We start from the raw sequence: 288,358 nt of genomic DNA, 5'->3' as shown, positions 1-288,358 counted from the left end.
ACAGTCAACTGCAGGTTCACCTTCATACTCCTCAGCCACACTCAGTAGGCACTCCACAGGCCCAGGCCAATAAACTAATATGGACGCCTACCATCCAACACCCCGTTGCCCACAGTCTGTCCTGCCACTCTTGGCCTGGGCACCATTCATCACATCCACAGTACAACTGCATGCAGCTGATAGTTCTCATACCTCAGAAAACAGATCCTGGTACTCCCTCTGTGGACACCTACATATTACCATTGATCTGTACACCTCCACGTGACTCTTCTGTACCTGTCTGTAATTGCAGTATTGCAAGCCAACCCCCCTTCAGCATTTTGTAACCATCACAGGTGTGTATTGCCATCCATGTATGTAGTTGTTGGAATATTGTGACCTATGTGTGTCCTCAACCGGACTCAGATCCCAGTGTGTGGATGGCTGCAGTTTGTTCAACACTAACATTTTATACATACGGCATGTTTACAAATCATACGGTTTGAGTTCCGACGCCATTTCGTACGGGTCTTCGATTATGGTTCGTACGGTTCGCTGATATTCGGACGTATTTAAGGGATACGGATTGTACTACGCAGTTCGGACAGTCTTTTTTCATTCGTAAGGAGACGGCTACGAATACAAATCGGAATCGGCCCCTAAATGTTATCTAAAGGTACCAGGCCATAAATTCAGCAGTGCCAGATCTACCATTCATCCTTCCCAGTAACGGAATGGTTTAAAACTGGGTGGAAATAACACCTGTGTGGCTTTCTGTGGGGACAAGATGGAGTCCGTAGCGGACATGTGAGCTGACCGCTCCTGCCTGGACCTTGCGGGAATGCTATGGACGGAATGAAGAAACGCCAATTTGGGATGCCTTCTCCTTGGTAAACGCTGACTAACCAAGCATTACAGGATGGGCCCCGCAAATATAAAGGGCGGAAACCACGGGTTTTAAAAGCTCTTCACTATTTAGTATGTGGTAATGGGCTGGTTGATGTGTGGGGAAAGCTAAAGGCTATGGACGCGGGCTACTTGTTTTATTCTTTTCCTCATAAAAAGTTAGTTTGATTGAATTACTTTTTTTGCGCCCCATTCTATTTTAACCATTGCTTCCGTTCAATTGTATCCGAGGATTTCTTCAGATCATGCCCCCATTGTTTTAGAACTGAGCGTACCAGGCCGGAAGGCTCCACTTAACTCTTAATCGTTTGATTGGAAGCATGTTTTAAATGATGATTTTAAAGAATATATGAGTCGCTGGATGAAGGACTTTTATGTTATCTTTGCTTTCTACTTAAGGGCTTTTGCGAGCCTCCAAAGCCGACGGGCTTTTTGGGAAACGCACCTGCGTGCCGAGCAGGCAACGAAGCCCTTGACGGATCTACGGCGGCTTTCTTCACCTCCCCTGAACTTTATCTCTACTGATGAGGGATATAAATCCCGAAACCCGGGCCATGTCTCGGGTCTAGAGATTACCGAACTTTCATGAACTGATTTGCACCATCCAAGGTGATACACTTTGAACTTTCCGGTTTCTTATGCTACTCGCACTACCAATTCCAGAATGCTGAGGGGCGATCCGGTGGAGAGGCCAGCAGTGTGCGCCCATCTTTGCTTTCTACTTAAGGGCTTTTGTGAGCCTCCAAAGCCGACGGGCTTTTTGGGAAACGCACCTGCGTGCCGAGCAGGCAACGAAGCCCTTGACGGATCTACGACGGCTTTTTTCACCACCCCTGAACTTTATCTCTACTGATGAGGGATATAAATCCCGAAATACGGTCCATGTCTCGGGTCTAGAGATTACCAAACTTTCAAGAACTGATTTGCACCATCCAAGGTGATACACTTTGAACTTTCCGGTTTCTTATGCTACTCGCACTACCAATTCCAGAATGCTGAGGGGCGATCCGGTGGAGAGGCCAGCAGTGTGCGCCCATCTTTGCTTTCTACTTAAGGGCTTTTGCGAGCCTCCAAAGCCGACAGGCTTTTTGGGAAATGCACCTGCGTGCCGAGCAGGCAACGAAGCCCTTGACGGATCTACGGCGGCTTTCTTCACCACCCCTGAACTTTATCTTTACTGATGAGGGATATAAATCCCGAAACCCGGGCCATGTCTCGGGTCTAGAGATTACCGAACTTTCAAGAACTGATTTGCACCATCCAAGGTGATACACTTTGAACTTTCCGGTTTCTTATGCTACTCGCACTACCAATTCCAGAATGCTGAGGGGCGATCCGGTGGAGAGGCCAGCAGTGTGCGCCCATCTTTGCTTTCAACTTAAGGGCTTTTGCGAGCCTCCAAAGCCGACGGGCTTTTTGGGAAACGCACCTGCGTGCCGAGCAGGCAACGAAGACCTTGACGGATCTACGGCGGCTTTCTTCACCACCCCTGAACTTTATCTCTACTGATGAGGGATATAAATCCCGAAACCCGGGCCATGTCTCGGGTCTAGAGATTACCGAACTTTCAAGAACTGATTTGCACCATCCAAGGTGATACACTTTGAACTTTCCGGTTTCTTATGCTACTCCCACTACCAATTCCAGAATGCTGAGGGGCGATCCGGTGGAGAGGCCAGCAGTGTGTGCCCATCTTTGCTTTCTACTTTTTTGTTAATAATAGACAGTCGGCCCATATCACTACTATTTGGGACACGTTTAAGGCCTGTCTCCGGGGGAAGTATTTAGTTTTGGACTGTATCAACAAAGAAAAATCAAATCTGAATTATTGCGGTACTATGATGCTCTGAAAGATGCGGAGGGTGCATTAACCCAGGGGATCGCATCGCAAGTTAATAATGGTATGCAGACAAAATATCGAATTTTAAATATCGACATACAATAATGTTGATGGTTAAATATCGAAGGGACATAATATAGAAGGAAAGTTATATCGATAGATTTAATATCGATATTAGTAATATCGGTTTTAAATATCAATGTTAGTAATATCGATGTTAATAATTTCGATGTTACTAATATCGATTTTTATACTATTTTTGTGTATATTATTATGTATTTATTATGTTTCTAATTTATATTTATGTAATTAAATTAAATGTATTTTAGTACTGTAGCGGGTTGTGGGTTTATAGGGGAATAGGGTGGGAAGTAATTTAATTATACTAAATTAATTATTTATGATTAGGAATTATAAATTAATTTTAATTAATTGGTAATTATTTTTAATTATTTGGCAATTAATTCTTATTAATTGATTAATTGATAATTATGTTCTGTAGCGGGTTGTGTGTTTATAGGGGAATAGGGTGGGAAGTAATTTAATTATACTAAATTAATTATTAATAATTAGGAATTATAAATTGATTTTAATTAATTGGTAATTATTTTTAATTAATTGGTAATTAATTTTTATTAATTGATTAATTGAATATTATGTTCTGTAGCGGGTTGTGGGTTTATAGAGGAATAGGATGGGAAGTAATTTAATTATACTAAATTAATTATTAACTATTAGGAATTATAAATTAATTTAAATTAATTGGTAATTATTTTTAATTAATTGGTAATTCATTTTATTAATTGATTAATTGATAATTATGTTCTGTAACGCATGGTGGGTTTATAGGGGAATAGGGTGGGAAGTAATTAAATGATACTAAATTAATTATTAATTATTAGGAATTACAAATTAATTCTAATTAATTGGTAATTATTTTTAAGTAATTGGTAATTAATTTTTATTAATTTATTAATTGATAATTATGTTCTGTAGCAGGTTGTGGGTTTATAGGAGAATAGGGTGGGAAGTAATTTAAATGTAATTAAGTAATAATGTTTTTTAATTAATTGTTTTGTTAATTATATTGTTAATTAATTTAATAATTGGTAATTAATTATTGTTAATTGCTATGTTTTTTTATTTTTTTTAGTTAATTATTTATTGCCAATCATGTTTTTAATAATTATGTATTGGTTTTTGTAAATGGTTTATATTTACTTACTAGTTAAGTTTTTTATTATTTTAAAATAATAATTTATTTACAAGTATGTTATTTTTACCCCTACGCTATCCAACACTTTCCTTACTGTTGCACTCTCTGGAGTTGGAATAGTAATTTTAACCCTACGCTATCCAACACTTTCCCTACTCTTGCACTCTCTGGAGTTGAAATAGTGATTTTATCCGTACGCTATCCACCACTTTCCCTACTGTTGCACTCTCTGGAGTGGGAATAGTAATTTTAACTCAACGCTATCCAACACTTTTCCTACTGTTGCACTCTCTGGGGTTGGAATAGTAATTTTAACCCCTACGCTATCCAACACTTTCTCTACTGTTGCACTCTCTGGAGTGGGAATTGTTATTTTTACCCCTACGCTATCCAACACTTTCCCTACTGTTGCACTCTCTGGAGTTGGAATAGTAATTTTACCCCTACGCTATCCAACACTTTCCCTACTGTTGCACTCTCTGGAGTGGGATTAGTAATTACTACCCCTACGCTATCCAACACTTTCCCTACTGTTGCACTCTCTGGAGTGGGATTAGTAATTATTAACCCTACGCTATCCAACACTTTCCCTACTGTTGCACTCTCTGGAGTTGGAATAGTAATTTTTACCCCTACGCTATCCATTACTTTTCCTACTGTTGCACTCTCTGGAGTGGGAATAGTAATTTTTACCCCTACGCTATCCAACAGTTACTTATTTTTTTAAATTTGTTTTACAATTTAATTAATTGTTATTCATATTATTATTTTATGTGTATACATTTATTTGTAATTTATTATAATTTTATTTATGTATAAGTTATTAAAATAATTGTTTAGAGTTATTATTAGTGAAGTTTATACTATGTATTATATCTATATTATTATTTGTTTTTATTACATTATTTATTAATTTTAAATATTATGTTATATTTTTAACTATGTTTATTACATTTATAAGTATTATTTTGTTTATGTTACATTTTTTTAAATAAAAATAACGACATTTGGATATTCGATAAGTAAAACACCTCCCTCCCCCAAGCGCCTTGAGACCCTCTTGGTAAGTAGTGCGCTATATAAATTTTGGAACTTGAACTTGAACATTTTTAAAAAAACGATATTTTGGACATTCTATATTTTTTTCTCGATATTTTTGTACTTACCTTGTTAGAGATAGGATGTTGATATTTTTGTAATCGATATTTTTGTTGCGATATTTTCGTAGGTAGATATTTTTGTAATCGATATTTTGTCATAGATCCGTTAACAATATCTTAGATCTAGAAAATGCTGTCGCCAAATCCCGGGCAAACATCCAAGGTTTATGGAATTCGGAGAACGCGAAAAAGTACCTAATCTATTAGAAGCAAAATCATGAATATGGGGAGGCTTTAGGCAGACGTTTCGCATTACGGCTGTGTATGAAAGAGTCCGCCCACGCTATCGTCTCTTTGAAGGATCAGAGGGGTCAGGTGTGTCAAGATCCACAACAGATAATCTCCATCTTTCATCAGTTTTATACTGGTTTATATACGCAGCAGAGATGTGCAAAGGGTGAAAACGGAGTATCTCTGCAGGAGGGAATAGCACATTTAGACCCTCTGGAAGCAGAACTACTTGATGTCCCAATTACTATGACTGAATTAGAGAGCGCGGTTAACAGCCTGGCCTTAGGAAAAGTGGCAGGGCCTGAAAAAATCCCAGCGGAGGTCTATAAACTTTTTCTTCATCAAATAAAAGATGAGATGTTGACTGTGTTTCGGGCAGCACAGGAGGGCTACCCGACCAAATCTTGGGCTGAAGCCACTATTATGTTTTTTTGTAAAAAGGGCAAAGAACCGGATTTGGTGGGATCATATCGCCAGATTTCGCTATTAAATTGCGATAGTAAGATCTACTCTAAGATTTTGGCAAATCGGTTATCTAAAGTTATGAGCACATGTTAATGTTAATGTTAATAGATATTTGTGAGCGCTCGTACGCCCGGGGGCTTCATGGCGCTATAGAAAGGAACGAACGCAGCAGTCACAGAAGAGGAGGAGCAGCTCAGCAATAAGCCTGAGTGAAAAGCCAGGTTTTCAGGGAATGTCTGAAACTGAGGATGTTATCATTCAGTTTCAGATGAAAGGGGAGGGAATTCCAAAAACCAGCTGCAAGATGGTCAAAGCAGCTGCCTCCCAGACGTTTCCTCTTATAAGGTGGGACGGTCAAAAGAGATTTATGGATAGACCGGAGGTAGCGGGAAGGAGTGTATTTCTTAAACATGTCTCTGATGAACAGGGGGCCAGAGTCGTGCAGAGATCTGAATAGAATACACCCTGTTTTAAAGGCCACGCGCTGCTCCACGGGCAGCCAGTGTAGCTGTTTCAAGCCAGATCTGACAGACTGTCTCTTAGAGAGGTTCAGGAGGAGTCTAGCAGCCTGGTTCTGAACCAGCTGAAGGCGTTTTAGCTCTCCAGCTTGAATGCCAAAGTAGAGACTGTTGGAAAAATCTAGTCTGGACAGAACCAGGGAGATGACAATCTGAGTGAGGGCAGCTGGGGAGAAGAAGCTTGCGATTTTCTTGATTTTCTTCAGCTGGAAAAAACTAGCTGAGACAACTGCTCCTACTTGTTTTTTAAGAGAAAGGTCCTCGCTGATATATATCCCCAAACTCTTGACTGAGGAGGACTTGGATGGGGGGGCTCCCATGCTGGAAGGCCAAAAGCTAGGGTTCCAACTAAGAGCACTCTGCCCCGGCAAGACCAGTTCGGTCTTGCCAGGGTTAAGTTTCAAGTGACTGCAGTTCATCCAGTTTAAAATGTGGGACATAGTATTTTGAAATTCAACCACAGCGTCCTTGGTGTTTAAAGGAAAGATGAGCTGCAAATCATCAGCATAGTTGAAAATTGTCACCTTGGCTCTCCTAAGGGAGTGCAGAAGGGGACGTAAATATAAATTGAAAAGCAGGGGGGATAGCGAAGAGCCCTGCGGGACTCCGCAGGTAGAAGGTATGGTGGGGGCAGTGTAAGGTCCCAGTCTGACAGCCTGAGTGCGCCCAGTAATAAATGAGCGAATCCAGCTCAGTGCCAGGCCCCTGAGACCTGCCTGCTCGACACGGTCGACCAAGATGTTATAGTCGACCGTGTCGAAAGCAGCCGAGAGGTCCAACAGCACCAGAGCCTGATGTATACCCTCATCCGCATTCCGTCTCAGAGTGTTCTGCACCGAAAGAATGACCGCCTCGGTGGAATGGCATGGGCGGAAGCCAGCCTGGTTCGGTGCAAGATACTCTGATTCTTCCAGAAATTTGGAGATGCTGTTACAGACATGAGCCTCCAAAAGTTTGGCACAGTAGGGCAACAGGGATATAGGCCTGTAATTTTGCAGGTCCTGCGGGTTAGCTCCTGCTTTTTTGAGTAAGGGAATCAGAAGGGCTTTTTTAAAGTTTTCAGGGACTTTACCCTGGGTGAGCGTGCCATTCAATAAAGATAGTATACCCTCAGGAATACTGGTTCCTATTTCTTTCAAAATAAAAGGGGGGCAGATGTCATCAGGGGAACCTGATTTAACTTTGGCAAGGAGTTTGGATAGCATAGTGCTGTCAACAGGGGGGAGCGAACTTAGGGTCGCAGTATTGTAGAAAGTATCAGTCAGTAGGAGCGATGATTGAGTGATGGGGATGCTTTGTTTAATTATGCTAATTTTGTCAGAAAAAAATGAGTTCAGGGAATTGCAGAGCTCCTGAGTAGGAGCTACCGGGAGAGACGTTCTATCGCTAGCGCTTAGGTTCTCGACAATGTTAAACAACTCTTTGGATTTGTTGTGGGCATTAAGGATCTTTTTTGAGAAATAATCAGTTTTATGTTCCTGGATGAGTTTTTGGTAGTCCTTACGTGTTTTACAGTAATTAACTCTATCTGCTTCTAGGTAGGCTGTTCGCCACTTGCGCTCCATTTGACGGACTTCTAATTTAAGATTTTTCAAAAGAGGTGTAAACCACCTATGAGCGTCATTGGGGCGAGAGCGGGGGAAGTTGGTACAAGGAGCATAAGCATCAGCTGCCTGAAGTAACCATCTAGAAAATGCTGCTTCCATTTCTTCAGTATCCTGATCTAAAAGAGGACAGGAAGTTGCTAGTGTGCCAATGAAAGCAGAAATATCAACGTTCTTCCAGATTCTAGTTTTGCCTCCTGTCTGAATCGGGTGTTTCCTACTGTTTTCAAGGGTTAAGGTAAATTTGATCATGAAATGGTCAGACCAAATACAAGGCATGATGGAATTAATAGTAAGAGGAATGTTCTGAGACCAAATTTGGTCGAGACTATGCCCTTTTGTATGAGTAGGAAGGTGAATCTGTTGAATAAGATTCATGTCTAGAAGGGCATCTTTCAGTGCAGCTGCCTGAGTGTCTAACTCGGCCGAATCCAGCCAAAAATTAAGATCGCCTAGCAGCACAATTTTTTTGTAGGAGATTATTAAGGGAGCAAGCTGTTCTGCTAAGGCTGCCGCAAAACTAGGCATGTTTTGAGGAGGGCGATATATGAGAATCATAAGTAGAGTGCCGCTACTGTTGTCCATTTTGATAATCAAATTATCCGAACATGTGAGGTCCAAGGACGGTAAAAGGGAGAATTTGTGGGACTTGCGAATAATCGCAGCGACCCCCCCACCCCTTTTGTCCGCGGGTCTATCCGCATGTAAGATGTAGTAGTCGGAAGGAACCGCTGCCAGTATATCGGGTAGGGAGTCTGCATTCAGCCAGGTCTCCGTGAGAAATAAAATGTCAGGCAGCTCGGTTTGTAGATAAAGAAAAATGTCCAACTGGTGCTTAACCATGGACCTGGTATTAAGATATGAACATTTAAAATCAGTGTTTAGGTTGGGAAAGGGTGGAGAACAATTTAGAGGGCTTGGCTTTAAAGTTTTAGTGATGGCGAACTCTGGTCGTAAAATACCATGTGTAGCGGCGCGTTTTAGAACATAAGCAGGAGGGGCGAGTCCCGCACTAATGGAGGGTCTAAGTAACAGTAACTCAGAAGAGGAGTATTTCCGTTTTTGACCAGGGGTTGTGGCCCCGAGCCCCGGTCTGCCGCGGACGGGCGCAGACGGGCTTGACTTGTGCGCGACTTCGGCGCGCATTCGTCGCGCCCGCTGCGCTCGTCCGCTGCGCTCCTGTATACACATTGGTTATAAAGCCTGCCTCCCGGGAGGACTAGACCGCTAGATCCGGTCCAGCCCCACCTAAGATGGCGGCTCGCCTCACCCTCCACACAAACGGCACAAGCCGCGATGGACCAGGGCGGGTATCAAGTGTGCAATCACTACAGTCGGTAAGCAGAGTGAAATAAAATATCACTACAGTTATAAAATGAGCATTAAAAGTTTTTCGAGCGCTGGCGCCTAAAACGCGCCAGAGCTGCTGCTATGTCTTCAAGTGACAGCGTTGTTACCACGAGTGATTCAGGGTTCCCAGAGTGCTAGGTAGCTGCCACCAACCAAGCGTTCTCGGTAAGTTCTGAAACAGGAAGTGTTTTAAAGCCTGCCTCCCGGGAGGACTAGACCGCTAGATCCGGTCCAGCCCCACCTAAGATGGCGGCTCGCCTCACCCTCCACATTAGTCTCTGTAAACCAACACGGTTTTATTCCATCAAGAGGAACCGTGACTCATGTGAATAAATGGGTGACACTCTTTGATGCCACGCACACTGAAAAGCGGGATTTGGGATTAATTTTATTGGACGCGAAGAAAGCATTTGATCGGGTGGAATGGGATTATTTATGGCAATTGATGTCTCGAATGGGATTTGGCAGCAGATTTATGACAGCGTTGCAGGTATTATATATGGCACCAACCACAAAAATTTCGGCTATGGGTTTACTATCAGACGCCGTTTGTATCACTCGTGGTACTGGGCAAGGCTGCCCCTGTTCTCCACTTTTATTTGCAATATATATTAATCCTTTTGTTGAACAATTAGGTAACAATCCCCGTATTAAGCTTTTTTTGTACGTGACTATTTTCAGTTTTTGCAAATGCTGATGATATAGTCGTAGCAACTATTGATCCTCCTACTGCTTTGCTAGAGATTGAACGACTAGCGACAGTGTTTGGTCAAACATCCAGCTATAAACTTAATGTGGCCAAGACACAAATTCTCTGCTCAGAAAGTATTATTTTTCAGGATCCCAGAGTATTAAAAGAGGTGATTTAGCTGGGTATTAAAATAAGGGCATCTATGGCTGAGCTAGTCGAAGCTAATTGGAATACGCTTTTACAAAGTGTCAGGGAATCGTTAGACAAATGAGGGCATCTACACTTTACTTTAATAGGTCGAAGCAACATTATAAAAATGAATATTCTTCCTAGAGTCTTATATCTATTTCGTTCAATTCCTCTGGAAGTGGCAGGTGCTCAGTTACAATATCTTCAATCGATTTGTGCGAAGTTTATCTGGGCCCCTGGTAAGTCTAGGCGTGCAATGAGATTTATGACGTTACCAGCTGAGAGAGGGGGCTAGCTATACCCGATTTTACTTTGTATTTTTACACGTTTTCTGCTAAAAATGCAGGTATTATTAACCGGGGAGGGAATGTCGAGCGCCGCTGAGGTCCCTTCGATCTTCGATATTTTATTGGGCTCAGTGGCAAAACAATGCCTGTTTAAAGAAGTTGATGGGAGTTAATTCAAGCTCACATGGTTTAAAGTATTGGATAGCGCCTTCAAAGTATGGAAGAGAATAAGAAAAAAAGATGCATTGGGGAAATTATCGCATTATACCCCCTTGAACTCAGCTAAGATTTTTCCTTCTATCTTTGGGGATAATATAGTACATGGGTGGAGGAATAAACGAAATTATTAAACTAGGTGATTTTTTTCCCCTGGAGGGTTCGCTTATGTCTTTTGAAGAATTAGTTAAACAATATCATTTGCCCAAATCTCAGTTTTTTTAATTTCTTCAGATTCTGGATTTTTTTTACGGTCAAAGGTCACTTTTGTGCCCAAGTCACCTTTCGAGATTGTGAGATGTCAGGAGAAAATTGGGGTGTTGTAACAGTCTCTATTGTCTTACAGACCGGATGATCTTAATAAACACAACTCCAAATGGTCCACAATCCTGGGGGAGCAAAATATAGCCATTCAGAAGGCTATAGTCAGATCTAGGGAAGTATTTCTCTCGGGTAACTTGAAGGTGCAATTCTTTAAAACCATATTCGATTTGTATTTTACCCCGGCCCGAATGTCCAAGTGGGGGAGTGGGTTTGATGATAAATGTTTTCGCTGTGGGAGAGATAATGCTGACAGCTATCATGTTTTTTTGGGCTGTAGTAAATTATCTAGATTTAAAGCTGATATAGAGAAATTGTTGTCCATCATTATTAATGGCAAGATGACAATAAATCCTGCTATTATGTTATTAGTTATGGGGCTTGATACAAGTCAGTGGAATGTACTTCATAAACATCAATATTTGATTTTTATTGCTATGACTGTTGCCCGTCTCTGTATCACTTCTAAATGGCTGCAAAGTGAACCCCAGTATTTGTATAATGTATAATTTATATAATTTAGAATGGAGTTTATTTTCGGTTAAGGGGGTAAAGAAACGTCAGATTGGTTGAAGTATCTGGGGGGATTTTCGTGACTACTTCAACTCTTGAAAATGTTATTTTAAGAAGATGTTTTGATTCTGTATGTTTTATCTTGCAACTGTGGAACTATAAATAAAAAAAAATAAAAAAAGGAAATAACACCTGTGTATCGCAGTACATGCGTACTTGAAAGAAAAACAGTTGGTGGCTACGGTCAAGTGTTTCGAAACCGCACCAACCGGACAGATGACGAACGGGACTATCACTATTCACGTCTGACAGTCGGCAATGGGTTGACTTTACAGTCTGCTGCTAGTGTCGCTATTCGCTAGTAGGTGTGCTTAGGAAACTGAGCTAGGCACATAGTCTTCGTGCATTTAGAAATTGTTTTGGGCGATCTCTCTTCTCTTACCAGGGAGCTGAGAGTTCATCAAGCCATGTCTTTAATTATTATCAGGCCCGCTTTAAGCTTCCGACCTACCCAAGTTAAGAGGCAACTTAATATAAAATTTAAACGAGTAGTTTTGAATTAATTAGAAAATTTTATTTCAGTAGGTCTGTGTATTTTATTGATGCGTTACTCGTACAGTTTTGTTTGTTCTACAAGTTGTAAATCGCTCTGAGCTCAACAGATGATCTCGACGCTAAGCAAAACTTAAAATAAGATACATACATTTCCTGTTAACGAAACCCAAGTGACAACCATGACCGGATAATGGACTGCTCGCAGGGTTCTCAGGCTTCGGAGCATTCCTCTTTAAATGCAGTGGAACGAACAAAGTGGAAGTTCTCTAGAAGGGGAGTGGTCTATGTAATAAAGGGCGTGGCTTAAATTACATTTCTGTGATTCACATAGTTAAACAAGCAGCATGCGCTGCCCGCCCCTTGCGCACACCGGCTCCTGCCGCAGACTTGCGCATGCGCCGTTCAAATGTTTACGTCAGGCAGAGATGCGCGACAAAAAATAAAGTGCGATCTGACGGACAGAAACTGTAGTTAGTGACCGCTGCTCCAGGACTACACGGAAGTCAGTTTGACATCAACAGCCAGTAAAAAGCCAGCTAACAGGAGCTGTGCAAACATTCACCAAATGGCAAGCGGCAGGAGAAACTACCGGCCGCTTGCCAACACATACAGATTACTTGATGCCTCATAGAGGCAGCGCATGCGCTGCCTATGCAAGACCTAAAAACTACCCTTCCAAGCCTAACATCTATCAGAAATAATGCAACTACACCACGGCGAACACACTGGAAACAATAGCAACGTTGCCATAGTGAAAGACCACAGTATTTTTAAACCTTCGTAGTATTACTCATTCATCATTTTCTATAATACTTTTTTTGTAGGGTCTCCATCACGCTAACCAAAATCAGCCCAGAACTAGCAATACTGGAATGGGATAACCGTTTATTTGCAATACAATTAAAATAACACATATATAAGTATTCATATTTTCAAACTCATTTGTATTACCATGGTTAACTTATTTTGACATTAGTGCTGCTAACATAGTCTGTTAACCGTGGCCACTCCCCAACCAGTACAATATGACTGCTCCTAACGTGCCCGCGTCACCCGGGGCACCGAAAGGAGAGCGAGCACAAGTTGTGCGCTGCATCCAAGCAAGGTACTACATGAGGAGAATGCGTACGGCTTTAGGTATCAACTGGGAGACACGTATTGTATTACTTTCATTCTATAATAATGTCTAAAATGTTTTTTCCAGCAGGCCAAAACGCCCGCCGGCACCCCGAGGGAGTCCGTAGTTAGGGACTGAAAGGTATGCCATTAGCACTTATTCACTGACCAGTCCTTCCTCACACACCATGGAGGCACGTCTAGTCTAAACACCGTAAATAACTTAAAAGCACAGTTTTACATTTTTTAAACGCGCTGAATCACTTTTGCACTAAACTAACACTAATAATTATTCCTCATCGTCTAATACATTTTGGGGGCACGGAGAGTTAAATCGTACGTTCCCACAGATATGAGAAAGGCTTAGGTATACAGAGCTGTTTCTTACAATTGAGCTGAAGACGGCTGATAGCCAGAAACCGGTCCTAGGATGCTTGATTCCGGTCCAGGAAAGACATGTCTTGGCAGTTCGGGCTGGACTGTTCCCATGAAGCACAAGGTCAAGGCTGATTTGCATATGGCCATGTCTGAACTGGGGTGGTGTGGAGTGCAAGAAAACGATGGATTTAGGCCCAGATCTCTGTACTGGGGTGAATGTATGACATTGTTCTGCATTCTGTTCATCAACTGTTGTTTTTGCATTCGTACTATTGAGCGACAGCATTTAAACCACAACAGTGTGCGCTCTCCATTCTCAGCCTGCAGCTGCTCCGCCTTCTCCAGGGAATATCATTACGCGCACCACTCCCTGCTTTCATACTCCACTTTGGAGATAACATTTGCTCTGAAAAGTTTGTAACAAAGTTTAGACCTATATGCGGGCATTAAATTATGTGCAGCCCTCGCATCAAGATGAATCAGTGCTACTCTAAGGAATCATGTTTGTACTTAAACGCTCCAACAAGACTACGCATCAAACTTTTTGAGTCATTTTGAACACATGACTTCTAATACAAGGATGTTAACTCCGTGGCAGCTTTGACATTACTAGTACCAACGGGGGTGAGAATTGCCATTTTTTCAGTTGCTTGTCATTTTAAATTGCACAATTCTACTAGGATTACTCTTCTCTGTAGAGATATTTCTTTCTGTAGACAACATGAGCATTGTGATGGCACACATTACTTTGAGAGTATCTTTTAAAGCAAAACAAAACTTTCTTTATGTTTGTTGTTTCTTTTCTTCACATTTACAGGTACTTATTGACCTTGACCATTTAGGTGAACTGATATTGCACTCACCTTGGCTGAAAAAACCCACAACCACCACTTTCTTAAGGTCCTGAAGAAGGCCCCCGCCCCTTCTGGGCAATTAATGGGGCTGAAACATGTCAACCCTTCACATAGACACTCCAGTGCGTTAGCCCGGTAACTCGTATTCCTACGCAGAAAACAGTTTTTAGCTGCCTCCATTCCAAACTGAATAAAGTTAAAGTTCAGGTAATTTGTGGCCTTTAAAAAAAAAAACTCACCTCACTTGAGCACTTTCATTTTTCATCACTGATCACTACTGCAATAACCAGTGGTTACTCCTCCAGGTGGAGGATAGCATACGATAAAAAGAAACCCAATGATGATGCTGTTACGTTTGTAACAAGGCAGAGAACCAAGACATACCGCCTCACGGCCTGTATACGTGAGTAAGGGTTTCATTGAAAGACGGCAAGAACATTGAACCCTGGTTACTCAAGTACAAGTGATTCATTCGCCTTTGATATGTTGCATTCCTAGGTTTACCAATTTTGGTAAATCTGGGAATGCATAAAAAAATCATGGGAGTTGCGTGGGAACACCCACGCAATGCCCATGGAACGCCTTCCCAGGACAGGCTATCCCAACGATTTGCACTGTATTGCGTTGCTCCAGATTTATGAAGCCACTTAGGGCAATGCAAGGTGGCCTTGTGTGCCTTCATAAATTGCATTTTGGTCCTGTGTCAGGCTTGCACCATGTCACGTGGTGCAAGAATGACACAAGTCCTCTCATAAATGTGCTTCTAGATTTCTTAGAAACTTATTTTCAGGTCTGATCAAGTCTGCTAGGTTTTGAAAGCCCCAGAGTTCAGTACCATAAGGGGCAGTACCAAAAGCCTTCGAGTCATAGAGCTGGAGTGCTCGGGTGAATGTCTTGCTATGTGACGCAATGTTCTTTCAGTGTGGTGCCTACAACCTGTTTGTGTTTTAGGATGTTTACTTGATTCCTTGGTAGTCAAAGGCATCTCCTTTTGGAGCTCTACATCTCCCAGTCATCCTCCCTTTATACTACCTGTGCTGGTTGATAGTCATATGGTTAGTTTTAGCTGTGTTTACTACTAAGCCTCTCAGGGAGCAGAATTCTTAAAAGCGGTTCAGCAAGCACTGCCATCTGCTTGAAGTTAGGGGCACTAGTAGTGTATAGTGAGCAAAAAGCAGGGTAGGTATTTTTACTTTAGACAAAGAAGGGGCATCAGAGAAATGCAGTGAAAGGAACTGAACATCATTCAAATACAGAGAAAACAGAGTGTGAGCCGGAACGTAGCCCTGGCAGACGCCCTTACTAACAGGAATTGAGTTTTTTTAGTTGTCCCAATTCCCCCCCCCCCCCCCCTTCCTGGCAAAATTGTCCTTGTGAATACTAATAATAATAGAATATTTAAGGGCATCCCCATGTCCCGTAGCACCTACCACAGCTTCTGGTGAGGGTCCAGATGGAAGGTGGACTTCACATCATCAAAGGCCACATATCAGTGTCTTTAGCACATTCTTCCAGTATAGAAGCATAAAACAAAAGACCTGATCTATAAAGCTAGTTTTTTACCCTAAATCCGGCTTGCAATGAGATAAGTATTTTTTTGGTCATCAGTCCACTCATGGATTTTCCCCAGTACTACCCGGCAGAAGACCCTTTGTATGGTGTTGATTAGACTTACTGGCCTATAGTTGGTAGGCGTTGGTCGATCACCCTTTTTAGGTTGCAGCTGTCTTGTTTGCTAAAGATAACTTGCGGACATTCAGAAAGTTAACCTAGGAATGCATTCTGCCCGTTGCTTGCCATATGGGCCGGGATGCCCGCCACCCCCTCCCAACACCAATTTCCCATGGGAGGAGACAGACACAGGTTTGAACTTTTGGAAGGCGGGGGGGAGTTACCCCCCCGCCGTATTTATTAAAATATGAAACAAAATTTAAAACTTTAAATTAAAACGTTTCATGAATCATGTACAATTTTATCTTCCATTACAATTTGATGAAGACAAGTTCTTTTGGCTAACCGTAACAAATCTCTAATACAAAGGTTTCCTAGCCGAGTCTAGCATCCTGAAAATGCATACCATTCTAAAATAAAATTGTACATCCTAGCATTAAGGGCCAACGGCAAGGTCTTAACCGGTGTCAGATCCCTACTACCAAATTCCCGCCCTCACGGTGTGAGTGGCGCATGCGCAGAGGACTTTACCCTCGCTGCCAACTGTAACTTCCCTTGTCGTGGGGGCCCCCTTTCACTCGACGCCATCTTAAAGGTCGTCCGAGTTCTCGTGCGAGGTATCCGTAAGAAGGACAGCGTGGACTCCCCCCCCCTTCCCCACACTCTCTTCCGCCGGAGCGGATATCCGCCCCCCGGGAAATTCGTAGGAGGGGCATATAGCCGTCTCCCCCTGCGAGGGGCCTATGGCCGTCTCCCCCTAGGCGACCCATCCGTAGTGGGTGCCGCCCACCCGTGGGAGGGGCCAATGGCTGCCTCCCCCCGGGCGCTCCCATCCATACTGGGTGGCGCCCCCCCTAGGGACCTTGAAATCACTGCTCACCGATCATGACCTTACCGCCACAGGCCGGATAGTTGACCGACTATCCGGCCCCCCCACACCTCCTAAAGGTCATGTCTCCTCAATGCCCTCAGCCACGCTATGAAGTCTCCTATGAGTAATTCATTCCCAGCCCTGGACAGGTGCACCCCATCATTCAAATAATAGTGATCACCCCGGATACACCCATGAGGAATGCTTTGTAAGTGAGTAGAGCGAAACAGTTTCTCGATCTTGTTGTTGACCCTCTTTACCAAGTGGTTCAACGCCGACACAGACAGACCCCCCCGCCAGACTCTTCTGGGAATCATGTGGGACCAAGCAATCGTACACCCCGGAAGCCTCCTGGACAACCAACTGACTGCTGACAATATGTGCTCCAGCAATACCCGTCTTCCCAGCTTTACCAAGTAATTGCCTCCCAGATGCACTATGATTACAGATGGCGGTGACCTTTGCCGCCCTAACAGTTCCTCCAGATAGCTCTGAAACTGGTCAAAACAGAGGCCTCCCTTACCATGGAAGGACACTCTGAACCCATACTCATCAGATGCGTGGATCGCGTCACCTGCCTTGAATATGTCCCCGGCACGCCTCACGTATGAGTGGCCCACGACCCATACCACTTGATCTCCAGTCGGCGATCCTTTCCCGCTGGTCTTTTGGTGTTGGGCCGATCCCAATTTTCGCCCCGCGTTACAGGCTTGCGAAACTGTAATCCAAACAAAAGACAACAAGCGTGAGTACATTTCATCAGTCTTTTACAACAAGTGCAGTCGCACATACCTCTTGAAACAGTTCGAGGACCAACGGCCTAACTGTTTCACTTCCTCCGTACCCAGACCCCGAGCCGTAGCCTCAGTAGCGGCCCCTATTCTGAATGAGTGGGTCCCGAAATCGCACGGGTTCAAGCCCGCCGCAGCAACCGTAATTGCCAGCACCCTCCGAAACTGAAATCTCGTCAACGGGGTGCCGTCCTTGTGTCTAAGCAGGGTCCCCCCCCATGTTGTCGACCTTTGTGCCAGGTAGTCCTCTAAATACCTTATGGGACAACTGGGGCTCCCTCTGGCGCGCTGCAGAACCACACTATTCCCCAAAGCTTCCTGGTCTGTTTTGGGCCTGGCTATCGAGATCAACAGAGAATCACCCCGTAATTGAACATGATCCCTGCATAGACCCCCTTCCACATCCTTCTTGTTCCTTGCTACGAGTTCACTTACCCGCATGGCCCCATGGAATGCCAATGCGAACGCCGCTCGGAACAGAATTACCTCGCTGGGCGATGAGCATGTCTCATCCAGTTTAGCTAGTAGTAAGGACAATTTGTCTAACCCAATCGGGTGCCTTTTATCTTGTCTGCGACCTTCCAGGCGCTGCCAACTGCGGAGCGCCTTCCCTACTAAGAAGGAACCCGTCGGGTCCCGTTTCCCGTGGAGCTGTGCCATGAATGATATGGCTGCCCTATATCTGTTGGCGGTTGCCGCCGATCGGCCTTCCTTATGAAGCGCCACCAAAAACCTGAGGAAGGATTCCTCCCGCCCCCAGCTATGTCCCCCTACCAGCCCTAAAAAGGCGCAGTATGAACGAAACGCTCCTTCATAAGCTTTTATCGTCCTGGGCGCTAAACTGGCTGCCACGTGGTCTTGTAATCCGGGGCACCGATCTGCCATAGTGCTTCGGGGAACGGTGCCGCCACTAGTTCCGCTGTGGGTAGATAACCCCTGAAAGCCTGCATGTGTGAACGAGAGAGTGCATCAGCTGCATTATTCAGTACACCCGGCACATGCCTTGCCCTGAATTGTACATTCAATCTCATGCATCGCAATACAATTTCTTTTAACAGTCTCAAGATCCACTTGCAGCGTGCCGCCTGGTGATTAATACACTCGACCACCATCATGTTATCTGACCAAAACACCACTGACCGGTCCCTAAAGTCTTCCGGCCATGCCAACAGAGCCACCCAAATGGGGAATAGCTCCAGGAACCCAATGTTACCTGTTAGGCCACTTGAATACCACCACGCCGGCCAAGTTTGCGCCGACCATCGGTTACCAAAGATCGCGCCAAATCCCACACTCCCAGCCGAGTCAGTCCACAAGCCCAGTTCGTCAGACGATGCTGGGGGTCTGTTCCATGCCACTCGACCGTTGAAATCCGCCAGGAATACTAACCAGATGAGCATGTCCTGGCGAACCTCTGCCGACAGTCTAGTGCGGTGGTGTCCTTCTTTAAGGCCCACCATAGCTTGAGCTATGGAACGTGAGAAGGGGCGAGCCATCGGTATCACTTTTAAGGCAAAATTAAGCTGACCCACTGTCTGTTGTAACTGATGTAGGGTTACCTTGTCCCTACGGAGACATTGTATCAAGGAAGCCCTGAACTTGGCCACCTTCTCCATTGGCAGACGGAAACACCCCTCCACTGAGTCCAGCTCAATCCCCAGAAACTCCAGTGAGGTAGATGGCCCCACCGTCTTACCTGGCGCCAATGGGACCCCAAACTCCCGCATGAGTGTGCAGAAGTCCTGCAGCGTTTGCGCACATTCCAGAGTGCCCGCCGGACCTAGAAAAAGGAAATCATCCAAATAGTGCATCACCTGTATATGCCCTGTGGCCTCGGTGAACGCCCTTTCCAAAAAGGAGCTGAACATTTCAAAATAGGCACATGAAATTGAACAACCCATGGGCATACATTTATCCATGTAATATTTCCCCTGGAACGTGAATCCCAGCAAGCGTTGGTCCCGAGGGTGTACCGGGAGCAACCTGAATGCCGATTCGATGTCTGATTTTGCCAACAGTGCACCGGGGCCCAGGCGATTCAACAGAACGACTGCATCATCGAACAATGCATATCTAACTGAGCATACCTCAGGGTGAATAGCCTCATTTACCGAGGCCCCTTTAGGGGCCGATAAATTGTGGATGAGTCTATACTCCCCCGGGTCTTTCTTTGGAACCACTCCTAAAGGTGAACACACAAATTCTGCAACGGGCGGGCAGGCAAATGGCCCCGCTACCCGCCCCAAGCTGACTTCTTTCGCTATTTTTCTGGCGGCCACCGCCGGGTTGTGCTGAATAGACAGTTGGTTCCTACAGAAGGGGCTCCCCCGAAAATTTCCCGCCGGGATTTTGAAGCCATAAAGAAAACCATTCCTCAAAATCCCTGCAGATACATGATCTGGGTATCGGTTCAGCCAGGGGGTCAAAGCCAAGATATCAATGGGCGAAGATGTTTGCTTCCAAGGCACCACCTCAATCCTGCTTGGATCCCCCTTTCCTCCCGCACCATTGGACTTGGATCGACAGCTAGTTTCTGGGTGTGAGGAATTCCCACAGCCCGAACAAGCATGCCGGAACTTACACGTTCCTTGAGGCCTGTTACAGGTTCCTTTGTTGAATCCCCAACAAACCCCCCGCTTGCCTCCATTCCCGCCGGACCTGGGATGCGGCTCCCCTCTGGCGTTCGCACGAAAGGGCTGTGCCGGCTTCTGTTGGAATGTCCCAGAAACGCTCGTGCCTGGTACCGACGTACCCGCCGGTCCCGGCAAAAGCTGGTTATGCCATGACACTGTGTCCAGACAATCCCATGTCAAAGCCTCATTAAACTCCTTTGCTTTTCTAAAGGTAACGTCATAACCCTTCCATTCATTTCCCCCGTACATTGCATAGAAATTCATGATCCTGTTCTGATAACATGATAAGTCGGGCAACACTTCAGGTTTACGCTCACCGATAACTGCCGTAAAAATAGAAAAGGCCCTGACCCAGTTCACCATGGTCTCATCGACCCTGAATTCCGCCATCTTGGCTCGCCATACGCTGGGGTGCCACAAATCTTTCTGGGTCTTTGCATATTCTACCTCACGATGGTCAGTCAAAAGTGAAAACATGTTGATATATTTATCTCCCCATATCATTTCTTTCGTAGCCATAGGAATGTGCTGCGATAAACTTTCCCGCCTTGAAGGTACTGAACTCTCCCCCACCAATGGCAATGGTCTCTTACCGTGTTCAGCCGTCTTCCCAGCCGTGTCCGTTGTAGTAGCCCGACCGTCCGTCGTGACCCCCCTCGCCACCTGCGGGGGAACAAAAGGTACATTCGCTGTCCCGGCATCCCTTGACTGCCGCAACTGCTCGATTATTAATCTGGCTTCTTCAGCCGGATCGCCCGCAGCCACTGATCCCCCTGCTCATTTCTTTAGCCAAGGTAACACTGCTGCTAACTGAAGGGCCAGTTCAGGGGGCATTTGGTCATCCCCTATCGGCGTTATCACTACGGTGATTGGTAAACCACCATCCGGACCTGGTACCGGGCTATCTACAGGCGCGACTGGGCTGTCTGCGCCCGGGCTCGATGGAGGCACTTCTGGGACTGGGAACTCCCTGAAACCTGCCCTCCCCTTATTCCTTTTACCCTTACCCCCTGGGGCGACATTCGGCAAGGCCGGTCCTATGACTTTTTTAGGCCGCCCCGAGGGAGTGTTCTGGGCTGCCATCTGCTTCTTGATGGCCGCTAAGCCCAGACCGAGCTCGTCCACTTTACCCATCTTCCGGTCCATCACCGCTACTCGGTTCACCAAGGTGCGTAGCTTCCTCTCCATCTCACAGCTCTTTCCCGCTTTTTTGCCAGACATGGTTTCGGTTACTCCGTCCGACTTGATCCTCAAGGGTACTCGATCTCTACACGCCTGACACTGAAAGAGAAATAACAAAGATTACAAGTTCTCAAAATTGCTGCTTGTTCCTTCGAGGGCTCACGAGCGACGAGTGGTGCAGCCTTCAGAGCACTGGAACAAGAGGAAGCTTCGTTGGATTCCCTCTCTATTTATCCATCTGCGGGAGGGCGGGGGCCCACCTCAGGTACGCCCATCCGCGCGCGGACTTCCGGGCGGGTGTCTAGGACAACACCTTCTGGGCGGGAAGAGCGTGCTCCGGCTACGCCGCTTTGGGCATACCAGCCGAGACACGCCCCCCGCCCACAACGGTTTCCCGGGGGGATCGGGGCACCCATCCATACGTTCGGGGGGACCGAGTGGTCTTCCCTTTCCATTCGCTTTGTGGTTAGTAACTCACGTTTTCTTGCTTTCCATTTGAGCCATCCAGCTTGAATTTGTACCTTCCTTTGCCCAAAGTTTATTTACAGTATGCTTCCGAGTGCTCCCTTTCAGTAAATGGGCCTGTAAATCTAGGTTTTATCACGAAACACTTGCTGTGCATTCAAAGACTGGGTTAAAATGTCAGGCGCTGTCTTCGGAGGGCGCTTTTTTACTTTTCTGTCATTTCAAACTGAGAAGATTCCTGTAAAATCTTGCAGGATATTGGGGAAGGAAATAGTTTTTTCTATCAAGCGACAACATTTAAATGAACTGAGTAAGTATTTCAGAATTAGGAACACACAGGAAGCAATTTTTTTGTTATTTCTGAAGTGTGCTGAAAACATTCTTTAATATGAACAAAAATCATTACAATCTACGATGCAATTTTCACACGTTTTCATCAATGCACTGTATAGTTTCATTAGTAAAACTTAAAGTCTGTGCAAATGTAATGGCCATTACACGTGAAAATGTAGCTGCCAAACAGTTATACTTTACCAATCTAACTACTTCCCTTCGCTCTCCTAGAGATCTTTTTAATATTGTGGATTCCTTGTCTGTTATTCCATCTCCTGACCCCGTCGTTGCATCACAAAAACTTTGTGATGAGATCTCCTTGTTTTTCCATACTAAAATTGGAGATATTTACTCTGATTTAGAAGCCCTTAATTCTACTCAGGACTCCCCCTTGTCATCCGACCTTTCTTCAGGACCCAGTCTCTCCCTGACCCCGCGAGGACATTTATCCAATTTTCCCCTACTGTCCCATGAAGTGCTAAATGGCCTGCTTGATAACCTTAAATCGGGATCTCCCCTAGACCCCTGTCCTCTTAAAGTCCTGAAAAATAGTAGAGAGGTCCTTCTTTACCCCTATCTTCAGGTGATGAACTTGGCAATCTCGAATGGCGTCTTCCCCGCAGCCTGGAAGTTGGCCATTGTTAAACCTTTACTAAAGAAACCCACCTTGGATCCTGGGACTCTAAAAAATTTCCGTCCCATATCCCTCCTCCCTGCCCCTGCAAAAATGCTTGAGGCCCATCTGAATCACCACCTCAATGCCTTCCTGGATACAGCTGGCCTGCTAGATCCCTCTCAGCATGGCTTCAGGAAGGCTCACAGCACCGAGTCGGCCTTGACAGTGGTAGTCAACAACATCCGCGCTAAGGTCGACAGAGGTCAATCTACCATTCTGATCCTGCTCGACCTTACAGCTGCGTTTGACACCCTGTCCCCCTCCATCTTGGCCATGCGACTTGGTGAGATGGGAGTGGAAGGATCAGCTTTGGGTCTCCTGACATCTTTCCTTAACCACCGTGCCCAAAAGGGCAAACTGGGTGACTTCCTTTCTCCGGCCAAGTCTTTGCATTGTGGGGTCCCGCAGGGCTCTTCCTTGAGCCCCACACTTTTCAACATATATGTGGCCCCACTTGCAAGACTGGTTAGATCTTATCGCCTGGAAGTCCTGTCGTACGCCGACGACACTCAGATAATGGTCTCCTTATCCCATTCTTTGGAGTCCTCGGCCTTGAATTTTAAGAACTGCATGGAAGCCGTGACAGGCTGGATGACCTCGAATTTCCTCAAACTCAACTGGGAAAAAACTGAGGTCCTTGTCTTTGGGGGGAAAACCGGATCTCTGGTCAGAGCAGTGGTGGCCTCCTGCTCTTGGCACCTGCCCCAAACGTTCCCTCTTTGCTCGAAATTTGGGGGTAACCATTGATACTACTCTTGCTTTTGACAAGCAAGCACGCAGGACCGTCTCCACATGCTGTGGGGTGTTAAGGATCCTCAGGAAACTCGCCCATTACCTCTCCCCAGATGCTCGGAAACAGATCTCAGTGGCCCTCATTTCCCCTCGCCGAGACTACTGTAATGCCCTCTACCTTGGTATAAGCAAAAAATTGATTCATCGTCTCCAAATCGTCCAAAATGCTGCAGCCAGGTTTGTCGTGGATGCCCCCAGACGGGTTTCCGTCTCGGGGATTAGAAAAGATCTCCACTGGCTGCTAGTGCAGGCAAGGATCAATTTCAAGGTTCTTGTACTCACTTACCGTGCCCTTCAGGGTCTGGGTGCTGAGGACATTGGATCCCTTGTATCCCTCTACACTCCCGGCAGGGACCTGCGGTCAGCTCATAAAAATCTTCTGATTACACCTCGAACTGCCAAGGCAAGGTCGGGAGGGAGAGCTTTTTTCTCCCTTGCCCCCAAACTGTGGAACACGCTTCCCACTAATCTTAAGGCCCAGCCGTCTCTTGTTCTTTTTCAGAAAAATTTTAAGACTTGGCTCTTCTCAGAATCCTACCTGTAAGCTGCTCTCTTTTGGGTTGCTTTTTTGATCTTTCAGCTTGTTTCCACCATCTGCGCCTTGATGACCCGGGTTAAGTAGCGCCATACAAATTTACCTACATTCATTCATTCATTCATTCATTCATTCATTCATTCATTCATTCAGTAATGGAAATGTGCTACCACACTATGCCACCCCACTCTACTCTGTATCATTCCACTCTACCCAACTGCACGCTATGCCTCTCCACTCTACCCTGTACCACTCTACTCTATGCCACTTTACGCCATTTTACTCTATGCTACTCTACACAACGGCACTCTGCCAAGCACTACTCCACTTCACTCTACTTTGAAACAATCAGCTCTAAGCCAATGCACTTTACTCTGCATCACTGTACTCTACTCCACTCTGACACTCTACTCTGCAACACTGCACTCTCTGCCACTCAACTGTGCGCCACTCTACTCTGTACTACTCCACTCTATGCTACTTCACACTACACCACTGCCCTCTGTATCACTGCCCTCTGCATCAGTCATCTCTACGGCACGCCACTTCACTCTGTACCACTGCACTCTACTATGTACCACTGTAATCTATGCCACTGCGTTTTACGATGCTGCACTGTACGCCAGTGCGTTCTATGCCACTATACTCTGCAACATTCCATGCAAATGCACTCTACACCAGCCCACTCTACGTCACTATTAGCTATGCTGAACAGCAGCCACGCTAATGTACAACAAGGTTAAACACATTGGCAAAGCCAATAGCTCTTACATAGGTGAGACCTCTTGGCTTTGGCAATACTTGTTATAGATGGAGACTTGGGACGACCTGTGCTCCTTTCCTGGAGCTTGAGATAGGCGCTTTACTTGCTATTGCATTGGACAGCGCTAGAATGTACTTAGCCCGATTTTCTTTATCATGGATGAAGATGTGGCCCAGTACACACCATCAGGGCCTGGTACTTTCCTGTCTACAATGGCATTAAGGCCTGATTTTATATCCTTTAACCCCATGGCTGCTAGGCGTTTTCCCGTCCTGCGCTGGGTTTTATTATTTTATATTGTTTTATGACGAGCTGGCCTTGTCATCCGCGCACGGCAGGTAAGCGCCATGACGAGCCCAGCTCGTCATTAGCCTCGAAGGGGTTAAATCGACACCAGAGCATCTTGCTTCAAATCTACCCAGGTCAGCTGAGCATCACAGTAGGGGGTTTGAAGGTCATTTGTATATAAGGCCTTAAAATGATTGAGCCAGTTAAGTGTCAAGATGTGGTTTAGGGGCTGTGATGCTGCCACTTGGGACCCCCATACCACCAAAGACCACATTTTTGGTAATCATTCTCAAAACATGATTGGAGTAAGTCGCACCATCTCTTCTCATCCCAATCTCTTTTAGCTTTGTGTTGTATTTGTTTATATACCTTCCTTTAGGACTTTATCTTTCCTAGATCCTTGGATCTGTCATCCAATGCGAAATGTCTTCTGGCCTGTCAACTCTCCTTGTTGCACCAGGTGTTATTGTACCGAAAATTATTTTTCAGTTAAGTATTAGGGGCGAAGAAATAGAAGACTAGGTAATTGTGTAGCATGTTTTCTGCATAGCCCATTGTAATTTTCCCTGCATTTGCCTAGCTGTGTACGTATTTTCCCTTGCACGCGTTACTAGCAAAACACACTTGCTTTTGTGCCACATTGTACTTTCAGACGGAAACTGCATATGTTTTGGCATTCTGTTCTTTTCCTGGGATTTAGTCTGAGCACCACAGACAAGGTCAAACAACAATGTCCTTTGTTATTCTTTCTGGCCAGGCACTAGCACCTAGACATAACCCAAGAATGCAGCTGTTGTTTATGTGCATACATGTCCGAGCATATAGTTGAGTGCATGAGCCAAAAACAGACACATGGAATGAGACTTCTGAGACTAGAACACTGCTTCCCATGAGATGTAGAGCGTTCACCTGTGTATGCTAAGGTACGGGGTTTGCCGATAATCCCAGATATCTTTCATATAATCATTTTACTTTACTCGCAGGGGAGGGGGGGTTAGGCTACTATGTCTTATAAAATGACAGTACGTTTCATGGTATGTGGATTATTGACCATGCTAACAGTATTTTTATTATGCATTTGATTTCCAATTGTGGCACGTATACTGCATTTCAGCGCACCATAGTTTAATAAATATTCTAAACTTCCTTCATGTTTCTTGTTTATCTTATTGTGGATAAGTACAGGTGCCAGGACAGTCTTGACTAACAGTGCGCGCCAAAAATCCAGTTATAACATATAACATAACAAGTACAAGAGAGAGTGCGAAAGGCTTTGTCCCATTGCCGCGATCCTGGAGAGGGTCGAGAGTGGTTGTGTTCAGGGGTGCCAATTCACTTGTTTCTCTGGTATGGTTAGGAGGGCATGTGAGGCACTATAGCTAGCCAAACTCGGGCTGATGGATACTGAGGTAGTATGATGACTCAGTTCCTACATGCTGATGTTAAATGGTCCCAAACATAATTCTGTTCTTGAGCAGAATCCCTGCAACAATTGAAAAAGTTTGAATGAACAAATGCATGTTGCTTTCTTTATATTGCTACTTTTGAACAGTAGAAAATCTAAGGGCAATGTAGATCTTCATAAATTTAAAGTGACAGAAGACAGCTCATCATGCATTTCCAACTAGCTGGTGCCATTTAAGTGTGGTGTGCTTGTTGTTCGCTATCTGAAGGTCCATGGTTGATCTTCACAGAGGACCATGAGAGGGCAGTTTTTTCCCAGGGTGACGACACGTAATGGCATAAAGGATTGTGGTCACTCTCAGTCCTCTCCTTAACTATCATATCCCACACTTTATACCAAAGTCTAAGATCAATCAGAATGTAGTTAATGTGACTCGAACAATTAGGCTTGTTGTATGTGGAGGCCCCCTGCAGTCCGACTTTGTTCCACTATTCGTTGTCCTAAGCCACTATTCCAGTAAAAGGGCCTTTAATTGGAGTGCTGCTTGGCTTCATTTTCTTTGCCGGGAAGTAGGTCAAGTGAGAGAATACCCCATTTCTCATAGTCTTCCCTAGCCAAATTAATGTCACTCCTGTCCAGGGGTTCAAACATGGTATTGAAATCTCCGGCCAGGATGGCCTGTGATGGATATTTCCTTTTCTGCCAGTGGCTTTCAATTTTTTTTAAAAGTGTATCTGATGGCTAACCTCTTTTGATCCCTCTCACACAGATGCTGTAAAATGTCAACATTAAGGTTTATTTTTGTCCTTTATTGTAATCCCAAAATATCAGCACAGTCAATCTCAAGTGTCCATATTGTGCAGTTGAGCTAGATTGTAGCCAATTTCAACAGCCCGACCCCACTCCCCATATGTCTGGCCACGAGTTGGCTTTGACCGTAATCCAGAAACTAGTGTAAACACATGCTCTATGCTCCAGGTTTCCTGGAATACACATATATTGAATTGCTCGATAAACTCATTCCACTCCGGTAGTTCAATTTTGGACTTAAGACCTGCCACATTCCAGGAGACCACTGGTAGCTTATCAAGTGCATTACGTTTGAAGTGTCTTGGAGTGTTAATGGCTGAAAGTTTGAATCATTAGTATTAAGAGCAACATTATCCTGAGCAGTTTGTAACATGTAATTGGTGGGCTCTGAGGTCCTCTTCCTAGGTGCTGGGCTAAGGGATAAATTAGTCGTCTCCAAGGGGAGGATGTTCCTCCTCTCAGAATATGCCTTAAGTGTCTGCAAATATTCTCAATTAGTGTAGGAAACTGGCTCTATATATACTATACCAAAATGAGGTGTAGTGTGCACAGAGTCTAGTGGAACCCCAAAGGTAGGCAGAGGTAAAAGTAAATAGCACCTTACTCTCTATTTGTTATAGTGTGGGCGAGCAGTAAGGGTTTATCAGAGGGTAGTGTTAGGCATTTGTTGTACACACTCAGGCAAGAAATGATGTCACACACTCAAAAACTGAACTTAGACCAAAGTGTCTGTACAAAAAAATATTATTTAGTTATTTTATTTCTAGAACCAAGCCTGGTGCAGGTAAGTGAAATAATACTTTGTAAAACGTATGCAGTGATTTACAGTTGAATGCAGGTTCAAATGAATACTTTGCAAAATCTCATGCAGTGATTTACAGTTGAATGCAGGTTCAAATGCAGTTGGTTGAATTACAGGTAAGTCAGTAATCAGAATTACTTATCAGTTACTTTGTAGATTACAATATTCATTCCTTCTTGGATTACTTTGTAAGTTACTTTTGCTAATCAGTGTGATATGCCTAGATAGCACACTGAAACATTTCCTAGACAGGTAAGTCATTCACATTTGGTGCAACTCCACACAAAGCAGTCAATGCAATCCTATGGGAAGAAATGAAGTTATTGGTTTACAGGTAAGCACTTGTTTGTGGGAGTTGGTATTCTGGGGTTAGAACTAACTATGGGCCGAAAATTCGTACCGCTCGCGGAATTTGCGGGTTTTCCGCAATTTTGCGATCCGCAAATCTCGCAAAATTGCAGAAAAATCTGCGAATCTGCGAGCGGGACACATTTTTTCCAGCAAGCACTTACAGGGTTACAGCAGGTGCCCAAGTTGAAGCTAATTTCTTTGTAACCATTTACAAAGTGGTTACAAAGAAATTAACTTCAACTTGGGCACCTGCTGTAACGCTGTAAGTGCTTCCTGAGCGGCGCCTCGTTTCCTACTTGCAACTATTCTCTGACCCTGCTCTGACCCTCGAAGCAGGGTCAGAAAATAGTTACAAGTATGACATCAGGCTCCTGTCACAAAAATTAAACCTCAACAGGAAGCACTTAAAGATAAATAAAGCAGGTGCCCGAGTTGAAGCTCAAATTCAGTAACATTTTAATCAGCCCAAAACATTAGTGAGCAAGGTCAAGGCTGGGCAAGTGTGCTTTAACCCCATATCTGCTGTCGAAAATTAGCTGTAATACTCGAGAGAGGTCTTTGCATCCATGAGTTTCTTGAGCGCGATCCCCTTGTAGTTCCTGTGGCCAGGAGGCTTTCTCCTCACCTGCTGCCCTGCTCGCTCTCTGACCCTTTACACAAGAGGCATGTGCACTCGCATAGAAAGCCCCGCACCACACACTAGCAGTATCAAACGTTTTTCCCGCCCTTTCCCAACTATGATGGACAGCTTACTCAAGGGACCTCGGAGCCTTTTGGCGCAATGGCAAAGTTACAGGCACACATGGTCAGTGGAGACAAATCTTCTGGCCCTTTACGCAGCTGCAGTGTAGGAAAAGCACTATACATTTACACGAGGTAGCATCTACTGATTAGCCAGTACTCCAGTTGAGTAGAGGTATTGCACAAAACGGTGGCATCTTCGTGGATAACTATGCAGGGCAGGATTCATTCTGGCACGAGGCTCCTGTCACAAAAATTAAACCTCAACAGGAAGCACTTACAGATATAGCTGGTGCCCAAGTTGAAGTTCAAATTCAGTAACGTTTTTAATCAGCCCAAAACATTAGTGAGCACTGTCGAGGCTGGGCAAGTGTGCTTTAACCCCATATCTGCCGTAGAAAATTAGCTGTAATACTCGAGGGAGGTCTTTGCATCCATGAGTTTCTCGAGCGCGATCCCCTTGTAGTTCCTGTGGCCAGGAGGCTGCTTTCTCCTCACCTGCTGCCCTGCTCGTTCTCTGGCCCTTTACACTAGAGGCAAGTGCACCCACATAGAAGCAAAAATAACAGTTGATGGACAGAATGCAGAACAATGTCATACATTCACCCCAGTACAAAGATCTGGGCCTAAATGAACAATTGTTACTTACCTGTAAACAGGTGGTTCTCCAGTATTGGCGTCTTTCATAGATTCACATGCTTGAATATTCCCCGTCGTCGGAGTGGGAGTCCCACGGTAAATAAAATAGCAATAAATACTAAATATATATATATATAAAATATATATACCTATATATATAATCAGGAGAAAAAACCTGAAATACATATTAGAGAAGGCATAAACTGCCCAACCAAAATTCTACATAGGAATGCATGGGGAAGGAAAAGACCACATGCAGCCTATCCTTGTCATTATGTTGGTCCAAACTGCAGCCAATCAGGCGACAGCAGCCCTCTAGAACCTTCTCCTCAGAGCTCAGCACCTCAGATTTCGTAGCACAAGAGTGACCAAAAGAGTCTATGAGGAGAAGAGAGCCTCTGAGGGGAGGAGGGAGGGTCGCATGTGAATCTATGAAAGACACCAATACTGGAGAACCACCTGTTTACAGGTAAGTAACAATTGTTCTTCTCCAGTATTGGGGTGTCGTTCATAGATTCACATGCTTGAATATAGAATAGATAGCAGTCAGTACCAATGAAAAATGTTTCCATAAACACAATGCATAATAAAGACTGAAAATGTATGTGTATGGAGTACATAAATATATATATATATATATATATATATATATATATATATACATATATATATATATATATATCAAACAGTCAATAAGCATATGGAAACTAAAAGGAGGAGGGTAGAACAGAGGTTCACCTTATTGAAAAAGATTACGAAGCACAGCTTGTCCTACTGCGGTATCCCCTTCATTCATGGCTCCCAGACCGTAGTGTTTCGTGAACGTGTGCCTGCTGGACCATGTGGCTGCTCTGCAAATCTGATACAGCGGGAAACCGGCAAAGAGTGCAGTAGAGGACGCCTTGGATCTGGTGGAATGGGCCCTTACTGCAGACTGCAAAGGTTTGCCTGCTTTTTGATGGCAGAAGGCAATAGCTGAAGACACCCAGCGGGCTATTGTAGGTTTGGTGACTGGTCGCCCCTTGTGAAAACGGCCATAAGCAACGAAGAGTTGGTCAGATTTGCGGAACTGGGCCGTTCTTCTGATGTAGAACTTCAAGCACCTCTTAATGTCTAAGGAATGCAAGCGTTGTTCGGCGGGAGACTGCGGATTAGCAAAGAAAGACTTCAGAATAACGGGCTCATTGAAGTGGAAATCTGAAGGTACTTTAGGAAGAAAGGTTGGGTTTGTGCGTAGCAGTACACAATCCGGCTGAAACTGAAGAAATGGTGGTTTGATCGTGAATGCATGAATGTCACTCACTCGACGCGAAGACGTCAATGCAAGAAGAAGTGCAACCTTCCAGGTGATGTACTTGTGGTCAGCTCTATGTATTGGCTCAAATGGTGCATTCATTAACTGTGTTAAAACAATGTTGCGGCGCCACGCAGGAGGAGGGCGCCGAACTGGTGGAAATTTACAAAAGAGTCCTTTGAAAAATTGGCGTATTATCCTAGAGGAACATAGGGAGTGTGAGAAGGTGGCCCGATATGCAGCGTTCGCTATTCTAGCGACCACTATGTATCGTTCCAACGACCCTTATGGTGATTGGTTGTAAGTCAACCTCAGACCAGCTATCCTAGTAGCGTGGATACGAGCAGTCTTCGGGCTAAACTCTAGAGGGCGTGTTAAGCCAGCTGTAATACCATCACATACCCCTTGAACACCAAGTGAAAGGACACCACACAAGTGTTATGAAAATAAACAGTATATTTATTAAGAATCACAACAGCCCTGGACTCTTTATGAGGACAGGGTACTAAGCACAGAACCAAAAGCTCTTAGAAAATACTTCAAGTGCACAATTAGAAACAAGTGCCCGAGGGCACGGAAAGTTTAGTGGTCTCGGGCGGACCCGATAAGGCAAATCGGAAGCAAGGGACTCGGGACCCTAGAGTAAGGAGGCTATGCAGGCACCGGAATGCCGAAGTTACCTAGCCACGAGGGCTGCGGCTGCACAAGTCTTACAGGCGTCGGGGGTCTTCGCTGACGAGCCAGGAGCCGGAAGAAAAAGGAGTTGCTGGCCGGCGACCAGTGATGAATAGTTCGTAGAGATCCAAGCCTGGATCAGTGTTCGTTGATACCTGAAAGCAGAGGGGACCAAGTTCGTACTTCTAGCCAGTAGTCAGAGGGTACCAGGAAGGCACCGGATGGCCGTCACCTCGACTAGGTGAGTGGGCGACGCTAGGCTCTGCAGTCTCACGGACCAGGAGGCGTTGTCGGTGACCAGGATGGAGGTGCGAGCTGTCCCACGAAGGTTGATGCTGTCAGCGTCGCTGGGCCCAGGATTGGGGCAACAAGCCTTGGCAGATCTCAGGGCCACGTGGTGGGCCTAAGATGGCGTCTTGAGTGGACCAGGAGGGTCCGGAGTGCTCCTCTCGAAAAAGGGAGCAAGGGCCGGTCTGGAGCAACCAGACCAGCAGCGTTGGTTGTCGGATGTCGTCAAGGAAGGACACAAGCCAGCGGCTAGTGACCAGACAATGTGCTGAGCAGCGAGCAGAAGGGCCCCACGCAGATCGTGGAGATGCTGGGAGACTGCACTTCGGTGCTGGAGCTGCTCAGGGTCGGGGCTTCTCGGACCCCAGAGCACTCACCAGAGAATTGCTTCGATGGTCGTGCTGGGTAAGAAAGCGTGCAGGTTTTGATGATGGCCGGTCCCTCGAGGTCTCGTCGCACCCACAGATCTCAGCTGAGCTGACGACGTGGGTAGAGGTCAGAGGTGCCAGGGAAGCCGGTTCTCGTCGAGCTGGTCCGTCGGATCCTTGAGGAAGGACTTGCAGCAAACCGCAGAGTTCTTAGATGGTGCCCGCTGATGCAGGGTGACTACTCCTTAGCCACAAGGGAGAAATCTTGAGAAGAGTCTCGAAGTCCTTTCGTAGAAAGTATTCTTGATTCAAAGATGATCTAATTGGGAAGGGTCCCCGCTCCGGCCTTTATCCTAAAGAAAGGGGCGGGTACATGACTAGGTCCGGCCCTAAGGGTGGGACCAGGAAGGGGGCAGTTACACCCCTCTCCCCCTGCTGGACTTTCCCCAGGTCAGGGGCTGCGCGCCCCTGGAACTGGTTCTAGCCGGCAGATGCGTAGTGAGCACCGGGGTGCCACTCCGCAGTCACCTTCTTGCAAAGCCCTACCTACCCAGAATACACAAACCCTGTCTGGGACGGTGCGAACACCGCCCTTGACAGGAAACCCTTTGTCCAAGCTCTCCTCGCTGGAAGGACTCCCAGCAGCAGGAGGTCAGACTTGTGTCTGTGGTGGCAGCGTCCATTTTGTGGAGCTGAGGCTTCAGTTAACTTTAACCGGGGTTCACAGTTACGTACATGTCGTGTCCCTCTAGAAGGGCGGAATGCTAACCTCGTCGCCAGGAATGGTGAGAGGGCAGCACCCCGATTCGTATGACACCTTACTCGACATGTCTTGATAACGCGATACCGAAGTTACCGATATGGGACGCGTCATCATGGAACAGCCATTGGGTCTTGGTTCCGCAAGCTGCAACCGGGCTCGGCTCGTGCCGGAGTCCAATTCACACAGTTCCAGGCACTCTGCCTTCAGGATTGTCAAGGCCTGCCATAGGAGTGACTGATAGGAACTCGGGTGTCCATTTTAGGGTTAGGCATAGGGATACTATACCTATAGCAACGGGCGAGTACGCCACGTTGCCCCAGCTGTCGTGCAGCCAGTTGTGTCAGATTTAGATGGCCATCCAGGGGTGGCATAATAGGTAGGCCCTGGGTACACCGATGCCCTGAGTTACAGGGTCTGACAGGGTGGCCCAGTTCCAATTGGGTAATGCACCTAAGGTACACATATCAATTTAGCGAGAGAACAGCTAGGCTGTGGGTCTGATTGGCAGGCCCACAGCCCGAGAAAGTCGTAAACCAGTGAAACAAAAGCAAAAAGTCCGGGTGATCATAGGATTGCAGACCCTACTCTCCTACAGGGAGGTGGAGCCATCTTGGCTGAAGCGTGAAATTGCCGCCAGAAAAACTCTTAAAGTAGCATGAGACAATCCTGACTGAGCTAAATGAAAGAAGAAAGGGAGGAGCTGAGCAGGCATTGCACGCAAAGGATGCACACCGACAGCCGCACACCAATGGCAGAAACGTTTCCATTTCAACTTGTAAGTCTTTATAGTTGAAGGAGCCCTGGCTTGAGCAAGGATCTCTCGACATACTTGAGGAATGGTTAGATGTGCAAATTCACAGTGTTCAGGTTCCAGGCTGATAAGCTCAGAGAAGAGGGGTCCGGATGGAAGATGAGACCCCTGTCCATGGAAAGAAGATCCATCCGAGGATGAAGAAGGATGGGCTTGCATTGGGAGAGAAGGAGCAACTCCGAGAACCATGCCTGTTGTGGCCACTTGAGAGCAATGAGAAGGATGTGGCAGGGTTCTCTCCGTATCTTCCAAAGCACTCGCGGCACCAGAGGGATTGGAGGAAAGGCGTACGCAAACAGATTCGACCAGTTCATCAAAAGGGCATTGCCCTGAGACCCTTTAGGGGGATGCCAACTTGCGTAAGCTGGGCATTTGCGGTTCTCTGGCGTTGTAAAGGGATCCAGCGCCGGGCGACCTCATCGACGAAAGATCATGTTGAGTGTCGGTTGATGTAGTTCCCACTCGTGGGTTGATGATCGGGATCTGCTTAGGGAATCCGCCAGGAGGTTGGACAACCCCGGGAGATGAACTGTGGTGATCGTGATTAGGTGATTGAGTGACCAGTCCCACATCGCCTGTGCCAGGCGAGAGAGCACCGGAGATTTCGTTCCGCCCTGCTTGTTTATGTAGTGCATGCAGGTTGTGTTGTCTGTTTGTATGAGAACAGACTCTCCTTGCAGCACGGGTTGAAACGACTTCAGCGCTAGGAAAATAGCCATGAGCTCCAATTTGTTGATGTGCCAGGCTTTCTGATGTAGAGTCCATTTTCCTTTTATAGACAGGCCCTGGAGGTGCGCCCCCATCCCTCCAGAGACACGTCCGTGGTTAGTGTAAGATCTGGGGTGTTTGATAGGAACGACATCCCCGCTGCAAGATGCAATGGTTGTGTCCACCATTTGAGCGCTGCTCTCATGTGAGTCGTGACACAAATCAGATCGTTGAAGGATCCGGTGACCTGACACCACTGTCCGTCTAATTCCTCTTGAATAGGACGTGTCCGTAGTCTGCAATGTGGGATGAGAGCGATGCACGACGAAGCCATCCCCAGAAAGGACTTCAACAGTCGAACTGAAATGTACTGTTTTGACAGTAGAAGAAACACTAGACGAAGAATCCTCTGTTGACATTCCAGGGAGACGAACGCCTTTGCCAGCGTGGTGTCTAGTGTGGCCCCTAGGAAATCCTTGCAAGTTGCAGGGTGCAATTGGGACTTTTCCAGGTTGATGGACAGACCTAAGGTACGAAACACCCTCTGACAAATGGAGGTATGGTGCAACAGTTGTGAGCGGGACTGTGACTTTAGGAGGCAATCGTCGAGATATGTGAATATCCGGACACCTTGGAGGCGAAGAAAAGCCATGACCGGAGCCAATATCTTGGTAAAGACTCGAGGGGTGGAACGGAGGCCAAATGGCAGGACCTTGAACTGGAAATGCTGTTGCCCCACTTTGAATCGTAGAAACTTCCGATGACCTGGGAGTATGGGACATGGAAGTAGGCGTCTCGGAGGTCGATAGTCGCCATGAAATCTCCGACTGAGAGCAAACGCAAGATTTCTGTAAGCGTCAACATGTGGAAGGATTGACTCTTGAGATATTGATTGAGCGCTCTCAAGTCCAAAATGGGTCTCAATTCCCCGTTCTTCTTGACAATTAGGAAAAAACGGGAATAGAAACCCTTCCCTCTCGGAGACCTCAGTACCACTTCTACCGCACCCTTCTGAATCAGAAGGCGAACCTGATGAAAGAGTTCTTTGAGGTGCGGAGGTGGAGGCCCGGAAGGTGGCGACGGAGGAGGTATATCGATGAATTCCAATGCATGGCCTTTGTCTACAATGTCGAGCACCCAACGGTCCGTGGTGATGGAGGACCATTGAGAACCAAACAAAGAGATTCGACCTCCAATTTGCGGAGTTAAAGGCAAGTCATTGTTGTTTGTTGGAATTTCCTCTGTAAGTGGACTTTCCTCTATAGGTTTTGGCAGGGAGAAATGCTGGTTGCTTTGGTTATAGGAGCGATATTGATTGCTTCCTCCTCAAAAATTGGAATTAGTGCCTCGTCCTCGAGCACCCCGAAAGGGCTGTTTCTTAAATTGAAGAGTACCTAAGGCACGTGCAGTGTCCGTGTCCTCCTTTATAGATGTCAACGCTTCGTCAATGTGCGCTCCGAAGAGTGATTCGCCATCATAAGGCATATCAAGAATTCTTGCTTGAACCTCCTGACGGAAAGAGTTTGAGCGCAACCAACCTTGCCGACGTAAGACGGCCGCTCCAGTGAGTTGTCGAAATCCAGTGCAGGCCACATCCACTGCACAATCAACCAATTCCTTGGATGTTCTTTCACCTTCCTGAAGAAGCTGTAGCGCTTCTGCCTTGGAAGCATCCGGAAGTAACGCCACATAGGCGGACATATCTGCCCAAACTTGACGGTCATATCGACCCAAAATGGCCATAGCGTTAGCCACTCGCACAGTAGTGGAAGACATTGATGAAAATCTGCGACCTATAGCATCAAGGCGTCGGCCCTCACGGTCTGGGGAAGCCGTGATAGTAGATGCAGGATTCCGCGATCCTCTCTGAGCTGCCTGCGTAACGACAGAATCAGGCTTCGGCTGGCCCGTAAGGCATGCCGGAGATCCCACCGGCGCCTTATATTTCTTCTCTATCCTCGGCAATTGTGCCGGTGAAGAGTTTGGGGTCTTCATGAGTTTCACCCCTTCAGCCCAGATGAAATCTATGATTGGAACAGTATGAATCTGTTTAAATGGTTGGTTCTTAAAATCATATAGGAAACAATCTTCCTCTCTTCGGACTCGTGGCAACTTGAATCGTGTGCTGCTCTGTCCATCAATTGATGGAAGCTTGCAATATCCACTGGAGGAGAATCCCCTGGCGTCACCTGAGATGGGGATGGTGTCTGTGCCCGATAGTCATCCCACTCCGCCATCTGATCATCACCATCCACATCTGTAACTTCACCATCCTCTCACTCAGGAGGGTTCTCGTCAACATCAGGATACAAAGTTGAGTGAACCTGAATTGAAGTGTGTCTCTGACTGGTAGCAGGCAGCAAAGGTTCTGGAGGAGCGGTAGACGGCTCCGTAATCGGGGTCAAAACAGATGGGACAGAAGACACTTGAGGAGATGGAGGGAAATGGCGATTATAGTCATCCAACATATTTTGGAGGCTTGAAATCATTGAGAATGGCAACATCGCAGCTGGCATTTGAGTCTGAACATCATCATGATGGCCATACTGTTCCTCCTCATCGTTACTGAAGTCCTGACACTTTATAATTAAATCTGATGGACTTTGAGCCTCTGTAAAAGCTTCATGCTCCTGCCCTTCAGACTCCTGATCTGAGTCCGTAGCGAACAAAGGAGAGGGTGGAAGAGCCATTCCCCTTTCTGGTAAAGTTGCGAACTGGTCCGATTTGCTGGAAGACAGCGGCAACAAGGGTAATGAGGCAAATGAAGACAGTGTCATTGTGACTATATCTTGCGATTTTGACGTCGATGACAATCCTTCCGTCGATGGAGCTTTCGGAGGCATAGACGGTGCAATGGTCTTTGCAGTCTTCTTCGTCGAAATCGCCATCGAAACCGTCGTCGATGAAGACATCGTCGACGGGGACATCGTCGGCAGCAGTGGAGCCGTCGACAAAACCTTCATTGACGTCGATGTCGACGGAGCCTTCTGTTTTATCTTCTTCGTCGACAGGAAAACAGTCGAGGGGCAGTCGTCGACGGAGCAGTCGCCGACAGGACAGCTGTCGACGGAACAGACGATGACGGAACACTCAACGACGGGACACTCGTCGACGGAACACTCGTCGTCGAAGGCGTCGACGAAATCAACATCTTCAAACCTTTCGTCGACGACGATCGGACTGTCGACGACGGAGGTTTCTTCGTCGACGACGAAATTGGGATGATTGACGAAACAGTCTTAGAGCTGAGAATTACTCTCATCGACGACGAAGACGTCGACGAAGGCGCTATCGACGATCCAGATGCAAGCGTTGTCGTTACCGTCGACGACGACTTTGAACCAGAGACAGTAAATCTCGTCGACGGAACTGTAGACGACACCGTCGTCGACGGAAAATCAGTTTTCTTCACAGAAAAACTGGAAGCAGATGCAGAAGGAGCCGGAGAGCCAGGTCTCGTGGGCCCAGAAGTGGTAAAGACACCGCAGGGGTCAAGGAGAGAGACATCCTCTTCTTTTTCAAAAATGGAGAAGGCACCTCCTGCACACTACCACGCTTAGAAGCTGCTTTAGAATGGCCGGAGATTAGACTTTCAGCATCAGAAAGTACATTGTCTTTATCCTTTAGCCTCTGAAGCCAGAGTAGTAAACGGCCTTCTCGGTCTTTTAAAGTCTTTGTAGAGAATGTTCTACAGAACTTGCAGCTCCCCACCTCATGGTCAGGGTAAAGACAGTAAATACACTTACTGTGTGGGTCCTCAGAAAAAGTCTTAGCTTTCCACAGGATGAACAAGCTCTGAAAAGAGACTTCTTACTTGTAGACATGTTGAGAAACAGGAAAAAACCTGAAGAGATGAGAAAAACCGAGCAGAGCTCAGGAAGACTCCCTTACACACGACGTGCGGTAGAAAATCTGAGGTGCTGAGCTCTGAGGAGAAGGTTCTAGAGGGCTGCTGTCGCCTGATTGGCTGCAGTTTGGACCAACATAATGACAAGGATAGGCTGCATGTGGTCTTTTCCTTCCCCATGCATTCCTATGTAGAATTTTGGTTAGACAGTTTATGCCTTCTCTAATATGTATTTCAGGTTTTTTCTCCTGATTATATATATTTTATATATATATTTAGTATTTATTGCTATTTTATTTACCGTGGGACTCCAACTCCGACGACAGGGAATATTCAAGCATGTGAATCTATGAAAGACACCCCAATACTGGAGAACCATCGTTTTTTTGCACTCCACACCACCCTAGTTCAGACATGGCCATATGCAAATCAGCCTTGACCCTGTGCCTCATGGGAACAGTCCAGCCCGAACTGCCAAGCCATGTCTTTCCTGGACCGGAATCAAGCATCCTAGGACCGGTTTATGGCTATCAGCCGTCTTCAGCCAGGATAGCTTGATTCCAGTGGTGTGGAGAGCATGGGACTCACGTCTGAGCATACCCCTCCCACTCGGGGTGACAAATGCAAAAATAATAGTTGATGGACAGAATGCAGAACAATGTCATACATTTACCCCAGTACAGAGATCTGGGCCTAAATCCATCGTTTTTTTGCACTCCACACCACCCCAGTTCAGACATGGCCATATGCAAATCAGCCTTGACCCTGTGCCTCATGGGAACAGTCCAGCCCGAACTGCCAAGCCATGTCTTTCCTGGACCGGAATCAAGCATCCTAGGACCGGTTTCTGGCTATCAGCCGTCTTCAGCCAGGATAGCTTGACTCCACACGCATAGAAGCCCCGCACCACACACTAGCAGTATCAAACGTTTTTGTCGCCCTTTCCCAACTATGATGGACAGCTCACTCAAGGGACCTCGGCGCCTTTTGGCGCGGTGGCAAACTTACAGTCACACATGGTCACTGGGGACAAATCATCTGGCCCTTTAGCTGCAGTGTTGGAAAAGGACTATACATTTACCCAACGAGGTAGCACTTACTGATTAGCTAGTAGAAAGTACTCCAGTTAAGTATGGTGCAAATCGCAAAAAAATAAATGATTTCGCAGGGAAATCCGCGGATTTCTTTGCGATTTCACAGACCGCAGATGTGCAAAATTCACCCATACTTACTTAGAACCAGGGTTGCCCCAGGGTGGTGGATGCTCTTTTAGAACACCCTCAGTGGCACTAGGGTAGCCGGGTGCAGAGTTCTGACTCCCAATGTTATCCAATAGGGGGATAGGGGGCCTACGGTTGGTGGCTGGTCACGAGCAGGTCACAAGGTTGTGAGAGCAAAGCTCCTGGTATTAGGCTCAGGGCAAAGGGGGATCCGAGTCAGCACACAAGGTGCACCCGCAGCAGCGGCTGGGTGCAGGGTGCTGTTTTGGCGTTGGGTGCCCTGTTGTTTTCAAAGGGGATGGCCGGGTTTGTTTTTTTGTTGCAGGCTCAGTCCAGGAAGTCTTCCAGGAGGAACCAACAGCTGGGCAGGTAAGTTGGAGGGCTAAGGGACGTAGGTGCACCTCAGGTTCTCTTCTCCAGGCCCAGGGCGGCTGGATGCAGGGGTGTCTTTTGAAGTTGGATTTCACCTTACCGAGCCACTTGCGGTTGGGGGTGGGGGTCTCCGTGCAGAGGCTGCCGCGGCGACAGAGTCCTGGAAGCTTCAACACATGGTGAAGTCTTTCTTGCCTATTTCTTTAGAACAGAGCTGCTGTTCACAGGAGATCTGGTCTTTATTGAACGCAGTCAGTCCTCCCAGGGGTTCTGAGGTCGCTGGCTGCAGCACAAGGTGACTTTTGGCACAGGATCTCTAGAAACTGCAGACGGGCCGGTAGGGCTGGGGAAAGTCAGTTCTTCTCTGCGGTCTCCTTTGCTGGGCGTCTTCTTTCATCCTTCTTCTTAGGTTGCGGTAATCTGTCATCTTGGTTCAGTGCTGCCCCCTAATTACTGTATTTAGGGGGCGTTTTAGAGGTTTCGAGGTCAGTTGCCAATCGGCTCCTGACCTTAGGGTGACTACACTCTTGATGTGCTCACCCCACGTGGGGGTGTGGGCACAATCCCTAAGCCTGATTGGAGAAGAGTGGGCTTCACCTCATCTCCCCCATCTGAGGGGTGTGGTTGGCAGAGGTGGGCACACCTTCTGGGCTGTGCTAATTTTTCCCACCTGTCTTCCCGCCGAAAAGGAGTGGGAGACAGGAAGGGGGCCTGCTCCTGATAGCAGGAGAGGCTGGGGGTTGTGTTACAAAGGCGGGAAGGCCTTTGAAGTATCACTGCCACACATGGCTCTTCCTGGCCTGTGGTAGGTGTGACCACCTCTGCCCAGGAAAGACTGAGTCTGGGCTCAGGGAGCGAATACTCCCACCGTAGGGGTCCAGAAAAAATTCGTGTGGCGGCAGGCTGGTGTGTACCAGTCATGGAACCCACCAAAAATTGGTTGTTTTTCAGGAGGGAGAGGAAGAGGGAGAGGGAGATACTTCCCCGGCAACAGTGCCCTTGGTATCCATGGTACCTTTCACAAGGGACTGACATGCGGCCAGAGAGGTGCCAATTGGGGGTACAAGGTACAGTTTTGGGAAAGAACACATGCATTCGGAACCTGATTGGCAGGGACCCAGGGCACATAAAAGTTAAAGTGCATTAGTAGTCTGGCTAAAGGGTGGGGGGGTTACTGCAACAGAAACCCAGCTTTCTAAAAATAGTACAGGCTGTATAGATACGGGAGGAGTATTCTCTCTATGTATTCAGTCACAGTCCATCAGGGTGGAGTCATGCTCAAGTCGAGAGGGCAGTGTATGGGGATTATAAGCTTTGTGTTCCTCTGCTCGATCATATTTGAACTGAATGGTGGACTAGTCTTGGCATCCAGTGTGACCAGACTGTCAGCTTGGTTCCTCAGTTAAGTCAATGCAATCAAAATCAGAACCATTGGGGATTAGGGAGGACATCTTAAGTGTTAAGAAACCCCACCAATCTGCTGTGCCTAACGTGTCTTATTTAGTGGATAACCTTTTTTCTAAAGAATCCTCAGATTTTAAAGGAGGGAAGAGTTTGAGTAGGTTAGCCACATAGATCTATGCTGGCATTAGCAAGCCCTTTCTGTCAGCTTGTAGAACAGACTGTTCACTACTTTTTGCCATGTAATTTGATGCAGATAGGTGTCGAATATACATTGTTCTTAAGTTACTTGCTCTATACTGGGCATTATTTGTCAATAGTCGGTGCTAGTTCCTGGCACCCTAACTCCCGATTTATAAAAGCCAGATTCATGTGGGGGATGGTTTTCAATCATGGCCTAGTGCCCTGTTTCCTTATTTGTAAACAGTATGTAATGTAAAAAGTATTTATATGGTGCAACTGTCACCCAAAGGGTATCCTGGCGCTGCGAGTTACCAGGATGTCAGTGTGCCAGAATGAGAGACAACTATCCCCAAAATTAGAAAGGACAAGAAAAGAAGAAAGGAAAAAGAAGGTATCAGGTCAGGCATGCCCTCCTCTCCCATGTGTTACCGGGAGACACCCTCCACGAGGCCTCCCCCCTTGAAGATAGAGTATTGGACAGGCATATACCAGAGAAAACTATTTCATTGATTTATCGAAAGTTGATCAATCACATGGAAGACCCTTTGGGGTCTCTCAGGGTGGCGTGGGTTGCTGATGGCTTGGAGATGGATGATGAGGACTGGGTTGAGGCTATGTCCTCCCCTAGAGTGGTGGCGATACAGATGAGGTTGCGTCTGGTGCAATTAAAGATTCTGCATAGATCGTATGTTACGGGTCCAGGTCTGGTGAGGATGGGATGGAGTACGAATGGCGAATGCAAGAGAGGCTGTGGAGAGATTGCGACGTCTATGCACATATTGTGGCACTGCGATAGTGTTCAGAGTTATTGGCGCGCCACTCGTGATACGCTAAAGGAGGTCCTGGGCTGTGAGGTGCGACTGGAAGCTCGCAGATGTCATTTGAATATCTGGGAACCCACAGATCTTAACCAATACTTAAAGCAATGGGTTACACTGGCCTGTATGATTGCGAAGCGCAACATAGCACAGCTCTGGGGAGCCACTCAATCGCCACAGCACACCAAATGAGTCCAGGATCTGGACTGGTGTATGTTCAGAGAGCGTGCTGTGTATGTGGCGAGGGGCTGCCCTGAAAAGGGAATAAAGGTTTGGGGGCCGTGGAATGATTACTGGGGCGACATTTGTGCTCCCCCAGCCGCGCGGTCTGATTTTGACACTCAGGACTCCCCTTGATTCTAAGTTCTATATCATTTTGTGTAACATATTATGTTTGCGAGACTTCCTCTGCTCCGAGCACTGCAGAAATGTCGATGTGCCCCAATGCATTTGTTATTCGGTTTTCATTGTTTACTATATTTTAATAAAAAGAAATATATATAAAAAAAAAAAAAAGAAGGTATCTGAAGAAATCCAAATCACATCTGCGTGTTTGTGTAATTCCTCCCTAGGGAACTGCCACGTTTTCTTCATCTTCCTAAATTGAAACAGATCCTGAGTTTGTCTGATATTGAGGGATTGAGGGGGAGAGCGTTCCACAGTCGCGTGGCTGCAGGACTAAAAGCTCTACCTCCTGTCCTAGATCTTGTACATCTTGTGATATTCACCAGATAAGTTGTTGCTGAGCGAAGATTTCTTGAGGGAGCATACCACAAGACTTTTTTTCTGAAGGGGTTTAGGTTCCAGGCCATGGACTGCTCTAAAGACGATACAAAGAGATTTCAATTGTATTCTCTGATGAACTGGCAGCCAATGGAGATCCCTCTAACATAGGCCTGCTTGCTATTCCCCTGAAAGGCTCCTCACATCCTCTAGAATACCTAGGTAAAGTATGTGGCTTTGAGGAATTACCGTGATTTTTATTCACACAGCTGCTGCGAGACGTTTTACCACCTTGATCAGATGTGATATCATAGTCTTCAGACCCCCCCCTAGCTCTGCTTTCATCTCCTTTAAAAGCTCCAAGTGTTGGTCTAGATGTGGATCAGGGTGGTCTGTCAAAGCTTTTTGGCAGCCCATCTCATGGGCCAATTCATGATCGTCTGGGATTCTTGTTTGCACTTCAAGGGGCAGAAAACAGTTACTGCAGACTATGGTAGACTCGGGGGGGTTCTTGTGGTGGATCTGTGTGGTTTGAGTCACCAGTAGGATTAGCTGGAATAGTGTCTCGAGCATGTGTTTCCCTTAACTAGAGAGTTTGGAACTGCCTTTTTTTATTGTGCGAGAAAATGGTGTTCTGTTGCAGTACCCTCCCACTTTTTGCCTGGCTTTTGATGCAACATTGACTGTGGATTACTAGGTTTGTGCTGTCCATGTTCCCAGTACCAGTGTTTTTCCCTAAAAATATATCCACAATTGGTACTTCTGCCCCCTTGTAAGTCCCTAGTAAGTGGTACCCTTGGTAGCTAGGGCCTAGAGGCTGAAGAGGTCCCCCTGGAACTCACTCTCTAGAACCATGCTACTGCCCCTGTGGGTGGGAAAATAGCCAAGTCGAGATGGCACAATGCCTGTGCGCCATGCCAGCTAGCACTACCCTATATATAGGTAAGTCACCCTTCGATGGCCTTGCCAGCCCCAAGGCAGGGTGCACTAGATCCCAGGTGTGGCCATATCTGCATGAGCTGATATGCCCCTACAGTATTAGGGTCTATTCCTTAATATTGTGTCAGGTAAGCCATTGAGAACATATGGGCCGGGAACTTGACAACTCGAGTTCCACAGCAACATGATGGCTTCACTGATCCCAGGAGTGTTTGGTATCAAACAGCTCCTTGTAAAAAAATAACACTCAATCCAATGTGAGATTAAAATGTGTACTCAAAGGACATTGAATGAGCAGCCCATTTGCAGAATGAGCAGCCAATTTGCAGGTTTTGTAACTATAAACATGAGTCCTGGCTCCACCTGCTTTGCTGTTGCCCATTCTTTGCCACCGATCGACGTCGCCTACTGATCCCCGTCTTCCGGGAACAATCACTGAGACACTGCAGCGAAGCATTGACTTTGTGTTTTAGTAACAATTCAGCCCAGGCATTAGCAAGAGCTGGGAAGTTTGCCAATATCATTTTAACTGCACTGCATAAACGCCCAGCATTAAGAACCTGATCATGTTTTTACATATTTTAAAATTTTAATCTAACATGCATTGCTCTGTTTGTACATTACGGTTTTTATTAACTGTATAATAAAGATACTCATAGGGCCCCCTGAAAACCTTCTGTCTACCCTGGTGTGGGTACTGAATGTCTTTAGGCAGCCTGCCACAAACAAACATTTCTGGACCCCTGAGTGGAGAGCCTCAGCTCTCAGACACCAGAAACAATGCACATCCTGGGCAGAGGTGTCACATCTCCTCCCCCATGAAGGGCCATTGCTCTAAGGGGAAGCTTCAAAGTCCTGCAACATTTCGTAATGCTACCCTAGCCTCTGTTGCAAATGGCAGCCCCCGGTTGGCACCCGCACTTTGGACGCGAAAACCAGTGAGAAAACCTAGAAGGGCTAGGAGGTGTGCCCATCTTTGCCAACCCACCCCTCAGGTGGAGGAGGCGAAGTTAAGCATACTTCTCAGTCCCCTCCATCTTGAAGATGAGGGGACTACTCCAATCAGGGATAGTTCTATGCCCCCTCCCACAGAAGAGTGGCATAATAGTAGGTGTAGTTACCCCAGGTAAGGTGCCCATTGGCCCTACTTACTACTCCCCTAAAAAGGCTCCCTAAATGTAGTATGTACTCTGATTTCTTTACCTCTGCAACCAGCTGCCCCTGTGCAGCTGGCGGTGCAGTTTTGGTGCTCACCAGACCCTTGCTACTTGCTGACCTTTTGGCCCGAAGATTGGATTTGTAAGTGTGGTCCTTACTTGTTAAACTGCATTATTGTTTTCTCCATAGGAAAATATTGAACTGCTTCAAAAATATTCCAGGTATCGACTTTTAAAAGTATTTGAAAACGTACTTACCTTATTGCGAAGATCTTGGTATTAAAATAAAACAAGAGTATATTTTCCAAAATTTGGGGTCGATTAGGATCGCGGACGTAAACGTGTTCCGTCCGCCGAGGAAGGTGGCAAGATACTCCGGACCGGTCCGCGGATAAACCGCAATAGCGATTAGGATAATATATGATTGAAACACCGATCGCGGCGGATGGAGCACATCAAACCCCGTCCGCGGCGGTCGGAGTACACCTGAGACCGCCGCAAGCGGACGGAACCGAAAAAACACCGACCGCCGCGTACGCACATGACCACAAGAACATCCACATCTCCCGCTATACCTGCGTAGTGTCCGTGTCCGCAATTAGGATAACTCCGCAAATACCCCGGTAGCCACCGCGATCCACGTCCGCTGCGGTACCAATGCAACGAGAAACCGTGCTCCACAGCGGAAGGCCAACACGAACAACATCCCTACCGTCAAACCAATGCCAAACAGTGCGACGGAAGTTAATACCAAACACAGGAAAATGAACGACCACCCACCTGAAACATCAAAACCAATCACAAGACACAATGACCCACCCCCAAGTACCACATAATGCCCACCAGTCAACACACCCACCTAGCACCTGACTGCCAATAACCATTCAGACAGGACCAAGACAAAGACTATAAAATAACTCCCACCCACTCCCGAAATCCTCTGCATCACAGCATAGCTGCTAGCAAGAGACACCAGAGAACATACAGCACACACCGATATATTACACATAACCAACACCCAAACACACCCACTACACAAAGACCCACCACACCATTCCTACACACCACAAACCTGCACCTCCCAACTCACTCAAACCCACACCCCGAGCACCACACACCATGGCACCAAAAAAGAACCCCAAATTCACAGACACCGAGTTAAAGGTAATGGTGGATGAAATCATCCGTGTAGAACCCCACTTCTTCGGGGCCCTAGTGCAGCAGACCAGCGTAGCCAGGAAAAACCACATGTGGGACCGGATAGTCACCAGGGTGAATGCGTCTGGGACCGTGCCAAGGACCAAGCAGGAGATTCAGAGGCGGTGGCATGACCTCAAAACCCGAGTCAAATCCATCCGTGCAAAAAACCATCTCCGGGCAAATCACACTGGCGGTGGAACCCCCCCGGAGCCCTTACCCTACACCGACTGGGAGGACAAGGTGCTGAGCATCCTGCATCCAGAGACCCTTGAAGAAATTGAGGATGGAGAAGAGGCTGGTAAGTACAAACCAAGCACCACGAGCACAACGACATGGTGTGCCTCACACAACTCAGAAGACACATCTCCCAGACCCCAACCCATGCATGCAGTCCACATACTCACCAACGTCTAAACCAATCCAACAGGCCCCCATGTCCATAGGGATGGCGGTGGTGGTGGGTGGGGTGTGTGAGAGGACGGCACTACAACTCCCAACAGGCCCCCATGTCCATAGGGATGGCGGTGGTGGTGGGTGGGGTGTGTGAGAGGTCACTAGTCCAATTCCCAACAGGCCCCCATGTCCATAGGGATGGTGGTGGTGGTGGGTGTGGTGTGTGAGAGGACGGCACTACAACTCCCAACAGGCCCCCATTTCCATAGGGATGGCGGTGGTGGTGGGTGGGGTGTGTGAGAGGTCACTAGTCCAACTCCCAACAGGCCCCCATGTCCATAGGGATGGCGGTGGTGGTGGGTGGGGTGTGTGAGAGGTCACTAGTCCAACTCCCAACAGGCCCCCATGTCCATAGGGATGGCGGTGGTGGTGGGTGGGGTGTGTGAGAGGACGGCACTACAACTCCCAACAGGCCCCCATGTCCATAGGGATGGCGGTGGTGGTGGGTGGGGTGTGTGAGAGGTCACTAGTCAAACTCCCAACAGGCCCCCATGTCCATAGGGATGGCGGTGGTGGTGGGTGGGGTGTGTGAGAGGTCATTAGTCCAACTCCCAACAGGCCCCCATGTCCATAGGGATGGCGGTGGTGGTAGGGTGGGGTGAGTGCGAGTGGCGACTGAATAGTCAACAATATGAAAATAACACGTAATGCCCACAGTACTCATCTTCACAATTTTGTTTTGCAGGTGATCGTAATCTCACAGGTGGAACCACCACCCGGCCTCCAGACTCGCCTCACTCAGGACTCTCTGGGGCGATTGCACAGCCAGCTCCGGTGCGGAGGATGGTGCGGGCACAAGCAGGCAGCCAGGGCCATCTGGCTCCCAGGTGATACCAGCACCGACTACTACGGCCTCTGCTATTCCCACCACACCGGCCACTGTGACCTGCACACCCACCACCAGCACCACCTCCACCACCACCAGTACCACCACTCCTGCCCCTACCACGCTGCCTAACCCACCGCACGACGCCGGGCTTGCGCCATCCCAGCCACGCAGGGAGAGTGTGCGGCAAACCAGAGAGGCGAGGCCACATCAGGCAGGCAGGAGCACAACGCAACGACGTTCTGAGGAAGGACACCCACCCAATGCCGTGGCACAGTCATTGGAAGCCCTAGCCAGGGTCCAGGAAACCTATGAACGTGGTCAGGCACAGGCAGATCGTGCCCACCAGGACTCTGTTGAGAACACCGAAATGTTGGGGGCGATTGAGAGGCGGCTTGGCCAAATTGTAGACATCATGTCCCAGAACACAACCATGTGGATGGGATGGATAGCCGCCAACACCACCCTCCCCACCCCCCCTCAAACAACGCCATGGGCAGCAACACCACCGCCACCGCCACTGCCACCTGCGCCCCTGGCGACGGATGTGGAACCAGAGCAGCCTGCGCCCCCAGCTGACTCCATCCCGCCGCTGACTCCATCCCGCCTCAAAGATGGAGGGGCCGTCCGAGGCTGGAAGTGGGCGAGAGCAGTGTGGATGCTCCTTCCACACGCTCCAAGAGGAGCCGACAATGACTGTGACACTACCTGAGCCAACCATTCACCCTGCCAACTATCCTGTCCCACCTAGCCAATCATTGGCACAGGCCTGCTGCACTAGGCAGACACCACCCTATGTGGTGTCAGCACGGACATTTCATCTGCCATTACCTTTAACTCACACTCCCCCACCCCTTCACTCATTTGTAAATATGCACCAACACCAATGCACAATCTGTAAATAAATACCACTTACTCACTCAATGATGTGTTGCCTCCATGTTTATTCACATGATTGCATCAGAAACAGAAGTTACCAGGTTCAGGGATCCAAGTCGTACAGAATCATGCAGCAGCGGGAGGGACCTAGGGAAATACAGAAACCGCAAAGACACGTCAGGAAACAGATTCACACTTATCACAACACACTGCAGTGCAACATTCCAAAAACCACACTCATTACAACATGATTGGATGAGAGTACACACATCATGGAGACTTGCATGTCCAAATAAATAAACACACACACACATGCATACATCACATTGCAGAACACACAGATGATGCACACCACAATGACACAACACCAGCAAACATACATAGGGCATACACAACCAGCACAAGAGGAGCACACTCACATTCAAGGGAAGTAGCGATCAATGAGCTGGCGCCTCTGGTCCACACCTTCCTCCTCACCACTTTCCTCATCAGTCGGCATGGGTGGGTCGGGAGGGCGAGGAACTTGCTGTTCATCAGGGTCCAAGAGCAGTTCAATGTTATTGCGCACAGCCAGGTTGTGGAGCATGCAGCAGGCAATCACGATCCTGCATACTTTGCCTGGTGAGTAAGGCAGGGCCCCTCCAGTCTTATCCAGGCACCGAAACCTAGACTTCAGCAGGCCAAATGTACGTTCTACCCCTCGACGTGTCCTTCCATGGGCATCATTGTATCGCATTTCTCCCGCTGTAGTTGGATTGCGTATGGGACTCAGCAGCCAAGGCCTGTTTGGGTAAGCCGAGTCGCCTATGTTGGTGGAAGAGAGAGAGAGACAGAAACATCACAACCAGAATTGGTGGGCACACCATGCCACACATATATCACTCCTGTCACCACAGCATACTCACCAACAAGCCACGCTTGTGCCGGACGCAGATTTGCCATCATTTGGGGGACAATGCTGCTCCGCATGATGTGGGCGTCAAGTGCAGAGCCTGGAAATCTTGCACACACATGTGATATTATGTTGTCGGCCTGGCACACCACCTGCACGTTGAGGGAATGGAAGTGCTTCCGATTCCTATACACCTGCTCACATGCCCGTGGTGGAATGATAGCGATATGCGTGCCATCAATGGAACCCACAACGTGTGGTATCCGACCCAGTGCATAGAAGTCTGCTTTAACCGCTGCCAACTCTGCCGCCTGTGGGAAATGAATGTAGTCATGCTTGTACAGCATCATAGCTCTCAGTACATCCCGAAGTACCATGCTGAACATGGACTGTGACATCCCCCCGGCATGTCCAACTGTGTACTGAAAGGTGCCTGTAGCAAAAAAGTGGAGTGCCGCCATCACCTTTGCTGTGGGTGTAATGGAACCTGGATAGGTTCTTCGCGGCTGCAGGTGAGGAGACAATTGGTTCACAAGCTCCATCAATCGACGTCGATCCAACCGGAATTTCCTGATCACCTCCTCGTCAACCATATCCTCCAGCACAGTGTATGGGCGATGGACATTTGGAGCCCTCCTGTGTGGGAGTAGATGGAATGGAAGTCAATTCACAAACAACGCATGGCTGTGCAACTCACTCACATCTCAACGAACTCTACCAACGCGTAAAATGCAGTGTATAGTTGCCATATGTGTGACATCTCTGATTGTCACTACCACATGGATTGACGTAGCAACAATGTGCAGCCACTAGCAATATGATGTGTCTTAACATGTGCAATGCTACTTTGTCTCTGGTCAACATTACTGCCAACAAGACATGTGACATGACCCAAATGTGTAGGCGCCACATCACATACACACATGGAAGTGCATGCACACAAACGAAAAGATACACACACACCATTTCATCATGCACCAATGGCAACACCAATAATGGTGGGCATACGTACATCACATGCATGGTGACACAATAGGCAACACACATGCACTGAACACATGTGTACCCCCACCATAGTCATTATCTCACATATTCCACTCACTGACAACTGAATCAGAATGTGCTGATACATCCGGGATCTACTGTGTAGATGTGAGGTACTAGAAACTTGTGTAGGGAAATACCCGATGTCGACATGCACATGTGATGCACATTTGTGGCACACCGATGGCCATGGTATGGACACACATGGGATAGAGCATGACATGTGGAGTCACGCAATCACGCACACAACCGTCATCAGGCAGCTGCAGACAATAGAACAAGGTGCATCGTCAGAAAAGGTACAATCATTGGCACCGCCATGGCGGTGCACTGCTTCCGCTGTTTACGACTGGGCATACGCGGCCCACGTTCCCTCTTCCCATTGGCTGCATGTGCACGGTCCGTCACGGTCACACAGCGGCAACTGCATGTGCTAGGCTCCGGGACGGATGCTTCACTTGCAACAATGTTCAATCACTGGCGCCAACATGGCGGGGCACGTATTCGGCGGGGGAGGTGCAGGCCAACACATCCATTAGCTGATGTCAATGGACATGGCAGGTCATGACCCCCCTTACAGTGACATTGCATCATCCACCCTACACAGGCCGGCCCAGCCCAGCCCGGCCCAGGACCGCCGTGCCGGACCCGTCCACCACCGTCGTGCCAGGCCTCGTCCACTACCGCCGTGCCAGGCCCTGTCCACCACCGCGATGCCGGCCATGTCAACCACCGCCGTGCCAGGCCCCGTCCACCACCGCCGTGCCAGGCCCCGTCCACCACCGCCGTGCCAGGCCCCGTCCACCACCGCCGTGCCAGGCCCCGTCCACTACCGCCGTGCCAGCCCCTCTCATGTGCTGCCTCTGATGGACCTGTTCTGGTGTCCACAATGCCCTGTTGCTGTTCTGATACTGCTGTATGCCCTCTTATGTGCTGCCTCTGATGGACCTTTTCAGTGCAATGGACTGTTGGTGCACTTAGCCCCTCTCATGTGCTGCCTCTGATGGACCTGTGCCTTGCCATGGACTGTTGGTGCACTTAGCCCCTCTCATGTACTGCCTCTGATGGACCTGCTCTGGTGTCCACAATGCCCTGTTGCTGTTCTGATACTGCATTGTGCCCCCTCATGTACTGCCTCTGATGGACCTGTTCTGGTGTCCACAATGCCCTGTTGCTGTTCTGATACTGCTGTATGCCCTCTTATGTGCTGCCTCTGATGGACCTTTTCAGTGCAATGGACTGTTGGTGCACTTAGCCCCTCTCATGTGCTGCCTCTGATGGACCTGTGCCTTGCCATGGACTGTTGGTGCACCTAGCCCCTCTCATGTACTGCCTCTGATGGACCTGCTCTGGTGTCCACAATGCCCTGTTGCTGTTCTGATACTGCTGTATGCCCTCTCATGTGCTGCCTCTGATGGACCTTTTCAGTGCAATGGACTGTTGGTGCACTTAGCCCCTCTCATGTGCTGCCTCTGATGGACCTGTGCCTTGCCATGGACTGTTGGTGCACTTAGCCCCTCTCATGTACTGCCTCTGATGGACCTGCTCTGGTGTCCACAATGCCCTGTTGATGTTCTGATACTGCATTGTGCCATCTCATGTACTGCCTCTGATGTACCTGCTCTGGTGTCCACAATGCCCTGTTGCTGTTCTGATACTGCATTGTGCCCCCTCATGTACTGCCTCTGATGGACCTTTTCAGTGCAATGGACTCTTGCTGCAATTAGCCCCTCTCATGTGCTGCCTCTGATGTACCTGCTCTGGTGTCCACACTGCCCTGTTGCTATCCTCATACTGATGTACTGCATCTGATGTTCCTGCTCTGGTGTCCACACTGCCCTGTTGCTGTTCTGATACTGATACTGATGTACTGCCTCTGATGTACCTGCTCTGGTGTCCACAATGCCCTGTTGCTGTTCTGATACTGCATTGTGCCCCCTCATGTACTGCCTCTGATGGACCTGTGCCTTGCCATGGACTGTTGGTGCACTTAGCCCCTCTCATGTACTGCCTCTGATGGACCTGCTCTGGTGTCCACAATGCCCTGTTGATGTTCTGATACTGCATTGTGCCATCTCATGTACTGCCTCTGATGTACCTGCTCTGGTGTCCACAATGCCCTGTTGCTGTTCTGATACTGCATTGTGCCCCCTCATGTACTGCCTCTGATGGACCTTTTCAGTGCAATGGACTCTTGCTGCAAATAGCCCCTCTCATGTGCTGCCTCTGATGTACCTGCTCTGGTGTCCACACTGCCCTGTTGCTATCCTCATACTGATGTACTGCATCTGATGTTCCTGCTCTGGTGTCCACACTGCCCTGTTGCTGTTCTGATACTGATGTACTGCCTCTGATGTACCTGCTCTGGTGTCCACAATGCCCTGTTGCTGTTCTGATACTGCATTGTGCCCCCTCATGTACTGCCTCTGATGGACCTGTGCCTTGCCATGGACTGTTGGTGCACTTAGCCCCTCTCGTGTACTGCCTCTGATGGACCTGCTCTGGTGTCCACAATGCCCTGTTGCTGTTCTGATACTGCTGTATGCCCTCTCATGTGCTGCCTCTGATGGACCTTTTCAGTGCAATGGACTGTTGGTGCACTTAGCCCCTCTCATGTGCTGCCTCTGATGGACCTGTGCCTTGCCAGGGACTGTTGGTGCACTTAGCCCCTCTCATGTACTGCCTCTGATGGACCTGCTCTGGTGTCCACAATGCCCTGTTGCTGTTCTGATACTGCTGTATGCCCTCTCATGTGCGGCCTCTGATGGACTTTTTCAGTGCAATGGACTGTTGGTGCACTTAGCCCCTCTCATGTGCTGCCTCTGATGGACCTGTGCCTTGCCATGGACTGTTGGTGCACTTAGCCCCTCTCATGTACTGTTGCTGTTCTGATACTGCATTGTGCCCTCTCATGTGCTGCCTCTGATGTACCTGCTCTGGTGTCCACTATGCCCATGCTCAAGCCTACACTGTGATGTTAGATAAACTTGTGTTGTGGTTTGTCCGAGTCATTCCTGCGTGTGTGATGCTGGTGTGTATTTGTATTTACTTCAAGTCAGTGGGTTCAGATACATGTCACTCCCCCCTCCCTACGTCACGACCCTTGCAGGTGCTCCCCTCCACACGAATCAGTGGGTTCAGATACATGTCACTCCCCCCTCCCTACGTCACGGCCCTTGAAGGTACTCCTCTCCAGACAGCGAATGGTTTGTAGCCTACCTGCGTCGTCCTCGATGGTGGGCCAAGACCAGGACGTGGTGGATCGCGAAGAGTATCAGGTAAGCGTGTAGTGCTGGGTCCATGTCGGCGAGCGGCTCGTGGTGGGTATGTTCGCTGTGGGGCATCCGCAGTGTTCAGGCAGGTTGTTTTTCCGCAGCGCTTTTATGTGTATTTTCCGCCATCTTGATTTGGAGGACGGTCCTAGACGTCAGTCCGTACGGCAGAGTCTCTGGATTGGTTACGTCCGCCGCGTGGTCGGGTGTAGTTGGGCGGCGGAGCGTGATCTTCCGGCGCGGACGGATTTTGGCCCATCTTTCCTATCCTGATCTGGCGGACAGAGTGTCCGCGACGGGCGGACGCAGAATAGGCATGTTCCGCATGCTCCGGGGCTGCGGAGGCACTTCCGTCCGCCATCCTAATGAGCCCCTTAGTGTGGATCTCCGTATTGAGTCATGTGTCCATTAATGGTCAATGTTGTGCAATAAATGTTTTAAAACTCCTCTGTGTTAGGCCTAGTACTGCTCACCCACACTACCACTAATAGAGCACTTTGGGTTTTACATTGAGCCCTGTACACTTTTGGGGAACACCTGGAGTCCGTTCACAGTATAACCACCTAGTGGGCATACCATATACAGAGCCATCTTCCTACATTGGTGGTGCAGAGTTGGGATTCAAGACTTTGACATTTGTTGTACCACTTGATTGATAATTGATTCCACAAGAGGAAATCCAAAATGGCCTTTAGTTCGTTTTTTTAAATAAATGTTCGATTTTTACCAAATTTATTAAACTAATCTTAGAGCCTTGGCTAAGTCCCTCACTGTTTAGAAAATTGTAAAGTCTGTCAAGTCAGTTAGGCCTTAAAAATTATCAGCATTTTAAAGAAAAATACTAATAATTGCCCAACTACTTTAAAAGCTGTGTCTGAAAATCCAGGGACCAGTCAGGAGCTCAACCTGGCCCCCTATGCACTTATGAAAGTTACTCAACTTAAACATTGGTGCAATGCGCAGAACATTACCATGGCCCCAGACCCACAATAGACCATCTCCAGCAGTTGCTGGCAGCAAATAACAGGGCCATGGCAAATAAAATGTCCTCCAATGGGGAAGAGGATAATGAGTCCCAAGTAGTAGAAGGGGACTCTTGAGTCCATCAAGACCTCTCAGATAGTAACACCACTGGGAGTGACCCCCCCAGTAATATCTCAGATGAGGTAGGAACTGAAGATGCAAATCTTCAGAAACTGGCCAGGAGGATATCCTTAGAGGCTTAACTCCTGGCCATAGAAAAAGAAAAAGCTCAGTTGGGCCTAGGGCCCATCTATGGTGGCAGCAAAATAATAAATAGGGAACATGTAGAATCCTTTGACTCTAAGATACCCAAAGGGTGTGTCCGTATATTCTGTAAGGGTGATGATATCACTAAGTGGTTCATTGCATTTGAAAAAGCTTGCTTTGGCAGACAGTTCAACAGAAAGCTATGGCGTGCTATTCTATTGGGAAATGTTCTCAAGGAACTGCAGGGATAGACTCCTAACTCTAAATGAAAAAGATGCTACTTCTCATGACCACACAAAGGGTACCCTGATTGAGGGCTTTGGATTCAGCACGGAGGAGCAAAGGGTCAGATTCTGGGAGGCTAAAAAAATAACCAAAGCCAGACCTGGGTGGGTTTTGTAGACTGCTCAGTTAAAACACTAGGAGATTGGTTAAATGGTAACAATGTGCATGATTATGATAGGCTTCATAATTGTATAATAAAAGAACACCTGCTAAGTAATTGTGTGCAGGAAAAGTTGCATCAATACCTAGTAGACCTGGGGCAAGTCTCTCCACAAGAGTTTGGGAGGAAGACTGATAATGGAGTAAGAACCGGAGTATCCAAGACAAGTTATGGAGGTAGACCAAAAGAAAGTGGCCAAAAAGCCCCCCCTAAATGAAAAAGTTGGACCACTCTGAAAAAGATAAAAGTAAGGAGTCCCAAGTAGGCCCCCCATACACCTGTCCAGGAGTGTGGGCCCAGACACCTCAAAGACCAAAACTGGGTACCAAGGTAGGAATTTGGATCCCAATAGGGCACAGTTTCACAACTGAAGGGCACCACACCAAGAACTCTGTCCTAAAAGCAAAACCCCTAGTGTAGCTCCAGGAGTTGCCAGTATAGCGTATGGGGGAATTCTCCAGATGAGGAGGTCCTCCTAGCCTTCAAATAGAAAGTGGGCCCACAAGGTGAGTTGAAGATTCCAGAGGGGAGTCGACACTTTCACCACCTACTGGTGAATGGAATCCTAGCCCCTGCCCTGAGAGAAACCAGTGCCAGTCACACTGACTGTGGTGCATGACAGGTTGGTACTCTCAAACCCGGGGAGACAAAAAGAGTAAGGGCTATCCCAGGGGAGGTCACAGTTAGGCATGTGGCAGTAGAGCCCCTAGAAATAGCTGCATCCCTTAGTTGGAGAGTCAGTAAAGACCTCCCCCATAATGGTCTCCTTGAGAATGACCCCCAAAGGTTTGTTTGGGCCAATGAGGCACTGGTCTAGTGCCAGACTTCACCCAAGGAATTGGGAGGGGGGGTGAAGGTGAACCTGTAACTGGTGTACGTAAGCCCCAAAAGAAAAAGCAGAGAAAGTAGCCAAAGAGGTCCTACGCCAGTAGGGGACAACTCCAAGTTGGAATCAGTGAAGCCCTGAGTTGGTGGCTTCTCAGCTGCCAGAAGAAAGAGTGGAAGTAGGGTGCTCACTACCAGAAGTGGTGACCCCCTCCCCGCCCAACCCCCCCCCCCCCTCCCCCCCCCCCCCCCCACTCCCAAACAGCAGACAGGCAACCTGAGCCCACAGAAGCCTGTAAGTTAGCACCTTCCCCTGTCAGAGAAGAGCTAAAGGTGTGGTTATGGGCATGGTGAGTGGTCAGTGGCCTCTACTGGGTGTTAGCCTTTTATGGCTGCCTGTTCTTGGCATGGTGGTTCGACCGCATGGCAAACAGCAAGTTAGGCCCCCTAACCCTATTGGTCATGGTGGGGTTAGTCAAGCTGTGGCTAACCTCTCTAGGTAAGCTGGGTGTTGCCCTGGCTAAGATAGAATTTGACACCACTGATCACAAATTACAAAGATTGGGTGAAAACACTAAAGCGTTAGAAAAGGAGCATTGGAAGTTAGATCCTGAAACTACGGAGGTTGACCAACTCCCCAAAGGGATTGACCTGGACAGAAGGATGTAAGGCAGAGTAGGCCCTTAAGAACCCAGCCTTTTTCCCTACGTGTCTGTGCCTAACAAATAGGTAGACTCTCCCAGATGATGGCTGAGCTTCCTGGCCTGTTGGCTGGGGGAGGTAGCTTATGTGAGAAAATGGGGTTCTGTTGCTGTATCCCCCCCCCCACACACACGTTTGCCTGGCTTTTGATGCAACTTTGGCAGTAGAGTACTGGGTCCCTGCTGTCCAGGTTCCCAGTACCAGTGTTCCTTTCCTAAAAAACATGTCCACAATTGGTACCTCTGCCTCCTGTAAGTCCCTGGTAAGTGGTACCCTGGGTACCTAGGGCCTGGAAGTCTGAAGAGGGTCCCCTGGGACCCCCTCCTTTGAACCATGCCTAGTGATCCTGACCTGGAGTCCAGCATTGGCTCACCCTTTCCTGACCTCCACGACCACGCCTGCAGACTGAATTCAGAGGCTTCCACTGACCGCGACTTGCTCCAGTAAGTAAGACTTGGACGTCGAAAGTCACCCCTGCACCCTAAGGTACCCCGGTCTTTGGGAACTGAACAGACAGTGCCCCTACAATCCCATACATCTCTACTTACATCTTCTGTCATTGGTCTCCCTCTTGCAACTTATGATGCAACACCTGCCGCTTGTTTGTCAAAAGAAGAAACTCCATTGAAAAAGATTGGGCGTCCAATGCTGATTTTGCACCCTGCACCCGGCTGCCCCTGTGCCGCTGGGGGTTTATGTTTGGTGCTGCTATGTGGCCCCCGTTGTGGTAGTGGTAACCCCAAAAACCTGGCTCCTGCAACCTATCCACCTACCTGCAATGTGGTGCAGTGTGGCTCCAGGCACCCCCAGTCTCCATTAAAAAGCATTGGTCCGAACTCTAACTTTGACCTCTGCACCGTCCGCCCCTGTGCTTCTGCTGGTGCAGTTTTGGTACTCACCTGACCCTTGCTCCTTGCTGACCTTTGGGCCCGAAGACTGGATTTGTAAGTGTGATACCTGTTAAACCATTTCATTATTTTTCCCGTAGAGTAACATTGAACTGCTTCAAAAATATTCTACCGGTCGACTTTTGAAAGTGAGGAGTATTTTTATTTGAGAACGTACTTATCTTATTGCAAAGATCTTTGTCTTAAATTAAAATGCAAAGTATAATTTTCCAAAATTGGTGTGGATCTCCTTATGGAGTAGTGTGTCCATTATTGGTCAATGTTGTGCAATACATGTTTTACACTCCTCTGTCTTAGGCTTAAGGCTGCTTGCCCACACTACAACTAATAGGGCACTTTAGGTTTTACATTGAGCCCTGTACACTTTTGGGGAACCCCTGGACTCTTTTCACGGTATAACAACCTAGTGGGCATACCATATACAGAGCCAGCTTTCTATAAATAGGTTTGGGGGGTGTTCATAGTTGGATTCTATTTCTTGTTTGATGCCCCCTGAGCCTCTGTACTTTGACTTTTATTAACAATAATAGAGTCAACCTCTTCTATCAATAGATCTATTTAGTGAAAAGTACAATTTTGTCACCTTGCTATGTTTAATAACCTGTTTTTGTTCCTGTTCTTCCCCTCGGTGATTGGAGAGCTTCATGATGCTCCCAGACCCACTGGCGGAAAAAAATATCTGAAGATGGGGATCATGTGTGGAGACTTCTGGGGAGTACGTCTGACATCAGAGGAGGCTGGAACAAGCACCAAATGGTGGGGACCTTCGACACCCGGCAACAACATAAACCAAGAGGAAAGCAAGAAAGGACTACTATACAAAAGGAGAGTTCCAGACCCAACCACTACATGGCGGAATAAGGCACAGCATGTGAATCCAGAAAAGATGTACGCTGCTCAACTCAGTGCTGCAACACAAACTGAAATCTGGCAGAAGATCATCAAGGTACTCAATTCTATTAAAGAGTGTACATTGTTTTGTTACACAGTTGTCCAGGATTTTTGCACTGAAAAGGAGATTCAAGATCAGTCATTAAGCTCTTTGTGGGTCTGCGCCCCACCTATTTTTCAATAAAATACAAATGCCCCATGTTGGACAGGCCACATGAAGGGCCGCTCTCCCCCGGCCCAACCAGGCCCGAGCCCGGTCACGCAAGTACCACACACCACCATTGCACGTCCTCCGTCCCCCCAGGGACCCCTGCCCTCGAGCATGTCGACCTCGTGGGTCCGATCCACTGCCGGCCCACGCGCCCATCCTGGGGCGCCATCTTGGACACTCCACCACGAGGCCGCCTGGCCCCCGATCGACCTCAACCCTGGGCCTGGCCCGGCCTCAGACACCCCGGCACCACCATCCACCCAGGAGGTGAGCGGGCTACTTGGCAAGTCAATGGGAGAAAGAGGTGTCGATGGCTCTCCCCCGCCAAGTGCCGCTCACCCATCGCCTCCCCGGGCGCTGGCTCCACCCCCCTGCTGGGTGTCTGGACTCCCTCATCCCGGACCTCCCGACCTCCAAGTGCGAGGGTCCGGACATCAAAGCACACCAGCCCTATAACTGGGGCAGCTCCAGAGCAGGAAGGCAGTTGTATCTTGGAGTCGAGAGACGCAAAGAGGAACTCATCCTAGACGGACTACTGGCGCTGCCGTAGCTCTGTCTTGTGCACCATCATCCTGCCTGCCGGCGCTGCCGCAACCTTCGCAACCTTCATATCCTTCATCGTCGTCGGGACCTGCTGGCGTGGCCGCGGACCGTTTGTAACCGTCATCTTCACCGGGACCTGCTGGCTCCGCCGCGGACCGTCGTTTCCTTCGTCCATCTCGGGACCTGCTGGCTCCGCCGCGGCCCGATCATCTAGAACGCCGAGCTCGAGGATTGAGAGCTATATCCATCTTTTGGTAACAAGACTGTCCCGCTACCCCTTTTCCCAAACCAGAGACCAGAATCGAGGGGACCCCCGAGTCCAGACCTCCTTGTATCATTTCATCGTAACTTAAAGAATTGCCTATAAAGTCTCGTTGAACTTTAACCTTGTGTGGTGTCCGTCTGTGGGGGGGGAAGTTACTTGTCTGTACGATCGCTGGAGACGGCTCTCTCCGGAGACCTCTCCCCTTATTCTCGGCCGACCCTCCCGGTCCGTCTAACATTGGTGGCCAGCGGCGCGATCCGAATCACCGCATAAACGTACAGAGAGTAGCTCACCCCACGACGAAATCACAATGACAACTAAAGAAAGCGGATCAACCGAGAAGTTCCAGATGGAGAAATTGGATGAGTACAGCCATCGTGAACTAAAACAATTCTGCATCGAACTAGGTATCGCTACCACCGGACTAAGTACCAAAGACGATTTTAAGCATGCCCTAGAATCTTGGGCAGAAACCGGGGCTGCCGGAACCCCCGATCAAAGCACCGCAGCAAAAACCACCACGGCCCCTGAAGAGCGAAGAACGGGTCTCTCGCAAGACGAGATCCAGGAAAGAGAAAAAACCCGACTACACGAGCTGGAAATGGCCCGACTCAAAATGGACGTTGAACTTAAGTTGGCCGAACAAAAAATCAACTTAGAGCACCTGCGTCTCCGGGAAGATAGAGAGGAGAAACAGAGACAAAGGGAGCTCGAGGAAAAGAAACTGACGTACGAACACGAGCGGAACCTAGCTGAGATCAACCTACGCAAGCAGAATAAAGGAGTAGGGGTGCCCGAGCAACCCCACACCCCAGGGGCAACAGAGAAAAAGGTACACATCCCCAAGGATGTCGTCCGAGAATACTTCCGAGAGGACGACATCCAGCAATGGTTTAAGGCCTATGAAATCGCTATGACTGCACACCGGATCGATAGAAGCGATTGGGGAGCCGGTCTATGGGGGAGATTCCTCAATGAGGGCCGCGATGCCCTGCTACAGCTCCCGGACCACCAGATGACCTCCTATGACCATATGAAAGCTGCACTCCTCACCCGCTATGGCCTCACACCCGAGATGTACCGCCAGAGGTTCCGAGACTGCACCCGCATCCCGGGTACAACTTGGGTGGACTATGTCAACTACTTTAGCCGAGCCTTCGAGGGCTGGATCAAAGGAAGCAACGTCACAACCTACGAACAACTGTTCAATCTTATGGTATGGGAGCATCTGTCGAACAATTGCTTCATTGAACTCCGCCAGCACCTCCTCGACAGCAAGTTAACGGATCCCCGGCAGCTCGCAGCCGAAGCTGACCGGTGGGAGATCACCAGAGTGGGCCGGAATGGGTCCTACGAACAGAACCGGAACAACAATGGTCAGCACCGACCCAGAGGAGGAGGAGGGGGCCAAGGACGCGGAAGAGACAACGGCCCGGTCGCCCCTGCTACCAACACCACCCCCCCGGCCAACCGGGGCAGCACCCCGGCGCGACCGGGATACCGAGCCAATGTTACGTGCCATCGATGCCAACGAGTCGGCCACTACGCAAACGACCCAAGCTGCCCCCAGTACCAGAGCCCAAGGCCCCGCCAAGTAGCCGCTGCTGCTCTAGGGGAGGAACGGATCACAGAGGAACAAGAGGAATATGAACAAGAGCATCAAGAATGGGAGCCAGCCGCCATGGCTCTAGCATGCTTAGGGGGGAAAGACATGATCCCGCGGGTCCCCCTACCCGCTAACACCCAGAAGTACAGCCAATGGGTGAGCATCAATGGACGCCGGGCCGAAGCCCTCCTTGACACCGGGGCCAGTGTAACAGCCGTCCGCTGTCACCTGGTGACCCCAGAACAGTATCTACCGAACATTCTCTGCCCTGTACGTTCAGCCGATAACTCAGAAAGTCTGTGTCGGATGGCCTGCGTCCCCTTCGAATGGGGAGGGGTCTCCGGCATGTTGAAAGTAACGGTCCGAGACGATGCCCCCGTAGACTGCCTCCTGGGGAATGACCTTGAAAGCTCTCCGTGGGCAGCCGTAGAACGAAGAGAACACCTGGGGATGTTAGGCGTCCCGGACTGGGCGTGCGTCACCACCCGGTCCATGGCCGCCCGTGCCAACCACCGCCCAGAAGAACCCGAATGGCCGGCGCCACCGCCTCCGGTCGCCCCAGCCGAAACCACCGACCGTGACGTCCCCCCCGAACCAGCTCAACCTTCCGACCTCGCTAACCTCGACCAGTGGCCTCAAGAGGGGGGGCCCACGCAAGAACAATTTCGCCAAGAACAGAAGACCTGTCCCTCCCTCGAGGGACTCCGCCAGCAAGCGCTCGCCCAAAGCGCAGGGGATACCTCCGGAACTCACTGGGTCTACTGGGACAATGATCTGCTGTACAGTGAGCAAAGAATCGCAGAGCTGGGGGCCAGCCGGGTCCTAGTGGTACCACTCCGTTTTAGAGACTTTCTGCTAAACCTGGCCCACGATGTCCCCCTGGCAGGACACCTGGGACAAGATAAAACCTACAGTCGCCTAGTGACCCACTTCTTCTGGCCCAAAATGAGGAACGATGTACACCAGCATTGCCGATCTTGCCCCACGTGCCAAGCCAGTGGAAAGAGCGGCCGCAAACTAAAGGCCCCCCTGCAACCTTTTCCCGTGGTCACCACCCCGTTCGAGAGGGTCGGGATAGACATCGTGGGGCCCCTGGACCCGCGCACAAAACAAGGCCATCGATTCATCTTGGTGCTAGTGGACCACGCCACCCGCTACCCTGAGGCTGTTCCCCTGCGGACTGTGACAGCCCCGGTAGTCGGCCGGGCTCTGATGGGGATCTTCTCCAGTGTGGGCTTCCCCCGAGAAGTCGTCAGCGACAGAGGCACGAACTTTATCTCTAAATATATGAAATCCCTCTGGCAACAGTGCGGGGTTACCTACCGATTCACGACCCCCTATCACCCTCAAGGGAACGGACTCGTTGAGCGGTTCAATCGCACGCTAAAAGGGATGATCGGGGGGTTGGAAGAGCCCCTCCGTCGCCAGTGGGATGTGCTGCTGCCGTGCCTCCTCTTCGCCTATCGGGAGGTCCCCCAGAAATCCCTGGGCTTCAGCCCGTTTGAACTGCTATATGGACACCCAGTGCGGGGGCCGCTCAGCCTAGTCAAAGAAGGCTGGGAGATGCCTCCGCTAAAGAACCCTCCAGATGTCTTCCGGTACCTCCTAACCCTCCGCAACCAGACCCGGCGGTTCAGGGAGCTGGCAAAAGCTAACCTAGAGGCCAGTCAAGAGGACATGAAAAAGTGGTATGACCGTAATGCCTCATCCATTGAATTTGAACCTGGCCAACAGGTATGGGTGATGTCCCCCACCGAGCCATGCGCCCTGCAAGACAAATGGACGGGGCCCTTCAAAGTAGTCGAGCGCAAGGGCCCTGCCACCTATCTCATCGACATGGAATCTTCCCGGAACCCCCTCCGGGTCCTCCACGCTAACAGACTGAAGCCCCACTTTGTGCGTACAGAACTCAGCCTCCTGATGGCCACAGACAATGGGGCTGAAGAAGACTCCGAGCCCCTCCCTGACCTCCTACGGACTCGGGAGCAAGACGGCTCCGTGGATGGGGTCCGACTCTCGGAGGCCCTCACCAGAGAGCAACGCCAGGAGTGTCGAGTCCTCCTGTCACAGTTCGCCAGCCTGTTCTCCCTCACCCCAGGTGTCACTTCCTGGTGTGTGCACGATGTGGACACGGGGGACAGCCCCCCTATCCGCCACCGGGCCTACCGCGTGCCAGATCGGGTACGGGCCTGCATCCAGGAAGAAGTAGCCAAGATGCTCACGCTCGGGGTCATCGAGCCCTCAGACAGCCCCTGGGCCAGCCCTGTAGTACTGGCCCCTCTGCAGCTAAAAATTGCCGCCATCCAGTCCTGGCAGCCCCCCATCACCCAGACCGAGGTACGAGCCTTCCTGGGCCTCACGGGCTATTACCGAAGGTTCGTGAAAGACTATGGTACTATAGTGGGGCCCCTCACAGAACTCACGTCAAAAAACCAGCCCAAGAAAGTCAACTGGACCCCAGAGTGTCAAGCTGCATTTGAACAATTGAAAGCCGCCATGTGTTCCGCCCCTGTGCTCCAGGCCCCCGACTACAGCCGGGAGTTCGTCGTCCAGACGGATGCCTCCGACCATGGCATTGGGGCAGTCCTGTCTCAAGTGAACACCGAAGGCCTTGATCAACCGGTGGCCTTCATCAGCCGGCGACTCCTACCACGGGAACAACGCTGGAGCACCATAGAGAGGGAGGCCTTCGCTGTGGTATGGGCCCTCAAGAAGCTCCGGCCCTACCTTTTTGGCACACACTTTCGGGTACAGACCGACCACCGACCCCTGCAGTGGCTGATGCAGATGCGGGGGGAAAACCCGAAGTTACTACGCTGGTCCATCTCCCTACAAGGTATGGACTTCACAGTTGAACACCGGCCTGGGCCAGATCACGCCAACGCGGATGGCCTGTCCCGGTTCTTCCGCCTCGACGAGGAGAGTCCCCAAGAGGATGGGTAACTCTCCCCGCCTTCAGCTGGGGGGGACGCATGTTGGACAGGCCACATGAAGGGCCGCTCTCCCCCGGCCCAACCAGGCCCGAGCCCGGTCACGCAAGTACCACACACCACCATTGCACGTCCTCCGTCCCCCCAGGGACCCCTGCCCTCGAGCATGTCGACCTCGTGGGTCCGATCCACTGCCGGCCCACGCGCCCATCCTGGGGCGCCATCTTGGACACTCCACCACGAGGCCGCCTGGCCCCCGATCGACCTCAACCCTGGGCCTGGCCCGGCCTCAGACACCCCGGCACCACCATCCACCCAGGAGGTGAGCGGGCTACTTGGCAAGTCAATGGGAGAAAGAGGTGTCGATGGCTCTCCCCCGCCAAGTGCCGCTCACCCATCGCCTCCCCGGGCGCTGGCTCCACCCCCCTGCTGGGTGTCTGGACTCCCTCATCCCGGACCTCCCGACCTCCAAGTGCGAGGGTCCGGACATCAAAGCACACCAGCCCTATAACTGGGGCAGCTCCAGAGCAGGAAGGCAGTTGTATCTTGGAGTCGAGAGACGCAAAGAGGAACTCATCCTAGACGGACTACTGGCGCTGCCGTAGCTCTGTCTTGTGCACCATCATCCTGCCTGCCGGCGCTGCCGCAACCTTCGCAACCTTCATATCCTTCATCGTCGTCGGGACCTGCTGGCGTGGCCGCGGACCGTTTGTAACCGTCATCTTCACCGGGACCTGCTGGCTCCGCCGCGGACCGTCGTTTCCTTCGTCCATCTCGGGACCTGCTGGCTCCGCCGCGGCCCGATCATCTAGAACGCCGAGCTCGAGGATTGAGAGCTATATCCATCTTTTGGTAACAAGACTGTCCCGCTACCCCTTTTCCCAAACCAGAGACCAGAATCGAGGGGACCCCTGAGTCCAGACCTCCTTGTATCATTTCATCGTAACTTAAAGAATTGCCTATAAAGTCTCGTTGAACTTTAACCTTGTGTGGTGTCCGTCTGTGGGGGGGAAGTTACTTGTCTGTACGATCGCTGGAGACGGCTCTCTCCGGAGACCTCTCCCCTTATTCTCGGCCGACCCTCCCGGTCCGTCTAACACCCCAGTTGACTATAAAACTACTTTTTCGGAAATGCCATTACCGACACTTTTTGTTGTTGAATTAGGCATGCATAACATTAGTTTCTTGGGTCAATGTTTTACCAAGTTGATTTCAGATTTAACAAATGAAGCCTTAAAATATGTTTTCCGTAGGTTTTACACTTCGATCTCACAGAGGTTAAGATAAGATGGGTTTTGACACTCAAACCTCAGAGTTGCTTTGTTTTCTTTCTTTGTGTAGGTCTTTTTAGATCTAATGAGACTAGGAGCTCTTTTGATTTTTTCTAGTTTGAGTGAAAAAAGGTCATCAGCAACCTGGGTCATGATCGAGATATGGTGGACTTCAACATTTTCATTTTCTGAAGGCTTCAGTTTATAAGACACTGTTTGCTTGAGCTTTTTCAGTGTCAAAAGAATTTCGTTAGGTAGCGTTTTGGTTACCTCCATGTCTACTAGTGTGTCTTTGATATCCGAGTCATAGAATTGTCCTCTTTTTTTCTACTCTGTTCCCCTCTAGTTTCCAACCATATTCAGCTAAACGGTGCTGCTTTGGTTGGCCATGGTATACTTCACTCACTGCTATTTTTCCCTTATGTTTGAAGTTTTTGGATTAAAGTGATCACATGATTTACAGCCTTCAGAAAGAGAATACAGATTATTTGACATTTGTTTGAGCAAATTTCCCTTGTTAGTAAAAATTTAAAATTGAGTTTTCTTCATATCCCCCTACAGTAAACACACACATTTGACCGAAATATCACCAGGCCCCCGAAAAGTACATTTTCAACCCTCCTAAGAAAACCCATTTCTTCAGGGATATCTTTGGAATTTCCTTGGTCCTGACAGTCTTTTCCTGATTTCCTCCATCGACTCTCGACTCATGGTGTACAGCAGGACATTTCACTTCAACCCCAGAAGCTGAAAACAATCTGAAGATGTGGTGAGGCACAGGGACTTTGTGGGCTTAAACTTGACCATAAAGACTTTGCCTATGGTTAACCACTAAAAGAAAAACCTTTAATAACCTAGGATATTTTCAGACCCAACCACAAGATAGTGGGATAATGTAAAGCATGGCAATCTAGAAAATGCTTGCTGATCCTGTTAAATACATACATAATTAAGAAAATGGATTAGGACAGATTTTTATTTTCAGCATTAATTCAGAAAATCCATTTAACACAGGAAATACATTTGTTGTTAATGTTTTGAATGCTGGAGGGTTATAGAACTAAGATGTGTGCAATTATTGTACATAAGTCAAAATGGCTGTAGCATACCAGCATTCACACTACACAACTTTCAAGTACACTGCATTCCACATGTTTTGTACACAACTTCCAATTCCCCAATTCCCACATGGGCAAACACTGTAGTCACCCACCATCTCTAGTTTCACGCATGTATATGAAAGCACCATACCCGCAATTAACATACACACATTCAAGTGCTCGGAACACTCCCTTACTCTCCTCCCATAATCCTAATATGGAACTTAAGGCCTCTCTTTTTCACAGAACACATGGAGACTTTAGGCATTTAAATTATTTTTATTAAAACACTATTGATAAAAGCACCTTCTGTGGTTTCAGTAATTTCCTTTTGGTCCAGTCAAATGGCCGCCCAACCTTCACAAACGAATAAAGGAACAAACACACAGAGATGGCAAAATCTTCTAAGATGTTTTCTCTGGCCCACAGTGATAATAATAAGCTGAGGTAGGATTGGTCAGTGCATGATGGGGTACTTTTACCACTGTATAACAGAGAAGGTGAGTGTCTGGAGTTGCTGTGCTTTGTTTGGGTTTAAGTAGCAGTGCTCCACACACAACACTGTAGCAATGATGTCCACTTTTTTTATTTTTTATATATCCTACCAGCATCGGTGCTGCAGAGACCAAGGAGAGATGAAAGTCCAGTCTAGCTTGCTGAGGAAATGCTGCTGAACTGTTGCCAAATTCAGAGGTCAAAGTGGCAATGCTAAATCTGACGTCTTTGGTTACTTGAGTCAGATTCCAGGCGGCTAAGAGCAAATGGATGGTCAGGATCAGTAGCAGGGCTTTGAAGGTATTTACAAAGGAGAGGAGCATGATACTACTTCCCATACAGGATTATCATCAGTGCAAGACTCCCAGTATGACTTCAACCATTCAGATACTCTTTTAACTATGGATCTTGATCTTCTGTATGAGCAGCACAAGCATAAGACTACCTACATTGAATAACAGCCACAGAACATGGCCATCTGCAGTGTGAAATTCATCAGTGCCATCAGATTTTGGAGTGTTTCCGGTCCGCGACTACCACTGTGGCATTACAACCAAAATCATGATCATCTCTAGTGCGGTACAGCTGCCGACACGCAAACGTCATTCCCATCCATTGAAGATGAAACACCATGACACAGAATCAAACCAAATCTGATGTGCTAAAAATAAGGCATTAACTGAGAGCATGCCACTTTCATTGCCAAGTGGAAAATAGGAAAGCTCGATTTCTCTGTATTTCTTTTAGCTCTCACCACCATCGTTGCAAAACATACAGAATGGTCAGATGAGCTCTACAGGAAGAAATAGTAACTCTCTGAGCAGTGATGGCTCGCCGAGGGAGTGCTCCCCTGCCTCCCCGCCCAGCAGCACTCCCTCGGTGAGCCACCACTGTCTCTGAGAACAGATGATGCTGCATCATGAACAAACAGGAAGAACAAAGGGACATCTCCAAAGTGGTTAAGAAGGAGATATAAGGGGGCAACGGGCACGGATAGAAACAATAGGAAAAGAAATTAAACGTCAACAGTCGAAAAGGAGACAAATTGGAAAGCAGTGCTGCACTGAAAACAGCAGATAAACCTACGGGAAGCATAATGCACATCTTTCAAACATGGACGGCTGTGGATTAACAGCATTCCCAACTTTGCTACAGGAGGTCTCTGTAGTTTACAGATATTAGCAGAACAGATACCTGGGAAGTAATGTTGCATGCAAAGAGAAAGTTTGCACAGTGATGCCAATTGCAGGGGTGAAAGGTCTTCATCATATAGCAACTAAACATAAAGGCGATGCTGGGAATCTAAAGGAAAAAGCTTCAAATGCGATCCTGCACACAAAGACACCCAGGACGTGGACAGATACCCTGCCCAAACTTCCACCCTTCAAGTCAGACCTCTAGCATTTGGAAATCCTGCCATGAACCTTCACACTAAACATCAGTCCAGTAAGCAAAAAAAACACTTGCTTAAATCTCCAAGTCATAGCCAGGATCCTAAAACCTGGAAACACCATACAACCGTTTTCATCTTCAAACTAGGACCTAATGCTTGGAACACCATTTCCTACCAAAATGTCCATCTAAAAACCAGCACCATATCACTGGAAGCTTCAGGCTATGCAAATGCCTTTACTTCTAGTGCCATAACTCAAAACTGATAACCCAGCCCAGGAAGCAATGTAGTTAGCCAAAGCCTCAACCTCAAAAATTAGGACCTCATCTTTGAGAACACCTTACCTTACTGGTCAGAACTAAGATCTCATTTCTCAAAACACCACATCCTTCCTGATTCTAAATCTTAAACCCGGTCCTGCATCCCTAGAAGGAATCATATTTTTCCAATATAAAATCCAGGTTCCAAAACATGGATAGACATGTCTCACTTTTCAATTCAAATCATCTCCTCATCCTGCTGGTGTCACCATCTCAAACCCTGCTCCTGTTGCATCGAGAATTTCAACACTAAATGCAATCCCACAGCTCATACCCTCAAACGTGTCACCTTAACCACAAGTCAACAGCCCCTGGAAGGCCCACCCAAAGTCCTCAATATTAGAGGGGTATGGACTCGAAGAACTTTCCTCAAAATCAATACTCCTCAAACATGAGGAGCAACTAGGGAAGAGGCTTCAGTGAGACACAACACCAAAAGAAAAGCAACTAGCCAATGACCTAAGATATCCTCACATAAATGGATCAGGAAGAAAGAAGATGCCAATTAACTAAGTGAAAAAGAGTGGGTGAGTGGTTGGGAAAGCTGAAGACATACTAACAAACTTGTTCCCAGAGCACAGAATGATGAGGGAAAATAAAGATTGTAAAAGTGGCCATGATGTCATGGTATATACGTAGCTAATGAGGATGAACCACGGACATCAGCTTGAGTATGAACCAGTAGAGAAGATGACAACAAACCAATCTAACAATTGGTGCCCCAAGACCGAGTCTCATGGCATGGATGGATGGAAAAAATAAATGACATAGACTGACTTCAGTGACAAGGCATGGGTGGATGGAGAACAATATAGGCCAACCAATTCAGTTTCAAGAAATGGATAGGTGGGAGAAGATGGCCATTGACCTATGCCTTACCATGGGAGATTGGGAAGAGGAGGCTAGGCCAATGTTCTTAGCTTTAGTGTAAGGATGGGTGGAAGAAGTAAAAGAAGGTAGTTGCAGGAGTCCTTAGTAGTGGTTGGTGCTGATGTCAAGCAGAGGGCTCTTCTACCTTCCTGGTAAGCAAAATCCTGTTGGCACATGTCAGTCTTCAGCTACAATTGACAGAGATCGCAGTTCACTGAGCTTGGCCTCATTCTCCTTTTCCCTCTCCTCATCTGTCATTCCCGGCTCATCAATCTGCTGTGTCAGGTCTCCGAAGATCTTGTACATTTCAGTGTAGTATATGACCTAAAAAAAAAAGTGGAGAAAAGTCAATGAGACTGGAAGTACTCCGGGGAAGGAGGATGGAGGAGCATCTTACTCATGCATCTGTAATTACACACTTTTAGAAGGTAGGACCCAAGGTAACATAATCCAAGGACCCTATTTCATGCTTTTGTCTTAAATGCTGGGAGTAAAATCGATTTCTTGATGAGTAAAAGAATATGTTACTTACCCCGTAAGCATCTGTTTGTGGCATGTAGTGCTGTAGATTCAAATGCTCTGCATACTTCCACCATTCAGTGTTGGGTCCGGATGTGAGCAAGTTGTTTTTCTTCAAAGAAGTCTTTTGAGTCACAAGACAAAGTGACTCCTCCTCTTGGAGTGCATTGGCATCGGCTACATTTTAGGATTGTTTTCCCACATGCGGGTGAGAATGGAGTGAGAGTAAGCATCAGTCCATGCACATAAAATAATGTAAAGGATCTGCTGAGACCACAGGTGTCTCTGGAGGAGGGTGGGCGCATGTGAATCTAAAAGCACTACATGCCACAAACAGTTGCTTTCAGGGCAAGTAACATTCTGTTTGAGGCATGTGTGGCTCTAGATGCACATGTTCCGCATAGACTGCAAAGCAGTCCCTCGCCAAAAGTGTGTGGGTGTTGCAATTGTTTGACAGAGAGTACGCAGCACTGCCTCACCTACATTGGCGTGTTGTTGTGCTGAGACATCCACACAATAATATTTAGGGAAAGTGTTTGGTGTAGACCATGTAGCTGCATTACAAATGTCAGCTATTGGAATATTGCCCAGGAAAGCCATGGAAGCTTCTATCTTACTAGTAGAGTATAGGGGTGTGGGCAATGTCCTTTTAGTTTTAGCATAACATGTTTGAATGAACTTAATCTTAATTACCCATCTAGAAATGCCCGATTTAGATATGGGCTTTCCTTTGTGAGGGGGGCGAAAAAGCAAAAAGATTTATTTAGTCTTACGGAACTCTTGAGTTCTGTCAATATAATACATTAGAGCTTTTTTGACATCTAGCGTATGAAGAGTTTTCTCTGCAACTAAATCCAGTTGCGGAAAGAAAACAGGTAGTCCAACTGACTGATTGAGGTAAAAAGATTAAACCACTTTTGGAAGGAATTTTGGGTTGGTTCTAAGGACCACCCTAGCTCGGTGTAACTGGAAGAAATGTTCTTCCAAGGTTAATGCCTGCATGTCACTAACCCGCCTAAGTGAGGTAATGGCCACCAAAAAAGCAAACTTCCAAAATAGAATTTGGAGGAGACAAAGAAGCAATGGTTCAAATGGTGGACCCATAAGTCTGGTTAGTACAATATCGAGATTCCATGCGGGTGAAGGTGGAATTACTACTTGAATTAGTACTTCTAAGGCTTTCTACAAATGCCTTAATATCTGGTACCTTGAACAAAGATAAGGGTTGCCTGTTTTGTAGATAGGTTGCAACTGCAGGTAAAGGTAGATGTATTGAAGTACAAGTGAGGCCAGAGGTCTGCAAATGAAGAATGTCGCAAACAATGTTTTTCAAAGTTGCTTGAAATTGATTAATTTGTTTACTGCAATAGTAGAAGACAAATCATTTCCATTTCGCTGGTAATATGCTCTAGTTGTAGGCCAACAAGCTTTTTTAAGAATGGTCAAACATTGAGGTGGGAGATTAAGGTAACCAAATTCTATGACCTCAGGAGCCAAATTGCAAGGTTGAACTCCTTTGGATATGGGTGCCTGATTTCTCCATAGTTATGAGTAAAAAGGTCTTGATTGAGGCGAAGCTTCTCGTGGGTAACTACAGAAAGTTCGAGCAGTGCAGTGAACCATGGCTGGCGAGTCCAAGTGGGAGCTACTAGAACGGGGGTGAGACATGTTTGCCTGAGCTTCTAAACCACAAACAGAATAAGAGGGAGAGGTGGAAAAGCATAGGCAAATATTCCTGACCAGTTCATCGTAGAGCATTGCCTTTGAATAGTGGGTGTGGGAACCTGGAGGAGAAAGTCTGGACATTTTGCATTGTCCGCCGTAGCAAGCACTGGGCCATCCTGGGAGGGAAGGCTACTGGCAGACCATAGTGAGAGACACTCAACACCAGTCCCTGTCACTGAAGTCCACTGAGGAACCAGATTTTTGGATGCAGGAATCGGGAGACGGGAGAATAGACCTTGAAATCGGTAGTCTTACGCTTGAATCGCAGCAGTCTGCATGTATGATATTCAGTATCCCGTTTCCAGAATGAACAGCAAATTCTGCAACAAATAACATCAATTTTTGCTGGGGACAGGAGTTGAAAACTCCCTCAGTGTGCCTCGGGAGTTGGGACTGTCGTGCCGTGATAACTCTGGTGACACCAAACGCGTAAGGATGATGTGTGGATCAACCCCATGTGCGTGGGCCTAATAGTATTGTCTGGTATAAGGCCAGACGGAAGAAATAAATAGCCCGGGTGAGCCGCGTGTAGTAATTCCCTTGAGGAGCCACTACTGCAATGAGGACGTCTATTTGATTATTGCTCGAGTGCCACAGAGGGCCCATCCAGAAGCACTACACTGATGACGAAAGGGCCCACTTTATCCTTGTGTGCCTCCACAGTCAACCTCATCCCCGGCCACTCACACTCACCTGGCGCCTGCCGGATCCTGGCAGCGGCACAACAATGGAGCCGGTGTCCCCGGCTGAACTCCCCGAGCCCCCCCTCCCCCCTTGCCTGGACTGATACAGTGCACGCTTTGGCCAACTCTACCTCAACGCCACTGCTCTCCCTCGACCACATTCCAAGTCCAAACTTATTATTGAAAAACATTTTAAGTAGCCAATTCATGGAATTTGCCAAATCTTGTTTGCGGCTGGGTGAAATAATCTTCCCTACTATATGTAAATTCAATATCTCTGAAACCATCCATTGTATCTTTTTCATTGTAGTGTCTAAACCTACATAAAAATACCATCTATTTTTATAACTTTGTGTTGGACTTCTTAGGTGCTGTGTTTATTACTTCTTTAATTGTTTTGGTGCTGTTTAAATGCTTTACACTTGTTTGACAAATGAAACCTAGGGGTCTAAAAGGTGTTGGTAAGTGTATTACACAGTGAGGTTTGTAGGAAAGTGCCCCTTTTTGACATGGTCATCCCCACTTTTTGCCTGGTATCTGATGCAATTTTGACAGAAGTGCACTGGGTTCCTGCTATCCAGGTCCCCAGTGCCAGATCTCTTTCCCTAAAACTGTACAATTGTTCCCCCAAATGACAATACCCTCAGCACCCCTTGTAAGTCGCTAGATGATACCCCTGGTACCTAGGGCAAGGAGGCTAAAGAGGGTCCCTAAGGGCTGCAGAATGTATTGTGCCACCGTAACGGACCCCTCCGCACCACCATGCAAACAGCCATTGCATGCTATGGTGCAGAGAAAAATTGCCTGGCATATCTCCTGTGTGCCATGCCGACAGACACTGTATGCAGTATAGGTAAGCCACCCCTGCAGCAGGCCTTACAGCCCTCAGCAGGATGTACTATACTACATGTGTGGACATATCTGCATTATCAGATATGCCCATGTGATGTCTAAATCGATTCTTAGATACAGCAAGTGAAGAGGGAAGCTGTTTGGAGTAAGTGCTGGACACTGGTAACTAAGAGTTCCCCAGCTACATGATGGCTTCACTGAAACTAGGGATGTTTGGTATCAAACATCTCATAGTAATAAACCCCCACCGATTCCAGTGATAGATGTATTAATACATGCACCCAGAGGGTACATTAGAGGCCTTGAAAGCCTGAGACAGCAAGCTGCTTCACAGAAAAAGGGAGATGTAAGTGGCTTCAACAGGATGAGGGACTCCTGTAAACTGAGGCCAGACACTCCAAACCTGGTGCCACTAGGAGGGTGGTAGTCCCTCAGCAGCCCAGACAGTTTTTATTCATTGGCCTATGACATCCCCCTTACTGGGCATCTTGGCTAGAGTAAGACTTGGAGTAGGCTAGTCAGCCACTTCTACTGGCCAAACACGTCACAGAAGGTGAAAGAGTTTTGTAACTCAGGTGTTACCTGCCAAGCCAGTGGCTAAGTAGGTAACCATCCAACGGCCCCCTTAATCCCACTCCTAGTGATTGGGGTTCCCTTTGAAAGGGTAAGGGGTTGACATTGTTGGCCCCTTGGACCCTTCAACAGCATCATGGAACAGATTCATACGAGTGGCATTGGCTCATGTCACTAGATACCCTGAATCTATACCTCATAGTACTGTCACTTTTCCTGCAGTTGCCAGAGCCCTCTTAAGTATTCTTATAAGAGTGGGTTTCCCCAAGAAGGTGATGTCAGACAGAAGTAGTCACTTTATGTTTGATTATCGAAAGCAATGTGGAATGAATGTGTTGTGACTTACAAGTTCACTACACCGTGTAATCCACAAACCAATGGTTTAGTTGAGAGATTCTACAAAACCATGAAAGGTATGATCATGTGACTCACTTAAAAACTCAGATGGGATGTCCTTTCGCCATGCCTGCTTTTCGCTTATAGAGAAGTACCTCAGAAGGTAGTAGGGTTCAGACCCTTCAAACTTCTATTTGGGCATCCTGTAAGGGGACCACTGTATCCATTTAAGGAAGGCTTGGAGAGACCTCTCAAATAGCCTAAACAAGACATTGTGGACTATGTGCTAGGCCTACGTTCAAGAATGGCAGAGTACATGGGTAATTCATCCAAAAAACTTGAGGCCAGCCAAAAGCTCCAGAAGCATTGCTATGGCCAAAAGGCTGCCCTGGTTGAGATCCAACCAGGGCAGAGGGTATGGATTTGGAGCCTGTGGCACCTAGGGCCCTCCAGGACAAGTGGAGTGGTCCCTATCCGGTCCTTGAAAGGAAAGGTGAGGTAATCTACCGGGTAGACTTAGGCACTAGCAGGAACCCTCACAGGGCCATCCATGGTAACCTCCTGAAGCCTTTCTATGACAGGGCTGATGTGACTATGCTCTTGGTCACTGATGAGGATCAAGAAGCAGAGAGTGAACATCTCCCTGACCTCCTCTCCTACAGCCCAAAAGATGGGTCAGTTGATGAAGTTATCTTCTCCGACAATGAAAAAGTTTTAAAGGAGAAACCCTTGTATGAAAAGGGAGGGGTTAAGTACTATGAGACAAATATAAGGAATCCCTTTTCATATGTTCTTTGGTAAAGAGACTGCAGTCTCTGGGGGATCCTAATCAGAGAGGGGTGGTGAAACAATATTACAATTACACAAAGAAAAATATTTTTCTTTGTGTAATTGTAATCCCCCAGAGACTGCAGTCTCTTTACCAAAGAACATATGAAAAGGGATTCCTTATATTTGTCTCATAGTTATCTTCTCAGACATACTCACTGCCTAGCAGCAAGCTGACTGCAGGCAAGTCCTAGAGCAGTATGCTGAGCCCTTCTTCCTAACCCCTGATCAGACTACCTGGTGTACACGTGATATGGACAATGGAAACAATACACCTGTGAAATACATCTATAGACAGTCTGATCAAGTTAAGGAGAGCATCAGAGTGAAGTCAGCAAGGTGCTGGAATTGAGAGTCATTGAACGGTCTGAAAACCCATGAACCAGCCCAGTTGGGTTTGTCCCAAAACCTCATTCCAGGGGTGGAAAACCAGAGCTGAGGTTTTGTGTGGACTACAAGACCTCAATGCAGTAACTAAGACAGATGCACACTGAATTCCTAGAGCTGATGAACTAATTGACAGGTTGGGGGCAGCCAATTTGCTCAGTACCTTTGATTTGACATCAGGGTACTGGCGGATTGGTCTGACCCCAGGAGCAAAATAAAAGTTTGCATTCTCAACCCCAGATGGGCATTATCAGTTCATTGTTATGCCCTTTGGATTAAAGAATGCCCCTGCCACCTTCCAGAGGTTGGGCAATAAAGTCCTTTTTGGGTTAGAAACTTTTAGTGCAGCGTATCTAGACAATACTGCTGTCTCTAGTTCCACTTGGCAGGATCACCTGATCCACCCTGGGAAGGTCCTGAAGGCTCTGCAAGCTGCATGTTTCACTATTAAGGCAAGCTAAATCCAGATAGGGCAGGGCACAGTTGCACACTTGGGCTACCTTGGAGGTAGAGGTCAAGTTCAACCTTTACAGACCAAGATTCAGACAATTCTGTGCTGAGAAGCTCCAACAACCCAGACACAAGTCAGGGCATTCCTTGGCCTGACTGGGTACTACCAGAGGTTTGTGAAGGGGTATGGTACCATTGTGGCATAACTAACAGAACTTATCTCCAAGAAGATGCTAAAGAAGATAAACTGGACAGTGAGCTGTCAAACGGCATTTGACACCCTAAAGGAAGCAATGTGCTCAGCAACTATTCTTAAAGTGCCAGATTATTCAAAGCCGTTCATAGTGCTTTCCGACGCTGCTGAACATGGCACTGGAGTGGTCCTTTCCCAGACCAATGATGATAGCCATGACCAGCCTGTTGCTTTCATTAACAGGAGGTTACTCCTCCAGAGAGCAGCGTTGGACTGCCATTGAGAGGGAAGCCTTTGCTGTGGGTTGGTCCCTGAAAACGTCAAGCCCATACCTGTTTGGTACTCACTTCCTTGTGCAAGGTTCTATTTCCCTATTGGGTATTGCCTTTCCAGTTGAGCACAAACCTGGAACTGACCATGCTAATGCAGATGGTCTTTCCAGGTTTTTCCAGTTAGGTGATAAAGACTTACTTGGGAAAGGTTAGACTCATTCGCTTTCGTTTGGGGAGGGGGCATAAGGGGGGTGTAGGAAAATGCCCCTTTTTGACATGGTCATCCCCACTTTTTGCCTTGTATCTGAAGCAATGTTGACAGAAGTATACTGGGTTCCTACTGTCCAGGCCACTAGTGCCAGATCTCTTTCCCTAAAACTGTACAATTGTTCCCCCAATGGGCAATACCTTTAGCACCTCTTGTAAGTCCCTAGTAAATGGTACCCTGATACCTAGGGCAAGGAGGCTAAAGACGGTCCCTAAGAGCTTCAGCATGTGAAGGGCCACTCTAAGACTCCTCAGCAACAAATACAAACTGCCATTGCAGGCTGTGTGCTGTGGTGCAGAGAAAAGTGAAGACATGAAATGGCACGCCTCCTGTGTGCCATGCCTACAGATACTGCATTCAGTATCGGTAAGCCAGCCCTAAGGCAGGCCTTACAGCCCTAAGGCAGGGTGTCCTATAGTAAATGTGTGGACATATATGCATGAGCATATATGCCCCAGTGCTGTCTAAATCGATTCTTAGATATTCCAAGTGAACAAGGAAGCCATTTAGAGTACATGTGCGGGACACTGGTATTTATGAGTTCCCCATCTACTTGATCACTTCACTAAAACTAGAGATGGTTGGTATCAAACATCTCGTATTAATAAACCCCAATGAGTGCAGTGATGGATTTATTAATACATGCACCCAGAGAGTACCTTAGAGGTGCCCCCTGAAAACCTACTGACTACTGGGATAGACCAGCCTGCCACTACAGATAGGTTTCCGACACCCCTGCAGGTGACAGCCCACGCTCTTGAAGGGCAGAAACAATGCCTTCTCTGGCCCGAGGTTTTGTCACCTCCTCCAAGCAGGATAGCTAAGTGATCAGCATATCAAGGCAGGAGGCTTCCAGTTTACAGAGTTGTCGCTTCCCAGGCAGCCTGATGCAGCAGCCTCACAGGAAGAGGACCATGTGCTCCTTAAGGTCAGATCTGTCCCCCCACCAAGTTAGAGGACACCAGGTTCGACCGTGCACACAGGACCAATACCTGGGGTACTGGACCCCTTGAAGCAAACAGAGTCCATGAGAGTCCAATCTGGATTTCCACTGCACAGAGACTGAGCAGCCGTTGAGGGATGTCAGCACTGAAGAGACTCACTTCCAGAGTGGGTCAGCTGTCCTGGGTTTACACCCTCAACCAGCAAAGATAGACAACCACAAGGCCCTATGATGCACAGATCCCAGCCGACCTTTCCAATCTGCACCCGAGTGCCCCCAGCCCGGGTACCGTTGAACCAGCTGTGCCCCTTGCCTCTAGTACCCTTGTGACCCGAGCCCCCTATTAGGAGCTACCGCACTTCTCTTCAAGTCAACCGGTAAAAACCTTTAACCTCAAAGCTCTATGACACAGAGCCCAGCCAACCTTTCCACTCTGCATCTAATCGCCCCAGCTCGGGTATCGATGAACCGGGTATACCCCATACCCCAGACACTACCCTCTGATAAGCCTAAACTGCTTGCCGACACTACTACATAAAAGAGCATTTAGTGTTATCATTATCAATAAGGGTTGCCTGGACTTTTTACACAGTGTATCACGTTTTGATCCACTATATAAAGAGCCAGCTTCCTACAGGTTGCACAATCATGCCATATAATGCACCCCATTTCCTCATACATACAAAATAAGAAGCAAGATGAAAACGTGAATGGAAGAACAGTCAAAAATCTATTTTAGCCGTACAATTGTGAAGAAAGAGGGACCCTTTGTTCATGTTCCTGCAGGTGCCAGCTCGAGCAAATACATGACCTGATAACGCTAACAGGATACGGGTTCTGACCAGGTGCAAAGAGAAGAACTGAATGGAGCCACATGCTTATGAAATGGCAGTAAGTGAAATGTTTCCTGCTGCCTTAACTTTCACAGTCACGTAAAAGTGCCCAAGCGGACCAATCTTCTTTGAGGCCTATTACCATGCAGCTCAACTACAGTGGCTCACAAAATGGATGGAGGGGAGCCTTCGTAATGGGGAGGCTCATGGAGGTATGGATCCAGACCCAGACCCAAGACAGCTTGCTACTCCGGCATCCCTTGAGCGAAAGAGAGGCTCCGAGAGACCTGTGGGTGATGCGTCAATGTTGGAACCAGGCTAGTAAAGGAGCCAAACAGGGGCTTCCATTTGCGCCTGAGATTCCGTTGCTGGTTTGCAAGGTATTGACACATGGGGGAGACTGGCAGGGACTAAGGGGCTGGGAAGAGGCGGGGATCTCCACTATCGGGGACCTCTATGAGGACAACACCCTACTACCCTTTAATGATCTGGTAGAGAGATACAAACTCCCTAGGTGGGACTTCCTCTTACATGCTGCACTGACAGCAGCCATCCATAAGCACTGCAGGAAGGGGATGGGGGAACCGCCAACTTCTTTACCATGCCAGTATGTACTATCAGCGGCCGGGATGATCAAGGCGGAGAGTCTGTGTGTCAAATGGGAAACAGGCCTTGGGGCACCCATAGAGGAGAAGCCGTGGGAAGCTCTGGTAGAAAGAGCATGGAAGTGCTCCAGAAATGCGCGATTCCAGCTAATCCAATTCTATGTCCTCCACAGAGCATATCTCACCAGCACAAAATTAATGAATATTTTGGGACCCGAACAGCCTGCCCGGGGTGTAAGTTAGAAAACGCCAAATTTTTTTTGCACCTGTTCTGGGAGTGTCCATTATTGGAGGGGTCCTGGAGAGCAGTATCAACTAAACTTGGAAAAATAACGGATAGAGACAGCACACTGACCCCAGGATATTGCTTATTACACTGGTTCCCTCATACTGCCCGCAATAAAGTTACCAGTAAATTCATTGACCTGGGGTTATTCCTGGCTAAGCGAGAAATTACCAGTCACTGGAAGGCGACCAAGGCACCTAACATCTCAAGGTGGCTGCGAGAATTCACAAAATGGGCTGACTGCGAAGGGATTTTTAGATTACAAATGGCCCAGAGAACAAGTAAAGAAAAAATGCTAGACACGGCGAGAGCATGGGTGTGGACTTACTCAAGCACCCGACTGATGATTGCGAACCACCCCTTGAGTGATGAGAATTGTATGTGGGGATTGAAACATTGCCCTACCAGAACAGGTAGCTTAGGGCTTTGCAAGCATGTACTATATAGTGGCTCCCCATATGTGGACACCTTCCTACTTGAATTATGGAGCCAGATGCTCTACATGACTAGATACTAGTCTCAAATCAAATCAGGCGTTTGTTAAGCGCCACTACTCACTCGTAAGGGTCTCAAGGCACTGGGGGTGTGAGGGGAGGGGGTTCGCAGGTTCAAGTCCATCAAGAAGGGGGTCTGTCGAAGAGCTAGGGTTTGAGGTTTCTTGCGAAGACGGGGAGCGATGTTATCTGTCTGAGGTGGAGCGGAAGGTCAGTCCAGGCACTGGCCGCGCGGAAGGAGAAGGAGCGGCATCCCGATCTGGTCTTTGTGGTGTTGGGGACCACGGCATAGGAGATCTGGGATGATCGTAGGGTCCTTTGGGGTGAGTGGAATTTGAGTCGGCAGTTCAGGTATGCTGGTCCGGTGTCGTGGAGGGCCTTGTGAGCGTGGGTTAGCATCTTGAAGGTGACTCGAGCTTCGATGGGGAGCCAGTGGAGTGTGCGCAGGTGCTGGGAGATGTGGCAGTGGCTTGGCAGGTTGAGGTCCAGTCTTGCGGAAGTGTTTTGGATGTTCTGTAGCTTGCGGTGAGGTTTTTGTTTATTCCGGCATAGAGTGTGTTGCTGTAGTCGAGCCTGCTGGTGACCAGGCCGTGGGTGACAGTCTTTCTGTGTTCGAGGGGGATCCAGTTGAAGGTCTTACGTAGGAGGCGGAGGGTGTGGAAGCAGGAGGACGAGACGGAGTTGATCTGGCGGTCCATTTTGAGTTCTGCGCCCAGGATGTTTCCCAGGTTGCGTGCGTGGTCCGTGGGGGTGGGCGGGCTTACGAGGGCGGGAGGCCACCAGGAGTCATTCCAGGCATATGGGTTTGGGCCCATGATGAGTACTTCCTTTTTGTTTGTGTTTAGTTGTAGGCAGCTGTTTTTCATCCATTTGGCGACGGCTTCCATGTCTTCTTGACAGTTGTGTCTGGCGGTGTTGGGTTCGTTGAATAGGGAGAGGATGAGTTGGGTGTCGCCTGCGTATGACATATTGTTGAGTCCATAGGTTCTGACGATGGGGGCGAGCGGAGCCATGTAGACGTTGAAGAGCGAAGGGCTGAGGGAGGACCCCTGGGGGACTCCGCAGGTGGTAGGTGTAGGGTCTGAGAGGAAAGGGGGGAGTCTGACCCGCTCTGTTCTGCCAGAGAGGAAGGAGCGGATCCAGTTGAGGGCCTTGTCTTGGATCCCTGCGTCGTGGAGTCTGCATATTAGGGTGCAGTGAGAGACTGTGTCGAACACCGCTCAGAGGTCGAGGAGGATGAGGGCGGCTGTTTCTCCTTTGTCCAGTAAGGTACGGATGTCGTCTGTTGCAGCTAGGAGGGCGGTTTCCGTACTGTGTTTTTTTCTGAAATTAGATTGGGAGGAGTCGAGGTTGTTGTGCTCTTCGATGAATGTGGCGAGTTGGCTGTTGATGGCTTTATCGATTAGTTTCGCTGGGAACGGGAGCAGGGAGATGGGTCTGTTTTTGAGGTCGGTGGGGTCCGCCAAGGGTTTTTTCAGGAGGGGGTTGACCTCAGCGTGTTTCCAGTTGTCAGGGAACGAGGCGGTTGCCAGGGAGCGGTTGATGGTGTGGCAGAGCATGGGTGCGATGGTGTTGGCGGCTCTGTTGAAAATGTGGTGGGGGCAGGGGTCCGTGGGGCCCTGGAGTGGATTGACTACACCGTCTTCAGTGTGTCTTCGGTGGTGAGGGCTGTCCAGTTGTCGATCGCTGGCTTCAGGGTGTCTGGGGTGGTTGGTAAGGGTTCAGTGTGTTGGTTGCCTTCATCGAAGTTGTCGTAGATGCTCTTGATTTTGTGGTGGAAAAAGGTGCTGAGTTTGTCACAGAGGTCTTGTGAGGAAGGGATATCGGTGGACTTGCTGGTGGGTTGGGCGAATCCTTGATGATGTTGAAGAGTTCTTTGCTGTTGTGCGCATGAGTGAAGATTCTGTCTTCAATCACTTTTTTCCTCGTTTTTCTGATGAGTTGGTGGTGGGCGTTGGAGGCGTCTCTGAAGTTGTTGTGGGCTTCTGTGGATTTGGTGTTCCTCCAGGCCTTTTTGAGGCGGCGGCAAATGCGTCTGGACTCTCGAAGTTCGGTGGTGAACCATCTAGCTTTCTTGGCGTGGGTGTTGTTGTTTTTCTTTAGGGGGGCTATGGGGTTGGCACTGTTGGAGATGCATCTGTGCAGGGTTCGGGCTGCGGTGTTGGCATCAACGTTTTCCGCGATGGTTGGGGTTGAGTTGCTGAGTGATAAGGTTAGCTGGTCGTCGGTGATTCTGTCCAGTTTCTTCGTGGGAACAGGTGCTGGTGTCTGTGGATGCTGGGTGTTCTGAAGGTGAAGAGGACACATCGATGGTCAGTCCATGGGAGTTCGGTGGTGTGGCTGAAGGTGATGGAGTTTCCTATTGTGAAGAGGGGGTCGAGGGTGTGTCCTGCTGAGTGCGTGGGTTCGGTCACGATCTGGCGGAGTCCAATGTTGTGGAGGTTGTCTGGGAAGGATGTGGTGCTGGGGTCCAGTTGGTTGTCGAGGTGGAAGTTGAAGTCTCCCAGTAGGGTGTAGTTGGTGTACGGGATGGCATGTGGAGAGATGATGTCCGTGATGGAGTTGGCGAAAAGTCAGCGGGGTGCAGGGGGTCTCCACTGAGAACCAGATGATGGAGCGACATGCATGAAGGGGGGGGGGGGTGGGCAGGGGATGAGGGGAGAGGTGGAGTTTTGTTATTCTATTGGTTGTTGAGATAATTATGAGTGGAGGACTGAAACAGACACTTGAGATGCCGATCACCCGGCATAGGGATATAGAGCACGGCTCTCCTGAGGACTCCGATAGGATCGATGAATACAGTTGCCTTTTGAGAAGAACACCGTATGTGGCGAGAAGCCGTGAATAACAATGTATGTTTACAAATATGAGTGTTGAAAACTGCTATTAACAGCATGATGGAAACTCTTACATCCCTTTGTATTGATCCTACTTGTTTTGATGTAACTGGATAAAATTTGTTTACAAAATAAAAAAAACTAAAAAGGAGGACCAATCTTGATATACTGAGAGCCTTATATCGAAGCTCAGCAAGTGATGGTGAGGGTGAAAAACTGAACAGTTTTTCAGGGTCAGAAGATCCACTATGAGAAGATAAAAAACGTATGTCTCCTGGGTAGCTTCAATAGATCTATTTTAGAATATTTTTAGATTTCCAAACTCCACACTTAGAAACGTTTTGGAGAAAAAATGTCAATTATAACCTGTGGGAGGAAAACAGGTTAACTGTTCACATGTAAGTAATCGACTGTGGGAGTTAAGGTTCTGGGGGTAGACTCAGGGGTCCCCCAGGGTCAGTGATGGACTGTTGTTGTACCCTCAGCGGCACTAGGATGGCCGGGTGCAGAGTGTTGAGACCGAATGTTATCCAACGGGGCTAGGGGGCCGCAAGTTGGTGGCTGCTGGCAAGCAGGCCACTGGGTTGTGGGAGCAAAGCTCCTAGGGTTAAGGTCTGGGCAAATGGGGAAACAAAGTAGCACAAAAGGTGGACCCTCAGCAGCACTGGGGCGGCTGGGTGCAGAGTGTGGTTTTGATGTCGGGCGCCCTGTTGTTTTCTATGGAGAACCTCCGGTTTGCAAAAGCACTGCAGGCAGGGAGATGAAGGACTTGTGGGTGTGACCATCACTTGAAGAGGTAAGTTGTGAAGTTAAGGAATGGCTAGGCACCGTCGGTTTGGGCACACAAGGCAATGGGGCGTCGGGCGCAGGGGTGCCTTTTGGGGTCAGATCATCTTACCAGCTCATGGTCGCGGTTAGGGGGCCTTCTGGATTTAGGCTGCAGGCGTCTGCTGGAGGCTCAAGCCAGGTCAGGGGTCACCGGATCTTGGGTCAGGATCGGCGGGATGACCTCCTTGTGGTGTTTTTCCACTCTAGCTCAGGCCGGGTTCTGTGGGTGCAGAGTGGCTGGATTCGTGGTCTCTGGCTGGCACCAGAAGCTGCAGTTTGAACAAGTCCGGTGTTCACAGGAGATTCAGTCTTCGAAGTGAAGGCAGGCAGGTCATCCGGGGTTTTTGAGGTTGCTGTCTGCAGGACACACCAGGATTTCACAGGAGCAGGTTCGAGGGGAGACAGGACTGTAGGGCTGGGGCCAAGTCAGTGGGTGTTGTCCTCTTGTTAGCTCTGCATGGCTCTTCATCCTTCTTATCTCTTTTCTTGTAGTTTCTGGATCTGCCTTCTTGATTTAGGGCTGTTCCCTAAATACAGTATTTAGGGGGCGTTTTGAGGGTCTTGAGGTCAGTGGCCAATGGGCTACTGACCTTAGGGTGACTACACCCTTGATGTGCTCACCCCACCTGGGGGAGTGAGCACAATTCCTAGTCCTGATTGGGAAGTGCCTGCCATCTGAAAGATGGCGAGCACTGGAGAGTGGGCTTCACCTCGCCTGTCCACATGAGGGGTGGAGTTGGCAGAGGTGGGCACACATCCAGGGCTGGCTAGTTTTTCCTGCCTGTCTTCCCGCCGAAAGACAGGGGAGAAAGGAAGGGGGCCTGATCCTGATAGCAGGAGAGGCTGGGGTCGCATTACAAAGGCTGTCAGGCCTTTGAAGCTTCCCTGCCACAGATGGCTCTTCCTGGCCTGGGGAAGGTGGGAACACCTCCGCCCAGGAAAGGCTTTGTTTCTGGTCTCAGGGGTCCAGAAACATGTCTTGTGGTGGCAGACTGGTGTGTACCAGTCAACGAACCCACCAGAGGCTGGTCGTTTTTCAGTGGGCATCTAAAAGATGCCCTCTGTGTGCAGCCCTTAGTGGTCTTCCCTGGTCACAGTGCCCTGGGTACCTGTGGGACCATTTACCAGGGGCTTACCTGTGGCCAGAGATGCCAATTGGGTTAGTTTTGGGGAAAGAACACAGGTCCTGGGAACCGCAGGGACCCAGGGCACACCAAGAAAAAGTGCATCAGTAGTCTGGCAAAAAGTGTGTGGGGGGAGGGGCTACTGCAACATTTAAGAAATAGTGCTCGGAGGCTGTAATTAAAGCCTTCCAAGTAACAACACACGTAACCGGGATGTCCTCATGAGAGGTTACAAAATAAGACATGGTGGCACTAAGGAGGGACTACTAAGCCTATTGTCCAATAAAAAGCGACAGTTTACAGTGGACAATGACACAAGCCAATGAAAAATATGGGCAGAGAATGGGCAAGCTACAAGTCCATACCTGAATACAGCAGGCCTCGCAGAGCAGCGCATGCGCTACCCAGGCTCGACCTCAAAATGATTTAATACCAAGATGACTGTCTTCAGCACACTAACGTTAAGCTAACTGTCCTGATAGTAGACAGTGAATACACAGTAGCCACACTTGAATATCAAACAGGTCTGTCGTGATGAAAATCTCTAGATCGGAAAGAACAAGGGTATGTCCCAAAGAAGCAGTCCTCCAGTGGATGAGAGGTGGGGGCCGGCATAGATTGCTGCCTCTCCCCGGCTTCTAAATCCTTGATATTTAAACCTGGGCGAGTCTCGTGAATGAAGAAGAAAGACCCACAGAGACACCTGAAGCCATAATCACAAGAACGCACTGAAATCACCATGATGTAGAAGAGAAAGAGTTAGAAGGCATTCTGTAAAGTAAGTTTTTTCCTGCAGGGGGAAGGTGTAGTTCACTGTTGTCCCAGGTCCTGGTCAAATAAATGTCGGCCATTGACCGAGCTGTAGGCAAAGGCATGGGTTTGTTTAACAAAAATCCTATAAAACAGCCTCATCACTTTGAAAAGAGACCCTTGTATTAATCATTTAAGGGAGGAAAGAGGGCATGCCGTTTAGGCACGGGTATAAGCCATCTAGGCTGTGGTACAAGTGCACCCCTTCGCAACAATGGTACCCTAAAACTGATGTTAAGAGGCTCGTAAAATCACAAAGAGCTGGAATCCAGCTGAGTGAAAGCGCCTTTAAGTGGTAGTGAAGCTTTCAGACTACAAATCAAATATATATATATTGCCTCTGGCAGTCAAAACGCGTCAGGCTGGGAACTTGCTTGAAGATGGAAACGCACTCGCATTTTTAAAAACTGCATTAATAAAATAAGATTTCTCTACTTCTGTGGTCCATACCCGGTGTTCGAAGACATTGAGCAAATTCAGGATTGATATATATATATGGAATATGCTACTTACCAGTATGCATCTGTTCTTGGCATGTAGGGTTGCTGACATTCATATCTTGTGCATAGATCGCCGCCTAGTGTTGGGTCTGGATGATTGTACCTTGTTGTCCTGGAAGAGTCTTCGAAGTATCACGAGATAGGTGACTCCTCCCCTGGACTACAGTGCACATGGGCATCTTCTCCATCCTCAGATTGCTATACTCCATCTCTGCCAGAATGGCGAAAAACAAAGTAAGAGATGGCCATGCAAAAGAGAATACTGCAGGAGAGAATACTGCAGGTGCAAAAGGCACCGGGCAGGAGGGTGGGCGATATGAATGTCAGCAGGCCTACATGCCAAGAACAGATGCATACTGGTAAGTAGCATATTCCGTTTGAGGCATGTGGGCTGCTGAATTCATATCTAGTGCATAAACTGTATAGATGTATCTCCTCTAGCGGTGGTCACCTGTATCAGCTGCAGCAGTCTGAAAAAGAGTTTTAAGGACAGCCTGGCCTACAGCAGCTTGCTGCTTTGATTGCACGTCTACACAATAGTGTTTAGTGAAAGTGTGTATGGTAGACCATGCTGCTGCCCTACATATGTCTTCAAGGGGAATATTCCCTAAGAAAGCCATGGATGCCCCCATTTTACACGTGCTCTTTGGGGGAACTGTTAGAGTGCGTTTAGCTTTTTGATAGCATATCTGAATGCATTTAACTATCCATCTGGCTATTCCTGATTTGGAGATGGGATTACCTTTATGTTGCGGTGAAAAAGCAACAAACAGTTACTTTGTTTTCCGAAATGATTTAGTCCTGTCAACATAATATAGCAGAACTCTCCTTACATTTAGTGTGTGTAGGGCTCTTTCAGCTACTGACTGTGGGTTTTGGAAGAAAACTGGCAGTTCTATTGATTGATTGATATGGAAAGTGGATATGACTTTTGGCATAAACTTAGTGTTGGTCCTAAGTACTACCCTATGCGCATGTACTTGCATGAAGGGTTCTTGAATTGTTGGTGCCTGAAGCCCACTTACTCGCCTGAGGGAGGTAATGGCAATCAAGAATTCCACCTTCCATGTTATAAATTGCAATTCACATGAGTGGAGTGGTTCGAAAGGAGGTCCCATAAGTCTGATAAGTACCAAATTTAAGTTCCAGACTGGTGAAGGAGGGTGCTTTGGAGGGATTATCCTTTTAAGACCCTCCATAAAAGCCTTGATTGGTGGTACCCTAAACAGGGAAGGTGTTATGGTGATATGCTGCTATAGCAGCAAGATGTAGCCTCATAGAAGAGTATGCTAGATTGCATCTTTGAAGATGCAAGAGGTAACAGATAATGTTTTGGATGGAAGCATCTAATGGATTGATTTGGTTATTGTTGCAATACATTACAAATCTTTTCCATTTAGCTGCATAGCATGCTCTAGTAGTTGGCCGTCTTGCCTACTTGATAATGTTCATGCAATCAGGAGGTAAGTTAAGGTATCCGAACTCTAAGACCTCAGGAGCCAGATCGCTAGGTTCATCTGATTGGGATCTGGGTGTTCGATTTCTCCATGGTTCTGAGTTAAAAGATGGGGCGAGAGGCGCAGTTTTTAATGGGGAACTACTGAAAGTTCCAGGAACGTTGTGTACCATGGCTGTCTTGCCCATGTGGGAGCAACCAGGATCATTGTGAGTGACTGCTGACGTAGTTTGTGTGCCACCAGCGGAATCAGTGGAGCTGGTGGAAAAGCATACGCAAATCTGCCTGACCAGTTCATCCATATCGCATTGCCCTGTGACAACGGATGTGGGAACCTGGTGGCAAAGTACTGGCATTTTGAGTTTTCGTTTGTGGCAAACCGATCCATCTCTGGGTGCCCCCATTTCTGGAAGAATGGTTGGAGAACTTGGGGGTGAATCTCCCATTCGTGTAGCTGTTGGCCGTGTCTGCTTAGCAGATCCGCTACTTGATTGTCTTTCCCTGGCAGGTGTTCTGCTAGGAGAAAAATGTTTCTCTGAATTGTCCACCTCCATATGCTCTGTGCTAAGTGGGACAGCTGTGGAGAGTGTGTCCCTCCTTGTTTCTGGATGTAGTACATGGCTGTCATGTTGTCCGTCTGGATCAACAAAGCCTTGTTGTACAAGTATTTCTGGAATGCTTTTAGTGCCAGAAATATTGCTAGCAACTCTAGTTGGTTGATATGCAGTTTATTTTGTTTGATTGTCCAGAGCCCTTGGACTGTGTATTGAAGTAAGTGGGCTCCCCAACCTGTCAGTGATGCGTCCGCTGTTAGTACTAGTTATGGATCCGGCTCTTGGAACAGTCACCCCTTGGAAAGGTTTTGTGGGTTCCACCACTGCAGAGAGTTGTAAGCGCGACTGTCTACCAACACTAGGTCCTTCAGTTGTCCTTGAGGTTGGTTTCACTGCCGTGCTAGGCATTCTTGCAGTGGACGCATTTGAAGTCAGGCATGAGGGACAATGAATATGCAGGAGGCCATCATGCCTATGAGCTGCATGAACACTCGAGCTGGCAAAGAGTGTTGTGGCTGAAATCTTTGAATGAGAGTCTGCATGTTGGCTATCCTGGCTGAATTTGGATATGCCTTTGCTACTGAGGTATCTATTGTAGCTCACAGATATTGCTGTATGTGGGAGGGCTGTAGATGCGATTTTGGGTAGTTTATGGAAAAACCCAGGCTGTGTAGCAGCTAGAGTGTCTGAGATGTATGGCTTGCACCCTGCGTGTACGAGTTTGCTTTTATGAGCCAATCGTCCAGGTATGGAAACACGTGGATGTGTTGCCTTCTGAGGTGTACATTTACTACCGCTAGACATTTTGTGAATACTCTTGGGTTACCCCGAAGGGGAGAACCTTGAACTGATAATGTTGACCTTCTCTTGTGAACCTGAGGTATTTTCTGTGAGCTGGATGGTATGTGAAAATATGCGTCCTTGAGGTCTAATGTTGCTAGGAAGTCGCCTTGCTGGAGTAACAGGAGTACTTGTTGTAGAGTGATCATATGGAAGTGCTCCGAGAGTATGTATTGGTTCAGCGGTCTGAGGTCCAATATTGGTCTGAGGGACTCGTCTTTTTTGGGAATAAGGAAGTATATTGAGTATATTCCTGTCCCTTGGTGTTGAATAGGGACTGGCTCTATGGCCCCCTTTTCTAGCATGGATTTCACCTCTTGTTGTAACAGGGCGATGTGTTCTTTGGACATAGGACGGTGTTTGGGTGGTGTGTTGGGTGGAGTAGAAGTGAGTTCCAGGCAATAACCATACTGGATAATTTGTCTCACCCACCTGTCTGTGGTAATTGCGTTTCAGACTGGTAGGAATTGTTTGACTCTGCCTCCGACTGGTGTTAGATGGTCTGGAGGGAGTGTGATGAGGTCACTGTTTGGTGGCAGTGGAGGCTCTGGTGTTATTGCCACCACGTTCTCTGCCCTTGTTATTATTGCCCCTATAACCTCCCCTGTTAGAGCCTTTGTTAAAGGAGCTTTGGGTGCTGCTTTTATATGTAGACGAAGTCTGTGGAGTGTTGCCTCGTGCGGTGCCTCTGTAGGAGGAGCGACGAAAGGAACCTCTGTGTTGTTGAAACTGCAGTGCGCCCATAGATTTAGCAGTTTCGGTATCTTTTTTCATTTTATCTAAAATGGTATCTACTGCAGGGCCAAACAGGAAGTCTTGATTACCTGGTTGGTTGAGGATGGTGGATTGCAACTCATTCTTAAAACCAGAGATGCGTAGCCACGCGTGTCTGCGTAGTAATAAGCTAGTATTAATGGACCTGGCTGCTGTGTCGGCTGCGTCAAGCGCACATTTAATGGAAGCATTGGCAATAAATTTGCCTTCTAGTATGAGGTCGTTAGCCTGAGCTTTGTAAGGTTCTGGCAGGTGTTGCAGTAAACCCTCAAGCTGGTCATAGTGTGCTCTATCGTAGCGAGCTAGTAGAGCCTGCGTGTTTGCAATCCTCCATGAATTCGAAGCCTGTGAGGCCACTCTTTTGCCTGAGGCTTCCAATATCTTAGACTCCTTGTCAAGAGGTGGAGCATCTCCTGTCGTTTGCGAGTTTGCTCTTTTGCGAGCGTTTGCTACTACCAGTGAGTCTAAAGGCAACTGGCCTTTAATGTAAGCAGGGTCTGTAGGGGCCCTTGTATTTCTTTTCTATTTATTTATTTATTTATTTTGAAAGTTTTATATAGCGCGAACAAGATCTTTGCAGATATCAGAGCGCTTTACATAGGATGGGTACATGAGGGAGCATAGTCAAACAGATAAATCAATAGATCAAACAGTACAAATAGGTGGCTGCAAAGCCAATCATGTGAGTAATAAGACAACTAATACAAATAATCAGAGGGGTCAGACATGTAGTATAGATCGGTGCAGAGTATTAACAGAGTTCGAGATAATAGTTCAAGTGTATTTAGCCATAAGGATAGCTTTTACTTCATTTTTAAAGAGTGCAGTGGAAGAGATAAGCCTGGTTTCGGGAGGGAGTGAGTTCCAGATCCTAGGCGCCATTCCTGAGAAGGAGCGCTTATATGTTTTTTCCTTCCGGAATCTTCGAGGTTTTAGCAGCAGATTGTTTGTGCCTCTGGTATTTCTAGCTCCGCCAGAGATTGTCAGCTTCTGAGCGAGGTAGCCGGGTGAGTTTAGGTGAACCGCCATGTGTGTCATGCAGGCGATTTCCAGATGTATTCTGGCTTCAAAAGGCAGCCAGTTCAGGGTTTTCAAGTCAGGGGTAATATGGGAGTGCTTTTTTGAGCCAGTGATGAGTCTCGCTGCAGCGTTTAGAGAAGCTCTTAAGGGTGCGGTTGTAGTTAGGGGGAGTCCGCAGAGGGCGATGCTGCCGTATTCTATTCGAGGGATGACTAGTGCTTGTACTGCGGTTTGGAAGTCTTTGGCTGGGAGGAAGGGTTTAAGTTTCCTCAGAGTATTGATTTGGAAGTTCGCTCCCTTTGTTGCCTTGCTGATATGTTGCTGCATGTTGAGATTGGTGTCGAGTGTTATGCCTAAAGATTTTGCTGAGTCCACAATGGTGGGTTGGACATTGAGTGCGGTTAGGTGTTTAACTCCATGCGCGCTAGCGGAATTCCGCTCCTGCGCTGAGTTTTCGTAAATCGCATGTTATGTGACGAGCTGGGCTCGTCATCAGCGTGCGAGCGGGCTACGCCATGACGAGCCCAGCTCGTCATCAGCGTCGAAGGGGTTAAGCCAAATTTTAGTGGTGGAGATCTTCGCTGGAGGTGAGATCAGAAGGAACTCTGTTTTCAGGGCATTGAGTTTGAGATGATTATCGGCAAGCCAGGATTGGGTGCCTCTGATCGTTGAGTTCAGGAGCAGGATGTCTTTGGGGGATTGTAATTTGAGATAAAGTTGGGTGTCATCGGCGTAAATGTGAAAGTGTACATTGGATGCTTGTAGCAAGGTGGTCAGAGGCTCCATAACTAGGTTGAACAGAGTTGGGGATAGAGAGGATCGTTGGGGGACGCCTAGCGTTACAGGTATTGGCGAGGACATCAGGTTGTTGCTCTTGAATTTCTGCGACCTGTTGTGAAGAAAGGAAGTAAACCACTTGAGAACAGTTCCAGATAGACCCATTCTTGTGTTTAGTAGTTCTAGTAAATTCTCATGTTTAACGGTGTCGAATGCTGAAGAGAGATCAAGAAGGATGAGGAGGCATGTGTCGTTTTGGTCTAGCATTTGAAGTGCGTCGTCAATTATGTGAGTCATAGCAGTTTCTGTACAGTGTCCTGCTCGGAAGCCTGACTGGTGAGGGTTGAGGAGATCAAATTGTTCAATGTGTTTAGTCAATTGTAGTTGTGCGCATTTTTCCAGCAGTTTGGCGAGAGTGGGAATATTGGTAATGGGACGATAATTGTTGAGATCAGAGGAGTCGGCTGTAGGTTTCTTTAGAAGAGGTGTGACTTGTCCAACTTTGAGGGAGTCAGGTATGCTTCCTTGTTGGAGAGAGCTGTTGATAATTTTAGTCCAGAGAGGGAGGAGCAAAGGGGTAAAGTCTTTTACTGCGGTAGCAGGAAGGGGGTCCGTGAGGTGATTGGATGGTTTCAGGGTGCTGAGCAGTTTGTCTATTTCTTCTTCCGAGTATGTGCCAAAGGTTGACCATGTAGCACTGTTTTTTGGTTCAGTGGGTGCTAAGCACTGGTGTTTGGAGTAGAGGCTTGCGTCAATGAGTAGCTCGCTCTTAATGTTGTCAGTTTTTTTGGATAAAGAAAGCAGCGAAGTCTTCACAGGAGGGTGCTTCACGCATAGTGTTGAGTGGTTGGGGTTGGTCCTTGGATTGTGATCTGATTAGCTCAAACAGTTTTCTCGGGCGGTTTTTTGCTTGGTCGAGCTGGAGGCTGAAGAAATCTGATTTTGAGCGTTTTATTTTCCTGAAGTAGGCGTTTCTCTTTTTCTTTAGAGCTTTTAGGTGCAGTGCAGAGGGAGCTGATCTCCAGGTGCGCTCTGCCATTCGCATGTCTCGTCTATCCTCATTGAGACTCCCGTCATACCATGGGTTGGAGATTTTATTAGAGACTCTTTTTAGCTGCATAGGCGCAGCCTCATTAATTATTGGGGTCATAGCGTTGAGATAGTGGTCAGTCAGGGTTTGAACGTCCGTAGCGCCTGTCGGTGGGTGTAGGAGATTGCGACTGTTAGGGGGCAAAGAGCCTAGGTTGAGTTTTTTCATGTCTCTTTTCCAGACTTTGGGCTTAGAGAATTGAGCCGGGTTAACTTTGACTTTTTCATTGATGAAGAATGTGACAATATGATGATCTGACCAGTCACAGGGTTGGATGGACTTGAGTTGGATAGAGTCCTCTTTGGAGATGATCAGGTCAAGGATAGAGCCTTTCTCGTGGGTCGGGCTGTTGCATATTTGGGTGAGGTTAAGAGCATCGAGGACATTTTTAAGACTATTTACCACCGCGTCATTGCGATCGTTCCAGTGGAGATTGAAGTCACCAAGGTATATTTGGGTGAGCTGCCGTCCGGAATTGGTTGAGATCATATCCATGATTTGTTGGGAAAAGGTGAGGTTGTCCCTGGGTGGGTGGTAAATGCTGTGGAGAGAGCATATCGGTTTGCCCTCACTAATAATGTCAAGGCAGATGTATTCCCAGGATGTTGGGGATGGTAAGGAGGTGGTATTGACTTTCAGAACAGAGAGGTTGTTCCTGTAGATGCATGCGCTTCCACCACCTATTTTGCCTGATCGGTCGAGCCTGATAATGTGGTAGTTGGGATGAACCAGAATGTCCATTATAGGTGACGAAGATTCAGATAGCCATGTTTCAGTCAGGATGATTAGGTCAAGGTCCAGCGATAAGAGGAGATCAGCAATGGCGGCGGAATGTTTTGAGGCCGATCTGCAGTTGAGGAGAGTGCATTTGAGACGGGGTGTGTTGAGGGTGGTAGAGGGTTCTAGAGAGAGAGGGACTTTTCTAAGGTTATTGGGGATAGAGAATCTGCTGTTTAGTGTGGGGGGCCTAAGGGGATTTGAGTGTATCGTGGGAATGGTGAGGTGTGAGGTGGTTGTGTGGTTTTGGGGGGCTGGGTCATAGGAGCGGAGAAGGGTGAGTGTGTCGAGGTCAGAAGTAGGGCTGTGGGTGCGATGAGGGCGGTTGTTGCGATTGCGAGCTGGGATTGAGGTTCGGTGTGGGGAGAGTTGAGTGAGAGAGTTAATCGGAAGGGTGGGGGACAAGTTGGGCGGGGAGGGGTTGCAGGGGCGACGAGGGGGACGAGGGCAGTTTCTGCGAATATGAGCAGGGATTGACGCCCGGTGTGGGGTGTGTTGAGTGAGGGAGTCAGCAGGAGGGGTAGGGGACAAGTTGGGAGGGGAGGTGGAGGTGGGTGAGGGGTGTATGGGTGTGTGGAAAGTAGTTCTTTGATGATGTGTATGTCTTCTTTGATCTGAATGAGGGTGGCCATGATGTTGTCCATCGTGGGGTAGGTGGTGGAGGTGGGGGTGGCAGTCAGAGGTGCATGACTGACCAGGGAATTCGCGTGCAGGTGGGAGAGTGGGCTGGTGTTCGAGCAGGGCTGCGTTCAATCCAGGGATTGAGTACCCATGCACTGGCTGGATCTTTGAATATATCTGGCGCGTGTTTTAGTACCGCTTTCAGCATAGGAAGTGTCCTGACATTTTTCTCAGAGGTAAGAAAAGTGTCAAATAGAAAATCTTCTTCTATTGGGTCAGTGTGCATGTTGACCTTGTGGTGTTTTGCTGCCCTATCTAGCAGTTGGTTAAACACAATGGTGTCGTCGGTAGGCGACGGCTTTGTAGGGTATGGGGAGGTATCAGTAATGGGTTGTGTGTCATATGGATCATTCTGATCCTCCCATGTGTCATCCTGTGGATGTGGATCCTCTGGTTCGTTAAAGTCATCTTGAGGATCTTCCCCTATGTTATCCTCATCATTATAGTCTGAATGTGTAGGGGAATAGGGCACAAAAGGCATATTGGGATAGAAAGGAGGAGGAGGAGTAAAAGGCCTAGAGGGAGAAGTTCCGAAGTCCTTTTTCTTCAGAGAACAGGGGAAGGAGTGTCTGTGTCCAATGGTCTCTTTTTCCGGTAATAAACTGTAACTTTGCCAGTCGCAGGGTTTATATACAGTTTAGATTGTTCCTCGGATTCCAGATCGGGATGGAAGAGTTCTTCTTCCACTGTCCGTGTCTTTGGCGCCAATGTTTTTGGCTTACTGACTTGTTTGTGACTTTTTGGCTTGAGGGCCTTCGGTTGTGGAGTCTTTTTCTGCTCGACTGTTGCTTTGGGGTCGGTAACCTTTTTCGGTTTGACGTCTTTTGTTGGTTTAGCCGTCTTTTTCGGCTCGCCGGCTTTCTTTGGGTCGACGACCTGTTTCGGATTGACCAGAGCTTTTGGTTCGATACGCTTTTTGTGCTCAACTTTTTCGGGTCGATGGGTTTTGTGGTGTGATCCTGTTTTTGTTGATCCACACTCTTTTTAGGATTGACGGCCTTCATTGGGTCGTGAGTTCCTTTTGGATCGACGACCCGCTTTGGTTCGAGGCTTTTCTTCGGCTCGATAGCCTTTGACTCGATAACCTTTTTAGGTTGGGCGACCTTCTTTAGTTAGACCACCTTCTTCGGCTCAACGACTTTTGGCTCAACGCCTTTATTCGGTTCGACGACCTTTGGCTCTACGGCCTTCTTCAGTTCGAAGACCTTCGGTTCGACGACCCTCTTGGGTTCGACAACCTTCTTGGGGAGAACGTTACGTGGACCTGGGCAATCAAAAGGCTTTTCAGAGCCGAGCCCGAAGGCGGGGCTTCTGAAGGAGCTTGTCGATCTCGGCTAAGGCCTTTAGGCGATGCTTCGACCGGAGGCTTCGGTTTCGGGATAAGCGGCGATGGGGGCTGTGTACTCACGGTTTGCCCCGGCGGGATCTGGTCATCCGAGTCCGACTGGTCCTCGACGGTGACTATCTGTAGATCCGAGTCCTGCCACTTCTGGGAGGTCGTGTTCATCATCGAAGATGTTCCTCGGTTCCGGTGCTGGTCGCTCCATCTCTTGCCTAGCAGCCCGTCGAATCCGGATGGTCTTCTTCGAACGGAATTTGGCACAAGCTGGGCAATTTTCTTCGTTGTGCTCCGGTGATAAGCACTTGTTGCATACTGTATGTTTGTCAGTATGCAGGAATTTGGAGTGGCATTGTGGGCACCTTTTGAACGGGCTCCTTTCCATCGACAGCAGGCACACATGGCGTCGAAAGGCCCAACCGCCCGCGTCGACGACCGGATCAAGATGGAAAGTTTGGTTGAGTCAAGAAGTACTGAGCGAGAGCAATACCGTCGAAGGCCTTTTGGCCTTTTAATGAAGTTTAGTTTTGGTTTAGAGTAGTGGAATAACATCCGAACCCAATGGCGGAAAAAAACAATCTGAGGATGGAGAAGATGCTCATGCGCACTGTAGTCCAGGGGAGGAGCCACCTATCTCGTGATACTTCAAAGACTCTTCCAGGACAACAAGGTGCAATCATCCGGACCCAACACTAGGCAGCGATCTATGCACAAGATATGAATTCAGCAGCCCACATGCCTCGAACATATACATATACAGTGCGGATGCAGCAATTACTTCACTATCATGGGGCAACAACTGGCACTAAGCAGCAGTATGTAAATACGCCAACTTGGGACAATAGTGCTTAATAATTGTTTATCACGCTATCAAGCAGCAATTGAACTAACATGCACGATCCTAAAGACACTGTTGGTGCATTCTGGTTGTTCGTGGTCAAACTCGCAGTTTTCCAGGATCTCCGTTCCTGGTTTAGAGCTCGCCCTGCAGGACCGGCGGCCCCCAGCAAAGCGGAGGTGTTTCTTGTGATATATATATACACCACTCACCTGCACCTCGTTTTAACCAGCACAGAGAGCGCAGAGACCCAGGAACAGGCACTGATGAGAGCCATTTGGAAGGCTTGAAACGCGTCTGCCTTAGCGTTTCAAGGGACCTGCTGGCACCACGCGCATATCATTTTAATAAAACCCTTGCCTTTGAACTCCGGAGTGTGCCGTGCCTTTTTCGACCAGGAGGAGGTATTGGAGATATATATATATATATATATATCTCCAAACGAAAGCGCTCAAGCTTGAAGACCCCACACACGACGTGTAAGTATGCCGCTTTATTCTTTGGCAGGCAGCAGCTAAATAACAATTTTCTTCACAGCATATCGTTTTGCCGTTTAACGCCATACGCGTTTCAGGAGTCATACCCTTGTTCACTGGCTTCGGCAATGGCGGAGAAGAGCCTTTCACGTTGTGCACTCACGTTCTTTAATTGGCATAGTCCCGCCCCCTCGGGCGCGTGCATTGTGGTCTTGGTAGTTTGGTTCAATAAAATCCATATTGGAAAAGGCTATATTTCTCCTTTTGGTAATATAAATCCGTCGGGTTGCTGTTACAGGCAAAGGTCATCTGCTGCTTTTCTTGCGCCTGGCAAAAGCAAAGGGGCTACGCCGTTCCTGATGTGCATCCGAAATACGGGTGTACAGACCTGCATCAACTGCAGTGGGGAGACCTCGTGACCGGAGCAGATGCAGATATATATATATCTGGACGGCCAAAACGCGTCTGACAGAGTGGGATTAAAGAAATAAATAATGCTAGAGTAAAAAGTTGGTCCACGCCCGTGATTTCGTTCGAAAAACGAGTATATTGCGAGTCGTTGCGTATATATATATATATATATATATATATATATATATATATATATATAAGCAAAAGCCCTCGAGCTTTAAAAGGGCACACGACGAACTCCCAGCCATCCGGTTTTCGTGCCTTGAGATGCGTGCCACTTGAACCTTCAAATTGATTAGCGATGTCCGACGCGTTTCAAGGCTTCAGCGCCTTTTCATCAGGGACTGTGCACAGAGGGAAAGAATGTCTTCACTGGGACTCCATTTCCTGCCTTTTATTGCTGAAAGGACCGCCTCAGTGGGCGTGGTTAGATCGAGGTCGCCAGCTGAGCTGGTCTTTGTAGTCCTGTTCCAGTGAGGTGAGTTTGACGCCCTGAGTGGGCTCCCGCCCTCTGTCAATTGCCATAAAGTATTACCTTTGAGTAAGGCAAAAGTCTGAGCTGCACGCATAATTTTTCCATTAGCAGTTCGTGCTGGCAAGATGAAACTAGTGTTTCTTCTGCGGCCCCTTCTCTCTCATTAACCATCAGATGCGAGAGGGAAGGTGGTGCTCCTCTTGTCACGGCCAAGGGCAGCCGCGCTGAAATGTCTATGAGCAAAAGCCCTCGAGCTTTAAAAGGGCACACGACGAACTCCCAGCCATCCGGTTTTCGTGCCTTGAGATGCGTGCCACTTGAACCTTCAAATTGATTAGCGATGTCCGACGCGTTTCAAGGCTTCAGCGCCTTTTCATCAGGGACTGTGCACAGAGGGAAAGAATGTCTTCACTGGGACTCCATTTCCTGCCTTTTATTGCTGAAAGGACCGCCTCAGTGGGCGTGGCTAGATTGAGGTCGCCAGCTGAGCTGGTCTTTGTAGTCCTGTTCCAGTGAGGTGAGTTTGACGCCCTGAGTGGGCTCCCGCCCTCTGTCAATTGCCATAAAGTATTACCTTTGAGTAAGGCGAAAGTCTGAGCTGCACGCATAATTTATCCATTAGCAGTTCGTGCTGGCAAGATGAAACTAGTGTTTCTTCTGCGGCCCCTTCTCTCTCATTAACCATCAGATGCGAGAGGGAAGGTGGTGCTCCTCTTGTCACGGCCAACATCATAGCTCTAGATTTTCAAAAGATTTTATGGAGAACTCCGGGCAAACAAGACTCGTTTTGGCGCTTAGCCTTCGTCGTTCTCTGCACGCGTCTTGTTTGCCCGGAGTTCGGAATAAAATGTTTTGAAACCCCCCCATCCCTGAGAGTGCCGTCTTCTGTTACGGGTACGATTACCCGATGGAGCTATGAGCGTTATGTTGACGCAAGAACACCCCCGCTTGGCGTGCACCCGTTCTTGAGTGCAACTGGCTGGTGTTTTGGAGCAGATAGATATATATATATCCGACATAAAAAGGAAAGTCCTCATCATCGCGGTCCAGGGCACTGTAACGCCTCCAGATGGAGTGCAGATAGGATCTGTGCCAAACGTGCCAGGGAAAGCATTAACTGTCAGTGCAAATGACTGGTCCTACTGTACATGGCAAAACGTTGTGCCTAGACCCCTTATTCAAACTCTACTTGATGGACTAGTTCAATAGTGCCCAGTACCCACAGATGCTTAACTGCCTTAGAGAGGGGCAAGGCAGGGGAATGTAGCTCTGCATGGAGTCAAGATTTCCTCGGAGGTTGCGTCCTTGATAGAAAGTTCCCCACGCGGGGGGTAACTTTCTCCTGATCCTCCTAATCATAGTAAGAAGTGAGCTGTGATACCTCTCTGTTCACAGTAACATCCAATGACGTCCCCTCTAACACCCATATCCTATGGTGGCATAAACAGACAGCTGCCTGCCTTTGGCAAACCGCGAAGCACATTCCCTTTGTGAAGGAGAATGTTACGGTTCCTACAGACTGGGTATTTACTTTCCTATCATAAGGTTGCATTCACAGTGCTTTAACTTCTCTGCTTTTGTCCACAGGAGATAGCCGAAGGAGCTTTGTAGACCTTCTTACCAATGAATGACTGAATTATTAAGAATTTATAGAACAAATACCTAATGGGGTGTTTCCCAGTCTAACTTGACAAACTGGAAAACGAAGACTAGCTGGCACGAGAAGAGGTGTTAAGGAGCTACAGAGCAGTAGAAGGTTGTCATGAAGAGATAGGTTAAGTATTAGCTTGTTCCAGGGATTGGCAGCAAAAAATGGAAAGGAATCAACAACCGCTCTGCATTCACAAATTCAAGGGCCAATTAATAACTGAAGGGTGGAAGACTTTCAGACACCTGAATGGACGTTAAGGATGACTTTTAGACTGAAGGCCAATATTCACTTTCTGAGCAAGGACATGATGGAAGAAACAAAGGCTCTTGAAGATGGATGTTTTGGCTATCACAAAGCAGTGAAGATCTAGAAAAATAATCAGTCATATGCAGGTGGCAAGGATGTTAAAGAATTAACCAGGCTGCTGCATTCTCAACTGTCACTAATGTGGAGAGGAGATATCAGGGAGCACAGAGATATAGTGAGTGACCATAATCAAGCTAGAGAGCAAAAACCACTGCTTTCGACCAGGGAGGCCGAACAATGACTTGTAGGAACTATTCATACTTTCATGAGAACGGAGGAGGTCAAACTGGCTCTGGTGGGGAGAATAGAAGTTAAAACTTCCTGCCTTAAGTAGAAATTGGGTCATAAGATCAAATACAGAAAGAATCCCTCTAAATAAATTCCTCGCAATTTCAAAAAGTAGGAAAAGAAAAAAACACAGAAAGCGCAGTATACAAAAAAAATCATGGAAGCTATACATCCAAATATTTGATACTATTATGAAAAGCGGAGAAGCCGGGATAGTCACGTTATTACTTATCATGCACCAATCACTGGTTCTAGAGCCCAACCACTGTTCTTCACAATTTGAGGTTGTGGGTAGGAAAATAATCTAGGGAGAAGTCTATTTCCCTGTGTGTTATGGATTTCATGAATGTCAACATGAGTCATAGGTTTATAGCTAACATTCAGACTCTGCAGAAACACAATTTACAATGCTCCGCAGCTAACACTAGACAGCAGGAAAGTGCAGGGCATGCAAATCTACAACACTAAACTGCGAGCCTGTGTTTCATGCAAGTAATATTTTCGTAACTTGCCTTCTGTAAGCTAAACTCTCTATGGGGTGGATGACTTCGAGTATTCTATTGACTTTTGAGTAAATTATCTACATAGATGTAGCAGATGGATCACCAGAACCCTTACTAGACAGCCTGTTTAATAAATATTCCCAGAGCCAAAACTGGTGTGAGAAGGGCGACATATCACACACTAAGAGACTGGAAGATAATAACACATTCAACTAGTAAAAACTCTGCCACAACAAATAAAATGGTATCACCACCATCTCAACTACATTTCATTGCACCTCTAGTCTACCTTGTCCACCAAGGATGCTTTAAGTAGTTAAAGGTGCCTCAAGCATCGATTAGGGCCGTGCCCATCTGACAAATACTGGTTATTTCTACAACATAGTCGAATTACTCAATATCAAAGGTAACAACAGGATCTAATGTGTCTTAAACTGTATGTTATTATATTGAGATCACTAAAAAGTCCATACAAACTTACTGTCTCAAGGCTGTTCTCCAGTGGGCATCTGGGAATTGTGAACGGGGGACCAGGCTACACTGGTCACCTTTGTCCAAGACAGCCTTGTGTTAACTCGGAGGGTACACACCAGGTTTTTCTTCTTGCTGCTGTGCTAAGCTTCTCTTAAAAACTGGTGGCGAGCAGAGTGTAGGTTGAGATTTAGCTAGCAAAGAAGTTACCTACCTGACAGTACACCTCAATGACTATTAATATACCTATATGAATTAGCTTCAGTGAACTGCAGGCCAGAGTTGTTTTTTTTACTTGGTGAGTTAAGTGGAAACACAGAAATGAGTAGGAAAATCTCCCAGGCAGAAAAAGCACATTTGTGCTGGAAAAATGATGTGCATATGGGAACAAACAAAAGATGTAGAAAAGCAGTATCTGAGATAAACTGGGGAAAAAAGGACTTGATGAGTAGAACACTCAGCGCATTAGGGCCCAAGTCTAGGAGCCATAGAGATTGTGCAAGTGCCAATGCATCCAAACTCATCTTCCATTACTCTATGCAAATGAGTGCCAGTTACCGCTCATTAAAGTCATATGTCCAACAAATTTGAAGGAAGGTGGGTTGGAACATGGTTGTGTAAATATGAATTAGTGCTGATGGGGAGACTAACCTTTATTAGCAATGGCTTGACTCAGCTAAAATACATGAAGAAATGACTTATGGAACAAGCAAAGCAGCACTGACCTACAGGTGGAATGATGTTCCACCTAGGGATGGTAGGGACCAGGAAATTGTAAAACAGTAAAAACATAGAAAACAAACTTTCCCAACAAGATTGAAACCTCCACCATAAGCTACCAGAAGAGCAAACAAAGCCAGTCTATAAACGCACTTAACGCTTTTGGGCTACAGTAAGGAGTATTCATTCCTTAGCACACCAGGAGGACCATCAGCATGAGCCATCACAACCAAGCATATTGCAAGTCTTTTTTCCACACTCATCAAACTCACCTGGGCCCTTATCAAGGCCTCAAAACTGGGCTTGAAGTAATCCGTTCGGCTGTTGTAAAATTTGGGCATCTCATCCAGCAGCTGTCTGTTTTTGGCTTCGAAGTCCTCCTTCACAGGTCTCAATTCTTCCCGAGCCTGGAGAAGAAGAGACAGAATGATCATTCAAGCTATGAAGAAACAGGTATCAAATGGCCACGGAAAGAAGGCCTAATGGGCATAACACAGGGGTAAGCAGGCTCACGAGATCAGTAGGCAGAGAGGTGTCATACTGCACCACTAACAATGCCAGTTTACGTTGTGTTAAAGAGGTAATTAGGTCAGGGTGAGTCAAGACCCACTGTATATCAGGCCTAGATGCATCAAAACAGAGATGATCAGACTCAGGTGAGTCATTATATAGAGGTCAGGCCTATGTGAATTACAACACAAAGGTAACTACACACCTCTGCTCGGCCTTGCTCGCCTCTTTCTGTCAAATGGTTTGACCACTCTTGTACGAGGGCTCATGGTGACCTTCTGATGGCTCTCAGGAAAAGATCCAGGGATAGATGTAAAGTTGCTTTCCTTCGAGTATCGTACAAAGCATATGAAGTGCATCATGAAAAACAGGAGGCCTGGCAGGACCTTCCCATTGCCTGTACCTCCAGATCTATCGCTCATTTTTGGGAGATCGTGAATCGCCCACTATTCATTCCAGACTCGGGAAGTTCATTATCACAACAAATTTCAGCTGACTTGTGGGTTAAACCTTTTGAAGCCATCTACAACAGGCCTTTCTCTACTGTTGGTCCCACTGAGTCTCACCCGGTTTGACATCTAAGAGTGGCTTTTCTCTTTCCTTTAACTGTGAAGAAGAGATGCTATTCTTGCTCTCCTTAGCAATGAGAACTCTGCCTCTAATGAGGTTCTGATGGATCTATTTAAGTGCAGCATACATCTATTAGCTCCATTACTAATCATCTATTTTAACATGGCCCTTAAACATAGCCTACCTAGCTGAAGGTCTAAATAAGTCGTTGTCCCCGTAAAGAAAAAGCGCTCGAGAGATGACCCTCAGTGGTATTGCCCAACCTCTTTGATAGACTCCAAGGTCAAACCAATAGGGAAAATGACAGCAGTGTGCCCTTTGAAGCACACTAGAGTTTTATGCCAGATAAGGGGACTAGTGAGTAAACCTGTACCATCTAACTAACAAGTACACTGTGGCCATCCCTGGCGCTATACATCTGGCTTTTATGGGCTTAAGTTTCACTTTCGGTAGGGTTAGCATAGGCAAGTTGCAGCCTATAATGCTGGATTTGGTGATTGACAAGAACATTGTCCTCTCCTTACATGACTTGCACTTTAACTTGAGCACCTCCATCAGGTATGGTTTAATGTCAGAACGCACTATGCACGTTTCACTACCGGGGGGGGGGGGGAGGGGGGGGGGGGATTAATGGGGGGGGGAGGATTAATAGGGGGGGGGTTTAGACAATTGTGTATTCTGGCCCTGTTTTTATTCACTCTCCATGTTAACAAGCTGGAGCAAGCCTTAGTAACTGGGAGCTGTAACCTGCCTATGTTAGGTGGCCGATACAAAAGGGGATGACGGACGGAGCGTTTGAGCAAATCAAACACTCACCCCCAGTCAACTGATCTGGGTTTAATCCATCACCATTCTTTAGCTCACTCAGCCACCCCAGTTCAGACATGGCCAAATGCAAATCAGTCTGACCCTGTGCCTCATGGGAATAGTCCAGCCCGAAATGCCAAGCCAAGTCTTCCCTGGACCGGAAACAAGCATCCTGGGACCAGTTTCGGATTCATAATCCTCATCAGCCAGGCTATCTTGAATCCAGTGGCCAAGTGAGCAAGGGACTCACGTCTGAGCATACCCTGCCAACTTTGGGCGAACAAAGCGATACAAAAGGGGATGATAGACGGAGTTATTGAGCAAATCAAAAGTTAGGTGGCCAGCCAGCCAGTTCTCCTATATGTAGATGATGCCGTCTTAGTTTCCAGGATGGGCCAAGGTCTCCAATTTTTACTGGACCTTTTTAGCAATTACATGGACATACTTGATATAAGTATTAACTCCATTAAATCCCATACTATAATCATAGGTCCCAGAAACACCAAACGCAAAACCCACCTATCTTAGGGTAAAATATGCACTAAAGTCAAAACCATTTCCTATCTAGGCATTTTGTTTGAATCCCCCATAACCTAGTCATGACTGATTAGGGAAAGGAGGCATTTCTTTGCCAGAAGTATTGCTGCAGTTAGGGCAAAAGTCGGTGGGGGCCATGCTAGAGATTTATAAAGCTAAATGTGTGCACTTAGAGTCCTACGATATTTGGGAGCATGCCAGCATAACCACCTCACAATGTGCCAAGAACATATTTTTGAGAAGGCTTCTTGCACCACCCAGCAGCTCAAATACTTGTATCATCCATGAAGAGCTGGGACAGAGCTTTTTGTGAGACATGATTCGATAGCGACCTCTCATTCTATGTTGTCCATCTGTCTCAAGCAGGAGTTGGAGCTCAACAGGAAGTTTTTAAATGATAGTCTAGGACTGGACCATGCTTTACGTAAACTGTGGATTTCTTATGTCAGGAAGAGTTTTATTTTTTAAAATTAGGTCAACCTAACCTTTTCAGCAATCCCAAAGAGCATTTTGAAAGCAGACCTCAACTGGCTAAAGGATGCATTTGTTAGGCAGTCAATCAATCAATCAATCATAGAAATTGTAAAGCGCACTACTTACCTGTGAGGGCCTCAAGGCGCTGCAGGGGGGGGGGGGGGGGGAAGAGAGGTGGCTGCTGCTACTGCTCAAAGAGCCAGGCCTTGAGGAGCTTCCTGAAGGTGAGCAGGTCCTGGGTCTGCCGCAAGCAGGTGGGGAAGGTGTTCCAGGTCTTGGCAGCGAGGAATGAGAAGGATCTACCTCCGGAGGTGGTATGTTGGGTTCGTGGGACGTCGGAGAGGAGCTGGCGGGTGGGGGTGTAGAAGTTGAGTCTGTTGTTCAGGTAGGCTGGTCCGGAGTTGTGGAGTGCTTTGTGAGCGTGGGTGAGGAGCTTGAAGGTGATCCTCTTGTTGATGGGGAGCCAGTGAAGGTCTCTGAGGTGGGGGGTGATGTGGCTGCTTTGGGGCTGGTTGAGGATCAGACGGGCCGAGACGTTTTGGATGCGTTGTAGTTGCTGTAGTTGTTTGGTCGGGATTCCCGCATAGAGTGCGTTGCCGTAGTCCAGCCGGCTGCTGTCGAGGGCTTGGGTCACTGTTCTTCAGGTTTTGATCGGGATCCACTTGTAGATCCTGCGAAGCATGCGGAGAGTGTTGTAGCAGGAGGATGAGACGGCGCTGACCTCCTTGAACATGGAGAGGGAGGAGTCGAGGATGACTCCCAAGTTGCGTGCGTGGTCCGTGGGTGTCGGTGCTGTTCCTAGCGTTGTCGGCCACCAGGAATCGTCCCAGGCAGATGGGGTGGGGCCGAGGATGAGGACTTCCGTCTTATCTGAGTTCAGCTTCAGACGGCTGCTCCTCATCCACTCGGCGACGGCCTTCATTCCCTCGTGGAGGTTGGTTTTGGCGGTGTGTAGGTCCTTGGTGAGGGACAGGATGAGCTGGGAGTCGTCGGCGTAGGAGATGATGTTCAGGTCGTGTTGGCGGGCCACTAGAGCAAGGGGGGCCATGTAGCTGTTGAACAGCGTCGGGCTGAGCGATGAGCCCTGGGGTACGCCGCAGATGAGGATGGTAACTTTGGAACGATGGGGTGGGAGGCGGACCCGCTGAATTCTGTCAGAGAGGAAGGAGGTGGTCCAGTCTAGGGCTTTTTCCCGGATTCCGGCTTCTTGGAGGTGTTTTCTTAGTGTGTGGTGGCAGACCGTGTCGAAGACAGCTGACAGGTTCAGGAGGAATAGGGCTGAGGTTTTGCCCTTGTCTAGTTGGCATCAGATGTCGTCTGTGGCGGCAATGAGGGCTGTCTCATTGCTGTGGTTCCGTCTGAATCCGGATTGTGACGGGTCTAGGATGTTGTTGTCCTCGAAGTGGCGGGTCAGCTGTATGTTGGCGATTTTCTCAATGACCTTCGCCGGGAAGGGCAGCAGGGAGATGGGGCGGAAGTTCTTGAGGTCCTTGGGGTCCGCCTTGGGCTTCTTGAGGAGGGCGTTGATTTTGGCGTGCTTCCAGCTTTCTGGGAATGTCGCTGAGTCGAAGGAGATGTTGATGACCTTTCGTAGTTGGGGTGCGATGGTGGCGTCTGCTTTGTTGAACACGTGTTGTGGGCAGGGGTCTGCTGGTGTTCCTGAGTGGATGGAGCTCATGATCTTTCGTGTCTCGTCGTCGTTGACGTGGGCCCAGGATGTAAACTGGTTGGTGCAGGTGGTGTTCGTGGTGGGGTCTGTCGTGGTCGGAGCTGGCGGTGCGTTGAAGCTGTCGTGGATGTCTATGATCTTGCGGTGGAAAAAAGTGGCCAGTGAGTCGCACAGTTCTTGCGAGGGCGGGATGTCGTTGGTGTTGGCGCTGGGATTGGGGTTGGAGAGTTCCTTGACGATGCTGAAGAGCTCTTTGCAATTGTGTGCGTTGTTGTCCAGGCGGGCTTTGAAGGAGGATCTCTTGGTTGTTCTGATGAGTTGGTGGTGTCTGACGTGCGGTCTTGGAGCCATTTTTTCTCTAGCATCCGGAATGTGTGTTTGGAGGTCTGGAGTTCTTCGGTGAACCAGGCGGCTGTCTTGCTGTAGTGGTTGCTGGAGGGCTTCTTTAGCAGGGCTAGGGTGTTGGCGCAGTCTTCGATCCACTGTCTGAGGTTTTGGGCAGCGGTGTTGGTGTCAGTGGGGTCGGTTGGAGGGTCCAGTGAGAGGGCGGAGGTCAGTTGGTTCTCTGTGATTTTGCCCCAGCAGCGGCGAGGTAGCTGTTGAGTGTGGTGGTGCGTGGTTGCCTTCTTGAATGTGAAGTGGATGCAGTGGTGGTCGGTCCAGTAGAGTTCGGTGGTGTGGTTGAAGGCGACGTGGGTGCTTGTGGAGAAAATGGGGTCGAGCGTGTGGCCGGGGGCGTGGGTGGGTTCGGTGACGAGTTGTCGGAGGCCGAGGTTGGCGCGGTTGTCGTTCAGGGTGGCGGAGTTGGTGTTGTTGTTGTTTTTGAGGTGGTAGTTCAGGTCCTCGAGGAGGATGTAGTCCGTGGAGGCGAGTGCGTGGGTGCTGGCGAGGTCGGCGATGGAGTCGCTGAACAGGACCCGGGGTCCGGGAGGTCTGTAGACGAGTGTTCCTCTGAGAGTGGTGTTGGGGTCGGTGTGGATCTGGAAGTGGAGGTGTTCGGCGGAGTTGAAAGAGTCGTCTGCGAGGGTGTGGAGCTGGATTGTGGCCTTGTGGGCGATGGCTATTCCTCCTCCGATTCAGTTTGCGCGATCCCTGCGGGTGATCTTGTAGCCGTCCGGGATGGCTGTGGCGATGTCCGGTGCCGAAGATTCGTTTCACCAGGTCTCGGTCAGGCATGCTACGTCTGGGGCCGTTGTGTCGAGTTGGTCCCAAAGCTAGACAGCGTGTTTGCGTGCGGAGCGGGTGTTAAGGAGTATGCAGCGGAGGTAGTCGGGTCCGGTCCTTGGAGGCTTGGTGGTTCTGTCACAGGAGAAGTTGCAGGTGTGGCAGGAGAAGGGTCCGTGGGTGCGTTTCGGGGCGGCCTGGAAGCAGCGGCGGTTCCGGTCGGTGTTGAGAGCGAGGAGGGAGTTGGCGTTGTATCGGAGTCTGGCGTTGCGGGGGTGCGGGGTCCAAGGGTTCTGGCGCTGGGCGCGGTCCAGGCGCCGACGGGCTTGCCTTTGGCACGCCTTTGGCGCACCAGCGGCGCTTCCGTGTGGCGTCCTCCATAAGAGGCGAAGTGGGAGGGAGGAGCAGCTGGGAGCGGGGCGGCCAATGCGCATAGGGGGACGTGACTGGGCACACTCACTGCCACGCTGCGTCCTCCATAAGAGGCCAAGTGGGAGGGAGGAGCAGCTGGGAGGCGGGAGCAGGGCGGCCAATGGACGTAGGGGGACGGGGACGTGACAGGGCACAGAAGGCAAAGGGGGTGGGAAGAACAGAAGCAGGGGGAAGCGGGGGCGGGGGGTACAGAGGGCAAGGGGCGCTAAGGGTGCCTACAGAACAGATATAAGCAAAATAGAATAAAACACAATAAATGACTGACGAAAAAAAGGCACAAGCAGTCACAAAAGGCACAAGCAGTCACAAAAGGCACAAGCAGTCACCAGACCACAGGAGCACACGGGACCACTGGAGTACACCAGCGGCGGGCTCTTGGCGGTGGCAGCAGGGGGCAGGAGTCACGGGCGCACAGGGGGAGCCGTGCGGCGCGACCTGACCTGCGAGCCGTCAAGGGTCACACTCACTGCCGCACGGCGTCCTCCATAAGAGGCCAAGTGGAAGGGAGGAGCAGCTGGGAGCGGGGCGGCCAATGGGCTTAGGGGGACGGGGACGTGACTGGGCACAGAAGGCAAAGGGGGCGGGCCACAGGGGAGCAGCGACGGGACGCGGGGGCGAGGGGTACAGAGGGCAAGGGGCGCTAAGGGCCCCTACAGAACAGAAACAAGCAAAATAGAATAAACACAATAAATGACAGACGAAAAAAGGCACAAGCAGTCCCAAAAGTCACAAGCAGTCACCAGACCACGGGAGCACCTGGGACCACACCAGCGGCAGGCTCTCGGCGGTGGCAGCAGGGGGCAGGAGTCACGGGCGCACAGGGGGAGCCGTGCGGCGTGGGGGGCAACCTGACCTGCGAGCAGAGTAAAGGGTCACACTCACTGCCTCGCGGCGTCCTCCATAAGAGGCCAAGTGGGAGGGAGGAGGAGGCGGGAGCGGGCGGCCAATGGGGGTAGGGGGGCGGGGACGTGACGGGGCACAGAAGGCAAAGGGGGCAGGGGAGCAGCGGTGGGAAGCGGGGGAGCGGGGGGCACAGAGGGCAAGGGGCGCTAAGGGCGCCTACAGAACAGAAACAAGCAAAATAGAATAAAACACAATAAATGACAGACGAAAAAAGGCACAAGCAGTCACAAAAGGCACAAACAGTCACCAGACCACGGGAGCACACCGGACCACGGGAGCCCACCAGCGGCGGGCTCTTGGCGGCGGCAGGAGTCACAGGCGCACAGGGGGAGCCGTGGGGGGCGACCTGACCTGCGAGCAGGGCCTCAGTTAGGTCATATATATACATGTGCGGACAACCTGGTTTATAGTGACATATCTTCTTTATGACATGTCCAGCTCTCATCATTATTTATTAACATGTTTTACGCCTAATATGGTTTGGTTCCCACCCTATTGAGTATTTAAGGGGTGTTTTTTTGAAGGGGAAGGTCCACCTTGTGCTTGTGATTTAACATCTAAACCAGACACCATACACTTAATTTTGCCCAATCTACAAGCATTTCAGACTCTGATTCCTTTTAGTTGGAAGAAATGTTACTCAGGCCAGGCCTGCTTTACTGTTTTTACAGTTACTAGGTGTGATCATTTTATTTGTTGATTCGTGGCCTGTTTTTTTTCAACTGTGCAGTAAGATTAAGGATTTATAATGATTAAGGATTACTGATTAAATGTTTTACAATGTTCTACTTGTTAGTCTGTGGCCTGCTTTTTACATTGCGCCGTCAGACTAAGGAATTCTATGATTAATGAAAACTGATTAAATGTTTTACAATGTCTTATTTGTATATTGTTTCGGTTTTAACTGCACTTGACTTTTAATGGTTTTGGTGTTTCAAACCGTATAAAGTATTTGGATGGTCATGAATGTAGGAAGCTGTCTCTGTATATGATATTGCCACTAGGTGGTTATACCTTGCACAGAGTCCAGGGGATCCCCAAAAGTGTACAGGGCTAACTGAAAAACCCAAAGTGCTCTATTAGTGGTAGTGTGGGCAAGCAGCCTTAGGTCGAACACAAAGAAGTGTAAGACATTTATTGCAAAACAGTGATCAATAATGGACACACGACTCGAAGTAGATCCAGACCAATTTTAGAAAAATATACTTTGTACTTTGTTTTAAGACTAATATCTTTGCAATAAGGTAAGTTCGTTTTTAATTCAAAATACTTTGCACTTTGAAAAATCGACACTTGGAATATTTTCAGAACAGTTCAATGTTATCCTATAGGGAAAAAAGATTTGCGGTTAATCAGGTGAGTACGCAACTTACAGTTCCAGTCTACGGGACCAAAGGTCAGCAGTGGACAAGGAGTAGGCAAATACCAACACTGCACCACCATTGGCACAGGGGCGGCCACGTGCGGAGGTCAAAATCGGATTTCGGCCCAATGCGTTTCAATAGAGGCTGGGGGTTCTTGGAGCCACACTGCTTGCAGGTAAGTAGGACAGTTGCAGGGGTCAAACTTTGGGTGTTAGGAGCAGCACAGGGTGCAGCAGGGGTGGGGCACAAAGCAGCACCAAACATACACAACCAGCGGCACAGGGTGCAGACACAACGTTGGGCGCCCATCGCCTTACAGGGCCAGTCACAGTAGGTGGGGATCCTTCAGATTTATTCTGCAAGTGCTGTTGTGGGGTTCAGAAGAGGTCCGCCAACGCTGGATTAGGGATCCTGGTCGCTGGGGAGACTTTACTGGGCAGTTGGGCACTCACATTCTGCCTTGGGCGTCTGGTGCACAGTGGGCACGAGTCACGGATTCATCTGGATCTGGAGTCTTTGTTGTTGGTTTTGACTGGACAGGTCCGCTGTCCATGGGAGATGGAAGTCTTTGTTGAAGGTAGGAGTCCTCAGAGAGGTTTCAGAGATCGCTGGCTGGTCGCAGGTTCATCAACGCTGGAGCCAGACCAATAGGGCTGGGGCCAAGGCAGTTGTCATCTGCAATCTTCAATGCAGGGTTGTCTTCTTTCTTCGTAGGTTGTTACAGATCTAGTTTCCAGATCTAGGGGAGCCATCTAAAAACTAGATTTAGCTGGGTTTTAGGGGAGTAGCAGGTAGGGCCAATGGGCACCTTGCCTGGGTTGACTACATCCTCTATTATGCCACCCTCCTAGCCCTGATTGGAGGGGTCTCCACATCTTCAAGATGGCAGGGACTGAAAGATGTGCTTCACCTCACCTCTCCTACCTTGGGGGTGGAGTTGGCAGAGGTGGGCACACCTACTCTTCCTAAGTTTTCCTGCTCACATTGGGGGTGTAAACCGGGGGCTGCCATTTGCTGCTAGCAGCAGAGGCTGGGGGTAACATTACAAAGGCAGCAGGCCTTTGAAGCTTCCCTCTTCTAGCAGTGGCCCATCCTGGGCCCAGGATGTGAATTGTTTCTGGTCTCAGAAAGCAGGGGCTCTCTACCCAGGGGTCCAGAAACATATCTGGTGATGGCTAGCTGCCTACAGCTGGCCGGAACCACACAAGGGTTGGTAGGGATTCAGGGGACACCACTAAGGTGATGTCTGGGTACATGGTACAATAAATCCCACACATGCATCAGTGGGGATTTATTGAAAGGAGTAGTTTGGTATCAATAACTCTTATGTTCAGTGAAGCCATCATGGTGTGGTGGAACTCGAGTTGTCCAGTTCCTAGCTCATGTACTCTTAATGGCTGCACTGGCACTTACAATATCAGGAAATGGTGCCCAATATTGTAGGGGCATATCTGCTCATGCAGATATGTCCTCATCTGTAGTATAGTGCACCATGCATTAGGGCTGTGAGGCCTGCTAAGGGGTTGACTTACCTATGCTGCCAGGCAGTGGTAGCTGGATGGCACCTAGGCAGGGTGCTATGCGGACCATGTCGTTTTCTCCCTCACAGTGGGCATGCAGGCTGCAAAGGCAGTGGCATTCTCACAGTGAGTGGGGTCCCAAGGGATCCTCTTCAGCCCCCAGGCTCTAGGTACCCAGGGCACCATTTACTAGGGACTTACAGTGGGCAGAAGTACCAATTGGGGGTTTGTTTTAGGGAAGAAGCACTGGCCTAAGGAACCTTGTTAGCAGGTACTCTGTGCACAACATTTGAAACCACATCAAAACCAGGCAAAAAGTGGTGGGACTTATCATGCAAAAGAAGCACTTTCTCACAGCTAATTCAGAAAAAGAAAAAAGTTATTTATAAAATAATTTTTCAACTAATGTCATTTGTGGATTTACTTCGTGGAGTCACCTGTTAACCAAGTGGTATCAGCAAATGCAAATTGAACCACTAATGTAGGAAGCTGGCGCTCTATATAGTAGCATCACAAAATAAAATGATGGACGGAGTGTTGAACTTTTCAAACACTCACCCCCAGTCACAGATCTGGGTTTCATTCACTGTTATTTTGTTCGCCAAGTCGCCCCAGTTTGGACCCAGCCATATGCAAATCCATCTTGACCCTGCTTCCCATGGGAACAGTCCAGCCTGTACTGCCAAGCCAGGTCCTCCCTGGACCGGAAACAAGCATCCCTGGACCAGTTTGGGGGAATCACCCCATATCAGCCAGGCTAGCTTCAATCCAATCGTGCAGCGAGCAAGGAGCCCACGCCTGGGCACACCCTTAGCCACTTAGGACGCACATAGCAACATCACAAAATAAAATGATGAACGGAGTGTTGAAACTTTTCAAACACTCAATTCCAGATACAGATCTGGGTTGAATCCATCATGGAGTCACCTATTGACCAAGTGGTATCAGCAAATGCAAAGTCTTGAATCCTACAGCTGAACCTCCAATGGCTCTCTATATAGTGGACCAAAATGAGGTACACTGTGTAAAGAGTCCAGGCAACTCTTATTGGTTTACAGAGCAAAAAATTATATCACTTAATGAGCTCTTTTGCAGTAGTGTGGGCAAGCAGTTTAGGCTTATCAGAAGGTAGTGCTAAGCATTTGCTGTACTCACAGAGGCAATAAATGAAACACACTCAACAATAAATCCGAGACCAATTTAGAAAACTAAGTTGTATTTTTATGAAATTTTTGATACGAAGAACTTTGTTATCAAGGAAGTCCTTCTTTTAAAATATCTATTTTTAAAATAAGTAAAATGTTCACTTAAATGGTCCTAACGTAGCATTGTTTTCCTATGTGAAAAAAGGCATATGGTGCATTCTCTTATTTTCGGTCAGTTTCTGGGTGTCTCCTTTTGAACTTAGGGTTGTAGGGGCCCATGGTCCAAGGTACCACGATCAGTTACTCGTTACTTGCCCTGGGGCATCCGGAGGCAGAAGTGCTGGTCGGGTATGTAGCTTTGCTAGCTATAGAAAGAAGGGGGGGGGGTCACCTAAAAACATGCTGCAGAGGGGGACATGGGGACAAGTTCGGGAGCTCCAATAGGGGGCTCGAGCATCAGGGTCCTGGGAAGGAGAAAGCACAGTAGATTCTCGGGTACCCAAGCTGGGTGGCTCGGGTGCAGAGTAGACAGGTCAGCTGGGCTGGGTGCGTTAAAGACCCTCACGGTAGTTGGCCTCGTCGATTGAAGGTGCAGGAATCAGGACTCCTGGTTGAGGGTGCAGGAATCAGGACAGCTTAGCCACTCTGTAAGTGGGTCTCTGCGGGCTGATGTCCCTCGATGGCTGCTTGGTCTCATTGCAGTGTGAGTCTAAATTGGCCTCTCATTGGTTTTGTTTGCTGCAAGTGGTCCGGTAGCCCAGGTATTCGTTCTGTGAAGCTCCGGTCAGTCCTTGTGTCCTCTCACTCAGTGAGGGGACAGATCTGACCTTCAGGAGCACAGGTACCTCTTCCTGGGTGGCTGCGGAGTCTGGCTAACCTGGAAGCTGCAACACTGTAAACCAGACTTTGCTTTGTCTGTGCCTGTGGACAGCAGCGGAGTAGCTCCTCTACTCCAAGGGACATTGCTGGAAATTTGCGAACGACTGTCAGTCTACCGGGTTTCTTGGCAGATACTTGGCTACAGGACGAGTCACTTGGTCATGACTGTCGAGAGCGGTGCAGGCAGGCAGGGTTTGGCTCCAAAAGTCCACAGTAGTCTTCAGTTATTGTGGCCCCTTTGTCCTCTTCTTCTGGATCAGTCAAATCCAAGTTCCTGGCATTAGGGTGCCCCTAAATTCTCAATTTAGGGGCATTAAGGGGAGTGACAGGTAGTAGCCAATGGGATTCTTACCGTTAGGGCGAACACACCCTCTACATGACCAATTCCTGTGGATAGTGGGCATAACCCTGACCCAGTGAGCCAAATTCCATCAAAAACCAAGATGGTGGAATTATAGTTTTCATGTTCACATCAAGTATCCCACCTTAGGGGTGGAACCAGCCTAATTGGGAATTCTCCTTCTGACTAGCTAATTTTTCCGCCTACCCTGGTGTCAAATAGGCCTCAGGGCAGGGAGGTGACATCTCCCAAGTCTAGGGGAAGTAGGGAATATGTCACTTTACTCCGCACGCGTTTACAACGTGTGCCATTACCCTGCATGTTTTACTCCGTACAATCTGTTACAATGCAGGGTTTGAAAACGCATTCCATTACAACGCAATTTACTATTCTAACTCTACAGGGGCGCTGTAATGGGGAATGCGTTGTAATAGTTTGCGGTGTAAAGCCCTGTGTTGTAAAATATTTTGCTGAGTAAAAAATGGGGGGTAATGGACTGCATTTTAACGCAGTCGTTGTAAAGGATGTTTACTGGAAGCACGAGTACGAGCTCTCACCTGCAGGGGGATAGAAACCGGTCTGTGATGGCACGCTGGTCTACATCAGCCAGCCAGTGCACTAGAGACTGCTAGATTTTCAAGGTGCACCTCTAAAGTGCCCCCTGGGTGCATGTATTAATAAATGCATCACTGGAAACAGTGTAGGCTTATTAATACGAGAGGTGTGATACCAAACATCTTTAGTTTCAGTGAAGCCATCGTGTAGCTGGGGAACTCATAATCACCAGTGCCAAGTACATATACTCAAGATGGCTTCCCTGTTCAGTGGCAATGTCCAAGAATCGACATGAACATCACAGGAGCATATCAGTTCATGCCGATATGAAATGAAATGAATGAGATTTATATAGTGCACGACTTACCCTGGGGCATCTCAGCGCTTGCTTAGGGAACCCGTCCTGGTATTCCCCTGTGAGATACCCTGGCAGGGTATCCACAAGGTGAAAGCCAGGCATCCCACCGCGAGGGGCCGTTGTGGAGATTAAGCGAGCTATTGCCCAGAGTCGCAGAGTGTGAACCCGTGAGTCGAGAAGGCACCGGAGCGAGAATTAACGAGTCCGTGGAATTTTTGAGCCCAAGACCCGCCGAGGCGGGGAATTGAACCCTGGTCCCGGGCCGAACTCAAGCTCCAGGTCTGCGGCCTCTAACCCCTGAGCCACACTTCTCCACCTCTAACCCCTGAGCCACACTTCTCCACCGTCCTCACGTGTAATATAATGCACCCTGCCTTAGAGATTTAAGGTCTGCTGTAGGGGTGACTTACTTAATATTACATGCAGTGTCTGCAAAAGTGGCACACAGGAGTGTGCCATGTCTTATCTTCACTTTTCTCTGAACCATGTCACGCAGCTTGCAATGGTAGTTTCCATGAGTGGAGTGAAGGGTCTCTCAGGGTTCCACAATACATGCTGCAGCCCTACGGGACCCTCTTTAATCCCCCTGCCCTAGGTACCATTTACTGGGGACTTACAGGGGGTGCTAAAGATATTGCCTATTGAGGGAACAATTGTACAGTTTTGGGGAAATAGAACTGGCACCGGAACCCGGACAGCAGGAACCCAGTACATGTCTGTCAAAATTGCATCAATTGCCAGGCAAAAAGTGGAGGTGACCATGTCAAACTTTCCTACATTCACTACATGGATGCTGCCAATTTTTTTAAAGTGCCATCATTATTTTCTGAACAATCTCAGACAATTTCCAACAAGTTGAGAAGGAGGAAAAGAAACACAATGTGATCGTATCAATATGCGTATGCTAATTTTTCTCGCACTATCCCCACACCTCACTCTCCCCAACACTGGTTTGGCAGGGGCACAAATCCTGCCATTTTTCAGTTTTGTTTTTCAGCCTGCAAGATTTTGACTGATTCGGCCATTGAAAATAAGTAGTCAGGCCACAGAATTTCACAATAACAGGTATTCAGGCCAAGGTTTACCACAACAGAACAATATGGCAGGTGTGCCATTGCAGATATGACCAGACCCATGTGTGTCACAACATATAAACAACTTCTTGTGCAGACTCCACACCTGATGAAGTTTGGCAAGGACGGGTCCGGTCTTCTCCTTTTCTTCATATTTTTCCACCTTGGACTGAAGGCGTTTGTAGTCCTGCAGAGTCTGCTCACGTCTCTTTACCGCCATGTTGAGACTGGGGAAGACACTGCTATACCTGGCAGAGCAGAAGAGAGAAAAGCATGAGGAAGTGGCAGGAAATGTGGTCAGCTCAAGTGTGCTACAGCGTTCCTGCAGTCAATGGACTGAAACTGCAGGGAAGACTCCTTTCCACAGATAACAGGTACAACACCACCAGCAGCAGCAGTGCAAAATTCCACCAGACGCAGAACAGGTACACTCCAGAAAGCAGCAGTGCAAACACACACACACACACACAGCACAAGTGCAGCACCAGCCGGAGCACTGTAGGTTTACCTCACACACAGCACTGGTGAATAATCAGTGCCAACCTCTCTTGTACACAGCAGATGTAATGTGCAGCAGAAGAGTTAATCTCTCAAACACAGAACAGGTACCACAAATAGGCAGCAGTGCAAGCTAATCTCACCCAGACAACAGGAAAAAAGACAGTAGGAAAGAAAGACAAAGACAGACAGAAAGAAAGAAAACAACTAACATCAGCAGCAGTGCATTATTCTGCCTTGCCTAGAGAGAGGTTGAGACAGAATAGCAAGATACATCCACACAGAGAACAGTCCACCTGCAGCTGTAGAGCAACGGTTCTTATCCTGTGGTTCAGGGACCCCTGGCAGTCAGCAACGCCTACTCAGTTGGTTTGCAACCGCTTAGAAATGCAAGTAATATTGACAGATTCATAATAAGGTGTTTATCAATGAAGAATCAAAATGTAACATTTTGAATCGTTCAGTAAATGTGAAGGGATTTGAAATTGGGGCTAAAAATTAATTTGGTGATTGATTTGTGGAAGCAGTGTAATTGGATCAAACAGAATACAGTATGGACAATGGGTGGCATCAGTTTAATTTAGAAAAGACTAAATCTTACTATCAGAAGGAACATTTTGATTGTGAATTATATAAAATATGTAATCATTTGTTTGATGAATGCTTGTTTCTGTATTTTTGTCAATTGTATTGAGGTTCAAATAATCAAAAATCGCTTAAACTGCGCTCTGGGCCCTATTACTGTCTCAGTCGGGGTGCCCAAATTCCTGTAACGATTCAATGGGGGTCCCCGGACCGCAGAAATTGTTAAGTGGGGGTACACAGAAGTCAAAAAGTTAAGAACCACTGTAGTAGAGAATGCCATGATAAATGTACACCATGCAAGCACCCATTGCATAGACACCAGGTGAAGTGTGGGCAGTAGCCATGCACAGTCTGAAAACAAGTTTAGTGTAATAGCTTCCCACACAGACAAAAGCATACAATGAAGGCAACAGAAATACAAGCTCATTCACAAACAACCTGGACAAAAGCACCTATGCTCATTTTCTTCTTATTGAAGGGTTGATAGAACTAGCTGATATAATATCTAACAGGTCCTGCAAATACTCTGAGTATCTTGATTTCCGACCCCTCTCCATCAACTTGAGGGTGTGGCCCACATACTTCCACTGGAAATTAATATGAAATACTTTCACCTACTTTTTCAGTGGCTCCAAGACGGTTTTCTGGACTTGGTTCACCTGTGCAAAAAGATAACTGCTTTAGGCACTGTGTGCAGGTATATAACTTAGTACTGACAGCATCCAACTAAAACCGTGGTAAACATGCACCTAAATCACACTGCCTTCAGGTGGAATGGTTCACTACACCAGGACAGCAGTGGATGACAGTACAAAATGCAGACTCCTAGGCCAGAATTACGAGCGCAAGGTACCGGCAGGATGCAATCTTTGCACAATCTCTATTGTTACTGTGGGATGACACCGCACCAGTAGCGTGCAATTAGGAGTTAAACCCCTTGGATTGACGAATTAATGTGTAGACTAAGAACTGCCTACCGGTATTCCGCAATGCATTCTCGATTACGAGGCGTTCAATGACACTTTAACCACCTGCTCTAAACAGGTGCTAAATGTGAGCATAGAATTCTGTTTGGAGGGAGGAGGGTTGGAGGAGTATGGGAGGGAAGGCAAAGGCAGGTTGGGTGAGGCCAGGTTCTGAGACCTGGCTGCAGGAAGAATGGGTCAGGAGTGATCAGGCACAGCGAAATTCCATACAGGATTTCTGCTCTGCCCAGCTCGTAATCAGGGCCCTAAACCAAAATATGTACTTACAGGGACAAAATGACAGACCTTCCCATACAGAAAATGGATGAAAGTGGGTTGTTGGTTGACATGGGAGTGAGCCACCGTCAAGCAGAAACCACAATCCTCGTCATAGTAAGGCACAAACAAACTGCAAATTAACCTGTGCTCACCTCATTGGTAGCTTGGCACAGAGCAGTCAGGCTTAACTAAGAGGCAATGTGTAAAGTATTTGTGCAACGCTTCAAACAGCAAAACAGGGAAAATGCACCACAAATGGACCCCACAACAGACTTACAAAAATAGAGCAATTTTTAATAAATAAAACAAGAAGAATCGACAAAAATCTGATTAGTAGAACTGAAGATATTTGATTGGACAGTTTTTAGAAAAAATAGCGCCAAGAAGCCCAAAGCGCCAATTGGGGCTATCTGGTTGCATTGGACCTGGACAAAGTCACAAGTTCAGGCCGACCATGATGGAGCGTGGCCCAGCTCAGAGGCCCAGTTAGGCCACCTGAACAGAGTACCTTAAATCCTGGTTGCGGAACATTGCATGGATCAGGGTAGATGAAGCGCCATGCGGCCGAAGCGATGCTTCATGTCCAAGATGTGGCGAGGCTGCGGTGCGAGATCCGGATGATTAGTCGTCGGAGGGCCCGCTGACATGGCTTGCGATGCGAAATCCGGCATCTGGTATGCAGGGCACTGCTGGTGATGCGTGGCTCCAAGAGGGATACAAGGACCTGGGCTGTGGATGCTCCACACTGTCTGGGTGATACATCAGTTCTGAGAACTACGGTGGTACATACGGTCTTTGTGACGCCCCAATCCATGCAGCAGCAGTGAAGGGTTGGTTCTGCTCAGGGATGAATCGCTCAGCAAAGGAGATGCATCGGTTACGCTGGCAAGCACCTTCGGTCCACTTCCAAGGGTCCAGGACTGGGGTGGCACAACTTAGCAAGGTAGACTCACTGATGGCACAGTCAAGGTACAGGCGCAAGGTGGTTGGAAGCCTGTTATGTCCCTGAGGCATCAGATCAGGAGGGTTGTCAACTAAATCTTGGAGTCACTCTTGGATCTGGGTTCAAGAGATGCCGATCCAGTCCTTCTCACCCAGGCAAGAGGGCAGCAGGTAGCATGTCAGCACACCAAAGCATAAGTCCAGCAGAGTGGCAGTCCTTCAGGAGCACAGAAGTCCTTCTTCCTGGCAGAGAATCCACAGATCCAGAAATGTTCTGAAGTGGTGGTGTCTGGAGTCCTTCTTTTATGGAAAACAACCATTAAAACGCAGGAATTAAAACGCACTACTTTTACGACGCACACCATTACAACGCAACTGCATTTACATGGTAAATGTTTTAACCATCAGTGCATGCCATTACAACACAGGAATTACAACGCATGTCACTACAACGCATGCCACTACAACGCATTATAAGGTAAGTAATTGAGTTTTTTTTTGTTTTTAGGGTGGGTATGAGTTCGGGGGTACATGGGAATAGTAATTTTCACCCCTACACTATCCAACACTTACCCTAATGTTGCACTCACTGGAGTGGGAATAGTAATTTTACCCCTACACTATCCAAAACGTACCCCACTGTTACTCTAAAAGTATTATGCATTGTAATGGTACGCTTTGTAATGGTACAGGTTGTAATGGAATGCGCTATAAAGGTAGTTTCAAAAAATGCGTTGTAATGGCATGCGTTGTAAAATCATGCATTGTAAAGGTAGCTGCAATGTAAAAACTGTGTTGTAAAGGCATGCGTTGTAATTGTTTGCGATGTAACGTCATATATTCTTCTTTTATACACAGTTGTGCCTTTGAAGTAGAGTTGAAGCGGAGAATCAATTCAGACCCAGGCTCAATAAATACAAAATGGATTGATAGATGTGCACCAGAGATGCCCCGCAAACCTGAGGTGTATCCCGCATCTTCGGCATTGCTTTAAGTCTGCAACCCTGCTCACCTGTTTCAGCGGAAAGATTCTCTTTTCCAATGTAACCAACCTGGTAGCGACAATGATTTAAAGATGGCACTGGTGGATTGTGATAGAGGAGTCTTACTAGACATTCCCAATGTCCAGCCTCACAGAGGAGGAACGGAAATCTAGGAACACGTGCATTTATCTAGCTACATAGCAGGAAATGCACATGTGAATGGGCAGCAATTTAATGTTCCAAAAACAGTAACACCCTAGCCCTGTCTATGAATGTATGTGTTAAAAAAACATTTGAGGGTTCAATGGGATGTAAAATACTGCTACTACTACAGAAGTGCATTATGGGATTAAATAATGTTTACAGCTGAAGCAACAAAGGGGTTCTGAGACCTTTATTCCCTTCTGCACTTACTGGGATTCACATAGCAACCTAGTGACGTAGAAAGGCCTCAGATCCCGCTGCCTAGCAGATAGCAAAACATATATGTCCTCCTCATACTCTAACACACAGCAGCGCGACTGAGTACCAAGTGCATGTGTCCTTAACCGCAAGCAAGTGCATGTGGTGCTTCTATTCTCAGATCATCAGCAACAGTAGACTGGCTAAGTAGGAATTGATTGGGCCCCTTTGCTTCCAACACCTGCTGGACTATGAGAGGCTTGTTTTCTCATAAGTCTCCAACAGTGGTTGGCAGTCTCATGTCCTCTGGTCCCCAGCACTCAGTCTGGAAGACTTCTACACCCAGGGGGCATCCCCCTGGTGGAAAAAGAGGGACGACGAAGCTCAGACTTAAACAAGCATTCGCAAAGCCAGTCCACTTAAGTTTAATGCGAGAAGACCTGCTGAGTAAGCACATTAAAGTCCACACAAGAAAGAAAAGGCAAATTGGACGGGTGGCTCCCTTGCCTTTCATACAGTCCTGGAGGTTTTTTTCTAGTTCAAATAAAGACGGCAATTGCTGGTAATTTAGTCCCTCGTGCAGTCCAGTGCAAGCATTGGAGAGGAGGAGGAAGGATACACCCAATAGAGTTAGATGAGAGGTGGTTGCACCAATGTCAGGAGCGGGAGTCCAGGGAAAGAGCATCTGGTTTGTCATGTCCACAAGAGGACAAAGACAAAGACCAAACATCTTGTGCAACAAAAGCAACATTTGGACGATTACCGTACATGCATCATGTTTGGGTTGTATGACGGAACAACGCAGGTAAAAACATTGCATGCCTTTTCAACGCATTTTTACCCCGTATTTTTTTAGCACGCATATACTTTTACCCAGCATGCCATTACCACGCATTACAAGTCGAACTAAAGTAAATATTTGTACGGTAGGTTTATATAGATATATATATATATATATTATTAGTTCATATATATGTATGATTAATTTTGATCTTTTTGGGGGGAGAGCACCCAAACTCCCATACTTACTTTAAATGCGTGGTAAAGGCATGCGTGATAAAGGCCTTTATCTGGCAAAAACTTGTGTGGTAGTAAATGCGTGGTAAAGGCACTGCGATGTAAAAATTGCGTTGTAAAGACTGTTTCCCCATTTTTGTCTAGAACTGGACTCACATTGTCTACGACTTAGAAAGACTGTTGGTAAAGACTTCCCTAAAGATCAGACAAGTGCAAAACTACCAAAAGTAGTCCCAAAGCATAACTATGTTATCGAGAACCGTGTGCTACTGCGTACATGCAATTATCGTGATTAGGATTATATCTCATAACCAGAATTATGTTACCACTTTCTGTTTTTCTTAAATTGTGAGAAGTAAAAAATAATGAATTAATATTGGTACATAATACTTTATTTGAAGATCTAGGACAGGCAAAATGCTGAGTTTTATGTACTACGTGAAGCAGCATCTCATCTTCCAACCCCTGTCACCACCTAGATTAAGCCTTCCATCCTCTTGTTTACTGCTACAAGAGAGCAAAGGGTCTAAAGTGGGTAATCCAATAACCTTGTTGGCCGTGGGCCAATAAATGGTAAAAACTAGCACCCACACAAAAAGCTGCCTGTTACCCCAACTCCAAGAAAGGACCTCACAATGAAGAATTTATAGTATGTTCTTGTAGTCTAGCCAATCCACTGAGTTTAGCAATTCCTGGAGTATCATCACTGCAAATATAAAACTGGACACCCACCGCCTAAGAAGTTTAGGAAGATGTTGAACACTGATGGTTAAAACATTTACCATGTTCGATTCCCGTCTACTTCCTAGAAAGGATCCGACTCAGTCCTTACCAGCTTCAAACACCGCTATCACCTCACAGGTGTGCACATCCTCAGACTCTCAATGCCCAGCAACATGGCGGACTAGGAGGGCTCAGGCCCTCAGACTGTAAGAAAACTGCAACCCAGCACCCACCTTTTCTTGGTTGAAGGAATCCATCCTCTTCATCGCGGTGTCCAGAGCAGTCACCATCTGTTGGAAAGCTATGTCCTGTTCACACAGAGGGTTTCCTTGCAGGTCTGAGGAAATCTTCACAGCCGACTTGGACATAGCTATAGGAGGGCGTGAAGAAAGCAAGAGCATCAGTGAGACAACCACTGCATAAATACAGCTGATCTGCAAAGCCTGGTCAGAAACAAGAGTGGACTAGTGATTGTGTGGTCTAGGGGGTTAAGTGGGTGGGAGTAGTGCTGAGTAATACATGGGGTCTGCCCCAAAAGAGGATTCAGAGGGTTTTGGAGCCACTACTGGCCAGAGCAGACATATAGTATAGGAGGAGAAACAAACAGGGAAGGGGGTGGCTATCGGAGAGAAGGACTACAAATGGGTTACCCAATTGGATTCGTAATTCGCCTATATTGCCTGATATTTCCAATCAACAGGCAGGGTGTACTTGACAATTTTAGATAGAAACACTTTTCTAATAATTCATTCTTGAACAATGTTTTCTACATTAAAAAGAGATTTTTAAACCAAGAACCTGCTTATTAACTGTCTCCACTACATGCAGACAATTTAAGATCAGATCCTGAACACTGACATGCCTAATAATCAGTCTACAGCTTGTCACGAGACAAAGGGAAAATCACATGAGCATACAGAAAAGATAGCAAAGCTGGAGAATTGCAGTCACAACACTGTATATTTCATATATTGACATGGTTAGTTAAATCTAACACCAGCAGAGTTATTTTGGCCCAAAAACACAACTAATGGCATCTGTCCATCTTAGCACTTGCACTCATGAATGAATGAATATAAATGTTGTTGAACGCGAACTTAGCCCAGGGGCATCAAGGCGCTGCGGAGAGAGATCAGAGTCGGAGAAGTCCAAGGTTTTCAGGGCTTAAAGGTTAGGACAGGTGAACAGCCAGGTCTTCAAGGCCTTACGAAATAAGGAGAAGAGTGGAGATGCCGCTCACTTTTGAGTTTTACATCTGTACTTATCACCGGGTCCTATTTTGTAGTACCTCTTGGTGCATAAAATGGTGCATGGGATGATAACATTATTAAAAACAGGCGCAAACAACAATGAACAATCATAATTCCCATTTTCTTACACATAGGTGTACACAGGGCCGGCTTTAGGGCAGTGCGACTGATGCAGCCGCACTGGGCGCTGACCTGTGGAGGGGGCACCGACCTCGGGGGAGACGCTGTGTTTAGTAATAACTTATGATTGGAGAGATGATGGGCACTTTTGCCCGGTGGTAGTGAGAGAATCCGAGAAGGCATAATGGGGTGTGGGAGCGCCAAAAATGATTTTCACACCGGGCCCCACCAGCTCTAAAGCCGGCCCTGGGCGTACATCAGCTGCAAATATTACTATCAGCCTGGCGCAAATGTACCTTGCTCTGAGCAATATTTGCTGCTGCACTTAATGACATTGTTGTAATGAGTGCGAAAAAAATGATCTCTCCCCTTCAACGGGCTCTTTACGACTGCTTAGCTGACTTCAAAACAGCAATGTCTTGAGAAGTTATGCAAGGCTTTCCACATAAGTACCTTGCAAAATGACAACGGTGCAGGCATAATAGGAATGTTATAGAAGCCTTTCAGGATGAGGTGGCAACAACAGGTCTAACTTTGGTCCAAAAGAACTTTAGACACCAATTCACCATCTAGCCAGTCTGTGACCCGGAAGTACTTTATCCCCATGGAGAAGGACATCAGCCTTTTTGCCTTCCTGAGTTTTCTGTTGCGCGGAAAGCCCATCTCCTAGTCCTTTTCTTAATAGAGAGACTACTATGATATGTGGTACAGGCAATGGGAGAGTTATTTATGTAGCTCATGAACTGCCACAGAGGAAGCTTTGAAAAGAGGCCTTTCTTTACGTTGTGATCTACGTTCAAGAGAGCAGCGGTGGTAGTGCTTTGGAGCCTGAAAAATATTCTTGCAAACAGTGAAACTTTTTTCTTCATCTTTGTGAAAAACGTTATTAAGATGTTTCCTTTAGACACATCGCTTTCTAGGGTTGAAGACTCCCTCGCCCTAACATAAGGTTGGGCATCTAATGATCAGTGCTTAATTTGTGCCGGGGCTTGCCGGTGCTTAGCACCGGCACTTAATTATTAGGGCCGGGTCTACAGTATAGTGAAGTCACGCAAGCACCGCATGTGCCAGTAATTGATAATTAGCACTGCCACTGGCACAGAGAGCGTGTGGTGTGCTGCTGTAAATGTCCGTGCGTAAGTGCTGCTTTTACTCTACCGACATGTCAAGAACTTCACTCACTGAATGGTGACCTTGACGTGACTGGTGCAGTGACTGACTCGTCCCCGAATCAGTTTCGGTTCTTCAGCCAGGGCCAGGCTCAGCAAATCTGCGCGGCAAGCAGCGTGCGCAGATTTTTTCACATTGCTGCGCGCGCATTCGCTGCTTTGCTCACCCCACCCCAGCATACACGCATACCTCAGGCTCACCACCACCGTCCGATTCACCGTGGCCATCCGCCGTTCCAAGTAGCAGCACCTGTCCTGGAAGAACTGCGTTTGCCGCATTAAGGTCAGTCAGTGCAGTGGACTCAGTGGAGGGTACATAGAGTTAAGTGCCACCAGGTGAAGCATGGCCCTGGGGTAGTAGTCCCGCTGCGGCGGGCGGGGCGGCCTAATCATAATGTTTTAACTTAAAAATAAAGCTGGCGCTGCGCAGGTCAGGCAGGTGCCATGATTATGTTTTTTTAATACTTTATTGATGCCGTAGTTACTGCCTCTGATCATGATGAATGGCTTCTGGCCCGCGGTCCTTAAGTTTGATAATGTCTGACTCATGTTACGCAGTTGAGGCAGCGGGCCGGGCCAAGCTGCCTGGATGATGTATTCAGTGTCGGTTCCGCATATCTGCGGGGGTTGCATTCGGAATCGTGGCCATTGACCATTCATCTTCAGGGGGTGAACTGGCAGACAGGGCCTGGCAGCAGGGCCCAGTACTGAGCAGGCTTCATCTGTTAAAAAAAATAAAGCTGCGCAGCAGCCTAAGTAAGGCTGCAGGCTTTGTCTGCACTAGCACCGCAGTGAATCTGAGTCAGTTTGGCAGTATATTCTTATTTTAAAAGCTGCTGCTGCCGAGTTCCTGGGCTCCAGTAAATTCAGGCATGAATTAAAATTTCAAGATAAGAGAACTCTGGTGATAAATCGTCTTCCTGGAGAGAGACAGGAGTTTTGTCTGGGGAAGTTGTGACTGCTTGAAAGGTAGTACAGCGTTATTATATACCTACCTGCTGCAAAGAATGTTTACCATTCAAATCAAAAAGTGCATATAATGTAAAATAGGTCAGTGTGTGTTACTGCTTCTGACAGAGAGATCCTTTTTGTTATTTGCAGTTTGTAAGTTAAAATCCTATCAGAGAACAGCAAGCTATTAATATGTCTGTCATCAAAGAGCTGCATGCAAACAGCAATTTATATATTAGAGCTATATGTTTTTTGGCCTAATCTTTCATTATCCTAATCTTGCAAAAAGGGTTAATTTGGGTAGAAAATAAATCAATTCTTATTGAAAAGAACACGACCAATGCTGTTATGTTTTAAATTATGAATTTGCGCTTTTCCAGACTTCAAACTCTTAAAGTATATTGCCTACAAGACAATCATGGATGACATGTGACTCCTTTACCTTGTAGTCCTCTCTGATGTAACATTCCATTTATACTGATTTACACACGTAGTATTGTATCTATGCAATGTGTGAATGATGCAAAGTGCTCTGACACCTTACATTGGTATGAGAGGCGCTATAAAATTAAATTAATTGATGACAGTGGTTATGGAGACATGAAGCCAAGGGCAGTGTTAAAGGGTGGTACTGAGGGATTGTGTGTGAGGGGTGGTCATTGGGGGGCGCCAAAATGCACTTTTGAATTAATCGTTTTCAAAATGTTCACAGGAAGGGGAACCTCCTATCAAAACCTTACTACGAGGAAGGCTCCCTTGCTGAAATTCAGATATATTACATCTGACTTTTAACAGTGCCAGTTGAAGATGTGGGTGAAGCTAATATAGTAAGTGGGCGGAGCCAGTGGAGGAAGTGGGTAGAGCCAGAGAAAAGTAGGTGTGGCCTCTGACAAACATTTCAGCACCTGCACTTCATATTTTACAAATTAAGCACTGCTAATGATAAAATGATCCCAATAGATACAGTCATGATACCACAGTCAATGGGCATCAGGAGAAAAAAAGCTTCAACTGAGTAGAGAACAATGACTGAATGAGTTATCGAATGTAAGGCATTTGCAAAAATGCATGCGAATCGATAAAAGGTGCAATGCTAGAAAAGTTCCTTGCCTAGCTCTATCTAGCTTGTCGTTTATATAAAACTTGCATCTTGTATGTTTTTCCTTCACTGGCCACTAGGTGGCACCCTGCACAAAGTGTTTAGGAATGTAAAAAATAGCCTCCAAGTGTGGTCCATGAGTCATCGCGCATTAACAAAAGATTCTCGTCACAACACATTTTTCACGTGGGTAGCTGGGACGGCTGGATGCGGATACATGAACATGGCAAGCTAGCTATAAAACCGGCGTTACAGGTGAACAACATGATCAGGAAACAGGACTATGTTATAGACTGACGCTTTCATTGCGTCACATGTAGTAAAACTTAGATATGCATTTACTTTCGTTCTTCTGTTACCCTGTGATAGTATCTGAAAAGCCTTAAAAAGCCACAGCTGAGGCCACGAGGGTATTGGCAACCAATTCTTAACACGAATTAGCATACCATCGGATTGTGCATCCGAGGGTGCTTTAAAACGCCACAAAACGGGCTAGGTCACCCAGGGGTTACACATCAATGTAAAAGCTAACGGTGGAGGTGGTTGAATCCTGACAGTATCTGCCAGCCTGCTGCCGGAAGCTGGCAAGAAGTATTTAACCCTGCACAGACCGGGCAGCAATTGGCAAACAATGGTTTACATTTTTCTAATCCCGATTGCCTTGTCCAGGTAACATCCGAGATCCATTTTCCAATCAAACGTGTGCAGGGGCATTTCTACTAGAAAGGAACGATTCTGAAGCAAACTCGGGAGTGCAACACTCGGACGTATATGGCACTCAAACATGACGTCGAGAAGAAAAAATCAGTGGGTTCTTAAAACAACTGTGCTCCTAAGGAGTAACATATAAGGTTTATGAGAGACCATATCTCACTATTCGCACATCGAGAGTGTCTGGGGAAAATCTTTTCCTGATGTCTCGAAATGGATTTGTGTGTTAGTTTGCACAGAAAGACCCATAATATTGCACAATATAATTTACAGTTCCCAGAGTGCAGCAGGGTTTCGGATTGAGAAGAAGCCTTTCTACTTTTCAAAAGATTCCTCTCCTTTTTTTTTCTCTGCTAGTTACGGCTGATATTTTGACTCTGGGAATTGAGAAATCACTAGCTGGTTTCTCACTGCATGTGCTTCCTTTAAAACCTAACCAGAAAATGAAAGACTCATTACGTGAGTACTTGTAATTACATGTAAATGAAGCCTAGGCTATATAGTTTCTCAACCACAGGTGCGCAGTTTGCCTCTTCTTTGCATTGGGCGTGGGGAGGAGGGGTGGATACAGGACAGCTGGGTCTGATCAACCCCACAGAGGTCTCCTGCAGCTTAAAGCGGGCGTGGGCACCAATTACTGTCAACATTATGGGCATGATGTAAGCTTCCAACTGACCACTCATTGAACTGAGTTTTAGTCAAATGTGAGAAACCTATAGTAATGTAGGGAGTGGAGGACCAGATAAGGGGCATCATTCCCCCTCTACCGCGAACCCTACATCCGAGGGCGTTTGAAATGTAAGCTTTAGATTGGCGTTGGCATACTTCATATAGTGAAGTGTGCTGCCTGACACTTGCGAGGCAAGGTCTGGTTTCAAACCCCAAACAAAGGAAAAGGGTGGAGGCCATGTGTAGCACAGTAGCCACTGGAGCCAAGCCTTTGGAGTGCTCCTAAGAGACAGAACATAGCTGGAAGTTGGGCAGTCAGACCATGGACATATTTAGAGGAGAAGTTGGAAGCAGACAGACGGGTGACTTGTGAGCGAGAATCTGGTCTACCCCTACCAAGAACTATATGTTCTATCACATGATCAGAGTGAGCGGATCTCGTGGTGGTGGCCTATCGGACACAAAAATGGCACTGTATGTAAATGTAAATGTATAGGCATTTATATAGCGCACTACTTACCCGGAGGGTCCCAAGGCGCTTCGACCGCTGCGAAACCCTTCCTGGCTTCCCTGAGAGATGGTCCCTTAATGGGTATCTCCAGGGTGAGACCAGGCATCCCCGGCGGTCTGGTGGGGCCGTTAGTGAAGATGAGGCAAGCTAATGCCCAGAGTTGCCGAGTGTGAACGCTGATCAGAGTGGGCACCGAGGCGAGAGAATTATCGAGTCCGCTGACCCTGGTCCAGAAACCTGCCGCGCCGGGAATCGAACCCTGGTCCTGGGCCGTCCTCTGCTCTCGGGTCTGCTGCCTCTAACCAGTGAGCCACACTACTTCACTGAAAGTGATTCTTCCTGCAAAGACAACAAGTTGGCCAGCCCTAACTGGTCTTTGTGAAGATTCTTTGCTAGAGCTGGAAAGAGTGACACCCACTCACTCTTCAGTGCAAGGCGAATATCATTAGACACCCTTCAGCACACCTATAATCTAGCCCGGACGGAACACTTCCGCTACATTCAGGTTCGGCATGCACTTCAGGCCAATATTCCACCCGGGACGCACCACCCGGAGTCATCACCACTCGAAGACAGACTACTGGATGGCCACCTCCCGGAGAGGGCAGTATCGCTCACATACAAAAAGCTCATTAATCATACCCCGGATCCACTACTAGCTCTGAGGGGGAAATGGGAGGCAGATGGACTCGAAATTGATGATGAAGAATGGCGAGAGGCGCTGGCATCCCCCAAGGAAATAGCAATATCGGCCAAACTACGATTGATCCAGTTGAAGATCCTGCATAGAGTATACGTCTTTGGCACTAAGCTAGTCCTGATGGGTCGGAGCGAGGATGGACTCTGTCGCAGGGGGTGTGGGGAGGTTGGCACCTTTCTACACATACTATGGGAATGCCAGGTGATACAGACCTATTGGACTCGGGTGCTCAATTGTATGAGGGAGGTGTGGGGGGTGGAATTGAGCCCTGAGGCAAAGAGGTGCCTTCTTAATATCTGGGAGCCCTCAGACCTCCCAGCAAAAGGCAAACTGTGGGTGACGTCGGGCCCTGCGATCGCAAAGAGGAATATTGAAAGGGTATGGGGGGCTGCTACACCACCAACGCTCGGCGCTTGGAAGAAAGATATGGATTGGAGCATGGTTCAGGAGAAGACGGTCTATGTAGCCCGGGGATGTCCACGGAAGTGGCGGTGTGGTCCAACTGGAATGATTACAGGGGAAACATATGCGAGCCCCCTATGATTGCCCCACATTGACGAGCTAATTGATTAATGATCTCTGTGAAAGAAAAAAGAAAAGGACTTATCCCCATGATTTAATGTAATTTCCGGATTGTTGATTCCTGTGATTTCCTTATATGTATAACATGTAACTAATGTATGCCTTGTGTGTGACGACCACTGTACTTTGTTCCTTTTGCAAATAAAAAGATTTATAAAAAATAAAAAAATAAAAATTAAAAAAAAAAGAAGCAGCAATCCAGAGACACACCCTTAGGACCTCTGTGAAGTTCAGGCGAACTGAGTCTGACTATACAAGGTGACAGACTCAACAAACCCCTCGGGAATGACCGAAGGCAAGAGACAACCCGGAGGTGGGCATTGTGCTCCGTTACTGGCAGAAGGGGAAACTTTTAGTGGACACACGTAAAGAGCAGGAACTTTCACTGAATGTCCATGCAGAACGAATAAGTGGTGTAGAATGGAACGGTTGCTTTGAAACTCTAAAACTCTGCAGCAACTGATCCATTTTGTAATTTTTGTCTTATTTTATTCATAAAATATGTTTTCATTTTATTAAATTGGCCTAGCAGCCTAAGAGATTTCTTGATTCAAGTGTTGCGATGGTGCTGCTGCTAGCAAGCCTGCCTTTGCTGTAATAGACTTCTTAATTCCCTGCAACTAAGGGGTAGACAAGGAATTTTAGGCAAACACTGTTTGCCACTTTACCAGCTGGTACCGAGCAATCTGGTTTCTTACATCCGTACTGAAGGAAATCAGAAGCCAGGCCATTAAGTTCAGTGATTGTAAGTTGTGGTGCAGGTTTCAGGCTTGAATCATTCATGGAAGATATAATCTGTACAACAATCTCCTGTGAGCACTTATGTGAACTTCGACTCCCAAAGCCGACCTGAAACAATAAGATGATCCCTTTCGTGGCCCATTTCAGCTTGCTGATCTTGAATCAGGGAAATTGATTAAACAAAACTGAAGAAACGTCATCATACTGTTCATCAAAGATCCATTCCTCGTGGATGTGTGCACTTTGTAAAAATGTGCATCTGCGGCATTCACTTGTGATGAACTATCTGTTTGCAAAGATCACTGCAGATGACCCATATGATTTGCTGCACCGATTCTGCTTAGGTCAGATGCTTGCTCAGTTTGTATTCTGAGTAAGTGGACTGCTCTGATAGAAAGGTTTCTTAGAAGAATGATTGCCAGTTAAAGAGGGATGGTAATTCTTATTTTCATTAGAACCTTTTTTTTAACAGTGCTTCATTTCACACCTAAGCACTGTAAATAACCAATGTTGCTACTGCCCAATTTAATGGTACTCAACTGAAAGATACTCAAAAGAATGGAAGGGTAGCTTGGCCTTGGATTTGATTTAGTGACCGGTAGATCACCAAATCTTAGCAGAAAGCGTTCATCCCAATAATCAATCCTGCAACCACTAACGGCTAGAGTGGGCGACCTCGAAGCTCGGGAACAGAGTTTGATTATTTGCAGGGACGCTCAACATCCTGTGATTCTGGGCAAATCACTTAATCTCCCCGTGCATAACAAAATGAAAAAAAAATGATATGTCCGTCTGTAACACAACTAGTGCTCCTGTAAAGCACTCTGATACCTTTGGGTCGCGTTTGCGCTATATAACGCCCCCCCCCCCAAAGATTCCTAATCTCGTCCCTAGGTAGAATGTAGCAGCTGTTCTTCTCTTTTGTATTGGCAATAAGGCCTTCAATGTGGCCTAAATCACTTTATGTTGAGAGGAACAGTGCTTAGTTGCAGCATGTTTATGTACATCAACTCACTTTGCAACCACAGCCCTGGAATCCAGAGATCACCGAAGTGCGCCCCCACCCTAGCAGAGTCATCGGTTTCCTGTGTGAGATGGGAATGGCTGCTAAAACAGAACTCTACTCATCATATCCTCACCTCGAGTCCAATGTGGTAAAGACGGTAACTTAATAACAAAAGCATCGTGTTGAATTTCCAGTTTCTGAAGGTCTCCTACAAAGTGTCAAATTCAGGACTACAAATATGCAAGTGGGATCATTGGAAGAAGTGTTACACGGAGAGACCTACACACCTTTTAAGGCAATCATTGAATATCTTCTGAAGGATCCACTTTTGTTTGGTTTGCGACTGTCCGTGCCCCCGAACAGTGACTTTTCCACAGTGGAAAACCGATGGAAGAGATATACACAGCTGTCGCTGTTATTTGAAAAACACGAAGGACTTTGCATTGTAAACTAGCATCAGGAACCAGTCATCCAGCTAAAAGGCAGATTAAGACAGAATGACACTGCCATTACACACTTGGAGAAGGCGCTCAAGCAGACATGGCAGAAAGGCAGTGCCTTGAAATGTAAGTGTTCCATTACAGTCAATCTTAGAAATTTCCTGTGCAGAAAGGGATAGGGAAATACTTATCATAGCTATGTGGCTCACATCCAATTCCATGTTGAAATTGCAAGAATATTCAGAGGAAAAACTCCACATACTTAATGCTCCTTTTCATAACTGCTCTATTGCAGTTTTTAGGCCCAAAAGGGATATATACTGCGCTTTAGGACCCTTCTGTACTGCTGAAGAACCTAGATTATAAGTATGCATGAGGTACTTGTGCTTGTTCGATCGTCTGCCCCTTAGCCGTCCCAGATGGAATTGCCTAGATCCTGCAGATGTTACATGTCTGATTGTTGTATTTTCAAGTAAAGAGCATTGATGGCACGAGGCTCCCAGGTAATCAAAGTCAATCCAAGTCCTGCAGAAAGCGCTGAATCTCTTTGATAAAGAAGTGCTGAAACATGATGACAAACTCCACCATTCGGAGGTGTAAAACTCAAGTCCCGGAGGCTATAATGAGCGCCATTTAGATTCACGTTATGTGAAGATCCTCCTGGAGATTTGGCTAGCCCTCTAGGACCTATGTTGGACGTGTCCGATATAGTGGATGCAGAATGGTGACATACAATTTAATCTTGTGAAGGTATAACCGGTATAAAATAAAAAACTGAACATTCCCATCCTTACTCAATTTTAATCTATTTCTTTTCATCCTATTTTACTCCCACATATTTACTCCCACATCTTATTCCTATTTAATGTATTAAGAAGACCTTTCCGAAAAATGTAACTTATAACTCAAATACCAACGTAGACAAGAATAGAACAGAGGTGGCACTTCAGTGTAAAACCGACCTTTCCAAAAGATGAGGAAAATGGAGGAAAAGAGGCTCCGCCGATACAAGTAAAAAACCTCCACTGAGTTCACTTATACGAATCCGATCATGCTGGCAGGGTGTATCAGATGACATTTAAAATCAGAGAACACGTTAAATCTGTCTCGAAGATCTTTACATTTTAGTAACGATAAAGCGAGCGATCACCAGCACTAAAGATTTGGGATCACATACCACAGAGGACCAGTACATTTACATCTAAACTAAGTGAATCTGGGGATAGAGGCCTTCATGCGGAGGAGTTCTGGTAAACGGCTTCACCCGAAGGAGTCACATGTGCTCCGCAGAAGGAATCATCAACAGGTTTCTTGCTTCTATCAGACATCCATCCGAGTGAAATGAACGAGTCATGTACCTCCACACTTCCCTCTCTATTGGATCCTCCTGTTTGATAGCGCGTCTTCAATCAGTGTGCGTCTCCACGTCAAAGGGGACAGGATCTGATTTTTAACATCCGACACACTGACTTTGAGTGCTCACATGCAGAGTGGTGATGGCAACACTGGTGTTCTCAGTTTCTTCAATAACTTTTATTTCACACAAGTCGACATTCAAAGGAAACAGTGGAAATTGAGTGATGTGTCCCTTTTGACTTTCCTGTGCCCTTTCCTCCAGAAGGGTAAAAATCGGTGTTGACAACACAAAGGTATAAGCAAAGGAAACCCTGGTTTTTGTTGACTGAGAACCCCAGTTGAGGACAAGTATGAAGGTCTGGAATGATCCCTATTATTACAGAATTCATGGTCAGACATGGACGTCCTCCAGCACGTTTTGTGACATATCCATCACTCATGAACAGTGTGGTGGTCAGGAAAGCACAGGACACACAAGTGATGGGATCATTTATCGATTTCTTCCTCAATTAAAGGCATTTGCCAAACACCAAACGCATGGCATCTGCTTGTGGTGAATGAAAGCTAAAAGCCTGCTTACGCTAATGGTAGTCGAATAGGGACAACATCGGTCAATATTGAACCAAAGTTAGATACATTTAAGAAACAAATGGCAAGCTAGGTGTTCAATAATCCTAACTGTAAAGTCTGACCTGCCAATAAACTACAATAACAAAGCCCTCTGGGACTGGAGAATCGGCCTTCAGGCTTAAAAGGTGCAGTGCAGTTTTTTGCCCCACATTCTAAACGTTTTGGCTGAAATAGCGGATCACTAGGAAGGCTTGGAAGATACCGTCTCCACATTGTAGGTGTAAGTCTTTAATTGGCATTAAAAAAAAGTAAATATGCCTTTGGCTAGGCCTACATCTTTAAAATGATATCACTTGTAAAGTGTTCCGGGGCCTCACACTTGGGTGGAGCTAGACAGTGTTCATGAGTATCAGTAGATCCCATGATGGGAAAGGCCAAGACATTAGGCTTCAGCACTGTAACCCCAACGCGCAGTTCCACAATTTACTTTTCCAGCCTGAAGACTTTGTGCATTTTATTTTATATTTCTTGCTTTCATATGTGAATTACAAGTTATATGCATTCTTTTATCCTGCTTCTTTGCAGTGTATCCTATCTTCTCTTAAGTTCAGTAGGAAGGGCCACCCTCTATTCCGCCGCGCTGCTGAGTCTTTATAGTATTTCTAAATGTATATGTTGTCTTCTGGTGACTCATCGCTCCTCCTCCACCACTCTACGTTGAATATTGCTAGCTTTCAGACCCTACTTTCATGCGGCTCACTCCACACACTGCTGAGCGGTGCCTGGTCATGTACCCTGGTGGGCGGCTCTCGCTTCAACACTGTTGCGTGTTCAGAAGTGCTGTCAACACTGAGATGGTAGTTAGCGGGTGACCCCGGAGGAAGGAAGGAGGGTCACGAATATAGGGGCACCCAAAGAAGTCGCTTAAAAGGCAGCGAGGGTGTGGGCATTTAATGGCCAAAGGGTATCTAGGGTGCACAGAAGTGGCATGCATTTAACCAAAAGGACATGCACAGGTGGAGGGGTGTGCATAAGGGGCTGGGCAGAATACGTACAGGGGATGCAGGGAACGACATAAGTGGGGCAGGAAGTAAAACAGATGGAGCAAGAAGACTGAATGGGATAGTGAGTAAAGCAAGGTGGAACAAGAAGGGAGGGACACAAAGGCCGAAGAAGGGGTGCGAAGGGGGAATAGACACAAGGGGCGCAGTGGGACAGAAATGGTGTGAAGGAACAATGATGGGATGCATAGGGAGGCGAGGACAGGAGAGAATCCGGGCAGCAGCAAGGAACACAAGAGGGTACCTGGACACACAAGGAAGGAGTAGGAAGGAACATCCGCTGGGGCCATGGAGGGAAACACATGCAGGGACACACGCGGTTGGCCTTGGTGAGACACGCGTAAGAGGTGGAGAGTGAGCTACACAGGGCTGGGAAAATACGGATGCAGTGGGAAGGAGGTACATGCACAGAGATATAAGCAGGAACACAACAGAGGGTATCCACGGATTATCACACGAGATCATGGGCAGAAAAACAAAGAGGGGGCAGGAATAATCACCTAAATGAGGTATGAAATAAAACTAATGGAACAGGACAAGACAATCAAGGGAGCAGGGTGATGCACATGAAGGTAAAATGAAGGACAAGGAAGTGAGCAATAAATGACAGGCACAAAAGGTCAGGGCGACAAATGTACAAGCTATCAGAGTGCAGTCTTGAGACCAAGGTGAGAAATAATGCGCAAAGAGTCACAGGAGCAAGGGGCCGGAGGCATAAACAAGCGGAAGTCAGACACAGAGACACACACGAGAATTGCACATGAGTGGTGTCTACCGCGGCACAAAAGGTCTGCTTCAATTCTCAGGAACACTTCCCTGGTATGGGTGCATACCACCCTTCACCCAGGTCACCACTCTCCACCACCTACCCAAATCGGCCTCTGTGCTCTTCTTCATGTCTTTCTGCAGCTTCTTGGTCTGATCTTCCAGCCTAAAAAATGTTAATGCTAAAGATTAATATTGGACCAGTTCTATAGCGCACACACACCGCAAATTAGATTTCAACTGTCGTAATTTATCAACCACCGTACAATGAAAGCGGAAATCATTCTCCACACAGATTTAGTCACTGAAAATTACACACATGTACCAGGAAGGAGCCAGACACACCGTGATTGTTGGCTAAACAGATTAAGGGCTCACAGTAATCATCACACCATGCTGGTACGCAGCTATTCTGCAGCATCGTAAAGGGGCAGTGGAATTACTGACCAGTGAGGAAAATTTGCACCAAGACAGAATGTGTTCTACCCTAAATACTGCACCATCAATCTAATCTTCTAGATCTCCTGTCTAAGAAAATCCTGCACAAAGAGAGGACAGGCAGTGGCTCATAGGCAGTAGACTATGGAGCTATGGTCGTGGATCACCGATGTTCCACGGGCACCAATACTACTGCACTCCAATTGGATAATCAAGTTTCTCAGTTCAGGCTATTGCTCTCCTTAGTAAGTCGAACACTTAAGGCTTACTCGTGGTTGCGGTTCGGGTTAGAAACTCAGATACAGCACAGCACAATGGCCCTCGTTTCTAGCGAAGGGCTACATTTCACTCCCTGTGCAAACATGATTTTACACAGGTGACGGAATTACAAGTTGTGTGATAATTATCGCACCCTTATAGTTTTTCCTCGATAATTGAAGGCAAGTGAAATATGCCAACATTTACAATGGGAAAAGGGCCCATAAAAAAGACAAAACATGCAGAACTGTGTGTGTTAAATAGGGATTCTGCATGTTAAGCCTTTGAAGATGAAAACTTGGAATAGGAGTTATTTATCCCACGTGGTAAAAACCTAAGTGTTTCCCAAATCATGAGAGATCCAATCACATTTTTAGTCTTGATCTTCAAGGGAGCAGACGTAACATAAGACCCACTCCCACTCTGAAGTCCCTCGGGGTACCCATATATTGGCACCTTTCTCAGAAACCACCGTGGCAGGCCATCCAAAGGAACTGGGGCATGAACTACTACTCACGGCTTCAAAGGGTCCTGTTGGGAGCTGAATTTAAAGGTTAGGAACCAACCACAACTAACAATTGTATAATCAAGAAGCACAAATGCTATATAGATGGTTCAGGACAACCAACGACAATGAATGGGACCATGAAAACCCTGGAATCTTCAGGACTTCTTGGGACTGGAGTTGGGCAGTGCCAAGGTACGGATAAGTCATGAACAGACTCAACTAGACACCAAGGATTTGATATCTACTCCCTAGACCAGCTCCACCACAGGGACTGTCACTTTCCTGATGCGCCCTCTCCAGTTAGCTGGTCCTGGTGCAGATATTCACAAGATCAGGGCAGCTTCTCGCCTTTCAGGGTCAAATAGGCTCCTCTTCTCTCCACAGATCACAGCAGCAAGGATGTTTGCAAGAGACCAGGCTCTGAACACAGCTTGGGCAAGACAACTACAACCCAGAACAAGTACAGTTCCTGGTCATGTATGTGCTTGGAGCTGACAGACAGAGTCCAAATACTGGCACTCTGGCAGCCGATCACAGAATGGCGAGAAGTGAACTTTTACACTGATATGCAAGGCAGGTAGGGCTGGGATGGAGACAGTTCACTGTGATATGGAGGTACAGGTCAGAACAATTAGACCTGGTTAAGATAATTTAGTTAATGCAAGCCTCGATACAAATCCGAGCATGTCATCACTGTTAAGCTGCAACCAGCAGCAGAGAAAGAGGATGAGGAGTGGGTTTCAGTCTAGTAGGGTGAAACCCAAGCTGAACATCATGACTGCCTCGCCCAACCAGGTTAACAATTTCCTGGAGTGTCACCAGGGCGGTAGACAGCTTCTATGAAGGACTAGTTGGATTGGTAGTAACAGCAGCACACCTAATGCTGCGGTACCTGAGCAGCACTGCTGCAGCAGAGGCGACTGACTGGGATCAATATGACCTGGACAGAACCAAAGGCTGAGAAGTCAGTAACCAACTGGGTCTGGGCAGGCGCTATCTGGGAGGCAATCCTACAGGGTACAGCCCCAGGCTGATCAAGGCCTGCAGGGATGGTCACGAAACAACAGGCATTGGAGCTGCCTGACTCCAGGAGATCCGGCATGGATTGCTCTGTCAAACACTGACAGATACTTGAAGGATATACCCAACAAGCAGTAGAACTATGAAAACAGTTGTGCAGGTGAGAGGAGTCCCAAGGATGCCTAGCATTCCAATCATTCCATATGTGGAGACCAATATAAGCTCGGTCTCTAAACTATATAGAGTCTGCAAATCAATATTTCACCTAGGTAGGGGACACAGCTCTATTCTTCTTTCACTTCATATTCAAGAGTGGTGATTAAAATGATTCGCCAAAAATGGGATTCCAAATGCTGCTCACACTTTTACACAGAAAGGCACTATTTAGCGATACAGGGCCAGTTGAACAAGTTACATTTTTTTTACCACACTTATGTATGGGCCTAAGCAGTATGCCGGCAAAGGCACTAATACAGATGATGGCTAACAAGATCAAGTAGATGTCTGAAAAAAAGGAAGTTTACATTTTACTCACTTGTTCACAACTCCAGCTCTAGAATCTACTACTGGGCCACACTTAATTGTGTCCACCAGTTAGATAAACCACCCAGAAAGCCATTTTATCACTCCCCTATCATGTTGACATTCATGATGCATTCCTATGAAACAAGGGAGCTACTGACACTTTTGCTCAGTCGTGCACCGATATTCGAAAGACTAGAGTCAAATACTTTGAGATCAACGCAGAGTCCCCACTTAATGTATGGGAAGTATGGGAGGCATTCAAAACCTACATCAATGGAATAGATTTAGCCAAAGAAACAGGAGCGCTATCTGTCCTGTGTAACCAACTAAACATGCAGGAAGTTGAGCTCACTAAGCTAGAAACGGAGTATGCCGAGAATGGGAACAAGGGTATTTCTGGGAAGAGACAGAAAAACATTTTTTTTTTAAATCCATGACAGTTGATAGGAAGATGAAAAACTCCCAAAGAATTATACAGGCCTACAAATATGGTGAAGGCGATCATCTAAGCCACATTCTAACATGGCTGATAAAAGACTCAAGCTGAAAAAGCACAATTATGAGTACAATTGACTGGAGGGGCACCTCTCATTGAAAATAGATCAATGCTGCAGGCCTTTGAAGAATATTATACAAATGTAAACACAACCCATATGATTGGATCTCCCAATATTTAGATCATATACCAACGAAGTAGAGAAATGGACAATGTAGGGGGTCAGTAAATATACCACTTATGCTGGAAGAGGTAAAGAAGGCTATACCATTGTTGGCGAGACTGGGGACTTAGATAAAGAATTTGGGAAGTGCTGGACCCATGTTTTCTTGAAGTGTTCGAAGTAGCTGCGGATACAGGTGGGCTTCCTCATACCCAGAGAGAGGCGCAGAATGGGACACTGTTTAAACCAGATAAAGATGGGGGGAGTTTGCATTGTATCACCCCTGGTCACTAAAAACGTGGACAATAAAATATTAGTCACATAATTTGCCAACAGACTACTATCACCAATGTCACTGTCGGTCTTGTCGGGTAAAGCAGAGTTTGCTCCTGTTTGATCAACTTAATACTATTTGCACACTTCAATGGCGCAAATGCATCATGTTGATCCCTTACTACCAGCTGTAGCACTTTTTTAAATGCTGAAACAACACTGGATTCTTTAGAATGGAATTTCATTTTAGAACTCTTCATTGTAGTGGTTTGGCAGCACAGTTTTTGAAAGTGGTGGGCACAGTTCATTAAAGTGGTAGGCCTTCGACACTCGTCCCCACAGGCCGGGTTCCGTGGCAGCGATCTGCAGTCGCACACATTGCTGATACCTGTGGGACAAGACATGGTTGCCCCCCCATCTTCCATACATGTAGGCTCCATGAACATCATGCCAAAAGATATATCTATATTATATATCGGCTGCTCATCACATCCCTCTGCGCAGACAATATACTCTTGTAAATCCAACATCCACAAGCCAATTTAAGCCTGGTAATACAAGAAGTGATCCTATTTGATAGCCTGTGTGGTACTGGTCTGGTTAGGAAAATCATTCCCTGTAGAATGTGCGCACTTGTTGCAGGGAACAATACAGGTTCCTCATCAATACTTGAAACGACGTTCAAAATACTTGCTTAAATACAGTTCAACAAAATTATTCTAAATTCATTTAGTGCTGCTCCATTCGTTGCACTTTGTCAGAACATTTTATTAGAGGAGGGATAAAGAAACTGGTTTCCTTTTGAAACTCGAGTGCTCAAAGTTAGAAAATAGACAGCATCATTGGCAACATCACACTAGGAAAATGATCAGGGGAAACCTTTAACAGCAGATTGAGGGAACTACCGTAATCAAGTAAAATAAATATCCCTGTACAGTAAACAAACGATCACAGTTTAAAATTTTACACAGGAAGAGAGACTGGTGACCACACTTGATGATGCAAGCAGATTTCTTGCACCTTGAAATGTTGGGATCCGTTCATACAGACCAGCTGGGGGTATGAATTTCATACTTTGCCTAAGATAATTGGGTTGGCGCGTTCCTTTAACCCAACTGCTCGCAACGCTGGGGTATGTAGTTGAGATACTAACAAGCTGTAGATGCTTAATTGCAAAGGAGTTGCCTTTGGTGAGTAGGAATTGGGACGCACGCTATTTGACTCATGCTGGAGGTAGTGTTGTGCAGGTTAAAGACATACATTAATTAAATTCAAATTTAGTGACCATTTATATTTGACTCTGGATTGTACAGCTAAGTTCTCGCCGCCAGATAATGTGGAAAATAAAGAATGTAAAGTGACAAATGTAGCCTTCCTTCACATTGCATGATCTTAACAAGAGATTTCACTCCCTTGGCTTAATGGATGATATTGGTATTGTTCCATCTCCTCAGATGGCCTTCTGGGATCCACGGAGATCATACCAAAAAAGTGTCTAAATTTGTTTGTGCCGTGTCCCTCCTCGTGGCTAAGAGACAGGAGGAGATGCATTGAATGAGCGCTACCTCACCCAAACATACAATGTGGTTGCAGGATTTGGCAGATTGTAATGAACTGATGGGTGATAACATCAATGTCACGCATCCCAAGGCTTTTGGGAACCGGTCAGATCCTTCCTGCTACAACAAGAGTTAGAACCGTTTTGTAAACCTGTAATGTGTTGCATATTGCATAGAAATTTTAATAAGTGTAAATCCACATTATGGACCAGTTACATTATCCTGCTGATAGGGATCCTGGCAGGTACATCAACGAGTTGACCTGCATTACTTTAACAACTGAACATTGTTTCAGAATGTACAGTTTCAGCTGGTGTCATCAGAACGTTGTTAAGTTATCAAAATCTAAATAAAATATTTTTAAAATGTCCCTTCTTAAAAGGAGATATTCTGTACCTATTGCAAGTGTTGGTCAGTACAAACAGATCTAATTTGGTAAGTTGGAGGTCACTGCCATTCCAATATCTGATTGTACCATTTGTTAGTTACCTAGCTCACAATTTGGCAGTATGGATTAACTGGAATCCATACAAAAGTAAAAACTATGTAATAGTAAGACTATCAGATTTGTAATTGGCAAATACATATTTTAAAAAAAGAGGGCTCACAGTCATTCAACCAGATCTGAGGCTACAAGTAATACTGCCAGTGCCTACCTCCAGAAAGGACGGTTCAGCAAATTCGTGTAGCATACGGTGATGTTCCCTGGTGGCAAATATGTCACATAAACTGTTGACACAACCGATTTTAATGACAACTGTGTAAAGCTATAGAAGCGGTCACCAAAGCTAAGCTCGAGGTCAGATTTGCTTTAGGATCAGGACCCCTAGTCTTTCGGGGGTAGCATGTGCCATATTTATAAAGTGACACAGCACAATGTCCATCACACCCTGAGGTTGCCTTACCAACCTGTCAGTACCAAGGAGAGGGGTCTTTTGTCTCCTCCCCATAGAGGAGTTCAAAGTAACCAGGTGTTCATCTGCCAGTGTTCTGGGAGGACATAATCAGAGTGATTCTTTAAGACGAATTAAAACCTAAATGGTTGAAATTTCCAGGTGGCATGGACACCTCCTTAACTAGGGGCCCTTAATGTACCTAAACTCTTGAATTGTTCTCACTAACAACTGGACTTTGGGGTTAAGGAACAAAAAGGATTATACACATTTATATTTACAAAGGTATATGGGCATGAGAGATGGTTCAAATGGATCTAGAACCAGGTAACCTTTTCCTGTCAATGCAAATGCCGCCCCTTAGTGGGTGTGTGAAGGGAACAAACATGCTGGTCCAACTGGGAGTGGAGAATGGGGAAATAAAGGCGCCCTGAATTGAATGTACAGGTACATTAAGGTAAAGCACATGGTCACCGGCTCAAGTTTCAAAACGTTTCTTTGTAGGTTCATGATCCTGCCAGTGATAGTCTGTGTCTTAGGTAGGCCTCTGGCTCACTGGTAGTTTCTACTCCTTGAATCGTCCTTTAGGCATATTCTTACTTAGATGGACCTTGAGCAGATTTTTCACATGATTAAAAACTTCCATTCTGACAGTGGCAGTGCATCAGCTCTCCTTGCAGGTCAGATCAAATCCTCTTCTATCAACAGGTCATAGCAGCTTGGCAGTGTCAAAGAGTGGGGGCTTGCTCCCCCAGCTTGAGTAGGAAAACTGGAACCCAGCAGAGGTTCATGGTCAGGCAATGTTTTCGGTCCGAGCTGGTGGACATATACCGCTGAATGCTCAAATAATGTAAACCTTACTATTTTTAAAGGTCAAGTATTGACTTCAGTTTGGGAGGACAGGCAGGATTGCTGAGCCAATCAAACTGCAGTCAGTCTTGTCAAAGTTCATCTTCTTATTTATCCTTTGATTGCCACTGGCTTTTAGAGTATAGAACTCAAGGTCAGGCCAGTTCGAACTGGCGAAGGTGTGGATGCGGGTTATTATTAGATAACACCCAAGAGAAGACCGCAACTACTGGGTGATAGCTGGCTGTAAAGGAATAGCGAGAAGAGCGAGTTTCACCAGAGTAGGTAAAACATACTCTGAACCATGAGAAAGGGCATTTAGAACAAAAAGGCAGTGCAATAAAAAGCCAAGTACATCCTGGTCACTGACATTCTATGTGGAATCTAATGGTTACTATCATACAAACATACATATGCAACAGACAAATACCACCCTGGATGAGTCCTGCATACAAGACATGCAAAAGACTTCCGTTATGGCTGACTGGCTCGACCAGTCCAGGGATGAGCTGGTAGGTTGTGTTCCCTCAGGGTTACAGATTTAAAAAAAAGCCTTTGCTCCAGATTAGAATGGCATTGCAATGACCGCTAATCACCTCATACCCTGGAATAAGGGGACAGAATCCACCCTTACTAAAGTTGGGGATTTATTTTGGGTTGACCACCTGAACGCTTCTGTGTTCTGCTGGCCCAGAGCAAGATTCAAAACACTGGAGCATCTCCAGTGCACTCACAGACTGTTATGTTCACAAAAGGAAAAACATAGGTCAGGCCACAAAGAGGTCAAGGGGGCAAGACAGCACAGCTTTTCCAATCCAATGAAGGATGTATATTCACAAATGTAACACACTGTTAGGCTCTGGAGGGCAGGTCCTACGGAGGAGAGGGGAGTAACTGGAAGATAGCTTGCAGGCAGAAACTGGGAAGCTTGCAGAAATGTTGGGGCACTGCCTGCAGGCAAAGAGTGAGACAAGGGAGGGCCAGCAGAAAATAAGTGGAGAGGGGAAAACACCATAGGCCAATAACATTTAAAATGAGGGCTCACAACTGGAGAGCAATGGGTACAGAGGGAAGAGGGGGAGACAGTGACTGATGAAAGAAGCAGACACTGGAAGACAACAATTGCCAAGGAGAAAGGCGAAATCACTACAGGTCACTGGCTGCCGAGGAGATGGAATAACACAGTGGGCAATGAATAAATGGGAAAGGGTATAAACTGGCAGATAGTGACTTCAGCAGAGCGAGAAGAAGACTCTGGAGCACAGTTAACGCTTTAATGAGAGGAGAGAGGCTTAATTTGGAGGGCAATTGCTGCTGAGTGGCTCACGGCCACACTGGAGAGCACCAACAGCTGAAAAGAGCAGCCAACAAAGAAGGGCAGAGACTTTAGAGAAAGTGAGTGTGGGGCAAAAGGAGAACCTGATACAATCGTACATACTTCTAAGAGAGAGTAGCTAAGAAAACAAACAAGGATATGGTTTCCAGAGACTGTATTTTCTCAACACCTTTAGTTTTTGCGAGTGCTCAAAAAGAGGCTAGGGCAAAACACATCTTTACCTGCAATATGCCAGACTGAGCAAAACCCCTTGGACCAGAACATACATAACCACCCCACCGCCAAAGTAGCAACTTTCTTGAATCCACTTTGGTCATGTCATTCCAAATTTAGGCCAGCCCATGGCACTGAAATGGTACATATTTCACAAAACAGTGGTCCCTATATGTGAATAGTATACACAAGAACATTAATCATACACTTAATAAGTGGTATGTCTTCTGTCCGTCCGGACAGGAATTTTATTTTCCATTAAGTACAATTTCAGAGTTTTTTAACCAATTAGATGTCAAGCGGGCACAGCCGTGACCCTCAACATACAAGACACAACAACGAAGTAAGTGGCCAAAAGGGCAAAGCAAGAAGTATGTCTTCCGGTACAGAAAATTTTGCACTCGTGTTATAAATATCGTCGTATCATGACGATTTTGGTATCTGCAGACCGCAAATGACAAGTGCAGTGTGTACGAGTGTTTTCGTCATAATCGATCAATGAGAACACTACGTATTCAGGGATTTCGCTTGAACCCTCGGGTTCCATTTTGTGAATGGCAGCCATTTTGTGGTTGCCCTTTACATAGGCCAGAATAGGCAGATGACTAGCCGATGACTCTGGCGAAGCGAGTCTTAAGGACACGTACACCTTCGCTGACTCCACAGTGACCTGGGCAAGCTGACTCCACCGCCTGAAGCCAAACCTGTTCGGCCAGGTCCGTTCCCAGAGGCCGAGTGAGATTAGTATCAAAGCACAACATATCGTAAACCTTTCATCGCACACAAACTATGTCTAATCTCACACACACCTGTCTCTGCTCCTTTCTTTATGACAAGGAGGTACCCGCTTTTATTGGGGTTTCGTTGATATCTGATGAGAAACTGGACTTTGCTGGGTGATTGATCATGGATTGGACAAACTGAAATTTGGGCTTGTCATCATGACTCTGCTTTTCCTTTGTGGTGAAAATATGTGAATTGTCTACTGTAAAATAAGGAATGTTTGCCTAGAGCCTAAAATTGTGTATAAAAGAGAAGACTGGTTTTTGTAAGATTGAGCAGTCTTCTGAGAATATACACAGTGTTGTACTTCTAGGACATCTGTTACTGGCTGCAGCCAATAAACTCGATCCTTGACTTCACCAAGAAGACTCTGTGTTTCTGTAGTCCGAAACAGGAAGGACCCGAAGTCTTCGGGTGTGTCCCTGGCACCGCTGGGTTCTTAAAACCCGGTACTTCAGTTGGCGCGGCCAACGTGGGGCGGTTTCAGCGGTACCGGTCCAAGCCAGAGGTTCGTGAGGAGCTTCGTGTGAAAATTCTGGAGGAAGGCCTGCCACTTCATCGACCCCTGCATGTCGACGTGGTCCGAAAGTCTTTGCTGCGAGGTTCCCCGCGTCCCGACGGCTACGAAGGACTGCTGCCCTGACTATTGCCCTGTTTTGGACCCTTGATGATTTGTAGAGCGAAACGATAGACGAGTCTTCTGGTGACGTCATCGATCTTCGATACCTCAGTTAAGTATGAGTGGAGCGTCTCCCAGTGCTTAGTTTGATTCTTAGTTTTGGGTTTCCTTTTAGGAACCGCTTTGATTTGGAATTTGCAAATCCCAAAGCCAAGGGACTCGTGTATTCGCGAGACTATCGTATTCGATAATCCTTTGTAGTTTGAAGCTAGACTAGAGAGCGAAGATGCCTGGTCTTAGCAGACTTGGAAATTTGTTTTGTCTTGGTTGTAATAGGGACTACCGATTGGAGGACTCGTGTCCGGTTCCTCCGATTGGAACTCCGACCTATGAACTATATGTGAAACATGGCGTAGGCCCTATCGCATATAATGAAGTGTGGATCCGATACACCAGGAAGGATGGTGTTTTAAAATGGCCCCAATATGGTAGTTTTGACACAGAAATTTTAGACAATCTAGAGGTCAAACTCTTCAAGAAGAAAGCCCGGCCGGCAATGTTTGACTCTTTCCGCCTATGGCGTAAGGAAGCCAAACAGAGAGAAATTAAATTAGCGAAGAGAAATAAACGTGAGCGAGGTATGTCAATGGTACAAGCTGCTGTTGCGTTTAGGGATAATGAAGAAGAGCAGGAGAGCGAACAGATGCTTAGGGTTAGGAAGTTAGCGGTAGATAAACGCTATCCAGTTTTGCCACAGCAACAACTAGAAGAAAAGAAAGATCTTGTGAAAGATCCTTTAATGTCGCATCTATTGAGTTCGCCACCCCCTTATGCACAAGATGCTACGGCACCACCTCCACCAGTTGTGCCTGTGCAACCTCCGGTTGTTTTGCCACCTGCAATTCCTCCACAGCCAGCTCCTCTTCCGTTGGCTACTGTTCCTTTGGCGTTGCCTTCTCAAGGGCCGCCAACTTTGCTTCCTACTTCGTCTGCTACCCCTACGCCTATTCAGAATACTCCTACTGTTCCGATTTTGGATTCTCCTACTGTCGTTCCGCCTTCTCTTATTCTTTCATCTTCTCCTTCTGCCAGACAGAGAATGTCTGCTGTTTTTTCTGGGTTTTTTTCTCCTTTGTTGGGACAATTGGGTATGTCCCCTATTAGTGAGCGTAGACAATCACGTAGTCAGTTGCCTGACACAGATGAACGTACAGTTTTGGATCATTTGGCGTGTAAATGTATTATGTATGCTTCTCAGTATGATCTCGAGGGTGTTATGGATACCTTTCTTCAATGGGAAGAACCAAAGCAACGGTACGTTTTTAAAACGATGTGTAGGTTCCTCCATGAACAATGGGCTGAAGAAGTGGGTAAAGCTCCTGATGAGTTGTACAGAATACGTTCTGAGTTCGCGAAAGGGACCCTTGTGGGTCCTCGTGACGTTGAGAGAGCACTTGTGACTCTTGTCGTTGTGTAGTGATATTGCTCAAGTTAGATTCGACTGTTAAGAGAAAGGCGCATCAATATCCAATGCGAGAGGTTCCTCCAGTTTGGAGACCTCAAGATGGAAATGTTGCTGCACACTTTCAACGAGTATGGGTACATGTTCCTTAGAAGCGTGTTGAAGTTTTGGCGATTAAGCAGTCTTTGCCTGATCCGCGCAAAAATCCAGCAGGGTATTATAAAGAATTGACTCAAACTGTGAGTTTGTGCATTATGAATTTAGCAGATATAGACATGTTGTTTGGGAATGTTGTCCCACAGCCTATATGGAGTAAGATTAGACATACAGATCATGCGCCGGAATTAGGTGAGACATGGGTTAATCTTCGTGCTGCGAATGATAGACAAGTTGGAGGTGCGAAGCCTGAAGATATCATTACTGAACTCCCTGGTAGGATTATTGATTATATGAAGACTTTGATGCCTTAAGTGCGTGTTAATTGGGACAAGTTGTCTGCTTGTAAGCAGAAGAAAGATGAGACTGTGTCCGACTTTTTCACACGGTTCGAAGAGACTTTTGTAGATCATAGTGGTCAGGATATGAGTACAGAAGGTGGCCAGAGATTGTTCGTTGACAAATTTGTACATAATTTGCTTCCGGAATTATGTAACAAGTTGAAGGATTCTGAGAGTGCTTGGGCTGTTTCTACGTCAGCGCAGATTTTAGCCACTGCCCAGTACTATGAAAATAGATACAAAGATGAGTTGGAGAAAGTGGACAAAAAGACTAAGGTTCTTTTACAGCAAGCTTATCCGCCTCGTAATGGTAAGCGTGATTATCAACAGCCACAACAATATCCGAGAAGCTCGCAAAGGTTTGAGTCTTCTCAACAGCGTTTTCCTGAAGGCCCTAATCAGTGTGCGTATTGCAAAGAAGAGGGTCACTTTAAGAGTAGCTGTCCGGTTCTGTTACAGCATACGAATGGTGTTTCAGGTACAAGAGGTCGAGGTGTTCAGCAAGCGTTTAGAGGTAGAGGACGTGGTAATTTCCCCCAGAACGCACGTTCCTTTCCGTCTCAGAGTTCGATGAATAGTTTTGATCAGCAGAATAACGTCTCTGGTAGGACGACTCAGTACTATGTTGACGACTACTATGCAAAAGATGAGAATATGCCATGTAATGATTGCTAGGACAGCCATAGACAGAGAGACTGAGTTGTTTCAGTTCCAGTAGATCAGAGTGGACCTTATGTAGAAGTGATTACATCAGGTGTGTCAGAGCCTTTTCTGCTGGATACTGGTGCTACAAAGAGTTCTATTATGCACTCGAAACTCCCTGGCGCACCTTTGTCTGGCGAAATGAATGTTTCTGTAGGTTTTTCTGGCGCCCCCGTCACTAATCCGATTTCTGCTCCATTGTCTCTTTCTGTTGGACCGCGTACGATCGAAGCACCCCTTCTATTGACTAGCGGTTGTCATGAGAATCTGTTGGGTTTGGATTTATTGAAGAGATTACATGCGACACTGTATTGTTCTCCGTCTGGAGTTCATCTTACTTTGGGTGAGAGAGTGATCTCTCTGATGTATTTGTCAAAGGATAGTCTTCCATCTGAATTGTCTTCTTTACCGGACTCGTTATGGGCTACTGGTTCGAACGATGTGGGCTTATTGGACATTCCTCCATATGTTGTGACGCTTAAGGCAAATGCTAAGTTACCACGCATTCCGCAATATCGCATCTCGAGTGATGGTGAGCGTGCACTTTTAGCGATCATTTATGATCTGATCGATAGAGGTGTTATTGAGGAAACGAGAGGTAATGTGTGCAATAGTCCTGTTTTGCCGGTCCTGAAGAGAACTGATTCTTCACAACCTCCTGTATATAGGTTTGTGATCGATCTTCGCGAAGTGAACAAGATTGTTGTTCCGCAATTTCCCGTCGTGCCTGACATTACTGCCTTCTTGACTCTGATTCCGGCTACAGCCACATGGTTTTCGGTGATCGATTTGAAGAATGCTTTCTTCAGCATCCCGATTGCCGTGGAAAGTAGAAACATTTTTGGATTCTCTTTAGTAGGACAAAGTTTCCGCTTTAAGCGCGCTCCTCAAGGCTATTGCGAGAGTCCATCGATCTATAGCCAAGCTTTGAAAACGCAGCAGGATTTGTTGGTTTTACCTGATGGTGCAGCTCTTATTCAGTATGTTGATAACTTGTTAGTTGCAGCTGATACCGAAGAGATTTGCAAGGAAGCCACTTTGTCATTGCTACGCCACTTGTCTGATTGTCACCACAAAGTTTCTCTTTCTAAGTTACAATATTGCCGACAAGAAGCAACCTACTTAGGTCACCTCTTATCGAAGGAGGGAAGGAAACTGACCCCAGAAAGAATTCAAGCTATTGTGAAAATGAGTGTTCCTAAGACACAGAGAGAAGTACGTGCATTTTTGGGGATTACGTCGTACTGTAGACAGTGGATCCCTAATTTCTCTTTGCTAGCGAAACCTTTGCTGTCACTTACTGTTAAGGATACTCCAAATCCTATTCCTTGGACTGACGAATGTCAGACGAGCTTTACGGAATTACGCAATGTGTTCGGCTCCTGTGTTGGGTACTCCCGACTACAGTAAGCCTTTCACATTGTATGTCCATGAGAGAGAAGGATGTGCATTGTCAGTTTTGACTCAGCAATTTGGTGATAGACAGCGTCCATGCGCATACTTTTCATCGACTTTAGATCCTGTAGCTAGAGCATTGCAGAGTTGCTTGAGAGCCACAGCGGCAGCAGCCGTTTCAATTCGACAGTCTGCTGGTTTAGTCATGGATAATACGCTAGTGGTTATAGTTCCACACGCAGTGGATACCTTGTTGAACCGCACGAAAACACAGCACTTAACTAGTGCTCGGATGTCGGGTTATGAGTTGACGTTGCTAGCTAGTCATGTGCATATTAAGAGATGCAATACGTTAAATCCAGCCACGTTGTTGCCAATCACAGTGGAGACAGATAGTGAGGGACAGCATGACTGTTATCTGAGAACCAAGGAAGAAACGAAAGGAAGGATAGATCTGAGGAGTACTCCTCTTCCTGAGAGTGATGGTACTTTGTGGGTTGATGGTTCGTGGTTTAAGTTGCCGAATGGTGATACGACTGCGGCATATGCTGTTACGACTTTGCATACGATTGTTGAAGCTGCACGTATCCCACATAATTCAGCACAAGCAGCGGAATTGATTGCACTCACGAGAGCATGTGTGCTGTCGAAAGGAAAACGAGTGGCTGTGTATACTGACAGCCAGTATGCATTTGGAGTAGCGCACAGTTTTGGACGTTTGTGGCGTGAACGTGGATTTTTAACTTCGCACGGAGCGAAGATTCAACATGGTCAGTTGGTGAATGAGCTTCTTGAATCACTGACTTTGCCATTACAAATAGCGATTGTGAAATGCAGTGCTCATAAAAAGGTTACAGATGATGTTGGTCGAGGAAATGCGTTTGCGGATGAAGTTGCGAAAGAAACTGCGAGAAATGTGATGAGTCGAATGTATGTTGCAGGTCCGGCGAGATGGGTTTTTGAGAAGAGTATGTGTGAAGATACGATTGAGAGTGTGAAATCCATTCAAGCTGAAGCTACAGAGAAAGAGTTGAATGAATGGAGAGAAAGCAAGGGTAGATTGGATTCGAATGGTTGTTGGACTGAATTGTCAGAACATCAGAGATGGCTACTACCAGATGCGTATGTGCTTGCAGTGGTGACAATGGCTCATGGAATGGCACTTATCAGCGTGAAAGGGATTTGTAAGTTGTTGGCCCCAGTATGGCAGAATGTAGGAATCCCCAAGTGTGCAGAGAATGTGGTCAAGAAATGTATGGTGTGTCTGAAGTACAACCCTAGTAGGGGGACCCCAACTCCAGCTGGTCATTTTGCTACTCCTTCGTATCCGTTCAAGGTTTTGCAGCTAGATTTCATTCACATGGAAAGGTGCAACAATTTGAAATATGTACTCGTTGTTTGTGCTTTTTCGAGATGGGTGGAAGCATACCCATTAAAGGACAACAGTGCCATGTCCACAGCTAAAGTCCTTGTCAAAGAATTCTTCCCTAGATTTGGAATGCCGAGAATGGTCTGGAGTGACAATGGAAGTGAATTTGTGGGTCGAGTGATGAAGAGTGTGTGTGAAGGGCTAGGCATTCAGCAAAAGTTCCATGCTGCAAATCACCCCCAATCAGCTGGACTAGTAGAGTGCTACAATGGCACGTTAAAATTGAAATTGGCCAAGATTCAAGCGAGCTCTGGTCTTAAATGGCCTGACGCTCTCCCTTTAGCACTCCTATCGACAAGAATGACTGTACATTCTAGAGTGGGACTTAGTCCCTATGAAATTGTGTTTGGCCGCCCGACCAACTTTTGGGCCGTGCCGAGACCAGTGAAGTTTAGCGAGATCGAACACCCTGTACTGCTTGATTACTTACATGAACTGACGACTAAATTGCGTGTCTTACACCAACAGGTTCGTGACACTCTGCCACCAGTTTCTGACGATCCAGGCCACGCTATTGAACCTGGTACCTGGGTCTTAGTGCGCAACTTCCAGCGAACCAAGAACGAGCAGCCCCGCTGAACCGGACCCTATCAAGTGTTGTTGGCCACCCGCTCTGCAGTACGTGTCCACGGCAAGAAGAACTGGATACACGGCAACCATTGTAAACGGGTTCCGTTGCCCCTACCGTACGACCGGTGGGTCCAGGAGGGAATAGCGGACTCTGAAACTGAGACCGTGCCTCGTTTTCTGTCTTTTAGCGATGCACGTGTAAAAGGAACAATTTCTGAAAGAGAGAGTGATAATATTCTACAGGAATCTGTGCCACCGTCAAAACGATTGAACACTACTGAGCCTGAGCTTCTATTCAAGGATCAAGAGTTATCTGGAAGACTCCGCTATAATTTGAGACCGAGAACTATGGACAAATAAAGATAAAGTTCTTATGATTACTTTTATATGGTTTGCAGGTTAACTCTCCACCGAGGATCTACTCATTTTTGTTTTTTTGAACCGCCATCCGGGTTCAGCTGTAGGGTCGCGGTTGCTTAAAGTCTTTTGAATGCAAGCTTGAGACAATAGGTCGAAGTTCTGGTTGGCCTAAGGGAGTTGCCCTGGGTTGACAGAGGCATTCTTTAGCAGAATCAACCTCCCACCGCGAGCAGCACATTTAGTCTAGGATGGATTTCTTCGAGTCGGAGAGAACTGCAAAAACAATGATTTTTAGAAGAAAGATATGCGATTTAATCTCAAAGAAACGTTTTCTAATACTGTGTGTGTTTTTGCTATTGAGTTCAATGATATTTATAATTGGATATGTTTTATTCTCTTTTCAAGTGACATTCACATTCACTACACAGCCCATACCTCCTTCTACTGTTTCTTCGCATTCTTTTCACCCTTTGCCTGAACATGAGTCCACTAGAAGATTAGAATTTATCAATAATTCTTTTGTTCAGCTTTTACACCAACACCAATTGGTAGTCAACACAACTAGTTGTTGGGTGTGTGGTCTTATGCCACATACGACAGATAAGGGTATCCCATACTTGGTCTTACCATTTAGCTACAATGGTTCTTTGTGGGCGTTTCAAACGATGTTCATATATGCTATTGAACCATATCCCCCACGTTCCACGAGAAGTGATTTGAGCAACAAAGCACTGGTAGTGGGAATCACAAATATGAGCAGAACAATTGATTCGTATAGAACGATTCCCAGAGATGAGTTGCAGGCTTACACTGGATGGAATGTAACAAGATATGGAATTACACTGAGTGAGAACCAGCGAGCAAAAAGATCTTCTCCGATTTGGATAGTACCCCATCAGGGTCACCTATGTCTGCAAGGCATGGGCAAGAATCCCCGAGCTCAGTTAGGGAAGAGTGTCTGCACTGAAACGTATGTTTTTACGTCACAGACTTCCCCCTCGTTCTTAGCAGCCAAGGGTACCTATTTCATTTGCCACGACAGAGCCTATACATGGTTGCCCTCTGATTTCTCGGGCACATGTTTTGTTTCGTTCCTGTTGCCTCCCACCTATACGGCCTCAGCAGATTACCATAAGACAAGAATAGCTAGAGGTGTCATTAGTAAAGAGGACACTCCAGGACAAGAATTTGGAGATTTTATGAAGGTTTTTCTGCCATTTTGGGGGCCCATGGTTAACAGCAGGAACATAAGGCAATTGACAAGGGTGGTTGAAACCACTGTAGTTGAAACTGCTGGTGCCCTTAGTAATTTGACTGCTGAGCTCCAATCGGATCGCCTCATGACGCTTCAGAACAGGGTTGCGCTAGATGTACTTGCAGACCGAGGTGGGGTATGTAAAGTGATCCAATCAAGTTGTTGCGTTTTCATCCCCGACAACGCTCCGACAGTTTACCAGGCCATTTCCAAATTGCATAGAATCTCTGAATCTATCCACATGGATAAAGGAGATTGGTTATTGATAGGTTGGTTCTGGGAACTGATATATACCTGGGGATGGAAGATTCTGATAGTCATTGGGATGACCTTAGCCATTCTTTTTCTGTTCTGTCTGTGTGTACAGTGTGCTCCTGCAATATGTGGCCTCTGTGCTACATCGTGTGTAAGGAAACCTGTATCGAGAGATGAACTGAGTAATAGGATGATGCTGCAGCAACATCTCAGTGAATTTAGAAATATAGACCTGGACTCAGATTAGCGTGAGTGTAGGTTATTGCCTATGTAAGGGCAAAAGGAGGTCTGTGGTACTGAAAATTTTGCACTCATGTTATAAATATCGTCGTATCATGACGATTTTGGTATCTGCAGACCACAAATGACAAGTGCAGTGTGTACGAGTGTTTTCGTCATAATCGATCAATGAGAACACTACGTATTCAGGGATTTCGCTTGAACCCTCGGGTTCCATTTTGTGAATGGCAGCCATTTTGTGGTTGCCCTTTACATAGGCCAGAATAGGCTGATGACTAGCCGATGATTCTGGCGAAGCGAGTCTTAAGGACACGTACACCTTCGCTGACTCCACAGTGACCTGGGCAAGCTGACTCCACCGCCTGAAGCCAAACCTGTTCGGCCAGGTCCGTTCACAGTGGCCGAGTGAGATTAGTATCAAAGCACAACATATCGTAAACCTTTCATCGCACACAAACTATGTCTAATCTCACACACACCTGTCTCTGCTCCTTTCTTTATGACAAGGAGGTACCCGCTTTTATTGGGGTTTCGTTGATATCTGATGAGAAACTGGACTTTGCTGGGTGATTGATTATGGATTGGACAAACTGAAATGTGGGCTTGTCATCATGACTCTGCTTTTCCTTTGTGGTGAAAATATGTGAATTGTCTACCGTAAAATAAGGAATGTTTGCCTAGAGCCTAAAATTGTGTATAAAAGAGAAGACTGGTTTTTGTAAGATTGAGCAGTCTCCTGAGAATATACACCGTGTTGTACTTCTAGGACATCTGTTACTGACTGCAGCCAATAAACTCGATCCTTGACTTCACCAAGAAGACTCTGTGTTTCTGTCGTCCGAAACAGGAAGGACCCGAAGTCTTCGGGTGTGTCCCTGGCACCGCTGGGTTTTTAAAACCCGGTACTTCAGTCTGCGTACTTGTACTCAGTATAACAGACTTAAAATATTCAAAAACCACACCATTGCATTTTTCAATATTACATAAATGTTTTGCATAATGGGTTTATAGTCGACGACGTTTCGATGCCTTTTTATAATTGGGGCATCATCATCAGGACAGAAAATATCAACATTGTTGTCTTTGAACAGGAATAGTAAACACTAAGCCTTTTTGTTGCATTTAGTGGTAACTGTATGGCCAACAGTGGATTGTTTCATACACGTGGGACCGCTTAATTAAGCTATCTGGTGTGCCGGGTTAGAACCTGGAATGATGGGCCTCAGGTTCCTTAATGCCCGGAAATAATTATACAAGACTCGGTTGTTCAAAATGTGCCGCGGGGAGCACAATGGCTATTTGGTAGGTGCAACAGCACTGCCGCGGGTGTGACGATCCGGTACCGGATCGTCACACCCGCGGCATTGTGTTACACAGGAAAACTATCAAGCCACATGCCAGTAGATCATTCACAGCTTTGGAGAAATGGGTAATCACGAAGAAAGATGACAAAAGGCTACTTTCTGAGAAATCACCAGTACAGAGGAGGTGGGACGAGGAACTGGAACATAAACAACCAGGATTGCTCTGGTGGGGTGGAAGACAGCACAGGGAGAAGTGGGGGTGTAGCATCCACAGAGGAATCGTGATCAGGGGTACCACCCTGCATTCACACATTGTATTTTGTAGTATTTATTTCTGCCTTGTGATTAAAAGTACCTCCTTTTTCAAAGAGACAATCGCTGGGCTGGATCGCAATTTAATATGCCTTTTTTGTTGATTGCTGAGTTTTTATTTCTTGCCACCAACACTAACTCCCTGAGAGGCCTGTGACTGCTCACCCTTGCTGTCTTGAGTCAAGTGCAGAAAGGGTTGTACCCGACCCAGTTTGCAGAGCCACAGAAGGATGAAACCCAGGTTACTAGAGCAAAACTATGTCAACCACCATGGATGTTGCAGAGCAGCCCCGGTCTGACCTGTGAATCCCCTCCTTCCCTGAACGAGGTCTGACAGTCATCCAAGCAGCCATCTCTCCCAGAATGGATTACCGGAACACCATTGATCTTGACTTTCCTAAATATCTTATATCCAATTTCAAAACCCAGAAAGTGGCAGCTCACCTGCTCAGAACATTGTCACATCTCCCCCACACCTGTGTAGCCTCCAGTCACGGGCTACTTGTCAACACAGGACATTCTTCAATTCTCTCTCCATAGGGCAGTGTTTGTGAAAGGAATTCTTCTATTGTCAATGTTTCCCAATATATACCCTCACAAGCTCCTCTATGTGGTTTTAAGAGCACTTCATAAGTCCCCTGGGTGTGTGATCTTTGATTTGTGGCTGCTCCCTTCCCTATTCAGCAGTCACTCACGGAAACAACCTCCGTATGACGCCACACAGCAGCTCACATCACAAGCTCTTAAATAAGCAATTGAAGACTTTTTAGAGAGCATAATTTCTCTCTCAATCATCTGCAAAGCAACTTTAGGTTATAATGCCAAGACTCCTCAAGGTAACGTTGTGCCTTAGAAAATTTGTAGTCAATCAACCAGCCAATCAACAGGTCATCATCCTCAAACCCAGGATAATACTTACTGCTGAAGCTTTCCATACTCCCGCTCAAAGTCAAGCTCCACCTACAATGAGAAAGAGAAGATGCAGTCAGTGTGTGACCTCAAAGTTGTTGTCTTTGATCCACTAAGCTGGGATCCTGCTGACTGCAGAGACTGTGACTGGAAAGCTATCAGGCACCACTACAAATTTTGCATAGTTAGGGTTTCCCAAGTGGACACATCTTTTTTTCAAACTTTTCCAATATTTGGGAACAACATATTTAATAATTGCCTTGAAGACTCAGAACATCTGCAGGGATCCATACACTCCTGAAACTACCAGGAGGTTGTTAAAGAGAGGTTTTGGTGCATACCCAATTGTGCACACCGGAGAAATGTAGGCGTACTTTCCAAGGTGTCCGTGTGATGTGCTTAGGGACCCAAATCAGCAATGTAACATAGCACATAGAAGCTCCAAGTGCAGTTGACAGCATGGGCATTTAAGCTCGTTGGCCTCAGTACGCTCCACTTAAAAACCAAGCACTGGCAAAACCAATACGTCTTACCAATGAGTATCCTGTACCCTGACTGGAGTAGTTATGGATAGAAGTGTATAATTAAGGAGATGGTAACCTGTGATACAGTCTTGGTTTTGAAAAAAACATCTCCCCGTCTAGAGAGTGCCTTTGTACATTCCTCAGGATTTGTGTGAACAGAACTTTGTCAATGTATAGCCATGTCACATTGCAGTTTGGCTGCCGAAAAGCATAACTAAAAATAAAATAAAAAGTAAAAAAGCATGATGACTCGTCCAGCACTGAGGGCAGGGGAGGAGGCAACATGCACTACAGAGGCTATGGAGAAAAAAAGGACTATGACGCAGCTAGCAATGTCCACATCGTAAAGCTTTTTTTTGTTATGGAGGAATTTTGGGAGGCAAGCAACACGGCCGAGAGAGGAAGGGAGGTAGGGTGGGGTGGGGGGCCAAGCAAGCAGCAACACGGACGAGGGAAGGATCGAGGGTTGGGGCAACACAGACGAGGGAAGGTGGGGGGCAAGCAGTAAACAGGGGAGGAGGGAGGGTGGGGGCAATCAGTAAGCAGGGAGGGAGGGTGAGGAAAAGCTGCAACACAAGGGAGGGAGGGGTAATGCTGCAACACAGGGGAGGGAGGGTGGGGAGAGGCTGCAACACAGGGGAGGGAGGGCGGGGAGAAGCAGCAAACAAGGGAGGGAAGGCGGGGAGAAGCTGCAACACAGGGAAGGGAGGGCAGGGAGAAGCTGCAACACAATGGAGAGAGGGTGGGGGTAAGCAGCAACACAAGGGAGGGAGGGGGGGAAGCAGCAACACAAGGGAGGGAGGGTGGGGAGAAGCTGCAACACAGGGGAGGGAGGCTGGGGGGAAGCTGCAACACAGGGGAGGGAGGGCAGGGAGAAGCTGCAACACAGGGGAGGGAGGGCAGGGAGAAGCTGCAACACAAGGGAGGGAGAGCAGGAAGAAGCTGCAACACAAGGGAGGGAGAGCAGGGAGAAGCTGCAACACAGGGGAGGGAGGGAGGGGGGAAGCAGCAACACAGGGGAGGGAGGGCAGGGAGAAGCTGCAACACGAGGGAGGGAGGAGGGAAGCAGCAACACAAGGGAGGGAGGGTGGGGGGAAGCAGCAACACAGGGGAGGGAGGGTGGGGAGAAGCTGCAACACAAGGGAGGGAGAGCAGGGAGAAGCTGCAACACAGGGTAAGGAGGGCAGACAGAAGCTGCAACACAATGGAGGGAGGGTGGGGGGTAAGCAGCAACACAAGGGAGGGGGGTGGGGGGAGCAGCAACACAGGGTAGGGTGGGTGGGGGAAGCAGCAACACTAGAGTGTAAGGGAAGGTGGAGCATGTAGGGGGAGAAGTACACGAGGGAGTCATCTGAAAAAGATGTACTCTGCTTAAACACTGATTAAAAAGTAGTGCTTAACAAAAAGAGCAATGGAAGCACACAAGTAATGCATCAATGCTTCAAGGGAGAGAGAACTACACAAAGAGGAAGGCATCCTACAGCAGCTGACCAGTAAAAAGCAAGCAATAAGAGTGACAATGAAGCCAACTAATAGTAAGCAACCCTCTAAGCCTACTGGATAGAAACAAAATATCTCACGAAAGACAGTGCATGAGCTGTCTTAGGTAAGTCCTAAAAAGTGATGGGCAGGATGCTGGACTCACTCTCTGTCACTGAAAAACGCAATCTAGTCCATCTTTTTTTGCCCACTATTCACTTTAAATAGGAGACTAGCCATATGGATATACGTTTTGGCCCTGCTCCAGTAGAACTATTAGTCAAGGACCCTGCAGACATTCTCTGAAACAACAAGGGCTAAGACACGTGAGAGAGGTCGCAAAACATTTTTGCACAGCTACCAAAACATGGAAGAGATGCCATAAAGCAACAACACCTAGACCAGAAACAGGACAGCAAAAAGTAACTAACAAATATGGCGACATGCACTCACCGAAGGATCTCAGTTCTAGGGAAGAAGACCAGGAAACTGAAAGCAGACACAAAAGGCCAGGGCTGTACCCTACTGACAACCCAGTGAATAGGCAACTCTCTGCACAGGTGCAATATATTAAATATCACCCCACTGCACAGTCACATACAGTAAGTCCACGACTCCTTTCATTGTTCAAGAGCTACTACAGGAGGAGCAACAGGAGCAAGCAGACAAGCAAATCTAGGACAACACCCTGCCGCCTGGCATGACGACCAACCCACAGGAGAGGCAAAATCTACAGTAAACAAAGAGTTACATGGCAGATGCAGCAGTGTCAAATCAAAGTATGGTGCTAAAGAATCCCATGCCATTCAACAGCATACAAAAGGTCAAATACAATCTATCATTTTCAGGAGTCAGCAGCAGGAGAAGCAATCAGAGCAATAATTCAAATGAGCCTCGCACCACCCACAACCGGACTCCGATGACACCCTGTTAGATGCAGGAGGGCCCATCTGCATCAGAGATGCAACACACACAGAAACCAAAGGCCACCCTGGCAGCTGGAGGACCACCTAAAATCACTGTGGCACATTCAAATGCAGGTTGTTTTAAAGCACACAAGCAGAAGGTAAGGGGCACTGTAACAGCAGAGATGTGACTGAGCCCAATACCCTTGCAGGCACACCACCTTACAGGGGCAGCACTTCCAGCAAAGATGCAACTTATCCAAAGCTGTCTCACCAAAAAAACAACACCCAAGGGACACCTTCCCAATTGGAGAGCAGAAACCAAGATAGAAACACAGCCGAACCCAGGACAAACGACAAAAAATCATAGCAGGTCAATGGCACTTTGCCAGAGAAGGGATACATGCCAGGACAGATATACTTACATTCTTGGGCACAATCTGCTTCTTTGGCTGCCCGATCTTAAACGGAATCCTAAGAAAGAAGGGATAGAAAGTATTTTTTCAAATGTGATTTATAAGTAATATTTCATTTTATCGAAATATAATTTTCAGAGTGCAATGGCTTTTACAAAACAAACAATCCCCCAAAGCCGATACTGGCCGATATGAGAGAATGAACATAACTGTGTAAACAGGAGATTGGAGCTTACCTTCATGGATTCTGCTCCAATACTGTCTGTTCTAAGGTCACCCCAGTTCTCCACAACTCGTGTGTCCAGTTTCTGGGGCCCTCCACTACTCTACACAGGGGTCAGGAGCAAGCAGGTACCCGAATGGAAGAATACACCACAACACCAAAGTCTTCAAATGTGGTGCTAAACACGTTCTGATCTGGAAACATCAGAAGCTCCCCCACTCTGCACACCTTCAGGAAAAGCCTCAAGACCTGGCTCTTCGAATGATCCGGAGCTGCAACCCCCCCCCACCCCCCCCCACCCCCACCCCTCCTCCCCCAGCGCCTTGAGACCTTCACAGGTGAGTAGCGCGCTTTATAAACTCCCTGATTGATTGAGGAAAGGATCAAGTCAGCATCTCTTATAGATGTAACAGGTTGGTTTTTACAGCTAACATTCCATGGAAGACTGAGTGGGGTACAGAGGAGATACCGATTGGATCAGATTGGGAAATTCTACTTGGGAAGGGCAGGCAGTCTTTGTACAAACAGAAACTAATCTGATCTGCTGGGTTAATGTGTGTTTTTGTTTAATACAGGGACAGTGAGTTAACTGATCTTATGGGCTAGGCTCAGACATGCAGAGACTGATTTACACATATGCAAAGTGCTCAGTTACTAATATGCAATATAGTATCCTTCGTGGAAGTTTTTCTGGGATTCATGTGTTTGTATCCTCAAGTAATCTGAGGGGAATAAATCCAGAAGAAAATAATAATTGAAAAAAAAAGAAAACTCACTATGGCCTCACTTTTTTTAGCTTCTCTGAACCATTAAGACGAAGTGCATAAATGAGGGCCCAAGTAGGCTTATAAGGAGAGCCCGAATTTAAGTGCCACCCTTTATCCTTTTTAAGCCCTCTTGGTAGGGTTCCCAGCAATCAGCTGAGGTTTACCTCTACATCTCAAGATGGAACTATAACTGGGGCCAACTATAACTGGAGCCAGTAAAGAGCATAGTAGAGGAGCAAAGGAGGATACTAGTTTTTTGACAATGTTTAACCTTTATTGCAGGTTAACAATAAGTGCCTTTGGTGCCCAAAGACTCCTGCAGCACACAGCAAGAAGTTATTTTCAGTTCCTGGCACCACACATTAACACTTGAAATTCATGATGATTCTGATCTTTAATACCTAAATGGATTGGGGCGTGCGGAGTAGCATAGGAGGACAGATTGGCAGTGACTCTTCTCACTTGGTCATGACTGCGGCACTCAACTCTGTTCAGTATTCAAACAATTTGGCCATCAACATTTAATCTTTCCAGTTCACTGAACATAAGAAGCGATGGCACTTGACACACAGCCCGGCTGAAAAAATGGAAGAAACATTTAGTGGACCATGAGACCCCAAATCTGAGAGGAAAGAGTATGGCCTGCCCGGACAGCCCCCTCAAGGATGCGGATGGGTTTCAGAGTCCCAGTGGCCGGTTTCGGCATCGTCAGAGTGAACCTACAGCACCATTGTGGGTTTCCCCTGATGGGCCTTTGTGGAACTGTGAGTACTGTCCGAGTGCCAGTAGGGCGCGGATGGTTGGCTGGAGCATGAAGAGGAGATGCTCCTGCTGCTTTGAACTTCTCAGAAACTGGTAGCATTCAATCATTTTTGGGGGGATGGGGCCTGGAATTGCATAAATGTTTCAATCAGTTGCTGTATTGCTTTTTGATGATGTTTTCTTTACAGATTGTAGAAAATACTGTGTAAATGGGTATGGATTTACTGTGTATGGAATGTTCCATCAACCGGCAGGGGCAGTAGGGCGGAAAAGGGGTTCGAGCGCAGGAGGGGCTGCTTGAGTGCTTTAGGCTTGTAGCATCCGCTGGGCTTCTGCCTCTAGCAAGGCTTGAAAGGGAAGTTTTTTGTGTTTACACTACTGAATTTGCATTGAATATTCTTTATTCTTCTGAGCAAGGGGTGACAGATGAAAGTTTACGACCTGCCTCGTCCTGGACAAGACAAGTTAGCGCTACTGCCCACCGCGTGGGGGGTGTTGGAGGGAAATTACGTTTTTACAGTTGCAAATGTTCGGGAACTTGATCACTGTTCTCATATGTTGACCTGGTATCCCCCTTTGTGGTGCCCTCAGAGCGCTAAACACAAATTCGTTCAGGGGGTCTGAATGGTGATGGGATCTGGTTTTGCATGACAATGGCAGATGATGTGTTTAAATTCATAAAATGGAATGTCAGGGCAAAAGACACACAATTGATGGACGGAATGCAGAACAAATCAAAACATTCACCCCCAGTCAAGATATCTTGGTTAAATCTATCATTCTTTTGCTCACCATGCCACCCCAGTTTAGACCTGGCCATATGCAAATCAGTCTTGACCATGTGCCTCATGGGAACAGTCCAGCCCGAACTGCCAAGCCAGGTCCTCCCTCGACCGGAAACAAGCATTCTAGGACCAGTTTAGGGGTTTCACCCCTCTTCAGCCAGGATAGCTAGATTCCAGTGGCACTAGATTCCGTGGGCCCAGGACCCACGCCTGGGCATACCTGGCACACTTAGGGCGAGAAAGCAAAAGGCACACAATTGATGGACGAAAAGCAGAACAAATCAAAACATTCACCTACAGTCAAGAGATCTTGGTTAAATCCATCATTCTTTTGCTCACCATGCCACCCCAGTTAGAATGTCAGGGGCCTGCCCCAATTAGAAAACCGCTGTAGAGAGCATGCCTATAGGAAGCGCTATCATGTTTCCATTGCTTTTCTGCAAGGAACGCATGTTTGGGCTTACTGCATTTCAAGTCTCTGGAAAAGACGGAGGGGGCAACTTCACACCACCTCATATTCCCTACCGCCATACAGGATATCTGATTGACGAAGATGGACACTATGTGATCCTACTTGGTACCCTAGATAGGTGCGATATGTGTTTTGTAAATGTTTACACCCCTAATTCTGATTGTTCAGCCTATTACCCAGCTGTAACAGCACTGATAAAACCATATCTGGCAACTGAAATGATACTGGCAGGGAATTGTAATTGAATCCTTAATGGGTTACTTGACCACCAAAGATTCATACCAAACCACACATTACAAAGACACTAACCGCTATGATGCATGGCCGAAGACTCACAGAGGTCTGGAGGGAAAGACATCCTGACGCCAAGATGTACTCCTGTTATACGCCTGCAGCTGGGACATACGGTAGACTAGAATATGGTCTCTTGATGTCCAAGCTAGCCCAAGACGGGAAGGACATTTCCTATTTAGCCCATTACTTGTTTGATCATTCCCCGCTATTACTGTGCCTAGGTAAAAGGCGTAGCTATCCAGCGGTTCCGCTTTGGCGTCTTAAGGCAGAGGCCCTTACGGACCCTAACGAAGTAGAGGTGAGGGAGGGAGGGATTATCTCACTACTTTACTGAAAACTGGGGTAGCAAGGTGAGTAGGGCCCTCGAATGGGAGGCGATAAAGGTAGTAATTAGCGGTATATGCCTCAAGACCTCATATTGCGTTAAAAGGCAACTGAAACGAGACCTAGGCTGACAGGAATTCTATTTAGCCGAATAAGAAATGTAGCTTTCAACCCAACCATCAAAGATTAGAGGAATGGAGACAAACCCGTAAAGACCTATTAGACAACTGGTGTAGGTTGGAGAAACATTCACAAAACTTGCAAAGAGATCCCGCCCGCCATCTTAACAATGCATTAATTTACCACACATGCCTTTACCACGCAATTTTGTGGTAAAGGGATGCATGGTAAAGATCGCACCCCAGCCCCCTGCTCTGAGCCCTAAAAACAACCAGACCCCCCGATTACCCTAAAAACAACCAGACCTCCCTGATCCCTAAACACAACCCTGCCCCTTGAGCCCTAAAAACAAGCCACACCCCCACCCAAAAAACATCTGACAACCCCCAGCCCTAAAAACAACCCAGATTCCCCCCAACCCTGAAAACAACCGATTCCCCTAGCCCTGAAAACTACCCCGACCCATAAAAACTAGTTCCCATGCCCCAAAAACCACAACAAAAACTGTACCAGACCATGTCCACGTCTCATGATCTTCTTGTGTCCACACATCTAGACTGTGCACTGCCTTAACCACGGATATGCGTGAAGTCAGTACTGGCAGGAGGGCGCCGACTGACTTCACTGCTCTACCGAGCTCTTCGGATGGATTTTCCAAAAATCATACCAAAAACCCACACTAGATGGGGGTCAGTCCTAGGAGAACCCATGTCCGCTCGGACAGGGGAAAAGTACACACAGGCGTACAAACAGTTAGCTAAAACACACAGTTTAAATTGAACCAATTTAACTACATGCACCAGGCATACCTCTCCCCAAAAATCTTACATAACATTTACACCACCCGATCGACCAATTGCCCCGCTGTGGACACCCTATGTCAGATTTTCGACATGTGGTGTGGCACTGCCCCTTATCGGCACAGTACTGAAAAGATATAATCACAAGTCTTAATGCGGCCACCGGTTGGGACAAAGACACTACACGGTAAGGCCTGATCCCCATTCTGAAAAACAAGAAACTAAGGGACTGGTTTAGATCTTGGCAGATGGGTTACTCCGTCACAACAGTGAAATATCCTGTCCGCCGAAATATAAATTCCATACAATATAATGGGATTTATATTTCAGCGGATGGGGTATTCATCACTGTTGTGTAGGAGTAACCCGTCTGCCAAGATCTAAATCAGGTCCTAAGTAGGAAGTTACTGATATTGGGTCTCCTACTTGCAAATGGACATATCGCCATAAAATGGCTGGAGTCCTCTCCTTCAAGGTATTTTGGCTGTGGAATATGTCAGAACGGGCAGTGGCAGAAGGAGTGCAAATGAAACATGTGAGGCGAGATGAAAAACTAATGGATGATTTGTCTGTGTGGGTGGCAATGTTAGCTGATTTCCAAGATACCCCAGATTCTGGTTTGAGTACGGAAGGAGAGACCAGTGTGGAATTGATCCCTTAACCTAGACCAGGGGTCTTCAATCTGTGGGGCGCGACCCCCAGGGGGGGCGTGGAGTCGTGGAAAGGGGGTCGCGCCTTCCTGCTGCACTTCTGCTTGGAACCGCCTGACGCCGATCCGGAGCCTCAGCCGCTGCAGGGCCGCCCGACCTCAGATCCCCGGCGCCCCAGCCGCCCGCCAAGCCCGCATAGGTTTTCCTGCCGTTACCTGCCGCGACCCCGCCCCCCCGCCTGCCGATTTGCCCCCGCGCTCCCCGCCTCACAGCGGACCCTCCCTCCCGGCTCCCTTCTTAAGGGGACCCAGACCTCGGCTCAGGAGCGACCACTGCGCCCTCCACGGCCTGGTCGCCCCCACGCTCCCCGCCTGCTCTGCCTGCCTCCTTACCTGCTGCCTGGCTGACGCCGATCCGGAGCCCCAGCCGCCGCAGGGCCGCCCGACCTCGGATCCCCGGCGCCCCAGCCGCCGCAGGGCCGCCCGCCAAGCCCGCATAGGCTTTCCCGCCGTTACCTGCCGCGACCCCGCCCCCCCGCCTGCCGATTGGCCCCAGCGCTCCTCGCCTCCCAGCGGACCCTCCATCCCGGCTCCCTTCTTAGGACGCCCCCAGAGCGACCGCGCAGCGGACGCGCGCAGCGGACGCGCGCAGCGGGAGCACCGATTGAGCGCCGAAGGTGCGCCAAAGGTAAGCCCGTCTACGCCCGTCCGCGCCTGGACCGCGCCCAACGCCAGGACCCCTGGCCCCCGCAGACCCCAGCCCACCCGCCGGACGTACAACGCCGCCACCCTCAACGCACTCAACACCAGCCGAATCCCAGGATGCTACCGAGCCACCTCGAGACGCACCCACGGACCCTTCAGCTGCCACTCCTGCAAGTTCACCTGCATCCGGACCTGCACTGCACCAGCACTCACCAAGCCGAACACCAGCAGCAACCACCTGAAGTGCATCCGGCTCAACACCCGCTCCGTCCACAGACACGCCGTCCAACTCTGGAACCTCCTCGACACCACAGCTCCTGACGTCGCCTTCCTCACGGAAACATGGATGAACGCCTCCTCAGCGCCCGACATCGCCATCGCCATCCCAGAGGGCTACAAGATCACCCGGAGGGACCGCGGCAACCAGACCGGAGGAGGCATCGCCATCATCCACAGGAACACCATCCGCATCACGACCAACACCGACGACAACCTGACAACCGCCGAACACCTGCACTTCCAGATCCACACCGACCCCATGACCACCCTCAGAGGCACCCTGATCTACTGACCCCCGGGACCCCGCACACCATTCAGCGAAGACATCGCCGACTTCATCAGCCCGCACGCCCTCCTCTCCGCTGAATACATCCTCCTCTGGGACTTCAACTTCCACCTGGAGAACGACAACGACCGCAACACCAATACCCTGCTTGACAACCTCGCCAACCTCGGACTCAAGCAGCTGGTGACCTCCCCCACCCACTACACCGGACACACACTCGACGCCGTCTTCTCATCCAGCAAGGACATCGTCTTCAGCCACGCCACCGGACTCCACTGGACGGACCACAGCTGCATCCACTTCAGCTTCAGAAGGACCACGATCCACCACCACCAGCCACAGGTTGCACGAAGAAGCTGGAACAAGATCACAGCCGACCAACTCGCTGCATCCCTGAGTCAGCACCCTCCCGCCAGCTCAGCGAACCCCAGCCAGGCCGCCGACAACCTCACAAAGTGGATCAGCAACTGCGCGGACAAACTCGCCCCTCTGAGGACCCCGTCCAGCAGACCCGGCAGCAAGAAGGCCCCTTGGTTCACCGACGAACTCAAATGCTCCAAGAAGAACTGCCGAGCCCTCGAGAAAGCCTGGAGAAGAGACCCAACACCGGACAACATGACTACCCTCAGGCTCGCCACCCGAAAGCACCATCAACTGATCCACGCCACCAAGAAAACAGCATTCAAGGACCGCCTGGACAACAACGCACACAACAGCAAGGAACTCTTCAACATCGTGAAAGAGCTCTCCAACCCCAACGCCGGAAACAACGACATCACCCCATCGCAAGACCTCTGCAACTCCCTCGCCTCGTACTTCCACAACAAGATCGCTGACATACACAACAGCTTCAGCACACAAACAACGCCCCCCACGACCGCACCAATGCCCCCCACCACCACCCTCAGCGCCTGGACCCCAATCAGCACCGAAGACACCATCCGCACGATGAACTCCATCCACTCCGGATCTCCGACCGACCCCTGCCCTCACCACGTCTTCAACAAGGCCGACGCCGTCATCGCACCCCACCTGCGGAACATCATCAACACCTCCTTCGACACTGCCACCTTCCCTGAGAGCTGGAAGCACGCCCAACTCAGCGCTCTACTAAAGAAACCAACAGCGGACCCCACCGAACTCAAGAACTACCGCCCCATCTCGTTCCTCCCGTTTCCAGCCAAAGTCATCGAGAAGACAGTCAACAAGCAGCTAGCCGCCTTCCTCGAGACGAACGGATCCCTCGACCCCTCACAGTCTGGCTTCCGGGCCAACCACAGCACCGAAACCGCCCTCATCGCTGCCACCGATGACATCCGAGCCCTGCTGGACAACGGAGAAACAGCGGCCCTCATCCTCCTAGACCTCTCCGCGGCATTCGACACTGTCTGCCACCGCACCCTAGTGCAGCGCCTCAACAACGTCGGAATCCAGGAGAAGGCACTGGATTGGATCATCTCCTTCCTCGTTGGAAGGACACAGAGAGTTCGCCTACCCCCGTTCAGATCTGCAGCAACAGAAGTCATCTGCGGCGTTCCCCAAGGCTCCTCGCTCAGCCCCACCCTCTTCAATGTCTACATGAGCCCCCTTGCGGCCATCGCACGCCAACACAACCTCAACATCATCTCCTACGCCGACGACAGACAGCTGATCCTCTCCCTCACCAACGACCCCGCCACCGCCAGAGCCAACCTACACCAAGGGATGAAAGACGTAGCCGAGTGGATGACGACCAGCCGCTTGAAACTGAACTCAGACAAGACGGAGGAAGTCCTCATCCTGGGCTCCTCGCCCTCTGCCTGGGACGACTCCCGGTGGCCCCCCTAGCCCTGGGAACCGCACCCAAACCGACAGACAACGCACGCAACCTGGGCTTCATCCTGAACTCCTCCCTCTCCATGACCAGACAAGTCAACACCGTCTCCTCGTCTTGTTTCAACATCCTGCGCATGCTACATAAGATCTTCCGGTGGATCCCCACCGAGACCAGGAAGACGGTCACCCAGGCCCTCGTCACCAGCCGTCTGGACTACGGCAACGCCCTCTACGCCGGAACCACCGCCAAGCTCCAGAAGAGACTCCAGCGGATCCAGAACGCCTCAGCGAGACTCATCCTCGACATCCCCAGACACAGCCACATCTCCAGACACCTGAGAGACCTGCACTGGCTCCCGGTCAACAAGAGAATTACCTTCCGGCACCTCACCCACGCACACAAAGCCCTACACAGCCAAGGCCCGAGTTACCTTAACAGCCGCCTCAACTTCTACGCTCCCAAACGCCATCTCCGATCGACCAGTCACGCCCTCGCCGCCGTCCCCCGCATCCGAAGAGCAACAACAGGAGGAAGGTCCTTCTCCCACCTGGCCGCCAAGACCTGGAACTCCCTCCCTCCCTCCCGACCTACGCCTGACCCAAGACCACCTCTCCTTCAGGAAGAAGCTCAAGACCTGGCTGTTCGAACAGTAGCGGACCCCCCCCCCCCCCCCCCCCCCCCCCCCCAAGCGCCTTGAGACCCTCGGGTGAGTAGTGCGCGTTATAAGTGTCTTTGATTGATTGATTGATTGATTGAACTGCCTGACTCTGGAATCCAAAACGTTTACCCTTCGTTTTGGATTCCAAACAGTGCATCACAAGGAGCTCTCTGATTGGCGGACAGACGACTGTCCTCCAATCAGAGAAACTGCACGATGCACACCAGAACATGCCGGGAACTGGGGACATAAATATGCACCTGTGGAGTGTAAAAGGCTCTGGAGTGCTTCAGTGTTCTAGCTGGTGTCCTCTTCTCGCTTCTTCATTGGGCTGCCTCTGAAATCCGATCTCCCGGCAGTTTCCTGTTTTCCAAGGCAACCAAAGCTTCACAAAACTTGCAAGTAAAGCTACCTCTTTCCGTGCCTTCCAAGCTGGCTTTTAACCCCTCTGATACACACACACACCAAGTATGGGAATTTCCTTTTTGATTCCAAAAGTGCAAATGTACAACTACATCATGATACTGTGGTGGAGGCATTTTTTGAAGGCACGCATAGCTGAAGTTATGGGATTTCTAGCAAGCTGCTGCACACACATCATTTGTGGGAATAGCAACCTGAAGAGCGATCTACGCAGGCTTGTGGCAATTTAGTGCATAGTTTTATGGCACTTGAAATACCTGGTGATAATTTAAGAAAAGGTGTCCTTATGTTTGACATAGTGAGGAAAGCATAGTTTTGCGCATCACACAGAGACTGCACTTTCTTGAGATAGTGAACTGGATATTCACACAGTGTCATGCTGTAAAGTATGGTGGCACCACCAACTTTTTACGTTTGCAATTATTTGGAAGGAATGAAGGGGCTGTTTTGATGTGTATGTTAATGTAGGTACGTTTACAAAAAAAGAGAAAGGAAGCAATTTTAAAAATTGCCTTCTTAACTGATAGAGAAAAAAATGAGGAACTTTATCACCTTTAGTTAGCTGTATATAAAAAATATTTAAATTATTGCAAAAGAAAAATGCCATATGGCAACATTGAGATCGTTTAAAGATTTAATTCCTTACTGACACGATATTAAGAAACGTGTTAGTTCAGTAAACAAATAAAAAAAGGTGCAGGAAAAATAATGACTCATATTTCACAATAAATTTAACATTAGACATAGTGCTGGAGATAGATTGCACTCAGATGGTAGAAACCTCACAGAGAATTAAGGGATTGGCAGTGGTTGAAGGGGTCAAATGCATTCCCAAGAGAGTCAAGTTAAGTGCGCCACTTTTGCGTCACTTTTCCCATTTTAAAAGTGGCATAAAAGTGGCGCAAGATGCTTGTAAATATGCCCCTAATTGTCCAATGTAGGTAATAGTGAAATACCGATTCTAACTACCGAATTTTACCGATTCGGTATTTAGAAATCGGTATTTCAGATGTGGGTAAGAATTTGGTAAAAAATACTGAATCCTTAATATTCGGTATTACCGAATCGGTAATTGAGATTCGGTAATAACGAATACCTACCCATTCATTCCTATGGGCTTGGAGGCCCATAGGAATGAATGTGAAAACATTCAGTATTACCGATTCGGTATTACCGAATTGGTAATACCGGGAGGTATTTCAAGGGTGCCAGGGTGTCCAAAGGACACCTTGTTGCACCCCTGAAATGTGCATGTGTGCACATGCGGCACACATGGCACTTCAAAAAAAGCAAAAAAGTGCTTTTTCTCAAGGAATTTGGTAATTACCACCAACTTGTAGTTGGTGGTAATTACCGATTCCTTAAGGCTCAAAAGCACTCTCATGTGCTTTCTACATTGCATTTAAGGAATCGGTATTACCGATTCCTTAAATGCAAGGCCAATAAGGAATCGGGATTAAGGAATCGGTATTTAGCGATTATTTATTACCTATTCCTTCCCTACATTAGGAATGGCTAAATACCGGTCAGTAATGGTGAAATTTACCGAATTTCACAGTTACCGACCGGTATTTGGGCCACTCACATTGGCCCCGAGTACCATTCTAGACTTGAGGTGGAGCACAACCCAAGGATGGCAGTAGCAAAAATACATCCACAAATTGACAATCTCTGCGGACCTGAAGTACTGTTGTGCATTTTTGGGAAATTCCTTTGGGAGACTTTTTGTTTGAACAGAGTAGTAAGCCTGTGACTCCAAACTATAGTCACCCACAAACCTTTAATGTGCTAAACACTGTTTAATAATATTTCCCCACCGTAAAAATGATTTGCCGTGGAAACTGGGGGCGTTTTTGGTAGTAGGTGATGAGGAATACCAAGTTCTCGAAATTTTTGTCAGGAGGGGGTCCTTACGCCTCGAAATTTTGTCAGGGGGGTCTCGGCATCCAAAAGTTTGAAGACCTCTGACCTAGACTGAGCTGGTTTCTGGATGAATGAAAAATGACATCCACTTGGGAGACCGAAGAGAGTTTTACACAGCAGAGACCATTACATGGAAACCTGTATATGATGTGTGTGATCCAAGCCCGCCCAGGGCGAGAGCTACGAGCAATGTATGAGGTACCTGGTTAGAGCCTTTTGGGGCAGGATTGCTATATCTCGTTGCCGTCTCACTGGGTAGCAGTCAACAGTTTATTATGTACAATTGAGAGGAGTGGAGGGGTTCGGAAACTGTTCATTTTATTGTTCAAAATGTTGGTGGACATGTTGATGTTTTTCATGATGTCATATTTGCCCTGTGAATAGTAATAAAACATTTTTTTAAAGAAGCCATGGCAATTTGCTGACGGCCTTTTTGCCAGTTATTGTGAGAAACCGCTAGCCTCCTCCACAGGGTGTGCCGAGTAAGGACTTGTGTTTAGTATGTCCCTCACATTACCAATCAAGTATAATTGTGACATTCGTATTGTCTCACCAGACTCGGTCTCAGGACTTTCCTGGACTGCTCTGCTCATAAATTAAGATATTTATTCATTTGACAAGAGCGCACTGACATTTGAAGCACTGATTGATTGTGGATCAGGGCAGAAGTGGTAAATAGTTGTGGTAGAGAACATAAACTGAAGAAGATGATTTGAACATTTGCTAATAGATGCGGATTTGTGAAAGGTGATCAGCCCATGCGAACATCATTCAGATGTGTAACACAATATAGCCCCATTGCCCCAAATGGACTTGGGTTACATTTTGGATGCATTTCTCTTCCATCTCATTGGATTTCTTTTTAGACTGGGTTTAAGGTCGATATGCACAAATACTTCTTAAGGGAAGAAAATAAGGGACTGAAACAAGCCTAAAAAACACATGTGGAGAAGACACAAACATATCAAAGTACCACAGGTTAACTGTAAGGGCATAAGATCATATGTTCTGCAGATTTCCTTGCTTTATTCCAACATTAATCAACTATCCTCACTTATTATTACGCAGGCTCTCTGCGCGGACAACAGTGGTATTACTATTGAACATCATTACTTTAACAAGTCAACGACTAAAGAAGCAGACCTTTTTATGATTCATTCTCATTCCCAGGGAGGATGTTCCTTTTAAAACAATAAATTCTCTGGATTTTTCAATCATCCATGTCTTATAACGGAACATATTGAATACATTTTGCTTTGCAATGCCTCATATCTTATGATGATTTTTACTAATTTTCGTCTTAAAGAGATCTCATAAAATTGGGTGGCAACACATGTGGTTACAGAAAGCCATGTAAACCGAATGCTGGTGACTGAAAGCAAATTTCGAGAAACTCATAGTTACAAGAAATCCCCAACGCCAAAGAGAACTTCCTCACGTTCACAGGATTGAAGTTTCAGTTTCAACAAAACTGCTCCCTGATAAGTGAAGTAAGCTCCTGTAGCTTAACCTCCACAGCTGCGCAAACCTTTGGGAGTCCATTGACCTCAAGAGCAGTCCAAGATTTCAGTCTTCCTCAGAATAAGCTCTGGGTCCTCAGATATTGGAGTTGCCCTGCCTGTCACTACTTTGTGGTGCCTCAGTCGGAGATGCACTAAGCTATAGCACAATTTGTCATCAAGTAGAGTTTGAGGAGCTACATTTGGGCTCCCTGAAAAAACCCTGCCAATTTTGGTGGCTTTCCTTCATTGGTCTAGTCCCACAGAGACATCTTGAGAACTTGTAGTGCTGAATCCCATTTGCTGGCCATTTCTCCAGAAAAAAAAAAAAATTTACTGAAAATCCTCATCCCGCAAATACTCCCGGCACCTGGGTAACCATTTGATGAGTATGAGCTAGAATCTGGCAGCAGTTGAAATCCTCTATATGTTGATTTGAACTTTTTCAGCTGGCCTGTAGACGATTTCCCATATACTTACACTGCCTCATCAAAGGACAACAAGGAATGCAAGTTGAGAAAGGTGCCTGTATCCTACCAAGTACCAGACTGTAAATTGAATATGGAAATATTTAAAATTGTATTCTCATCTACTGCTATTGTTGTTTGATTACCTCAGGGGAATCAATAACCCCTTGTGGGTTGGTTTAGGACTCATTTTTTCTTTAGTCGAAAAAATATCCATTTACAATTCATGCACAGCTAGCTTGTTTCCCTTGTTCAAGATTGTGCCCCTTTGCGTCACTCTCCAACTCAGACCAACTTAACTGCTTTCAAACGGCATTTGCCTCGAGCTCGAGACACCAACGTAGAGGAGCTGTGAAAGTAAGGTTGCCTTTTTCTACCACTGACAGGGAGCTGACCTACAGTCCTGCGTCACCAAGGACTATGATTCTATCAGACCCAGGATTCGTCTCAGTCACTCCCTAATCCACCTCTCGGACTTCTTTCCCTAGACAGTCATGCTTTCTCACTATTGGTCAATTAAACACCTACGGCCGGCCTGCCATGACCCGCTACTGCAGAGCCCTGTAAGATACTAAGGTTTTGGGGAAGACCATGTGATCCTAGAGCTGCTTCCTCCTTCACTCTCCTTTCCTAGTCATTCTTTTCCGTTTCGCTTGTCAACCCTAGCTAGAAGCAGCTTACGGACTGTATATAGCTCTAAATAAATAATTAAATATCATCTAAAATAACACAGGGGAGTGCCATATAGAACAATCTGTTCTTCCCTTGATGTTACAACTTGTATCCCACACGTGAATCTCCTCTTCCAGCATAACCTTTGCTTGAGAGAGTAAGGGTGTATGCTGTCTGCAGGCTATAAGCACATTGGTATAGGAGGGTGGATGCGATATGTATCCATCTCCTGCTGGCGATACGGCTTCACTTCCAAGGGTAGGTTGATACGAGCAAAGGGAGGGAGCTAGAGTCTGCCTGGATGTCAGTTTGCATGGGGGGGTGCCTTTAAATGGTCGGGTTTCAATTTGTTCGAGAGAAGCCCACAGCACAAGTTTAAACACACCACATCCCAAAGTGGGCTTCACCGATGACCCTCGTCTTGAGGGGGCAGCCCCTTCTGCAAGGCTTGAGCATACTTTTGGGTTGTCCAATCGCGGGGCAAGAGTGGGCTAGGATTCCCGGAGGCTTCTATGGTCTATGGAACGGTAACCACTGGGATTAAACTGCCCCTCTATGAAGGGGTAGACATGACCAGGAATATTGGTAGGAAGAAAGAGGTCTCATAGAATAAGCAAGTGGAGCCATGGAGTAGAAACTCTGCGGGTGGGTAGGTAGGGTGCAAAAGGTAAATCCATACTTTGGCCTTAGGTAGGAGGAAGCCACATAAGGATGGGCAAACAGCCTTAATAGACAACTGCTCGTACCAGAGCACTGTATACCCAAGAATGGACATTTACCCCCAGTTTGGCATGAAGGAGACGTCAACGATGCTGCATGCCTCAAACATGGCCTTCATAGCTGGTCTCTGCATTCCTAGGGTGTTCCAGTTTCTCATTAAAGCTAGATTGCATGGTCATGGCTAGTGAGTGTTGACCGCATTGCCTTACAGCACGTGGGCAACCCCACAACCCTTATTTTGTCACAATAAAATATCCCTATTCCACTTTCCTTCATGTGATGTCACCAGAAAAAGAATGAGTAGTAGCTTGTCTGAATTCTGCCCTCAAGGAGGATATCCGGTGCAGGGGCACAGCATTATCTACTGTCTCATAGTAGAACAGTAGATTTTAATCAGGTGTCCGTGGCAGGGAGGTTTTTGCATATATAATCTCCAAACTTCATTCACAATATTGTATGAGCCCTACGTGTGCCTCACTGGAAAAACACTATGTCCTTCTTGGTTTTTCTAGCAGGTCAGTCAGGAGAACTAGGCGTCCCAAGAGCCAGACACACAGAGGCAGCTGAGCAGGAGAGGGAGAGAAAGACATATACACACACAGACACACACACGCCCTTCCTCTCCAAACCCCTCCTTTCTTGTCCCTTCGGTGCTGTCTTGCATGTCCCTTTCCCTCCTTGCAGACAGCCTGTGCCGACCCAAAACCGCAGCCCAGGACCCAGCAGCCCGGAGTGCTGCCCGCATCAAGGGGGTGCTGTGGTGAGCGTCTAATCAGTGGCCAATAATAGCCCAGGGAGCTTGTCTTGGCGCTGCGCCTCTCCATGGTGGCGTCCTCTCTGAATGCGGCCTTCCTGTGTGTTGTTGTGGTCCCGACCTTGATGAGCGTTGTATTATGAGACCGGTGACATCCCTTCCGCAGGAGCCGTGAGTCACCAAGTGCGGTCAGTGTGTGGTCACTGTGTAATTGTGGCGTCTAATAACAGGCTTTGGTTACCTCCAGCCCAGACGTGCAGCCGCAGGGAGGGTGCAGGGGATGTGGTTTGTCTTTTTAAAGGTAATCTGGCAGGGACATTTTGGATGTGGAAACAATGCTATTATATACGAGACGCGTGTTCTTTGAGCTGCAATGAGGATTCAGAGGTACACCAGACACAGAACAAAGAAACAAAGTCTCGCTCATTGGCAGTGAGGCTCGTATTCAAAGCGTCCCATAGACAATGTAATGTAGTGTCCCAGTCACCCTGCAGCATCAAAGCCCCCATTATAGGTCAATGGACTCTCAATACTTGGAAAGAAATATTAATTCTTGCCATGAACGATGAACACATGCGAGTCATCGGATTGCAAGATAGCCTCATTCTCTGCTACATCATGAACAAAACAAAAAAAACGAAAAAAATGAAAATTCAATCAAGTTTAACTTTCTGGGGAAAAAGTCCCATTCCTAGCCAGCTTCAATGACCATATAGATTGGAACACGCCCCATATTCCTCTCAAACCTAGCTGACCACAAAGAGATCAATAGTCTTGCACTGTATAGGGCGATCTGACTCAAGCACAGCCTCTATGATGCGACACATTTTAAGAAAGTGCTACACCTTGGAAACTACCTCGCGCCTCTTCAGCCCAAGTTCCAATGGTCCCATAAGTTTCAATTAAGTCCCACATGGTCAAATTTAGTTTTAACCGAATCTAACCAAAATAACCCCACCCACCTTTTTAGAGTGTCGGCTCCGTGAAGTTAGTTTCACTGTCTCCAGCTCCTATGGTATGAAGACTTTTAATAATCTCACACATTTGAAAGTTAAGTTTCCCTCTTGTTCAGCTTCTATGGACTCCTTGACTTTGAGGAGTCTCACACATTAGAACCTTCTGTTTAAATGAGTGATCCAACAGTCATGTGGTTCAGCACCCAACTTGGAAGACTGTCTCACTCACGTCTCGCTTTCATGATCCGATTTGGCTGAACATAGTCTCACACCCACATTGCAAGGCAGTCTCATTCTCATCCAATCTCAACGGAGCAATAGATTTTCATGGAGTCTCACATCTGGAAGGCTACCTTACTCCGGACTAAAGCCAGAAGCTATATAATACAAACTTGGTAGTAGTGGTTTACAATCGCACCTCTAAATACACGTCTACGTGGTTATAGTATAATATTAAACACTTGGAAGTATTTCGGGTTGGTACTCTATAGGTATCCAACACCCTACTACCATGCGTGCAAGATCACACCAGACCACAAGATCCACTGTGTACATTAAACAACAACAAAAGATATCACAGCACTCAATAGGAAGTCTGTGAACATTAGAAAGTCCATTAAGTAAGGATTTGTATTGGTGATTCAATTGAATGTTTATTGAAGAAAAGAGGTTTCTGTAATCTTCAGTACGTTCATATTGAAACAGCCAATATTCAGTGAGTTGAATTTTGGATAACAGCCGACTTGGGTTTCGTCACAAAGTGGCTTTCTCAAGGCTAACAATTGGTAAGTAAAGTTGTAAATGCGCAGGTTCCAATGGAAGTCGACCCATAGTAAGGAGCTATGTCTATGATCAGCCAAGCAGAAGACTGTGGTTAGTTAAGATGCCTGTCTAGATATATCGTCCATCATCCCTTTTGGTATTGGTGGTGGAGTGAGCTAAAGAATGATGATGGATTAAACCCAGATCAGTTGACTGGGGGTGAGTGTTTGATTTGGTCAAGCACTCCGTCCATCATCCCTTTTGGTATTGCTTTGTTCGCCCCGAGTTGGCAGGGTATGCCCAAACGTGGGTCCCTTGCTGACTCTACCACTGGAATCAAGATAGCCTGGCTGATGAGGATTATGAATCCGAAACCGGTCCCAGGATGCTTGTTTCCGGTCCAGGGAAGACATGGCTTGGCAGTTCGGGCTGGACTGTTCCCATGAGGCACAGGGTCAGACTGATTTGCATATGGCCATGTCTGAACTGAGGTGGTGGAATGAGCTAAAGAATGATGATGGATTAAACCCAGATCAGTTGACTGGAGGTGAGTGTTTGAATTGCTCAGCCCTCCGTCCATCATCCCTTTTGGTATTGCTTTGTCTAGATATATCGACAGAAAAGATAATGACAATTGTGGTCCTTAAAGTAGTGTGCCAATCATTAATCAGAGTCTGCAGCTCAAGGTATGTCTATGGCAATTAATGAAAATTCCAAAGGTAAGTAATCTAGCCTAAGTATTCGGCAGTAAGCTAAGACTTCCTCTGTCATACAAAAAAATCTTGCCATTGAAAGAGGATATCTATTAAGGAGTAGTATCTGCCATTAGAAAAGTGAAATGGTGGCCCAGCTGGGTGACGCCATGAGAGTAATGTAGAAAAAATTATTTCATTTAGACGCAACATGGAGACAACGGATTGTGCGTTACCGTTGTAGCCATTGAGCTAACCGAGACGTGCTCCGATGAACATATGCGAAGAGGTATTTCATGCCCTCTTCTTTTTTTTTCTAATTGGACTTACTACAAAGTACAAGAACAACAGAGAAGCGGTCCGGTCTGGTCCATGTAGGTAATTGCTGCCATCTCCTCAAAAATTATTTAATAATCGAGGGGGGCACTCTATCCAACAATATTATCTATCCAACTACAGTGGTTTTGAAATAACGCCTACAAGAAAAAATAAAGCCATAAATTGGTGACAGCGGCACATATCTCCCTTATCAAGGGGAATTACACTGACCTGAGTGCTGTGGCACCGGTAAAAAAATTTGCACCACAAAATAATTTGGATGAGGAAAGAATATTATTTGTCCTGAAGAAGGTGGCCGAATTAATATTTTACCACCAAAACACGTTAACGCAGAGGTTTTGTTAAATTTGATGTGAGGCAGCAGCCATTAAGACAGGGAAGTTTTCGCCCTGCTGGTTTGTGTTAAATTTTACGCAAATTAACGATGTAAAAGACTAAATCTTTCTGTCTTGTGTATCCCTTTCGTTTCCAGGGGGCTTTGACTTTGTATGAATTTGTATTAATTGAATTTAGCATTGTTTTAATGATTACTATGTATTTTTTATGATGTTATACAATTGTCATTGTATTTTAATTGCAACTCATGGTAATTCGATTTATTAAACTTGTGCATAAGTATTTTCACATCTTGAGTAGAGCGCTTCTATTGATGAATGCAGATGTGAGCCGGAGTCCTGGTATGAAGTTGTATGATTGATTTGGGCATACAGAGCTATAATAGTTCCTATAAACAATATTTAAGTTATTCCAAAGGGAAATATTATATTTAACTATTCAGTTACTAGGCGCTCCGTCCCTTTCGATTCGAAGAGCCCCTCTCCTTTGTTTCAAGACAGAATCATGAAAGCGAACTTGCAACAGGGCCACTTCGTTTTCCACGTTTGCAGTCTATTATTTTCCCTATCCCAGGTGCATCCAAGTCAGTTTACTTTCTGCATCTACAACACCTCTCGGAGTACCCAGAGTCTTTCAACCTGCTAAGTGCACGGACTGCCCATCTGATCCCAGGCTTCTCAAAGCATTTGGAGGCCAGTGACTTCAAGGAGACATGTCTCTCAACCTATTAAGCCACCAAGGAAAGTCCAAAAAAGTGTTTTAGATGGAGAGCCCATTGAACTCAATGTGGGTTTTTTTTTTAAACTGTAGGGTTCAGAAGATTTTCAGGGCAGGTAAAGTCTATATGTAGCATGTTGCTGGTCTGGACAGTAAAACCGACTCCAGGGAGGAGGTGACAATCTTCAAATGAGGGCAAGTTAAGATATGCTCAGGAGAGTGTATAGTTATGTCCTACCCCTGTGAATGCGACACTCCCGACTGAGAACCAGTGACCGTGATTCTGCACTACAATGCCAATTCCATATTGAAAAAGACCAACTCAGATCACTGTGGCCCTTCGAGCTACCACGTGACAACTGATGACTGAGAACCATGTCTGGAAAGGATGCTGTGGGGACGCAGTGACCTCATCTAGGCCTCTACATAGAATCACAATTAAACCTCTTCTTTCTTCCGATCCTCACAGGATACCCTCCTCACTGACGGTACCACAGGTACCAGCTCTATAAGGCAAAGCTGATGAATTATTTTGACTAGAGAACATTTAGACATCTTCTTGCTTGCTCTTACTGCAGTATCCTTGGGATGAGGTTCAGGAACTACTCATGACACCGTCACATTCCAATTACAACATGTATGACTTCAGCCCACAGGTCAACAAGTGTTGCTATATATTTCCCAGCATCCACATTGCTGCTCAGTAAAGCTTGCACTGGCTGAAGGAATCATCCAAGACACATGTACACTTGATCAGCTAGGTTTCATTGATCTCCCTGAATCTTGCACAGTTTCCTTTCTGAAGCTAGGTGGGGACTTGGCAAACCTCTATCGCAGGAGGATGGATGTATGCAGTCGTCTTCTGGGGAGGCCGATTTAGATCCCACAGAGATGTTTCCTTGCTCTGAAGATAGAGTATGTGCAAGATACACTCACAAGGGTACCCAGTTGCTGATAGCTTCCAAGTTCTCTCTCCTCGAAGTATCCCTTCTGTGTGAGCTGCTAATTTTGGACTCCACTGACAATCACATTGTGGCCTTCTTTCTCTCTTGCCTGATTTTGTTGCATTTTCAATTTGGACTTTGTTACATGCTGTGCGAGAGAAGATGGTGGCTCTAGTTTCAAGTGTATGGGCATAAAATGGGCAAAACAAAACAAAAGGCAAGAATTATCCATAACGGGGGGAAGTGAGGGTACCACAAATTGCATAAAGAAAAGACCACAATCTCACCACAAAATTATGTTTTCTTCAGAATAGTGGTGTATATCCACCAACGCTATGTCCTATGAAATGGGGCTCATTAAAGGTGCGCAATTTAAATTTAAAATGAAGACCCACAAGAACAAAGTGCTTCTCTTTAGGAGGAATGTGACTTTTTGCTAACATGATTTCATGTAACAAAAATGTGTATTTATCAAAACAATAATCAATGGAAAAACTTTGTAGACATTGACTTTTTCTCTGTTACGTTAAAATGGAACACTGTATCTGCTAGAGGATGTAACAGATTTGAGGGAGAATTTAAGAAGGCATTTTCCAAAAGTAGAATTCCATTTCAAACACTTGGTGTATGGGGTGTTTGCAAGTGTTTTCCCTCCCTCTTTGTGAAAAATGAATAAGTGTTAATGAGAGAGGCGTGGCTGGAATGAGTACTAAGCTCTTGGTAGCTGAGGATATCGTCTTCCGACAGTTAGTGTTCTCAAAATGTTATCAGTGATCATTGCTAACAACAAATAGATATTTCTTTACATTAATCTGTGTTCCCATTCCGGTTTGGTAAGGATTTTAGAGCCCAGATATTCATTTTAAAAAATGACTATGTTTAAGGTGCTCAAAGCCGCCTATCTAGTTTGGAAACAAATTAGGAGAAAGATGAATATTCCAAATGTAAACTTCTATACCCCATGTTCTGCCCCGCCCATTTCCCACCAATATTTCGGGATCAGGTCACATTTAGATGGGGATCGAAGGGACTTCTTTTTTTGGTTGATTTTTTTGAAGGTGGCCAACTTTTACCTTTTACAAATCTACAGGGGAAATATGGTTTATTAAAACAAGATTTTTTAAATACCTACAGGTTAGTGTTTTTGGGGGGAGGACTGAGACAGGTGTAGGGTTATAATTGGAAAAAATCCCCCTGATTGAAAGAACTGGGAAAAAAATCCCCTATAGGTGAGATCTATCAATTACTATTGGAAGCATGTCCGGATGATATTGGTATACGGAATTTAAAATGGGAGAATAAGTTGGGGAATAGTGGTGTAAATATTGAGGATTCTTTGGACTTGGCGAATCAGATTTTAATGACTGAAAGACTTAGGAGCCAGCACTTTATGTCTATATTTGATCTCTATTATACCCCTGGGAGAATTGCCAAATGGGGGGGTACGAGGGGGGATAAGTGTAACAGGTGCTGACTACAAGCTGGAGACTCAGTTCATATGTTTTTTTCCTGCCGTGGACTAGGTCTGTTCTTGCAAGAGCTTGAAACATTTTTGATTAATATTTTAGGAACGTCGATAAGCTTTACTGTGGATATGGTAATTCTGGGTGTAGGAACCGATAGGGCAGGAATTACAAGGTTGAGATCCATGAATGTAATTTTGTTCATTGCTATGGCCCTGCTCCGCTTATGTGTAAGTGAATGGATCAGTTCTGACCCTTCTATGTTCATTAGTTGGCGGTCGAGATTGTTAGCTATTTATAACTTCGAAACCTCAATATGTAAAACCAAAGTTAGGAAAAAAAGGGCCTTTGGAATTCAAATATGGGCTCCAATTATCGATTGGATACAACAAATGTAAATGGTGTAATTATAGTTTATTAAGTAGTACTTGATGCTTCCTTTTGTGAAAAATCTTTTTTTTTCTCTTTCTTTTTCCGATATTAAAGTTTCAGGAGGGGATGGGTTGTGATTTTATACTACTGTTCGTGTTTATGAAATTATGTGGAGTTTGAAAGCATTATTAATTCTTGCGTGTAACTAGGCCGAACCGGGCATTATATTTTTTCATTTTGTTATGTACATTTGATTTTGACTGTACCATAACTTGGTCATTGTATGTGCCTTGGATAAAAATGGGGTGAAAATCAATAAAAATATATATATATATATATTTTTTTTTTTAATTGTGTTCACATTCAGTCACCTTCTTCCTAATGTGAACGACTTCATGCTTTAGGGCCTTTAAATTAACTTGATTGAACAGGATAGGTCCTAGGAATATACAAATCCCCATTCTCAAGAAAAATTGGCTTTTGTGGGAGACACTGGGCTTTTCTTTGTGTAATGTACAACACACCCTCGTCCCCACCACCTCTTTCTCTGCGCTCAGTAGAGAAATCAACAAGAGATGAGAAATTAATAGTGAAATTACACGCCAATCTTTGTGAACAGGGCACTTGAAGGAAACCACAGGCAGAAACAAGCACTGGCAAAGCTATCATGTCTAATCTTGGTAAACGTGTGCAGTTTTTATTTTTAGTATGTTTTTAGTGCCAGTACATGCCACAAAAATACATTTTGAAAAAGACATGTTGCCTATATGTACCGCAGAAAACACAGTAAACTTGCTGCCACTTAAATGTGCTAGCCATATGCTTTCTATAAAAGTTTCAATTACCAAAAAAACTCAATTTTAACAGAACTTATGGGTGATTTCTACAGGCAGTAGTAATACGAACAGGCTATAGAAACAATTTTTATTTTTTAGTTTTAATGCATATCACAGGAAAAGAGCATTCTTACTGACAGAGAAAATGTACATGAATTATTTCAATATGAGACAGATTAAAAATGCAAAAGCGAGAGGAAGGAACTTGCCGTGATTACGCCTTTCTGTTGTGGGGCTCGAGGACGAGTGGGACTGGATGAGGGAGGGGACGTTTTCGAGGTCATACCCTTTCCTGGCGGCCGCTATTGAGGCTCTGGAGCATGGGGTCTCCAACCTTTTGTGTATTAAGTGCTACCTATGCTCAGTGAAAATCATCCTGAGCTACTATTATTAGTGTCGTTGGCAAGATCATGTTAGTGCCCACCCTATGCAAGCTTACCAGCAGTGGCCACCTCAGGGCATCAGACAGAGTTGCCAACAATAGTGTAAAAAAATGCTTTGTCAATTTAGAATGTCTTTACGCAGGCCATAGCTGCAATGCCACTGGCCCAAGGAAATATTAGAAATAAGCCTCCCCTAAACCACATGATTTAGCACTCAAATATTAGCTATAAATATATTTTAGAAATTCAACCATTTTCTCCAAACATCAGCTTATCTGTTCGGAAAGCGCAGTTTTCAACTTGGCATACATATATCAATTCACCCAAGCAACATGCTCTAACTCAGTAGGCTGGGCTGCACACAGGAAAGCTACTTACTGGTAGCTGGAGAGCTACCAGTAGCTCTCGAGCTACTCGTTAGAGAAGCCAGTCTAGAGCAACAAGTTGGACCCAGAAACCAGTGGTGGACTGCACATCTCATTCGCTGGAAGCACAATATCAAAATGGCACCATTGAGAACAGGGTTGGGTAGGGGCAGGGCACTGTGCAGTCCACGGATAGTGTCCTAAGCAGAGAACGTACCAGGACGCTTATGGTTAACTGGGCTGCAGGGTTGGACCTCACAAGGCCGTGTTGGTGTGGTACAGAAGCACAGTGGGAGGTCTCCAGAGGAATGGAGGACCAGTGCAGAGCTAAGTTTTGTTGACCTGTTGTTTCCTGAAGTGCAGCAAGACATCACCCAAAAGGAAGGCCCATAATATCCACCATGCTTGTGTGGGTAAACGCAAGGTGTTCTAACAGCCAGTGTGAGTTCATCTTCATGACACTATGCTATTAAAAGAATGTAAACAAAAGGGGACGAGGGACACAAAGGACTCTTTGGGTTCCAAACACAAGGTCAAGGTGGTTCTTCACTTGGCATTTTTGACACAGGGGGAGACCCTGCTATTAGATGGAGGACCGCCACAGAGGGTACTGACCGTAAGGTATCACTGATGGAGAAATACTTGGAGTAGATGAAAGGGAGGTTGAATTAAACTGAGAAGAAGGTTGCCTGTCTGGAGAAACATGTGGATGAGCTGGAGGTGAAAACTTAAGTCTACTATGTCAGACCACTTCAAGATGAAAGACTGTCCACTGCCCACCATTCTGCATCTGGTACAGCAAAATGAACTTTGGGAAAACATGGTATGGGCTGCCGAGTTTAGATTGTTGGGGGGGGAGGGGTGTCACCTATTTGCATCCGCAAAAATGATGGAACACTGATGCTTGAGTTTTTTAAACCGGAAGTAGAGAGGCTCAAAAACCGGGTTGCACTGGACACTTGCAGGCTACCAGGTTACCAAAAAAAGGCCAGTGTGAAGGCACCTGATGGAGGCACAATCTTGCTAGACTCAGACCCAAAGTAATTTGGAAACAAAAGTCACCTGGAAGAAAACAAATTACTACAATTCCGGGGTAGCAAGAACAGTTCTTCCCTAAATGAAGTTGCGAGACTTGGAAAAATAAGGGGCTATAGTTGAACTGTTGACCATGAACTGTGGTTTGTATACTTAAGATTGCCTGCACAACGCAGTGTCTTGTGAATGTAGGTCACATACCTTCACACAAGCAGAAGTTGCCAGACCTTTACTTAAACGCTGAAAGAAACACTGCTTATTACTACACTATACAGACCAAAATTGGTCAAGAATGGTTTTTATCTAGATATGCAAGGGCTGTACCCTGAAATGGGCGACAGGCTCCGAAATAGATGGTCTTTTAAGTAATTCTATATGCCAGCATGAAGTCAGTAACCTGGAGCTACACTGGCTTAACTGGAAGACTGCACCAAGATGCCACACTGCAGCGGCAACTCAACTACGGGCAGTAGTGAGAAGAGTCAACGAGATTGACTCAGGAGTACGGATAATCAATGAAACCGAGTTCACCAGCTTCTAAAACGATTAGGTGCTTTATAGCCAGTGGTTTGGAATGGGAGCTCCCGAGAGCTCAATGAGAGGCCGGGAGAGGACGAAGTCTCACAATGGACCCATTGAGGGGGTCCTGTGGGCCATGAGTCCCGCCCGGCCTGGCAGGAAGATGTGACAAACTAAGTGCTGACGTAGGGATTGCACGTGGACAATGTTTACGGCCTGACCCCACGCTATACATGGAGATGTAGTGATAGCCTCAGTTGTGAGCTAGGGTCACTGGAGAACAATGCACCCCCTCAGTGCGGCAGGCTGGACTCAGAGATATGACGATAGCCGCAGTGATGACGTCGGAGGTCACTGGGGAACAGTAAATGCCCTCTGACCGTCCAGGCTCAAAGATGCGACGATAGCCTCAGCTCTGACGTTGGTCACTTGTGAACAATGTCTCCATTCTGCCCAGTTGTCCTGATTTCGGGCCTTCCAGTGGCTCCTTCGACGATGGGCTGGGCGGTCTCTGGGCACGACCTTTGGCCTCCTCAGACGTGGGGATTCGGCGTCGCTCTGGGCTCAGCCCCTCTCTTTAAAAAAAAAAAACATGCTCGTTCCGGACTTGTGTGAATACAACAATTCATAGTGCCCGGCAGAGCCACGCTGGCAGCCCCTGAATAAATGGCCAGAAGTGAGAGCTGGGGAAGCGTCCTACAGGCGTCGGGTGCCCCTGCGTGACGATGGCATGCAAATGAAGTATGGGGGTCGCCACAAACATTGAGCACCCCCAGTCCGAGAAATGGTTTCTTGCAGATTATCTGCCTCCTGTTAACCAAAAAAAGACTGTTCTCGATTGAGGGGAGGGGAGGGAAGGGGGAGGGGAGGAAAAAGAGAGAGATAGATAAAGAGAGAAAGATAGAGAGAGAGAGAGAGAAAGAGAGAGAAAGAGAAAGAGAAAAAGAGAGAAAGAGAGAGGAGTCCTCAGTAGATAGAACTCTGGATGAATTGGGACAGAGTTTCAATGCTTTAAATGGCCCGGTACTGTCCAGTACACAGTACCGGCACTTTTTTGTTTTGAGAGGGAGAATACCGGCACGTCTCAAGAGAAATGCTATACTTTTAATTGGAGAGTACCAGCACTTCTCAGAAAGAAGCAGGTACTCTGCTAAAGAGTACCTGCACTTCTGTTTTCTCATTTCAAGCACTGAATTCTGAGTTTATAGGAGCATCTGGGGATCCTGTGGCCCTTGCAGCAGAGTCCTGGAGGAATCCCACTAGTGCTTGCAGTTACAGCGGGTCCTTGAATGGCGCAGCCACACTGCAGATTCAAGGACCCAGAGAGGGATTTTCCGTGCCTGGCAGGCCTCAAGTCTCGCGCACCACAGCCGAGGTGAGCTGGGCACTCGCAGGGACGTGGCGAAGTAGCCCTGCACCTCACGGCGTTAAGGGGGTTGCCCTGTCTACTACTGTATTGTATTGTAATTGCATCTATATAGCGCTCACTACCCCATACCAGGCGTCGAAGCACTTTGTGGAGAACATGCGCTATGCACGGTTGTCTGCTTGATTTCTGAATATCAGAGAGCACGTCTGTACGTTTCATTGTTTTTAAACATTTTCCATTAAAAGACGACATTCTTTTATGGATTGGATTCGCCCGCACTCGGCCGCGCCCATTACTGAATGTGGGGTGCCAGCAGCCGATAATTGTACCATGTTAACATTGCCATGAACGCGAGGGTCAGCTGGTGATAAGCACGGCTGATTGTTGTCCGTGTTTGCTTTCTATAAAGGCTAAGGTTTTCAGGACTAAAAGGTACTACTGCTTTCGAGCATGACTTTTCTCGTATATTCAGAGTACAATGGCAACGCTCATCTTGTTTAGGCTACAGACATGTTTTGTTTTTTAATCTGTTTTAATTATTTTGCAAAACAACGCATGGCAATCATACATCAACGATTAACATCTGTATCTTACATCATATCATCATTCCTATTGCCCTCACATTCTCTCACGATAACCCATTATTTCCTTACAGTTTTGATATATATTGGTCACTTCACTGCAGACATCTCGATGTGCTCATGCATGGGTTATTTGGAGCAAGTTTTCAGCTACCTTCGGCTACAGACATGGTGTATATGATCGCACGGCGGGATGCTTTCGTTCTAATGTTCTTAAGCAATCTACGCAGAAAACCGAAATTCCCATACAATAATTGCCAGAAGGCCAGTCAGTTACTCCGGGTGGCGCACCTAATCACAGGTTATTATAACTATAAGACAGACCAACAGCACACATTTCTAGGCTGTGCTTTCAGTTTACTACTATCGTTTTTCTTAGTTTCACTATCTGCAGTCGGTTGCACTAGGGTTTGTCTCCACACAAGCGAGCAGGCGCCAGTGGGGTGGCAGGGCGGCTTATGTCTAAACGAAGGCCTTTATTAGATTAATTCCCTTCCATACATTCTAGTTGCCATGACTACGAGATGCTGCCTGTTTTCGAGCGCGTCTATAAGGCTTTCATGGTTTACAAGTGCAATGTATTTTTTTTAATCTCTGGTTTGCTTCCTTACTGCCGGCCTACTATGTAATGTAATGTCCTTCTGTTTTTTACAGTGTGTATGTAAAGCGCTCTGATACCTACCGGTCAAGCTAGAGCTATATAAAACTTTAAAAAAAATGCTTTAAGGGTTCAGAAATGTCTCTTTTTCGTGTTTTCTAAAAATCAAACTACGTTGGCAGCCACCGAAAGAAAATGTGTTTGATAAGCTAGGTAAATAAATAACATACTACTTTTTTTCTAATTCTCATAGAAAGGAGAGCAGCTCGACAGTGACCAGTATACTTTTATGGTTTAGGTACAATAGCACGCAGGCGGCTCCGACAGTCAGAACTGCCGCCTGGGCATGACTGGGCGAGCAGAGCTCGGGTCTTTACAGACACAATCTGTAAACCGAAGAAAGCGTTTGTGGCCGTTTAATGCACTGTATCCCAATTAGCCATAGCATTTTTAACCCCAGTCACTACAAATCTCTAATGGTGGGCTTTGCATGTTATGGAAATAGTTTTTGTATGGTTTGAGTGGGCAGGGGCCGCTGGGGACAGGTACGTTTGGTCCATATTTTTACGTCGAGACAGAGTGAAATCCAGGTACTGTAAGGTAACTGGTGATAAGATGGATGTTAGGCGTGGCTTCACTATAATTGTGGAGAAGTGTGGCTCAATGGTTAGAGCGGCAGACCCTGATGCAGAGGTCTGGCCTGGGACCAGGGTTCAATTCCCACCTCGGCGGGTCTTGGGCTCAATTTCCTCGGACCTGATAATTCTCGCCTCGGTGTCTATTCTAATTCTAATCATGGGTCCCACTCTGCAACTCTGGGCCAACAGCGCTGGGATGCCTGGCTTCACCTTGGGGGTGCCCAGGAGTGGGCATTTCACAGGGAAAAGCCAGGTATGCGTACAGGGTATAAGTGTGCTATACAAGTACAAATTCATTTAACTTAATTTCATAACATCTTGTAGTATATGGTGTGCCCCAGGGCTTTAAGTGGGATGAAAAAAATGGGGGGGAGGGTTCTCAAGGGACGTGTTCAATGTAATTAAGGATGCAGCTTAAAAACACGTAAGCTAGAAATCTGTGCTTCGCATAATGTGCTGCCCGACTTGTATTTTCCTGTTTTTGTCATTGCATCCAGATAAATGATACAACAAGAAACATCATCCCTTCAACAAGTCAGGACTATTGGCTTTCTCAATGGTTGTTAGTTGCATAAGATAAATAAGCAGCAACTATGGCTTGTATATCATATTGAAAAAGCTTCCACTTAAAGCCCTGGTGACACCACGACAATGTTGCTGCTCTTGAGTTTCAAAAAGAGAAGGGTAATCCAGAGAGAAAATGACTTTCTTTAAAGGATTTCCCCTTCCCCTACAACGCTGACCTGGCATGACGTCATGCTGTAACTTCTCCACTAGTGAGAAGTGAGCAGTGTGAGCTGCGCACATCGATGTGCCTGCTGTCACTGCAGTCTGGAAAAAACGGATCACCTGTGCCAGGGCACAAAACAGAGACCGATAGAGATCTGTTTCGAGGCCCCCCTTTAAAAAACTGCCAGTGCTCAGCACCGGTGAGACCCGGCCCACTTAAAGCCCTGGTGTGCCCCCATTCTCCATATACCGAGCTGGTGTCTGGAATGACGAGAGTGAATGATGTAATGAAATGTTGGTGTGGAGTGGTACTTAAGACGCGCAGTGGTAGCTAGGTCACAGGGACAGTTGGAGGGAGGGTGGAGCCCTGGCAGGACATACCTGCTCTTTCTGTAACATAAGGGCCTACATTGTAATAGAGAACTTACCACCAACTTGAATAGCGACAGACACTTATATGAAGAAGCTTCCCTCCAACGTCAACATTTTTAGCAATGAGTTTTTCGAGAACTTAATTAAAATGCAGCAAGACTCTGGTGGCAGTTGGGAGCCAGTAGTGGCAGAGGATGAGGGCGGTTGTGAGAAGGAAGATGGCCCTGTGATGTTGGAGGACTAGTCTGGGGCTGCCCACCTTCAAGTCCATCGTCAGTTGGTGTCAGCACTTGCTGCTGAGCAGGAAGAGCCCAATCAGGAGGGTGGGCAGTCTGGTAAGGAGAAGAACCAGATGAGAGCAGTTTTAACCGGAGATAACGTGCCCCAGAGAATACACCGAAGCTTAAGGATAATGCCATGAAGACAGCGAATAGAGGCAGGTAAACTTCTTTACAGTAAGCTTAACTAAGAAATGACCCAAGGAACCTCAAGCAGTAATACATTCAACGGTGGGTGACACAAGGAACAGAGCCGCTAAGTATGCAATATGCTTTCTCAATGAAGAGGACCGTGCCCCAGGCTAGCCCATATGTTTGGAGGGCCCTGTGTGCATTGTGCACATTTTAAGGCGTCGAGCACAAAGTACCCAAAGATGATGCGGCTCTTGCTAGCACTTTTATGAAGGCATGGGAAAAGATCTTGTGACAATGCACAGCTCCAATAAAATAGGCTTTCCTCTTCGGCACAAGCCAGTTGACACTGGGAGAAGAGTGTGGTGTTTGGGGCATAGCATCACAAGTGGCTTGAGAGAGAGCCTCACAAATGTCTTGAGTTTCAGACCTGGATGTGAAGTGGAAGAGCTGAGTATGTACACTTTGACATCATAGTTAACTCCTCCTTTTCCACAGCAATTGTTCCGGTGCTGTGGAAACAGGCATGGGTATCCGCCATTCTCAAGAAACCATCGCTTGATACGGCCAAACTCGAAAACTTCAGGCCTATATCTCTCCTCCCTTGGGTGGCTAAAATAGCAGAGGCGCATGTTAATAACACACTAGCACATTTTTTGAACTCCAACAACATCTTGGATCAATCACAAAATGGTTTCCGCTCGGGCCACAGCACTGAGACTGCTCTCCTGGCCATGACTGAACATCTGCGGACCATCCTCGATTCCGGTCAGAGGCGGCACTGATCCTGCTGGATCTTAGTGCCGCCTTTGACACGTTCTCGCATGGTATTCTGCTACAGCGACTGGAGGAGTCGGGTATGACTGGTTTGGCTCTGGAATGGTTCAGATCAGTTCTGACTGAAAGATCTTTCCGAGTGTCTGCCCCCCCTCCCATTTCTTTCTCAGGCCCATTCCATCGACCGAGGGGTTGCCCCAGGGCTCATCGCTGAGTCCCTCACTATTCAATCTGTACGTCCAGCCCCTGGCAGCGGTCGCCAGGAAGTGGGACCTCACCATGTTCTCCTATGCGGATGACATGCAGCTAGTGGTGGTCCTGGCTGAAGGTTCCACTCTGAATGCCTCTAGGTTTAGAGATGGCCTGGCGGCCGTTGCAGAATGGATGACCACTAACTGCTTGCAGCTGAATGCTAGCAAAAACGAGGTTTTGTTAGTAGGAAAGAACGCAAGTCTGTGGAGCGAGCGCTGGTGGCCGAGTGTCCTGGGTAGCACTCCTAACCCGAAGGAAGTGGTTAAGATCCTGGGGGTATGGATGGATTCCTCTCTCAGCGTTCAAGACCATACCAAAAAAGTTGCCGGCACGTGCTTTGGCCTCTTACGGGGTCTTAAGCCTCTTTTGAGTTTTTTTGATCTACGTGCGCGTCAGCTGATTGTTCAGTCGGCTATTTTATCTCGATTGGATTATGCCAGTTCTCTCCTTTTGGGGGCCAATCAGGCTGAAATAACTCAGAAGCTGTGGGTTCAAAACGCCGCTGCTAGAGCCTGGTGGGGGCTACCGCGGTCCTCCCCCGTTGCTGGCGCCATCCGGAAACTTCACTGGCTTCCCATGGTGAAGCAGAGCCAATTTAAGACACTGTGTCTTTCTTTCAAGATTCTGAAGCTCGCCACGCCTAGCCTGCTTGGTAACCTGCTTACCCCTTTTGTTCCCACCCGCCAGTTGCTTTCCTTGGGGCAGCACTTGGTTACTGTGTGAAACGCTGTTGTGCGGGGGGCCAGCCCTTTCGTAGCTTGGCGGCCAAGTTATGGAACTCCCTGCCTGTTCAGATACGTAGAATGGAGTGTCTACCGGACTTTAGAAAAGCCATCAAAACCTTTCTCTTTCCTTCAATTTAGTCTTCTTGGCCCCTTTCTCTGGTCTTTGGCGTTGTTCTGTTATGGTGTTTAGGCCCGTTTTCTGATGCTGGAAGCGCCGGGACGCTTCTTTGCTGGGGAAGCTGAGCGCTATACAAGTCCTAATAACATAACATAACATAACATAACCTGATGTTTGATTGGGAGATGCCTGGAGGAGTTGAAGGCCTCATGGTTAATTTAGAAAGAGAAGAATAACTTTATCCAAGGACATTAGGGGTAGAAATTAGAGTATTATTCAAGAGTCTTGTGCGCACTGAAGTCATAGAAGTCGAAACAATGGCTGCTTGGCTTTTGTCTAACTGACATGTTAAGAAATGACATTCAGTCAATCAAATCGTGGGGTTATTTGACACACATGTAGTTCATAATAATCCATGTGCTTTCATTAAAAAAATCTGCTTTGTTTGCCAGTAACTACGAGGTTCATTAGGTTGGAGAACAGGCTGGTTGGTGATTCTGGAGTATTGACATACCATATACACCGTATTGGTAATGCATGCGTCAGGTAAGTAAGTTTAGTGCAAGTTGACTTTTTTGTGGGGAAATTGCAGTTTATGTTAATGGTTGAGGTCCGCCGAATGCTTAGTGCTGCGAGACACGTTTAGAAAGTTTAAATACTCCACCTGTAGGCGGGTTTGAGACTACTGTGTGAGCATTCACCTTCAACTACCTATGGAGTCTAGTTAGCAGTTTGGGAAAAAAAGGCCCAGAACCCATCTTTTTGCTTTTCTCCTGCGAACATTTGGAGGGACAGCTGCTGTTGATTTTAACATCCCGTTCTGCTGCTTCAAGGTGGTGCCTAACCTCCTGCGGGCTACTTCGCCACATCTCGCGGCCCCCTCTCAGCGGGAGCCGCTCGTGCCCGAGTCCCAAGTGAGTGTGGACTTTGTAACGGGGCGACTTGAGGAGCTGATCAACTGCTACCCCACCCACAGCCTGAAGCAGGACTGCGAGGACCAGCCTGCTGTGCGGCTCTAATCGGCTGCAGCTGGTCCTCTTCCCGCTCCTCCTTCATCTACTTAATCTGTGGGTAGTCTTTACGTGCAGCGGGACGATACCCGAACGAAGCCCGGGCAAAGGGCAGGCCGTTTGAGGCCGTTCGAGAACGGGACTGGGCCATCTCCTTTTGCTCTCGCCATCATTTTTCACTATCTCTTCCTGCCCCCATATTCATCGTACAATGATTGCCAGAGAGACAAGGAGCAAGAGCACGCTGGCAGCCGGACCAGCAAAAGGTACTCTGGACAATTATTTTGTCACAGCGGGGTCTCTCCTGATTGACGAAATTTCGGTCCTGGAAAGGCGTATATCCCAGGAAAATGAATGGGTGAAGAGATCCTCTCTAGGCCCTATAGCTCACACTAGGACACCCGAAAATAGACTAGTACGTATTGAGTCAGACACTGGGGAAAATAGGGCTAGCGGGACGTTAGCCATGTCTGATATAATCAATTCTACCCTCCATAGCAATGTTAGCAGTCCTGATGAGCTAAGTTTACTAGCCCTACCCAGGTCTCAAGAAAACCCCGCTCCCCCTACACCCTCTGTCACTATAGGCAACACGGTTGATACTAACAGTATAATTAGCGATCCTACACAGGGGGAAAGGGAAGGAGCTATACCAAAGACGAAAAGAGGGGCACAAAATCCGGGGGGGCGCAAGGCTAAAGTGGCAAAGCGCAATCCTGTAAATGTGTGTAATAATAAGGGTTCAACTAACAAGGGACCACCACAGCCGGATCATACTCAGGCCCCTCCCATCACGATTCCATCTCCACAGGCATTAGACAATGTAAACCCCCCTCGCCCAAATGCAATCAATGGCGATGATGACATTACTATGTCTAACATTGCCGCTCTTCTGAAGTCACTAATAAGCCCTCTAGAATCACGCCTAATAAAGATTGAGGCCAGGCTTGTGATCATAGAGAAAGCAACAGTGAGACTAGCGGACACTTACAAAAAAGACAGTAAGGTAGCTGGAGGAAGGGTGGAGCCTAGGAACAAGAAGACCACACTAGTGCCCCCAGTGAAGGATGGTAATTTAACTCCCATAATATTACAGAGTCCGCAGACCACACCACATACTGCTATCCCTCAGTCAACTGACTGTGCCGCACCTCCAAGTAACACTGAGAGGGAAGCCACAGTTACACAGGGAGCACATGTCACCACGAGAAAAATTAGGCCAGTTAACTTGCCACCGGAGGCAAGCCCATATACAGTTATTCTAGCTGGCGTCCCGAGCTAAAACCTGGCTATAATGAACCTGTTTTGGCACTAAAAAATAAGGTGGTTAGTTGGCTCAGCACATACAGACCACTCCCTAGTGGAGTAATGAGCGAGGTTCTTATGGTAAGTAGAGTCCCTTGGTTAGGTTATTCAAGGAAATCAATCACCGGAGATTGTGTCCTAATTAATTTTAGGGATCCCAGGACCGTCTCCCATATATGCAGATGGTTGCAGCCGGACCAGGGGACATCTATCCAGGCCCTACCCCTATCCTTTTTCTACCCACCAACGGCATGGACACACGAGGAGGCGGGATGGGAAGCAATTCCTAGGAGGGGGGAGGGATGGGTCGGCATAGAGAGAGGAGCCTTCCACCATTTCAGACCCCAGCACTTTGCCCACTTTCCGACATTTAACAGATGTAGTTTAGACATGGTCGACTGACAGTATCTGGCCGGGATGGGGGAGGCCGGCGGCCGATTGGGGGGTCCCAAAAAAGCGAAAATTACCCACCCCACCGAACTCTGTGATAATTTCCTGGGGGAGACTCATAGGGACGTGAAGGGAAAAAATTTCATGGTGGCTCAATTGACTACTGTAGGGCCCGACCCGTTTTGGCTGATACTATGGTTGAGCAGGAACTATTGCTAAGTATATGCAAGACAGACACTCCATCTTTAAAAATTTTGCATCACAGACCACCTTCTTTAAAGATATTATCGTGGAATGTGGCTGGCCTGGGGAACAAATTGAACTGCCCGGATTGGAGCTTATTTACAGAGGGTATGGAGTTATGTATGTTCCAAGAAACCTGGGCCAGAGAGGAGGTCTATCGCCCAGGCTTCGCGACATTCTCCATCCCGGCGAAATGGGGGGGGGAAAGGGCCGCCCCTCAGAAGGTCTTGCAACGTGGGTGGCGGTCGACCTGGGTTGTAAAGCAAGATTACTTGACACAGACTCGGAGGATATTCTGGGGGTCCTGTTGGAGAGGCCCAACCTGAGTAGACTGGCCGTAGTAAACGTCTACTCCAGGCCGGTAAACATCACAAAGGAGTTACGTACCATCGACAAATTATCTACTTTCCTCAGCGACATTCCCCAGGGTACACCTTTTCTGGTAGGAGGGGACTTAAACTGCCATTTTGAGCCGCTTCTAGGCCTACTGGATGGACTTTTCCTAGAGGAGGATGCAGTGTGATCTGTACCCCACACGTCAGGCCCTCCCCCCAGAGCCTGGACCCCTCTTGCCGTCCAGATCACTGGCTTAACCCTGAAACATGGTGTGCGGGCGTGCAATGGACGTAGAATCTCTGACACCCCCCCCCAAATGTACATACAATAGAGTGGGCAGGGAGTATAGACTGGACTACATGTTGGTCCAACTCGCTTTATGGTCGCATATCATTGATTTTAATGTGATCCCAAGGGAAGAAAGCGACCACAATGCGCTCGTACTGGAATATGCACTCCCTGGCTTAGATGATAGAGGGGTAGCGGCACCCGCACCAGCATCTGCGCTGGCACTGACGAACAATAGACGGAGAATGAGGTTGGAGAAGCTAGCAGTGAATGCAGAGCAAATTTCAGGGCTTTATGCCCGGGTCATCACTACACTCGATAAGGTATGCGCAATAATGGAGCTTCCTAGCATCCAGGATATACATGAGCAACTGTGGTTGGCGCACGAGAATCTTATCAAGTCCGCAGCGGAAGTCCTATTTACCACAGGAAAGAGAGGGGGCTGCTGTTCCAACCGCATGCCGTAAGGCCAAATCAGATCTGCTGATTTCAATTAAGGCGGGTACTGATAGATCTGAAACTCAGGCCAGAAGGAGGGATTATAAGCGTCTGGTCACCCACGCAAAGAGGGAATGGGAGCAGGAGAAGTGGGAAAATCTTGCCTCCTCATTAGCTGGCAGGATTCCCGCAAATTCTGGCGCATTGTCAACACGGGGTCCGAGGAGCCAGTTTCAGCTATCGAACCTAATATCTCAGCAGAGGCTTGTCAGGACCATTTCCAGTCACTCTACATCGTTGATGAGGGGGCTTCAAATCAAGCACAACCGACCATTGGCGGCTCACTGGATGGGGAACCCTTCACAGAGTTGGAGGTGCGAGCCGCCATTGCAGGGCTGACACCAGGTAAGGCGCCGGGACTAGACGGTTTACCTGGCGACTTATTCAAGCAGGGACCTGACGTGTGGGCCCCTTATTTGGTGCTTTTATTCAATGCCGTCCTGAGGGGTATGGAGGTCCCGAGTACTAGGCTGGGCGCAGAGATTGTGCCGATATTTAAGAAAGGGTCACCTCTGCTCCCAGCAAACTACAGGCCCATCAGCCTCATAGACGTACCCCAGAAAATAATTGGTAGGGTGCTACTCAACCGTATCCAAAGTTGGATAGAGGAATTTGCAATCTTGAGCCCCTACCAGGTAGGACAGCGGTAATCGAGGGTGGCAGTTTGTACACAGTATTTGTGGACTTACGAGCCGCCTTCGATTTAGTGCCCAGAGCTAGTCTATGGACTGTGCTGGCGGAGTTGGGCATCCCAGCTGATATCCTCTCGATCTTGATAAGATTGCATCAGGGGAATTTTGCACTTGTCAGGTGCGGTAGGAACGGGGCACTTTCTGGAAGATTCCCCATTGACAGGGGGGTGAGACAGGGTTGTGTGCTCGCACCGACCCTGTTCTGCCTCTTTGAGGTAATTGCCCATTTGAATAAGATAGGTGACATCGATGCTCCAAAGCTCAACGGCAGCAGGGTGCCCGCCATTATGTTTGCGGACGAAATCCTTCTGCTGTCCAAATCCCCTATGGGAATTCAACGGGTCTTGGATGGGTTCACGATTTTTTGCGTGGAGCGGGGGCTTGAGATCAACTCTCTCAAAACCAAATATATGATTCTCAACCCCCCCTCCTCTACATGCCCCAATCCCACTACAGGCACCCTGAGACTCGAGAGGGTATCTAGTATTGAATATCTCTGGGTGAATATCAACCAAAACATGACCTGGGATACGCATCGGACTAAGGCGACCATGAAATTAGCACAGTTAACGGGTGGCATCTGCAGGATGGTAAATAGGTCAACTTACAAACCCCTTGGTCCTGTGCTCCAAATTTATAAAACGCAGGCAAGGGGAGCAGTCACCTACGGGAGGGAATTGTGGGGTCATACACCAGCCCAAAACCTGTTGTCCACCGAAAATAAATTAATTAGACAGCTGGTAGCTCTACCCTCAAGTACCCCGCTTCTCCCGATGAGATTAGATCTGGGTCTAAGACCAATTACAGAGGAGTTGGGACTGAAACCAATCACTTTCTGGCGTCGAATTTGGAGCACGCCTGAACTACAGGACTGAGCTCCAAGAGATCCTATCCCTACCAAATGCCTTACACATTCCATGGTTGAGATATATTAGACAAACTTGTGAGAGCCTAGGAAGACCAGAAATATGGCTAGACCCGGGAAATGCATGCTCTAGGATCCCACGTAAACTCCTGTCAAGGGATTTCTATGAGCGAAATTTACATGCAACAGTAGTGAGTACACGGGAGGGGTCCCTTACTAACTCGTTCATCAAATTTAAAGACGCTTACTATCTAGAGCTTGTCCTTGATAGCATCAGTCCAGTTTTGACGAGGACATTTTTTCTGCAGTGGCGTTATGGCACACTCCCCCGTAGGGCTTTCACCAAACGCTGGGGTCAGCCCTCGCCCACAGAACAGTGCCCGGTATGCACACATCCTCAGGAAAATGATTTGCACATCATCTTTTTTTGTAAAACCTACCATGGAGCTAGGAGGTGCTGGCTCATCCCACTTTTAAAAAACCTAGGTTTTAGTGATCATCTTTCAGCATACAGAATCTTAAAGACGAATTTATCACCCCCAATTGTGTTTGCGGTGGCAAAATTCCTAACAGCGATGTGGCACATTCAAACTCGTTTTATTAAGTCAGTTACTGATTCGTGAAAAATGAAATGCACTGTTGCTTTTATTTTATTTTTTATTAGAATGCATTGATATTCTTTTAAAATGTTTACCGTAAGGTTTTTATAATCTTTGTCTTATTCGCTACTGATTGTAAGCTGATTTTAAATTGTATGTATCTAAGTAGATCGAAATAAAGATTGAAAATTGAAATTGAATTGAATTGTTGTGTAGATACATGCTGGTTGTGCATATTTAAGTGTGGCAGATGTGGGGAAGGGTAGTTCCCTGTTGCAAGGGTAGTATATGTGTGTGTGTTGCTGCAAACTGGGGAATGCAGTCAGTAGAATAGGGGTTTCCAACAGGTCGATCACAAGCTACCAGCAGCTCTCAGGCTGCTTCTGAGTAGTTCACACAAAATGGTCAGTTGTTTTGACAATACCCAGCTGCCCAAATGCTACGGCAGAACGTTAAACACAGTGCATTGTGTTCTGTGGAGCCTAGAAATCTGACAATGCTCCAACCAATAGCCAGCTCTCTTCTGAAAAACTAGCTTTTGTTTCACTTTCTTTCTATCGCTATATGTTTCCTGTTTCAACTATTTCTTTCTTTTTGCCTTTACTTTTTAAATATGTCCTAGTTCTTTCTTTTTTCGGCTTCCCTTCACTCCTTTTTCTTACCAGTTTCTCCTTCGTTTTTTCATTCTCAATTGCTTTCTCAAATTCTCCGATTCCTCTTCTTTCTTTATTCTTCCTTTTGCAATTTCTTGCTGTCTTCCTGTTACTCTCGTTTCCTTTGCTATTTTTTGACCCTACTTCCGTCATTTTTCTTTCCTTTCTGTTTCTTTGTACTTTTTTTCTTCTCTTTCATTCTCTCCTTAACCCTTCTTTCCCGTTTTTCTCTTTCTTTCTTTATGCTTTTTCTTTCCTGGTTTTTGCTTCTTTCTTTTAATCTTCTTTCTTCCTCTTTGTGGACTATTTATTTCTAACTTTCTTCTTCCTCACTTTCCTTCTCGGCTGGTACTATATTTGCTCTCCTTTTCCCTTTACTTCTCAGTTTTGTTTCCGACTTGCTTTTTCCCTGTTCTCATCTCTTTCTACCCCTTTCATGATATAGTTTCACTTCTTTTACTTCTTTCTTTTGCTCCATTTTCCATTATTCACTGCTTTCTTTCTTCCCCTTCTTCTTTTGTTAAAGAGTGCCTGGCTCCCTAAAGCAATCTCTCAAGGGATTCATATGTGGGTCATTATTGTCTTACTGCTGTACAGTGCAGTGGTCACTGCAGATATATGCTTACTTGTAAATACCTATAAAGTCTGCATGGGCCTCACAATATGTAATATTGAAAATGGTCTTTCATTCCATAACTCTCAAAATGAGAGCAGTGGCATTCTCTATCTATTGCATGTCAATTACAAACACAAGTATAAAGTATATCAAATCAAACAATGGAGGGAGTAAGAAGCAGAAGTTCGTTCAGCTTCCAAACTATATTCATCTCCAGTCGAAAGAAGGGAGAGAATGTACCACATAGGCCTCAGTTCCAAAGTCTCAGGGATAGCATCTCGGAGACCCTCAACCACATGTTCACAGTTTGCGGTGTATGTAATGATTGTCCTTTTAGTGAAGTCAGAGGCGAGTCAGGGGGGCATATGTAACCCAGATGTGGGCTAGATTACTATTTTGCATGGAGCAAAAGCAACATTTTTTTTTGTAGAGCAGAACTGCTGAGCTCATATATTCGAAGGTGCTCTGATATGATGATGAAGAAAAAGGTGACTAAAATAAAATACCTGCCTAGGATCACATAACCGGAGAACAGTTTACAGGTCAAGCACATTACAGGTGGTCAAGTAGATTATTCGAGTCACTAGACCTGCAGGTCTGGTAAAAATTGTATCTTTTCTTCGAGGGCTCTATGTACATGTCAGTGCGGTGCACAAGGCCGGAGCTGCTCTACCCTTTGCCTTCCATTATATCTCAAATCGTTCTGTAGGACAGAAGATACCAGCAATATTAACATTTAAATAGTGCTCTGCCCTCCCTTAAGGGAACTTTTTTTTTCTAAGACTACACGTCAGATCGATTTAATTCAAGGGTATCTATGAAGGCGGGATACAGTTTTATGAAAATCTAGCACAGATTCATCCCTCTTGGACCTACTTTAGACACCCCTGAATTAAAATATGTTTACTAGTTACTATGTATTTCCTGATAAAACTGGAAAAAAAGCAGTGGTATTAAACTGGATTTAAAAAAAAGAAAGAAAGAAAAAGAAGATCCCAATCAAGGGGCTCAACTGTTTTAAACCTAGCTTATCACTTGTGTGATCTTTGACAAACCATTTCACTTCCCTTTTCCTCATTCTTCTTGAGCATCACATTGAAAGCATGTTTAAGTCATTCACCTCAGGGTGTGCCCTGTATACAAATCTTTCTTGTAAATGATTTCACAGACTATAATGCTGCTTCATCTATAATGACAATATTTGGCATTAAAGGGCACACACTTTTTGAGTTCACTCTTCCCATCCATGTCAAGGTGAAGAGCTTCATGAATGTTAAGAAAAGTTTAATTCACTCAGTTTAATACATAATATTACCACATTCAAACACTTCCAAATGTTAAAGATATAACTTTTGCTAACATTTTAAGTATCCTATTAGTATATTTGTTTGTTACGTAATTAACATACCAGATTGCTTAAAGGCTCAGCTAGTGCTTTTGTTCTCGTAGCCATTCCAGACCACTGGCTCAGGACCCCCAGTTAATTTGCTGGCTTGCCTGCCTCTACAACTAAGGAAAGTATGCTCTTGAGTAACCTTTGCTGGATAGGAGCTGAGCAATAGACATGAGCTAGGCAATATCAGCTGCCAGGAATGTCATACATAGATTGAAGGGGAGGAGCTGTGCATTAGTGAACTATGCAGAATCTTAGCTGCACTGTAGAGGACAATGCTGTCCCGGATGTAAGCTGTGCAGTTTGAAGGAGTTGTACATGGCAGGAGTCTGAGCTCTGCATTCCTTCCAGGGGCTGTGCAAGCAGAAAGACTCGTGCCAGGTGTGAGCTGAGCAGAATCTGGGTTGGAAAAGATGACACTGTGCTACAGGAGCTGTGCAGGTCAGGCACTGTGCCGTTTATGAGGTGTATCGGTCATATAACCTACAAATATTTTGCCCTGCTGATGATGTGAATGGCTGATGTGTATACTTTTGCCATGAGTGTGGCTGGTCACTGGTGATACTCAGTGAGGCAACTGAGCTGTGTTGATTAAGTCATGTTACAATTTCGCATCAACATTTAGCACTTGCTCCACTTTTACTATGTTTTGCCGCTCCGTTTTGAGGGTTTGTGAAGTGATCTGTGACACTCATTTAGGCCTTTAATGAGTTGAATAGTCCCTGATATTACCGCGCAGTAATCAAAAGATACTCCAATCCAAAGATGGCGGCTCAGCCTTTCATCTATACAAAAAAATCAGTAAATTCAGTTCTAAATTGGTTAACAGTAATACTCATTTACAGAGTTTCTTAAAAGCAGCAAAACTAACAGGTAAGTGCCCGAATTTGTGCACTGAGTTGTTACTTCATCAACCCGTGTTTGAGGTTTTTGTGTGTATATACGTTGTTGGAATCCTGACAAGTCTCTCATTACCACCGAGACATATGGGTAATTTCTAGCGGAGTTACATTAGGCATCAATTACATTTTTAGGTCTCGCCTAGACGAAAGCAAAAGCGAAGCTTTTGCTGTCTATGCGAGACAACTTATGTTGCCACTTTTCTGGGAATATTGTGGACATCAGACTGTTACGAGCTTTTTCTGCTGTAGTCAGGCTGTCACGAGCTTCTCCTTTGGAGATTTGACCTCGTGAGCGCGCCTTGATTGCATTTAATGGGCCGTGCTCTTCCTTAAGTCAGTTTCACTTTGTTTCATTTCACTTTGAAAGTGCAGGCGTCAATGTGTCTGGTAGTTGTTCATGTGGAGTGCCTTCTGACCTCGTGAGCGCGCCTTGACTGCATCTAATGTGTGTGGCTTTTTTTTTTCAACGTGGCCCTGGCGCTTGCTTCAGTCAGTTTCACTTTTAAGGTGCAGGCGTCAATGGGTCTGGTACTTGTTTTATTTCCATTTAATGCTCTTTGGAACAACAATTTTATATTACTTGTGTGTATTACCACTGGCCAGAATTTCTAAGACTTATATTCACGCAGGTGAAATAATACTATTGTGATTAGGGCCGATTTTTGGAGTCTGACCGTTCAGAGTGCAGAGTGGAGCTTCAGAGTGGAGCTTCAGAGTGGAGCTTCAGAGTGGAGCTTCAGAGTGCAGAGTGGAGCTTCAGAGTGCAGAGTGGAGCATCAGAGTGCAGAGTGGAGCTTCAGAGTGCAGAGTGGAGCTTCAGAGTGCAGAGTGGAGCTTCAGAGTGCAGAGTGGAGCTTCAGAGTGCAGAGTGGAGCTTCAGAGTGCAGATTCAGAGTGGAGCTTCAGAGTGCAGATTCAGAGTGGAGCTTCAGAGTGGAGCTTCAGAGTGGAGCTTCAGAGTGGAGCTTCAGAGTGGAGCTTCAGAGTGCAGATTCAGAGTGCAGATTCAGAGTGCAGATTCAGAGTGCAGATTCAGAGTGGAGCTTCAGAGTGCAGATTCAGAGTGCAGATTCAGAGTGGAGCATCAGAGTGCAGAGTGGAGCTTCAGAGTGCAGATTCAGAGTGGAGCTTCAGATTCAGAGTGGAGCGTCAGATTCAGAGTGGAGCTGCAGATTCAGAGTGGAGCTGCAGATTCAGAGTGGAGCTTCAGAGTGCAGATTCAGAGTGCAGAGTGGAGCTTCAGAGTGCAGAGTGCAGAGTGGAGCTTCAGAGTGCAGATTCAGAGTGGAGCTTCAGAGTGCAGAGTGGAGCTTCAGAGTGCAGAGTGGAGCTTCAGAGTGGAGCTTCAGAGTGGAGCTTCAGAGTGGAGCTTCAGAGTGGAGCTTCAGAGTGGAGCTTCAGAGTGCAGATTCAGAGTGGAGCTTCAGAGTGCAGATTCAGAGTGCAGATTCAGAGTGGAGCTTCAGAGTGCAGATTCAGAGTGGAGCTTCAGAGTGCAGAGTGGAGCTTCAGAGTGCAGAGTGGAGCTTCAGAGTGCAGAGTGGAGCTGCAGATTCAGAGTGGAGCTGCAGATTCAGAGTGGAGCTGCAGATTCAGAGTGGAGCTGCAGATTCAGAGTGGAGCTGCAGATTCAGAGTGGAGCTGCAGATTCAGAGTGCAGAGTGGAGCTGCAGATTCAGAGTGCAGAGTGGAGCTGCAGATTCAGAGTGCAGAGTGGAGCTGCAGATTCAGAGTGCAGAGTGGAGCTGCAGATTCAGAGTGGAGCTGCAGATTCAGAGTGGAGCTGCAGATTCAGAGTGGAGCTGCAGATTCAGAGTGGAGCTGCAGATTCAGAGTGGAGCTGCAGATTCAGAGTGGAGCTGCAGATTCAGAGTGGAGCTGCAGATTCAGAGTGGAGCTGCAGATTCAGAGTGGAGCTGCAGATTCAGAGTGGAGCTGCAGATTCAGAGTGCAGCTTCAGAGTGGAGCTTCAGAGTGGAGCTTCAGAGTGGAGCTTCAGAGTGGAGCTTCAGAGTGGAGCTTCAGAGTGGAGCTTCAGAGTGGAGCTTCAGAGTGCAGATTCAGAGTGCAGATTCAGAGTGCAGATTCAGAGTGGAGCTTCAGAGTGCAGATTAAGAGTGGAGCTTCAGAGTGCAGAGTGGAGCTTCAGAGTGCAGAGTGGAGCTTCAGAGTGCAGAGTGGAGCTGCAGATTCAGAGTGGAGCTTCAGAGTGCAGATTCAGAGTGGAGCTTCAGAGTGCAGATTCAGAGTGGAGCTTCAGAGTGCAGATTCAGAGTGGAGCATCATAGTGCAGATTCAGAGTGGAGCATCAGAGTGCAGATTCAGAGTGCAGATTCAGAGTGCAGATTCAGAGTGCAGATTCAGAGTGCAGATTCAGAGTGGAGCATCAGAGTGCAGATTCAGAGTGCAGATTCAGAGTGGAGCATCAGAGTGCAGAGTGGAGCTTCAGAGTGGAGCATCAGAGTGCAGAGTGGAGCTTCAGAGTGCAGATTCAGAGTGGAGCTTCAGAGTGCAGATTCAGAGTGGAGCTTCAGAGTGCAGAGTGGAGCTGCAGATTCAGAGTGGAGCTGCAGATTCAGAGTGGAGCTGCAGATTCAGAGTGGAGCTGCAGATTCAGAGTGGAGCTGCAGATTCAGAGTGGAGCTGCAGATTCAGAGTGGAGCTTCAGAGTGCAGATTCAGAGTGGAGCATCAGAGTGCAGAGTGGAGCTTCAGAGTGCAGATTCAGAGTGGAGCTTCAGAGTGCAGAGTGGAGCTTCAGAGTGCAGAGTGGAGCTTCAGAGTGCAGATTCAGAGTGCAGATTCAGAGTGGAGCTTCAGAGTGGAGCTTCAGATTCAGAGTGGAGCTTCAGATTCAGAGTGGAGCTTCAGATTCAGAGTGGAGCTTCAGATTCAGAGTGGAGCTTCAGATTCAGAGTGGAGCTTCAGATTCAGAGTGGAGCTTCAGATTCAGAGTGGAGCTGCAGATTCAGAGTGGAGCTGCAGATTCAGAGTGGAGCTTCAGATTCAGAGTGGAGCTGCAGATTCAGAGTGGAGCTGCAGATTCAGAGTGGAGCTTCAGAGTGCAGATTCAGAGTGCAGAGTGCAGAGTGGAGCTTCAGAGTGCAGATTCAGAGTGGAGCTTCAGAGTGGAGCTTCAGAGTGGAGCTTCAGAGTGGAGCTTCAGAGTGGAGCTTCAGAGTGGAGCTTCAGAGTGGAGCTTCAGAGTGGAGCTTCAGAGTGCAGAGTGGAGCTTCAGAGTGCAGAGTGGAGCTTCGGAGTGCAGAGTGGAGCTTCAGAGTGCAGAGTGGAGCTTCAGAGTGCAGAGTGGAGCTTCAGAGTGCAGAGGGGAGCTTCAGAGTGCAGAGTGGAGCTTCAGAGTGCAGAGTGGAGCTTCAGAGTGCAGAGTGGAGCTTCAGAGTGCAGAGTGGAGCTTCAGAGTGCAGAGTGGAGCTTCAGAGTGGAGCTTCAGAGTGGAGCTTCAGAGTGCAGAGTGGAGCTTCAGAGTGCAGAGTGGAGCTTCAGAGTGCAGAGTGGAGCTTCAGAGTGCAGAGTGGAGCTTCAGAGTGCAGAGTGGAGCTTCAGAGTGCAGAGTGGAGCTTCAGAGTGCAGAGTGGAGCTTCAGAGTGGAGCTTCAGAGTGGAGCTTCAGAGTGGAGCTTCAGAGTGGAGCTTCAGAGTGGAGCTTCAGAGTGGAGCTTCAGAGTGCAGAGTGGAGCTTCAGAGTGCAGAGTGGAGCTTCAGAGTGCAGATTCAGAGTGGAGCTTCAGAGTGCAGATTCAGAGTGCAGATTCAGAGTGCAGATTCAGAGTGCAGATTCAGAGTGGAGCTTCAGAGTGCAGATTCAGAGTGGAGCTTCAGAGTGCAGATTAAGAGTGGAGCTTCAGAGTGCAGAGTGGAGCTTCAGAGTGCAGAGTGGAGCTGCAGATTCAGAGTGGAGCTGCAGATTCAGAGTGGAGCTTCAGAGTGCAGATTCAGAGTGGAGCTTCAGAGTGCAGATTCAGAGTGGAGCATCAGAGTGCAGATTCAGAGTGGAGCTTCAGAGTGGAGCTTCAGAGTGCAGATTCAGAGTGGAGCTTCAGAGTGCAGAGTGGAGCTGCAGATTCAGAGTGGAGCTGCAGATTCAGAGTGGAGCTGCAGATTCAGAGTGGAGCTGCAGATTCAGAGTGCAGCTTCAGAGTGGAGCTGCAGATTCAGAGTGGAGCTGCAGATTCAGAGTGGAGCTGCAGATTCAGAGTGGAGCTGCAGATTCAGAGTGGAGCTGCAGATTCAGAGTGGAGCTGCAGATTCAGAGTGGAGCTGCAGATTCAGAGTGGAGCTGCAGATTCAGAGTGGAGCTTCAGAGTGGAGCTTCAGAGTGGAGCTTCAGAGTGGAGCTTCAGAGTGGAGCTTCAGAGTGGAGCTTCAGAGTGGAGCTTCAGAGTGGAGCTTCAGAGTGCAGAGTGGAGCTTCAGAGTGCAGATTAAGAGTGGAGCTTCAGAGTGCTGAGTGGAGCTTCAGAGTGCAGAGTGGAGCTTCAGAGTGCAGAGTGGAGCTGCAGATTCAGAGTGGAGCTGCAGATTCAGAGTGGAGCTTCAGAGTGCAGATTCAGAGTGGAGCTTCAGAGTGCAGATTCAGAGTGGAGCATCAGAGTGCAGATTCAGAGTGCAGATTCAGAGTGCAGATTCAGAGTGCAGATTCAGAGTGGAGCATCAGAGTGCAGATTCAGAGTGCAGATTCAGAGTGGAGCATCAGAGTGCAGAGTGGAGCTTCAGAGTGGAGCATCAGAGTGCAGAGTGGAGCTTCAGAGTGCAGAGGGGAGCTTCAGAGTGCAGAGTGGAGCTTCAGAGTGCAGAGTGGAGCTTCAGAGTGCAGAGTGGAGCTTCAGAGTGCAGAGTGGAGCTTCAGAGTGCAGAGTGGAGCTTCAGAGTGGAGCTTCAGAGTGGAGCTTCAGAGTGCAGAGTGGAGCTTCAGAGTGCAGAGTGGAGCTTCAGAGTGCAGAGTGGAGCTTCAGAGTGCAGAGTGGAGCTTCAGAGTGCAGAGTGGAGCTTCAGAGTGCAGAGTGGAGCTTCAGAGTGCAGAGTGGAGCTTCAGAGTGCAGAGTGGAGCTTCAGAGTGGAGCTTCAGAGTGGAGCTTCAGAGTGGAGCTTCAGAGTGGAGCTTCAGAGTGGAGCTTCAGAGTGGAGCTTCAGAGTGCAGAGTGGAGCTTCAGAGTGCAGAGTGGAGCTTCAGAGTGCAGAGTGGAGCTTCAGAGTGCAGATTCAGAGTGGAGCTTCAGAGTGCAGATTCAGAGTGCAGATTCAGAGTGCAGATTCAGAGTGCAGATTCAGAGTGGAGCTTCAGAGTGCAGATTCAGAGTGGAGCTTCAGAGTGCAGATTAAGAGTGGAGCTTCAGAGTGCAGAGTGGAGCTTCAGAGTGCAGAGTGGAGCTGCAGATTCAGAGTGGAGCTGCAGATTCAGAGTGGAGCTTCAGAGTGCAGATTCAGAGTGGAGCTTCAGAGTGCAGATTCAGAGTGGAGCATCAGAGTGCAGATTCAGAGTGGAGCTTCAGAGTGGAGCTTCAGAGTGCAGATTCAGAGTGGAGCTTCAGAGTGCAGAGTGGAGCTGCAGATTCAGAGTGGAGCTGCAGATTCAGAGTGGAGCTGCAGATTCAGAGTGGAGCTGCAGATTCAGAGTGCAGCTTCAGAGTGGAGCTGCAGATTCAGAGTGGAGCTGCAGATTCAGAGTGGAGCTGCAGATTCAGAGTGGAGCTGCAGATTCAGAGTGGAGCTGCAGATTCAGAGTGGAGCTGCAGATTCAGAGTGGAGCTGCAGATTCAGAGTGGAGCTTCAGAGTGGAGCTTCAGAGTGGAGCTTCAGAGTGGAGCTTCAGAGTGGAGCTTCAGAGTGGAGCTTCAGAGTGGAGCTTCAGAGTGGAGCTTCAGAGTGGAGCTTCAGAGTGGAGCTTCAGAGTGCAGAGTGGAGCTTCAGAGTGCAGATTAAGAGTGGAGCTTCAGAGTGCTGAGTGGAGCTTCAGAGTGCAGAGTGGAGCTGCAGATTCAGAGTGGAGCTGCAGATTCAGAGTGGAGCTGCAGATTCAGAGTGGAGCTGCAGATTCAGAGTGGAGCTTCAGAGTGCAGATTCAGAGTGGAGCTTCAGAGTGCAGATTCAGAGTGGAGCATCAGAGTGCAGATTCAGAGTGCAGATTCAGAGTGCAGATTCAGAGTGCAGATTCAGAGTGGAGCATCAGAGTGCAGATTCAGAGTGCAGATTCAGAGTGGAGCATCAGAGTGCAGAGTGGAGCTTCAGAGTGGAGCATCAGAGTGCAGAGTGGAGCTGCAGATTCAGAGTGGAGCTGCAGAGTGCAGATTCAGAGTGGAGCTTCAGAGTGCAGAGTGGAGCTGCAGATTCAGAGTGGAGCTTCAGAGTGCAGAGTGGAGCTGCAGATTCAGAGTGGAGCTGCAGATTCAGAGTGGAGCTGCAGATTCAGAGTGGAGCTGCAGATTCAGAGTGGAGCTGCAGATTCAGAGTGGAGCTGCAGATCCAGAGTGGAGCTTCAGAGTGCAGATTCAGAGTGGAGCATCAGAGTGCAGAGTGGAGCTTCAGAGTGCAGATTCAGAGTGGAGCTTCAGAGTGCAGAGTGGAGCTTCAGAGTGCAGATTCAGAGTGGAGCATCAGAGTGCAGAGTGGAGCTTCAGAGTGCAGATTCAGAGTGGAGCTTCAGAGTGCAGAGTGGAGCTTCAGAGTGCAGAGTGGAGCTTCAGAGTGCAGAGTGGAGCTTCAGAGTGCAGAGTGGAGCTTCAGAGTGCAGAGTGGAGCTGCAGATTCAGAGTGGAGCTGCAGATTCAGAGTGGAGCTGCAGATTCAGAGTGGAGCTGCAGATTCAGAGTGGAGCTGCAGATTCAGAGTGCAGAGTGGAGCTTCAGAGTGGAGCTTCAGAGTGGAGCTTCAGAGTGGAGCTTCAGAGTGGAGCTTCAGAGTGGAGCTTCAGAGTGGAGCTTCAGAGTGGAGCTTCAGAGTGGAGCTGCAGAGTGGAGCTGCAGAGTGGAGCTTCAGAGTGGAGCTGCAGAGTGGAGCTTCAGAGTGCAGATTCAGAGTGGAGCTTCAGAGTGCAGAGTGGAGCTTCAGAGTGCAGAGTGGAGCTTCAGAGTGCAGAGTGGAGCTGCAGATTCAGAGTGGAGCTGCAGCTGCAGAGTGGAGCTTCAGAGTGGAGCTTCAGAGTGGAGCTTCAGAGTGGAGCTTCAGAGTGGAGCTTCAGAGTGCAGATTCAGAGTGGAGCATCAGAGTGGAGCATCAGAGTGCAGAGTGGAGCTTCAGAGTGCAGATTCAGAGTGGAGCTTCAGAGTGCAGATTCAGAGTGGAGCTTCAGAGTGCAGAGTGGAGCTTCAGAGTGCAGAGTGGAGCTTCAGAGTGCAGAGTGGAGCTGCAGATTCAGAGTGGAGCTGCAGATTCAGAGTGGAGCTGCAGATTCAGAGTGGAGCTGCAGATTCAGAGTGGAGCTGCAGATTCAGAGTGGAGCTGCAGATTCAGAGTGGAGCTGCAGATTCAGAGTGGAGCTGCAGATTCAGAGTGGAGCTGCAGATTCAGAGTGGAGCTGCAGATTCAGAGTGGAGCTTCAGAGTGGAGCTTCAGAGTGGAGCTTCAGAGTGGAGCTTCAGAGTGGAGCTTCAGAGTGGAGCTTCAGAGTGGAGCTTCAGAGTGGAGCTTCAGAGTGGAGCTTCAGAGTGGAGCTTCAGAGTGCAGATTCAGAGTGCAGATTCAGAGTGCAGCTTCAGAGTGGAGCTTCAGAGTGCAGAGTGGAGCTGCAGATTCAGAGTGGAGCTTCAGAGTGGAGCTTCAGAGTGGAGCTTCAGAGTGGAGCTTCAGAGTGGAGCTTCAGAGTGGAGCTTCAGAGTGGAGCTTCAGAGTGGAGCTTCAGAGTGGAGCTTCAGAGTGGAGATTCAGAGTGGAGATTCAGAGTGGAGATTCAGAGTGGAGATTCAGAGTGGAGCTTCAGAGGGGAGCTTCAGAGTGGAGCTTCAGAGTGGAGCTTCAGAGTGGAGCTTCAGAGTGGAGATTCAGAGTGGAGATTCAGAGTGGAGATTCAGAGTGGAGATTCAGAGTGGAGATTCAGAGTGGAGCTTCAGAGTGGAGCTTCAGAGTGGAGCTTCAGAGTGGAGATTCAGAGTGGAGCTTCAGAGTGGAGCTTCAGAGTGGAGCTTCAGAGTGGAGCTTCAGAGTGGAGCTTCAGAGTGCAGATTCAGAGTGCAGATTCAGAGTGCAGATTCAGAGTGCAGATTCAGAGTGCAGAGTGGAGCTTCAGAGTGCAGATTAAGAGTGGAGCTTCAGAGTGCAGATTAAGAGTGGAGCTTCAGAGTGCAGATTAAGAGTGGAGCTTCAGAGTGCAGAGTGGAGCTTCAGAGTGCAGAGTGGAGCTGCAGATTCAGAGTGGAGCTGCAGATTCAGAGTGGAGCTTCAGAGTGCAGATTCAGAGTGGAGCTTCAGAGTGCAGATTCAGAGTGGAGCTTCAGAGTGCAGATTCAGAGTGGAGCTTCAGAGTGCAGATTCAGAGTGCAGATTCAGAGTGGAGCATCAGAGTGCAGATTCAGAGTGGAGCTTCAGAGTGCAGATTCAGAGTGGAGCTTCAGAGTGGAGCTTCAGAGTGGAGCTTCAGAGTGGAGCTTCAGAGTGCAGATTCAGAGTGCAGCTTCAGAGTGGAGCTTCAGAGTGCAGAGTGGAGCTGCAGATTCAGAGTGGAGCTTCAGAGTGGAGCTTCAGAGTGGAGCTTCAGAGTGGAGCTTCAGAGTGGAGCTTCAGAGTGGAGCTTCAGAGTGGAGCTTCAGAGTGGAGCTTCAGAGGGGAGCTTCAGAGGGGAGCTTCAGAGGGGAGCTTCAGAGGGGAGCTTCAGAGGGGAGCTTCAGAGGGGAGCTTCAGAGGGGAGCTTCAGAGGGGAGCTTCAGAGTGGAGATTCAGAGTGGAGATTCAGAGTGGAGCTTCAGAGTGCAGATTAAGAGTGGAGCTTCAGAGTGCAGAGTGGAGCTGCAGATTCAGAGTGGAGCTGCAGATTCAGAGTGGAGCTTCAGAGTGCAGATTCAGAGTGGAGCTTCAGAGTGCAGATTCAGAGTGGAGCTTCAGAGTGCAGATTCAGAGTGCAGATTCAGAGTGCAGATTCAGAGTGCAGATTCAGAGTGGAGCATCAGAGTGCAGATTCAGAGTGGAGCATCAGAGTGCAGAGTGGAGCTTCAGAGTGGAGCATCAGAGTGCAGAGTGGAGCTTCAGAGTGGAGCATCAGAGTGCAGAGTGGAGCTTCAGAGTGCAGCATCAGAGTGCAGAGTGGAGCTTCAGAGTGCAGATTCAGAGTGGAGCTTCAGAGTGCAGAGTGGAGCTTCAGAGTGCAGATTCAGAGTGGAGCTTCAGAGTGCAGAGTGGAGCTTCAAAGTGCAGATTCAAAGTGGAGCTTTAGAGCTTCAGAGTGGAGCTTCAGAGTGGAGCTTCAGAGTGGAGCTTCAGAGTGGAGAGTGGAGCTTCAGAGTGCAGAGTGGAGCTTCAGAGTGCAGAGTGGAGCTTCAGAATGCAGAGTGGAGCTTCAGAGTGTCAAGAGCAATGCCAATAGCTCTAACTTTAGCAAAGGCAAAACCATGGCATTGTAAATGCTTGTTATTTTACCGAATCACATGCTCATGCTGCTGCCTGGTTTGTCTACATGCACACAGGCAGAATCACTCGGTACAAAATGGCTCCTGTTCACTCGTCAGTACGGTCTTGCACCGCCCCACCTTCCCCCTGCCAAATACATTCATTCCAAATACTGCTTATTTTCATATCAGACTGACTTCTCACATCTGGGATAGCAGGGGCACCTTCCACAGTGATTAGTGCTTCACAAAAAATAATTCTCGGCTAGCGCTCAGAAGCCTTGAAGCTTTGATTGAATGACACTGCAGTTTGATGCCCCGCTCGTTTTTTGATGCTATGCGTTCCAGACACTGATTTTATTAAGACTCACTTGGAGCTCTAAACTGTCACTTGATCTTTCTTTGGGTCATTTCGTTTGCCCGGAAGGACTAACATATCTGTGAAACCCTCTTCTTTTATAGTTTGAGCATCGTCTTCGTTTAGCAGGATAACATTATACATTTGAAAATACAAATATCCGGGAAGAGCAGAGAGCAAATCTCCGCGATGTTGGGCATTCTCCTATCATAAAGGAAGCGTGTTGGTGGGACCTGTGGCATCTAACGCATCATTTAACCCTATATGCGTGGGCACCTACCACAATAATGTATAGGATGAGTTTGTTCCGTTCCCGTTTTTAATTTGATGTAAAACTCAAATCACTGCACACTCTCTACTACACACTCTCTACTACACACTCTCTACTACAGTCACTACTCTCTACTACACACTCCCTACTACAGTCACTACTCTCTACTACACATTCTGCTACACACTCTCTACTACAGTCACTACTCTCTGCTACGCACTCTACTCTATACTACACTCTACTACACACTCTCTACTACACACTCTACTACACACTCTCTACTACAGTCACTACTCTCTGCTACGCACTCTACTCTCTACTACACACTCTACTACACACACTCTACTACACACACTCTACTACACATACTCTACTACACACACTCTACTACACACACTCTACTACACACACTCTACTACACACACTCTACTACACACACTCTACTACACACACTCTACTACACACTCTACTACACACTCTACTACACACTCTACTACACACTCTCTACTACAGTCGCTACTCTCTACTACACACTGTACTACACACTCTACTACAGTCACTACTCTCTACTACACACTACTACACACTCTACTACAGTCACTACTCTCTACTACACACTCACTACTACAGCCACTACTCTCTTCGACACACTCTATACTAGACACTCTCTACTACACACTATCTACTACAGTCACTACTCTCTACTACACACTGTACTACACACTCTACTACAGTCACTACAGTCACTACTCTCTACTACACACTACTACACACTCTCTACTACAGTCACTACTCTCTACTACACACTCACTACTACAGCCACTACTCTCTTCGACACACTCTATACTAGACACTCTCTACTACACACTATCTACTACAGTCACTACTCTCTACTACACACTCTACTACACACTCACTACACACTCACTACTACAGCCACTACTCTCTTCGACACACTCTATACTAGACACTCTCTACTACACACTATCTACTACAGTCACTACTTACTACACTCTACTACACACTCTACATTACACACTCTCTACTACACACTCTCTACTACACACTCTCTACTACACACTCTCTACTACACACTCTCTACTACACACTCTCTACTACACACTCTCTACTACACACTCTCTACTACACACTCTCTACTACACACTCTCTACTACACACTCTCTACTACACACTCTCTACTACACACTCTACACTACACACTCTACACTACACACTCTCTACTACACACTCTACACTACACACTCTACACTACACACTCTACACTACACACTCTACACTACACACTCTACACTACACACTCTACACTACACACTCTACACTACACACTCTACACTACACACTCTACACTACACACTCTACACTACACACTCTACTACACTCTACTACACACTCTGCTACACACACGCTCTACTACACACTCTACTACACACCCTCTACTACTCTCTACTACTCTACTACACATTCTCTACTACTCTACTACACACTCACTACTTTCTACTACACTCTACTACAGACTCTCCACTCTCTACTCCACACTCTCTACTTCAATCTCTCTACCTCAATCTCTCTAATTCAATCTCTCTAATTCAATCTCTCTACCTCAATCTCTCTACTTCAATCTCTCTACTTCAATCTCTCTACTTCAATCTCTCTACTTCAATCTCTCTACTTCAATCTCTCTACTTCAATCTCTCTACTTCAATCTCTCTACTTCAATCTCTCTACTTCACATTCTGTATTACACACTCTCTACTACACACTCACTACTACACACTCTACTACACACTCTACTACACACTCTACATTACACACTCTACATTACACACTCTACATTACACACTCTCTACTACACACTCTCTACTACACACTCTCTACTACACACTCTCTACTACACACTCTCTACTACACACTCTCTACTACACACTCTCTACTACACACTCTCTACTACACACTCTCTACTACACACTCTCTACTACACACTCTCTACTACACACTCTCTACTACACACTCTCTACTACACACTCTCTACTACACACTCTCTACTACACACTCTCTACTACACACTCTCTACTACACACTCTCTACTACACACTCTCTACTACACACTCTCTACTACACACTCTCTACTACACACTCTCTACTACACTCTACACTACACACTCTACACTACACACTCTACACTACACACTCTACACTACACACTCTACACTACACACTCTACACTACACACTCTACACTACACACTCTACACTACACACTCTACACTACACACTCTACACTACACACTCTACACTACACACTCTACACTACACACTCTACACTACACACTCTACTACACTCTACTACACACTCTGCTACACACTCTGCTACACACACGCTCTACTACACACTCTACTACACACCCTCTACTACTCTCTACTACTCTACTACACATTCTCTACTACTCTACTACACACTCACTACTTTCTACTACACTCTACTACAGACTCTCCACTCTCTACTCCACACTCTCTACCTCAATCTCTCTAATTCAATCTCTCTAATTCAATCTCTCTAATTCAATCTCTCTAATTCAATCTCTCTAATTCAATCTCTCTATCTCAATCTCTCTATCTCAATCTCTCTACTTCAATCTCTCTACTTCACATTCTGTATTACACACTCTCTACTACACACTCACTACTCTCTACTACACACTCTCTACTACACACTCTACTACACTCCCTACTACACATTCTTCTACACACTCTACTACACACTCACCACTCTACTACACACTCACCACTCTACTACACACTCACCACTCTACTACACACTCTCTACTACACACTCTCTACTACACACTCTCTACTACACACTCTCTACTACACACTCTCTACTACACACTCTCTACTACACACTCTCTACTGCTCATGACAATGCCATTTATTTATCTGTTTCCAAAACCAACACATAAATAATACATTTGTCATTTACAATGCCAAAAGCGCTAACTTTTGCAAAGGCGAGACCGTTGCATTGTAAATGCTTGTTCTGTTTGGCAGCAGTATGATGGGTCACGGATTTTAGTGGTGGCGAGGCTGGGTAGCTAATTTAAAATACAAGTTTGTGACCACATCGTGAGTCAAGGGAATTACAGACAGGGCAAGTAGATCATCTGAGTCAGTAGACCTGCAGGTCTAGCAACATTTTAAAAGTTCTTAGAAGCATGCAGTATATGGTGCAGTGTGTTTTCCGTCTGATGCTTGTTGACGCTAGAGAAAGTGTGAGAGTGTTTTGTTTTCGTGTCACCTGCCTAGTTTAGTAGTGTGATGTGGAAATCTGAGAACTTTGACTATGAGTGTTGTTGTGATGATAGCTTCTGTTTTTTGAGACTGGTTATGGTGATCTCCTATTAAACGTTTTAGGTTTTGTTTGTCGGCTGGAATGTGAAGACTAAGGGATGACCGGGAAACCCTTTGCAGATGGAAGCCTGTGTGTTCCATGCCCTGGCTGTCACATGAATGAGTCTGTGACTATATGTCCTCCATGCATAAATGTTGTATAGTGTCTTTATAAATTTGCCGGCATAGGTGGGTTGGGTCTCATGCAAGAGGAGGTCGCAAGACTTGCACATCATGGACCATTGTGCAGTGGTAGTCACAACCTAGTTGTCTCATTTTCTTTGACATGAAGTGTGGGGAGCCTCATGTTTTGATCCGTTGTAGTTTCTGCGACTGCTATTTGTAGCCTTTGTGTGTCTGCAATGAGTGCTGGGGAGTTTACAGGTTATTGTTGTATGGGGAATGTGTAAGCTAGACATATTTGATACTGAGTAATTGTGAATGATGGTCCCTTTCTTTTACATCCAAGGGAACGGCTGTTCCTTGTTTTGTAAGAAAGGGAGGTGTGTATATCCAGTGTGACCCCCCCGTCCCTTTACGCCTGAGCTGGTGCCTGGAATGCTGGGACTGAATGATGCAACAGAATGTTGGTGTGTGGTCTTCACTGGAAGAGATGGGGACAGTTGAGGGAGGATGAAGCCCTGACAAGATCCACTTCCTCCTGCTGTAACCTTAGGGTCTAACTTGTAATAAAGAACATATCTTCTACCTGAAAGGCTCCAGACTCTTGAATGCAGACCATGCTCTCTATAACACATTAGTTGCATCATATGCATGGGAAAGCAGCATGGCATAGTTAAAACAGCTATAAGCATTCTGTTAAGTACGAGGCAGTTGAATCCAGCCACAGCAGTGCAATGTTCTGTAAAAAAAGGGGATGTGTCTTCCACCAAATCAGCACAAAGAAGCAGGGTAACAGCTCTAGAGTAATCACAGATTGTCTATGTCCTATAAGTGCAAGCATTTGGTCAGTGGCTCTGGTACCATTGCCTACTCTCACCTTACACATTGTCCCGCTCGGGTGATGCTAGAGGTGGTTGAAATGTCTGCCATGTGAAAAGGCTCCAGGTACAATCATGTGGTCTGGTCTGACTACAAGTAACGGGTACCTATTTTGACATAGGAGTATGATTTTGGGCTCAGGGTGTGTCTTTGGTCCTGTTGAATGTGAGCTATTACAAGTGCAATTCTCCCTACACCACTTGATTAACTCAATCAATGTTGGTTTCTCTGGGGATCTATCAACCAGATGGGCCACAGTTCCCTTAGAAGCAATAGGGTAGTCTGCACAGCATACCACTGCACTGAAGGATTCTGCCCATATCCCCTCTATTCATATTTGCATTTGAAGGCAGCTGCTGTGTCAGGGTGCACTTAGGGACTAGAAGTTGAAGTTAAGACGGTCCTCCGAAGATGTCAGCTTAAATCTCTTCACCATAAGATACTCTGGTCTAGTTTGTGGTTAGAACCTTGAGGCTGCACCGTGCATACTTTGGATATTTGGAGGGGTATTTATAGAGCGAAACGTTCGCTCCGGAAGGAGCATCATGGCGCTGAAAGTCCTTGAAGCCAGGTCGCAGAGTGGTAGGGGGGAGGCTAGATGGAAGCTTTAGTCCAATCGTCGGGAAGGTTGAAAATTCATGTTTTGAGAAGTTTTCTGAAAGGTTTCTCAAGTGTCTGAAGTCTTAGGTGTCTGGGCATACTGTTCCAGGCTTTAATAGCCAGTGTGCTTAGGGTTTTTCCGCCTTTAGACTTCAGGTTGAACTTGGTGGAGGTCATGAAATTTTCATGGGAAGATCGAAGGGAACGACTCGGGTAGTAGTGTGGGAAGCATCTGGTAAGATAGATGGGACCTGTTTTGTTAAAGGCTCGAAAGGCAACGGTGAGAATCTTGAAGAGTATTCTCTTGTGCAGGGGAAGCCAATGTAAGGTCTTTAGGGTTGCGGAGATTGAGGATCTACGAGGTAATTTTAGGACAAGGCGGGCGGCAGTGTGTAAAACACTTTGGAGTTTGGAGAGGGTGGACTTCTTGGTACCTGCCAAGAGACCGTTACAGTAGTCCACACGCGAGAGAATGAGGGCTACTGTTACCGTTTTTCTAGAATCTAGGGGGAGGAAGTCGAAGAACTTTCTCAGGGATTTGATTATGCCGAAACATTTGCCGGCTACGGTCGTGGCATGATGGTCAAATGAAAGATCAGAGTCAAAGAGAACCCCGAGGTTTCTAGCAGTAGTGACGGTCTGGGGGGGGGGGGGGGGGGGGGGGGGGGCAGCAGAGTTGTCAGGCCACCAAAGGGCAGGACAGAAAGAGGCGTTCTTTCCAATGGGGAGGATCTCTGTTTTGTTTGAGTTGCAATGGAGGTGGTTTGAGTCCATCCATTGGAAAACAGCAGTTAGGCAGTGTTTGAGATTGAGCTCTGCCTTGTTGGAATTTTCGTCTAGGGGGATGATCAACTGAGTATCATCGGCATATGAGGTGACAGTTATGCCGAATGATTCTATCAGGGTGAGAAGAGGGATGAGATAAATGTTAAAAAGGAGGGGGCTTAAGATGGAACCTTGGGGGACTCCAGAGGACACCGTTTTCTCATTGGATTGAAAAGGGCCCAGGGTGACAGTTTGGGACCTATCGCTGAGAAATGATCTGATCCATGATAGGGCTGAGTCAGAGATACCGATGTCTATTAATCTGTTGATCAGGATGGAATGGGATATGGTGTCGAAAGCTGCCGTGAGGTCAAGATGGATCAGAATGGCCTCCTTCCTTTGGTCTAGTAGCGTTTTAATGGTGTCGGTCAGTTCTATTAAGGCAGTTTCGGTTGAATGTTTAGGCCGGAACCCGGATTGCTGGGGATGGAGTATGTTGTGGGATTCCAGAAAGGATTTAAGTTCTTTGTGGACTAGCTGTTCTGTTATTTTACCCAGAGCGGGGAGAAGGGTGATAGGGCGGAGATTGGTCAAGTCCACTAGGGATTTATTAGCTTTTTTCATCAGTGGTTTGACAACACCCTTTTTCCATAAGCGAGGAACAGATCCAGAACTGAGTGACTGGTTGATAATGTCATTGACGATAGGGTTAATCTCATCAATGATTAGATGGAGAATCTTAGGGGGGCAGGGGTCGGAGGGGGAGCCGGATTTGCAGGAAAGAATCGCTTCTCTGGTTTGGGCCAGGGTGACCGGGGTGAAGTTTTTGAGACTGCCAGCAGTCAAACAAGGTTGATCGGGATGGGGAAGTTTATGGGTGGTAGGGGGAGGGGGGAAGTTTTTTTGAATGGAGGTAATTTTTTCGTCAAAGTATTCTGAGATCTTATCACATAGCTCTTGGGATGGGGGGATTTCGGGTTGGAGAGCTTTGGGATGGGTGAAGGTCTTTACTATCGTAAATAAAGTTTTTTGCTTTTGGCTGGCTTCTTTAATGGCATTTACGTAGAACGCTCTCTTGGCCGATTTGATGGCGGAGAGATAGTTTTTCCTCTGAAGTAAGTAGGCGCTGCGGTTGTCATGGTCGTAGGTTTGACGCCATTTACGTTTTGCTTTCCTGCAAAGTAGATGTGCGGAGGCTAAATCAGGAGTAAACCAGGGAGCTTTGTTTTTAGTTTTCTTCAAGATTCTATCATGATTATTGGTGGGGCTCCGTTTTGCAATTTCTTGTGAGAGCCAGTTATGGAAACGGTCTGCGTCTCTATCGATGTTTCCGGATAGAGAGGGGGAGTTGGTTTGGGAGATGGGATTGAGAGAGAGATTTTTCTGGACAGTTTTCCAGTTGGTAGAGTGACCATGGTGAGGATTGCGTTTATTTATAGTTGGAGGGCGGCAGCTGGGGATGTGGAAGGGGATCAGGCAATGATCAGTCCATATCTGGGGTAGGGGAGGCAGGGTGGTGAGGGAAGGGAAATTGGAGCAAACACCATCTAGGGTGTCTTATCTTATGCTGTATTTGTAAAGCGCGCTGACACCGAAGGTTTCCTGGCGCTGTGATTGAGATTGAGGGTGGGAGTCGTAGTTTAAGTGAGTTTTGAGAAGAGCCATGTTTTTAGGCTCTTTCGGAAACTTAGTAGGGTACCAGAAGTTTTTATATGGAGAGGGAGGGAGTTCCACAATTTAGGTGCCAGGTAGCTGAATCTACGGCCACCCAGTTTTTTTAGTTTGGCCATCGGGTGGTGAAAAGGTGGAGATGGGCAGAGCGGAGGTTACGAACCGGGCAATGAGGGTTGAGAAGGGATTCTAAGAAGGCCGGGCCCTTGGACTGCCGGGCCTTGTATACCAGGCAGCCGATTTTAAAAGCAGCTCGCTGTTCAATAGGCAACCAGTGCAGCTTGGCCAGGAGAGGCCTGGCGGATTGCCATTTGGGAGTTTTGCAGATAAGTCTGGCTGCCTGGTTCTGCACCAACTGGAGGCGATGGAGGAGGGACTTAGGTAGCCCCCAGTGAATAGAATTGGAAAAGTCCAGACGGGAAAGGACAAGGGAGATGACGATTTGCACCAGGGATTCATGGGAGAATAAGTGGGAGATCTTGCGAATTTTACGTAGCTGGAACATGCTGGCAGAGATGGTGGTACCAACATGAGTTTTAAGGGAGAGATCAGTGTCGATGGTAACGCCCACGCTTTTTACCGAATTCGACGGTTTAGGTGGGGTGCCAAGCTCCTTAGGCCAGAAGTGAGGGCCCCAATATAGAGGGCTAGTACCAGGCAGGAGGAGTTCTGTCTTCTCAGGGTTTAATTTAAGCTGGTTGGAAATCATCCATTGTTGGATATGCAGCATTACTCCCTGAAAGTTGGGTACAGCATCCGGGGAATCTAATGGAAAAATGATTTGCATGTCGTCAGCATAGTTGAGGACAGTGCAGTTCCAGGAGCTCAGTGAATGGATCAGTGGGCGCAGATATAAATTAAACAATAATGGGGATAGGGAGGAGCCCTGGGGGACTCCGCAGGTAGTGGGGACCTGGGTGGCGGTGAAGGGGCCTAGATGGACTGTTTGAGCTCGGCCCGAGAGGAAGGACTTAATCCATTCCCAGGCGGGTCCCTGGATGCCTGCCTGTCCGACACGGTGGAGAAGGATGTCATGATCCACCGTGTCGAAGGCGGCCGATAGATCCAGAAGGACCAGTGCCTGAGGGGACCTCAGGGGACCCTCTATCGGCATTCTCCCGAAGGGTGTCCAAGACTTTTAAAATGACTGCTTCTGTGGAATGAGCCGGTCTGAAGCCTGCCTGGTTAGGTACCAAGAACCCGGAGCTCTCGACGAATGCCGAGAGGCAGGTGGTAACGTAGTGACGTGTGACCAAGTGAATGGGTAGGCAACGTGACACTTTGTTGTAGATTGAAAATTTCAAGTGTCTGAAGGAAATTTCTTGTTTGAGAGTCGGCGGAGGTCTCAAGGTGCAAATTAAAATCTCCAAGAAGGGTAAAGTGTGGGTAACGAAGTAGGAAGTGTCCCAGAGCGTCATTGAGAGAGTCGAGAAATTTAGAGGCATTGCCAGGTGGGTGGTAAATCAGACCACCTGAGAGGGAAAGGGATTGGCTGAGTTTGATGGAAAATCCCATTCCCTCTGCGTCGATGAGGGGGTCAAGGCAGAAGGTGTGACAATTAAAGGTGTTCTTCAGAATAATAGCAACACCTCCTCCTCTACCTTTCGGTCTGTCCTGTCTGTAGAAGGCGTAACCCTGGGGGAGGGCTACGGCTATGTCAGGGTTACTGTCCTCAGTAAGCCAAGTTTCGGTGATCATGAGGCAGTCGAGGTCATAGTCTACGATGAGGTCATGAATGTCTTGACTATGTTTGCACATAGACCGGGCGTTTATCAGGCCACCTTTGAAGAATGGTCGCTGGTGTTTGGGGGGGATTGGCAGGTCGTGGTCGAAGGTGAGTGACCAGCGACATTTAGTGCAGCTGGCAGAGCCGACTACCTTTGACAGGTCAAGCTTGCAGGAGCAGCAGGGACTGCCTCGGAGTCGGAGGAGGTCGTTAGGTGCATACCGGATACTTGGGGGGACTAGGGCATGGTTTCCTGCGCCTGGCGCGGTCTTGGCGCAGACGGGCTTGCCTTAGGCGCTCCCGCTGCGCTCGTCCGCTGCGCGTCCTGTGTATGCACATAACAAGAGGAAATAAGGGGGCGTGGCCAAAAAGGGGGCGGAGTCAGCGCGCACGCCTGGACTGATGGCGGCCGCTGTGAATGAGCGAGGTGAGGCGCTGCAGCTATCAGGATCAGCTGTGCGCTGAGGGTAATTAGAGCGCTGGGGTGTGAGTTGGTTTAAAAGCAGATTAAAGTGACACCACACAACAGAAGAAATTACAATTTTTCAACAATTAAAAATCGAAGCGAGTACCTCCAGCTCCCGGCTTCCGCCTCAGGACTGGGTCAAAGGTTTTCTGCAAGCCGCTCGTGGTCAGCGGATTAAGTATTGAAAGGCAGGGGGCGTGGCCAAAAAGGGGCGGAGTCAGCGCGCATGCCTGGACTGATGGCGGCCGCTGTGAATGAGCGAGGTGAGGCGCTGCAGCTATCAGGATCAGCTGTGCGCTGAGGGTAATTAGAGCGCTGGGGTGTGCGTTGGTTTAAAAGCAGATTAAAGTGACACCACACAACAGAAGAAATTACAATTTTTCAACAATTAAAAATCGAAGCGAGTACCTCCAGCTCCCGGCTTCCGCCTCAGGACTGGGTCAAAGGTTTTCTGCAAGCCGCTCGTGGTCAGCGGATTAAGTACTGAAAGGCAGGGGGCGTGGCCAAAAAGGGGGCAGAGTCAGCGCGCACGCCTGGACTGATGGCGGCCGCTGTGAATGAGCGAGGTGAGGCGCTGCAGCTATCAGGATCAGCTGTGCGCTGAGGGTAATTAGAGCGCTGGGGTGTGCGTTGGTTTAAAAGCAGATTAAAGTGACACCACACAACAGAAGAAACTCAATCTCATGTAGCCTATCTATTTATACTATCAACCCTTTTCACTTTAGGTATGGAGAAAACGTTGGCATACTACTCACATTTATTTAACACTTGTCTGCTGTTCAGTCGAGACACATCCTGAAGAAACTCTCATTTGCAGCTCTCAAACCGTCCATAGTTCACAAGTTACCTATAAATGTGCCTGTACACCACAAGTCTGCCAAACGTAATGTTATCGAAAATGAGTCGTAGCTACACTCAACTTCATAAATTCTCCATAGCATCTACTGCCTTCAGATCATGACACCAGTGATCTAAACACAATACCTTGACACAAACCCTGCCCCATCTTCCTGAAACCCCACAACTGCAATACAATAGTTCAGAGAGATAAGATGGGTGCGAAGGCAAAGTCTTTGCTGCTATAAGCCCTTTACTCTTTCACTACACATGCTACCTCTCCCAGATCCGTAAGATCTCGGAGTGAACGACCACTTAACTCATATAACTCAGGAATTCAGACTGAGAACTTACCAAAAGCATTTCCATCACCATAAGGGGGGCTTGGGGGAGGGAGCCGACCGAAGGGAGGTCTCCTCCCCCGGGCGGTTTGGGAGGGCTGCGAGGGGTTATTTCCAGAAGTTGCCAGAATGTTCTAGTTTTTGGGCTGGTCTAGTAGGACCAGCCAGCCCAAGTATAAATTCCACCTTTCCCGCTAACCGCCACCATTTTAGGTTTGGTGACCTGGTGGCTAGGTGCTTTAGCTTTTTGTGAGAGTATCTTGTGTGTGTGTGCGATTCTTTTTCATTCTTTGCCTATAGCGATCTTACTTCGAGCTTAGTAATGGAAGACGCACGAGTTCTTGAGGCGATGCGCTTATTGGCTGATGCCGGTCGTTTGGATTTGCTCGCAGGAGGTGGACAGGCTAGGCCTCAACGCCAGGCCTCCGCCGGTGTGGTGGCCGCAGTAATGGCATGTTCGTCGCCGAAGAGGAGACGTCCGAGTCAGGTAAGCGAGAGGGGCCGCTCCCGGTCTAGGAAGCCGGTCCCACAACGGTCGACTCGGGGAGAGCCCGGTGCTTCTGAGGCTCCGGAGGCCCCGGGTCTGTTGAGTGGGGGGAAGGGTGTGCCTTTACAAGCCCCGGCGCTTCAGCTGGGTGTTGCTTCTGGAGCGGGGGATTTTCCGTTAATGGCGGGACGGGGGCAGGGGTCGAAGAAAGGGGGCAGGAGTGGACGGGGAGGAAGCAAGAAACGCTCTGCTTCGGACCCGCTTTTTGAGCGGCGGGGGCAGTCTTCGGAAGGTGCCTCTGTGCGCGGAGGTCGTAGGAGTTCGGTGCAATTTGTGTTACGGGACTCCGAGCGGGACCAGGTTGTACTTGGGGCCCAGGAAGACATGTTGGTGGTTAGTGAAACTCAGTTTGCCCCTGAAGATGGTCAACGGTTATTGTTAACCCCTTTAGGCCGTATTCCTCACAATGTTCGGGTTGGGGAGGGGCATGAGGGGGGAGCAGTTGGGCCCAGGACTGGTTTGTCTTCTGGTGTACAGGTTGTGGCGCAAGAGGCTGAAGCGGGGGTGGGTGAGTTTGGAGGTAATGTGGGGAGTCCGTTATTGTTTTCGACCCCGGGCTCGTCGACTGGCGAAGTGGTTTCGGTGGGCGGTGGATCTAGAGGTGAGGGTGAATGGGCCCAAATGGGCGAAAGTGTTTCGTTTGGTGGTGCGATTTCTGGTTTGGAGCAGGGTGAAGGTTTTCGGGCGGAAGGTGGGGGTGTTACATTTCTGAGTGGTGGGCCTTTTCAATCGGGATTACAGAATCGCCAGCCAGATTTTGGTGCAGGTTCTGTGGTTTTTGGCACGGCTGGAATGGGTATGGGTAGGTTTCCGGCTCCTGGGGCCTTGAATGCGGCGGGGGTTCGCTTCCAGGGCACTTTGTTGGGCCCGGATAGAGGTTTTGGACAGGTGAGTGGCGGGCCTATGCAAGGACCCAGGAGTACAGCTCCGCACTTATCTGGGGCCTCTGGGGGTCCGTATTTCATGTGTGGTTCTCCAGGCTGGGAACATTTTGGCGCGGCGGGCCTTGCACAGCGTAGTTTTCAGAGGGATTCAGCAGGCCAGGACTTAGTCTCTAGAGCTGTTAGTCGCGCTTCCTTTTCGGCACCGGCACCTGATACTTTGGATCATAGTGAGGACGAGGAGGCGGTAGGTGGTTCTCCGATTCGGGTGGTTCCTTTGAGGCATGAAGCACGTGGCCGTTCTTTGGAGAGAGGTCAGAGGATGGCTGTTGATTCTACTCGGAGGGAGAATGTGTATGGTTGGTTTGTGGATGGTAGGAACCCTAGCACACCAGTCCAAACTTTTTCTTTACAGGACGAGGTTAGGCGCGGAGTTCCAGACTTGGCAGGGCGCAGTCCAGTCCCTTTTCGCCAAGGGGAAGTGAGGAGAGTGCCTAGCGCGGCCCTCTCTGTTCCACCGAGGGAGCCCGACGCGGCCAGCACACGAGGGTCTGGCGTGACCCCGCTGGCCCCAACGAGTAGCAGGTACAGGTGGCAGGCCTTGCCGGCGGCTATGGAGCAACAGAGTCAGCGCCCAGGGAGGTACAGGCGTGTACAGTCTGCTCCCCCACCTGGAGTTTCTAAATCTTTTAAATGTACAGTGGTTGATACCGGGTTGGGTAAGACCCGTGGTGATTTGATGCATACTAGTGTGGACTCGGTGGTATTGGACTATGATGAGGAGAGTCCCGAGGAAGGTGAACTGCGGGATCTTGAGGGGGGGGGTGCCCTCTCATGCTTCTCATAGTGTTTTACAGGCTCCAGTGGTCCAGAGGCAACTGCAGGGGAGAAGAGAGCGCGGCCCATCGGGTAGGGCACCTCGCAGACCGGATGCATTGTCCTCGGCGCCACGGGCGGAGCCATCGAGAGCTGTATCTCTGTTGCCAGGTGAGCAAACGGCCCCACAGGCCAAACCTGTTATGGTGTCTGTGGGTACCGGTGGTGAAATTGATGTGGTCATCACGGATGGCCGTCTGGTTAAAGGTCGTTATGTCAAAGACACTGCAGTGGGCACTGACGAACTGTTTTTATCAAATAAAGGGGACAATGTTATAGCTGGTGCTTCCAGCAAAGTTACACAACAAGGGGACAGTGGTGTTATAGCTGGTGCTTCCAGCAAAGTTACAGACAAAGTGGACAGTGGTGTTATGGCTGGTGCTTCCAGCAATGTTACGGAGACAGGGGACAGTGGTGTTATGGCTGGTGCTTCCAGCAATGTTAAAGAGCCAGTGGCCAGTAAAGAGTTGAAAATCAAAAAATTGCCTTACATGGGGGTTACGAAGCCTCTGGGTGCTCATTTAATGCTAAGTACTAAGGAAAGAATTTGGAACAGTGAGTATGTGGAGCTCCTTAAGCTTCTCCACCGGGAAGTCCGGTCTAAGGAGGGTTCTAAAGAGGAGGAATTCGAGTTGGCGAAACGCCCTAAAGTGCCTTTAAATATTGAAAATTGGACGGCTGCGTTTTTGATTTATGCCAGTGTGTATTGCGAAAAATTCCCTGAGCGCAGCGTTTCCCTTTTTAAATATATGGATGTGATTCGTAAAGCTCAGATCACCGGGGGTGGTTTTGCCTGGTCTCAGTACGACGAGGAATTTAGGGCCAGGATGGCGTGGGACCCTGAAGCGAAATGGGGTGAGCTAGATATGGATTTGTGGCAACACACAATGGGGTCAGCAGCTGGGGGGAAGAACGTTTTTACGGCCAGTGGTTTTCCACTAGTTTATCGGCCCTTTCAGGGGAAGCCCACCCGGGGAGGGGTGGGGGCCAGCACAAACATTCAATCAGGATCTGGTTTCTGTTGGGAATTCAACAGGGGTTCATGTATTAGAGAGTACTGTAAATTCAGACATGAGTGTTCAGGTTGCGGGAGGAAACACCCGTTATCCAAATGTTGGGACAACCAGCCATCGGGCAGCCAACAGGGGAAGCAGTCGGGGTCAGGAAATTCCAATTCGTCAACACAGTTTTCAGGGGGTCGGGGATCCAGAGGTGCTAAGGGTTCTGGGGCCAAAGGCTCGTACACCGGTTAAATTGGACAGGTTACGGATTGCCTTGCAAGTTTATGACGATGAGTCTGCAAAAATGACATTATTAGACGGTTTTCAGTTTGGTTTCCGACTGGGTTATCTAGGATCCCGGGAACGGAGGTGGTCTGCCAATTTGAAATCGGCGTCGGAACACGCCGCAGTTGTCCAAGACAAACTTACTAAGGAGGTTCAGGAGGGTAGGATGGCTGGCCCGTTCAAAGATTGGCCGTTACTCAATTTGATTTTTTCTCCAGTCGGTGTTGTCCCTAAGAAAGAGTCAGGTCAGTTTAGACTCATTCAACATTTATCTTGGCCTGAGGGGTCCTCAGTTAATGACTTTATTGACCCGGAGGCAGTGTCGGTCTCCTACTCTTCGGTTGACGTAGCCATGTCACTAGTTGTGACCGCGGGCGCAGCCGCTAAGATGGCCAAGTGTGACATCAAATCTGCCTTCCGGCTGTTGCCTGTCCACCCGGACGATTGGTGCCTTCATGGTATACAATTCGCGGGTAACTGGTATGTGGACAAAGCTCTACCTATGGGCTGTTCAATATCTTGTGCTCTGTTTGAATGTTTTAGCACTTTCTTACAGTGGTATTTTTCACATCAGTCCGGTCATTCCCTGGTGACACATTACCTTGACGACTTTTTCTTTGTTGGATCCCCGGGCTCCGCGGAGTGCCAGACCGCTCTGGACACATTCCATGGGCTCATGGAGGATCTGGGAGTTCCTTTAGCTCCGGAAAAGACAGTGGGCCCCAATACGGTCCTTTCCTTCTTGGGTATCGAAATTGATTCTGTACTTATGTCTGCTCGCTTGCCTGAGGATAAACGGAGCAACATGGTGCAACTGCTAGAGACAATGTTGGCCAAAAAGAAAGTGTTGGTGAAAGAGATTCAAGTGCTTTTGGGTCATTTGAATTTTGCTTGTAGGGTGGTGAGAGCAGGTAGGACTTTTTGTAGGAGACTGGGTAGGGCATTGGCAGGACATCACTTGCCTCATCATCGTGTGCGCTTGTCTGCTGGTGTGAAGGAGGATTTGAGAATGTGGAAGTTCTTTTTGACTTCTTTCAATGGTGTTCCCTTGGTCAGAGACGTTGATTTCCAGTGGGACGTACAGATGTTTTCTGACGCGGCTGGCAGTGATGGTTTTGGCCTCTTCTGGAATGGCAGATGGTGTGCGGAACGTTGGCCGGATGAATGGTTGAATGGTGGTCGCAGCATCACTTTCTTGGAATTGTTCCCTCTTTTGGTGGCCTTGACACTGTGGGGGGAGGAATTGGCCCACAAGAAGGTGTTGTTTCGTGTGGACAACATGGCTGTTGTGGAGATAGTGAACCGACAGTCTGCCAGAGTCGAACAGGTGTTGAAACTGATGAGAGTTTTCGTTCTGGGTTGTTTGAAACACGACATTCATTTTCGTGCTTTACACATTCCTGGCGTGGACAATGACATTGCGGATGCTCTGTCTCGTTCACAGTGGGGGAGATTCCGTGGACTGGCGAGGGATGCAGACAGATCCCCGACTCCGATGCCGACTCATCTGTGGCGCGTAGGCGAGGTCGGGTCGTACAATTGGTGGTAGGTTCTTTATCTGTGTCCACGCGTACTGCTTATTCCTTGGCCTGGAGGGAATTCCTGGACTCTGGTGCTGTCAGACGGGAGGATCTGTCTCAGCGGTCGGATGATGTCGTTAATTTTATACTGGACCTCATGGATAAGGGCCTCACTAAAGTGACTATAGCCGGGAAATTAGCGGGCATTGCTTTTATGGGAAAGTTGTTATGGGGTTACACCCCGTCAGCAGGAGAGATAGGCAGGATGCTTGAGGGATGGGCCAGGGAACAGGGACATGTTGTTCGATCCAGGGCTCCATTATCTTGGCAAATACTTGCTAGGTTAATCACAGTCTTGCCTTTGGTATGTTCAGATGATTTTGAGGCATGTGTTTTCTCAATGCTCATGGCGTTTATGTTTTTTGGTGCTTTTAGAGTCTCGGAGTTGTTGGGGTCCAAACATAAGGGTGGTTTACATTGGAGGGACGTTTTTTGTTATGATGAAGGTGTTCATGTCTGGTTATCCAGCTCCAAAACTGATCAAACGGGTAAGGGGAAAGGGGTTTGGTTACAAGCGCGCGACCCAAAGCTCACTTGCCCTTTATTGCTGGCGCGGCGCTGGCGTTCATTGTGTGGAAGCGGTGATGAAGCCCTCGTATTCCAACACATTAATGGTTCCCCTGTCACAACTTATCAGTTACGGATGGTTTTACGTAAAGCTCTGCAACACATTGGTCTTGATAGCAATTTATATGGTACTCATTCTTTCCGCATAGGTGCAGCCACGGAGGCCTTTCACAGAGGTTGGACTGAGAGGGATATTATGCGGTTGGGGCGCTGGTCTTCTAATTGTTTCCAGCGTTATGTGAGGAGCCCGGCAGAGGAAGCGCAGGCGTTACCATCCTAGTCATGTGTTCTAATTGTGTTTTCTTTTTCAGGTTCCGTTGCTGGACCTCGCTCACCAGTGGTAACGGTCTGGATAGTGGGGCATTCCTTCGTTAAATGGGCCAGAGTCCAGGCGGCACGGAGCTACTTTGGAGAACAACTTGGCTTTAATGATCGAATGTTTAACGTTGTATGGAAGGGTAAAGGTGGGATGCTCTGGAGAGAGTTAATCCTTTGTTTAAACAGTAACATGGTGGGCGGTTTATGCCCGGATATTTTGGTAATTCATTTGGGTGAAAATGATCTTTGTGCCACGAAAGGGGTTGTCTTACTACGTGCTATGAAGCGGGATTTAGGCCTTATTAAGGAACTCTGGTCTGGGTGTCATGTGTTTTGGACAGAGTTGATACCGCGTAGGACATGGAGAGGGGCTGTGAACCCCAGGGCTGTGGATCGGGCGAGAAGGAAGGTGAATTCAGAGGTGTCTCGTTGCTGCAGGGGCCATGGTTTCAGCAGGATATCCCACAGGGACATTAAATTTGAGTCAGTTGAGTTTTTCCGGGATGACGGAGTCCATTTGTCACGGGAGGGCATGGACCTTTATCTATTAGAGCTTCGTGAGGTGTTAGCACGGGCATTGGCCATGCAGCGTTGATTCCACTTATCTTTCCGTTCGCTACGCGGTTGGGGGGCAGAAAGGGAGGCGCCGTGTGTTTACCCCCCCCCACTTGCCTACCTTTCTGGGTGGCGGGGTCTTGGTGTATCAGTTCGGTTTCAGGCAGATTGTTGGTTGTATTTTCGTTAGATTTTTCTTGGACTGGGGCCGGGGCAGGTTGGTCATGGTTTGACCGTTCAGTTTGAAAAAGGGGTATCTGCAGGAGTGCAGGGTCAGGCAGGGTCGATGATTACGGAGGACATGACAAATGTTAATTCAGTTGTGGTTTGATGAATAAAGTTTTATTGGTGACGTATGTTTTATATATATGACGTAATGTTGATTGATGATGTAATGTTTTATTATGACGTAATGTATAATGATGTTATAATGTGTATTGAGGTACTGTGGGGAGGGCCCAAATATGTTAGGGGTGGGGTTTGGGGGCCCGATTGGTTAGTTATTTATTTATTTAGCGAGGTTTAGTTTTGTAAGGCGTTTGCCAAGGTTTGTATTTGTAATGTGCACCTGTTTCCTAATAAAGCGGCCTTTTACACACACACAAACAATTTTTGGTCTACTTTTCTCTCACCCCTCGCCCTCCCTCCCAAGGGGGGCTTGGGGGAGGGAGCCGACCGAAGGGAGGTCTCCTCCCCCGGGCGGTTTGGGAGGGCTGCGAGGGGTTATTTCCAGAAGTTGCCAGAATGTTCTAGTTTTTGGGCTGGTCTAGTAGGACCAGCCAGCCCAAGTATAAATTCCACCTTTCCCGCTAACCGCCACCATTTTAGGTTTGGTGACCTGGTGGCTAGGTGCTTTAGCTTTTTGTCCCACCCTCCCTCCCTATTTTTCTGTACGTTTTTTCTTCCCCCTCGCTCCCTCGTTTTTTGCCCCTTTTTGGGGTTTTTTCCCCTTTTTTATATTTTTCTTTTTCAAAAGGCTGTTTTTATGGGTTACCGGTGTGCAGGGGTTGTTTCTTGTACTTGATTTGTCGCTAGGAGCAGGTGCAGTGCGGGGTCTTGGTGTATCAGTTCGGTTTCAGGCAGATTGTTGGTTGTATTTTCGTTAGATTTTTCTTGGACTGGGGCCGGGGCAGGTTGGTCATGGTTTGACCGTTCAGTTTGAAAAAGGGGTATCTGCAGGAGTGCAGGGTCAGGCAGGGTCCATGATTACGGAGGACATGACAAATGTTAATTCAGTTGTGGTTTGATGAATAAAGTTTTATTGGTGACGTATGTTTTATATATATGACGTAATGTTGATTGATGATGTAATGTTTTATTATGACGTAATGTATAATGATGTTATAATGTGTATTGAGGTACTGTGGGGAGAGCCCAAATATGTTAGGGGTGGGGGTTGGGGGCCCGATTGGTTAGTTATTTATTTATTTAGCGAGGTTTAGTTTTGTAAGGCGTTTGCCAAGGTTTGTATTTGTAATGTGCACCTGTTTTCTAATAAAGCAGCCTTTTACACACACACAAACAATTTTTGGTCTACTTTTCTCTCACCCCTCGCCCTCCCTCCCAAAGGGACCAACAGAGTTAATCAGAACTGCAAGCATTACACACATTATAATAATCACACTCCGGGGTCATCAAGCATGACATCAAAACACGTCCCACATAGGTTCAATGCATTAACAACAGGCCTCCACCCACAAGGTGTAGAGTGCCATCTAGGTGGACTAGAAACTGAACGCACCACGTGGTGATAGTACCGTAAGCACTATACAAATGTTACAATAAAATACACTAGCTTACAAATAGAGAATGTTTATTCTATCAACAGTTTTCTGCTGCAGATTACATGCTCTCTTAAAAATCCTACTCCCTCTATATTTCTAAAACCTGCATGAAAGATTGACGTGAACTTAAAACTATTGTTTACTCTACTTTCTATCAAATGACCCTCTCCTTACCTTCCATCCTCTGGATGGCTCATCTCTTGGTGTACAGTATACCTTATGTTGCATGCTTGCCTGCCTTATTCTCTATTACTGTATTTCTGCAAATTGCACACACCCCATTTCATAGATCAAATCCTCTCTGTCCAGAAACCATATCCCTGCTGTCTAACAATACTCAATCTCATGTAGCCTATCTATTCATACTATCAACCCTTTTCATGAACTCACATGGCCCCAGCTAATGATCAGACCAAACTCCTATAAATGTAGTCTAATACAAAAAAACTGGAATAAATTTACTTGAGAGCACATGACTAATCACTGTAACGAACAATAACCGATACCCACTGGATGAACATCTAACCATTGGTAGTGGAGTAGTGGGCTACTCGCGGTAAAATGCTTCAATGCCTCATAGGGGCCTGTAAGTGATATATAAATGAACAGGTTAAGGCTGCTGTCTGTTTGGACCTGGTAAGGATGGCCTAGGGCCAGAAACTTGTAACAATGCCGGTACTCAGCAGAGCCTGAGATCACAGAGTGGATGACCTTTTGCCATATCCAGCATAGGAAATCAGATAAAGAACATAAAAGAAAACAAGCATTTGCAATGCAATAGGTCTCGCATTAGGAAAGTATGAGCTATTGGTATTGTAAATTAATTTTTTTAAAATATGTGTTGGCTTTGAAAATATATAAATTAATAGTATTGTTATTCACAAAGCCAATAGCTTACACTTTCCTAATGCGAGTCCTATTGGCTATGGCAATGCTTGTTGGTAGCAAGCAAGGACAGTGCTGTTGTGGTGCTGAGTGATGATGTGGTTGGGCTGAGTGATGTGGTGGTGTCCCAGAGTGATGTGGTCGTGTCCCAGAGTGATGTGGTGGTACCCCTGAGTGGTGCCCCTGAGTGATGTGGTGGTGTCCCTGAGTGGTGCCCCTGAGTGATGTGGTGGTGCCCCTGAGTGATGTGGTGGTGTCCCCGAGTGATGTGGTGGTGTCCCCGAGTGATGTGGTGGTGTCCCCGAGTGATGTGGTGGTGTCCCCGAGTGATGTGGTGGTGTCCCCGAGTGATGTGGTGGTGTCCCCGAGTGATGTGGTGGTGTCCCCGAGTGATGTGGTGGTGTCCCCGAGTGATGTGGTGGTGTCCCCGAGTGATGTGGTGGTGTCCCCGAGTGATGAGGTGGTGTCCCCGAGTGATGTGGTGGTGTCCCCGAGTGATGTGGTGGTGCCCCCGAGTGATGTGGTGGTGCCCCCGAGTGATGTGGTGGTGCCCCCGAGTGATGTGGTGGTGCCCCCGAGTGATGTGGTGGTGCCCCCGAGTGATGTGGTGGTGCCCCCGAGTGATGTGGTGGTGCCCCTGAGTGGTGCCTCCGAATGATGTGGTGGTGTCCCCGAGTGATGTGGTGGTGCCCCCGAGTGATGTGGTGGTGTCCCCGAGTGCTGTGGTGGTGTCCCCGAGTGATGTGGTGGTGTCCCCGAGTGATGTGGTGGTGTCCCCGAGTGATGTGGTGGTGTCCCCGAGTGATGTGGTGGTGTCCCCGAGTGATGTGATGGTGTCCCCGAGTGATGTGATGGTGTCCCCGAGTGATGTGATGGTGTCCCCGAGTGATGTGATGGTGTCCCCGAGTGAAGTGATGGTGTCCCTGAATAGTGCCCCTAAGTGATGTGGTGGTGTACCCGAGTGATGTGGTGGTGTACCCGAGTGATGTGGTGGTGTCCCTGAGTGATGTGGTGGTGTCCCTGAGTGATGTGGTGGTGCCTCCGAGTGATGTGGTGGTGTCCCCGAGTGATGTGGTGGTGTCCCCGAGTGATGTGGTGGTGTCCCCGAGTGATGTGGTGGTGCCCCCGAGTGATGTGGTGGTGCCCCCGAGTGATGTGGTGGTGCCCCCGAGTGATGTGGTGGTGCCCCCGAGTGATGTGGTGGTGCCCCCGAGTGATGTGGTGGTGTCCCCGAGTGATGTGGTGGTGTCCCCGAGTGATGTGGTGGTGTCCCCGAGTGATGTGGTGGTGTCCCCGAGTGATGTGGTGGTGTCCCCGAGTGATGTGGTGGAGCCCCCAAGTGATGTGGTGGAGCCCCCAAGTGATGTGGTGGAGCCCCCAAGTGATGTGGTGGAGCCCCCAAGTGATGTGGTGGAGCCCCCCAGTGATGTGGTGGTGTCCCAGAGTGATGTGGTGGAGCCCCCGAGTGATGTGGTGGTGTCCCAGAGTGATGTGGTGGTGTCCCAGAGTGATGTGGTGGTGTCCCAGAGTGATGTGGTGGTGCCCCTGAGTGATGTGGTGGTGCCCCTGAGTGGTGCTCCTGAGTGATGTGGTGGTGTCCCCGAGTGATGTGGTGGTGTCCCCGAGTGATGTGGTGGTGTCCCCGAGTGATGTGATGGTGTCCCCGAGTGATGTGATGGTGTCCCCGAGTGAAGTGATGGTGTCCCTGAATAGTGCCCCTGAGTGATGTGGTGGTGTACCCGAGTGATGTGGTGGTGTCCCCGAGTGATGTGGTGGTGTCCCCGAGTGATGTGGTGGTGTCCCCGAGTGATGTGGTGGTGTCCCCGAGTAATGTGGTGGTGTCCCCGAGTGATGTGGTGGTGTCCCCGAGTGATGTGGTGGTGTCCCCGAGTGATGTGGTGGAGCCCCCGAGTGATGTGGTGGAGCCCCCGAGTGATGTGGTGGTGTCCCCGAGTGATGTGGTGGAGCCCCCAAGTGATGTGGTGGTGTACCCGAGTGATGTGGTGGTGTACCCGAGTGATGTGGTGGTGTCCCTGAGTGATGTGGTGGTGCCTCCGAGTGATGTGGTGGTGTCCCCGAGTGATGTGGTGGTGTCCCCGAGTGATGTGGTGGTGTCCCCGAGTGATGTGGTGGTGCCCCCGAGTGATGTGGTGGTGCCCCCGAGTGATGTGGTGGTGCCCCCGAGTGATGTGGTGGTGCCCCCGAGTGATGTGGTGGTGTCCCCGAGTGATGTGGTGGTGTCCCCGAGTGATGTGGTGGTGTCCCCGAGTGATGTGGTGGTGTCCCCGAGTGATGTGGTGGTGTCCCCGAGTGATGTGGTGGAGCCCCCAAGTGATGTGGTGGAGCCCCCAAGTGATGTGGTGGAGCCCCCAAGTGATGTGGTGGAGCCCCCGAGTGATGTGGTGGAGCCCCCCAGTGATGTGGTGGTGTCCCAGAGTGATGTGGTGGAGCCCCCGAGTGATGTGGTGGTGTCCCAGAGTGATGTGGTGGTGTCCCAGAGTGATGTGGTGGTGTCCCAGAGTGATGTGGTGGTGCCCCTGAGTGATGTGGTGGTGCCCCTGAGTGGTGCTCCTGAGTGATGTGGTGGTGTCCCCGAGTGATGTGGTGGTGTCCCCGAGTGATGTGGTGGTGTCCCCGAGTGATGTGATGGTGTCCCCGAGTGATGTGATGGTGTCCCCGAGTGAAGTGATGGTGTCCCTGAATAGTGCCCCTGAGTGATGTGGTGGTGTACCCGAGTGATGTGGTGGTGTCCCCGAGTGATGTGGTGGTGTCCCCGAGTGATGTGGTGGTGTCCCCGAGTGATGTGGTGGTGTCCCCGAGTAATGTGGTGGTGTCCCCGAGTGATGTGGTGGTGTCCCCGAGTGATGTGGTGGTGTCCCCGAGTGATGTGGTGGAGCCCCCGAGTGATGTGGTGGAGCCCCCGAGTGATGTGGTGGAGCCCCCGAGTGATGTGGTGGAGCCCCCGAGTGATGTGGTGGAGCCCCCGAGTGATGTGGTGGAGCCCCCGAGTGATGTGGTGGAGCCCCCGAGTGATGTGGTGGAGCCCCCGAGTGATGTGGTGGTGTCCCCAAGTGATGTGGTGGTGTCCCCGAGCGATGTGGTGGTGTCCCCGAGCGATGTGGTGGTGTCCCCGAGCGATGTGGTGGTGTCCCTGAGCGATGTGGTGGTGTCCCTGAGCGATGTGGTGGTGTCCCTGAGCGATGTGGTGGTGTCCCTGAGCGATGTGGTGGTGTCCCTGAGTGATGTGGTGGTGTCCCTGAGTGATGTGGTGTGATGTGGTGGTGTCCCCGAGTGATGTGGTGGTGTCCCCGAGTGATGTGGTGGTGTCCCCGAGTGATGTGGTGGTGTCCCTGAGTGATGTGGTGGTATTCCTGAGTGATGTGGTGGTGTTCCTGAGTGATGTGGTGGTGTTCCTGAGTGATGTTGTGGTGTTCCTGAGTGATGTGGTGTGATGGGGTGTGTGGGGGTGAGGGTGAGTAAGGGTGAGAGGGTTGTGAGGGTGAGAGGGTGAGTGAGGGTGTGTGAGGGTGAAGGGGTGAAGGAGGGTGAGGGAGGGTGAGGGTGACGGGGGTGAGGGTGATGGGTGTGAAGGTGATGTGGTGGAGCCCCCGAGTGATGTGGTGGAGCCCCCGAGTGATGTGGTGGAGTCCCCGAGTGATGTGGTGGTGTCCCAGAGTGATGTGGTGGTGCCCCTGAGTGGTGCTCCTGAGTGATGTGGTGGTGTCCCCGAGTGATGTGGTGGTGTCCCCGAGTGATGTGGTGGTGTCCCCGAGTGATGTGGTGGTGTCCCCGAGTGATGTGGTGGTGTCCCCGAGTGATGTGATGGTGTCCCCGAGTGATGTGATGGTGTCCCCGAGTGATGTGGTGGTGTCCCCGAGTGATGTGATGGTGTCCCCGAGTGATGTGATGGTGTCCCCGAGTGATGTGATGGTGTCCCCGAGTGATGTGATGGTGTCCCCGAGTGATGTGATGGTGTCCCCGAGTGATGTGATGGTGTCCCCGAGTGATGTGGTGGTGTCCCCGAGTGATGTGGTGGTATTCCTGAGTGATGTGGTGGTGTTCCTGAGTGATGTGGTGGTGTTCCTGAGTGATGTGGTGGTGTTCCTGAGTGATGTTGTGGTGTTCCTGAGTGATGTGGTGTGATGGGGTGGGTGAGGGTGAGTACGGGTGAGAGGGTTGTGAGGGTGAGGGGTGAGAGGTGTGAGGTTGTGAGGGTGAGTGAGGGTGAAGGTGTGAAGGAGGGTGAGGGAGGGTGAGGGTGACGGGGGTGAGGGTGATGGGTGTGAAGGTGATGTGATGGAGCCCCCGAGTGATATGGTGGAGCCACCGAGTGATGTGGTGGAGTCCCCGAGTGATGTGGTGGTGTCCCAGAGTGATGTGGTGGTGTCCCAGAGTGATGTGGTGGTGCCCCTGAGTGGTGCTCCTGAGTGATGTGGTGGTGTCCCCGAGTGATGTGGTGGTGTCCCCGAGTGATGTGGTGGTGTCCCCGAGTGATGTGATGGTGTCCCCGAGTGATGTGATGGTGTCCCCGAGTGATGTGATGGTGTCCCCGAGTGAAGTGATGGTGTCCCTGAATAGTGCCCCTGAGTGATGTGGTGGTGTCCCCGAGTGATGTGGTGGTGTCCCCGAGTGGTGTGGTGGTGTCCCCGAGTGATGTGGTGGTGTCCCCGAGTGATGTGGTGGTGTCCCCGAGTGATGTGGTGGTGTCCCCGAGTGATGTGGTGGTGTCCCCGAGTGATGTGGTGGTGTCCCCGAGTGATGTGGTGGTGTCCCTGAGTGATGTGGTGGTATTCCTGAGTGATGTGGTGGTGTTCCTGAGTGATGTGGTGGTGTTCCTGAGTGATGTGGTGGTGTTCCTGAGTGATGTGGTGGTGTTCCTGAGTGATGTGGTGTGATGGGGTGTGTGGGGGTGTGTGGGGGTGAGGGTGAGTAAGGGTGAGAGGGTTGTGAGGGTGAGGGGTGAGAGGTGTGAGGTTGTGAGGGTGAGTGAGGGTGTGTGAGGGTGAAGGGGTGAAGGAGGGTGAGGGAGGGTGAGGGTGACGGGGGTGAGGGTGATGGGTGTGAAGGTGTGTGAGGATGTGAGGGTCCGAAGTAAATGGTAGCAGGGCAGACATCATAAGACAGAGGGAAGAGACTGCGTGGTGACTGCATTGGTCAGTTTCAGAATCAGGAGGGGCAGAGTCAGCACAGTCTGCGAAGCATCAACGTGTCTAAAGGCAAAGCATAGTGGATGTAGCATTGCAGCTAGCAAGTCGAGTGTTTTCAAGCCGAGTGTCCTTAGAGAGATGGCAACACAGCAACAGCATTTGAGGAGCAAGGCTACTGTAAACAAGCATGGTAGGCTTTCACTTTCGTCCAGAAACAAGCTCTCGGCATTGCTGTGGCGGGGGGTGGGTCGGGGAGCGGCAGCCTTTGAAGTCTGATGCCGAGGCACAAACAAATGGTGGTGTGCGATGTTCAGGCGGGGGGGGCAGGGGAGCGGCAGCCTTTGAAGTCTGATGCCGAGGCACAGACAATTGGTGGTGTGTTATGTGGCTGGCATTATGTGTGCACGCGCATAAATCACATGAACTGTATGCGATCCACAGCCGTTTTGGTAGACTGTTCTTTTCCGCTTACTTTAATCTTGCCGGAGCAATGCGCAAGTGCATTGGCTCAGGCGAGACCTAAAAAAGACCAACCAATAAAGGGATCCACGGAGGCAATCGGAGCGGCAATAATACCACAAACTTACAAAATATGTGTGTTTTTTTCATACTTCCTCATTCATCACACTACCAAGCCGGGTGCCTCACAACTCAACTACATCTAGGTGGTCATCATATATGACATGGAAACACTTCCCACATAGACAACATACCTTCAACCTCACGCCAACATGGTGTAGCATGCTAACCCTGTGGAAAACGCGTTGGCACCCCACATAGGGTTAGGAAGCACTACACAAATTCAATAATACATACATACATACATACCCCAGGAAACCTACCTCTCCTTGCAGCCTGCTGCTCTGTTAACTCCTTGGACACTCATGACGAGCTCAGCTCGTCATGGTGTACACCACCATACACTCATGACGAGCTGAGCTCGTCATGAACAATGGGAAAATCAAATGATCAGCAAGGGAGGAAAATAACGCTAGCATCGATGTGGTTAAACACCATCTCATTACCGCTTGTAAATAAGACAGCATACAGGATAAACATCCATGATTTGATTTAAACATTGATATAGCACACAAATGCCAAACGGCATCTAGGTGCTTGAGCCAGATGGAAAAAGAAGGTTGTCACGCAATCCAAAACTGAACTTAATTTACAAACAGCCAGGTTTTTAAAGCTTTTCTGAAGGCCAGGATAGTTGGACAATTCTTCATCTCACCGGGAAGCACGTTCCAGGTTTTAACAGTTCCTGAAATAAAACTTCTTCCACCCCAACAAACTCTTTTAATTCTGGGCAATTGAAGGAGTTTGCAATGAGCAGACCTCAAATTTCTGGTTGGTGTATACCATTTCAATTGCATTTTCAAGAATTCAGGGCCTGCCCCATGGAGTGCCTTAAAAGCTAACCATTGTGCTTTAAATATAATTCTCTTCTCCACCAGGAGCCAATGAAGGCTCTTCAATTTCTGTGAGACTGGCTGGAATTTTGGAATATCCATCAGCAATCTGGCTGCTGCATTCTGAAGCAGTCATAGATTTTGAATCCCTACATAAAGCGCATTTCCATAGTCCAGTTTGGACAATGCCAGTGCTGTCACCAGAATTTTTACTGACTCCGGTGAAATGAAGGGGCGGATTTTTCTAATCATCTTCAGGATGAAAAAAAAAGTGGAGGAAAATAGGAAGGTGATCTGATATTTGAAGGTCAGTTTGTCATCGAAGACACTGCCTACATTTTTGGCCATATTTACTGGTGTGGAGGTGTCACCTAGGCACGTAGGCCACCATCTGGGTGTCCAGAAAGAAGTGTCAGAGCCCAATAAGAGGACCTCTGTCTTCCCGCCATTAAGTTTCAGGCAGTTCAGACTCATCCATTGATGTACCCGAGACATACAAAGATTGAAACGATCTGCTGTTACTTCCATATTGCTGGAAACTGACGCCCCAATTGGGTGTCATCAGCGTAGGAGACCACTGAGAACCCACATTGTCTGATGATCTTGGCCAGAGGGGAGACATACAAATTGAACAACGTGGGGCTGAGGGCAGAGCCCTGAGGCACCCCGCACGGGAGCGAGAACTGTCTGAAGCAAAGATAAATAGACCTGAGTTGGAACTACCTCAGAATGGCTCTATGAGCAAGTGTTCTACCCCAAACACTGTAACTAGCATTCAGCAACTCGACAAGACTAAGAAAGAAAGCATTCTATAGAAAAGTCTGCCAAACAATGCTGGCCAAGAGGAGAATTTTTAACTTAGCTCAAAGCCCAACTAGCTATTACGCTGTAACCTTCGCTGGTCACCCCAAGATGATCAATTTGGAGGACTGAATCGCAATCCACCTGGGTATATCTTTGAGACTTTCTACCTTCCTACACAAGTTAGTCTGAGCTTTAACACACAGATTGCTGCTCTTCAGGAAAATGTGAAGGATGTAAAATATGTTCAATAAGTTGCTCATACAAGAATTACACAAAGAAAAATGTAAGTAGGACACAAGCCTGCATCCAGCTTTAACAAGGAAGACGTACAATAGGAAACAGAAAAAGGCTCAGGCAAAAGGAAGTTTGTAAGAGACAGGGTATAGATATAGCCAAAAAATCATAAAAGGAACACCTTTAAAAATAAATAATGAATTACAAGAGTGTATAAGGTGTGCAACAAGTCGACGGTGTTTCTATCTTTACAGTACAGAGCGGAAGTCCACGGCCGAGAGGAAGTTTCATGCCCCCAGAGGAAGCGGACGTAGAAATTCACACACCGAAGACGTACAACCAGGACCACGGAGATCACAAACGCGGCTTCTTACGATCTTCCCACTGCACATGCAGTGCCTAAATCCATCATGATTCAACCCTGCTTTACCCCAATAACTCCTGGAATCAGCCCCATGATTCCGGCCATCCTTTTTAGGTTTTGCCTGGCGAAAGCTGCGCTTTCTGCGCAGCTTTTTCGCGCAGGCGAAAACCTGATGAGAATTGTAGTGTGCTTTGGCTCGGCCCTCGTCATTCATTGGCTGGCTCCGTAAATGGAGCCTTGCCATTGGACGAGGGTCCTGTCCGTCAATGCCGGACCAGACACGGGGGCGTTCCCGACATTCTTTGGCTTTTGCCGACGTCACGCGACGCCGGGAACGCCCCCGAGTCTGGTCCGGCATTGCCGGCACTTCTGCGTCTCTCCTGCCCCGTGACTGGCCGGCCGGCCAATCCTAGCGCGGCCGGCCGGAAGTGCCCGCCCCCCGCAGCCCGGGGGAAGAAGGAGAGGAAGACGGCAAGCAGTATGGCGGCGCCCGCGGGGCTCCCGTGGCCTGGAGGGAACCCCGGGAGATGCGGAGGACGTTGCCGGTCTCCCATGCCGAAGAGGGAGACCGGAGAAGTGCCAGAGAGATTGTCGACGTTGCCGGTCTCCCATGCCGAAGAGGGAGACCGGAGAAGTGCCGCCGTCGCAAGGTGCAGGTGAGTCGATTTGTTTGGTTTTTTTTTTCCCTCCTCTCTTCCCCTGCCTTCCTGCCCCAACCTCTCTCCCCCTGTCTCCTACCTTCACTCGTCATGTCCTCACGCAGACCTGACCCCGGCGGCACCGGGATCGGAATCCGCAGGGTTACAGTACAGTGCATAAATAATACATCAACATTTTGGATTAATTTTCGAATCGTTCGTCATCATGGTCCGATCTCTCCACCAATAACCCACATCCAACCCTAGTTCAAGGCATGTAACAGTGTGCCATGCGTGGCCCCCCAATCGTCTAGAACAGTTCCCACCCCTGCTGCCAAAACCATGAGGTAGTTAAAGTGCGTGAGTAGTGTACTGTTCTGGTGTATAGTCCGTGTAGATAAGGAGATTTACCGATGTCTGTACATTAACGTGTTGATGTATGTACGTGCATGTTTTAGATCGATATAGGGGTACGCCAGTGAAAGTGTACGTGGATGGATGCATTTTTGGTTACTTCTAAGAAACAGTAATCTGTTTGTTTTTTGGAGAAAACAAATTCACGGGCATCCTCTTGGAGTGTCTGAACAGGACTCTTCTGCTTAGCAGGGTGGTAGGTAACGGACTCTACAAGCAGTGCATGTTCTTGATTCCTGTCCATTACTGTAATATTTCTTGGGAATTACATTAGCCCTCTTCACTGTCCCTGCTGTGGTATTCTACCAGAATATTGTGTATTAAATACTATCCTGGCCATAATATTGACTAACACCGAATTGTTACAGTAAGGATGTATAGTTAAGTTGTGGTTTACTATTCTTAACTCCACAGCTATGTATGTTGCTGATATTTATACCCACATCTTCCACTGGTGTGGCCGCTTGGAATTTTTGGGCTCTCATGGCTGCACACATTCGGAGGTGAGCCCATATCGGGGCTCTGTGGAGTATGCATAAGCACATATCTGGGCTTTCTGTTTGCATTGCTGCACATATCTGGGCTGTCTTTGCATTACTGCGCATATCTGGTGTCTGAGTGTGCATTGACTCACTCTAGGAGTCTTGCAAACCAGTCACAAGGAGGAGACGTAGTTCGGTTGGTGCATGTGGGGTACAAAATTTAGGATGTGCTGTACTTGCTTTTGCATGTCCAGATGGTCGTATACAACCTGCGCATTTGAATGGGGTGCACACCAGAGTGTATAAATGTGGTGTTAAGTGACACGTTGTAAGATCAACTACTTTCATGTTGTGGTGTCTGTTTATAGGCAGCAGGGTTCAGGAGAGGAAACAGTCCGGATGGTGTGCTTGTACTGTTGCCATTAGAGTGGTTCTGTGATGTGCTAGTTAAAGACAAAATCAGAGTGTAAGCAGAAGAAGTCAGGGTTCAAGTTTTAGTAGGTGTAGAAGGGTAGATCGGCTAGTACATGGAAATGGACAATGAATAAAGTGTGATCCTTCAATAAAGTGGGCCACCAGAAGGGCCATTGTGAATCACTAGGAACCCTAAGAGGACTGTTGTGCTTTGTTAGTAATGCAAATCATGGTTACCACTGAGCTTGCACGGGCAGGTGATGTTGTGACGTATTTATGGGCAAGTGAGAATGGGTGGGCAAGTGAGAATGGGTGGGCAGAGAGCAGGGCAGTGGTGCTGAAGGTTGCATGGGCTCATGCTGCTCTGCCCGCCTGGTGGAAGACACTTGTTGCTGTGTATAACTGACGCCTCCTGCAGCTTGCGCGAGCCCCCGCGCCCCCTCCTGCTTTAATGATGCATCTCTGACCGGCGTGCATCAACAGATCCCCCCCACCTGCTGCACTGGAGGCCAGGGAGGTGGGCTGACACTGCATCTTCGGCACGCGCTGCTCTTGTGTGCACCTATCTGTGCCCAAGAACATGAGTGCACTGCAACAGCAGGTGTTAGTTCGCATTGGAAGAGGGTCTCACATGCCATCCATGAGGCGTGTGTCTGTTTTAGGTTTATGCAAATCATGGTTACCACTGAGCTTGCACGGGCAGGTGATGTTGTGACGTATTTATGGGCAAGTGAGAATGGGTGGGCAAGTGAGAATGGGTGGGCAGAGAGCAGGGCAGTGGTGCTGAAGGTTGCATGGGCTCATGCTGCTCTGCCCGCCTGGTGGAAGACACTTGTTGCTGTGTATAACTGACGCCTCCTGCAGCTTGCGCGAGCCCCCGCGCCCCCCCCCCCCCTCCTGCTTTAATGATGCATCTCTGACCGGCGTGCATCAACAGATCCCCCCCACCTGCTGCACTGGAGGCCAGGGAGGTGGGCTGACACTGCATCTTCGGCACGCGCTGCTCTTGTGTGCACCTATCTGTGCCCAAGAACATGAGTGCACTGCAACAGCAGGTGTTAGTTCGCATTGGAAGAGGGTCTCACATGCCATCCATGAGGCGTGTGTCTGTTTTAGGTTGTGTGCCTGTGCATCTGTGTGCAGCTGCATCTGTGCTTCTTTGATGGCTGCTGACTGTCCTGCATACTTGGTGGGGATCCGGCCGAGGGTCTTTATTGGCACTGATGCCGGCTGCAGCGTGGTACCGAGACGTGTGCGCATAGGGGTGCAGTGGCGTCACGAGGGTGCTAGGCAAGACACTGACAGCCCGTGTGTTTATTATCCTCTGCATTAGCAGACGCTGTGTGTGATGTGCACTGTGGTTGGAGGCCTGGCACGGGTGCTGTGGTGGGCGGTAGACATGACACCTTTAATGTGCGCCTGTGTTCACCATTCTTGGCACTGAACTGAGGGCATAAGACACCGTGCAGTGTGCTGTAGAGTCAGGTGACACACCACTGTGCTGCTGGCCGGAGTGAGGCCTGCAGGAGGGAGTGGGCGGTCGCCAACCTGACATCTTTCATTTGTGATTGTGGGAGCGCTCATGTGTGGCATCCCATGGGCTCCTGTCCAGACAATGCATGATATGGAGTAGGGTCAGGCATTGCGCGTCGAGGACATTAGTGGGACGCCTGTGTGTGTGTGCTCAGGGGCGGCCTTAGGCATGTACAAGCGGGGGGTTACACCCTCCCTAATATATGTATCTCCTAATAGAATGGTAGGGGTGCTTTCAGTCGGGTAGGTTGAGAATGAGATGCCAGTTGGATTTCAGCAGGAATTTCTACATACCCACAGACAAAAACGCATAGGCACTCCACTTTTGAAAGTCTTCAAAAATGTTTTTTTTATTTTCAAAATATTGTGTTCTCTTTCCTAGTACTCCTACCAAATCGCATTCCTCTCCCTTACCCCTTGGACGCCTCTCACTTTTTGTCATATAATTTATTTAAAAGTTTTATAACGGCAAGAGTGTCAGAAAATTTGAATCCCCCACTCAATGGAACGGGGAGGGGGACATGCGTGCGGGCTTGGACTCTTCCCACAGGCAGGCAGCGGAAGGATGGAGGGATGGACACGTGAGCTGATGAATGGATGGATGAACGGCGCATGATTTGATAGATGAGTGGCGGGAAGGATGGGTGAGTGGGTGGGAGGATGAGCGGATGAATAAGCGGGTGGGAGGATAAGCGGATGAATAAGTGGGTGGAAGGATGAACGGATGGATGAGTGGGTGGAAGGATGAGTAGGTGGAAGGATGAACGGATGGATGAGTGGGTGAAAGGATGAGTGGGTGGAAGGATGAGTGGGTGGAAGGATGAGTGGGTGGAAGGATGAGTGGGTGGAAGGATGAGTGGGTGGAAGGATGAGTGGGTGGAAGGATGAGTGGGTGGAAGGATGAGTGGGTGGAAGGATGAGTGGGTGGAAGGATGAGTGGGCGGATGGATGAGTGGGCGGATGGATGAGTGGGCGGATGGATGAGTGGGCGGATGGATGAGATGGATGAGTGGGCGGATGGATGAGTGGGCGGATGGATGAGTGGGCGGATGGATGAGTGGGCGGATGGATGAGTGGGCGGATGGATGGATGAGTAGGTGGAAGGATGAGTGGGTGGATGAGTAGGTGGAAGGATGAGTTGGTGGATGAGTAGGTAAAAGGATGAGCAGGCGGATGAGTGAGAGGATGGATGAGCGGGTGGAAGGATGAGCAGATTGATGAGTGGGCGGATGGATGTGTGAGCGGATGGATGAATAGGTGGAAGGATGAGTGGATGGATGAGTAGGTGGGCAGCTCGAGGGAGGGACGAGGGAGCGGATGTATGATGAGGTCGGCGGGCGCCTGCTTTGATAGATGAGTGGGTACCAGAATGGACAAGTGGGCAGCTGGGTGGGTGAATGAAGAGATTGGCAAGTGCATGCGTAGATAGATGAGCGGGTGGATCAGTGGCTGGGTGTTTAGATGAGTGGTTGAATTTGCTATTGTAAATGACAATGCCATTTATTTATGTTAAAAAAAAAACAAATAAAAATAATGTCAAGAGCAATGCCAATAGCTCTAACTTTAACAAAGGCAAAACCATTGCATTGTAAATGCTTGTTCCACTACTTCTCAGCACCGATATTAAGTCGTCCGGTTACCTTCCAGGTTCCCTCTTCGATCCCATCTTGGTCGCTCACCCTGCAACCGTGCACAGAGGAGGCTGCACACACGGATGCTCCTTCGAGAATCCCTGCCTTGTCTGGAACTTCACTCTGGTCCCACGCAGGACATAACACCTTTTATTATAGGCATATGTATAGAGGCATTTCATTTCTAATGACCTGATGATGTTCCTAGTATGTTCTGTAAGGATCAAAACGCCGTCGACTTGTTGCACACCTTTTACACTCTCGTAATTTATTATTTATGTGTAAAGGTGTTCCTTTTATGATTTGTTTGCTATATCTATAACGTGTCTCTTACATTTTGTTTTGCCCGAGCCTTTTTCTGTTTCTTATTGTATGTCTTCCTTGTTAAAGTTGGATACAGGCTTGTGCCACACTTATATTTTTCTTTGTGTAATTCTTGTATGAGCAACTTATTGAACATTAAATACCTGTCCAGCTGGACAGTTTTCCAAATATAGCACTGACCGGGTCTATATTCAATTCTTGTTCTTATTAACGTTTGCCTAGGGACCACTGTCTTTAGAAAATGATAACTACAGTGAGGTAATATTAACTGACTACTTCGTGGGGTAGGAGGTGGCCGATCACTTGGAAGCACGGAACTGATCAGTGGAGAAGAGCTATCAGTGATAGGGGATGCATGGGTGCCTCTGGCTGATCAATGGCGGAGAAACTGTGGCTGATTATTCTGGCTCAGTTGTCGTGTTATCGGATGGCAGAATCTGACCAATTAGGGTGTTGAGAAGTGACAGGTCAATCAGTGGTGTTCAAAGGGGTAGCTGCTCCTTGGGGAAACCAGGGGCAGCTGTTCCAATGGGAAGTATGGAGAAGCTGAGCACCAAAGATCAGGGGGTGGCTAAGCACAGTGGGCTCTCGGGCATTGGAGCATCCACTAGTTAAGTGGGACACAGCCGCTATGTGCTCTCTTCTCCTCCCACAGCCTTGTCCTTACTAAAATGTCTGTCCCGCCCTCACTTCCCCTCAGGTAGACCCCTTCTGTAGCCACAGATTCACAGACCTGTGCGGACTCAAGACTGTAAATGATGAAACCTTTCCCTTGACAGCAGGGTTTCCATGAAAGTTCTCAAGCGGGCCCCAAGATGAGTGGACAAATGACGGTAAAGGTCCAGGAGCTGCACAACCCCCCCCCCCCCCCCCCCCCCCGCGCCTTGAGCCCCTTTCGGTGGAGTGCTTACACTTAACAAACACCGATTGATTGATCGAGTAGAAAACCTTCAGGTTAGCCTAGGGAACAGGTGGGGGGATTGGAAAGGGATCACCAGACAATAGATGCTTTCCTTTACTAAATGCAAGCAGAGCAGTGTCACTAAACTGTTTCCTTTAAAATGCCTATCAGTTAATATATATTGTTCACATATCAAGGATATAAACAATACCACCAAATGTGCTGATGTAATATAAATAACCTTTTGCAGAAACGTTGCAGATTCACCATTGTGGGACTGCCACAATTTACAGGATTTTAATATTAAAAGTGAGTGATTCCAAATAAAAAACATAACAGCTTGACCTTTGGTAGCTCAAATTCTGTAAATTCAAAAGTTTTCCAACTTATACATTAACCTCACTTGTTACACCTATGCAAAGCATTCTAAAAATGGGTGGTCCAGACGATCTCTACCAATCAATATTTGGCGAGTGCCTTTGCGCTATAAATACACTGAAGTAACCACTTAAGCACAATGAAAACACAGATACATCATCCTAAACCTTGGATAGCAACTGCGATAGACTACTCTTATACTCCTGATCTCCAAGCTGGATTATGGCAACAGCCTTTAGTGCTCTCAGTTTCCTCATATACAAAATACAGCTAATCAAAAACGCTGCCACGAGACTCATTCCCCAATACTCCTTCCCCACCTCCACTGAAAAGAACGCATGATTCCAGCCCTGCAATCACTGCACTGCCTACCAGCAGTTAAAGCAATGCTCAAGGCACTCTGTCTCATCAATGGAGGCTCCTAAGGAAAAGGATTAGTATACTTAAAATGTGAATTCAAGCAATACAAACAAAATAGGGCATTGCACTACATGCTTGCACCAAGGTCCATCCTACCATCTAACTTTAAGAAATCCCTAGAAGGCACCACTTTCTCAGTGCAAGCCCCTGTGCTCTGCAATTCACTATCAGCCACATTTCAAAGCATTCAGGAGCATTTGCCCATCAGAAGAGAAAACCTGCTTATTTTTAAGTTAACTACATCAACTCGTACCCATGTGATAGAACCATGAATAATAATTGCGCCTTTGTGTACAATCTACAGTCCGAATATATGGAACAGCCAAACTTGCACATCATTTTCTATTTTCAAATAATTTGGATGTTCTGCCCTATCCTGTAAATTATTAAGAAAATTCAAACAGAACCTCTCTGGCCTTCACTAATACATAACACCCAGCAGTCGGGTAGCCGCCTGTAGTTGAAACAGACTGCATATTCACACCTAACCACTAAACAACTACTAGCCACTTGGCTAAATTACACATACATCAACTAATGAGAAAATCAGTCTAGGGTCAACCCACCTCCAATTACACAAGGAAAAAAACCACCCTAGATCACTATCTATCCAGCAGTAACCACATTGACCCACTGCCTGCTCCGCACGACACAATGATCCCCCCCCCCCCATTATCTAATAACCAACACCACACAAAGGACAAATCTAACCACCACACCTAAATCACACAACTTAATTAAACTTATCTAAAAACAACGCACTGAGAGACTTTAACCCAAACAATTGAACAAACAAAGTCACTCACCAAGGGGAAAATAAAAATCAAGGGATGGTACGAACAAAGTAGTTCAAAACAGGCTGCATGATAATTGTCTTAATTCTGCTTGACCCTATTACACTCACAGAACCCATAAGGTTTATGTTGATAACCCAGAACTGTACCAGTCCACAGCAATAAATGACCAAACACCAGCTGAGCAGGTGAATGTAAATGCCAGGTTGTAGAAGACCAAAGGTCTTGAATAAAGGTCCAGAAAAGGTAAGTAATTCCAAATGAGGTTTATTGGATAAGGTTTCCGATCACAGGAGGAGCGCCTCATCAGCCAGGAGTCCAAGTAGCAACTGACCAAGCACAACGGACACCTGGCTTCTGAGAGCGACTCCACAATTAAAAGAATACAATAATACATTCTATGCACATGCACAGGCATGTGCACATGAGATAAGAACAATCATCAGCACGAGAACACCAATGACAAGATCTAACACACTACATCACCTACCCCTTATGCAAATGCAGAAAAGAGAATTAATAAAACAATTAAAAAGAAATAAACTCGTTGTATCTTGCAGGAGGTCTTCTAATACGACCACTGCGACTGCAAGATGGGACTGTAGGGGAAACAACAGCAGGGGAAGCATTGTTAGAAAGAACAGGTGTCGCAGAAGGTAAATTTACGTTAGCTTGAAATATTTTTGGCTGAAGCCAATGAGACCAATCACAACCCTCCTGAGCGGATAAATTTTTCCTCCTAGAAATGAGGGCAGCTTGATCTGCAGTCAACCTTGCTAACTGTCTCACGTTCCACCAACCTTTGTCCCCCAAAAAAACTGCATTTTTACTGACTTTAAGGATTTGTACAGGACTTGAGAACATAGACAAACCCTTTGCGACTTTATAGGGCTTTTTGATCATAACCCAATCCCCCACCAACATTTGAATGTCCTTTACACATTTTGACTTGTCATAATTTTCCTTCATTACTGCCTGCTTCTGTTTGACTGAGGAGTCAACAATATCCCTAACAGGAGAAAATTGCAAACCCTCCACTTTCCTCAACCAAGCAGGAAACAAAGGAGAATGGAAATCCCTTCCCCGCAACAATTGAAAAGGGGACATTTGAGTAGTACAATGAGGTGAGACATTATAATTCCAAATTTTCTTCTCTAAAAATTTGAAAACATCCACCCCAGATGCTATGGCTGTCTGGATTCCCTCTTTCAAAACTTTATTCCCACGCTCAACTAGACCATTAGATGAGGGCGAATAAAGTGCCACCTTCAATTGTTTCACGTCATGTGTTTTCAAAAATTTACACATCTTGTCAGAGACAAAATGGGTTCCATTGTCAGTTACTAAGGTTCGAGGGGCTCCTTCTAACAAGAACAATCTTTCCAGAAAAGCAATGGTATTATTTGAATCCGGCGCCTCAACAAACCTATAATACATCCATTTAGAAAAGTAATCAATGGCTAAGATAAGGTACCTCTTCCCTTCCGGAAGAACTTTATATGGGCCGGAGAAATCCAAAGCGACTTTCTCCCAGGCCATCCCTGGCAATTGAGAAGGCTGTAAAGGGGACTGATGAGTCTTCCAATGTTTATCAGACAACAAACATTCTTCGCAACTGTCCACAGTAGACCATACCTGTGCGTCAATACCCGGCCACCAATAATGGGTTTTGATTCTCATACAAGTCTTGGTCACACCAAGGTGACCTTCGTGGGCTAACTTGATAATAGTGTTCCTTAAACCACTGGGCGGAACAAACTTATCACCCCTTAACAAAACTCCATCTTTGACAGAGAGTTCCTCTGCCACCTGGGCAAAATTCTTTAAATCCCCAGAGAGATTCCTAACGTCTGGCCAAGTCTTGGCTGAAAACTCCAAAGCCTGAGATAAAACACCATCCATCTCACTAGCCTCTAACCAATCCTTTTCCGTAAGGACTGAATTCCACTCCTCAATAGCATCGACCATAGAGACACACTCCACATCTTCCTCAACTAGATCATCCTCATCATCTCTGTCCATCAACATTCTGGACAAGCAATCTGCCCTGAAGTTTTTACCCCCAGAGATGTGTCTTAACTCGAAATTGAATTCCTGCAGTTTAGAAACCAATCTAGACAGCCTAGGGGAAAGACTATTGGTACCTGAAACCTTGCTAAAAATAAATGAAAGAGGTTTGTGATCAGACAAAATAACGAATTTGCGACCCCAGATGTACATTTTAAACTTCTGGGCCGCCCACACACAGGCTAACGCCTCCCTTTCAATTGTGCTGTAGTGCTTTTCGAACTCCTTCAAAGATCTAGAGGCAAAAGCTACCGTGTGTTCCTTGCCCTCCACCTGCTGGCAAAGCACCGCTCCAAGACCTTTCATGCTCGCATCCACTGCAATAATGCACATGGCATCATCCCTAAACGCCTGAAGGGAGCGTGCCGAGACAATTAAATCCTTGACCTTAGTGAAAGTGTCATCCAAATCTTTTGACCAAATAAACTTTTGACCTTTCTTAAGGAGTAATCTCATTGGTTCCACCACTTGAGCGTACCCTTCAACAAATCTGGCGTAGTACTCAGCTAGGCCTAGAAACGAACGTAGGGCATCTTTATCGCTAGGAGGTTTAGCTTCTGTTAAAGCCCTAACTACAGAAAATTTCGGTCTAATGCCAGAATTCGAAATTGAATGACCCAAATACTCTAACTCAGACACTCCAAACTTGCACTTGTCCTCCCTGACCGTCATACCTCTACTGCCTAGAATGGACAAAACCTTTTTAAGAAGAGCATTATGTTCCTCCATCGTTTTTGTAAAAATCAAAATGTCATCCAAGTATGCCTGGACCCCCACCAGATCCCCAAACAAAGAGTCCATTAACCTTTGAAAAACGCTAGCTGCTGAAGCTAACCCGAATGGGAGCCTCAAAAACTTGAAAGCTCCAAATGGTGTCACAAAGGTTGTTAACTCCTGCGAATCCTTAGACAAGGGGATCTGATGGTAAGCGGACTTTAAGTCCAACAAAGAAAACCATCTGGCACCGCCCAGGTTTGCCAACAGTTCTTGAATTTTAGGGAGAGGATGACAGTCAATTTTAATGTTTTTATTGAGACCCCTGAGATCCGCACATAGCCTAATCTCGTTATTTTTCTTGCGTGCTACGACGATGGGCGCAACCCATTGAGAGGATTCAGAAGGTTCTATGATCTTGTCTTTAACCAGGTCCTCAAGCATCTTTTTAAGTTCCGCCCTGACACTAAGGGGAACGGGGCGGACCTTGTGAAAAACAGGAGATGCCCCAGGGATGAGCCTAATCTTGTGCTCTGCGCCACTCACCAGTCCAATTTTATTACTAAATACATTTTTAAACTCACTTAGCAAATCAGCTCTGTTAATTTTTGTGTCCTCAATAAAACAGATAGGAAAGTCACGTACTTTAATTGGATTTTCATCCCCTGGTACAAGGTATAGACCCATTTTAGCTAGGTCTTTCCAACCTACGATATCTTTTCCTTTAATTGCCACATAGACTTTAGTAATAATGGACCTACCCAGGACCTCCACACTTGTTAAGAAAAAGCCTAACATGTCAATATCTTTCTCGCCGAAAGCTTTTGAATTAACATCAGACTGACTTAATTTCACATCCTTTCCCCATTTATCAAAAAATGTAGAGTCTCTGAGTATAGTAATGGGAGCTCCAGAATCCGCCATTACTTGCAATTTAATGTTGTCAATTATGGCTTCACACAAAGGTCCCTTAATAGGTTCAGAATCATCACACTCCACCATTAACATATGATTATCAAAGGTGTCATTACATTCATCCATATCTACATAATTGACCTTGACAGATTTCTTTTGGAATCTGCAAACCTTTTGGAAGTGCCCAACTTTTTTACACCCAACACACCGTTTGTTCATGGCGGGACACCCTTTGAAATTCCCAATGTGGAATTTGGACCCGCACCTAAAACAAAAATTTTGTTTATTAGTATTACCACTAGATTTACTCTGCCACTTTTCCTTAGTTTCCTTACTAGAGATGGCATATAGGCCGTCGTCAGACATATCATCTGAAATGAAGTTGACCTTAGTGACAGTATCTAGAGCCATGGCTTTAGTAGAAGTTACGGATCTTTCAATACTAAGGCTAAGATCAATAACTTCGGACAATGAAGGATTCTTACAACTAAGAATTCTTTCTTTCACCTTGGTAGAAGAACAATTGAACACAAATTGATCACGAATATAATTGTCCAGCAAAGGACCAAAATCACAGGTGATAGCTAACACCCTCAATGCTGAAATATATTCGTCAATTTTTTCATCCTCCTTTTGCTTTCTTTTATAGAAGTTGTGCCTCTCCAGCATGATATTAGGAGATTCCTCAAATTGCTTCTTTAATCTGGCAATGGCCTCTACATAAATATTCCATTCGTTATCACCTGAACCAGCAGCAGCTGGAGGGGGAATAGGAACAAGGCTCTTAAAAATGCGTTGTGCAGCCAACCCAAGACTGCCAAAAAGAAGAGCAAATTTCCTAGGAGGAGCATAGTCAGAAGCATCAATTGCCAAAATGTGATTCTCAAACAGGCCAAACCACTCTGACCATAATAACGTAGGTTTTCCAGGTTTTTCCAGGAAAGGAGGGGGTTGAGTGACCTCCCTAACAGAAGCCATATTACAAATATAAACAAGGAAGTCAATATGCAAAACTTATAACATAGAGAAAACAATAAAACCTGAAAAACACAATTTGCAGAAAGAAAACGTTTTGGTTAAATGGCACCAAATATAGTTACTGTAACAATTAGTAGTCAGGCGTGTGAATCGCCGGTACACACGCAGGGATAAAGCTTGAAGTGTTGCTGACTGTGCCTTGAACAGTCCGACGTTTAAACTGCCTGTCGCTTAAACTGCCTGCCACTTGAACAGCTTGTCACTAGAACAGCCTGCCGCTTGTACAGCTTATCGCTAGAAGCTGTGATGCACTGTTTGCCGCTTAAACTGCCTGCCGTTTGAACTGCCGGTGAGACAAGTGAATCGCCGAGCGCGAACCTTCACCCTTAACCAAGATGGCCGCCTTGTGTAGCGTCCAACGTGCGACGTGACGTCAGAGCGTAGCGTCGTAAGCGTGGAATCCCAGAATTCCACTCGTATGCAGAGTTCCAAAGGTTCCGAAGGTTCCAAGACGCGCTGCCGGAGTTCCAAGAGACCGGTAAGCGCGTAATTCAAAAAGAAAAGCGAGGCAAGTTTATTTTCAAGTCTTGAAATAAATCCGATGGCAGTATAAATCCCCAAACGTCTTTTGAGAAGTATATGGTCTCCAGAAACACCGACGACACTTAAATCCGGGAAAAGTGTCGGTGAAAAAAAAACAAAAAATTTGAATCCGCTCCTCCTCTCACCAGTAAACGTGTCGCAAATAATCCGACGATCCGCTTGAGATGACTAAATAAACCAGTATTGAATAAGAGTCATCAAAGGATCGTTCTCCAAAGTTCAAATTTGACACGAATATGTCAAAATCCTTTTGCGTGGGTCGGTGATGGAAACAAATCCCGATCGTCGCCAATATGTAGAAGACCAAAGGTCTTGAATAAAGATCCAGAAAAGGTAAGTAATTCCAAATGAGGTTTATTGGATAAGGTTTCCGATCACAGGAGGAGCGCCTCATCAGCCAGGAGTCCAAGTAGCAACTGACCAAGCACAACGGACACCTGGCTTCTGAGAGCGACTCCACAATTAAAAGAATACAATAATACATTCTATGCACATGCACAGGCATGTGCACATGAGATAAGAACAATCATCAGCACGAGAACACCAATGACAAGATCTAACACACTACACAGGTATGGAAGAACTGAAGAGATCGGCCCCATACTGCTGGCCCATGGAGGTCTCAAATTTAGTCTGCCACTCTGGGTCCCAACTAGCAACATACTATGATGTCTCTTGACATCTCACAATGAAAATCATATATAAGATGATTAAAAGTTCCTCCCAGTAGCTCTCCCCACAAATCTATGCCTGCTCAGGACCATAAACTTTAAACTAAACATTCAGAATGGACAACTCAGTGCAGTAACAAGAAAAGTGTCCTAAGATCATAAGAAATACCGTAAGGGGGCCTGCAGAGCTCTTCAAAGCTGCAAATTTACTGAAACCCATAACCAATGCTCCTATCTCACACTTCTCATCACACTGCTAAGCCATAATTGTACCTCGTGGGTCATCACGAGTGACACTGAAACAATTCCACATAGAATCAACACAAATACTTTGTCCTTTCAATCACACTCCTGAAACAGTACTGCATACTACCAAAGTAGGCAAAGACTTCAGCAACCCACATGGAGTAGTAAGCGCTAAATAAACGTTAAAATCTCTGTGCACTAGTAATACTTAGGGTGGTTCATTTGGGAAAGAGAAAAGGTCTACTTTACATACTTTGGAATCAGGAGATGGATATATTCTAGGTTTTAACCCCATCTTCAAACTTTATGAAAATTTGTATTTTTGCTAAAAACTATGTCCCTGCAGTTCGGGTCCATACACTGTCAAGGAAGAAAACATATTGGTTTGTACCAATATGCCAACTCATCACATAAAAGTAAATGACATAAAAGTGCTTTTCACAGATACTGATGAGCGCAGAACGCAGGTTTCCTTTTGCCACTTTCGTGCAGTTGTATACAACAAATATAGTCTGCTTCAATACCAGGGGCCTTATTTATGAAGGTCTTGCGCCACCGGTGCGTCACTTTTTCCCATTTTAAAAGTGACGCACCGGCGGCGCAAGGCCTTCATAAATAAGGCCCAAAGTACCACAGTTTGGCGCAACATTTACCCGACTTCACTGCTCTACTTCATCCCAGACCTACGACCTCTTACGTTTGTACCCTCTGGGCAGAGGCGTAGATTTATGGGGGTGTTACACCCGCTTAAAAATGTATTTTGTTGTAAATAGTTGGGTGCAGGTGCTTCCAGTCGGGTATGGAGAAGGGTCTATCGGAAGTCACCTGGGATTTTTTCATGCCCACACTGACAAACACTTGCTCAGTCTCTGTTTTGAAAGTCTTACAAAATGCGGATTAGTTGGATTTTTTTTTGCCTGAAATGCCATTAACCAGCTTCCCTCAACTTTTATTTAAGTCTCCCTCAGCTTGATTGTTGAGAAACCTGAAGCTTGCACCCCCAATCTTATTGGCCAAGCTATGCCTCTGCTCGTAGGGGTGAATGAAGACTGGGGGGGGGGGGGGGGGGGGGTCACTAGTTATCGGGATTAAATGGCTGTTATTTATTTTTATTTTATGCATTTGTATAAAGCGCGAACTTTATCGAGAGGTGTTAGAGCGCTTTACAATAGAAAGAAGACAGTTAAATAAGGAGAGAGTCTTATAGGTACTCCTGGTGGAATTTACATATCAACAAGTTACAGATACATTCAGGATCACAAAAACGAAAGGCTGTTATGTACTGTGCCGTGGGGTGGTGAATCGAGGGTCGGGTACTGCTGACCAGGAAGTGGGCAGGGTATAGTGATCAATGGGTGATCAATGGGTAATCAGGGTGGCTAATCACAGGTGGTGGGAGGGTGTTAGGGGCACGAGTAACCTAGGGTAAATGGCTGTCAGGTTCTAGGTCGTGGGGTTGGTGACTCGAGGGTAGGGTAGTACTGAGGATAACTGTGACTTACGACTGATATGAAGTCAGTGGGAACCTATAGGAAGTCAGTGGGAGCCTATCGCCAGAGGAGGCCGTGTAACAGAAAATGGAGTGGTCATTAGGATGTATTTCTATAGCTGATAACTGGAGGCTGTCATTAAACTACACCAAACCCTCCCAGTGATCGCGAGTCTTCCCCAGGGGGGCGGTTCTCCCTCCTCACCAGCTCATGTCGATCCGGAGCCCCTGCACTTCCGCCTTCGACTCTTCCTGAGTTGTATACAACAATTTCTCTACTTGTTGTGCCGCCCACACCGGAAGTGACGTGACACGCAGATGGCATCCCACATCAGTAAGGGAGGAGTTCGTGAACCGTCTCTATGGAAACCTGGCCACACGGTGCGAAGGAGGAGGTGGTGTGTAAATAGAGCAGCTAAGAAACATTAATGTATTTTACACCAGTGGGCCCGGGTTACTCGTAAAGCTCTCCAGTATCTACTGGTACCAGCAATCTTACACCGCTATTGCTGTCTGTAAAGATGTTAATCTGCCATTCCTTGTTTCTCATGGAAAGTTATAACTAGCGTGTTTTTTTTCCCAGTAGAACTCAATTGAAATTTAAGGCGTGCCTCGCTTTTCCTTTCAGAATCAATATATTCATTATGTTAAAAAACGTTCAACCTTATTTCAAATAAAAACCTCGTATTCAGAACATGCCGATGACTGTTACTTGGAGGACGCTATAGAACACTCATGCAGTCTGCTAGTAACCAGCGTGTGCACTGTTTAATATGTTCGCTGTCCTGGATAGACACGGGTCCCTGTCCGGCTCTCCATTTTTGCCCTCAAAGTCAGGATGAAAAAAAATCTTAACTCTGCAGCAGTGCATCTCTTCACTTCATTTGATGTAACTTCAAAGAGACTCATTATAGTTCTTTCAGTTTCAGCATTTCAGAACTGAAGCATTTTCCTTATTCTATACAATGAAGCCATAGTTGAAGCCTGTTTAGCTTATGCAACTAACAACCATTGTCAAAGCCAATAGGTCTGGCTTGTTGTTGGTGTAATGTCACTTGTATTATATATATCTGGATGCAATGACAGAAGCAGCAAAGTACCAGTAGGGCGGCACGCTATGCTAAGCACACTGTAGTAATAAATCACCGCACATAGAGGGTTCCAAGAACATTTATTAAGTCCTTAAGTAAACAGGTGCTCCCCGCTTGACGGATAATTCTATTTCAGGACAGGAGGCTCCGATTATGCTTAGTCTCATTTCTTTACTGACACATAGCAGCCAATCACATTACAGTAAAGAAAAAACAGAACTACGTCACCCATGAACCCAGGGCAACCATAGAGTACACCAATAGTATATAAACAGTCTCAGAGGTAACCACTTCGTCTTTCTTTGCTGCTCCGCAGCCAGTTAAGTGCAAACTTGTTATTCTATTGCTCTTTAACTTGTATTGTATGTTTAATTTCATACCGCTTTGTGCGCGCTGTGTGCTGCTGCTTGGCGCTTATCTCGCGCTCTTGCTGCCGTTTTGGTCGTTCGATTGTAACTCGGCCGGCGCGTCGGTGGGAGCGTGTGTCACCTCCCTGGGTCGGGCACTTGCTGCCGTTTGTCCCGTTTTGGTGGAGGGAGTTGGGGACTGTCCTGCCTCGCGCACGTTCAGCGCGAGCAGGCTCCTTGGCTGTCGGGCGAGCCGAGTGTCTGCGCATGCGCGACCTTTGTCCCGAAGGGCTTTTCCTCGCGCAGCTGTGTTTCCTGTCAACACAGCGCCGGCTCTTGAACGCGTCTGTTGACGTACACGCCCACTGCCTGTCAGCTAGTCCCGTTAGACACCGGAGCTTGGCAAAAGGTCCCGGTTGATAATTCGCATAGGCTTTGCCTAGAGTGGTTATTTTTTTTTTTTTGGTCGGCAAGCCTCCCTCCACGCTCTATATCTTGTCTTCTACGCAGTTTTTCTGCTTTAACTTGCTGACTGTGAGGTTTTTCACTCCCTCAGACTGTGTCACTGACATACCAGATTCCTTGTCACCTGGTGGGCTAATTTCACACACTTCCAGTGTATCATGAGTGGCTCCTATTATTTTTAGGAGGAAGGTGACTATGAGGAGGAGGGGTCTGACTTTTTTGAGCAGGACCTGGTTGAGGCACTGGACAAAGGGGTTCAACTCTCTATGAATAGGGCAATGGCTCGCGCCATTACACCCCTGAAGCGCCATTTGACGCAATATGCGCAACAGCAAGGTTGGCTTCCTTCCAAGAAGTCCTCATCTCCTGGTAATCCCCATTCTTCGGACTTTCGGAAGTTGGCTCGGTCATTGTCCTCTGAGTCCAAGGCTGTCCCTGTACTGGTGGAGAGCGACGACCATGATGCTTCCTCCTCCTCGTCGGAGGTTTTGCCTCCTCCCCCCAAAAAACGTAAATGTAAGGAACATTTTGTGGACGCCTCCTCTCGGCCTCCTGTTTTAACTTTTAAGCCTGAGGATATTGTGCACCCGAATTCTTCCGCCTGGCTTCCCTCCCCGGCTGTGGCTGAGTATGTTCAGCAGTATATCAGGCATCCTTTTGATAAGGATGTGCGGGCGCGTCTTCGCTCAGAGTGTCCGCGGCCAGATTTGGCGGATAACCTGGCGGACACGCCGGAGGTCGACCCTACCATACTAACGTACATGACAAAATTTTCAAAGGACCCCAAAAAAGGTCTGGACCATTCCTGGCGGGCTTGTCAGGATAAAGTTTTGGACCTGCTAGGTCCTCTCACTAAAATGTTGGATCTGGGCTTCCGTGCCAAGGAAGCGTCTTCCACTGTTGATCCTGACGAGCTCATTCAGTGGGCACAGCGGGCCGTCTGCCTTTTAGGGAACGCCAACTGTGCCCTCTCATGTGAACGTCGGCGTTCTATTCTGCTGAAACTGGACCCGAAATTGTCTGAACTTTCTTCTTCGGAGGCAGGGGCTGCTGCTCAAGGTCTTCTTTTTGGTCAACCCTTCTTGAAGGAGCTCACCCATTTTGTCAGTACTTTTAGTAGTATTGATAAGGCACAGGCCACCTTAAAACGGGCCATGCGTCCGGTTTTCAGCAAGGCCGGACGAAACAGGGGACGCTCGTCCGGCCGTGGTCAATACCAACCCAATCAACGTGGGTACCAGTCCCATAAGGGAGGCCAGCAGGATTCCAGTTATGCCCAGCGGTCTAACTTCTACCCTTCCAGGAAAGGACGTGGGCAGTTCAAGAAAGGAGGTTCAGGTGGCTACTCCGGCGGACATCAAGATTCCGCCACTTCAGGTGAGGCTTCTTCCTGCATGCAGTGTTGTTCTGGGGGGCAGGATTCGCCATTTTCTAGCCAATTGGCGCGCAATCCCACATCGGCTGATATCTCTTTGATATGCAATTTTTTGTCCTCTCTGTCCACCTCTTCGGGTTTGGCTTATTGCACAGTCAACAATTTCCGTTCCGCCATTTCGGCGGGTCATCTTCCTGTTGATGGCAAGCCAGTTGGGGAACATCCTCTCGTAGCCAAGATTCTGAAAGGTATTCGTATGGCTACTCCTCCTAGGCCTAGATATGTTTCCCTATGGGACGTTTCTGTGGTCTTACGTTTTCTGGAAGCTTGGCCGGTTAATTCCTTATTGACTCGTAAGCAACTTTCGGCCAAGCTCACTATGTTACTGTGTTTGCTTTCCTGCAAACGCATTTCAGACGTCCGCGCTCTAGATCTAGCGGGTCGTAGTTTCACGCCTGAGGGTGTTTCCTTTCGCCTTTCCCGGCGCACTAAAACTAACACGGAGTTCATTTCCTACCCTTCTTTTCCGGCTCGACCTAACCTTTGTGTGGTTCAATGCCTTAAAGATTATGAGGTGAGTACTTCTCTTCATCGATCTGATATGCAGGGTCAATTGTTGATTGCCTTGCAAAAACCCTTTCGCCCCGTTGCTCCAGCCACTTTGGCCCGTTGGGTGAGATGGCTTATGGGGGAAGCGGGCATTGATGTTTCTGTTTTTGGTGCTCACTCGGCTCGGGGAGCCATGGCCTCTAAGGCTTTTTCATTGGGGGTCTCTTTATGTGACATTATGAAAGCTGCTGACTGGTCCTCAGATTCTGTGTTTAAGACATTTTATTTCAAGCCTGTTCCTACTGTTGCTTCTGTTGTGGTGGATGAGCTTTGAACAAGCATAATCGGAGCCTCCTGTCCTGAAATAGATTTCAAAATTTGCTAACATTCGTGACAAGAATTTTCAATTCTATTAAGGACAAGGAGGCGAGGATTATCCCACCCGTTGTATATGCATGTATCTATTATATTGTTACTATGCAATGCTTCATGGATCTTTCCTAATGAAATGTGATGAATGCTTTGGTTTTTTCTCTACCCACCTTTATTTGCTCATGATTACACGGGATGCGTATTACGGCTTTGTGTCTCTTTTCAGGCTCTGATCCCAAGTGAGGTTCCTCCGGCTCCGCCCTTGTGGAAGTTCTGCTGCGAGTTTCTTCTCCTCGTTGGCCTGCTTCTGTTCCTGTGGCTTTTGGAAGTTCCTCCGCCTCCTCGTTCGGATTTTGGTCCTTTCGGATGATGTTCTCCTTGGATTTCTGATGTTTAACTGGTTCTTCCTACTGGATTTTGGACAAAGAAAGAGGAAGTGGTTACCTCTGAGACTGTTTATATACTATTGGTGTACTCTATGGTTGCCCTGGGTTCATGGGTGACGTAGTTCTGTTTTTTCTTTACTGTAATGTGATTGGCTGCTATGTGTCAGTAAAGAAATGAGACTAAGCATAATCCTCGCCTCCTTGTCCTTAATAGAATTGAAAATTCTTGTCACGAATGTTAGCAAATTTTGAAGTCTCCGTGAACATTCTAACGCAGGCTCTAGGAGACAGCACGGACCGTACCAAGGGAGAAGAAGGGAGAGGGGTGGGAGTGAGGGAAGAGACCAACAGGTGCAAGAAAAGAGGTAAAGGGCAAGGCCCAGCCAAGGGAGGAGTAAACTAGCCAGAAGAGAAGCAAAAAACAGAACGAGGGGTAGAGAAGGCGAGAGGAGTGAGGCCGGGAAAGGGAAACAATAAGAGAGAGATAGGGAGAGAGAGAGAGGGAATACAGGAAAGGTGGGAGCAGAGGGAAGGTGATCCTGAACGGGGGAGATGACGCAACAAGGATAAATAGAGTCTTACGCAGAAGACCCCAATAAGTTTCAAAACAGAACACCATGAATGAGAATGTTAAGGTCCCCCTTCCAAGGAGAAGAACAACCTTCCTTCATCCTAAGGCAGTGGTTCCCAAACTTTTTTGACCTGTGGCTCCCTTGACTAAATTGGCAGTTGCCTGTGGCTCCCCACCATTTTTTTTTACCGGTGGGGGGAATGTATGCCCTACCTCGGGAGTATTTCCAGTTGTCTTACTTAAATTAATTGGGATGCTTTTTTATTTTCCAATTGATGACAAGCAGAGGAGGAAGTCATGTTTTGGAGCATTTGTGATCATTAAAGGTTCCCTGGCAGGCCAAAACCGGTCAGGTCAAGTTACTTGCCGGAAAGATGGTAGTACGCCGGGTGATGCAGTGACAGTCGCATGCCATGTCACTGTGCACGGGCAAAGTCAGTCGTCTAGCAAAGTTAGTACAGTAGGGATGGAGCAGTCAGTTGGGTGGCAGACTGGGAGGGCTGGTGAACAGCAAGTAATATATATTGTCAGTGGGGGTAGGTCAGTGAGCATTGGTAGAGGTAGTATAAGTAGGCACACTCCAGGTCACAAGAGCTGAGGCAGGGCAGGACAGTAAGGTTGGGGGCAGAACGAGATGAATGGCAGAAGACAGGGCTGAGCAAGATCCAGCCAGCTCAGTGGGGCTGGGGTAGAGCCAGTCTCATGGCAGGAAGAATGGACGGGCAAGAGGCAGTTTTGTACCAAGCTGGTATGGATAAGGTAGAGTCAGTTGCACAAAGTGGAGGTGGTAGTAGACCCAGTTGCATCCCAGGTCAGTGAGGGGCACAGGACATGAATGACTTTGAATTGACCACACGTGTGCCCATTGCTAGTCCCTGCCCTGGTGCCTTTTATCACATAGGTCTGCTGCCCCCACGCCTAACAGCCGACTCCTGCTTTAAAGCTGCTATCATACTTCGGAGATGTCTCTGAGAAATATTGCTTTTGGTGCAAATTGTCTTTTCATTTTCGAGCCAGGTGCGAATTGATTCTAAAACTTGCATTACTGTTTTATTCAGAAACGATTTTCAGGAAGTAGACTGTGAGTGATAACAATGTGCCTTAAATTGTGTTCAGGGGTTACAAACTTGCTTTGCCACTTAATAAATCCATTTGTCAACCTTATCTTTATTGAAGGACAGGCTAAAAACGTGTGCCTTGCAGACTGCACGCACCCTTTTGCAGAGACTGCCTAGTTACGTTCACTGGACTGTAATGTGAGTTTGCTCACTTGAATTTCTGATTTATAAAATCAGGTAGTGTTTCTTCAAGTTCACACAAAGTGCGGGAACAAGAGCCAGGATATATTTATACATGGCTGCATTTTACATTTACAAGTTGTAGCATTATTTGAAATCGTCTTGTTCTGCGAAGGCCCTATTACGTGTTCATTAACTCAGATGCTGTTCTGTTTTCCGACGAGACTGCGGGGCCACTGAACGTTTATAACCTGTCCCCTTTCAAACGGAACTTCTCAAAATAAACTAAATAAATTAGTTAATGAGCGAGCAGTGTCTCCCCTGTTTGTTGCGGCTGGAATAAGGTTCATCCTGCATTCAGGCCCTGCTAGGGCGTCAAAAGACGCATAATGTTTTACTCCCTACACACGTCTAAATGCTATCTTTCCCTCCTCGTGCGTGGCGCCCCTGGCTACTCATAACGGCGCACCAGGGCGCCGCGGCGCACAGTTTGGGAAACACTGTCCTAAGGAAAAGGAAGAAAAATAGGTAATAACCACACCTGCCCATAAGGATACCGGGTTCAAGTATTACAAACGACTATTCCCAAAAATGACTGAGAAATCCCATATAAGAAAGAAGGTGCAATTAGTCAAAACAAGAGTTAAAGTACAACACATTACTCGTTATTTTTTTCCCAATTCCCCACTGAATAAAAATATGATATAACCGTAAACATGGTGAGGAGAGGGAAGCAAAGGGACCAATACAAAATGTCCTTTCTCCAACATTAAAGAAAAACCTTGCAATAGTATGCTGTGTCACTAGTCATTACGAACCAGGGCACTCTAGTTTATTATTGCCCAAATACTTGCTCCGTTTCTCCACCCCGGTGAGTTGCCACAGTCACAGACTTCTTTTTCTTGGGGAATTTCCTGAACCACGTTGCACTGCAACTTCCCCTACTCCTACGACAGTTTACCTTCTCATCACAATGATCAGCGTCAGGTCCAACAAGACTCCCCTTGATGTCCTCTGAATCCATGCCATATGTAAATCCTGCTGTACCAGCCTCATCAAGGACCCGTCTGTCCGCTGATTCCTTGAAACTAGTACAGTTGAAGAGGTTGAGTCTTCCCTGTTTTTGTACACAAATACTCTCCTGTCTTCTTTGCGTGACCAGAACATATCTAGTTGAACTTTGCAGTGTGAACTTCGAGCGTTGTGATGCGCCTCCACCCTTTTATTATCAGACACTTCGCCATTTATCCTGGCCCAGTACTCTCCTTGCTTGCTTCCCTTATATTTACTTAGGCTCTGACTATTAACTCCAGCATGGTCAAAGTCATTTGCGTTGTGATGCGCCTCCTCCATTTTATTATCAGACACTTCGCTATTTATCCTGACCCAGTTCTCTCCTTGCTTGCTTCCCTTATATTTACTTAGGCTCTGACTATCAACCCCAGCATGGTCAAAGTCATTTGCACATTTCACCCTTGTCCAACGGCTAGAGTCGGCCAGTGCAGTAGAGCGCCACGCTTTCTCATCTTTGTGGCTTGAAGATTTACACATATCCTTCTTTACTCTTGTGAATACAGATTCCATATCAGTTCCCCTATTCGTCATTTCTTTTTTCTTCACCCCAACATCAGTTTTTGTCTATTCTTTCATCCTCTCCTTTCCTCAAGGATGTTTCTTTGTGAATTTTGAATTCCCCCATTTCTGCTTCACTTGTCTTCTCTTTCTTCTTCACCACCCTTGTCTCTCCAACATCAATCGCAGTCTGTGGTGTTCTCTCCTTTAACACCTCCCACTTTACAAAATCCCGACAGTTGTCACGTGTCATCTTACTCACTGGGTCTGTTTTTGTGGGGTTTTCTGTAAATCCTAATTTCTTTTGATCATCCCACCCTAGAACAGATATCTCTTCTTCTGAAATGTAAACTTGGACCCAAGTGCTTCTCTTCATGTAACCAAGGGCCCGATGTAGGTAGGCCATTACCGATCGGTAACGGCCGAAAATACCGATTTTGGGCCCTTACCGATCGGTAAACTGCCATCGAGATGTAGGGCAAAGAAAAAAGTCCAAATCGGTCCAAAAACCGATTCGGAATGAGTACCGAATCGAAAATAATCCGATACGTACATACCGAAAATCGGAAATGTAACAAATCGGTAACACACCGAATCGGATTAAAATACCGATTCGGTCCATGTACCGAATCGGTAGTGACACCGAATCGGAAAATATCCGATTCGGTCCATGTACCGATTCGGTAGTGACACTGAATCGGAAAATATCCGAATCGGTCCATGTACCGATTCGGTAGTGACACCGAATCGGACATAAGCCGAATCGGTCCATGTACTGATTCGGTAGTGACACCGAATCGGACATAAGCCGAATCGGATAACCTACCGAATCGGTAGAATCACCGATCGGGAAAGTCCCCGATTCGGACAGATGGGGAGATGTAGGGAAGCACAGAAACACCGATTTCGGCTCAAATTCGGTATTATTCACTCGGTATTTACCATGGATTACAATCAGGTGGTAACCAACTCCAACACATAAAAACAGACCCAAAATGCATTGCAACTTGCAGGATGGCAGCTTTTTATGTCATTGCGAGGCGGCTACGGCTACAGCAGGAAGGACAGAGGGAATGGCAAAGAGAGGAACAGGTCTACAGACAGAGGATCACCCTGTTCATGCTCACAGAGGCAGAGATCCTACAGAGGTACAGGCTGGACTCAGACACCATTCTGGAGCTCATCAGGGACCTCAAACCACTGTTGGACCACCCCACCCCAAGGGCACACGCCATCCCAGCACACGTCCAGGTGCTATGCAGCTTACACCTGCTTGCGTCTGGCAGCTATCAAAGTGGAGTTGCGGCGGTAGGAGGGGTGACCCAGAGCAGCCTGTCAAGGTTCTTCCACACATTCCTTGACGCCATGATACACAGGATGGACCAATACATCTCTTTCCCTGCAACCCACGCAGAACGGCTACAAACTAAAGCTGACTTCTACCAGATGGCACAATTTCCCCAAATCATTGGCTGCATAGATGGCACGCACATTCCGATTTGCCCCCCAGCTGACACAGAATACATATACCGCAATCGGAAGTCTACGCACACCATCAACGTGCAGGTGATCTGCAATGCGAAGTGCACCATCACAGACCTGGTAGCAAAATTCCCAGGGAGTACCCACGCCTCCTACATTTTTCAACAGAGCGGCATCTATGCACGGCTGATGGCTGGCGAATTTGGTGAAGGATACCTCCTAGGTGAGACACATCATCAGACCCCCATAACACAAAGTAGCTAGGTGTGATACATGTATGCATGTGAGTAATGTTACCCCTTTTCCTTCCAGGCGACAGTGCATATGCCCTCCGCTCTTTCATACTCACCCCCTACCTCAACCCCTCCACACCCAGCCAAAGGAGGTATAACCGGGCCCACAAAAGCACAAGGAATGTAGTTGAACGGACCTTTGGCATCTGGAAAAGTAGATTCAGATGCCTGCACAAGAGTGGAGGTGCAAGGCAGTATACCCCCATCACCTGCTGCAAGATCATAGCTGTCTGTGCAATGTTGCACAACCTTGCGGTAAAGAAGGGCACTGAGGTGGAGTTGTCTGACTACGAGGACCATGACGACGACGATGCTGTGCCACTAACACAGCCTGCTGGGGTGTCTACGCCAAGTGATGGCAGATACAGACGTGAGGAGATTACAGAAAACTATTTCTGAGTGAGAACAGATGCACAGACAGGTAAATGGTTGTGGGGAAAAGCAAATTTTAATAATGTTGCAACACCGTTACTGCACTGATGTGCAACAAAATAATATGTAAAAGTAAAGAAAACAAATGTCCAAGGTCCGGGTTGCCTCACCCGCCCTGGCAAGCCTACTTCTTGGAGCGCTTGGCAGCCCCACTGGGGTGTGCCTCAACCCCTTCCGCATGTCCTGCGGCTTCTGCGGAGCGCCTGGTGCTCCTGCGCGGCTCTGACGCAGCGCTGGCCGGGCTGCTGCGGCTGCTGCTGTCCCCAGCATCCCCCAGGTCCAGGGCTGGATTGGCGGCAGTGTTGGAGATTATCATTGCCTCCATGGCTGTAGTGATGCGGGCCATTCCCCTGGTGACCTCGGCGGTGTTTTGTGTCAGACTTGCCTCCATATTGGCACCATGCTGACACAGTTGCGCGGTCGCAGCAGCAAGGCGGCTAATGGAGCGGTTTTGCACGCGGGCATCCCGCCTGCGCGAGTGCTCATGCTCCTCAAGTCTTCCGCATAACTGTGTTATGGCTGTGGTCAGCCTGCCAAGACCTGCAGCAACCTCCTTGTTTGTGTCTACAAATGCCTTGAAACCTTTCACCATCTCGCCCATCTGCAGGTTGTGCTGGCGGAGCTGGCGCTGGCAGGCCATGATGGACTTTGCCTGCTGGCGTTGGATTTTTACCATGCTGCCTTCAAGGCCCTGGAAGACACTGCCCTCAGGTGCCGGCGCTGCAGTGCTTGAAATGGCACGCCTCCGGGTACTGCTGCTGCCGCCCTGCTGTGTGGGCTGGGGTGCCACTGGTGTGGGTGTGGTGGTGGCCGGGGCCTGACCCGCTGCTCCCTGGATAGGGTTGACGGGAGCCACAGCCATACTCGTGGCAGGAGGTGGTGTAGGTGCAGGGTGGGCCCTTGTCGGAGAGTTCTCAGGGGAGAACAGCAAGGGGGGTGTGCCTGACATTTGTGGGGAGTGTAGGAATCCGTAGTCGATTACCAGGTCTCCCTCATTACCCTGGTCAATGCTGTTGTCCTCCTCCTCCTCCTCGGCAGCCTGACTCGTGCTAGGCCCTGCCACCGCACTGGTAGTTGGTGCTGGTGCCTCTGTAGCTTGTGGTCCTCCGCCTGATGGTGCCCCTAGGTATAAAGAAGCATTTGTAAATTGAGTGCCGATGTATTACAGTCACTACAATTAAAGCATTGCACATGTCCTTGCATCTCCTTTGAATGTGTTCCACTCTTTTCTATCTTGTGGTTCTGCACTGCCATATTTTGCTAACTTCTGCTGACTACATATACCATGATGCTTTTCTCTTGTATGTTGGTTACAGTACTGGGCTGGGGGTTGCCTGTGCATTGTGTCTAAAGGGGAGGTGTCTGGTAGGGTGTGTCATGATGCGCATGCTTCTTACCTGTAGCTGTAGCTCTGGCTGAGCTATCCAGGGTCCCTATTCCTGTCACACACTCCCTCTCGATGGTGCTGGACACCAGTTCCTCCAGCTCAGTGAGGGGTGGCGCCGGGTTCCTGCCCCCACCTGTCAGTCCAGCTTGCCTCTGGATCTCAGCCATCTTTCGTTTGGTCAGGCTGCGAATGTCATAGAAGCGTTTTTTAAGGTCATCAAGGGACCTGGGGGTGACACCTACTGCGTTGACCTTTTCTGCTATCTCACTCCAGAGCCTCCTCTTCGTGCTGTCCGGCACAGTGAGGGACAGCCTCCCGAAGAGCTGCCTGTGCACCCTCACCACCTCCTCCACCAACACCTGCAGCTCCATGCTACTGAACTTTGGCTTTCTCTTCTGGCCAGCCTTCTGGCTCTCACTGGTGTTTGCCATCTTGCTCTCCACAGTTCTCTGCCTCCTGCTCCCACTGCTGCTCACTGTGAGTGTTCAGCTCAGGCTGGCTCTCCAGAATGTTCTTAATGAGCTACACCTGCCTGGGTTGCCACTCCCTGCTTGGGTGGGGGAGGGTGGATCCACCTCATTGGCTGTATCGGATTTTACCGAATCAGATTTTCCCGAATCGGATTTTACCGAATCGGATTTTACCGAATCGGATTTTACCGATTCGGATTTTACCGATTCGGATCGTTCAATGCATTCCTATGGGCTTTTTGGCCATGGGGGTGTATTCCGACCTCCGAATCAGTAATTGCCGAATCGGATTTTGCCGATTCGGTAATTTCCGATTCGGTGGTAGCCGATTCGGTACTTTCCGACTCGGTCCGTGCCGATTCGGTACGTATCGAATCACAATACCGATGCCGACCGATTCGGTATTTTTTCGGTGTTTTTTTCCTACATCTCGTTTTCCGATTTCTGAATACCGATTCGGCCCGCCTCGGTATTTTGAAATCGGAAAAACCCATTTACCTACATCGGGCCTCTAGTTTCATCACTCTTCTACCAACCAAGCTAATGTTGAATCCAGAGTATGTTACCAGGGACGTGTCTGCTTCTTCCAATGTACTCCCTAGTTTTACTTCCAATTTCTTTCTCCATATACTTTTGCTTATTACAGTGTGAGGTGACCCAGTGTCTACTTTAATGTCAATTTCCACATCACCCATGTTGATCATATACTCAAGTGCCGTTCCCTTTACTTGCCCTATTTTTTTGAAAACTCCTTCTTCCTCGAATATTGTGTTCCTATGTGTATGCCCATTCGTTAATTGCTTGCAATGTTCCTCTAAAACGTGCATGACTTTTCCAAATACATTCCTGTCTTTTCCCTTACTGATTACCTTTTTCATATTGTTGTCCACTCTCCATCCAACGGCTCCTAAACAGCGTAGCAACATTTCTACTTTCTCCTCTGGTGTAAAAGGCTCTTTCTCTTCCTCAAGAATGGACAAGTAATTGTTAAAATATTCCTTCCATTCCCCCCATTCTGCCCAATTAACACCAAATTTTTTATTAAATGACTCAGGTGGTGTCAATTTATACATCATGTACTTATCCATTAAAATGTAGCACTAAGTAGACTCTTAACTATGGGATTTAACGGTGCTGCTTTGATTATTGTGCTCAAGAAAGTTGAAGGAGGAGCGTTAAGTTATGTTATGCTTTCACGAAATAGACTGTAAAATATATATTTTTTTTAAATCTCTATATGAGTGAGAATTAATGCTATAAACAAGACTAGGTAGAATTAATAATTGCCTTAAAATACCCTGTGAGTCTTCTTCTATTTTATTAGTATATCTTCCTAATAATCACCGTAGTGCTTTTCTCATTGACCTGTATATTCCTCCCAGATCTTTTTTTGGGGATGAAATGTCCAAGCGGTACAACTAGAACCTGTATTTGCCTGGAATACTTAAGTGAAGATGCGAATGCAGTGTCCAAAAGTAAGATGGCGCCACTGCGTGTGGTGCGTCCCACTCCGTGCGCGCTAAAACACTTAGGAAAGTAATTTGCTGGAAGGGCGCCGTTGGAAACTGCCAGTGAGAAGTACCTCACATACCTGACTTGTCAACTCAGTATAAGCTAATTAATACTTTAAAAATGGTTAAGCATGGTAGTTCCGAAAACGATTGGCACTCACAGATGCTGATTTCCACAATGGTGTTTGAAACTTTTCAAGTATAGTATAATCACCTCTTTAATGATGGTGGTACCAATATTAGAGTGACTACGTCGTTTCCAAATCACTGCTCAAAATTTTCTTTTGCAGAATTATACTACACCACACTGCCCCATGTTTTCCCTCAGCTTTCCATTTAGATTAACTACGTATTATATCACTTTTAAATGGGGTATATTACCATTTGGTGCGTGGGCTGGACGGCCACAGGTTGGCAGCACCTACGAACATCAGCTCTATGATGCGCTCTGTAGAAATAAGGAGGTTAACTCTTCACAAGCTTAACACTAAGCTCAGATCAATATCCAATGCGGTAACAAAGAGTAAACTTTGCTTTCAGCTCCGCTCAAATCTCCTCCTCACAGCGAACGAGGCTATCTCCAATATTCACACAGAAAGTAATGAAGGCTGCAAAGTCCTCTTTCTTTTTCACAATTAAAGGGCGGGAACTTCCTGTCGAAGACTCTGCGGTTCCTCGGAGCAAGACCTGCTACGTCTTCTCCCTCACGAGTGTTCAGTGCTTCTCACGCCCCGCACACCAGTCCTCACAAACCACGGAGGGGACAAAGCAAGGTGCTTACAGGGCGCCCACTCAGTGACAGAAACGAAACAATGCCTCCAGAAGTCGTTCGCTGCGTCACATTAACTTTGACAGCTTCTCACTTAGCCCCAAGCTCCTTAACGGCAACCCGTTGGGCTGAAGACTCCCCGAATACTTGTCATGCAGTAGGGAGAAATGGGTTACACTGCTTCTGACGAACCCTGTATTCTACACAACGGAGACTGAGAAGAACGCGCGCCACTCCGGCACTGCACCGACGGCAAAGCTCCTCTGCATCACAAGCTCTAACTGCAGCCGTTCCTCTTCACACGCTCACGCTCACCCTCGGCCCCTTCTCCTTCTGAGGTAGCTGATCACCGCCACAGGCATTAGAACAGCTCTCACACGGTCACGCTGTGCTCACTCCGCCGGCGCTGCCTGCTGCCGTCTCACTTCACCTGAAGCAGACAATGCCTCTGGGCTCACCACAGAGATACCAGCTAGAAGATCCACCAACGCCAGTCAAACTTGACACGGAAGAACAAAATTCCTCTGCTCCACACGGCACAAACTCACCTTCACCGAGACCACACACCCTGCTTCCTTTTGCGTTCCGGATGTGAGCACCTCACGTCCCCAAAGGGAACACCTCGATGAGTTCAGCTTATTTCACCAATATGCCCGCTGTTCCCGTGATCTTCCTTCATCGACTGGGTAAGTCATCATTTTCAATAATTTTCTCCGCTCAAGCATCAAATTGCTCCAGGGGGAGGCACCACGCTGACCCTGGCTCAGCTCCTCTTCCTCGTCGCCAAAAAATGTAGTAATAAATCACCGCACATAGAGGGTTCCAAGAACATTTATTAAGTCCTTAAGTAAACAGGTGCTCCCCGCTTGACGGATAAGTCTCCGTGAACATTCTAACGCAGGCTCTAGGAGACAGCACGGACCGTACCAAGGGAGAAGAAGGGAGAGGGGCGGGAGTGAGGGAAGAGACCAACAGGTGCAAAGTTACAACACACACATTTTTAACTTTTGTGTTTTTAAGCCACGCTCACTTGCATCAGCCACTCCCCTTTGAGAGACCTCCCCCCCCAGTTTTATAATCCCACTTAAAGCTCTGCAATAGGGTGTTTCCAGCCTGTCTTGGCCCTTTCTGTAGTGAGCCACATAAATGCCAACATTTTAGAAGAGAAAATTAGGAATTTCAACAAAAAAAATCGGGAGAATGTATTTCCCTAATTGACTTCTAGTGGGGCCTGAATTGCGTTACCGTCATGTATGTGCTTTACAAGTCTGCTTCTGCACGAATGGATATTAGAAACGCAGATGTACTTTTTTTTCGTACCTGTCAGAAGCACGGATAAAGCGCTATGGCAGGCAGAGAGAGCGTGATGCCAGTGCTGTGCAGGCCTGCAGGAGGAGGTTACTGGCAGTGCAAACACTGAGTTACACAATACCTGGGCCTGTCAACTGAAGCCCTCAGAGGAATCTGTTTTTTTTGCATGCAGGAATTGGGATCTAGAAGACTGCTCTTCAAATGAGTAGCTCCCTCCTAAATCTGGACGGTTGGCATGTATCCCTCTGTGGTAGCTCACTGCCCTGGATATACAGGTTCTACATCCTCTGGCCAGGGGTGGTTAGAGGCTATATAATAAAGGGGTCGTAGACCACCCGGGGTATGCGCCTGTACCATTACACAGTGTGGGTGTGATTATTCTCACTGTGAGTGCGCTGTGCGACATAGGCCAGGGGTGTGATTAGGTTGCCCCGCACAATGGCGACGAGGACTGTTGTGTACTTCCTATAAACCTATATAGGATCTGCACGTTTAGACAACATACACTGCGGGCTTGGTGTCCAGACTGATTCCCGACAACCCCACCAAGTATGTTCGCCTGTATACCAGCTAGCTCACAGAGCCACTATAAACCCTTCTTACAAAGGAGAGTATAGTTCTTGGCAGCTATCGAACATGACAACTCGGTCCCATCAGGGATCGTGGAAAGGGTGCAGTACTTTTCGCTCAGTCACTTGTGCTCACTTTGTCTCAGAAAAATACACAGAATAAACAGTGGGGACGTTTTCAAGAACCGGAGCCTTAAGGGCCCAGCGGCGCAGGGTACGCCTAAATCTTCGAGTTCTCCTGCCTGGTCGAACAAAGACACCGGACACTCCGTTGGCGTAGAAGATCGTATTTTATTAGCTGCAGCCAGCACAGTTGTCCCTGAAGTACAGTAAGTATGTTCAAAGGAGACTGCTCTCAAACTCCGTGGCACACAGGTTTATATACATTTGAGATACACAATGAACAATCCCAAGACATACAAATCAGACAAATGCGAGGGGCTCGGAAAGCAAAGTATTACGTAACTTCAAACAAGCTTGGTTGTCGGTTGTTTTTGTTACCCAACCCCTTAAGCTATTTGCAAATGAACTCACACAATCCAACTTGCAGGTGAAGAAACATATTTGTATGTTTAAGAAGGACAGTTGTGGAATCAGAGAGTTCATGGAGGGAATGGCGAAGGACAGCAGATAAGATAGCCTCAGGAAAGAATGGTGCAAACCTACAGATAGTCTGGACGGGGATTAGTTAATGAGACATGGATTGTTGTACTCGGTCAGACCCTGACACTAGACTAGTAAATAGAGGCGAAAAGGTTACTTAGTATGTGAATGCAGGAAAACGTCAAAGAAATACCTGGCTGGCTGTGCTGCCTGAGTGAGGGCAACACAAAATGGAGGCAAGTCGCAAAATGGCAGCCGAACACGAACAAAGTCGCGAAATACAGAACCTCAGACCCTCCTTTTGCCATTACTCAGGCAAAAGCACCAAACTCATGTTAGTCTGAGTCGGAGTCGACCTAAATGGCCATAAGGTCATCAAACTGTTGCTGTACGATCATCTTAATAGTCTCTGTCTTCTTGGACACAGGTGTTGGGACACACATAGTGGCAAGTAGACCACAAATGGTGGGACCACACTGTATACACAGGCAACAAGAAAATACGATGGCTAATATCGCTCCAAGGAAAATTAGTATCTTCCATCCCCAAACAGACAATAATCCCCAGAACCATCCTACCAATAACTAGTCTCCTTCGTCCTGATGAATCGACTCGGAGATGGTATGCAATTTGGAGATGGCCTGGTATATTGTTGGAGCAACATCAGGAATGTAAATGCAGCAGCTAGAGCCAATCAATCTACAGACCCCTCCTCGGTCTGCTAGGATAACATCTAGTGCCATCCTGTTCTGCAATGTCATGAGACGATCAGCCTGAAGTTCTGCTGTAATGTTACTTAAAGCACCTATAGTAACATCAATGGTGGTCTCGACCACACAGGTCAGCTGCCTGATATGCCTACTGTTGACCATTGTACCCCAAAAAGGGAGAAATCCTTTAAGGAAATCACCTCCTTCTTGTCCTGCTGTATCTTAGGCGTCAATTATCCCTCTACCATATCTGTTTCTGTGATGACCTGAAGGGGCAGTGTATGTAGGGGAAGCAAAAAGGCTATATAGCATGTTCCTGAGAAGTCAGACGGGAGCCATGTATAGGCTCTGTCCTCACAGACAAAGTATGTACCCTGAGATTGAACCAATGGAGGGGAATTCTGGGATGTGAAAACATGCGTATGGGAACAATTCTGTTGTATATCAGTCTTCTTGCTGTTAATCTGAAGTCAAAATTTCCTTGATGGGGTACTGTCCATACTTGGGGAGACTTTCCCTGCTTTGTTTTATCACTAAGGCTAGTGATATAGTGAGTCACATTCCAATCTTCAAATGCTCGTTTCTCATCGATGGGTATCTTATTCTTATCTACAATCTAGCCATTGATACTATTCCCTTTATCAAGCTACTATGGCTTAAATCCATTCCGCTCCCGAACAAACCAATGGGGTATCTTAGTCGATTATGGTATGCGGCCGAGAACATAGCCAAGTATGCCGAGGCCGATCCTTCATAGGAGAATGGAAGGACTAGGTAGGACATGCCTTTATGCGTGCTATGAGGCATGAGTCCACATACCCAACAATCTGTTATGTTGACAGCTAATTGGTGTTGGTGTAATAGTTGAATGAACGAGTTATTCAGGTATTCAATCCTTCTTATCTGCTCATGCGGGGGAAGGGCATGTGTCTGATGTTGAGAAACAAAGTGGCGAGAAGGCAAAGAAGTAGAATCAGAAAGGGGTTTTGGCTGTAGAAGATGAACAATCCAACCCGCAGATGCTAATAAAATGCATAAAAACATCGAAATACACAAAGTAACGCTAAATCGACTACGCAATAATTTACAGTATTTCTGCTTCATCTTTGTCTTCTTATTTTCCCTACTTGATGTACATCCATCCTTTCTAAAAAAAAGTTGTTGCTCACGGGAATCTTCCTGAATCACTTAGCTGTAGTTATTTGCTTTTATGACACTGCAAATCCTGGAGGTCCTAGCCACCAAAACAGGGTACAGTCCAAAACTCCTACCGTGACCCTGCAACAGGGACAGATGGCATATCAATAATCTCGTAAAAATTACAACAAAAGGAATAAAAAAAGTTCAAATGTCTTTGATAGTTCTAGGCCTGAGGTTGTAGCGTCTCTTATTCGATATAGTCTGATCTTGAAACAATGTTTCTGGATTTGTGGTGTCTATTCGAAGATGTGGTGGTATAGCTTCTTGAAGAATATCATCATCTTCTTTCTCGGACTGAGTTCCATCCAACTGGGTGCTACTAAAAGGTACGAAACGGGGAATCTTCTCTCTTTCAGACTCACCTATGCCCCTGCGGACCCACTGGTCGAAGGGCAAGGGCAAGGGTACCTTTTTGCAGGGCACGCCGTGAACCCAGTTTTTCTTCCCCTGGACTTTCACCGCCGTGCGTGTGACGAGGAGTACTAGGCTAGGGGTTGTCCAACGGGGCTCCAGGTTTTTGGTTCTCTGAAAGTTCTTCACACAGACCCAATCCCCAGGTTTGATCAAGTGACCTGGGTCTGTGGAGGCTTCTGGCAAAGCACTTTGAACCTGTTGACGAAGAACACTCAATTTAATAGTCAAGCACCGACTTTTTGCATAATTTGGCCCACAAATTCACTCCCATTGTCACTCCAGACAATTCGCGGCAAACCGAATTTAGGGAAGAACTCTTTAAGCAAAATTTTAGCAGCTGATAAAGCAGTGTTATCCTTCAAAGGATAGGCCTCTATCCATCGGGAAAAAGCACATACCACCACTAGGACATACTTGAGGTTGTTGCACCGATCCATGTGAATATAGTCAATTTGCAAGACTTCAAATGGTATGTCGGGGGAGCAAAATGACCTGCTGGAGTTGGGGTTCCCTTTCCTGGGTTATGCATTAGACAAATAATGCAGTGTTTCACCACATTTTCTGCACACTTTGGAATACCTTCATTCTGCCATCCCAGAGCCAAAACCTTGCATATACCCTTTGCACTGATGTGGGCTGGACCTTGTGCCATAGTAACAACAGGCAACACATAGGCGTTTGGCAACAGCCAACGCTGGTGTTCTGACAACTCCGTCCAACATCCCATTGCATCTAACATTCCCGTGCCTTCTTTCCACTTACTCAATTCTTTTTCTGTAGCCTCTCCTTGAATTGATCTTACACTCTCTATTGTGTCCTCACACATTCCAGCTTCTCTGACCCAATTTTCAAGGCCCGCAACATACATGCGACTTGTGGCATCTCTAGCTGTAGTTTTTGCTACCTCATCCGCAAAAGCATTCCCACAACCAACATCATCCGTGACCTTCTTGTGTGCGCTACACTTTATGATTGCTATCTGTGTAGGCAAAGCAAGCAACTCAAGAAGGTCACTCACGACATGATCATGCTGTATTTTCGTTCCATGAGATGTAAAATCCTCTCTCTTTCCAAAAGCGACCAAAACTGTGTGCCACGCCAAAGGCGTATTGGCTATCTGTATAGACATTCACTCTTTTCCCTCTTGACAACACACACGCTCTGGTCAAGGCTATTAACTCAGCTGCCTGGGCTGAATTGTGTCTAATCCGTGCTGTTTCAACAATCGTATGCAGGGTAGTAACAGCATAGTCTTAAGTTGTTTCTCCATTAGGGAGTTTGAAACAGGAACCATCTACCCATAGGATCCCATCCGGGTCCTTAAGTGGAGTATCCTTCAGATCAATCCTGCCTTTTGTTTCCTCCTCTGTGCGGAGAAGACAATCATGCTGCTCCTGAGCATGTTTTTCATCTGGGAGTGGTAACAATGTGGCTGGATTTAAAGTGTTACATCGTTTAATATGTACATGACATGCCAAGAGTGTTAGCTCATATCCAGATAAACGAGCACTCGTGAGGTGTTGTGTTTTAGTACTGTTTAACAAAGTGTCCACTGCATGTGGTACCATAACAGTAAGTGTCTTATCCAATACTACTCCAGCAGATTGGCGAATAGAGATTCCTGCTGCTGCTGTAGCTCTGAGGCAGCTATGCAATGTTTTAGCTACTGGGTCTAAGGTGGCTGAAAAATAGGCACAGGGCCTCTGTTTATCTCCAAACTGTTGGGTCAAGACTGACAATGCACAACCCTCTCTCGCATGGAAATAGAGCCTAAATGGCTTACTATAATCTGGGGTACCCAACACAGGAGCAGAACACAGAGCAGTACGTAAGTCAGAGAAACTCTTCTGGCACTCCTGAGTCCAAGGAAGCGGATGAGGGGTATCCTTCAATGTAAGTGCTAACAAAGGTTACGCTACTAAGGAAAAATTGGGGATCCACTGTCTGCAATAAGAGGTAATGCCCAAGAAGCTACGCACTTCTCTCTGTGTAGTCAGCCCAGGCACTTGTGCAATAGCTTGAATACGTTCTGGGATCAATCGCCTTCCCTCCTTCGACAAGAGATGACCTAAGTAGGTAACCTCTTGGCGGGCAAACTGCAACTTGGAGGGTGACACCTTATGATTGAGATCAGACAAATGGTGCAGCAGTGCAACAGTCACGTCCCTACAAACATCCTGAATCAGCAGCCACCAACAAATCGTCCACATATTGAATAAGGGTAGCACCTGAAGGCAAAGGGAAAGTATGAAGCTGGGATTTAAGAGCCTGACTATAAATAGAGGGACTCTCACAATAACCTTGTGGTGCTCTTTTAAATCGAAAACATCGAACTCCTAAAGAGAAGCCAAAAATATCCCTACTCTCCTCAGCGATGGGAATGCTGAAGAAAGCATTCTTCAAATCAATCACAGAGAACCAAGCTGCCGAAGCAGGTATCATCGACAACAGGGCTGTGATGTCTGGGACCACAGGAAACTGTGGGACAAAAATTTTGTTGACTTCTCGTAGATCAATCACAAATTTATAAACAGGGGGCTGGGAAGGATCTGTTCTTTTAAGAATCGGCATCACAGGACTATTGCACACATTTCCTCTTGTTTCCTCTCGTTTCCTCAACCACATCCTTCTGAACCAAATCATGAATAATAGCCAAAAGCGCTCTGTCACCATCACTAGATATTTTGTATTGAGGAAACGTGGCAATTTGACATTGGGTTTGAGTGTAACAACATAAGGTGGAATTTCAAGACGCCCACATCATTGGGCCTGTAGCCCAGAGCTTTTCAGGGAGAGAAAGCAACTCAGGTGGAGATTGGTCTCGGGACAAATACATTGATGAAGTCAATTTCCTTCCTAGTGTGAGATGCATACCAGAAGGAGAACAATGTAATGTTGCATACAACCTTTTCAACAAATCCAAACCCAATAAGTTCTCACCACAACTAGCTGTCAAAATAAGTGGAGCCTTCAAGTTATAAAGACCAATTGTGATAGGCAGTGGGCAAGAGACCGGATTACAGACAGGGGCGCTAGAAAATCCTACAGATGTATTCATTGAGCCAGACAAAGGTGCCCCAGGGAGTTTAGAATGAATGACAGAACTTCTCGTCACACCAGTATCCAAAAGAAATGGTTCTAGAACACCCATAGTATTGACGATAACATAAGGCCCATTCTGGTCTACTGAAATCGATACAACTCCCTCACTTTGTCCATGGCTGTCCTATTCAGTGTGAAAACCTTCGTTCCCATTGTCCACATAACAATCATCTGTGCAGTATTGTGCAGACTCAATCAATCAATCAAGGACATTTATAGAGCGCACTACCTACCCGTAGGGTCTCAAGGCGCTTAAGGGGGGGGGTGCCGTTACTGCTCGAACAGCCAGGTCTTGAGCTTCTTCCTGAAGGAGAGGTGGTCTTGGGTCAGGCGCAGGTCGGCCGGGAGGGAGTTCCAGGTCTTGGCGGCCAGGTAGGAGAAGGACCTTCCTCCTGTTGTCGCTCTACGGATGCGTGGGACGGCGGCGAGGGCGTGGCTGGCTGATCGGAGGTGGCGTTTGGGAGCGTAGAAGTTGATTCGGTTGTTGAGGTAGCTCGGGCCTTGGTCGTGTAGGGCTTTGTGTGCGTGGGTGAGGAGCCGGAAGGTGATTCTTTTGTTGACGGGGAGCCAGTGCAGGTCTCTCAGGTGTCCGGAGATGTGGCTGTTTCGTGGGATGTCGAGGATGAGTCTGGCTGAGGCGTTCTGGATCCGCTGGAGTCTCTTCTGGAGCTTGGCGGTGGTTCCGGCGTAGAGGGCGTTGCCGTAGTCCAGTCGGCTGGTGACGAGGGCCTGGGTGACGGTCTTCCTGGTCTCCGTGGGGATCCACCAGAAGATCTTCCGAAGCATGCGCAGGATGTTGAAGCACGACGATGAGACGGCGTTAACTTGCCTGGTCATGGAGAGGGAGGAGTCCAGGATGAAGCCCAGGTTGCGTGCGTGGTTCGTCGGTTTGGGTGCGGTGCCCAGGGCGGGGGGCCACCAGGAGTCGTCCCAGGCGGAGGGCGAGGAGCCCAGGATGAGGACCTCCGTCTTGTCTGAGTTCAGTTTCAGGCGGCTGGTCGTCATCCACTCAGCTACCTCTTTCATCCCTTCGTGCAGGTTGGCTCTGGCGGTGGCGGGGTCGTTGGTCAGGGAGAGGATCAGCTGGGTGTCGTCGGCGTAGGAGATTATGTTGAGGTTGTGTTGGCGTGCGATGGCCGCGAGGGGGCTCATGTAGACGTTGAAGAGGGTAGGGCTCAGTGAGGATCCTTGAGGGACGCCGCAGATGACTTCGGTGGCCTCTGACTTGTACGGTGGTAGGCGGACTCTCTGTGTTCTTCCGTCGAGGAAGGAGACGATCCATTCCAGTGCCTTCTCCTGGATTCCGACGTTGCTGAGGCGTTGCACTAGGGTGCGGTGGCAGACAGTGTCGAAAGCCGCGGAGAGGTCTAGGAGGATGAGGGCCACTGTTTCTCCGTTGTCCATCAGGGTTCGGATGTCATCGGTGGCAGCGATGAGGGCGGTCTCGGTGCTGTGGTTGGCTCGGAAGCCGGACTGTGAGGGGTCGAGGGATCCGTTCGTCTCGAGGAAGGTGGCCAGCTGTTTGTTGACGGTCTTCTCAATGACTTTGGCTGGAAACGGGAGTAGCGAGATGGGGCGGTAGTTCTTGAGTTCGGTGGGGTCTGCTGTAGGTTTCTTGAGTAGAGCGCTGAGTTCCGCGTGCTTCCAGCTCTCGGGGAAGGTGGCGGTGTCGAAGGAGGTGTTGATAATGTCCCGCAGGTGGGGTGTGATGACAGCGTCGGCCTTGTTGAAGACGTGGTGAGGGCAGGGGTCGGTCGGCGATCCGGAGTGGACGGAGTTCATCATGCGGACGGTGTCTTTGGTGCTGATCGGAGCCCAGGCTCGGAGGGTGGTGGTGGGCGGCGTTGCTGTGGTCGTGGCATGGGTCGGTTGAGTGCTGAAGCTGTTGTGTATGTCTGCGATCTTGTTGTGGAAGTAGGAGGCGAGGGAGTTGCAGAGGTCTTGCGATGGGGTGATGTCGTTGTTTCCGGCGTTGGGGTTGGAGAGCTCTTTTACGATGTTGAAGAGTTCCTTGCAGTTGTGTGCGTTGTTGTCCAGTCGGTTCTTGAAAGCCGTTTTCTTTGCAGCGCGGATCAGTTGGTGGTGCTTCTGGGTGGCGAGCTTGAAGGTGGTCCTGTTGTCCGGTGTGGGTTCCTTTCTCCAGACTTTCTCGAGGGCTCGGCAGTTCTTCTTGGAGCTCTTGAGTTCGTCGGTGAACCATGGGGCTTTCTTGCTGCCGGGTCTGTTGGGTGGGGTCCTCAAAGGGGCGAGTTTGTCTGCGCAGTCGCTGATCCACTTCGTGAGGTTGTCGGCGGCCTGGCTGGGATTCGCTGAGCTGGCAGGAGGGTGCTGGCTCAGGGAGGCGGCGAGCTGGTCGGCGGTGATCTTGTTCCAGCTTCTACGGGCAACCTGTTGTTGGTGGTGGTGGATCGTCGTTCTTTTGAAGGTGAAGTGGACGCAGCTGTGGTCCGTCCAGTGGAGTTCTGTGGCGTGGCTGAAGGCGATGTGTTTGCTGGAAGAGAAGACGGCGTCGAGAGTGTGTCCGGCGAGGTGGGTGGGGGTGCTCACCAGTTGCTGGAGTCCGAGGTTGGCGAGGTTGTAGAGCAGGGTGCTGGTGTTGCGGTCGTTGTTTTTCTCCAGGTGGAAGTTGAGGTCCCCCAAGAGGATGTAGTCAGCGGAGGGGAGGGCGTGCGGGCTGATGAATTCGGCGATGTCCTCGCTGAATTGAGTGCGTGGTCCCGGGGGTCGGTAGATCAGGGTGCCTCTGAGGGTGGTCTTCGGGTCGGTGTGGATCTGGAAATGCAGGTGTTCGGCGGTGGTTAGGGTGTTGTCGGTGCTGGTCGTGATACGGATGGTGTTCCTGTGGATGATGGCGATGCCTCCTCCAATCTGGTTGGCGGTGCGGTCCCTCCGGATGATCTTGTAGCCCTCTGGGATGGCGATGGCGATGTCGGGCGCTGAGGAGTCGTTCATCCAGGTTTCCGTGAGGAAGGCAACGTCAGGGGCTGTGGTGTCGAGGAGGTTCCAGAGTTCGATGGCGTGTCTGTGGACGGAGCGGGTGTTGAGCAGGATGCACTTGAGGTGGTTGCTGCTGGAGTTCGGCTTGGCAGGTGCTGGTGCCGGGCAGGTCCGGATGCAGGTGAACTTGCAGGCGTGGCAGCTGAAGGGTCCGTGGGAGCGCCGTGGGGTGGCTCGATAGCATCCTGGGATTCGGCCGGTGTTGAGTGCGATGAGAGTGGCGGCGGAGTACGTCAGGCGGGCGGGCGGGGGTCCTCGAGGGCCAGGGGTCCTGGCACTGGGCGCGGTCCAGGCGCGGACGGGAGTAGAAGGGCTTACCTTTGGCGCGCCTTCGGCGCACAATCGGCGCGCCCGCTGCGCGTGACCGCTGCGCGTTCGCATGGTCGCCATATATGGCGAAGTGCGCGGGGGGGGCGGAGCAGCTGGGAGGCGGGAGCGGGGAGGGTACACAAAGAAAGGGGCGGGGCTAGCGGAGATGGCGGGAAGCGGGGAGGGATGAGATGGGGACGGCAAAAAACGGAGGAAAAACAGGCACAACTGGGGGAAAGAAAACAATACAGGAACAAGTCAAAACAACTCAATACAAATCCAATGACAACCACAGGGACAGGAACACAAGCTAGCACAGACCACGCCCAGACTGAGCTTTCTGTTGATCGAAATACATCGTAGCATTCGGAGGCGGGAAAGAACGCTGTTCTTGAGGGAATACACCTCTTCCTCTACCCCTGGATGGTGACAGAAAACCACCGCGACCACGTGGAACAGACATCCCATTACTGCGGTGTAACAGAATTAGGCAACTATTCTTAAAATGGCCATCCTCTTTACAATAGGCACACTGGTTAGGACCCAACAAAGGTCGTGGAACAAAAGGCTCAGGTTTTTGAAATACCTTCTGAAATTGCGGAGGCTGGGGGAACTGATGCTGAGCAAAATGTGGAGGATAAGCCTGTTGTAAAAGGTCCTTAGTTTTCAGATCTCTATTCTCTTTCTCTTGCTTATCTTTCTCCTCCTTATCCCTATTCCCATAATATTGTGCAGTGGCTAATATCTGGGCAGGCGAGCAAACAGCCCATGAACTCTCTGAACTTTTCAATTTGTTGGATAACTCGGCAAGTAAGTTAAATACAAACTTGTCCACAAACAAACGTTGGCCACCCTCAGTAGTCATGGCCTGCCCGCTGTGATCAATAAATGTCTCCTCGAAACGAGTAAAGAAATCGGAGACACATCTATCTTTTGTTTACATGCAGCCAGCTTATCCCAAATTACTCGTACTGCGGGCATCATTGTCTTCATTAGAGTAATGATTCTACCAGGGAGTTCCGTAATCAGAACATCGGGCTTCGCACCGCCCACTTGCGTTGCTTCTGCGGTGCGTATAGCAGCCCAATCACCACCTAATTCTACTGCATGGTCCTCTCTACGAATCCGAGCCCATAAGGATTGCGGGACTACATTCCCAAATGAAATATCGATATCGGCTAAGTTCATAATACTAGCCTCAACCGTCTGGGACAATTCTTTATAGTAACCAGTGGGGTTTTTGCGAAGATCCGGCAGAGTCTGTTTAAGAGCCAAAACTTCAGACCTTTTCCAGGGGACATGAACCCATACACGCTGAAAGTGGGCAGGTACGGGATGGGCGCCACCCACTGCGTCTCTCCATACTTGAGGGACTTCACGCATCGGATAGTGCTTTAATTCCTGGCCGACAATAGGATCACATTCTGGAAGAGTCAAGGAAGAGAATATCGTTCTAAAAGCAACGAGCGCATTTATAGCCTCCTCGACTTTTGGTCCCACTCTAAGACCCTTGTCAAAATCAGCCTGAACTCTCAACAAATCCGGGGGAACTGTATCCAACTCCATATCCTCCCATCCCTTAACCAGAGTGTCACACATAACATCGAAAACATATCTCTGGGTCGGCTCGGTCCATTGGCAGAAAGTACTCATCAATCAATCAATCAATCAGTGACACTTATAAAGCGCGCTACATACCCGTAGGGTCTCAAGGCGCTGGGGAGGGGGGGTGCCGCTACTGCTCGAACAGCCAGGTCTTCAGCTTCTTCCTGAAGGAGAGGTGGTCTTGGGTCAGGCGCAGGTCGGTCGGGAGGGAGTTCCAGGTCTTGGCGGCCAGGTAGGAGAAGGACCTTCCTCCTGTAGTCGCTCTTCGGATGCGGGGGACGGCGGCGAGGGCGTGGTTGGCTGATCGGAGGTGGCGTTTGGGAGCGTAGAAGTTGACTCGGCTGTTGAGGTAGCTCGGGCCTTGGTCGTGTAGGGCTTTGTGTGCGTGGGTGAGGAGGCGGAAGGTGATTCTCTTGTTGATGGGGAGCCAGTGAAGGTCTCTCAGATGTCCGGAGATGTGGCTGGATCGTGGGATGTCGAGGATGAGTCTGGCTGAGGCGTTTTGGATCCGCTGGAGTCTCTTCTGGAGCTTGGCGGTGGTCCCGGCGTAGAGGGCGTTACCGTAGTCCAGTCGGCTGGTGACGAGGGCCTGGGTGACGGTCTTCCTGGTCTCTGAGGGGATCCACCAGAAGATCTTCCGTAGCATGCGTAGGATGTTGAAGCACGCCGAGGAGACGCTGTTGACTTGCCTGGTCATGGAGAGGGAGGAGTCCAGGATGAAGCCCAGGTTTCGTGCATGGTCTGTCGGTTTGGGTGCGGTGCCCAGGGCGGGAGGCCACCAGGAGTCGTCCCAGGCGGAGGGTGAAGAGCCCAGGATGAGGACCTCCGTCTTGTCCGAGTTCAGTTTCAGGCGGCTGGTCGTCATCCACTCGGCTACCTCTTTCATCCCTTCGTGCAGGTTGGCTCTGGCGGCGGCGGGGTTGTTGGTCAGTGAGAGGATCAGCTGGGTGTCGTCGGCGTAGGAGATGATGCTGAGGTGGTGTTTGCGTACGATGGCCGCGAGGGGGCTCATGTAGACGTTGAAGAGGGTGGGGCTCAGTGATGATCCTTGGGGGACGCCGCAGATGACTTCGGAGGCCTCTGACTTGTACGGAGGTAGGCGGACTCGCTGTGTTCTTCCGTCGAGGAAGGAGATGATCCATTCCAGCGCCTTGTCCTGGATACCGATGTTGCTGAGGCGCCGTGTTAGGGTGCGGTGGCAGACCGTGTCGAATGCCGCGGAGAGGTCTAGGAGGATGAGGGCCGCTGTTTCTCCATTGTCCATCAGGGCTCGGATGTCATCGGTGGCGGCGATGAGGGCGGTCTCGGTGCTGTGTTTGGCTCGGAAGCCGGACTGTGAGGGGTCGAGGGATCCGTTCGTCTCGAGGAAGGCGGCCATCTGCTTGTTGACGGTCTTCTCGATGACTTTGGCTGGAAACGGTAGAAGCGAGATGGGGCGGTAATTCTTGAGGTCGGTGGGGTCCGCTGTTGGTTTTTTGAGTAGAGCGCTGAGTTCGGCGTGTTTCCAGCTTTCGGGGAAGATGGCGGTGTCGAAGGATGTGTTGATGATGTCTCGCAGGTGGGGTGCGATGACAGCGTCGGCCTTGTTGAAGACGTGGTGAGGGCTCATAATATCTCGTGCACTATATATTGCACCTTCCTTAATCCACCTGCGAGCGAGAGAACCCAACACTGTTTTCTCGTCTGAAAGCGGAATTTGCCGACGGGATTGCCGTCGAGAAAGAGCCGGAGACATATTTAACGATCCAAGTAAAGGAGAAAAGAAACCTGAGACAGCGTCTACCAGTCGCTTATGCGTAGTCGGGGTATCACTTAAAAGAACAGGTGACATAAGGGAAGTGGAAGGCGACATCGGCGGACGCGTAGTAGATTGCAGAGGCAAAGAAGTTGACAATGAGGGAGGTGGGGGCTGAATTACAGGGAGGGGCAAATGTGGGGGAATAGGAACAGGCAAAGCAGCAATGATCGGTTGTGCAAGTGGCTGGACAATCAGCAACTGAATGGCCACTGGCTGAGCGGGAGGTGCTAACGGGGGTGCAGTAGCACATTGTGCATAGGGTAGAGGCAACCTCAATAAGCGGGCCATTAAAGGATCTTCCTCAGGATCCCTACTCTTCTCTGGAGGGGAAATAGGCAACGCCGGATAACACCTATCTATCGCCATACGATGTTGTCTTTCCGTTATCTCCATCGCATAATCAGACTCGTTATTTGCAAACTGTTGGGCAGCCTGTGTAATCGTCATACCTTGCACTTTCCTATCTCTTTTTGCCTGCTTTATTTCTCTCTGTTTGGCTTCTTTTCGCCAGAGGCGGAAAGAGTCAAACATTGCCGGCCGGGCTTTTCTTTTAAATAGACTTGTTTCTAAATTATCTAATATATCGATATCAAAGCTACCATTCTGTGGCCACTGCAGAACACCATCCTTTTTAGTATATCGGATCCATGTCTCATTAAAGGTAATGGGGCCGATACCATGTTTCAAATATAACTCATAAGTGGGAGTTCCAACCGGAGGGATCGGAAAAGAGTCCTCCAGCTGGGAATCCCTATCACAAGAACAACAACACCAACGTTTAAACTTACTGAAACCAGGCATCGTTATTTCACTGGTCTCTTCTCAATCATCAAGGGGTTAATGCCAATAACACTGCACAAACATACTTACCCCTTGGCTTCGGCCACTGCAGTAGCCGAATAGAAACCCAAAACAGAAACAAAACAAATTTGTGGGAGCGACCCACCAAATACTTAACTAAGTGTCTTCTTACACCACCGGAGGTCCGTCCACCGTCTCGCAATAGCAATCATCACCGAAAGGACCAAGGTAGGGCGGCAGTCAGGGCAGCAGTCGTCAGCAGCCGTCAGCAAAAAAAGGGGGAAGCCGCGCTGTAAAGACCTTCGGTCCACTTATGACATGCAGGGGCCAGTTGTGTGGTGCGCTTCCTCCGGAATTTCTTGCGGGGCTCCTCACAATCCTCAGGCTGAACCGCTCCCACTGAAGCCGCCCCACGTGGGCACTAATTGAAGAACCGGAGCCTTAAGGGCCCGGCGGCGCAGGGTACGCCTAAATCTTCGAGTTCTCCTGCCTGGTTGAACAGAGACACCGGACACTCCGTTGGCGTAGAAGATAATATTTTATTAGCTGCAGCCAGCACAGTTGTCCCTGAAGTACAGAAAGTATGTTCAAAGGAGACTGCTCTCGAACTCCGTGGCACACAGGTTTATATACATTTGAGATACACAATGAACAATCCCAAGACATACAAATCAGACAAATGCGAGGGGCTCGGAAAGCAAAGTATTACGTAACTTCAAACAAGCTTGGTTGTCGGTTGTTTTTGTTACCCAACCCCTTAAGCTATTTGCAAATGAACTCACACAATCCAACTTGCAGGTGAAGAAACATATTTGTATGTTTAAGAAGGACAGTTGTGGAATCAGAGTTCATGGAGGGAATGGCGAAAGACAGCAGATAAGATAGCCTCAGGAAAGAATGGTGCGAACCTACAGATAGTCTGGACGGGGATTAGTTAATGAGACATGGATTGTTGTACTCGGTCAGACCCTGACACTAGACTAGTAAATAGAGGCGAAAAGGTTACTTAGTATGTGAATGCAGGAAAACGACAAAGAAATACCTGGCTGGCTGTGCTGCCTGAGTGAGGGCAAAACAAAATGGAGGCAAGTCGCAAAATGGCAGCCGAACACGAACAAAGACTCGAAATACAGAACCTCAGTTTTTAAGTAAACATTTATTGAACCTGTGTCATTCTAATATCAAATAGGTGTACTGAAACAACCATAAGACAGAAACAGATATAGATAATTGTAAGCACCAACAGAGTGAAAGGGTGTTAAATTCCAAGCATAGTGCTAAAACAATGAATACAGGCAAGTTTAAAACTACATGATAGTAATAATGCGTACTCCTACGATACAACCCTAACTAGATGTACCTAAGTGTACCTAGTATGTACATAGGTGTAACGTTAAGAATCCCCCTAAGATAAAGCCAACCTCATTACCTGAATTGAGAGACTGGGGGACCCCGATTTGGTCTTGAGATGGACACCCCGTGAGGAATGTCAGACCACTGCAAGCTGGAGTGTCTGCATGCAGGAACCTCAGCGTCTTGTGTCAGTGTGTCAGCATGGAAGTCCTTCTTCTCCTCTCTATGCTTCAACAAAGATATGGTGTTTATAAACCCAAAGTGGTACTCTCAGGGGATCTATCTTGCTGTGTTATGTTAGACCAGAATGAGAGAAGGAATGCCCCTTATACATAGTTATTATGTAGGAGATGGTAGTCCTGCTGAGATTACAAGAATCTTCATGCATAATGAATGAGGCTAGTTTTCGGAGAAAACCCCACATCCTTTAGGCAGTACCGTAACTAGCTAAAAGGTCAGTACTAAGAACCGTTATGTAGTGTAATGGCAGGGGAAATATAGGTGAAAGGTTTAGTTACTACCTGAGCCTATATCAGGGTACCTGGATGAAACATAACAGGACTCACTATGTGTGCTCCCCATTCAAGGTCGATGAACAGCAGGCAGCGGGGATCCCACAACCCCCTCTGCTGCTGATCACTGCCAAGTACGCAACTCCCCCTTCCCCAGGGTGCGGTAGTCGCATGGTGACCAGGGATGTGCCCCAGTGCCATGTTTCAAGCTGCCGGCCGTCACACTGAAGCGACCCCCGTTTGCAGGACTCCTGCCGTCAGTGCTGATATCTTGTTTCCGGTCCAGGGAAGACATGGCTTGACAGTTCAGGCTGCACTGTTCCCATGAGGCACAGGATCAGACTGATTTGCATATAGCCATGTCTGAACTGGGGAGGCAGAGTGGGCTAAAGAACGGTGATGGATTAAACCCAGATCTCTTGACTGGGTGTGAGTTTCTGATTGATTCAGAAGCTCCGTCCATCACCAACCCCTTTTGTACCGCTTTTGGCCGCCATAAGTGTGGCAGGGTATACTCAGACGTGAGTCCCTTGCTCACTTTGCCACTGGATTCAAGCAAGCCGGGCTGAAGAAGGCTGGAATGCCAGAAACCGGTCCTCGGAAGCTTGTTTCCAGTCCAGGGAAGACATGGCTTGGCAGTTCGGGCTGCACTGTTCCCATGAGGCACAGGGTCAGACTGATTTGCATATAGCCATGTCTGAACTGGGGAGGCAGAGTGGGCTAAAGAACGGTGATGGATTAAACCCAGATCTCTTGACTGGGTGTGAGTGTCTGATTGATTCAGAAGCTCCGTCCATCACCACCCCCTTTTGTACCGCTTTTGGCCGCCATAAGTGTGGCAGGGTATACTCAGACGTGAGTCCCTTGCTCACTTTGCCACTGGATTCAAGCAAGCCGGGCTGAAGAAGGCTGGAATGCCAGAAATCGGTCCTCGGAAGCTTGTTTCCGGTCCAGGGAAGACATGGCTTGGCAGTTCGGGCTGCACTGTTCCCATGAGGCACAGGGTCAGACTGATTTGCATATAGCCATGTCTGAAC

The 288,358-nt window shown here is 47.7% G+C and overlaps 1 protein-coding gene across 2 annotated transcripts; it reads right to left on the bottom strand.

Annotated features, from left to right (window-relative positions):
* Positions 1 to 67,456: 67,456 nt before the first annotated feature.
* On the bottom strand, positions 67,457 to 256,066 carry BIN3 (bridging integrator 3). 2 transcript variants are annotated; one of them, XR_015300927.1, is made up of 10 exons: positions 255,933 to 256,028; positions 160,420 to 160,468; positions 157,097 to 157,137; positions 136,568 to 136,629; positions 122,996 to 123,132; positions 118,070 to 118,110; positions 116,475 to 116,616; positions 102,341 to 102,475; positions 68,581 to 70,599; positions 67,457 to 68,522 (listed from the first exon to the last, which is right to left on the bottom strand). XR_015300927.1 is itself a non-coding variant. In XM_086943619.1 (9 exons), exons 1-9 carry the CDS (start codon positions 255,938 to 255,940, stop codon positions 70,453 to 70,455), a joined length of 762 nt encoding a protein of 253 aa, XP_086799745.1. In that variant the 5' UTR covers positions 255,941 to 256,066; the 3' UTR covers positions 67,457 to 70,452. The 2 variants fall into 2 exon arrangements, 1 of the variants encoding a protein (XP_086799745.1); XM_086943619.1 differs by having other exon boundaries at positions 67,457 to 70,599; positions 255,933 to 256,066.
* Positions 256,067 to 288,358: the final 32,292 nt, after the last annotated feature.

This window comes from Lissotriton vulgaris, chromosome 11 (genome assembly GCF_964263255.1).
Source record: "Lissotriton vulgaris chromosome 11, aLisVul1.2, whole genome shotgun sequence".
NCBI lineage: Eukaryota > Metazoa > Chordata > Amphibia > Caudata > Salamandridae > Lissotriton > Lissotriton vulgaris.
Note: the sequence above shows the minus strand (reverse complement) of the source record. Positions and strands in the feature narration are given on the sequence as shown.

Excerpts from the sequence above, each read along its gene's own strand:
- BIN3 (XM_086943619.1), bottom strand. Across the intron at positions 136,630-157,096 it reads GAGTATGGAAAGCTTCAGCA|GCTGGAAGATCAGACCAAGA; the intron begins GTAAGTATTATC and ends AACATTTTTTAG. Across the intron at positions 118,111-122,995 it reads ATTCCTTCAACCAAGAAAAG|GTGAACCAAGTCCAGAAAAC; the intron begins GTGGGTGCTGGG and ends CTTTTTGCACAG.